The sequence below is a fragment of the Scophthalmus maximus genome, chromosome 2 (genome assembly GCF_022379125.1).
Source record: "Scophthalmus maximus strain ysfricsl-2021 chromosome 2, ASM2237912v1, whole genome shotgun sequence".
Taxonomy (NCBI): Eukaryota; Metazoa; Chordata; class Actinopteri; order Pleuronectiformes; family Scophthalmidae; genus Scophthalmus; species Scophthalmus maximus.
Window position 1 is genome coordinate 20017367 of NC_061516.1, and position 252614 is coordinate 20269980.

The following is a 252614-nucleotide window of genomic DNA, read 5'->3' on the forward strand; positions in this document are numbered from 1 at the left end:
GGGGCGACGACACAGGAAGCCGTGAGGCAGATGCAGAGCAGCAGAGGAGGGAATGAGCGACAAAGAAGAAAGAGAGGGAGGAGGAGGAGGAGAGAGAGAGAGTTCCCATGGAATCAGAGTGGATACACATTGACTGCTGATCTCTCATCCTTTACGTGTGAAGCCGCTGCAGTCGCCCGTCGGTCTGTGTATGTGCCTATAACGTATGAATGGACGCAACCTTGTTGCCTTTCATTGAGAAAGCACATTCTCTGCCTCACTGTCTAACTCCAATACTTCCTCACTGTGCACACTTCCACACAAGCATTATGATGATGATAATTAGGTCATCGTCAACGAACGAAGACTCCAGATTTGATATAGATATGATTTTACACCTGGTTTTTACATGTGCCCCAAGTGTCCCCGCCGACAGATCTGATGGCTCCGTCCAGCTCGTGTCACATCCTGCTCCAAAAAAAAGGCAGAGAGGTTTTTAATTTTTGCTTTGCTTCTTGATTGCTCTCATCTTCACTCCATCCACAAGTGTCTGGAATAATGTGAGGACTGCCTCGTGTGTTTACAGTCTAATGGCTGCAAGCTGTCCGGCTGCTGCTTACAGTACCTCTCCGGTCTGTTGCAGTTGCGTGCGATTATTATTTCGGTGCCCATTTGTAGTAGTTGCGTTTGGACTGACAATGGCAATGGCATTTACACTTGTACTTTCATGTCGTCGAGCAGACACTGAAGTCATTTCATGCCAGATGTAGATGGCAAATTTTAATTGCTGCATCAATAGCCTTGATTTAGAATTTGAATCCTACATATTTTTTTTAATATGCACAGATTTTAGTTGAAGAACCTTAAGGCTGAAATTATTTGCAACATCTCTCCTATATGTATCTATATATACATATATAGAGATATATGTATATATCTCTATATATATAATTCATGCCACTGCCCATGGACGTGGTTTTAAAGCTGTTGTCCAACGTTTGATCCACAAACTTCTTCAAACGCACATATGTAGATCAGGGAAAGTTTTGGGGGGCTACCAAGCACATAGCGCGAGCTCAGACCTCCAACCCTGTGTACGGCCATGACACACACACACACACACACACACACACACACACAAACACACACAAACACACACGCACACACACACATGCACAACAGTCAGTCATCAGACCCTGGTTGTCTCTGCCTCCACCTTGTATGAGTCAGAGCTGCAGTACAGTGTAGGAGGGGCTGGGATTGGATATCCTGCTGGTGGCTCGTCTGCACACGCACACACTTGCATGCACACGGATGCATGTCCACACAAACACGCGCACACACACACACACACACACACACACACACACACACACACTTTTGTATTCATATTCTCGCGAGGACCCTCATTCATAAATCCGTAAGGACCAGAAAGATGTACACTCTGAGGGTACGAAACTCAAACTGCCCCTTACAAAGACAGACGAAGAAGATCACACATGATGATATCACAATGAACACATACTCTGCATGCACACACTCCCCTCTGAGGCCCGGAAGACAAATTGCGGCAGACAAACGGCGACGGCGACATGTGTGCACGCACTTCAATCAAACAAACACACACATGCACAGAGTTGCACAGACACACGCAAACACAGCGTGCTGTCACATCCGGCCCTGCACTCCACAGCGTAGCCTATAATTAGCTGCCTGCAAAGCCGACTGCCTAGAGATGAGATGAGCTAACCGGAGAGAGCGAAGGAGAAGAGGAAGAAAAAAGGAGATGAGCTAACCACATGGAGGTAGATGCTGCTCCACCGAGAGAGGAGGGAAGAGGAGGGAACATGTTTGGGGGGTAGTTGGGTTTATTGTGAACGGAGAAATCGCCAGATATGGAGATTTTTCTTTCAGAGAGGGAGAGTCACGTGGTAGAGGAGAGATGGAGAAAGTATGCTACAGTACTGTGGGTGAACATACTCCCAGTGTGGGCGGCCCTCAGTAGGTATCAGAACACCAAACCTTAGCAGTGACACGCAAGCATCCTCAACTCATTCATCTATTCAAATAATGGATTGGAACTGTGTTTGTGTGTGTGTGTGTGTGTGTGTGTGTCTGTCTTCCTCTGGACAGGCTGGAAGATTTTTTTTTTATGAATGGGGGCTCAGGCATGCGGCGCAGCAAAGTGTGTCACGGCACCATGACGAGAGCAGCGATGGTCTCTGAAGCTGCACGATTTCATCGGTGCAACCAAAGTGGGCTCGAGACTCGGCTGTGAATGAATGAGTCAGGATCGACGTAGCCCAGCTCCACTGAGGGAGGGAGGGAGGGAGGGAGGGGTCTGCGTATGACTCATACTCTCTCCTCTCTCATTGTCACTCCACTGCAGCAGCAGTGTAGCCGAGGACTTCTGGCCCACTGGGGGCTCTCCTCTCCTTTATCTCCATCCCCCACCGTCTTTTTGCCCGTCCACCTTGTCCGTCGTACGCAACCTCTCTGGTGTTGTCATGATGCAGGTCGTGTATGCAGGGAGCTTTTTAAAAAAAAAAACCAACTGGCCCAAACCCCCCACTTTAGGAACAAACTCATGCAGTGCAGTGAAACGTCGTCAAAACCCAGAGAACTTCCCAAAGTTTCCAAACGTACCAAATATCCGACTTGCTCCTGAAGTTGAGCTGCGATGTTTCGAGCAAAACATTTTGGGGGCTTATGGGGGATGGCGTTCGTTAAAGCCCCCCCCCCCCCCCCCCCCCCCGTGAGCCCATGTGAGTATACAACAAGAAAATCTAATGTAATCTAATTTTCCTTGACATTTCCTGAGTTCATGTCTGAAAACAACTTAGACACAGAAGGAAAAACTGAAACTTGGGGGGGGGGGTGAAATAAAAAAAATAATAAAATTGTCGCTGTTGTTATGATGCTAAAGCCTCTGCCTGTCACATACTTGCCAGACTGGCAGACCTTACAGTGTGCAGTGTGCAAAGCTGCCAAGCGTAGCTGTGAGGAAGTCATTTCCGTCTCATTTTCCTCTCTCCTCAATGTACTTGCTCGATCCAGCAAACTGCCCTTCAAATGCTATTAGTTTGGCCTTAAACAAGAATAATAATGATGATGAAGATGATGATGATATTGTGGAGTCGGGAAAGTTCTCTCACGTTTGATCCTTTTGACGGAACGAGGGGACAAGCCAGACGCAGCACGGCGCTCGGCATTGGCACGGGAACAGACTCCAGGGCTGGAGGCACGACTCGCTCCCTCCCCGCAGCTACAAGACTGGTCCGATTAGTCCGTTTGCTCAACTGCGATGCATAAAATAAACTCACGCAATCACACGACAGTGGAAAACAAGTATGTCAAGAAAAGGTTACGGCAACAAGGGTTGTATAAACGAAAACCTCGAACTCAAACGGAGCGTGTACATGAAGATGAGCAAACCGAATGCAAGTGGACAATTAGATACGGCGACGTGACCATGATGGTTCGCGGTGACGACGGCGGCGACAGCTACAGAGGAAGACGCGGTGGCTGCGTGACGTATGGCCAACCTGTCACGGCTGCAGTTGGCCCCACGTCACAGTGCTGGAAACAGCATGACAGAGGATGGACGGATCCGCTGAAGGGAGAGGGACATTCGTTTGACATGATGGAAATACCTCCTGGAAACTCACCGGCGGCGGCGGCGGCGGCGGCGGTGGGGGGGTGATGGTGGTAGTGGGGGCTTTTACTTGCTCATGCGTGTGAGGTGCGTTCATTATTATTCCATGCCTTCCCCGGGCTTGACTAATGGGTGCACTGGGCCCTGTGCTTTCCCGCTGGGCCGGAGGAGGCATGGAAATAAGATACAGGGTGTGTGTGAGTCAGTCAGTGGTCATTACCAATTAACAAGCAGCTGGTAACCTACACACACTGTAAAGCTGCAGATCCGTAATTAGAGCAACTTGGAGAGTTCCGTGTCCCCATATGTCTTGTCTGGTGATGACGGCTTTTTTCGAATGTTGCCCGTTTGTTAACCATCAGCCGTGAGCGGGTTGAACCTCAGTATAAAAATACTAAACTGAACTGAAACCCCTTCATTTTTTCGCAGGCTTGTGTTTGACCTTTCCGTGACTTCTTTTGTCATTTTATGTTTTTAACTTTTTGGCAGTTTTCAGTGTGTGATCCTTACCTTGAACACAGTGTATAAATATATATATACATATATATATATATTGAAATAAAACAAGCATCGTAAAACCACAACATCCCAGGACAGTGCTGTACACTTTGTACTGATATCAGCCGTAATGCCAAATATTCCAACCATGATTGTCATGTGCAGTAATCACTGGCAGGAATCGCTCACACTCGTGTGCTTAGGTGGTTTGAAGAAGAAAAACAAAATGCAACAAATAACCACATTTTGGACTCTTTTTCTTTTCTTCTTCTTGTTCTAATCAAATCATAGTTTCCTGTGGCCTTCATCAAAACCGAAGAAGACGACCAACTGTCTCCTCTTCCAAAAGACAAGTCGGTCTCTTCGAGCAGAGATTTGTACCTTTTATTTCAGCCACATCGTCTAACGTCTATGAAATAACAGAAAACAGACTCCTCCGGCTGATGTTGGGTCACGCATAAGACCCCGATGAATCATGATTAGTGCTCCGTTTTAATAGATCCCGTGAGCAGCTCTCTATCAGACTGTTTTATTATTTTACCTCCTTGACGTTTGCACTTTCCAGGCCAACGGAGGACGACGTGGAAATGAATCCTGAGCCGAGAAGGGTGACCAAAAAGAAAGCTCATTGTTCTCGTGCATCATCCAGCCGACATGGTTTGAATTATTACCTAACAGGACGGCTATTTATGAATAAACATACTGCAGGACTTCTAAACATTGAGATAAAGGCACCATTGAGCTTTAATGTTTCCTATAGCGTTTCCTAAATAGGTGCTACTTTTATGAGCCGACAGGTCAGCCGCTGACAGATGTGACGTGCCACAGGAACAGCGAGTCATTGTGAAGCGCCGGCCAGAGGAAGGGAGGAAGAGGAGCGGAGAATGGAGAGGTAATGAAGGTGTAATTTGCTAACCATCTGTGAGGTGCCTGGCTGCCCTGGGGGTTTCCTCTTCTCCGGAACTCCCCCTCTGCAGGGGCACAGGTGCTGGAGAGAAGAGGGGGGGGGGGCAACTGGTATAGAGGAAGGGGAGGGGTGAATTAGTAAACATAACAGAATAAATAATAAAATGGAAAAACAGTGAGAGGAGACAGATAAGGGGGTGAGATGGAAAAAAAAAATAGTTGACAGATAAATAACTATCCGTTTATGATGTGACAATGCTATGGTGAAGTTTTTTTTCAGGTTTAGGCACAAGGACAAGTTGATCATCTTCAGGGTAAAATAGGTTTCAGTTAAAATACTATATGTACAGTACCTCTAAGGTTTGAGGACTGTTGTTTTCATCATCGGTCCATCAATCTTCGCCAACCTCCTCCCTCCTTTTGGTCGGCATTCACTTAAAACAACCGACGCTGTCTCACACAACTGGTAGTCATAGTTACAATAAAACATAACTACGGGTTGTAATGATGCTGCTTTCACAAACGACCTCCGCCGCTGCTTTTTTCTTTTATGGGAGGGCAGTCTCAGAAATTAGAGAGCGAAGGGAAGTTGACACGGAAAGAAAAACCAACAAAACAGAGGTTATAGGCAGAAGGAGGCTGGGATTATTGGGGCTAGAAGACAATACTGGAATATAAGGAATAGAGGGGCATACTTAATAATCCAAATTACAGTAAAGACAGACAAGAAAAAAAAATCTTTGTATGTACACTGTTTTGTTTTGGAAATGGGGCAGGAAGTGATCAGTTACTGCACCACTTTGTTCCAAAAGCCTTCAACTGTTCAACCCGTCCTCTTGTTTTATGGTTTTACTATTCTACAGCCAGGCCATTTTCCCCTCCATCAAAACCTCTTTCTCCATCCCTCACCCCCTACTTTCCATCCTTAAGCTCTGCCATAACTCACCACCATCACTTCCTTCCTTTCCGCTCCATCCCGTCGCGTCCCATCCCACAACGATCATCACTGTAGATCATTTCTAATCCCATCTCATTCATTTTAGATCTTCAGACAAAAAGAAGAAGGAAGAAAAAAACATTCTATGTTTTCAAAGGTTATGTTCCGTTCTAAAATTACTTAAATGACTGAAAACTACCTTAGTAATAGTTTTACTTATAAATGTAATGTAGCGTTTGACCTGGTAAGTCCGTCAAGTTTGCGTAGTTCAAGGGATTGGCTTATATGCTGTAAAGTAATGACGCTGATTCGCTGCTTATTTGGCAGTAAAAGTTTTCGGAAAAATGTCCGGAGGATCATTTGCGGACATATGTGTTCTCGGATTTCATTGCATGTCTGAAAGCAGCTTCATTTCGCTCCAGGGCCTTCTCTTTCCTTCTGCCTCTTTACTTTCATGCGATCTTATGCAACCATTTTCAACTTGTACAGATGCAACTTTTACCTTTATGACTGCAAATATGTATCAAGTTGCAATAGGTGGTTTTTTTTATGCACTAGATTTATTTGTCCATTTTTAACCAACGTTGCCATAGTATTTCTGCAACTATGCAACCAACTACATATAGACAATCGACTTCCTGTTCCAGTATTTGCATGTATTGGATGGAGATCATCTGGACACAGATCTTTTCTTTTTAAAATACTGTTTTAAAACTGAAACATATTTTTATGGACGCCCTAAAACAGTAAACTACAGCTGTGTTGTCATTCTCTCCGAGTTCGTTGCTTCTCAGGATCCCCTTCACTCGACATGTAATCATTTGACCTTTTTGTCAGTATTAAAATTATTAATCCATTCATCTCCAGCGTTGTGCGAAGGTGGCAGAAAAAATCTCAGCAGATAAAACCAAAACTATCTTGCAAGGTTAGAAACGGCACAAAATCACATTTCTCCTTCCTTTTTAAATACCCTTGTATCTCTTCTCAGCCCCGTAACCCCCATCTCACCCTGCAAACTCCTCGCTTCCCCTTGAACATGCAGGCTGCTGGTGGCTGGGATTCTTCCTGCTTTGAAGTGCTCCAGTCAGCCGTGTTGCCTCTCACTGCCTCTGCCTCTGAGGGGCATATAATGGCTTTAAGACGCCCTGGCTTCCTCCATAATGACGGCTTCCTATGGTCTTGTCCTGTCCTGGCCGGCTGGATGTGTGGGTGGCGGGCTGGCTGGCTGGCGACCTGACAGGCCGACCAATGCTCAGCTCGCGTCTGCAGTATTTGCAACAAAAAAACTGCACTATCGTCTGCCCGGATCTATCCTTTTACATGTCGTCTGTCATAGCTAATATTTAGCTGTGTGTCACTGCATGATAAGTTAATTATATGCAGATTAGAGAGGATTTTGTGGTGAAAATATGAGGAAGCATTTGAAGCAATTTTCCAAACTTTCCCCCTGCTACTCCGCTTGTTGTTGCATTACACGTGCTGGCTACTTGCTTGCAGATTCTTTCAGGAGTAATCGTGAGCTCCTACTAACTGTGTGAATGGCTTTCAGATTGACTGGTTGGTTCACTGTCTGATTAACTGTCAGGATGGATGGTTGCTCTACTGCCTGGCTCTTTGACTGGCCGGCTGATTAAAAGCTGGCTCCTTAAGTAGCTGACTTATTGGCTGTGGAATGCAGCAGGTGGTTCAAAATCTGAATGGGTTTTGCAGTATGTGTGCATGTGTGTGTGTGTGTGTTTGTGTGTGTGTGTGTGTGTGTGTGTGTGTGTGTGTCTGTGTGTGTGCGTGTGGGCCTGAGTGCATGTTTTTCCCATGGTTGAAGCAATCGAGCTTATCTGCAGGCCCTCAGTTTTGTCCTGTAATCTGGCATGTTTCACATTCCCAATTTCCCCCGCCGATGCATGACTCCTCCGCTCTTTGTTCAATCGGAAACTGCGCAGAGAGAAAAGTATGACAACTGCCCGTCTGTTCCAACCGCCCGTGTTCGTCGACTTCGCTGAAACTTGTACTCTTGTTATTCCGTCATTGTAGCTCAGAATAAAATTAAGAGACTGTGACTGAAAATAAAGACAAAATGATGAAAGTGATATATATATATATATATTTTAAAAAAAATATTTCTACTGTCATATAACCAAGTTTACCTGCAGCCGACGGCATCTCTTATCATATCAACAACAATGGTTCTGGCAACATTGCTTCTCACCAGCAACCCCGGCCTTTTTCTACATGAATGGGCTCTTAGTTAGCCAAAGGTGGACCAAACGTTTCCTGGGCCAGCTGATAAACAGTTCCACGATACCGGCTACCCAGGATGAAGTGAAGCCAGAAAACCACAAGAGAGCCAGGCACACACTCACACACTCACACACACACACACACACACACACACACACACACACACACATACAGATTCACTTGATCATTAGGTACACAAAGGGCAGCGGAAGCTAGAGAACACTCTATCAGCAGGCTATCTGCACAACTGTTGACTCTACCATCCCTAATCTATTACATGAACTCTACACTGTCACATAAACATGCTCTGTGTGTGCGTGTGTGTTTGCGTGTGTGTGTGTGTGTGTGTGCGTTAGTGTGTATGTGGCGCACATTGTCCTAAATCTGGCTACATACACACATATAAATATAATCTTTAAGAGTGTGTGTTAGTTTGTATGTCTTTACAGTGCCTTCGAATGCATGACGGTGAATATCTGCGTGTGTGTCTGTGTTTTTCTGAGGTTGTGGACGTGTGAACGTGACACCACCATTGTCTGACACAACGACGCTGCTGGATTCATTACTGTTTTTGTTACACATCATCCTGCCCATTACCTCTTCCTGCAAGAGGCAGATTCACCCTGCCCAATATCACAAATTGAATATGTGTATTGAAACAAATGTAAATGTCCCTAACGGCCAAATTGGCACATCTGTTTCATTCAGTGAGGTTGCTTACTGCAAAACCCATTTAATTTCCCCTACATGTCCCTGTAAGTGTGTATTACATCTAATAGAGCTGTTTTAATGAAGACGGGTGAGCATCTGTCTCTCCATAAACGATCTTTGTTGTGCGACGTAATGTCGTGAGACCTTCGAACAGACTCAACTTAAAGCATAGAGGCCTGTATCTCAGCAGCGCATTGGTCAAGCTGGGTGATTGACACGTCTGTAGAACCGTCAGAGCCAGTGGAATCGACGGGGAGCGTCAAAGTCCCTCCCAAGGACACCGTTCGCTATTTGTGAGGGGGCGAACCCACTATGACACCTTTTTTCCCCGACGCCATTTGACTTGCGACTTCCGCATGTGTAGTCGAAGTAGGACGGACCAGGCGGATTAACATCTTGAGATGACGAGGCGGTCTTTGTGCTAAGCTAACGGGCATTGGATTTATGGATCAAAACACAACTTTTCCTGCAAATACTTTGACGGTAAGACATCACTAATGTACGTCACTGTGTTGATAGGGACATTGGCCAGCGGCCGGCGAGCTGAATGTTTGTCTGAGCGTTAAAGAGGAAGGAGAGCGTCGGAATCTGCCGAGGCCGGGCGTTAGCATGATATGTAGCTTGTGTTGTTAGCATGTTGCTAGCAGCAGCTATCAAGTCTGACATCGGTGACATATTATCATGTAAAGATGTCGTGTTTATGCGATGTGCTGACTCAGGTGCTTGGAACACAAGCGTCTCCCCGCTCTGTGCAGAGGCCGTGTGGCTTCATAGCTTCATGTGTAGCACGTAGCACATGTGATTCCAGACGTATTTTGAAATGTGTCACTTTTTGATATGAACCCTTTTTTCGTGCTCTTCTTCGGCTGCTTGTTCGATGACAGTTGGTCGGAGAGTTACAATAAACACACACTTCTGCAATCAGTGAACTCGGAGCTTTCAGCCGACACGTTGCTTGTGTTGCTAGCTTGGAATATCACGACCGCGTCATAATGCGGACTTATGGGACACGGACAATTTTCCTGTTTGTGCAATGTGCTGATCTAGTTGCTTGTTGTTTTAATTGTGTTTCATGAAGGTGCAGACGGTTCACGTTGAGGTGTAGCCGAGTTTCCACCTGTTCTGTGACTGTGCTTGCAATATATTCTTTGCTTGTTTGCTTAATGATATGCCAGGAGAGGGTGACATGCAGGCCTGTCAAGGATATTCCAAAGGAAACCCGCATGTGCCAGGATTTAATCAGGAGTTGGTTGCGAGCACTTTCCCCTGGACGGCAGCTTATCAGCAGAGTTTAGCATCGTGGCAAAGGGAAACGGGGCGGAAGGTTGTATTTTTTTTTTTTTGCAATGTAAATAAATAAAATAAAATGGATACATGATCCGTTTCATCGTGTGTAGAGAGACCCACGTTTACCAGTAGATTTAAACTTTGACTTTTCTTTTGTTTGGCAGGCGTTCAACTCACCTCTCTCTTAGTGTCCGTCTCTCCCCATGTCTAACCCCCTTCCTTCCTTCCTTCCTTTCTTTCTCGCTCTGTTCCAGCTTCCACGCTAAATGAGAACCAGACGTTCAGCAGACCCAATCAAGCCGCCCCTCCGCCGAACGAGCCGCATTGTGTGATGGGTAAACAGCGAGTCTGGATGTTGCCTGCGGGGATCGAGCCCCGTGACAAACCGGTGAGTGATTGAGAGGGACGACACTGACATCGCACAGTGAAACACTTGTCAGTTTGACTGAAATCTTTCAGATGTCTGAGGAGGAGGAACAGACCTTTCAGGACTTCAAAAGTATGACGGACACGACACAACACTCTTCCTATTCTCTTGTGCATTTATGTACTTTTAGGGTTAGGAATTTGATTTATATGTGTTTACAATCAAATCGGGGGTTGCTATGTATTCACTGATCAGTCTGTAGATTTAGGATGTTCAAGCTACAAACAGGTTAAGTGAAAGGTTAATGTTTAACAATTTTAGAGTATCTAAACTTTCTGTGGTTACTTGTGCGGTCCATCACAGCAAAAGCTGCACCTATCCTGTGCCAGCGTGCGATAGGAGAAATCACATAAATCATTATCCCACCCTGTTTGACCTTAGGTCTGCAGTGCAGAGCTCCGAGCCAGACTCGGCTGAATCTCCACGAGAAACAATTAGGTTTCATAAATACTACGTTCCCCCACTGTGGCCTCTTTGTTGACTGCAGCTTAACTGGTAGTCAAACAGAAAGCCCTTATCATAGGTAAACACTAAGTGGCCACTCAGCCATCCGGCTACAGAGATAGGCAGGCGGAGATAACCATCTCTGTATCGCCACGCAGAACTGTGTTCGAATCGAATTTCCGCTCTCTGATTTGAAGGCTTGTTTTTATTCAAAAGCATCTGGAATATTAACATGCCCTTGAAAGAATTTCCTGGCATGCCTCACGAGGTGACCGCATACGTACGTCTCCGAGTGCCACATTGCTGTGTGCCTGTGTAGCAGGCCTCGTCAGCAGTGAATATATATGTATGTGTGTCTCTGTGGGACATTCGGTGTTTGTGATCATGTTCCTGTTTTGTCTACTATCTTACTATCTGTTCCAGAGCGAGTTCCAATATTTAACTACTTGTGTCGGACAAAAGTCGTCATTGCTGTAAAATCCCCTTTAACATGAGGTTATTTGACAACCACTTAGAGTGTGTCCACTTTTTTCTCTCCCATTGTTTTTGTGGTTTTCCCTTCAAGGATAACACTGGCCCTATTCAATTTATATTTTCTTTTCTGTTAACTACTCTCTCGAGGGACCCAAACCAAAAAAAAAGGCTAACATATATATATATATATATATATATATATATGTATTTAAAAAAAGGCTCTGTGATATCCGTAAACAGCTGGGAATAACTTTTTTACATTTTTTTTAAAGCAAATGTCACTTAAAACAGGAATAAATTGTGGCCTGTCGTGTTACTTTCCGATAGCAAGTCCCCGTAGCTTCCAGTCTGCCCCGAAGAAGTAGCGCTGCTCCGACTTCATATTACAATCTCTTGTCTTGTATATACAACAATGGCTGAAGCTGCAAGCAACAATCACCACCGCCAGCAAGAAACCATATGGTGACAGAGAAACTTACACTTTTAATGTAAGTCAACATAAAAACTTTCCAGTTTGCTAATACAAACATCACGGTCACATGGAAACTATGCTTGCATATCAGAAACTTTTCACGTCTAGAGACTGGAGAGAGGGATGTTGTAAGAAATCTAAAAACAACTCCCCGCATGCTTATTTTGCTCTTGTTTTCCTGCAGCACACACAAGTTTTTCATTTCTGGGAGGGATGGAGGGACGGAGTGAGGAGTGGAAGGTGGGATTGGAGTGCGTAGCGCTGACAGTATTTATAGCCCGGTGTTCTGACCAAAATTATCAGTGTACCACAAAATAACTTCCTCTGGCCTCACCGCCAAATAACAGGAAGTCTTCAATTGTGCGTATTTATTAATTTTAACACACGCACGCGTGCACTGAATCAGACACACACATGGTTGTGTGCATGCCGAATACACTTCAGCACCTCACACAAACACATACTGCACACGAAGACATGCTTGTGTACACGTACACACACACATGTAGTGAGGGTTTGCCGTCTTTATAAATAGAGCAGCTCCTGGAGCTCGGTGGAGTCGGCTCTGTAAACTTCCTCCACTTTCTGGAGTTGGTTTTTCTTTGTACTCACAGACTCTCTCTCTCTCTCTCTGTCTCTCTCTGTCTCTGTCTCTCTTTCCTCTCTTGTCTGTCACTCCATTGCACATCCAGATGGACACACGGAACCGAGTACGAGTGCACGTGGAAACACACAAACACACTGTCAAAGTCTGGCCTCCATTAGAGAGCCATTCAGTGGAGTTTGGGCGAGGGGGTCAAAGGTGAGACTGTGTTAATGGGTGACGTGGGAGGTCTTTTCTGCTTGGCTGACCATCATTGCCATGTGCACAAGCACACACACACACACACACACACACACACACACACACACACACACACACACACACACACACACACACACACACACACATGTATTTATAAATTATACTAATTTGTCCTTTTCCACTACCACCTTTTTCTGTCTATCTGTCCTCCTCTCAATCTGTGTCCTGCCGTCGGGTCTGTAAATCACAGTTTGGACGTTTCAACAGCACCAAAATACAATTGCAGACTCTGCACCTGGTAGACATGTTAGTGAGCATGTGCACATGTGCAGCTCTGTGCGTGCACATGTGAGAATAAGTGCACGCCTGCTTGCTGGCAACTCCGTAATGCTAACTGCATTAGTGGGAGCCCGACAATGATCCAGGATGCACTGTAAGACTTATTAACACCAAAACACTGCGTGGTTTGTAATACTTTGTAGATGGGATTTCATGACACGGGTCCTGACATGAGGAAATATGTTGTCTTCCTTAACAACAATTGCAACGTAAACGGAAAAAATACGACACTCACTTTAAAAAGTAATTCCGACTATGAGGAACGTGTGGGTTGCATGTGTGTAATGCATATACATTCAAATTAATGTTCAGACTACTCTGGAGTTATGAACGTTTTTTTTTGAATGATGATGCAGACTCCCACATTCCCTTCCTGATTCGATCTTATGATTCACGACCCCACGACCAACGGTGAAGCTGACGCTGAGCGTTGCTAACCCTTAGTTTCAGTATCAAGTTCCACTTTGTCTTCGGTCCAAGCAAAGAAAATCTCGTCCTACATTTCACTATTGCTCTCCCTGGTTTATCTTCAGCGAGGAAGCCACCAACTGCAAATTATACAATCTGCTCACTGTTTACACTGGAATGCGTGCGTGTTGATGCGTTTGTTTCAAAAACTAACGCAAATTATTTGACCAAATTGTCTACCTCTGTAGTCTGTCGCTTATTTTCAGAAGTATACGAACGAGAAACAGCAACGTTAAAAGTAGCTAGTGATTTTTGTGTGAACTTTCCCTTGTCGCTCAGTTTCACAAAGTGCATGAAAGAATGTCAACACTATAATTTAGCGTGAGTGATATGAGCACAACCTAGACTGACTGATTGCCATCTAGTGTTGTGACAATATGACAACACCAAATCCCTTCGCTAAGAATCTATTTCTCCTTCAGACGCATCTGCAGCAGGGCTGCCAGGACACGTCGGCAGGAATCACAAATCCAGCTTCAGTAATGCTACTCTGTACGTTCTGTACACAAAAGCCCTCAGAGTGACCATCCGTGTCAGGAGGAGGGAAGCTGTTTTGTTAAGTGTGGTGCAGAGTCACAATCCCATTGAGCTGGTGCAAGAACCCTCGAATGTGCTTGCATAGTTGTGAGTGCGTCTGTTTCCCCCTACCCAGGTGAGTGCATTATCTGTGTGTGTGTGTGTGTGTGTGTGTGAGTGAGTGTGTGTAAAAAGAGGAGTTGGCTGGGATTGCGTAATCACCATGTGCCTGGGTGCCTGGAGCCGGCAGCTCGTTAACCTGCCTTCCTTCCTGCTGTCACCTCAAACTAAATAAACACAGAGGCTATCTGCTGTGCATGCACATGTGCGCGCGTGCACACACACACACACACACACACACACACACACTCATGGATTTTTGCCTAAACACATGAGCGGTGTAGGTACGTCACTGGAGGCTCCTTCCATTGAGCAGGGTAAATCATATATCTCTTTCTGATTACACACACACACACACACACACACACACACACACACACACACACAAACATCAAGCTTTTATTTACCCTGTGGGGAGGATGTTACAGTTAGCATGGGATACAACATGTCATTGAGGAATCCTGCCTCCCTGACGGCTGAAAACAAGCTGCCGGGTCTCTGCGTACTTTAACCTCGGCGTGGTGTTTTTCAGCAGGTGGCTTATTGGCACCCAGCAGAGGTTTGCAGATGTTTTGACAGGGCAACCGAGATGTTTGAAAATAAGACATGAAGTATTAGACAGGGTTAAAACATTGCAGTGTGGTGCTGAATCGTAGCCTGCAGGCAAACACTTGTTGCTCCAGTCGAACTTTCAGAATAATTTAATTAGTATTCTTTGTATTTTATTATTTTTCGAGCAAACTTGTCTGTGAATACTTCATGAAAAAAACTAAAACTTAACTTTAGTGCCACGTGTCATTGTTTTCCTGCTCTCTTTGCTACAATCCAAACTAAAATGTCCAATATGAACTGATTTTGAAATATGTCAGATACAGTCCATTAAAAATTGGACAAACTCAACATGGGTCATGCAAGTATATGTCTTTCTGCCCCTGCTTCTCATAATTGGAAAAAGAGCTGATGTTCTTCTTCCCCTATTTTTTAAATGAAACCTTTGAAACATCCCATTACAAGACATCGGTCCACATGTAGACACACAACTCAGCAAACTTTGACCTCGTCCCATTTTAACTTTTCACTTTTCTGCGTCCCGAGGCCTTTAAATCTGTTCAATATCCACTTTGAAACTTCATCTTTTCGTTCAGTAAACACAAAGCATAACAAACCACATGTAACAAACCCACATGAAGGACTCATGTTTGTTTCATAAAAAATAATGACATTAACAAACCCCCTTTCTAGTTTTTTTCTTCCCCTTTTCACTTTTAAACGTGGACACACTATTTCAACATTAAACTTAGTTGTGCCCCCCAGTCAGTTGGGTTTCATATTAGTTTCTTCCTTCAAAAAAACCAACAACAACACGGGGACATGGGGGAGGACAAGCAGTGGAAGCATTAATAAACAAAGAAATAAATAATGTTTATTGCGAGCCAGACATCACAGTGAGTTTATGGCCGGACTGTAAACTAGCTTAGAATTTACATAATTACTTCCTGGTGTAAATTACTCACCCTCTCCCTCTCCCACGCCACCTCTTTCCCTCTCTTTCTCTCTCTCCCCTCAGGCCTAACAATGCCAGGACACATTCTTTATTCTAGCACATATCACCAATGGTCAAAAATATTTCTGAAGAAGTTAATCTGTTTTAAGTAATGCAGCATGTTCACCCATTAAAAAGCCCAAAACTAGTTGAATGAAGTAATTAGAATTGATCTTCAAGTGTTGTTGTGCAGTGTGACGCACAAAAGAAAAAGAGGGGAGCTGCTAGCAGCCGAAAAAAATGTGGAGAAATGTGTAACCGCTCAGAAAAACAACAACAACAACAACAACAACAACAAAAAGCAACAAAAAGGTTGAAAATATATCATTACTCACTATTTGTAAAGGTCTGAACTCCACGTTGTGTATGACTTTTTATAGGTCGTGTAATTGTCCCCCTGTCGAAACAGTCTGCCAGATTACATATGAATGAAAATTCCACCTGAAATATAGTTTTCCTGGCACATATATACACATAGCTCTGGCTATACGTTTTCTGCTCATAGCAGTTGCAACACACAGCTACATTACGTAACTTTGAGCTCGGTATTGTTATTATTTTTTCTCATCATCATTAAACTTTTACATATGTGACCTCATTAGTATGGGACTTTTCCTTTTAATTTGGGATTTCATTAAAACATCTGCAGAATTTTTTCTACAAGGATAAATGTACTGCAGTGTGAATATTAAAACATAACAGATACAGGCCCGCGGAAGTGCTCAAGCTTGTTTTAAACTTTACCTTATGAAAACATACCTGGACTTAGTCACGATCACTGGAAATCTTTGTTGTTTTTCTACCTTTTAGACGGTGAAACAACACGCGACACAATGAGGCGCTTCAGCTTAGAGCTGCAGGGAGTGTTTTCTGTCCCTGGTCCAGCGGTGAATTGCAGAGCACAGGGTTGGGTTAGGTTAGTGGAGGTCACGGAACACGAGGACAAATTGCTAAATGAAACACTTTAGTCCTCTTTAGGTCAGACTCACTGCCTATCTGGTGCTTATGTTCTGGGCTCGAGAAGAAAGGGATGGAGGGAGGAAGTGAGGACGACCTGGAAGGAAAGAACAAAGTCCTTTACTTTACTCAGAGCACAAGTGTCCCTAACTGTGGTAGTTTCACTTCCTCGCTCTCTCTTCTCCCTTTGTTTTTCTGTCATTTCATTTTTTCTTTCCCTCTTTTCTTTCCAAACCCATCTGCCTCTCCCTCTCTCTCTCTCTCTCTCTCTCTCTCTCTCTCTGTCCGTCTTTCCCACTGGGACAGCAGCCATGTGCTTTGGAGAACCCTCAGAGACAAAACCACACATTGGAGCTGTAGCAGGGGGTAGATGAAGAAGACGAGGAAGGCTCCAGAATAAGCTCTGCCGGCGCTCCCAGCCAAGACACTCGCCAGAAACCAAACTGGATGTGGTGAAACTGTCAAATTACTTAAGGAAACTGCATCGAAACCTCAGGAGGCGAAAAACAGAGAGGGACGACGAGACTCTGTTTTTTTTTTTCTTCAGTGTTTTGCAAAACAAGCAAAGCAAAATTATATTTGGGGAAGAATTTATAATCCAAAGAGGGTTGTCAGTGTGGAGGCCTGTTAGAGAGCATATTTGTCAGTGTTCATTCACCATGATTAGGATGGAGGATAAATTCAGCCTTCCTCGTCCAGATTACTCTGCAAAATATTTGTAGTTTAAAGAGTTATTTATTGTGGTGCGCCGGTGGCCCGCAGCACTTTCAAGGCGCTGACCATGAACTGCATCTTTAGATTTCATCCATATGACAGAGCTCTGATAAAGTCTCGAATGCTTTTTAAAAAGTGAACCTAAGAAAAGCTGAGAAAGTGTAAGTATGCTGAAATAAGCCGTTCTGATTAGTCTACATTTTGGCGTGATGGTTTTGTTGGAGATGATATATGAATCTGTATATTATGGGGTTTGCTCGACTTCAAACTCCTTGTTTGCAAAGGGAATTCTTTGCAACAAGCAGCAATCTGTATCCGTGTCCAACGGTCCGTTTCACAGTGACACACTGGTCTTTCCTCACAATACTTTCATGCACGGTTAGGGAACAAGCAGGGTTTCCATAAACAAAAAAACATGAACTTAACTTGCCATGCGTGGATATTGTTTAGCAAGAGTACATTGTAATGGAATAAATTAATAGGTTGTCAGGTTAACAAAATGTTAGGTTATAGGAGCGCTTCCTGGAAGTGCTCTTTGGATGGGATGCATGTTGAGAATGAAAAAGCAAAGAAAACTTAGAGGAATTCTCCTTTTTCTCTCCATAGGCAGAGATTGTTTGGCTGCATTTTTTCATTTCTGGGGGGGGAAATGGTACGAAGACCTTGTTCAAACATCCTGAAGTGTTGCACTAGTTTCTGAAATTGCCTCAAAATGTGCGCTAAACTTTATGAAAACAAGAGGGCTTTTATTTTGACATGGCTGCCTGTTAAACTGATGTAGGATGTAATTTAATTTAAGAGGAAGATGTAACATGAACACTCTGTGTTGAGTTGACACGAGGGATGAATGAGCTCAAGGGCTGAGTGGCTCATTAGGCCGCTATAAATCACTGCTATATGTTTCAAATAAAGTGTTACCATTTGTGACGTGTGTGTGTGTGTGTGTGTGTGTGTGTGTGTGTGTGTGTGTGTGTGTGTGTGTGTGTGTGTGTGTGTGTGTGTGTGTGTGTGTGTGTGTGTGTGTGTGTGTGTGTGTGTGTGTGTGTGTGTGTGTGTGTGTGTGTGTGTGTGTGTGCGCGCGCGTTTGCCCTTGCACCGTTCTCTGGCTCCACTAAGACTCCATGCCCAGCAGTTATAGACAGCAGAGACGGCTATAACTTCCACTGCCTGCACACACACACACACTACCTCCTCCTCACTCCATAACAAACAGCGAGAGCTTGGGCCCCCAAGGCTTCCTGTATCCTACACAGCCAGCAAATAAACACAATCACATTCATTTAGCCCTACACACACACACACACGCACACACGAATGACGGCACACAAACACACACAGCACACTGTGAGTGAAGGAGGACTCAGACCAAATGGGTAACCACTGCTATTTCTTCCCTCATTAAGCCACAATATTACAAGCTGACACTCTGAGAGGCCTGTGGGCTTGGACTCGGTGTCCCGAGGTTTCCACTGTCGAGGGGTGAACGTCTCCTTCTGTTACAGGAAAGGGGCAACAGAGGAATCAGAGGAGATAACCAGCGATCCCGCAGAGATTTAATGTGCATATTTGAGAGGCCGAATCTGGAAAATCAAGGGAACCATGTGTCCACAAGATGATTAAGGTCACAGAGAAGCGGATGACTTCTCTTTTGGCATCTGTCTGTGTGTTTCTTACAATCAAGTATTGAAATTGCATGATTTATTTTTCCACTCGTGTGTAGGTTTTCCTATAGCAGCATTTCTGAATTCATCACGGCCTACAATTATACTGTTAGACACAGTTTTTTTTTGGTGATTGGACAGTGATCCTAAAAAAGCACAGTAACCAAGGATTTTTTTTCTTCTGAACAGTGTAATATTCTTAATTAGCAGAGTCATCTGAGCTCAATCTGAATAATACAATAATTTCATGGAAAAACAAATCCCCTTTTGTTAACAGGAAGAAGATATGGTGCAGAACAGGCCGAACAGAGAACAACAAATGAAGTTACCAAGTGTCTGCTGATGAGTGTGGGTGAGATACTGTTTATAAATCATTAACCGCAACAAATCTGCAACCAATTTTTAAGTGTTTTTATTCTGGATTAGATGAATAGTTTGACATTTTGCATTTTGGGAAATAGGCTTTTCTTAGTTTTTCCGGGTTTTTTTTCTTAGTAATTCCTCTTAAAATGACAAATTGACATTTTTTAATCCGCACTACATGGACGCAGGCGATTGTACTGTAACCTGTGTTGTTTGTGCGTCTCTCTGATTGTCACTGAGATAACTCCAGCAGCTTTGATTCAATTTGGATTGAACTAGGCAAGTTGGTTTTAACCTAATGCTAGTGCTTTGAAAATACATTGAAAGTAAGCACATACACATATACAAATGAAGTGGTCTTTAGTTAAAGGGGCATTAAGCGATGTTGTTGATGTTTTCACTGTTCTGGTAGAGGCTCAAACTTTTTTTGTTTTCAATTTACAGAGCCAGGGCGGAGACACGCTGAACCAACAGCTAGCAGACCGTGAGTGAATATTGGCAGACTTTTTTCAGAAAGTGTATTGGAATAAAATCTCATACTGCCCCTTTAAGTTCCAGAGCTACAACACACATATGCCCACAATCTTAGGTTTTACAATCTCATTTTCAGCATCACTGTCAAGTTATAAGTCAATCACTAACATTCACCTGCACTTAAAAGTTACAACTTTTTAAATATACAGCAGATATTAAGTATTTAGGACTGCATGCAGTGTGGGTTTAGAATTTCTAGTCACAGTTTATGCGGATTAAATAAACAAGGTCCAACGTGTTTAATTGTGAGATTTGCAGATTTTGAAAGTCAAGCAAAGAAATACTATGAGTGTATTTCCAAAAATTCCTTTCCTTTATCTTTTCGCCACCGTAAAATGCATGGACAGAGTGTAAAGAGGGCTCAATTCACACCCCCATTAATCCCTTGCAGGATGTAAACATCACTTAATTAATTCGGAAAATAATCACTTCCAATTTTTCTCACCGTTCCAATTCAGTGTGCAAACTATACAGTATGTCCGTACTCCACTGTGTGTACACTGTATTAATAATGGAAGCCTTGGAAAATTAATTCACTGTCATATTTGCTTTGTTCGCCGTCAGGCTAGAGCAAAGATTTAATCGGCCCGTGTCGGCTTAAGACTGAAACTGCTGCAGCTCACTTTAGATGTAAGTACTTCTGAGTTTGGAATGGGAGAAGTGGTTTCTGGGTAACCATAGCACACATGGGCCTCCGAACGAGCCAGCGTGCGAGCCTTCAAAATGTCAAATATTCGTTGTGCAAATCTGTGGTTCTTTGTGTCAAACAAATTGTTATAAGTCATGCAGGGAGGAAGATTGTGTGGTATGGGATCGCGCCAACATCCAACATGGGATTAAAACAAACAACCAAAAGCTGAGTATACACAGATTGATTAATTTGTTTGTTTTTTATGTATCAGATAAAAAAAAAATACATAGTTTGTTTGATAGATTTTTAAACTGTCTATGTCTGTACATATTTTTATGATTTTCAACATATCACTCAAACTCACTGACAAAACATCATGTTTCAGGTTTTTAGTGAGAGGCTCTTTGTAAAGATGCTAATCGATCATTCACATGTGCTGTATGAATCATTTATGAACCATTAATAACAGAAACTTCTACATTACCACACTGTGATAAATCTCTTACTGATTTGACTCATATCCCTAGAAAAGGAATTAACACAGTCTGGAACAAAGTCTGCTGTCCTACAACCTATGAGCACTCACAACCACAGTCCTCATGACTACAGCTTTCAATCAAAATGAATGATCTATTAGCATTTATAGCTGCAGCGTTGATGATTTTTTGCATGAAATGAATGATCACCAACATTTATTACTGCATTGCTACCAAACAAATAGGACAAACATCTGCCAATTGGATTTTTCACTCTAGCAACCCAAAAGTTCTTCTTGACAATGGCTCATAATTGATCTATAAATTAAATGATCAAATTCATTATTCTTTAATCAAGCCACTAGTTGTGGATGCTTAACAAGCCCTTCAGAAACGTTAACCCATTAAAAAGTGGAATCAATAGAGATTGGTTATTTTGGTCTTAGAGGTTCCATATTTAATATCTATTCTTGTGGTGCAACAATCACTTGTGGGCACTTAACTAACACTTTGCAGAAAGTGCAGCAGATGATCGTGTCATGGCGTGTCATGGCGTGCAAGTGAGCAAAAAGTTAATGTATACATTGCATACGAAGGTGTTTGTGTGAGTGGGGTTTCTAACAGAGAAAGACAAGGCTGATAATATTGAGTTGAAAACTTTAAAGTAAAATATGTCAATAAATGAAAAATGTTGCGCAAGAAAAAAGGAAACCCACAACAATGATGGCTTAAAATCTGACACAGTAGTGCTGGAAAAAACGGCTACTCAATTAGCTTCTCTATTTTTTGCAACACCGATGATATATTTTTGACTTCATCTTTACATACAACATGTGTTTACAATATTCCATACCCCTGTCCTCCTCCTCCTCCTCCCGGGCGTGTGAAAAGAAGATACCAGGGTAGCAACAGAGGAAACATAGCAACCACATAATTGGTGGCCAGGATCAAACTTCAATGGTGCCGTCCTATTGGCGAGGCTCGGTTCCCTGTTCTTTCCCCATATATCTTGTGCCATAATGACTGTTACACAGCTCTGCTACTAGAGGGTTTGGTCAAGTTGGAATGTATGTAATTGGTTTACAGAAGTTGCATTTAAGGAGGAAAAAAAAACGGCAAGGTTGTAATCACGGACTTGTACACGCTGTTGTAGTGGAAGCTGAACTCGGCAAAAATCTGTTCATCTGCCTCTGAGGGCGATGATTTTTTGGAACATAAATCATCAGCATGCATTAAGTGTTCATTGGGTTTAAAGTTAAAGTGAATAGATTTGTATCTAAACATACTGTATATTTGTCATTTTTTTCCTTTATGGTCATAGTTTGTCCTCATCATTTTAAAGTACATTTATATTTTATTATAACAATAGTTAGATCATAAGATAGAGTTCAATTTTTAAAGGGAAATATATTCAAATCATTTTTCAATTATTGTAACAGCATGAATAAGATACACCAAGACCTTGTTTTGTGCATGTCAAAATAGCAGTTGCTTGTAGCCAAACACAGCCTTAAAATTGCAACTTGAAATAATTTGTCAAACATGAGATTTGACTCCTTATTTCAAGTTTCTAAAGGCTGTGTTTGGCTATGCATTTTGAAAGTTAGAGAAAAGTCTGTCAGCAGGAAAAGGACGTCAGGAACTCTTTTGCCTTTAACTGTACGGCTATAGAAAACAATCCAAGGGCGGTTTTGTTGATTTTAAAAGGTTGAGTCTCCTTCCTGTTATCAAAGACACAGACATTGAGATGGTGGACAATTATGTAACACTGCACATTATGGACTTGTTGCTGAGCTGAGTTATGAGGCCTGAGAAACGGTAAGAGAGGAAGACATCCTTTGATGTATAAGCTTTAAAGCAACATCCCTGTTTTTCCACTTTCTCTCTTGTTCTGACCTCCCATTGGTAACTACAGTAGTTGAGAAATTCTACCTACATTTCTTCCATGGCCTCTGAGCTGTTTCCATGGCGATAGGAGCCTCAAGTTTAGCATCCAAAATATATCCCTGAAGAAGGGGGGCGGCCAAGTGTTGTGGCTCATAATAGGTATAATTCATTTCTTTTTTTCCCCGTTTTCCCTCCTTTTTATATCTTACACACGAAACATAAAATCTGCAAATTTATGACGATTAAAAAAGACATTCAACTCTGGAAGCAGAGGCCAGAAAAATGCTACAAGAAGCGGGCTGATTGGGCCGGCCACAGCAGTGTTTACATTTTTTTTTACTGAAAGGACCAAGTTGCTGTCATGAGCCCGTTTTGACTTCTTCGCAGTGTAGAAAAATGTTTCTGTGTCTGGAGACAATGACCATTGAAGCAAGCTTTTGGGTTTGATGATTGCCCATCGCCATGCGCGTGTGTGCGTGCGTGTGTGTGCGTGTGCGTGTGTGTGCGTGTGTGTGTGTGTGTGTGTGTGCGCGTGTGTGTGTGTGTGCGCGTGCGCGTGTGTGTGTGTGTGTGTGTGTGTGTGTGTGTGTGTGTGTGTGTGTGTGTGTGTGTGTGTGTGTGTGTGTGTGTGTGTGTGTGTGTGTGTGTGTGTGTGTGTGTGTGTGTGTGTGTGTGTGTGTGTGTGTGTGTGTGTGTGTGTGTGTGTGTGTGTGTGTGTGCGTGCGTGCGTGCGTGCGTGCGTGCGTGCGTGCGTGCGTGCGTGCGTGCGTGCGTGCGTGCGTGCGTGCGTGCGTGCGTGCGTGCGTGCGTGCGTGCGTGCGTGCGTGCGTGCGTGCGTGCGCGAGACAGTGTGTGAGCGCGAGACAGTGTGTGAATAGATTCAGCTTGCACAAACAGCTAGCTTGCTGTGCTGTCTGGTCGTCCCACCAGACACAGGAAGTTACAGTGTCCCCGACGTCATTGTACTGTGGGACAGAGGTGTCTTTGTCATGGCCAAGGTCGCTGAACAGGTGCTCTGTCTTTGTTCCCTCAGTGCCTCTCTGTAACTCTCCCTTTTCTCGGCCTTTTGTCTCTGTCTTTCTCGTTCCCGGTCTGCAAATCTCTAGCTGTGTTTCCCCTCCAAAGTAAACACATTCAATTTTGAACAATTAGAGGATTATCCTACTGATTGGAAACTTAAATAACACAAAAGGGATTCATCTCATTCTGATTCATCTCATTTTTTCAGTTTCATCTTATAGATAGAGAGATAGATTTACAGATGTCATGGTATCAGGCACGCAGAAATAGTAATATAGAAATCTAAAACACGCAAAACTATACAACTAAGGAATAAACATAAGCAGAATACAGAATATTCATGGAAGGTGCAATTAGTTACCAGTAATTTACACAAGTTATTCATCTATTTATTTAGTTTGCAATAAGCTAATTCAGGGCATATGAACACAGAAAGGACCCCGTTTACGTAAACATAAGTTAATGAAGTTAAGAGAAACTGACACAAGAAAACTGATCAATATTTGTCAGTAGCAGAGAGTGGACAGCATCTCCAATCGTGGTGCAGATAGTTATGACTTTAAAAGATCATTCTGGTTTATAGAGAGACGAATTCACAACATTACACCCAGACCAGGATTTGTTCCACTAGCTTTTGTAGTTCAGAGCAATCTCTCATTCACCAAAGAATCAAACATGCTCCTGGCGTTTACTTTTTATATTCTAGGACAAAACCACCGTCCACTCCAACAGATATGCGTCTTAGTTATAATTTCTTCTGTGTAGAAAACTTCAACAGTGCTGAATGTGTCTGACCTAACTTCCGCCTCTCGACTCACTTGTGTCGAGCCGTGACGTTATGGCTTATGGGAAATGGCGTTTGTTAAAGACCACAAAAAATGTAAACAGTAAAAAAAACAAAAAAATGATATTAGATAATTTAATAAAACAGCACTAAAACTACCATCAATGTTAGGCGAGCACACAAAATCTGTGGAGAAAGACTGTTCCAAGACTGGATTGTTAGTTATTAGCGTATAAATGTCAGTGGGATCTTGAAATGGAGGTTTTCTTACTCTTGGAACAGAACCCGGAAGTTCTGGTTTTACTTTGGCCCTCTATTACAACTTGAGTCGTGTTTGTAGTTTTGGCCATCTCTCTTTTTTGGTTATGATAAAATTGTACTCCTCAATGTAATTGCCGGGCTCTCAAAATCACTCACATTAAGCCTGATGCGGCAATAAGTACGAGCAGTCGGGCGACCTTACATACTTTAAAACAAGCCTGGAAGTAGGAGCCAAACTTTAAGGGTTATACATTCAAGATTCTGAACATTAATAAAGCAGCCAGCAGTTATTTTCTACGTTAAGATATTGTGGGGCAGAGAACGAAGTCATAGCTTCTCTGTTCTTTGTTTTTGTAGTCGGCCCAGGTGTGTGTTCATGATGTCGCATGTGACACCCTCCCCGTGACACCGCTCGGCCTCCATGTTCGTTAAGTGAAGTGGTTTGAGCACCAAGTCAGTGATGTAAATGTGACACCCATGTGGAAATGATAACTGGCTGCTAGCATCTTGCTGAGAATGTGAAGGGAGACGGAGTTGTGGCTGAAGGGAGGTAGAGGGTTTTGGCCTCTAATTTTGTGTGAAAACGACGTATCAAATCATAGTAGATATAAGACGTTGTATGATCTGCCGACAAGTGTACATGTGCCAAAACTCAAAGGATACATATTTGCTATCTAGATAAAAACTCACCCAGGCTTGACCGGATTGCATTTCAATTTTTCAATTTTCCTCTTTTGGGTAAAAGCATTACATCAGAGCCATGATAAATAACCCATGACTTTAAAACTATTTGTTTTTTCTTCCATTACATCTACATGGTTAGTATTAGTTCTAGTTCATGTGTGACCTTAGCGGTGAAGGCATACAGTTCATGGAGGTATGGGCCTCCAGCATCATAGTACATTGCTAGGTAACACACACACACACACACACACACACACACACACACTGAGGAAGATTTACACTAATCCAATGCTCCTCGATGGAAGAGACGGCTGTTGAACGATTCCTCTCTCATCACCTCTTTCTTTCTTTCTCCCTACCACTAATATGCAAGATGCAGTAAGTACGTGGGGGGGTCTGAAGGATCCGTCTCGTAAGCATTTCAGTGAGACCACATCCTCGCCCTCAACACACACACACCACAGGAATAGTATTGTGGGCCAGAGGGCTTCACAGGCCAGACCACTTCTCACAGACTAACACTGCAGCCACAACATTTACAATACTTACTGCTAATATACCTTACATTCGTGTGTCTGTGCACGGACGCGTGTGTGTGCGTGCAGATATGCGGTTCGGCTCGACTATATAGGTTCCTGTTGTTTCCTCGAGATTCTTTTTCTTGGAAGCCATTAACTAAATCACATTTTTCACAATGGCTGGCAGGAAGTGAGTCCAGGGGGTTTATAACTCATTTCCTCTCTCTACGTTTGCAGAGGTTCGGTCCTGCGAGGCCTATTGATTGGCAGCTGGATGGAGAGCTCTGTTGAATCAGATTAAAAGAGCGGTATCTCATTTTACATTGCTAAGGTTGGAGGACTCGCAAAAAAACTATATACGCAAATACATCCCTTTAGGTCTGAATGGCCTGTTGTGAACCCGTCTGACTCGGACAATCTCCTGCTGCGTTCTTTGAACAGCAATTGGTTCCGGACATTTTCTGGAGTTCATGTCTGGAAATACCCTAAGACGAGCATTTGAGAATGACTTACTTGAATCGCGTTTATTTGTAAAGCTTTTCGGATTCGGGAGTGCTAGTAACTTTAACTGATTCTCACTCCAGCTTTGCTGTCATGTACGTAAATATTTCAAATATTCATCTCTGTTAATCTGGGATAATATACCTCTTTCTGAACTACAGTGAGACTGGCTTCAGCTAAGAGACCTGTGACCTTCGTGAACAGAGAATGCATGACAGGAACTTCACAGGAAGAGAAAAGGTCAGCCAACAGGAACACGACAGTGCCAACAGGGCTAAAAGGAAACATTGAACCACAGTGAGACATGCCAAGATACCCCACCCTGAGGTCCTAAACGTGCACACGCAAACACACACACACACACACACACATACGCGCACACACACATGCACACACACACACACACACACACACACACACACACACACACACACACACACACACACACACACAAAAACGCACAAACTGGGCACCAATGCACACAAATCGCACATACCTGAGAGAACATGACTTGACCTCATTTCTCTTTGCCCACAGGTGAGCTAGTGTGAGAGATGGCGAGGTGTTGGTTGTTTCCAAAGGGTTACCATGGAGATTTTCCTTGTTGCTCATGATATTGACTAAGCAGATGTATGTTAACAGGACAGACAGAGGGCATTTTGTTAGCGACCGACCATAGAACCATGTGACGTTTACAAGGGGAAAGTTTCACAAGTGTCTCCTCTGCTCTCCTCTCCTCTTCTGGATGTGTGCAACATCATGATTTCAGTGTCTGTCATGGTCACTGTTGGATTTGTAACACAGAGCTGCTGTAACTTTATTACAACACATCACAACCCTTCAGGTTCAGTGTGAGTGTCTATTAGTCGATTGGCTTTGTGCACGTGTGTATTCATTCATAGTTAGTGCATATCCACAGGATGGACTTCACGTAAGCTTCCCGTCCAGTCTGATGTGTAACCTGATTTCTTTCCACATGGTTTTCATCTCAGCGACATCTACAGAAACACTTTGCTGCGACTGAGTTTCATTTACACCAACGTCCACCAGTACGTCAGAATTCCTTATGTCTTATTTTGCCGCTGGTTTTTGGATTTTGTTTGACTGCATTTTATAACTCACAAGCGCACCTCATAAATCCCAGAGCAGCAGAGACACTCCCCACCATTTCTCAGTAATATTTCGAGACCCATTTTTCTACATCATGTATGTGGTGCTTTGAACTGGCCACAAGACAAATTGGACTTTAATTCGTCCTTGTGTCTTTTCTCCCACCTGAGTCCATCATTGCGTCCACAATGTGGATTTGAACCTTTGAACCTCGTGGTAAATCTAAGGAATCACTGACCGTCAGTTATGTTTAAGATTCCTCTTCATATTTTGCTCTATCAGCCACTCTAGCTCTGAAAGTTAAACTCATGATATTGAATGAACCTTATTGCCACAAAACATTCACATAAGGGCAGTGGTTATACAGTGTGTGATGCTCTGGTTATGAAGTTATGAAGTGAATTCAGCTGTTTATCACTTTTATTCCATCTTTTAAATTGGGTTCAAATCAAAATGTGGTTCAATTTGATGCAAAGTCAAGTCAATTCGCATATTTTTGGATTAAAATAAAATGTGTTCTAATTCACCATTTTGGGAAGTTATGGCAGGAACCTTTCACCATGTTCTATCACTTTACAGACCAAATTATGTTTGATTCATAAAAAATAAAATAAAATAATGGGTGACTAAATTGATGATGGAAATGTTTGTTTGTAGCAGCCCTGGTTGATTTCATTCAATTCAAGCATATACTGGGCTTGACTTGTATTTTTGCAAATCAAATTTACAACAGAGGAAAAAGTACGAATAATTGTCAACTAATGATTAATATAATTTATAGTGAATAAACCCAAATCAAAAACGACTCTGGCTCACACGCTCCTGAAAGCCTGTTGCTTTTCCGCCCCAGACAAACGGGTATGCACTTTTTGTTTTTGTTCACCACTGTCAGTATTTGTAATGTGTTTCTCATATAGTTCTGTAATTACTGTCCTCCAGCCTGAAAGAAACCAGCCTCAGCCTCAATTTTCGCAATGACAATAAATAAAACAACAACATGCAACTGTAAATAGAGACAGCGTGATGGCTTAAAGATGTTCCAATCAGTGCGGCGTTTAAAGACTGATTCAGTTGTGTGTGTGTGATGAAATTGCTCTCCAATGTTGGTGCTGACCTAAAGCAGAAGCTTGTCAAAAGCTTCTCCAGACTTAAATGAGTCCAAACCGAGTGTCCAACCTAAACCCCAGGAAAATTCACTGAATCGGAATTTTACCGGTGAAGTTTTCGAGGAAATTATAGGTAATTTCTCCACCTGAGAAGGAGTCCAAGTAAAGAGACCCATGGGGCTGAGGAGGACAGGATGTCAGCTGTATCCCGTAACAAGTGGAGGTCAGACTGAAGGTGATGTTATTCACTATCTGTTGAAATCGTGAGAGACAAAAAATAAGTCAGCTTCACTCCAGGAAAGGGAAAACAAGATTAGAGAAAGAACATATGAATAGTTGGACAGCGAGGAGGGGAGTGAGAGATATGAGAGCTATGAGAGCAAAGACGGGAATCAAAACAGTGTTTTGAAATCCTGTGTGTGTGTGTGTGTGCGCGTGCACGCACACGCAATTTCTTCTGTGCATATGCACGTGTGTGTGTGTGTGTGTGTGTGTGTGTGTGTGTACCATCACTGTTTGTATCAGAACTGAGTGTAAGAGTCTCAGGCCAAGAGATAAATGTATGAAATGTTATTGTGGTGGGGCTGGCCCTGCTCCAGAGGAAGTGCTTGGCTTTGACAATGCTCTCACCAGGAATGCACTGCAGGCCGCCGCCAAGTGGGCGTGTCGCTGCTCCGGGGTCGGAAGCCAAGTTTGGTTGGTTCAGTTTTTGGCCCCTCCGATGCCTCGGGGGACCGTCCTTGCTTCACTGTTGTTCAGAAAAAAGAGAGAGGGAACGAGCAGGCAAAAGAGGGAGAAAGAGGGGAGAGTAGGGTGTAGGTTTGTGTGTTCTTGTAAGCTTAGTTTGTATAGATTTGAAAGAGTGTGTAGTGTACGTGTACGTGTACGTGTACGTGTGCGTGTGCGTGTGTGTGTGTGTGTGTGTGTGTGTGAGAGTGAGTGTGTGTGTGTGTTTTCCCTTTGAGAGGAGGATCTGAAAGGAATGCAACTGTTCCTTTACACATGTCCACCCCCCTTAGGCAGCCACAGGGCCTGTTGAAAACAGACACGCATCCATGACACACACACACACACACACACACACACACACACACACACACACACTGAGAGAGAAACACACAGAGGTTGTGGAATGGAAGGAAGTATCAAACTACACCGGCAGAATACTTATCAAGAGCAAGGCGCAAAAGCTGCCCATTAAGATTCCAGACTTTCACTGCTTAACTTCTGCATTAAGAAAACAATGGGATCACAGTACAATATAGAATAACGTGTGGAATACCACAATTCTATATTTCAAATGTTACAATCCCCCCCCCCCCGTGTCAGCTGTCAATCCAAGAACCTCGACTGCGGTCTTGAAGCAAGGGGTCCACTGACAAAAGTGGGTTGTGAATTCCTTTGCGCAATTTATTTCTCTAACCTTTTAATGCATTTGGTGTGAACATTATGTAACATCACATGTTATCTATCTTCATCTATAGCCAGTAAAACCTAGGGTAAAAAAAAAAGTCATTTCATACGTTTGGAGCTCAGATGAAATCCAATTAAAAAAAAAAAAAAAAATGCTGTTTGATGGATTTAATTTGTTTTGTCTTTTTATGTGCTGCTCCTTTTGTCGACACGCAGCCCTCCCCCTGGGTACAGGGTTCGTATAATGGTGGTATAAAGGGAGAGGGGCTGTAATGGAAAGCCGTAAAAAGAGGCCGCTGTGGCGCAGGCCTTGGTGCGCTGCAGACTGGCAGTGCCTGGCGATAAGAGGCTGCGGCCTGGATGGCCTCTCTGAGGGGAAGTGATGCAAGACAGTAGCTCTTTGTTTCGTGGCATTACTTGGTCCCATGCCAGTGGCCCCGCTGAATGAAATGGGCCGGTTGGCTTGTTTGCTGGCTGGGTGACTGGCTTCATGGTGGACAGGCTGACTGCCTGGCTGACTTGCTGGTAGGCAGGCAACTGTGGCACTAAAAATCGTGGATAATCTCCCTTTTCTCCTCTTCTTTCCGTCTTTTTTTCCTTCGCTCGCCTCCTTGGCCTCAAAGGAATACTTAAACCGTGAACTGAGTAATATTTTGTTCCACAAAAAAAGAAAAAAAAGACTGCTCTGGTTTGTGATTGGAAATAAAAGCTATTTGGATGTTTGACAATAGCTATGAAGGATTAAATTATTCATGAAAAATCGAAATAATATTTACAGCTGTCATTGACCATGTTGTTGCGCATAACTTTGAATCAGACAAGCTTCCGAGAATTCTGAACAACCGCCTCCTCCTTCGCTCCCTGTTCTCCTCCTCCTCCAACTGTCCCAGCAGCTCCTGCACTTCTCCTCCCTGCTTCCCCGGCCACTTCCTGAGTGTTGAAATGTGTGTTTTTCCTGCAGCTGAAGCCGTCCTGTCACACTTAGGTTCATTTTACTTTTGAATTCCACAGAGGGAAAAGGAGGAGGGGAAGGGAGGGGGCCGAGGAGGAGATACCGTGTGTGTTTCTACATCTGTGCCTGTGTGTGTGTGTGTGTGTGTGTGTGTGTGTGTGTGTGTGTGTGTGTGTGTGTGTGTGTGTGTGTGTGTGTGTGTGTGTGTGTGTGTGTGTGTGTGTGTGTGTGTGTGTGTGTGTGTGTGTGTGTGTGTGTGTGTGTGTGTGTGTGTGTGTGTGTGTGTGTGTGTGTGTGTGAGTGAGAGGCAACAGGATTTTGCAGTCTGCAGGTCTAAATGTCAGGGGTTCCATTTTCAAGCAGCATGCACTTGCCATATATGCCTCATATACCGTATAAACTACATTACAGACGTTATGCATTATGAACACTCTAAAAACCCTCTCTCTCTCTCACACACACACATGCATGCACGCGCACACACACACACACACACACACACACACACACACACACACACACACACACCCCCACAAAGTCACCTGCAGGCAGCCAACCATGTCACCAAATGCATTTCCATCCACCTATTTATCTTTATCCATTTCCAATTAGCTGGAATGGAAACTGTAAAAGTAATAAAACAAACAAAAACAGATAAACAAAAGTCAACTTTTGGGACTCAACCGTATATACGGTGTTGTAAAAGTGACTGAAAACTGCTAATCGTGTAAGCATTTCCAAATGCTCGCTGGTGATCATGGAGCTGCTGTAACTTGGACTAGAGACCGATTGTCTAAACTGTAAAGCTTGGCAAAAGAAAGCCCACAAAGACATGACATGTTTATTTTTCTTCCCGGAGCTTTGTGAGTCGTAGTGTAGCTACAGAAGGAGTTGTTTTCCACACCATGACACTCTACAAAGAATAAAATGACTAATTGCCATGCCTGAAGCTAATCTGAGTTCTAAATGCCCCCCGTCTATTGGTTTGGGTCAGTTGTTTGGTCTGATATTGTGTAGTTTGATCCCGACCTAAGCAACAATTTGTCACACAAGAAGGAGATGTCGTGCAGGACAAATGGCCAGCGTTAGACTTACTGTGTTTACAAAAATCTATTTGCATTTAGAAATTCCATAAATCAATAATGGGGGTAAGAGAAAGAGAGGAAAGTTTGTGTGTGTGTGCATCTGGGGTTAGTCAGTGGTGCAAGGGGGTTCGGTTGAGCACTACGCCAGATGTGAAAATGACTTTTGCAATATGTCATCTAAACAGCAAACTGCAGGGGATTTACTTGAGCTGACTTGATGCACATAAGTGCTGGAAAGTCAAAACTACAGTTAGCTTCTTGAAAATCTCCAATGGATTCGGGGACCAGCTGAGGGGAAACATTATTCATTGCAGGAAACGGGCATGTGGTTTTCCCCACAGCCTCCGAGCATTAGTCTAACACATGTTGCCTTTATGCAGATTCCCGCTGAGTGAAAAAGTGGCGGTTTGCCCCTTTAAGTGGTATCTCAGGTCACATCGACGCACGCGGCGATACGGTGATCTGGCACTTTGCAGTACAAGTTCTGCCAGTTGTGAAATGTGGCAGATAAGAAAACAAATACGAGAGGCGGGTCAGGTCAGATTATGTCACTCGGAGGTTGCACCTGATGATCCTTTTGTCCTGCGTTATCGCAACGCCGCTGCTGCTTTCAGTAGTTTCAGTAGAACCCATATGTGGGTGACGGTTGCACACACACACACACACACACACACACACTCGTTACATGTGTCCTGACTGGAACAAAGTCCCATCCAGCCTGGGGGGCCTCCGAAGCTCTGACACACTTTTACTGAATGCAATGACCCCTCTGTTACTCCTCTCCTCTTCTTCCTCTTTATCTTTTTTTAATTAATGTCCTGTTGTGAGATAAATAAAGTATATTTCATTCCCATGCAATTTCCCGGTAACACCACAATGCTTGGATTTGTGAATTTCTGCATTTGCGAGAAATGAACCAGTATAACAGAAATGGTTCGCAGCAACAACAGCTGATGTGTGTATGTGCGCTGGGTGTGACGACCTTATTCTTGACATTGCACAATGATGCTCAAACACAAACATACAGCAGCTACAGTGTGACACACTACTCTAGCTTCCCCCTAACACTGTTTGGCATATCTAAAAACAAAAAAAAAATCAATCACATCAAATATGATTTCCTAACATTCTCTGGCTTGTGTCTGTTGCATTGTCTCCCGTGGTAAAATCGAACCGTTCTGGATGGTGCAGCAGGCCAAACCACAGCACAAATAACTATTTGCACACACGCACACACACACACACACACACACACACACACACACACACACACACACACACACACACACACACACACACACAGGCTCTGACCCAGGAACGGTTCCTCAGTGAATCCAGCCTGCCACAACAGTAGTTGATAATAAACGGTTTCTTCTTCACCTGCTTGAGCCGAAGCTTCCTGTGTTGATGATATACATGTGGCACGGTGGGGTGGAGATGACAATGTAGGTGTGGAGGAAGTCAAATGCAGGTGTTTGTTTGCGCGTGTGCATGCGTGCGCGCGTGCGTGTGTGAGCTGTCCCAGGTGGGTGCCGACAGACCGGCAGGTGAACAGGCAGGTCGGTCTCTGATCTCACCTGTTGGAGCAGACACAGCAGCGCCTGCAGGGCCTCTGCAGCGGAAACATGTTCTTTACGCCATGCTGGAAAAGCCAGATCAACTCTTCTCTTCTCTTCTTTTCCTTCTCCTATCTAACCATTACTCTCTCATTTGTTCCCCTCTCCTCTACCCAGGTGCGAGGAGGGAGGAAGAATGCCTCGGGTGCAACGACAGCACAGGTGGGCTTGGGTTTGGGGGGGGAGGGCGGTGACGACAGTATGTGTGTGTATTTTCACACTTGTCTTTCTCAAAGGGACCAAAAGGAAATCCCCATGAAGTAGATCATAAAAACATTTTTAAGGTGAAGACAGGGTAAGCCTTGGTTAAGTTTAGGATTAGGCTGTGGTGATGTTTAGAGTAAAGGTTACGATTATGCAAATAGAAGCTATGGTTAAAATTACAGTCAGTCTCCAGGATGTGAATGTTAGTCAATGTAATGTCCCCTGAAGTCATAGATGAACATCTCTCTCTCTCTCTCTCTCTCTCTCTCTCTCTCTCTCTGTGTGTGTGTGACAGCAGGAATATTTTGTGTGGGTTCAAGTTTCATAAGCAGGCGCTCTAGAGGCAAAGGTATGTTACGCATCCAGATTCAAACTTTGGTTTAACCTGTTAGTCAAACACAGCCACAGCAGCCATCACGTACTGTACGAGTACAGTCCCTGATAGGAAGTCTCACTGGTTCAGGTCTCGTGTTACGTCTTCAGAGGAAGTCTATGAATTATTTCCTGTTACTTATGTAATGTTTTCTTTTGGCTTTAAGGTCAAGCTGCTATATTTGGCCTACACTGTGTTTTATAGAGCGTGGCCTACTCACACACAGGAAGGGCTAGGGGGGCCTCAGGAAGTTGAAGTGTAAAACAACTAAAGGCTGGCGAAGAGAATGATGTTTTAGACAGTGATTCATAGATAAATGAATCAGCATCTAGTGGCCGAAGAAGTATATTCACTACAGGTGTAGTACGAACAGAGAAGTTAATAGTATCTTCAAATGTATTCTCTGTTACTTCAGGATTGAACTCACTTTGTCATATCAGGTTTAAGGAAAAGAAAATTTTGTTTCATTTCATTGCATAAAATGTGTATTTTTTTTCTTTTCAAAATCCCACTTATTATATATTTCATGGTCACTCTGGAAGTAGTGTGTGTGCGCGTGTGTGTGTTATTTGGCTTAAAAACTACTCACAAAAGTAAGGACACAACAGCCTGGTATATTTAACAATATATATTTCCATTGTCAATGTACATTCCATTTCGACATAAGCTTTCTTCACAAACAAAAAAGTTGGCATCTAAATAAATACTATATAAAATAGAACTTCAAAATAAATATATCTATAAAGGGAACCTTTTATATGAGAGATTTTTTTTTCTTTTTGTTATATCTAAACAAAACAAAAGCACAGATCTCGTTTCTTAATCCCCAACATTGACATTGCAAAGGCAAAAAATAGGAATGGAGTAGCATCACCCAGCTGTATGAGACATTTCCTCCTCTTCAGGTTGAAAACAGCAAAAAAAAACCATCTGTGCCCACATATGAGCAAAGGGGAAAAGAAACAAACGGTTTTTAATCATTGAGTTGTCGTTGTTGCCGATTAATCCACACCCTGAACAGGCGATAGCGAGCACATGTTAAAGTATAAATCGAATGTGAATTGAAAAAAACATCAACATCACCGGATCTGAGGAATTAAAGAAAAAGAAAGGCAACAATTGTTGAGAAAAGAGGTCCACTGGTTAAAAAAGGATGGCACTAGAACACATCTCCAGAGAGAGAAAAACAAAGGCAGGCAGAAAACGGCGAGACGTGGGGAGAGGGAGAGACAGAGTTGTCTTTCTCCCCCCCCCCCCGTCCCGTCCCGTCTCTGTGGTACGACAAGTTTATGCACAGCAGCTGTGTTTGTCAATCAAGGCCAGGGGTGTTTGTTGGACAATTTCTCAGGGAGGAAGGAGGGAAGAAGAGGGACCTGAAGAAGGGGATGGGGGGGGGGAGCGAGCTTGGACACTGAGCAGTAACAGCAGGAAATGGGTTGATCCGGATGGGGCTAGATTGTGTTCCCTGTGTGGATTCAATGAGTCCACAGTCTTTAGGACGCGGAGAGGAACCGGGGAATTATCTTAGCCTCTCGACTGCTAATGAGCCAGGGTTAGCATAAACAGCAGGGGTTGGGTTTTTTTTCGCGCTTTTCTTTTATTGCTGGGTACACTTTTCTAAATCGAGTGCTAGTGATAGAAACACCTGTCATTTTTGTTCCCCCCTCGCCGAACCTTCCTCTCGCCACCCTCCCTCTTTTTTCCTTTTTTTCTCGCAACCTCGAAAAACATCTTTATCTTACCCTCAAAATATATATATATATATCTATATATATATATATATAGATATATATATATCTCTAATATATTCTCTATATATTTTGTACTGAATTGTAGTTATAATGTACCATGCAATCTTTCGAGGACATTTAAAAGTCTCTTCTAAAGAACACAAATGTTGTGAAACTATTTACAGCAAATAACATTTCACCTGCATAGCTCTATTACTAAATATATCGTCAAAACATTTGTGATTTTTTTGCCGCCCACCTACTATAAACTAGGCGTTCGCCCAGTCACACAATCATTCTCAGTTTTGGCACCTTTCTCTCTAGGTTGCAAGGTTTTGAAAATATTGCCTCATACATTCAAGACTAAGGACAGTGTGTGTTTTTTTCCTTTCCTTTTTTTCTTCTTCCTGTGTAATATCAACTTTGTGCAACGAGACAAATGCGGGTATGAGCAAAAGTTAGGTGCCCTAATGGAAGTTAAGGGTCCAATGTGAACGAGAGGTGTGTGTGTGTGTGTGTGTCACAGAGCGACAAAGGCTAGTATGCCTTTTTGCCAAATAGAAAAAAGGCCATCTGTGTTAAAGGGCAGCGTGCCTTTAAGAACCAACTGCCGTCAACTCCATTTGGCCAGAGTGCATAACAACTGTGATCACTCAGACAGCAGAGACATGCTACTGTGTGCTAGCTTCCTTTGGCAAAGTCCTAAGACTGTCATGCAAGCCACAAAAATAGACTTTGAGGATAAAAGATAGACTTGTCTGACTAATGCAGCTATGCAGCATAATGATTAGATTTTAATGAAGACACTGTGTGTGTGTGTGTGTGAGTGTAGGGGGGAGGTCGGGGTGTGTGGGCTAAATGTAGTACACGCCGATGTAATGTGAGATAGCCGAGGTGGTTAATACTGTGCTTTAGTACATCCTTTAAGGGGTTTGCGTCTTCCTTAAAAGGTTGTGCAAGTGGCAGGTTTGATTTCGACACAAAAAAAAAGGCTGAATAGATACAAACACAACAACGACGACTTTGCTATGCCTTCTCTCCCCCTCCTCGCTCGCTGTCACTTGCATCCCCTCTCCTCCGGAAACATATTATTTTTCTGGCCGGTTTGTCCCTCGCTTAGCTTCCTTGTTTGAAATTATTCAGCATTGCCTTATTGCCCCTAAATGTTTCTTTGCCTTCTTGTGCAAAGAGGAAGCAGACCGGGCTCTTAGGCAGTTTAGAAATCTACATGCAGTAGGCCAAGTTCTAGAGAGGATCACTGTAACAGTCCCTGAGAAGGTTGGGTGTACTTTTTTTTTCTTTTCTTTTTTTTTTACACATTTGTCTACGACACATCGAATTCTAGCATGGTGGGTAACCATTACACTAGAGCATGCAGGTCATGACATGCATTACCTCTGAGGTGATTGGTGAATGGCATCCAAAATCTTTTAGAATGTCTGTGCTTCACCCCCCAAAAATAGGAAACACACTGTAAAGTGATTATCTCTCTCCCTCACTTGCAGTACTTCCACGCGGCACAGAGGGAGGATTATGGGGAATTACCATTATTTCAGTCTCAGTGAGATAGTTTTTACAGGCCCTCCACGGAGATCAAATGTTAGCAATACCAAGCTAGCATTTTTGAAGATATAGGAGGAAAAATAGTGACACTAAGTTGGTGGTGATCATCCTACCAGCAGAGAGAGTAAGGGAGTAAGTGGTGGTTTCACTCTTGTGGTGGCCTATCATAAAGCCGCAGTAAAGGTAATCAGTCGCCTTCCTGTTTGTTCGGGGGGGGGTACACAGGGCTGTGCTTTTGGGGGTGGGAAGGGGTTGCACGGATGATTTATCTTCGTCATCTAACTTCTATGTTAGCCAAATTTCCGCAACCAGCTTCTGATTAGTGGCCGATACAAAATTAGCTGAGAAATACAGAGCAGCAGAGAGGTACAACGACTTTGTGCCTTCAGCCATCTTAGCACAACAGCACAGACGTAAGTCCCACAATATAGTCTTTTCCTCTTGTGTCCTTCTTTCAAACAAAAAAACAAAACAAAAATCCCCAACGACAATTTAAAAAAAAAAAATCATCTCAGGGGGCCTGTTAGCTATTTCAGCTAGCTAACTCTCGCAGATCAGGCCCGTTTTGTTCACCACCCTAACAAACATAGGTCGAAAAGCCATTTAAGTACCTTTGTTTTACATAAGTCATCTTCCAGCAGATTAATGGGGTAGTTTAAGGGGTTGGTGTTGGATTGTCCTATCCACAGAGAACGAGCATGTACGGCCACTGCCAGCCAGTTTGGTCCAGTATCATGACCCCTGCTGCTGCTGCTGCTTCTCTAGCGTCCCAGCTTTTGCTTCCACGCCTCCATTTTTGCACACGGGGACACTCTTGCCACTCTGCAAGTTCTTGCAACGGCAGCCAGGCCTACTAACATTGTCGTAACACTTCTGTCCCAGTTTGGCCAAGCCCGTGGCTGGAAGATAGCACACCAGGCAAGGCAGGACAAGGGAAAGCGCCGCCATGAAGGACCAGCGCGCGCAGCAGTTGGCCTGGGAGCACGAGCAGGGCTTGTCTGCGCAGGAGCCTTCGTCGTCCTCATCTTCAGTACAGTGGTAGAAGATCCCTTTGACCAGGCACATGCAGGTGGCTGTATCCACCAGGCTCTGGGCAGAGCACAGGCACTCCTGGTTGCAGACCCAGCAAGAGGGTAGGGTTCTGGGAAGCGTACACTCCGTGCAGCGGCACTTCCCACAGTGCTCGCAGAGAAGGAGGTGCTTCTTCTCGGCCGGGGAGGAAGGAATCAGCGCCAACCCCTGCTGGCCACCGGTGGAGCACACGCCTCCTGCAGGCATCTTTGCAGACTTGAGGTCCAGCGATTTGGAGGAGGAGGAGCCGGAGGAAGCAGAGGAGGAGGAGGAGGAGGTTAGGACCTTAGATTCGGAGGAAGTGAAGCAGCCTGGAGTTCGGGCAGTGACTGTGTTGAAGGGGCCCTGGTGGGGGTGCAGGTTCGGGTGGTGGTCCACCGTTGGGGTGGGTGCAGCATGGTCCAGCAGCCGCTGATCAGATGAGGTGCTGCTGCTGCTGCTGATAGAGCTGGGCCTCCCGCTGAAGGAAATCCAAGGGTGGGTGGTGGTATCCTGTTGAGGCTGAGGTTCGCACCTGCCCTGCTGGTGGTGCTGGTGTTGGTGATTGTGATGATGGTTGTGGTTTGCCCCAAGGAAAGCCTCTTGATTCTGACCAAGCCAGGTGATTCTTCGGTTTACAGTCTTCTGGCTCGGGGGCTGCTGGGAAACGACAGCTGGGCTATCAATGTAGTCATTCTCCACATGCGAAGACTTTATCTGGTCGATCGGGTAGATGGTGAGGGGGTGCTGCAGGCGGCCGTAGGGCACTCGACTGTCCAGCAGGGGCTGTGATATGACAGATGACGACACTCCCGGGATGTGGTGTGGAACCCTGGACTCCATGTGTAGGCTGGTGCCTTGCACGTCTTCACTCTAAAGCAGCATTTAGCAATACTGCAAAAACAGAAACAAAGGAAACAGTTAGCACTTGCATCCAACTGCTGTTGGTCTTGCTCTTTTTTTCTAAAGGCCTTGTGCTGTGTTGATGCGTATTGGACGTGTCTTTTTCACCCTTTGCATACTCTCAATTTCCTGCAACATTTGTATTTCCACTGCTGATGACTAACCACTGCTTTATCTCAATATTTAACTACTAGAACAGGTTCCCCATGACTGAGACTTTTCTATATGACTATAATAAATCCTTAAATGACTGTCCAAGAACTAAAGGGCTCACTTGACTTTAAATCAACACATCCGACAGCATGTAAAACTGACATATATTACAAGCAGTTTCCCAGAGCCAAGGCAGTTATTCAATCTGGCGTTTTGGTCTCTCAACAGAAATCTGTATTTTTTTCCAGGCCGGATCTCTGCAATAATCAGAGTTTCCAAACGATCTTGATTTTTAGGGTGAATACCAACTGGGTTTTCAGACCTCCTCCATTCTAACTTTGACATTAGAACAATGGAAGTTGGGCTCTCGTCGCCTCCCTTCTAAAAGAGCAGGGGAGCACCAGAGAGCAAGGCTTGCATGCAAAAGACTCAAGGATGCAAAACAAGGCTGAGCAAAGAGAGGAGAAGGTTGCCTGAAAAGGGACTTCGACAAAGACGAAATGAACGAAAGAGGCAAAGGAGGAGAGGTCTTTGTGAAGAAACACACAGTCAAATCTGAATTCCTAACAAAGCCTACTTGCACCAAATTTCAACTATACTACTGTAGCTTTTGTAAAATGTCTCTCTCGACATATAGTAGGCCTCTGTGATCACATCTGAGTAGTAATTGGAAATTGTGAATGAAACTGATTTCGTGAACTGCAGGTTTTTTTTTTTTTTGTGAATGAAAGCCTCTGGCTGCACTCGGTTTTGCAAGCATGAATCAGTGCGCCCCATCGCGATGAGCCTGAATGGAGTCGGCTGCATCCATTTCATCAGTGATCGCTCGGCAGCCACAGAAAGACCTTATCTGTAGCCTACTTTACAGAAATAAAATACAAAATGGGATTGCGGACAAACTGCGCAGCACAGGCGACACACGTCCACTGACCCACATCTGCGGGATTCAGTAACCTCCGTGCCAAATAAATGCCACAAAACTCCGAGAGACCATCCGATGCAGTGTGTGCTTTTTCACAACGCTTTCAAGACGGCGTGAATTCCATCCACGCACGTCAACCTGCGTATCGACGGGCTGTTCCACGAACCCCAGGCAGTGGCCGTTTCTTCGCTGTGCCCTCGCTTCGACCGTCGGCTCGCGTTCCTCTGCCCCTCTCCCTCGGATCCGTTCGTCGTTGCAAATGCCCGGTTGAGAAACCTGTTGCGACATTTGCTGGCATCGTCAGAAACCCAGACCCATTTACACTGAGCTCAAAGTCGGCGAGCGGTGCGTGTTTGAGCGCGCGTCCGTGCGCGTCCGCGTCCCCTCCCTTCGATATGTGAATGAACTGAGTCATAAAAAGAAAAAAACCGGAGGCGGCCGCTCGACACGCTCGAACTGCGTGTTTCTCTGGGCATTGGGACGACGCGTTCAACACGTCGCTCTCGATGTGTGCAAAGTGACAAAGGTACGAGCCACGGCGATGGGAACGGAACACTGTGTGCCGCCGACGGACACGCCACTGTGGGTGTCGTGTTTGGTCCGCGGCAGTGAAGTGCGTAATTTGATGCGTAATCCTGGCTCATATCGGCAACTGGCCACGAAAATGAGCTGATTAAAGAAATACATGTGTTTTTATGTCTATATATCTATATAGATAGATATATATCTATATATCTATATATCTATATATTAGGGGGGGGCAGATAAGATGACATTTCTTGTGGTTGATACCAGAAACACCTGACTCAACCTACACGGAGTGCCAGCTCGGCGGTGGCTGCCGAGCGAGATCGACACACGCAGATAAAACCTGCTGGGCATCACAGAGTGGACCGAGACCGCTTCTGGCTCAAAGACGCCGCTTCACATCGTCGCGAGAAATGTTGGAAAATCTGCGTGTGCCGCCGAGGAAACGGCGTCTCTCGGGCAGGTCGCGCCTGTGCTGCGCCCCGCAGCCTCGCTTGTGGCACCAAATCGGTGGTTAAATATTGACCCCGCGTGCAAATACACGAGTCGGAGGAACGGCTTGTTGGGAAAATGGAATTTACAAAGCGCGTCTCCGAGTGGATTTGGGGAGGAACGGGGCGACGCGTAGGCAGCGGACGAGTCGGGGTCTGTGCAGCCGCACGACGCTCACGAGTCACGCGCACTCAGCGACCAGGAGACGCCGGGAGGTGATCACTTACTGCGCTTTCAGGGTAGAATTCTCATTCTCTTCGTTGCGCACGACTCCTGCGCGCAGGTGATAAGTCCAGTCCAAGCGAGTGGGTATAGCTCCAAAAAAAACAACAACCGTTGAGCAGAGATTAGTCCAAATATTAGGGAACTAATATGGGCACGGTGTGGGCTGAAGGAGAGCGCGTCTCCGGCACTAATCTCCACTCGCTGGTGCGTAAAATGCGACTGCGGTTGTGGACGCAGAGCTTTGGGTATGATGTTGCAACCACCAAAGGGGAGGGAAGTGAGTTTTTATGAATGGGAGGGTAGAGGGAAGGAGAGGGGACGGGACTGCGCAGATGCCTCGGCGTTTTTTTCTCTCTCTCTCTCCCCCCCCCCCCCCCCCCTCTCTCCCTCCCTTTTTTGTGAATGGGAGGGCAGAGCGACTCGGGAGGGCCGAAATGCGGAGGTTACGTTTTTATGAATGGGGAGGACTCAGAATGGCACTGCGCAGGCGCGATGCCTAGGGTTTTTTTTATGAATGGGAAGAAATGGCGAATGAAGCCAGTGTGTGCGCGCGCGTGTGTGTGTGTGTGTGTGTGTGTGTGTGTGTGTGTGTGTGTGTGTGTGCGCGCGCGCGCGCGCGAGAGAGAGAAGGGGATGAGGGGATGGGGGCTTTTATTGGTCACAAGGGCAATGTCAGGCCTGATTTACATAGAGAGCCGGCTCGTCGTCCGTGGTGCCACTCTCGCTTTATTTTAGCCTGATAATTTATTTATCTATTCCGCTGGCGCTTCCTGCTCCATGTTAACGAGACGCTGTTGTGGTGGAGGAGAGGGAAGAGAGGCGAGATGTGAGTGGGCGACGTCTGCAATGAACTACGAGTTATTCCTTCGTCGCTGGCAAATCCAACGCAATATTCTTAGATCCTGGCGAATTGGTGCCAAAATGATCGTCTATGGGCAAGGCGCACCTGGGAGAATGTGGGTTTATTACATAGAAACGGTGGTTATTTTTCATTGCCTAACCCATGATCAGTGTGTACTGGACGAAAGAGGAGAATCTCTCAGATCGCTGCATGCCTCAGCCCGATCAGGATAAATAGTGCTGCTTCCTCTTCTATCTAAAGCGCTTTATTGCGGACGAGAACGTGTCCTTCCTTCCTCTGCAACAATGCGAGGTATGACTACAGCTTCTTCCATGGTGGTGTAAAAAAAAAAACAGAGGAGAGGGAGGAGGAGGAGGAGGAGAGGTGAGAAGGGGGTTGAGGGTTTGGGGGGGGGGGGCAATAACGCCTCCTCTGAAACGCAAACCAGCATGAGGGCAGGCAGGATTCACAAAAGGACAGGATGTTGTTGATTTGTACCGAAACCACACGGAGGAAATGAGTGTGAATTTCCTTTCTCTCGGACATCCCAGTGTGTGTGTGTGTGTATGTGTGTGTGTGTGTTTCCCTGCACCCCCCACCGCCCTTGCCACCACCCTGCTTCCCTCCCCTCCCTCAGCTTGGGGCTTTTTTACCAGTCAAAGGTTAACAGTTGCCCCATTATCCGTTAGCACACATCACCATGGCAACAACTACACCTCCAAATTGGGATTACTGTTTTGGTGAAAGCTGGAGACAGGGAGAGAGTGAAGGGGAAGAAAACGTTTAATTTATTCATATTTGCATGGATCAGGGAGAAGTTACTGTACAATACCCTACTGTGCCATTCAAAGCAATACATTGACAAGAAACAGTCTTCAAAAACACTGAATTAGAAATATCTCCTGATCAATGGCAACATGTGTAAATCACTGTCAACGTTTGCATTAGTCCATCTAGTACATTTTATTGTATAATTCTTAGTTTTATGCTTTCTATGATATGCCAACAATATTCTAATCATATTATTCCAAAAAGTTACTGTGGTGTTTAAGAGTAATTCTAAAACGTTTAATCACCTATTGTTGTGTTATTATAAAAATATTATGGTATAATTATATGGTAAATAAATAATGGTCAAGGGGTGTTTGTCATGTCTTTCAAGGCAGATTTGTGAGCTAATTCCTATTATCCCATATCATTAACAGTATACATTTTCATCAAAGTAATAACATAAATAACATAATCGTGACAAAATAAATACTGTAAGAAGTAAAACTAAGGCTAGTCCTTTGAGGCAATCGTATACGTTTTTGATCATAGGAATGAGATTGACTTAACTTTATATATAAAGCTCTTTTACACAGTTCATATAAAAAGATTAAAAACATATCTGAATGACACAATAACTATACTGTTTTTAGTTATTTTAGCTAAAATATCTACTGTACAGTGCTAAATTCAGCTTTGGAAAAACAAGATATTGTGACCCTATGCTTTTACTTCATGTCTTAATGGATGGTCTCAGTAAAAAAGTAACTAAGAGAAACCGATGTGTCGTCCTACATGAAAGAATGGTAGCTTTCTTAACAGACCCACAAATATATAAAACGTACACGTAGGCCTCTCCTTCCTTTCCCTGACATTTCTCACACACATGCAGAGATATAGACACATACTGGAGATACTTGCAGATTTCCGTCCGCAGCTGCGCGGCTCGCTGGCACGGCCTACACGGAGGGCTTGTTGGATTGTGGATTTCTCGTCGGTGTGATCATCCAGGCGTACTTGCACAGAGGGGAAGGCCTAGATTTTCTCTCCAGAGTCTTCTCCGCAAGCCTTCCTTCCTTCCTGCCACATCTGCTGGCTGCTGCTGTGAGTTTGGGGATCGTAATGGACAGCCCCATCTGCCTCCAGAGCAGTTTGACATTTTTTGATGTTAAGGGGATGTTTTTCTTTTCCTTCCCTTGGAACAAAAAACACAATACTTCCTCGCTATTGGTACTAAAATGGCATTTTCTTTTCTTTTCTATTTGTAGATTGCGGAGAAATCCACACACCCATTTCAGCCAAAATCAAATTACCACGTCAACGGCCTTTTTGTTCATCACTTAGGTCTATCGCTTGATGCGTTTCACTAATCTATTGTTGTTTGTCAGTCTTGTTTTTCCCGACTGTTCCCAAGACACGATAACTTTAAGAAGGCTGTAATTGTTCAGTGTGTGTGTGTGTATTTGTGTGTCTGTGTGTGGGAGCAGAGTGTTGGCAGAGCTTAAATGCAAATCACAGTGAGAGCTCTACAGAGTGCTCTCAGCTTACATCAAAAGCTTCCTGTTGCAGGTAAACCATCACCCCCCCCCTCCCCCCCAACTCCTGACACTTTACAATACGCATCCCTCGCCTATTTGCAGTTGTGTGGGCCTGTAGTTGCAGGGTGACAGGTTGAGGTTTTTTTTCTGAATGCCTTCAAAGTGATTTTCACACGAGGCCACCACCATGACGCTGTGCTCGCCACTTCCTCACACACGTGAAATAAAATCTTCAGTAGAGAAAAAAAAACGACGATGACACAAAAAGTGATAGTACAGAGATTCTTAAAAAAGTGGTTTAATGCTGGTTCGTTGTGTTAAATGCAATGATTTACTTCCTGAGGGGTCCCGGTGGCAAACTTTTGTCATTATTCTATACCCTCTCACCGCCTGGTTGTTCGTCGAATCGCAGAAGGCCGTTGGTGCAAATATGGATTGGAGGGAAACTTCTTAAAATTATTCTGACTGTTCTCTTAATACATCTTCTCTGGGATGTCTCCGCATGATGTCCCATTGTCTATGATTAACCATTTCATTGATTGGACTAAAATTCTCCATATAGCTTACAACAGAGCAGTGATTTCCAAGTGGGGGTACTTGTACCTCAGGGGGTATAGCTCAGGAGCTGCCAGGGGGAACAAGCTCAACTCAACGAAATGTGTCATAAAATTATATTCACGTGCGATCTGGAGGAAGATACGCAACCACATAGGATTAAATTGGTGCTGGTGAATTCACAATAAGCAGCCGATGAATGTTGTCACCACATGTAGCAACCAAAGCTGTTTTCAAGACGTGAACTCTGGACCATATCCGGAAAATTGGGTCAAGACATTTTCCGGAGGTTGCTGTTCACATATGAAGAACGCAATAGTCCGTGTCGGTTGCGTTCACAACAGCAGGAAGAATTCTGAAACATTCAGGCGAGCGGGCGGCGCCTTAAGAGTGAAAGATGGATGGAAACTACTTAGCAAGTTCGCCATTAGCTAAAAATAATTGGACATACGGTTGAAGAATAAATAGAATAAGTGGACGTAATGATTGAGCTCCAACCTACAGGGAACACTCAAACTGAGCAAACTGAGAGCCGCATTGTAGAAAAACCCCATATAGTTTGCCTGAAGCAAAGGGGCGGAGCTTGACCACGAGGCCAGGTAGCTTCAGCTCCTCAAATATTGACTTCCTTCCTCGCTGCCTGCCTGGTCAGGAGGTGTGTTTGTGTGCTTTGGAGTCCGAAAAGGTGTGTGGTGAGAGAGGTAGGAAGGGGAGGGCGGGGGTGCATGTACATGTGGTTGTGTGAGTCTGTGTGTCCACATCCATCAAAATAAAGGGTTTGATGACTTTGGCCTGCCCTCATTGCACCATAATAGGATACATTAGACCCTAATTCACTTAGAGCCATTAGAGAGCAAGAAAATTCCTGTACTGGAATAACAACACGGGGGCCAAATGATCTGCACTGGTCCTGCTGCCGAAGGATCCAACTATTATATTACTCCCAGTCAAATATTTTTCAGTACACTTAGGGAAATCAAATTTCACCGTAAAATTCCTGTTACTTAAAGGCAACAGTTTCTTTTCATTAGTTTTGGTTTAAAATCCTTTTTCTTTTTTCCCATTTGTCAATGATAATTCATCATATTTTAACATGTGCATACGCCAGAAATAAATTTAAACACATTAGTGTAATCGCAGGAATATAGAAATATGTCTAGGCTGTAAGAAATCGTTTTGTCCATCTAGTTAGCTGTAACATGACTTTATTCCGCATCAGTCTATAATCTAAAAGGACATTTCATGACCAATAAATTTACATGGGTTCTGCAGCAGTAGGAAATGGGACCGTGGCTCAAGATAGTCACACCCATTGTGAGAAAGGCCCTGGTCCCTTAGTAGCGTCCGTCCAGGGCAGCAAGGAGGGTTTTTTTCTCGTTTTTTTCTGGGCAGCCCTCCCAGGAAATGTGGCCTCACCTGGTTTGGGTTGGTCAAACTTAAGACAACATCAAGTAGCATATGCCATTTAGCAGAAGCTTTTTTCCATGGTTTTGGGCAAGAGCATTACATTGAGTCCTCAAATTAGTGACCTCAAAATAACTGCAAATAGTCCAGAGAGAACCATTAATAAGATTTCGTCTCAGCGAATGCCTGCTGAAAAGATTTTTCCTCACGAGCGGGAAGAAAACATCTATACTTTATTTGACGAAATAAGTGCTTATCAATTGATCTACGCTTCTTTCGTGTGAAAACGGCCTGGTCACTGGATGACCTGGGCGAGACCCTGAATCCATGTCAGCGGCAGGGGTGCTGCTCTGTCACTGACCCTGACCTCTGAACTTCCTGAGTGTGTGGAAAAGCAATGAAGGAATTTCTCTGTAGGGATCAATAAAACCAGCTCTAGGATACATAGTGTGATACATTTTTAATATGGGTGATGGCAGGGACTGATAGAGACTGTTGACCATTTTTTTGCTATAGATTTACATCATCCCAATTATGCCCTGATGAACTCAGGGAAACCTTCTGTACCAAGGTCAGGAGGGTAACCCACTAAGCTATACCAGCAGCCCACATGTACATACGTGCACAGAAAGACATCCATAACATTTTTTGAACACACACACACACACACACACACACACACACACACACACACACACACACACACACGCACGCACCCCTAACTTGACTTTCCATCACTATTTCCATAGTCAACCGGCTGGCTGATATTATGTCTAATTTCAGGCATGTAATTAGTGTGTAGCCTGGTCTGGTTCTGTCTGGGTCATAGTCGAGACTGTGTGTGTGTGTGTGTGTGTGTGTGTGTGTGTGTGTGTGTGTGTGTGTGTGTGTGTGTGTGTGTGTGTGTGTGTGTGTGTGTGTGTGTGTGTGTGTGTGTGTGTGTGTGTGTGTGTGTGTCCACACAGAGTGGGTCTATACTTGGAAGGATACGCAAGCACTTATATGTGCAAATGCATAAATAGCAGAGAACAACCAATATGGAGCATGGGCAGCCGCAAAACATACACATGACTCATATTAAGACTCGTGAATGTGCCAAACTAAGCAGGCAGACACTGATCATGTTTTCACTCTTTCAAATTTAGATGAAATGCGAATCTTCCATCTCCCCAGCGAATAGTAATTGGGAACATCAAAGACAAAGTAGTGTGTGTGGGCTGGATGTTACATGTATGAACTAATTCTGACACCCTTGTCAAATACAGAGGGAGGAAAAGATTAATGCCCCGGAGCGAAGTTTTCCATTTTCTGTTGCATCAGTTGTGCAGAACCGGTTTTGCAGTCCAGGTGAGGTCAACTTCTGGAAGCTGAAATTGATTCACAGTCTTCAGTCTGTGGACTTTCGCACTCGGCTTGAACTTACTGTATCTTACAAAACGTTGTTTTTAAATGCAACGCTCCACAAACATGAATTATTTGTAGTTTATTGTTAAACCTCTCATTCCAAGTCCTAACCGCTCTGGCACTTTGCAGCACAAATTTGCTTGTATGTGTGTGTGTGTGTGTGTAACCCTGGGGTGCCTGGATGATATGTGCGGCAGCGACACTTGGAATGCCCAGAATGCGCGAGGTGGTGGGGAGAAGCGAGGGACTTGGTAGCCACGCCCCTGACGGCAGGTCACACTTCAGCAATTGGTTAGTCCCTTGAGGTCGGAGTGCAATCGGGATCCTGTCACTCCTCTGAAGAAAAGTCGAAGGTCGACTTCCACCGGAGCTCTCCTTTCCTGCCCTCGCCCAGCGGGGTTCTTCCCAGCTTCCAAGGGCCGTGAAGTAAAGGAATTTCTTTTTTTCCCCATAAAAAGAAGAAAAAAAAACCTTACAGCTAAAATCCTTTTATTTTCGGCCACATGTATTTAGTGTTTACAGAATCTATCAGGTATACATATTTTGCAATTGTTTGCATTTAAAACTTCAAACAATTTTTTATTTATTTTATCATTTACACCCTCTTTTTTCCAGGGCCAATAATTTCGATTTGGACTTTCATGATCAACTTATTCTGTATCTCTACATCTGGTCAGTTTGAGGTGTTTTGTATTTAAGTGTTGCATCATTTCCTCATATGCTGCTGAGGAAAGTTTGAGTTACAAGTTGCAAAATCTTATAAGTCTCTTATTTTCATATTCTACTTTTTCACGTTAAACAGGCCCAAATAGAGAGAAGCAGTGTTACAGGCGGCAAGTTATCGGCTTCAGCAGTATCCAACTTCACCTCACAGACACTGATGACAAGCTTGAATTAAGCATCCAGAGGAAGGACGCCAGGACAAGAGGAGAGGAAAGGAGGAGAGGTGAGGAGGAAAGACAAGAGGGTCAGATGAGTGGAATAAAGGGATGTAAATGAGAGGACCGGACAAGCGAGAAGAGGGTAGATGGGCGGGAGAGGAGAAGAAAGCAAAGGAGGAAGGAGGTGAGAAGGGTATAAAATGATTACAGAGGAGTGTAGGACAAGAAGAGAGAGGAAGGAAACATGGCTAGTAGAAGGTCGGGAGGAGAGGAGACGGGATGGACGTGAAGCAGTAACTTCCTGTGAGCCACGAGTCTGGAGAGGAAACACGTCAAGGATAAAGGGGGTGGCTTGCAAAGGGAAATCAGTTTCATCTCTGGAGCCTAAACTTGCCATTTGTTTTTCCTAATTTGGTCAGTGGTGAACTGGGCAAAAATATTCATTATCCACGTTGGACTCACCAGTGGTCGTCAATGCTCGTGACAGGAGCATGAAGAAACGGGGAATGATCTGTCGTTGGTGAAATCACCCAAATGTGAACGTCTGCATGATTGTTCCCAAAGGTCCATGCAAACTAAGGCTACATCCACACTACTAGGTTTACACCTGCTGTCCACACCCTACTACCAAAGTTTTCAGGCGCCTGAATCAGAAATTTTGGAAATGCTGCTGGCCCCCGTTTCAGTTTGAAAACTCTGGGGGAACGTCGTAGTATGAATGGGCAAAAACAGACGTTAAGAAACGATGACGCAGTTCCACCCGTATCCTTGATTGGTTCTTATCGATGACGACTCATTGACGACACATAGACTTTTGCAAACACTAACTGTAAGTGACAGTACCACCTCGTCGGTCCTCCTCTAAAATGTCACCATTGTTGTTTCTAGCTGGTACATCATCTGTAACTAAGCAACTGACTGCAGAGAAAACAATCTGCTTCCTGTTAAGCACACGCCCAGTGTTTTCAGGTGTGTTTGTATGGACGGAGTTTAATTGTGATCCGGAGCTAAAGCGGTCATCCTTTTGTTTCAAAACGTAGTAGTATGCGTGTAACTTAGCGTGTCTACAATAGTGTTTTCAAAAGTCTCAGTCTCAGGTGCTTGAAAACTCCAGAGCAGCGTGGACGGCAGGCGTGAAAACCTAGCAAACGTGATGCATCTTAGAACTGAAATGTGGCCGTGTGGATGCAGGCTTAGCATGGAGTCTGATGCACTGGTGCACAGATCGAACGAATGCTGTTCTAATTATTGAGCTTCAGAGGTGCCGGTCGGTCGGCACACACTTTTGAACTTTGATCAGAGCCAGGTAAACTGTTTCCCCCTGTTAGTGTTTATGCTAAGCTAATCTAATCATCTCCTGGCTTCACGCTTGCCACATGCCATTGATCTTCTCATCTAACCCTCAGCAAGAACGCAAATATGTTTATTGACCGAAACATCAAACTATGCTTGTTGTTTGTACGGAGGTCTTTCAATAATTCCAGGTATACCCAGGAAAGAGACTTTATCAATGACAGGTCCCAGCTGAGGAAATGAGGCTCAGGTGTCAGATTTTATTTATCTTTGTAAATATTTGTATTTGTATCTTTGCCTTGTGTGAAACAACCTTTTAACTTGTCTTTTTGTTAAGGGCAGCACGAGCTAAAGTTGAATTTTTCTACATTATCATTGAAATTAAAAACATTCCTTTTTTATCATGAAAATTGTGAAATGAAATAAATCCAAAACATGAAGTCATGGCTCATGGTGTTAGTTTAATAATCTAAAACTGTTGAATTAACTCTGATGAGTGGAAACGGTGAGATAATAACATAGAAGTATCAGTTTACGATCTGTACATGTGTATGTAGATCAGATTTCCCCCCCCCCCCCCCCCCCCCCCCCCCCCGCGAGTTGGTGTATGTGTGTATGTGTGTGTGTGTGTGTGTGTGCATTTGTTGTGTCCAGATGTGAGCATAGCGATTGTGCTGCTTCACACGCCTCTGATTAATATCACAAGATCTCCCCCTGAGTGGAGAGGATGTGGCTCCAGAGGGATGCTTTGACTCACTGGCTCTTTTGTTGTGATGGATGAGGAGGTGGTCAGGAGGAGTGCAGGCCCAGTCAATACAGGATATGAATCAGGATCCGATGCAATATGAAAAGAAAATAAACAGCGGCCGCTTCACTACGAGGTCTATTTTTTACATGACAGGATTCTCACTGGAGTGAATCATGTCAGCTTCAGGGGCTGAGTCAGTGGTGACGATTACTGAGAGTCAGCTTCTGTCAGAGGAGCTCTGTCACTCGGTGCATTTACTTGCACTTAAATAAGCTGGTTACTTCCAGCTGTCTGCAGTGACTTCAGTTCTCATGAATGGGAAACCCGGTCAGAATTATTCTGCAATCTAGTTGTAAAGGATTTATTTTGTATTTTTCAATTTTGTAGCTGTCAATATCTCCTCCGGTTTACAAACATTCATAGTACATGTAATACTTGATGACTACTGTATTAATACTGTAAACACGTTCTGTTATTGTTGTTTATAGATTATATTTTGTTTTATATATTTCTTATATTTATACATGTTTATTTTTTATTTCAAGGAATTGTTTGACTTTTGGGCAAACCAGCTCACAGTTTAACTTGAAAAGTTTCCTACAGTTTATAAACAGTTTTCTTCAGAAGCTCAAAAGAAACCTATACTGTCACTACCAAGCCACAGTGAATTTCACCCCAATTAGTTTGTTAGTCTTGTCTTAGTCTGCGTGTTTCTTTAACCCCTTTTACGTAACAGAAGAACGATCTGCATAATTAACCTGGAAATCTAGCATTTCTGGGCCGCCTCACCTTTCCTTTTTCCTCCTTCTCCCCCCCTCCCTCCATCGCCACACCTTCATTTCCTTAATTGATCCCCACATCCTGCATATCAAGCAGATTAACCTGGGATTAGCCAGGTAAACACAGCAGTGTGTGTGTGTGTGTGTGTGTGTGTGTGTGTGTGTGTGTGTGTGTGTGTGTGTGTGTGTGTGTGTGTGTGTTAAACTAGAGGGGGAAGTGGAGTCTTTGATCAGGCTAATGAGCTGCCAGTCCTCCCTCCAGGGCCTGCTGCTGTTTGGCTGGGGGTGTATGGACACCTGAAACAACATAGAGACTGCGCATGGCCTCCAGTGGCACACACACACACACGCGCGCACACACACACACGCGCACACACACACTCGTCAATGGAGCACACCCGCATCCTGCCACCATTATTGTCTGCCTGCCACCTCCTACCACCCACTGCTGGTCCCTCTATCCATGTGTCAGTCACACCCTCACTTCACCTCCAATCTCCTGTGCAGCTCCCACCCGACTAACAGTAGCCTAACCTTTCACAGCGGTCACACCACCCACCTACTGCCTCGCCCCCCTACCTATCCTCTGTTCTGTCACACAATCCTCCATGTTCACCCACCATCCCCCCCGTCCACTCGTCCTCCACTGTTTGTCCTCTAATGAGGCCTATAGCCAAACGTCTAAACGATGCTCGGGGACAGTTTTTCCTTGTCTGTGTTTCTTGTTGTTGGCTACACACATATACGGGTGTACACATGCTGAATGACGCACAACCCCCCCCCCAAAAAATCCCCTGCTGCTGGGGCAGTGCCTCCCAACGGCCCAGGAAATATTAAGATGCATTTTACAGTGACAGTTTTTGTTTCACATTACTGATGTCTAAATCACAACAGACTCCCCAACCAGTCGTGAGAGATCAGACACTCTGTGTAGCCACGTTTGGTCAAACAGGCTCAGAACCTGTCCCCGCAATCACGGCTTTTATTGTCCCCCATCCAAGGAGGTTTACAGCTCCTCACTCACACACCCACGTACATCCCACTTCCTCACCCCTGCTGACCCCTCAACCCCGATGCGTGTCACTCAAGGTGATGACAGTCAGAGATGGCGCCGCCGACGCGAGGCCACTCAAGCGAAAGGCATTTGTCCTTGCCCTCCTTGCTTCTTTCTCTTCTGTGTCTCTCTCTTCCTCCTGTGGCCTTTGCAGCCTGTTACTATGTGACCCGTTGACCCATGGCTTGATTGGTCTCTGACAGCCATCTTAGCACTTTCCTATTTCACAGTGACGGCTACCGGATAACATATGACTTGGATGTGTTTAAAAAAAAAGAAAAAGAAAACAGTTTAAAACAACGAGCAGCTGCATTTTGATCCGTCGGCTGCTGTTTTACTGTATAACCTAAAATTCATCTGACATCTAAAATTGGTTCGTACTCGCATTATGCTATTTCACATGGGTTTGTTATGTTTTATGGCTTAGGGGCTTTCTCAACCCATCATAAGTCAAATTACAGATTTATGATGAACTTAATATTAAGGTTGAAAACTCCTGAGCCTTCACTAAAAGCTGAAGCCACATCTCCTGAATCTACTTCACCTTACTCACCATCGTGCGTTGACGCAGTCTTACAGTAACTGTCAACTTCACATTTTCACAGCCCACATCTGTACAAAACGCTTATCTGCATGATTCAAAAAAACTTTCTGACCACAGATGTCTTTGTGTTATATTTAGCTCTCAGCACTTTCAGCTGTCGGCCCCCGACACAGGAAACCTTAAAAAAAAAAAAAAAGTTTCCGAGGTGAGTGGGAATAAAACGCTGGAAACAAAAACGCTGATACACTCTGTCTGTGGACAGATAAGACAAAAATTCTTAGTCAAGGTTTTGAGGTCGAAATTTTACATAATGGTCGCGTGGGTTGACGAGATGTTCCATTTGACTCATCCTTGTATTTGACGGTGGACAGATAGATGTACATATGTCACAAAGTTTGTTTCCAGAGATAAAGAACAGGACGTACGTTGATTATTTTTTCTTGTACTTTCCTTCACTTCACTCCACCAGCTGAATTATTACTCATCTCACATGGACAGTTCCAGTGTTTGTGCATGTGTGTGCACGTGTGTGTGTGTGTGTGTGTGTGTGTGTGTGTGTGTGTCTCACTATGCACTCAGGATGTTTTCACAGCGCTCACTTTTGACGGGGTGATTTACATCCTCTCAGACTTTCTTACTGAGGAGACACACACTATAACACACACGCACACACGCACACGCGCAAAAACCCACACGCACCCACACCCCGCAGACCAAAGAGCGGAACACATGCTCAGCACGAAAACAGGCTGATGATCAAACTGATTTAACAGAGGCCTTATGATGTTTGTGTAGAGATCTTGTCCCTAGAAATCTGTTTCACATACTCAACCCTGACAGCACTTCCGCTGAACTCCGAATGTGAGGGTGATGGATATTTCAGAAGTTAGTGGGGTCCTGTCACACAAACATTCTGTTTCTTTAAAGGCTGGTTTCCTGGCACCGGATCTGGACGGGTCCTGAAGCAATATTTCACTCCGATAGCAAAGACTCACGTTATAAACGCACACCTTGACACATCACGAGCAGTAAACCTCAGATCTTCGCTGTTCCAGGATCGCATCAGCATCACGTTGATGCTCAATGTGTTATCCCTCAGAGGAAGTTTGGTGTAGATTTCCTCCTCCTTTTTCTTAATTGCTGATTTGAAAGAGTGGACATAAACAGAAGGCATAAATTATACAGGAGTTCAGAATCTAGTGGTTGTTTTTATTTACTGATATTACAAATACAATAATTTGACATACTGTAAATCTCAACCTTCTCTGGACTCTCATCCTATATGTGCATGTTAAAACAAATTGGAAAGACGTAAAGTGGTCATGTGAATTTGAGTAAGTCAAATGACCATATTCTGTTTTCAAGGGTATGAGGGAGTTCTTAATGAATTCCATTTATTTCTAGATTATTAACATATATATATATATATATATATATATATATATATTCATATCACTCATGTGCACACCAGTGTAAACAGGAAGCAGATTGTCTACTCTGCAGTTTGTTGCCTAGTTGCAGAAAATAATTTGAATGAGGGGATGGTAATAGTTTAAGGTTAGGGGATTGGTCTGCTTGGGCCGACTATGAGGGGAAACTGTCACCGACAGTAAGGGCTATAGGCTTGTAATTCGTTGTCCATGTTACATTCACCACTGGTAGTCAGGGAATGATGCGATTTAATTTTCTTCAGGAAAAGTGTCACGCGCGAAGAGCGTGATGAAATCAGGGAAAGAACCGTCATCATGACTGATGAGAACCAATCAGGAAGAGAATGTGGCTGTCTGCGTCAGTGTTTGCAATGACTCCCCAGCCGGACTTAAACACAACCCTGTACGTACTGCACGTCTGTGTGTCCGCATTGTTGTGTTGAACGCAAGTTTGCTGTCGCTTCCTGCTCTCCATCAGCCTTTCCAGTCTTCTCCAGTCCCCCTTGTTGTTGTCCGGCTCAGGTGAAAGGGATCCCGGGGAAAAGCCAGGTTCCCAAAAGCCTCTCTTTGCTCACGGCTTACAATGGAACAAAGATTGTCTCAGTGTTGGGATGCTTATAGGAAACCCAACCCACACTATAATGGCCACCATTTGACAACTGGGAACTAACAGGAGAATGGAAGACAGGATACATCTACTGTATAAGCGTGGGAGATGATATATTTTTTTGCTACACCCCAGTGTTTCTACAAAAAATAGAAAGTCTGGCAACCTACTCGACATTAGGAATTTGTGATGTAAAATATAATACAGTCAATGGTGAGAATTTGAGAATCTGTTAAGCATCCAAAAGAAGAGATCTCCCAATGTTGTGGTATCCTCCACAGTTACCCCATTGCTCTACTCAAGCATTTTTTAAAATTTCATTCTTTTATTTTTGCTCTCCCAATGTCCCTGATATGGATGGACGGAGGGACGGACAGCTAGACAGACACAGTCAGTCGCTGAGTTCTGTTCCTGTTTAACGTCAAGAGAGGAGGGGAGAGCCCCGAAAAAAGAGAGAGAAGAAAGCCACAGCGTCAAACCATTATTTTCTTTTAACAGAAACACTCCAATATCAAAGATCAAGTAAATCAAGAGAAAACAGATGGTAAGAATGAACAGGAGCCATGGGTGAAAAGAGAGGGGGGGGGGGGGGGGGGGGGAACAGGTGACGAAAGACAGAATGTGCATTATTCACAGGGTGTGACACCACAACACAGGCTCCAATGGTAAACATGTGTGGTGGGTTGGGGCCCAGTGGTTGGCCCCCCACACCCAACCAGACTGTCTGATTTTGGGTTAGATGTTATAGGCTTGTCCTGGACAAATGCACTCCATAAGTAATTCATTACCAAATCATATAATTTTGGTAGCCAAATGCGGTATATATCTAGATGTTGAATAACTTTGGCTGTCGATGCTTTCATTTCATGCTGGAACATCATGAGCGTCTACTTGAAGAGACTCGTGATGTGTTTGAGATAAATGACAACATGTTCCATGCCAGCAGCGTCGCTAACGGGCCGACAAAGTTGAAGGCAATGTGAGTTTGGTCCCCCACCGTGGTCCAGACAGAAATATGTCTCTGGGATGAATGGCCGTAAACTTGGTACACACATTCACGTCACCTGAAGAACGAATTGGAGTGATGTTAGATGGTGAACCTGGTCATGAAATAGCTCAAAGTACCACTGCACGTATTTAAAGTCTCCACCTGCTTTTATACAGTTTCAATTTGTGAATACATAAACCTGAGTGAAAACACTGTAAAAAAAAGACTAAATTAACAAATAATATAAAGTATATTATTATAGTGCAGCATCCTGTTAAATTCTGTAGTTTTATTTTGACAGCTCGCTTACATTTCCTGCCAGTGCAGTTCCGTTAACTTCATTACTCACCTGGTCTGTGCCCACTTCCTGTCCTGTGTCCTGCCAGATTGTCTTTGTAACCTCGTATTCATGCTCCAACATGTTTTTTCCCAGTGGTGCAATCGAGTTTTCATCTTGTTTTCTACATTGTACTTCAATGTTTGAAATGAAACTGGGGCTCTAAAGCTTTTCATTTTGACAAACCATGGTTACATTTGCATGTAAACCACCTATTGAGCTGTAAGCTCGAATATAGACTCTTCTTTATTTTTTAGATAATTTTCATTTTGTAATGCAACTGCAATCTGAAAGTCATTGTTTTCGATTCCTCTTCGGGCAGTTATAGAAACTCAGATATTTGAGATTCAGCTGCAGAATGACCCAACCACTGTCTGACAATCATGAATAAGTTAACCAAATTCATGCAAACCCTTCCATTAGCGATTAAAATATTTCAGTCAGGACTACACTGGACTGAATAACCGACAGGGGCAAAGCTATAAATGTTCCATACATTACCATTTGTCCAGAATATTATATATTGGTAGAGTAGATTATCCAGTTGGAAATTATGTTCACAGTTCAAACCTGAATGTCTTTATTTTCTACAAAAACAATGTAAAGACATCAAATCTGATGTCTCCCTGTCATTTATGAAGTCCGTCCGTCCGCGTGTTTTTCTGTGTGTCTGTCCGTCTGCGTGGGTGCGGTCATGCCTGTCTGAAGTTTCGGAGGCTCAGAATTTAGCATTGTACAAAGTGACAACCCCATCAAAGAGACCGGGCCGGCATAAAAGGACGCTTTATGACTCTACCCCTTCAAAAGAACAGTTTGAGGAGTTCAAAGCGCACTCACAGGGAGAGGCAGGCCGTGGATGGAAAGTTCAGCGCAAAACCAGGAGTGAGACGGAGGACGGCAGAGAGGAAGAGTGAGGGAGAGACACAAAGGGCAAAGAGAGGGAAACGCTCCACAGCCATTCGATATCGCTCATCAAAGAGCGATACACTAACCTGTCTCACTTTGTATTTCGAGCTCCGCGCTAAATCTTCGACATGAGGTTGTCATTCTCTCCGCGGCCGGCGCACATCAATCCCCAGCCGCGCGGTGTTTGATCGATCTCACCGGTTCGCACGTGTGTTTATTGAGCACACACCTTCCAGCCACATGCTGGGGATTTCTTCAGAAGACAGGAAATGTCATTTTTGTGATTTACAGTGAGGTACTGATGGATAGTTGCAATAGGAACAATGGTCAGTGCTGACGGACTGCCCTTTTGTAAACCTGTAAGTAAAAGCAGTCAAGCTACATGTGGCAAGTGACCAATACGTCCTCTAAAATGTGATTCTTTAGTATCTAGGAAAGTGATTATTGTCAGTGTTAAATCTATTTTCATACAAATTATGCAAATAAGCGAGTAAACCATTGACGTTGTTATTGTTGTTATTCACCTTGTTTGCAGTCAACACAAATTTTGCTGCGGACATTTTCCGTAACTTTTCCTGCCGGCCTCCTGCTAAAATTTCAGGAAAATGTCAGGGAAAAAAAATGGAATTCCATGTTGGAATCGCAGATGGGTCTTCGATAGCAAATACGATTATATGAATATGATTGGCCTGACCTGTGGAGCAGGGCCACAGAGGTCAAGTTAATCAGTTATCCTATATCTATTTGTATTGGCGCATATTGATCAGTTGAGTTTTGTTACATTTCTCTTTTCTTAGTCAAAGATCTGAGATCTGACTGCTGTCTAATAGTTTGTGTTACTTGAATACGTCTGTTTCGTCAAACTGTTAGTTTAACATGCACCCACTCATGTGGTGGTAAAAGATATGAGGCAGAATTAGTCCAGAGGAAACTGCGGAAAGCGAAACTAATCAAGAGGGAGATTGGAGACAGACCGCAGGTAATGGCTCGTTCGTTATGGAGAAGAAAAATATTTCCCTTCCTCATTCAAGCACAAGGTTAAATGCAGATGGTCCCTCTTCCCAAATGACTGTAACAGTAACAGTGACTACAGAGCCATAACGTACCACTAAATGCAGCAACTAAATACTGATTTGCACATAAACCAACCAAAGTGGTCCTCGTTTAGACCTTATTTCTGTTTTTAAGACCTGGAAAGCATCTTAAAGCTCACTACAGGCTTCGTTTTATGTGTGTGTGTGTGTGTGTGTAAGGGTGTGTTGTACTGGGGGTGGTGATCAGAGGCGGTGGTGTGGGGGGGTGGGTACCGTGTAGGAGGTGGCAACCCTCACCTCCCTCACTAATCCCCCAATAACAAAAGCCTGCTTCACTGCTCTGCTGGACTCTGAGCCCTGCCGGACTCTGCCTCGGCCTCCAGGCCCAAAAACCTGCTGTTTACAATTTCCCTATTCCTGCTTCAAATGTTTCTTCACTCCCAGAGAGAAAATAAAGGAGGGGGGGGGGGGGATTTAGAGAGAGAGAGAGAGAGAGAGAGAGAGGCCACAAAGGTGCTGTTTTGTCCGGTGGGAACAAGGGAGCTATTACACGAGAGATGGAGGGAGGGAGGAAGGAAGGAAGGAAGGAAGGGAGATCCAGGGAGGGGGGGGGGGGGGGCAGACGGGTGGAAGAGGAGGAGGAGGAGGAGGAGGAGGAGGAGAAGGCCCCCGTCGGGGATTAGCCGGCCAGCTGCTCCCTCAGGGACCAGACATGAGAGACACTTTTTATTCTGACAGGAAGAGCGAGAGCAGCGAAGAAGAGACCGGAAGAAAAACCGAAGAAGGACAAACATTGACAAAAGCTGGGGGGGGGGGCAGAAGGACACATGTTTTTAAAAAAAATGAGGCAAAACACAGGAACTGCAGCCAAAAAAAAGAAAGGCATGACACGTTATTTGAGGTATCCGTTCTATGAAATGGCCACATGCCACATTTCTACAATATTACAAGCCCAGAATAGATGGATGAAGTGAATAATATTCACCCTATAATATAATGGGGGAAATGACACCTTTATTGTGTAAGTCTTTGAAAGCTCAAAGGGCGTGATATTGTTTATGTAGTTTCTTGTATACTGCTCGTGTTTCTTATACTGCTCATACAAGTCATCCTTAATGCCCTGAATTCGGACACAGCTGATGTGCTCGCGTGCGATCTGAGTCGGATTGTATCGATAGTTTCCCTTGAGCGCAAATTAAATTGTATTGCAGACCAGATCTGGAACCTGCATGTGGGTTCTGGAGAATGTGATGAATTAATTGAACACACATAACATTGAATTTTTGAATTCATCTGCCTCTTCTGTTCTACACGTATCCTGTAATGTTTAGACATAATCATTTAGATGTGACAACGCGTGGTAGTTTAGACATAGTCTCTGATTATTTTGCCATTTATTCGCAGCTGACTTTTGCATGAAACCACTTGGGGCGGGAATGATTAGCTATCTGCCAGTTATACGATCGGCACCAACATTTCTAATAAGCTTTGTGAAGCATGTCTGTTGGCTACAGTTCAGTGTTGTCTGACACACCAGACAAAGAGTTACAGTGTCTTTAACATCAAACTGCGACATTTTGAAATTGAGATATTGTGAAAAATAAATCACTTCCTCAATATCTGTGCACGACAAGTACAGTAGAGTCATAAAAACACTTGGTTAAAGGCAGAGAAAGATCATAATTATGGTTAATCGAAAGGCAGTTATTTTTTGCAGGCCTGTGACAAAACGCAAACTCTGGTCTCCTGCATCAAAGTCTGATGAACCTCACCTCCATACCGTCACGCTCTACCTCGCTACAGAGAGGGAACACAACTTCCTATGTTGGGCTCCGTCCACACTACAACGTTTTTTGATTTACCACGCATCACTTCTGCTCTGTCTATGCCAGCCGTTTCAAATACTCTGGAGTTTTAGAGCCTCTGAAACGGAGACATTTGGAAATACCCAGTTTAAAAGCTCAGTTAAAAAAAAAAAAAAAAGGTCCTATAAAAGGCTTCACCTGTACAGGGCAGAGAAAGGCATCCCCGCGGGCCGCAGACGAGGTGCGAGTGTGGTCATGGTTTACAACTGTCAGAGGCTGTACATCTCTTTACAATGGGCCAGGATTGATGTCTCCATCAGCCCGATAAGACAGCAGGCGGTTCAGATACATGCTGCCATTAATGTGGCACGAGGCACGAAGCCATCCGAATATTACAACAGCCCTTGAACCATTGTCAAAACCTGATCAAGATTCCAAAACTCTTGAAAGAAAAACTCACAGGCGAGAGAGAAATAGGATGCAGAGCGATTTTTCTCTCCCCCCCCCCCCTTCCTTCCTTCCTTCTCCTCTGCCTCTCTGTCTTTCTTTCTCCATATGGCAGCCATTTGTCTGGAGGAGGTCTGTCAGACATAAATAATAGGTTATGAAAAAACAGAAGGAGGGGGGGGGGGGGGGGGGGGACTCTTGCTTTCTTCCTGAGGGACAGGATCTCCAGAGGCCTGGTGTCCTTCATGGCAAAACGGGGAGAAAGCGAGACGGAGGGAGGGAGAGAGAGAGAGAGAGAAAAAGGAAGAGAGATAGATGGAAGGAGAGATTGAAGGGGAGGAGGAGATGCAAACTGCCAGCGAGTGAAGGGGTCAATGTGTTGTCTGGAGAACTCGTGCATAGTGATGCAATGGCATTGCAGCGACAGAAAAAAACAGAGCCACCTCCACTTTTCATGTTCCATCTGAATTCATTCTCTCTGGAGCTGCGACCTCCATGACACTTACAACCACTGCGCGGAAAGAAGACGGACGTCCGATTAATTGACCGATTGGTTCATGCGTGGAAGACGACAAGCAAGGAAGAAAGAAAGAGGGTGAATCAAGACAAAGAGGAGGAGGAGGGAGCTTCGTGAAAAGGGAGATGGAGTGCAAGGCAGAGAACATTAAGGCCTTCTCAAGTTTGTGTGCGCTGATTTACATCTGAAACCAATTAGTTCCAAACCACGAAGACAACACCAGTCCTAGTTTTTAAAAACATCCTCTCTCTCCCCCCCCCCAACACACACACACACACACACACATATCCCACTCCCCTCCCGTCCACTCATGTGTCAGGCTCTGCAGCTTTCTGCTCGGTCTAGACTCCTATGTGTGCATGCATGCGAGCATGTGTGCGCATGAGTGTGTGTGTGTGTGTGTGTGTGTGTGTGTGTGTGTGTGTGTGTGTGTGTGTGTGTGTGTGTGTGTGTGTGTGCACGCGTGCACTTAAAGGCATCGTGATTAACATTCGCCCCAATTCGCTGAGGGACACACATTCTAAGCCCTTCCTTCCTGCTCCGAGTGGAATTCTCATTAGCTGATAACTACTTTTCAAGAGACTGCTGCATTCCTCTGCTGGATACCAGGGGCCTTACAGGACTCAGCCGCACACGCACGCACACGCACGCACACACATGCACACACGCACACACACATGCACGCACAGAGCACAAATTGATACACTTGTCCGGCTTGTAAATCCGATTTTTCTATTTTGAAGTAGTTTTCATTCAAAGGTCGAAAGCGTTTCATGGACATTTTGTGCACTGACAGCACCTCGTAAACTCAGCTGCAACCCCAAAGTTTCCACGTACGCAGGCAGGTAGAAGGGCAGCAATAACGTCTGATACTTTCCTGCCGTAATTCCTGCCTTCCTGCGCTGCAGAGGAAGAGCACACTTCTCTCATTAGAGTCTCACCCGAAGTTTATGGTATCTGTTAGTATTGAAACCAAATGCTCTCCAACATCTCTCACTCACTTCCCAGGACTGTGCGGCTGCCAAGCAGACCAGGTGGAGGGAGGGAGGGAGGGAGGGAGGGAGGGAACGAAGGAGGGAAAAGAGAGAGAGAGAGAGAGAGAGGTGAGTGTGTCTGTTTGAGTGTGAGTGGGGGCAGACAGAGGAGAGACAGGGACACCTGGTGCTTAGTTTTTTCATCATCATCACACCTCATTTGGTTTCATCTGATTTTGAACTTTCGGGGGGGGAGGAGGGGAGGGGAGGGGGCTCTACGAGACATCGACGGCATTAAGGAGAGGCGGACATTTATGAAGCCTTTGTGGGCATGAAACCTGTTGATGGCGTGAAGAAATATGGTCACATGTGCTGACACGGAATGAAAACATCATATTAGAGGGGATGTGGGGAACCACATTTAGGCCCCCCCCCCCCCCCCCCCCCCAAAAAAAAAGGGAAGAGGAAGAAATGTGAGTTGGGTCTTTTGTCAGCCGTGTCCTGCCGGAGTGTACATGTGCCAAAGGTGCTCGGTGACAAATGAGTCAACAAATGACCATCTGTCTCATATTTCTTCTCGCTCTGCATATGTGAACTCGCCATCCTCGCCTCGCCATCTGCCTTTTTGCTCACAGTAAACCCTGCATGGGCCGTTTTACAACATTCGATTCTCCAACAAAACCCCGCAAGTTTCTCCCGTGCTCAGAGCGCACCACGCGCTCAATGTCTCATGTCAACACATGGGGCCATTAATTCATAATGTGGAATGCAGAGTTGCGGAGACTGAAGGGGGGGGGGTATCAACAATAATGGAGAATCAAAGACTTATGGGAAAGAGGATGACAGCGACGGACATCTGGAGGTTTTTGTTCGTTCAGACAAAATCGCTTGAAAGAAAAAAAATCCCAATTAAAAGCAGAAACAAACATGTTTCATCAGTGTGACACACATAATGTAAGTGGGCATTATTAAGGAAAAGTTTAAGTTATTAAGTAAACCTTTTTTTGGAAATGAATTCATTTTCTTGAACTGCAAACAAGGTTCCTCTTGTACTTTCTGCAGGATTTAAACTCATGTGTGAAGCTGAACCACAAATGTGTGAAAACGAGAGTGCCAGCAAAAGAACTCTTTTTCTTTCATGTTCTGCTTAAAAAGAAAAAAATCCTCCTGGGGCCGAAGCAATTGTGACTCTTGACTGTCAGCAGGGAAGGAGTAAGGAGAGTGACGTTAGCTTGGAGCCAAAAGGGCCGCATATGGAGGAGGTTGGAGTGGACGGATGAGTCAACAACAGAATGGGGCTTTAACAAGGGAGGCAGTGGTTTGTTTTCCGGTTTTCCAACCGACAGGCAGCGTTGTTTTAACCGTGACCATTCCCTGACCTCATGGTTTTTTTTCATAATAGCCATGACAAAGCTCCCCAAACCTTAACCAAGTAGCCATTTTCAATCCAAACCTCGTCATATCTTCAGCCCGAACCCAACCAGTCCTTAACCAAAGCAATGTGAGATCATAAAATGGTTTTCACTTTTGTTGTCCTCTTGTGACGTTCTGGGGGGGGCTGGGGGGCACAGACCGAAGTCGTATTCTGTCATTTGATTATGAAGACTTGTTGCACATGATTTGTTTCTATACAAGTTTGTCCCGTCGTGATTTGACGACAGGAACAATCATATATTTCTATACATAGTTTCTTGCATCCGATACTGTAGTTGTATGCAGATGTAATTCAGCATGGCATGTTTATTGCTCCGGAATGTGAGTTTAGACGGTTTAGCTGAGATGTTCATATGACGTCATTTCTTGATATCTGAAGATCTAAATGTGTTCTGTTGTTTGACTCGACGTGATTTCTGTTGATATTTCTATTGGTGACTTTGACTGAAAAGCCATTTGCACACGCGAACTCCAGAAAAAAAAATATACAGAAAGTCGCTGGAGATTTTCCTGCTGTGTTCTCACATGGGCTCACCCTGGACATTTCCCAAGGGGACTGGCAGGAGAAGTTACAGAAAGGTAGAGCAACATTTGCGGACATATGCGTTCTTACATATACAGCGCTGTCTGCAAAAAAAAATCTGAAAACTGAACTCCCAGCTCACCTCTGTGATTCCTGTTGTCTATACCTGTAGGACTGGTGAAGGCCGGTAGCTTCGTAATAGGCCTGTGTTGCCACCCACTTAGCTGTCCTCTCATTCAGTCATTTGTCTGGCTCCTTCCCCTCTCCAGGAACACTTCCCCTCAGCCTGTAAAATGATCACCGGATGGCTACTTGATTTCCCTCTCCTTTTCTCTGTCTACTCTTTTCCTCCCTTCCTCTCATCTAGTCTCCTCTTATTTTCACTTTCCCCAACCCCTCTGCTCGCTCTCTCCAGCTCACCCGCCCCATCCCACCCTGACATAAAACCCTTCATTCTCTCAGTCCTCCCTCTCCTGTTCTCCTCCTCCATCATTTTGCCTTTTTTTTCTTTTCTTGCATTGCTCTTTTCCTCCCTAAAATGGATGCTGTTCCCCTGGGAGTGGTCAGCAGAGAGCAGGGGAAGGAGGAGGCGCTCGCTGCGGAGCCTCTGATGCCGAAACACAGACACTTCCTGTGAAAGAACTGGTGGTTAATTCGCGGAGGCATTAGGTGAAGGCAGTCAGGGCTGATGAGAGGCCCTGGAATGATTTCCTGTCTTTTAATTACACCTGATGAACAGTTTGTTGCATCAAGTTGCACCTCAAATCCCCATCACGATACAGTAACACGGTGAAAACATTTTCTCATGCTTTTGTTTATTTATTTTCCTTCATGCATGATGCAAACATGCATAACAAAGCATGACCTTTTAGCATTTGGCTTCATTTTGCTTGATAAGCTTTTTTTGCTTGAATATGGAGAAGCTTCTAGTAAGTATCTGTATATATATATTACATATATTTGGGTATTTATAGGTAATATTAATGCCGATCAGCATGGCTATGACACTCTCTCACTCACTCTGTGACACGGAAATGTAATGGAAAACGACAAAGCAAATGGCAAAAAGAAAAAATTAAACTCCTTAGAGAAGGTCAAAATGTTAACATGCATTAACCAGACAGTTATTAACCTGTTACTAAAAGCACAACATGTCTTCTGTAGTCTGCATTTATTGTCTTAAGTCTTTTTGCCCCCAAACTCTGTGCCGATCCTCAGAACATCCAACCGACCAGCTCTGCACCAGTCCTGAGCCTGGTGCCCCTGTCGTTGCGTGATCAGACAGGCTCAGGGGCCCCCGGTCGCACTGGCTGACTCCACTTCTTTTCAATGGGGTCTTCCGCTGTCACAGTCACAGCCATGGCCCTGATCCCCCCCCCCACACACACACACACACACATATTCACACACACAGCCCCTGCCCATCCACCCACACGTGCACACTCGCAGAAATCAGGCGTGGCGGAGGCCGAAGTCGGGGGGTGGGTGGGGGCACATGGGGATAGCCCCGACCGGAGGCACGCTTCTAGACTTGTGGATGAGGCAGAAAAGCCATTATGGATTGTTATGGTTGGCTGATCGCCCCCTTTCAGCCGCTGAGCTGCACACAAAAGCAGCAAGCAGAAGCAAAAATAATGGATCTCTCTTCCACACACCCCCTCCGGAGCGTATCTGACTTTATGTGATCACAAATGCATGTTGGGAGGTGGAGAGGAGTGTGCGTGTGTGTGTGTGTGTGTGTGTGTGTGTGTGTTAATGAGTGCATTTGCATACGTTTATACCAGTTTATGTGAGTGAAAGAGGAAGCGAGACAACGAGAACGGAGGAATTTTATCAATGGGTTTGGAAATATTACATTTTCATTGACAAAAATGTCCATTTGAGTTGAGTTGATGAGGGACATCGGACGTTACCAGGGAAACAATGCTATATTTAGTAAAACACACACACCACGTACACACACACACACACACACACACACACACGGTTGCTTGAGTCAAACTGTGACGCCGATGTGATGACCGGCCTCACTGCTGAACATTTCACCTACCTGGGACAGAGACACTTGCATATTTTTGTGATTCGTGTCCAAATCCCCAAAGATGTTACAAGCACAGAGAAGCGATCCTCGACCGCTAACGGCACAAAAGCAGGCTGCGCGCGGGCTCTTGTTATGTCACAGGGCTGCAATGACATTGGGCGGCGTTACAGCCATCCATCCATTAATCTATAAATAGACCTGGAGCTATTTATAGACAAATGCCACATTATGAGGACTGACTGCTGCCTGCATGAACGGTCTCAGTAAATGTGAGGCAAGCGGATTATGTCCAGATGTGATAGTGGTTTCTGATCTTTCTTTTGCTTTATTTTCACATAACTTAGTTTTAGAAAATGAATCTGCCTATATACAGTTGGGTTTTCCCCCCCAGTTTGTTTCCTGCTGCTGCTCCACATCTCCACCAACCACATCTTGTTTTTTTCCGAGCTGTCACATGGCTCTCCATGCCGGCTGCTGCAGAATCAAGCATTTGCCCCTGTGGGCCATATGCCGGGGTGTCGTGGAGGCCGGGTTCAGTTACCGGGGCCCCAACATGGCGAGGGTCCTTGCAAAGCCTGGAATCAAAATGTTGTATTCATCCTAAATGTTGACAGTTTGCATTATTTACACAAATCAGCTATTACCGTTGGCTGAATAACTATGTTTGATGGTCTATTTCTTGGATTCAATACAACATACAAGCATTTGTTCTGTTTTACCGATTGGAAATAATCCCCCAGCAGCATGAGATTTTATTCAACCACTGCAATCAGTGATAGCAGGGACATTTCCTGAGTTTTCAGTTTTAATAACCCAGGATATCTGTTGAGTAAAAACCATTGATTGTGTCTAGTATTCACGATGGGGCTCGAGCCGCCCAACTTCTCTCTGAACTTCTCTCATCAGGGGTTTTTATCATTGCTGACGAGGCCCTTGCAGTTTATGTCTCTCGTTATTTATACTGCTGCCATCAAACTCTTAAACCTGGGTGGCATCTTAAAACCGACGGCTCGTGTTATGTGGCACTTTCACTTCCGTTGAATTTCTCTGCGCGAGCGCAATTGAAGCGAGCAGACGATTTTAGATGAAGATGAATCCCAATTTACGTTTGAACAGGCTGACTGTACAGCGTCTGGGACCAGGGGGGCGTGTGTTCAAACAGTGTTATTTCCTCTCACTATAGCACACAATTGGCTGTAGGTGCTGAACTTGTCAATTTCCACTCAAATTACATAAATGAAAGATATTTTTATGCTGCTAATGCATTGTTAGCCTGGAGTTAAGTGGTAGATTCATACAACCCCTTTACATTCGTGCCAGCAAAACTTTGGCTGGTAGTTCATTTACTTCTCTTAAACTATATTGACACAATTTTTTTGTACTTTATATCCGTTTACTGGATCAAACATTTGAAAACCACAGGTATAAAGATGGACGAAGTGACAGCGTCCCAAAAGTGAAGCCAAATTATCTTGATCGCCCCCTAGTGGCTGACTGCAGTATAGGTCATAAAACCCGCCTCCTCCATGTAAGTGAATGGAACATGGGCCAAATAAAAAAAAAAGTGGATGTTAAGCAAATTTTTCCCAAAGATGGTTTCTGTCATGGTAGGTATAGTTCTCATCATGTCGATGAATGTTCAAGTGTTCCTGTATGTTAGCAATTAGTAATTCGATGCTATTAAAGATCAAGATTTGACGCCCAGAGACTGACTCGCTATTGGTCCAGCACGTGTGTCGGCGGGACCTCGGCCACTCCCAAGGTCACATCTGTGCAGACTCTGTCAACGGTGCAAGATGGCAGAACCCGTATGTCTGATACTTTGGCTTCATGTTTGTAAAATGGGAGGAAGTAGAGATGCGTTGTCCATCTGTATATACAAGTCTATGGCCTCAACACAGGTATACGTACTGAATATACTCACTAGGGGTTGTTGTGCAGGAGTACTGGCTATTATGAACTATGGAGACAGAATGAGGGCAAACAAATAAACATACATTTGCAAGTATCTTTATAAAACGCTTTCTCGTGAGTATTGGTGTCTCAAGACGTGACTTTACAGTTCATCTGTAAAAGGTTAGGAGAAAAAACTGTATTTTGTATTTCATACTAATGGACTGACGGACAAACAACTTTTCCCACATTAGTAACATGTCTTATCCAAGAGGCGAGGACTGGATCCCGGTGCACTGTCAGCCCTGATAATGAGTGATTCTTGGTCATGTGTGAGTAATAAAAACCAGCACACTGTTTATTTCCTCGACGTGACCTTTTTTTCAGAGCACGCATAACTAGGATTATTACTCCGACCGCAGTGATTGTTCTCGGAGATCTCTGTTTTTAATGCGTACCATGTAAGGGGAGTCTTGTGTACTCGTGTGTGTGTGTGTGTGTGTGTGTGTGTGTGTGATTGACAGTAACAGCTTTAAAGCTTGTGTAAGGGATAAACAGATAATTGAACACACTCTGCTGTGACGCAGAATCACTTTTGACACATCTGCATGGGAACATCTCGCCTCTCCTTCTTTCCTCTTATCTTTGTTTATTTGTCTTTTCTTCTTGGACCTTTCATTCTGTCCTTCCTTTTTCTCTTTCTCTTTCTTTCTCTCTCTCTCTCTCTCTCTCTCTCTATTGCTATCTCCCTCTCTCAGTCTCTCCCCCCTCCGGTCTTCCCATGGGCCCACAGAAGATAATAAGGTGATGTCATACCTCCGTTTCCTGGGGATATGAGTAACTGTACACTGTGTGCCTTGGGCCATGGCAGAGTGTGTGTGTGCGTGTATGTGTGTGTGTGTGTGTGTGTGTGTGTGTGTGTGTGTGTGTGTGTGTGGAGCAAGTACTCTGTGTTTTTGAATAAGAGGGAGTTAAATGGAGAGACGAGGAGGAGGAGAGACACAGTTAGTGTAGGAATGACTACGAAAGCTGTGCGGTTAAAAAATGTTTTTGAATGGCTGCTGAAAGTCGTCTGTCCTACATCTGTGCCACGCACAGACGCACAAACACCAACACGTGAAGTGTAACAGGATCATGGTCAACATTTAAAGATGGGATCCAAAATCCCAATTTCAAAATGTTCAAAATGTTTTCGTCCTGTCCTGCTGAGAAACTCTTAAGATGAGCTTTCTCAGGCGCCAAGCGAGGTCATCTTATCTGTGGCAAGCCCAAACAGACGGTGGGCCGTCTCGGGAGTTGTCATGGTCGCGGCGAGATGACGACATTACTCCGACCGAGCTCAACACGCCACAGAGACCGGAGACAGGTGTTGGGACGCGACGCGCTGTGAACCTGTTGATCCTTGTAGCGAACCAGAGGTCTCCTCAATATTGAGCTCTGATAATAACTACCTCTCCGTCTTCCTGCATCAGCATCCACTCCATCAATTATTCCATTCCAAGCATATTTGTACCCAAAGAGTGCAGGGATGATGAAAGACACATTGTGGGCCATTCAACAGGTATCTGTGAATACTTTTTAATATCATTATGCTTTCAGACACATGTAAATACAGCTTGTAGTTTGAGTGCAAAAGAGTAACATTTGGCGCTGGACTAGCAAAATTGCAGAAACAAGCAGTTGCTTTTGAAGAGAAGACGGAGGCGGCAGTGTGTTCTACACAACTTCAAGTAAAATACAGCTCAGTCGTGTTTACCGCTTCATGTGCTGAGCAGTTGACAAACCATCCCACCGCTCTGTTACAGTAAGTGACGCGCTATTTCGAGCGAGATGTTCTTGGCATTCATCTTTGGTCAAATTATACAGACGAAAATCGCTGGGCCGGAACAGAGGGAGAGAGGTCTGAAAATAAAAGCTCAGGTTCGATTCCACCCTCCTGTCGTCTCTGTACCCGGAGCCCTGGGCAGGTGGACGCAGGACGGCAGCATGAAGCTGTGAAACAACTCGGAGAGCGTGTGCGCTCGAAGGCATTTCCCTTATAAATCGAACATAAAACGGCGCTGGCGCTGCAGTCCATCTGGGGCAGCACTTTGCACCGTGGTCACGCCGAGCGTTCGCCTCGCAGGGAAGAGCACAGTTTCATTCAGCTTTTGGCAGTGCACCGAAATGATCCTTTGACACCTTCCCTCCGATTTTCGCCCGTTTCTTTCCGTCTCATTCAGCTGCTGCAACTGCGACTATACCTGTAGCTCATCGTATCAGGAACTACATCCAGATCTTTGATTGCATTTTTATAAGACCAAGGGGATTGCACAGAATGTACTTTTCTTTTTCAAAATCACTGTATAATTGCAGGTGTATTTATATGTGTGACAGTCATAACAACCGCGTGAACATTTCTTCAAAATGTCCAGTTGCCTATGACGCCTATGACGCCTATGACCATAAAAACCTGTAGTTGCCACACGCGGTGTGGCAACTACAGGTTTTTATGGTCACGTTCAGTCAGCGTCATTTGTTTAGATCCATATTCAACAGCATGAGCTCAGCTTGGCAATCGCGCTAACCAACTGTCGTTCGATTCACAAACACTTATTTGTCGACAGGGACGTTCATGACCCTGTAGTATTGATAAGCGACGTTAGTTTCTCCTTTTCTCAAGTTTCACTCATCTCTCGTCGCTTCTCTCTCCCCTTCCCTCTCTCTTCTGTCCTCTCCGCTACCTTTTTCCATTAGTCCTCACTTCTCCAGCTCTCCCTCGACCCCCTCCCTCCCTCCCTCCCTCCCTCCATCACCTCCTCAACTACTGAGGTCAACGGACAATGGGCCACTTCAAAAGCCTGGCATGCTTGAAACATTCTTTCTGGAGAACTGGAGAACAATTATAGCTGCTCCTTTGGTCTGGGTAGGATGTTGCCTAAAAACAGAAAGAGGAAATAAAAACTGGGGCGGGGGGGGGGGGGGGGGGGGGGGCGTGTGAGCAAGATGGAAGGCAAAAGAGAGGAAGCCAAGGTATCCTGCGATGACACGGTCACAGCCACAGCCAGGCCCCTGTGAGATATCTAAGGTGTGTGGAATGTGAGGTATTTTCCATAAATAGGCCTGAATTGTTTGTTCAGATATCTATTTTTCCCTCGCTCGGACGCGGTGTTTTCTTTTTCTTTTCTTTTTAAATGTTCATGTTCTGAATGACAGGAAGGCGAGAGGAAAGCGGAAGAGATAAGAGGTCAAACTTGGACACTTCTTTCCCAGAAAGGAGACTGGGCAGCGGCGCAGAAAAGGAGTGGGTGTAGTGGCTTTGCTTACGCATTCACTGCCAGAAAAAGAATTATTCCGTGACAACTTCCAGGAAATGGAAAGAGGATACTGTAATGTCTTTTGCATCATGTCCTTGACACACATGCAGTCATGCCTTCCTTCTTTGGATGTAACAGGAGTGGTCTTTCTCTTTTTTAAACATTACCTTAAGATTCATTGAACATTGTAACTAGTTAAAATTACAGTTGCGGCTCCAATTGAAAAGGCATGACGATGACACATAATGACATTAAATACACAAATATTAAAGTCAGTGACAACGACAGACAACAGATGCACTTCACATGTTCCTGGTATATTTTTAAAATAAAAAATACTCAGACTGCATTTCATTTTCCAATTCTGAGCGGAATTCCTGGTTACATGCTGTTTCCTTCTTTTAGTTATATCTGGTAATCATCATCATCATCATCATCATCATCATCATCATCATCATCACCATCATCCTCATCATCATCGGTTATTACATTTCCCAGAAAATCAGGAATGAGGAGTCTTCAAGTCTCTCTTCCTTGTCATGTTGTGCCTGAAGTTCCGGCTTCTATTTTGACGCTGTAAAGGGGAAGACGTGAATAATTCTTTAGCAATTGAACAGAACGTTCTTTTCCCCTCATTCTGAACGTCACCAGGAAGTCCGAAAAAACGTCACAGACACTTTGAAAGACGCCCGTCATAAAAAAAGGCGTTTTCAGTGGATGCAGCCTGAGCTCAGGTTCCCATAGGATGCTGAGTAATGTGCTGTTTGCAAAGACATCGGCCGCCGCGGTTTTCACGGGTACTGATCATAATCATTTGGTGTCTAAGTGTGTTCTGCATCTGTCCTGGTACCAGGCGGTGGCAGAAGTGTACTGTACAAAGAGTAAAAAAAAAAAAATCCGGGCTGTTAAAAGGATGAAAGGAGAAGAGAAAAAAAAGGTATGACTTTACTGCTAACTATGCCATTCAGGATATTTTTGACCATCGCAGGCGTCATCGCTGCAGTTGGTCTGTGTGTGAGAGTGTATTTGTGTATGTGAGACATCACAGCTGAGAAGACAGGCCAGTTTCCGGTCTCAACAAGCTGTGTGTGTTTGTGTGTGTGTGTGTGTGTGTGTGCTGACACCACTGAAACAATAGATGACAATTGTCCCATATTTGCGGAAGTACTAGCAGTGATTTAGAGAGTCACGAAGGGATGAAGTGTGTGTGTGTGCATGCATGCGTGTGTTTGTGTGTGTGTGTGTGTGTGAGAGAGAGAGAGAGAGAGAGAGAGAGAGAGAGAGAGGAGTTTGTGCGTACAAGTCGTACTGAGTACAGGGGAAACAATCAGCCCATCTCTCTCGTCCTTAATCGCTCACATTTGTTTTGAAGGATCCCTCCAAATCTTCTTGGAGTCTAATGATGGCGATCGATCTCGGTCTAACGGCAGAACCCCCCATTCACCTTCATCACCAAAGCAAGAACATCATCTTGGGATCATACTACAAAACCCTAGATTACATTCAATTACAAAAAATTTAACAGTGACACAGAAAAGAAGGATATATATATATATATATATATATATATATATATATATATATATATATATATATATATACACCCCCCCCCGGGGTTATTTGAAGTCGCTGGTCGTCAAACTCACACGAAAAAAGGGCTTTGATCAAATCATCAATCAATTCCAAAAAAAAAAAAGAAATGATCCCGACCACATCACTGGCATACCCGCTCCGTCTGTTACATGTGCAGCACTGCCTGCTAGTGAACGGATAAAGTATCCAATGGGTCTGCTTTGATTAATTCAACCTCAGAGCACAAAAACTCTCCGTTTACACACTTTCAAGTCACGTGCCACCGTGAAATGGCAGAGGGACGACACAAATGAGTGCCATATGAAGAACGTCCAAAACATATATCACACCGAAAAGACATGGACATTTCGCTCAGGACTTCAAAAAACTATTCCAGCCCCTCTTTCTTCTTTCCCTACTCGCAGAGAAACAACCAGGGCCTGTATCCAGTTTGTCTTCCGCCGTGTGTTGTGGCTGGATCCTAAAGGCTCTACTGGTCGACAAATGCCATTCGCTCTCGCTCGGTGGGAAAGCTGCATGTTTGGAGCCCCCACTCAGAATGTGTCTATGCAGCACAAATCACGTATTAGAAAAACAGTCGCTGCAGGGCCAACCACAAGCATCCGGGGCAAATGTCCGGCTTCGTCGAAATGCTCCTTCTTGCTTTTCTGCCGCCCCCCCTCCCTGTCCATCTCCCTCTGTCTCCCTTCCTCTCCGTCGTCTCAGGGGGCAGTAACAGATGGGGAGACCAATGTCAGCATTTCCAGTTGGATCAGCTGACAGATATGCATCCCCTGTTTCCGTTACTGTGGGTGTGTGTGTGTGTGTGTGTGTGTGTGTGGTTGCTTGTGCAGAGGACAAAGGTGAAGGGAATAGCATGCATACGGCAACGTTGACAAAGCATTTCTGATTTCATGATGAGGCCACCAGGACAGGATGAGAGGGGTGGAGCAGAGCAACCGTGGGATTTCAGTGACTTTTTTTTAGTTTTTATCCTTCTTCATCATGGGTCATTATTTGGTACGATTTAGCCCACTGGATCTTTTATTGGAGAAGGTTTAAAGAGACGCCTGCTACCCTTTAAGCCAGCATTGCGCTGTTAAACACAATCCCCAGTTAGTTGGGTCATGAAACTGTCTAATTGTGCATTTTCTGACCTTATATTTGTGGGAACTTCTCTGATGCAAGGATCGCAAGGAGGAAAGTCATCGAGAAAACAGAGGAAACGTATCCGCATAGATTTGTGCACGCAATAACAGACGGGAAGTACTGCAAGACAGGGTGGCCAAACTTGCAGAGGGATACTAACAGAGAGGAACAAAAAGAGAGGAGCGGAAGGCGAAGGGCAAATGATGAGGAGAAAGCAATAAGACAGCGACGGAGGTTAGAGGAGGCTGGAAACTGAGAGACGGGCAGGAAGGGAGAGTAAAGAAAGACGGAATTGAGGAAAGGGAGACGAGTAACAGATGAGAGAATGTGTCCCAGTTCCAGGGTGTGTACACGTTGATCTACGTGTGTCCATGTGTGTGTGTGTGTGTGTGTGTGTGTGTGTGTGTGCGCGCGCATGTGTGTGTGTGTGTGTGTGTGTGTGTCTGGTAGAGTGGTTTGTGTTGCATGGATCTTGGCTGCAGTCAGGCCAGGGGACTCCCAGAGGAAGCTAGTCCTTGTTCAGTTTACAGTGAATGATTCCCTTCCTGCCCTGCACAGCCCTGCAGGCCAACGGCCAACCAGGCTTGTGTGTGCGTGTGTGTGTGTGTGTGTGTCTGTGCGTGTGTGTGCGTGTGTGTGCGTGTGTGTGTGTGCGTGTGTGTGCGTGTGTGTGCATGTGTGTGCGTGTGCGTGTGTGCGTGTGTGCGTGTGTGTGTGTGTGTGTGTGTGTGTGTGTGTGCGTGCGTGTGTGTGTGTGTGTGTGTGTGTGCGTGCGTGCTTGTCCTTGTGTTGTATTGGTTTATAGAGTGGCCTGCTGGACAGAAGGTGAGCGGAGAGAGAACGTCCTGTACACGAGAGGTTGCAGGTTTTGTAATTGCCAGATAGTCGCCTTTGCTTTTCGTCTCTTTTTCTTACTTTATTTTTCCAGACTTAACACTTTTGAAAGAAAGAATACTTACAAACTTTACTTTCTAAGTTTTTCATCAAGAAGATTTGGTCCGTTTATTTAATCACTTTGTGGTTGTGTCACAAAGTACAATTTCATTCATTTACGATTTCTTACAATGAGTTGAAATTGTTTTGGTTTTTAGGAGAAAATTAAAAAAGAAAGTATAGCTGAAGGAAAGGTATTAAAAGCTGATTATGCAGTAGGCCAGTGGTGGTAAAAGTACCTTTTATTTATGAAGGCTGTGTTGCAATAATACTGTCACACAAGTGCTGCATTCATTCAAGCTGTACAGCAGAATGTATGATAATGCAGAATGTCAATGTTTTATTTCTTAGCAGGTTCAAGTGAATGTGACTATTCTACATGCTGTTGTCAGAAAAATAAACAAGGTGATGCACAGTACAATTGAAAGGTGTACTGTATATTTTTCAAAATTTGGCAAAAATCTAGAACAATTGCTCAATTCAAGAATACTAACTTTTCACACTCGTTCTCAGAAAAGGTATTAATCCTATTGCAGTGTTCTCTGCTAACTCCGTTTAAATCCCACAATAATATGGAACTTGTTGGAGCCATGAATAAGCTCCACTCCTCCTAAACATCTTAAACCACGTTCCAGTGTTTCTTCCAGCATCTTTTTTTTCCTGGCAAAGCAGCCTCTGAAACAGCGTTTCAGGCAATGTTCTGTTTCAGCCGTTAGACATTAAGTGTGGATTAGAACAAGAATGCCATTGCTTCCAGAAAATGTGGTAAAAAAAAGAGAAAGAAAAATGCTTGATCGGGGTGAACAGAGTTCATCGTGCTGGTATCATCTGTCACAACTTTATGGTCACAATAATTTCAACTGGAGAGCAGAAAGTATTCACTGTAACTGTAGTTCACAAGGCTGAATGACCGACCAGGCAAACTGAGCATCTGCTCAGGGGCCCGAGAGCAACAGGGGCCCTCATCACCCTGTGTGTCAGTTGCTTTTTGTAATTTGATTTCTTCACATTGGTTCCACTAAACCGGTGAACCCACAGAGCTCTGAAGCATTTAAAAATATACATATATTTCTTAGCAGCTTTATTGATTTATCATCAATATTTATTCTGCTTAAAGTTTCAATAAAGCCCTCAATTCAAAGATTCAAATCACAATTTCTTCATGTACCTTATTTTATCTATGCAGTTCTTGTACTATATGTACATTCCTGAGTTAAGACAAACTGAAACACAGCATTTGTTAATTTAAAGATTTGTCGTTGTTTTTTTTGTAAATAAAAAAAAAACAGTTGAACAAAAAATATGGTTTACATATATTCAGCAAAGAATAATAAAAGCTGTGGGGTGAGAAATGATCCTAAGTTAACTAATATATTAGAAACATACTGCAAAATTGTTTGTTTTTCTCTAAAATTGCAAGTCTTATGTATGCGTTCAATATTATTATTATTATTATTACATATTTTCATTTTACATTGCATTTACTATACTTTTTTGAACAACTGTATATGCCAGACATGTGTGTCATGTGTCATAACCCATATACAGTCGTACACATGGTTAAACACATGCTATTGTTGGCAGCCATGTGGCTTCTTAAATTACCTTTTATTAACATATGATTTATTTTTAATGGGATTTGGGGAGAAACCTGAACATGTAATAATAATAAACCAGGCCTAAAACACTGGAGCTGTTGATGCCCTTGGTGCCATCCTGTGAAAAACACATCTGAACCTAACGCAATGCTGCCACCTTGTGGCCAAACACTATGCCTGTCTGAAGGAGTAAAGTAAACATCTGGTAAACATCTGTAACAGTAAGAGTGTTAATTTAAGAACAGAAACAGATGTTCATGTGTAAAGTCTGAAAAACATGCACAGACGCACACACAATACATACTCCTTTCGACATATGAATATACAGGAATTTATTCAAATGCAGTTTTTTTTTAAAAGAAACAATAGTCAGGCATTGGTACAGTGGATGATAATGCACATTTTATTTCATATATTTAAAAACAATACAAAGGTGAACATATGGAAGCATTACCTTTATTTATATATATATATATATATACAATATATATATGTGTATATGTATAAATTATTCTGAAAATGTATATTACTATCACAACGTAAATCTTAGAGTAGAAATAATATGTTCTAAATAAATATTCACAAAAGTAATTAGACCCAGTTTAATGTTTCAGCAACATGTGTTTCATCAAAAAGAAGAAGAGCGAATTAGCTCGCAGAAACCCTGTGGGTCAGAAAGGTCAGTGTTTGGTCTGTCTCTTTTTTCTCATAACTAACATCAAATCATCCAACGTGAGCATCTTCCTTTTGTTCCTCCCCTCTTTTGAACACACAACTCCTTAATACGTTCATCGACTACTGAAAGAAAGTTTTCACATTTGCCTTGCTACAACTGAAGACTGTCAGCTGACCTGGGCACATAACAACAACATAATAGTAATATGATATAATCATGTAACCATTCAAATATTGTTGTGTTGTCATGGCTAATGAGAGCATCACTTCAGCAACTGTTGTGGGGACACACAAAAAAAAAATTCCCACACAGTTGACCTGAAGTGAAGAAACTTGAGCTTTTGAAAAAAATTTGCTGACGTTCCTTCACGGGAATGGTGATTAAACATTGACGTTTGTCATCCAGTCAACCGCCAACTACCCTATTGGAGGAGGCCTGTTGTTGAGCAACTGGAATAATTATGACACTAATATTCTAAAAAAAAAATCTGCTTGCTGAAGTTTTGAATTCAAAGCCAGATGGTGGGCATTTTTTTGTTTGTTGCTTTGATGGTTTCCTTTGGGCCAGACGTGACCAACTGTAGAACTATGTCTTTGTTAAACCGGTCCATTGCTGTCTTCCAGCAGTGGTATTTCATACCCCAGTTCAAAGTAAACACTCATTTATCAAGACTGACACGAACTGATACTACACACATTTGCTGTCTGCTTGTGAGTGGGTGTATGTGTGATTAGGAGCAGAAAGTATTCAATATATGAACTCTTTACTTGAGCTGGAATGGCCTGGTAACACAATCCCTGCATAAATAAGTGGAATAAACTAATTCATTGGTTATTAATATTGAAGCAGAGCTCTATAAAACAGTATTATGTGTTTGCCCCAGGCTTCCCCAGTCTGCTGTATTCATGTAATTGATTGACCTTTAAATGGGAAACACTTTACATGTTGCCTGCAGGCCTTGGCAGGAAGAAGACGGCCTTCTGACCCCAGTGGGCGTCTGGTCCTGCTTTGGGTCGGCCGCTCCTCTTCAGCCCAACATACCAGTTGTACTTCTGAGAGCAATATGTGTTGTAGTGGTTTTCCTCATACTTCTCCACGAAGTAACACTCGTCGTTCAGGGTTTGCTGAGACGACAGAGGAGAAAAAGAGAAGACCAGAAGAAAAGTTTTTTTATCGCTGGTCTTCCAATTATTTCTGTAAATTCATTTTAAAGATTTATCTAATGTCAGGTGCCGGATAGTCTTTTAGACCGTGGTTGTGGCGTCTGTTTCATATGCACTGTTTGATATGATTTTTGGGTGTCTGCGGGACAAATGTCCAGCAATAATAATTTCAGAAATATTAAGATCTTACCTGACAACATTTAAATGTTGTCAGGTAAAAGTATTGAATCTACGTTGATGCCTGATACTGAAACCGTAAGACAGTGGTCAGTTAGAATATCGATACACTACTGATTCAATATTATTGTAAAATGTTTGTTCACTGGATAGTAACACAAGAAATTACAGTATTAATTGATGTAAGGCAAAAAAAAAAAAAAAAAAAATTCAGACAAATTCTAATGATTCAGAAATTGCATTTTCAAGTTATCACTATCTGGTACTGTGATTTTCCAGCGTTTTAATACCTTAACTAATATGTGACTGAATGAAAATTGCTTTTGGATGACAAGGCTTCCTGTCACGGCTTGATGCAAAATGTTAAAAAAAAACTCACTGATCCGTAGAGGTTTCCATTTTTGGTCATAGCCAGGAACCGTCCTGTCATCTCACCCTTGATGACCACCACTCCCACGCTCACAGCCTTCAGCCTGAGCACGTCTGCAACACAAACGTATATGACGCCCTTCAACTTTTGACGAAACGCGTTTCTGTTGTTGTTGCCTTGTCAAGGATAAAAAAATGAAATGAGTATTCGCCCAACATTTTCCAGGGGATATAGGTGCTGTCGTCCTGATGTGCACTCGGGGGTAAGTGCCTAGATTTACCCGAACTTGCTCAAGAGGACTTTTAAACATGTTCCTCGCAAGCCTTTATTATCTTCCTTTTCCACTGGTCCAGTTGTTTGGTTCTCCAGGAGAACTTCCTTTGATCCTCATTATTTTAAAGTTGTCATTGAAAGGTTTAAAGGTCAAAATCATTTTTTTTTTTTTCAAATCAAAGAAAAAGATTTCTTCCTCACCACAGGGGTCTTTCTCCTGCCTCCCACCACTCACGGTTCCGTCCGGGGAGATCCTCAGGTGGTGTCCTCCGCCCTGGCAGTAGAGCCGGGTCAGCGTCCTGGGCTCCTGCCTGGACAGATCCAGGGACGCGGGTGCAAGGGGCAGCACTGTGACGTCTCCCTCAGACATCTCTCAGGCGGCCGGAGGCTCGTTCCTGTCACCTGCACTGTGTCGGAGGCGCAAGGGAGAACAGGAATGGGAGTGCAACATCGCCTGCCTGTCTGATGTAACTACGGGAAATGCTTCCCCTCCCCTGCCTCCCTCGGTTACTGTCTCCCTCTTTCTGTCTTGTTGTTTGTCGACGTTCTTTTTTTAAAAAAAAAAAAAGCATTCTTCCTTTTTTTTACATGAAGTAGTGATCTGATCTGGTTGGAGGCTCGGCTGAGCCGGCACATGACCAGACTTGTTTTCTGACTGAACATCCCTCGGATTCTATCGTTTGTGAGAATGATTTCCAGATGACTGGATGTAACCTTTCACCTCGAATCCGTGCAAGCTCAGACGACAACGTCAACAACAAGTGGAAGATGGAGAGGCGCTTCTCGGTAATGGCTTTTGCTCCCTCCTGAAAATGTTGCAAGTGCCAGCGTAGGACTTGCAATAGCCCAACAGCTGAAAGCAACAGACATTATAATCCACAAGTGAAACACAAGAGTCTTTTTCCTTTTTGTGCTAACACACTGTGCCTACATTTGACCAAAAGCAGCCACTTGAAATGCAGCCACCCCCCGACTCTCTTACCCTCTCACGGTGTGCTTCCTCTGGAGCTTTTCCAAAAACAAACAAGGCACAATTTAAAAAGCCACAATGTCAATACGATCCCTATCCTATGTCCTGCAGGGCAGAGATCCCAGAGCGGCAGCAGCCAGTGGTCATACTGTACAACTCTGCTCTTCCTTTTTAAAATCATTTGTAGCTGGGAGATACAGAGTAAAGCTGTTGCAGCCGAGCTGGCCCACATGTTTCTGGAATTTTTTTGGAGGGAGGCAGGAAGACGGAGAAGGAAAGCGAGAGACACAGAGTGGCGCAAAGCCACGAGAGGAATGCGAGGCCTTCCCACTCGCAGCCGGTTTCTCCCGAGATCGTGGACCCGCAGACGAATGTTGCCTTGCGGGACACGAGAGGTTAGTTCGTGGCAGACTGGTCCACGGGGACCTTTGGACAGAGGCGACGGCGAGGGGTGACGTCAAAAGTCCGAGCTGTGGTCGAGTCCGGGTGCAGATGCGTGGGAGAGGGGATTGAACCTGTGTGTTTGTTCGGAGCTGAAGGTGATGGTGTAAAGGTCAACGGGGGATCAAATATGGTTGATCAATGGACGTTTCATTAAAAGTCACGGGGATCTTTTAAGAGAATAGAAAAAGGCCAGATCACCTAAGTTAATTCCCTAAAGTAAGACCAGTATCAGCTTGTTTTCCCTTTCATCCCAATTCACCGTGTGTCGATGAATCAGCTAAGGTGATTACTCCACAAAACATCGAGGTTCCTGTAACCTGTGGCCAGTCGCCTACCTGTGAGAAAGTCGCGGGACGGTGCCCCCCGGGTGAGCCAGCATGTCCTCCCCTCCGCCTCGCTTTTAACTGCGGTTTGGCCGAAACCAGCTCATGGTGCCTCTCTGTGCCGCGAGCTCCTCCTGTGTTCGCCACCAGAGAAGTGGCTGCTGCTGCTTCGGGGACTTGACAAAGTAGGCCTATTTTTGCCCTCCATCCACCTCCGTCCCCCTCCCCCCCCCACCTCACCACCCTTCTAACAACGTCAGAGGACATATTTTAACAGGCCAACGTCAGGACCAAAATTGCCGCACATCCAGTCTAGGGAGAGAGAGAGAGAGAGAGAGAGAGAGAGAGAGTCAGAGACAGAGTGACGCAAGTGTCCATGCCAGACTTGGAAATGAGCAGTGCTGCCTGTCTCACCGAGCACTGATACATTCTTATCCCGGCGGCCTCCTGGAGACACTGGTGAGCAACACAATATAAACATTTACAGACAGACACAAAGAGAATGACTCCAGAGTTCCCAGAAGGAATCTTGCATAAGGCCAGGCCAGGCCTGTGCACACAGCAGAAGACGCCCAACGGTGCGTTGGGTCACAGGGTACGCTTCGCATTCATGCAAAAAAACATAAGATACCTATACTCATCAAAAATAAATATATCCAAAGAGTCAGTGTCCTCAGGCACAGTCACAATAATCACGTGGCTGGGGCGGAAGATGGTGTTTGAGATTCAGATTCAGATTTCTGGTTTAAAGGGGGGAAAGCACGGTCGTCAGTTAAGCGCCTCTGCTTTGTAACTAGAATCCCACCAGGAGAGAACGAGCAGCAACGGTGAGCCGTCTGGACTCTTGGATACTTCACGGCCTTCACACTTTAGAAATATTTGGGAAACGGACGGGTCTGTATGAAGCGGTGTGTAATTGATAATTTTGCCGTCTGCAGTGTGACAGCTTTCTAAGTGAATGCTACAAAGTTGAAGACATCTCCTGTCTTTGCATATGTGCCGTGGGACGGGCAGATTGGGCAGCAATCTCAGGATCTATTTTTGCTCACTCTCACTGTCTGTCTCACACTCGCATGGTAATAAACAGCAGTAGTGGGCAGGCCGCGTGAATTATTCAGAGAGGCAGCCTCGGTCTAACAGCTATGCCGAGCTCTTCTCGGCACAATTTTTCCCATATAGGACATTTTCTTTTATTTTAATTGATAAGCCACGCAGCACCTCTTGGAATTAGCTGCCTTTTCCTCGGTTGACCAGGAGGTGGTGGAATAGGTCAACTCTCTGAACGGAACTAAAATCTCAGGCAGGGCCGGATTTAGTCATATTGGGGCATAAAGCAAACACAGGAAAACAGGAATCGGGCCCTTCGCATCCTTTGGTCTCCCCCTTTTTCAATCCTTATAAAAAAAAAAGCACTTCTTCATCTTACATGACAAACACTCAACACTAGGTATCGTGTTCAAGAAAAAGTATTTACAGATGAAAATCCAAGTCGGTAATGAATAATGGATGTCGGTGTCAGCGATGAATAATTGCGGTTGATCAGCACACAGCAGTGTGACTGTGACTGGTCAGTGGGAGCCGCCATTAACAGCAGCAATCCGCTGTGGCCGGTCGGCGGCTGCGGCCGCAGATCAGTGGCTTCCACGGGAGAAGCCACAGCCAGCGGCTGCAGCCACTATTTGAGCCAGACCCTGCTGCGAAAAATGTGAAACTGCAAAATTCACTGTAGTTGGACAACGTTCCAATAAACAGTACGTGCGAGTACAAACAAGAGTTGTTTGCCCAAACTGTCTTCACCAAAACCGGACGTTTGAGCACACAGTAGCCCTGGCCTGATCCTGCAGTCATGTACACCTCAGTGTTGCATCTCAGCATCACCTCCATCTTCCTCAAATAGCACAAACAAACCCAATGTACAAAACGGATTAGCCTTATTCGCCAAGCACGTTCGGACACACAAGAAATCTGACTCCAGTGTCCAGTTGCCTTTCAGTGTACAAGAGAGAACGCCGTGTAAACCAAGACATAATCCTCCTACAATGATTGCATTCATCATGGCCATGAAAGGATATTGTGCTCTGGACATTAGTGTCGGCCAGACAGTGGCCTGCCAGTGTCCTGATTATATCAGTGCCGACCGACTCTCTCTGCCTCAATGCTTTGAGAAGAAAGACAGCCTCTGACTCCCCAATACAGGAAACACTGGCTGAGAACACAAAACAAGTATAAAGGCCTCTGGCTTCACTGTCCTTCTGTGGACTTAACATAACATAACTACATTAAACGAGCTAAGGATGGGAGTGGTTTGTGTGATGGAGAAGTGATTGATGTGTAATTTTATGAAGTTAAACAGATCTCGGTTTTGAGAAGACATGGCTTTTGGATAAAGGAAAATAAGTGGGTTTTCTTTTTTCTGTATTCTGTTTCAGATCAATGCTAATTTGGTTGAAACATTGGGCTTAACCATTTGATTTAGGCTGATATTCTGTCTATTCAGTCTTTTTTAAGACCAGTCACCATCACTTTTTAATTATTGTGTTTAAGCAAGTGCATGTCTACTCACCAGTACATGATTTTAATTGGTCAATTCTGGTCTCTCAATGAGCCTCTCACAATTAAGACGCACACCACCACCAGCAGCAGCAGCAGCAGGGCATACTACGACTTCCTGTAAAATCTTTGTGCATACAGATGGAGAAATGAGCAGGCGACCACACGCTGTGCTCTGCGTTGGCAGAACAAGTAGCATGTCTAAATCTGAGCTGTTTTCATGCCACAACCCCAAATGCAAACTGTGCCTATGTGTCCATAACATTGCATGCAGTTTTTAAATAGAGGAGGAGTCGGCACCTTAATGTTAAGGCAGCAGTAGCAGTGACCCTGGTTAGTGTAAGTTAATAGTAATAATAGTACAGTTAGTACAACTTAGGGCTACTGAATCTAACTATTTTGTATCATTTATCTAATCAGAAAATTAGTTCTTTAGAGTTCTTTTCCCCGCTGCCTATAGTGTTTCCCAGTGTATGAACCACAACAATTTCAAACAGCATGGAGCCGCTTAAAATTGACCAAATGAATGAAAATCTGTTGTGGAGCAGCATCGTGCCAACAGGGAGCGCCAGAGAGTGGAGGAGGAGGAGGAGGAGGAGGAGGAGGAGGAGGCGGAGCCGAGTCTGCCTATAATCCAAGGCAGACTCTGCTCTGCAGAAATTCCCCGCTTTGGCTGAAATGACATCAGCGTCTCCTCCCACCAACCAGGCTCCAGTGCCTGCTGCATGCAAAGGTCGTCTGTGCTTGGCGAGATGTAATACTCCATACACATTTATAGTGTTGTACAAATACAGCACCCCCAGCTGAGAGCCCTGCAGTTGCACTTACACTCCTTTCATCATGTGGTCATATGGGAAAGTGTGTGTTTATCTTTGCCTGCAGTTCTACTTTTTTGTTGTTCCATGGCAACTCCTCCTAGACTACATCATAGACTGTATATAAACAGCTGCATGCAATTTGTGACCTGGCAATATGTGTAGAATATAAATATTTATAGGTGTTGTGTAGCCCACAAGATGCTGATTCGAGCCCAACTTCCACTTTATACGTTTGCTGTTTCCTAGACGAGGGGCTACATCCTCATCCTATGAAGGGACTCTGACACAAGCTAGCCTTAAAGGACCTAATTTCATGGAGTATTCAGGCAATCTAGGGCAACTTGTCAGATCAAAAATGTCCGTGTTGCTCACCAGCAAGTTGCAAGTGGAAAAGTGGTAAATACTGTAACAACAATAAGCAGGTAATTGTTCCATGATCATTAGGTTTTTTGTGAGATGCAAGTGCGAATGAAGGACTGCAACAAACAGGATTCAGGTGTGGCAAACTAACCACCCTGTAGTGGTTGTCACCATTCTGGGTCACTTGCATGTAGCAGTGGTCGGTGACCACCCGAATGCAAGCCCCAGACTTGTTCATGATGGATTCTCCTATACTGGGAGCTTGGGATACTTGTCCCACGTGTCCGATGGCATCATACCACGTAGTCGACCCCATTGAGCCATGAAATATGCATCCATCGTCTATACCGCTTTTATATCGTTTGAGGATCACGAAGGAGCTGTAGCCAATCGTGGCTGATATTTGGGGCGAGAGGTATCGGGGTACACCCTGGGCATGTCGCCAGTCCATCACAGGGCCAAGAAGTGTAAAGGTGGTTGGAAACGGGAGTGGAACCAGAGACCTCCTTGCTGTGAGGAGAGAGACGCTGACATGGGCCTTGTTGATCCAACCTCCTTCATTCTTGACATGCAAACCCAGACGGATGCAGCTCCGGGTGATGGAATGCAGGAGTTTGAGCCCAAAGTCTGTTTTTCCTCGAACAGCTTTTTCTCGAACCGAGTGAGCCCTCTTCGCTTTCCCCTCCCCTCATCTTTGCTCCAGAGTCGCTCTCGCCGCACACACCCCGCCCACAAACGGGGTTTCAGCGCCGCGGGTCCGGAACATGTCATTGGTCGACACGTCCGTCCGTCAGGGGATTATCCGCGTCGGGGTAGGTCGGTGTCGGTCTGCGGCGCTGACACGAGCTGGGGTTGTCGCGTAGTGGGGGGAAGCAGTGCGCTTTTAAAAACCGCCCAGGGAAGACGGCGCGTCCGCGAGCCCGTGTGGTCTTGTTTTGTCGCGGACTTCCTCTCTCCCTCCCTCTCTCCCTCCCTCTCTCTCTCTCTCTCTCTCTCTCTCTCTCCTCCATCCCTCCCTCCTCGCCGTCCGTCCTGCAGAATGACTCGGTCGAGGGGAGGGACGCAGCACCGGTCCACCTGAGCGACGGGAGGCAGCGGGGCACGTCTTTTCTCCTTCAAACCATCGCACCGAACATGCTCTGAGTTTTACATTTTTAAATTTTTTATTATTATTTTTTTTTAAATTCCGCTGCCGGACGCCGTGTGGTGGGACCTGCGACTGTTCTCAGAGAAACTCCTGCTCGTGGCAACTGGAGTGTGGTTGAAAAGTGGATTGTCCATCATTTGCAGCAGCAGCAGCAGCAGCTCAGGCTCTCTCCTCCTCCTCCTCCTCGGAGCGTTTTGCCGGGTCGTCCACGTCTGGTCGTGGTGCTGGTGCAGAAGAAGAAGAAGAAGAAGAGGAAGAAGAAGATGGGACTACCCGCCCTGGAGTTCAGCGACTGCTACCTGGACAGCCCGCAGTTCAGGGAGAGACTCAAGTCCCACGAGCTGGAGCTGGACAAGACCAACAAGTTCATCAAGGAGCTGATTAAGGACGGAAAAGCGCTCATCCAGGCTTTGAAATGTAAGTGTCAGTGTGCGCGCGCGCGCGCGCGGCTTTTGATTAACTCAAGTTGTCCAATGCAATGGTGAAGCGCGTGACGGCCAGGCGGGTCCATCCATGCGTTGTGAACGACTCCGAGGGGACCTTGGGTTGTGACTTGGTTCAGGTGGGCTCCTTGTTGTGTGTTTGCAGTCACTGAGGAACAGCTGGACCGGTGCGTGATTGCACAGTGGAGGAGAACCGACCAGCGTTGAGGGGCAGAAACACCCATCGAGTCCCATCCGTTCGGAAGAGCATGGGCATGACGATCAGGAGTGTCATACTTAAAGCATAATGATGGTTATGTTTTTTTTTTGCTCTGATGGAGGTCTCTGAGAGGAACTATTCTGCAAGAACCGCCCGGGTCTTATTGCAAGGTGTCTTCTTTTACGGGTCTATGAAAATCTTATTTCCGTTGAGCTGAATTGCAGAAAGTCGATCGGCCAAAGTACGTTTGACTTTGAGTGGGCGACTGGTGTTCAGGTGGTTCTCAATGTACTTGCACACAGTTTAGTGTTTAGGGAGAAGAAATCAAACTGCGCTCTTCCTGTCACATTCAATACACCGCCGGAAGAGCCGTCGGAGGCAATTTAAGGGCTTGAGTGTCTTGCCCAAGGACACTTTGGCGTGCTGACTGGGGGAAAACGGATGGAACCACCGACCTTCCGGTTTGTGGACAACCTCTCTACCTTCCTGAGCCACAGCCGCCCTCTATAGCCTACATTTCATGCCCCTGGGTTTACTACTTGCTCAACTCCGGTTCGTCGTTTGCAAGTATTTCTCATCGCGTTCGTGTAGCTAAAGAATTGTCCAGCATTCAAATGTTGACTCTGCCAAACCAATCAACTACCAGAAGCTGTTGTGATTTTTAATGTAGTTCATTCTTGATCATGGAAACAGCAGTTGACAAAGTGGCCTTACCGCAATGTTCATTTAGCAGCTGTTTGGTTCTTGAAGATTTATCTTTCTTTAACGTTCCTGCAGATTTGCTCAGAGAAAATAGAAATTGGACGATCAAAAATGTTGCTCAGTGGACCTTGTATGAGATTGTCAAATAATAGTATCACTATTAACTTACAGTAACCAGCCCTTTCAAATTCTGTGTGTGCGTGCAGGTGTAACACGGTACACACACACGCTCCTGATAGTATTGTGTTTTGGTGACTAATGTATTATTTACACTGCTCATATTCAGATAGGACAAGTGCTGGAAAGTCCAGAGCGGAGCGGCCTGCCAGTTAACCTGAACTTTCCACCCTGGTGTTATTGTCTGTACCTTGTTTTAAAAAAAGCAAACAAACTAGCTCAGTCCTCTCTCTCACCATAAAGCTCTGTCAGCTGATGTCAAGCTATAAAGACAAGTCTACTTTGTCCGTTGGTTGGATCTAGAAATCAAACTTCATGAGCATTTCACTGGCGTCAGGAGGAGAGACCGAGAGAGAGAGAGAGAAAGAGAGAGACAGAGAGAGAGAGTCCTTGTTCTGTTGTTCTGGTTCGTCTTTCTATGTCCTGGACAGTACTGTTGGCTTTTTTCTGGCACGTGACATCAATGAGTTGCAACAGGTTTTGAAATCCTGACAGCATTTCTTTGCTGTTCAGTTGCACTACACATCTGGTCTGCTCCACCTTTCAACACATCTTGACCTCTTTATACTTTTTTTTGGAGGAAGTGAGACTTGTCCTAGGCTGGGACGCCCCTTTAGTTTTGTTAAGTTACTAATTGCTGCTGCCGTCGCCCAATAGTCTGCTGACAGCTTTCACTCGTGTGTGTGTGTGTGTGTGTGTTTGTGTGTTGTAATGACTACATGCATGGTACCGCAGGAGGACAAAGTGGAACACTTGCAATTGCCATGTGCCACGCCGCGTTAGAACTTACACACTGTGACTTACTGGAGGCTGTTATACAGGATCTTCTTTGGACTTTAAGTGCAGTGTAAAGGCCCAAAGTAGGGCTTAGTGGTATGACGTTATAGATTGGGGCCACAGTATAAATGGAGCTGGTGTCAGATATTTTTATAGTATGTATGTACCAGAGCATCTGTGCCTTAAAAAAGAAAGAAAGAAGGCCATTGCCATCATGTTGAAAACCACAAAGTTCCTTGAATGTAGTTGTGAGACGTATGCAACCTTAGGTGGCAGATACATACTGTATACACACAGACGTGTGTGTGTGTGTGTGTGTGTGTGTGTTGGCCAGATGTCACTTAAGGGCAGCTTTTCTAGCATGTTATTACGGAGACCTGTAGAAATGTTTGGTTCTCTAACACGACACAGCTCAATCAACCAAATAAACCCTAATTACAACCTGTGCATTCACCGTTGCTGTGAAAACGACACACCGTGTTTGCACAGTTTACATGACGATGAGACATGACGTTCCCATGTTTTCGGGGTAAATTGTGGAGTTAGTTACGTGTCTAAATGTGTATGACTTCTTACTGTAACATTGCAGAAGTGTCATGGGGCAAAATAGTAAAATTGCTATCCAGGTCTGTTTTTAAGGCCACAAACACCCACATGAGGATGCAAAAATTAAATATATCACCAAAACTCAGTGTAACAATTCAATTGGATTCTTTACAGATATGAGTTTTTTTAAAATGTAGTTCTAGGATTCATGAGAAGAAATATTACTTTGCACAAAAACACATGGATGGGTTCTCACCAAACTTGGTGGGGCATTTACTTCTTCAGTAGATTAACTTTTGGACCTGCTCTTTCATGGTGGGCGGGGCGAGACATGCACACTACACTTGTACAGAGCAGAGCCGGTGTTGGGCCGATCTGCCTGCTGCTGACAATCGTTGGCCTTTTTCGTTAGCATGTAAAAACTTTATGGCTGTTTCAATGGGACACTGACACGGGCGGGATTTTCCCCCGATGCTGACGATGGTCAGTCTGACTGTGACAGAGAGAGAGCGAGAGAGAGATGGAGAGAGACAGTGGGGCAAAGAGCGCTGCACACAGCTTTACAATGAAGCAGTGACCCAAAACACAAAGTTAGAGATCTTTTATAGTGTGTAAAATATTTCGTATCATTATGAACCTGAACAAATTTGTTTGTGCAGGGTATGTATCACACCTCCGATGCTTTTTTATTTTATCCCACTCTATGTTTTAATGGTGTAAATCATCTTCTTGGACATGCAAGTGGTCACATTTAAAATCGGTGAACAACGTAGCAATATCTTTCCAATTTGAAAGTCCCAGGGCTCAGCTGTCATGGACTAGTTATTCACAATGAGGTCATTGTCCGCTGCTGCTTTCTGGAGTTAGGAATGTTTTAGTCTGAGAGTCATCTCGCTCATGCCATTAAGATGTAATGACTGCATGGTCATGTCCATTTGAATGACATCATTCTGTCAAGCAGATCATTTTCCTTTTCCCTTAAATTGTAGTTTTAGTGCCTGGAAGCACGACACACGAGAAAAACGCAGCACAGGGCGCAGCAGGTTAGGTAAGTTAGTGTCGCTGTGAATATATTGTGATATCATACATTCCTTTAACAAGACTTTATGTGGCCTAGTGACCTCTGTGTGCACTGTACTTGTGGTTCACCATGTACAAACTGAGTGTGTGTATCCTCACCTTGAATGAGCAGATGAGATCATGTCATTGGGTGAAGCATTAACATGTCAGGAGGACAGATACAAATACACATAGACAAAAGGAAGAGAAAATGGAGACAATAAAGCAAATGGTGTATGATCAAAGAAAAGTGTTATATATATATATATATATATATATATATATATATATATATATATATATATATATATATTTTTTTTAAATTAATCATCAACCTCGACTGTGTATTTTTAAACGTTCAAATTCAAGGAACCGTCTGAACTTTCCACTAAAACAGGACATTATGCTGAAAGGCGTTAAAAAATACTTTTAACATTATATTTCTACTCATATTGGGTCTAGATTTGTTTTAAATTCAATTCACACTTTATTTGAGACTCACATGAGGGTCCAGCAACTTGAGGTGTCTTCAAAGTTAGCTAAGCGTCAATCGTGAGGTCACTGGATGACCTGAAGTAGCTTCAAATATTTGTGTTTAGTTGGTAACTAGAACATGAAGAGGAAGTGTGTGTCTGGTGTAGTTTGGACAAAAATGACTTTAAAATGTACCATTTTAGCTTCATATAATGTTCATGATGGACAAACCGGGTTTAGACAATTATTCCTTTTAGAGAAATAGTTGATGCCTTAACTTTAAAAAAAAAAAAAGATTCCAAAAGTAAGACCACTGTATGACACTGACACAGTAAACACTAAAGGCTGGCCTTAAAAGTACAGTATAGATATAAAGGCTTGACCCTCAAAGGGCACACACACACATTGCTCAGGCATGTGTGCATCATGTGTGTGCGGCCTGTCACTGGTTGAAAACAGCCCTTCACCAATTATCGCCGACTTGATAATGGCTTCGTTCGCAGCCGTTTGCTCTGACTTCCAATTGAACTTTCGACTGCCCCCTAGCAACCACACAAACAAGCTGCTGGCAAACTTAGGGCTTGTGTGTGTGTGTGTGTGTGTGTGTGTGTGTGTGTGTGTGTGTGTGTAGTGGGAATTCCCTGCGACGGACCATGCAATGTTGCAATGCCTCTCTCTCTCTCACTCGATCCTCTTCTCTCTTTACCTCCTGTCTTTGTTTTTCTGTAGCCACCCTCTGTGCTGTTGGCGACTAATAAGGATAATGGCAGTTATTCAGTGGCTCAACTGTCAACTGTGCTGATAGATGAGGGTCACACACACACACACACACACAAATGCACAGCACACCATAGCTAATTCTCAATTATGGCTGATGGAGGGAGTGAACCCTCTTTTTTAAAAAGTCCAGAGCTAAAGGAGAGTATGTCCCGTGGGGCAAAAGAAAGAGAAAAGGAGCGTCTGTGTGTGTCAGAAGAAAAGAAGAGGTTGTTGTCTTTGAGAATTGCCTTTTAAAAGCTGACCTGGCCTTATTTTCTAGCCACCTATAGAGGAGCCTGGGGCAGAGGAATCTAGGATGTGGAGAGAAGAGGAGGAAGACGTCGGAAGAGGAAAGAGGCGAGGATGTGCGGTGGGGTGGGGGCAAGGCGGGGTGTCACTGTCTGAGGGCATTCCTCTGCATACATCACATGGGAACAAAGAGGAGATGAGGGTGTGTGTGTGTTGCATGTGTGTTTCAAGCATATTGTCTGCAGTGATGAATATTTTGGGTGTAGCTAGGCATCATACAACATGCGTGTTTCCTGTTATACCAATGTATTTCTGCTCATGTGTGTGTGTGTGTGTATGTGTGTGTGTGCGTGTGTGTGTGTGTGTGTTGCCACTGCAGTACAGCACAATGGGGGTTGGGGGTGTCTTCCTCTGGCTGTGACGTAGTGTGTGGAGAAGGAAATTAGGGCACGACTCAGCTTAGAGCTGGTGCTATTGTTGCTTCGCTTCTGTCAGGACAGACTATGACACACACGCATGCATGCACGCACACACACACACACACACTCACACTCTCACACACAGTCACTGACTTTTAACACCATATCGGATCAAAATGACATATTTAGTTATAAAACATAGCGACGGTCAGAATTTTCCAACTGCAATGTTCTAATGTTTAGTATGTCAATGTGTGTGTGTACATATATATATATGTATGTATTATTAAATCTGGCATAGCGTATAACGATGACCACAGAAGCAGTCCTCCAGCCAGGCTGCCGCTTCATCTCACTAGTTGGATCTTTGATGTGGAGCGTTGGACTTGGACAGTAGCTGGACTGAGGCTGGTAAATATTTTAGCTCGGGCACTTCTTTAGTTTCACTGCCCTGCAATGATACAGTGACTCAGCCCCTCTTGCTTTTACTTACGTGCGCGTTTTCCCATATAAGTCCATTATTGTGTGACAATATGGGACTAATTTGGCTGGCATGTCGTGAAGAAGTGTCAATATTCACACATGCAGCACCTTATGAGGGATGACTTAACCTTAGGTTACTCTTCAGGCAGGCCTCAAATTGTTTGAAACGTGTATATTAAAATTAATATGCAGCTTGTCTCGGAAAAAAAAGAGGTTCTAAGGCTTTTGATAGAAAAATGTGTCATCAGAGGAACTGAAAGAGGAAGTGCGAGATGGCGTTGTTACAAAGTACATGAAACCAACGAATGAATTCTAACTCGATGTCCTCATTTAACGCTCCCTGAAAAGAGGGAAGAGAGATTCACACATTAACACAAGTGTGTTTAAATCTGACAACAACATCATCCTCAGTGATGGAAACAGTCCTTTCACACTTACAGTAAGTTAATTGCAGAACCGTAAGCGCCGTCTGTGGTGTTTCTTTGCATATGACTGCAGGCGTTTGTGCTAAATGACTCAGCGCTGCTGCGCCACGTGTGATAGATATGTAATGTTGCAGCATATTGATGTCATTTGGAGTAGATACCTGGGGTAGATTCTGCAGCAAAATGACATCGAACTTGCTGTGAACATAACTTGAACTTGCACAGAAACTTTCTCGCCCGTTCAGCAGGTGAATGTGAAATTAGCGTTTTGGTGTCAAGCAGTGGAGATCATAGTGAAGGTCAAACATCCAATGGGAATAACAATGAGGAAAAATAAAAGTTAAGTACATGGGGATTGAATACTGGCTTTGCTAAACAAATACATTTCAACATGTTAAGTTATAGCTTGTGATAATTTCAAAAAATATAACTAATGATTTGTTTAAGGTCACCTGCAACTTGATCCTGGCTGTGCGCACTTGACTTTGGACCAAAGTCACAGTGGTGTGTTCACAAACACAGCTGTGTCCTAACGTTCTGAAGAAATGACGCAGTACGCCATTAGGATGAGATAAAGTCACCTGTTGTCCAACGAAAACCAAGTCGATTCAAGAATGCTCTTGAATCCGGCTCCGGTTTGCTCCCTGCGATCGTAAAACACTGGAAGTGGAGCAGGAAGAGAGGAGGGACGGTGAACTCTGAGGAATGCACGTTCAAACTGTCTGCACACGGTTACCTGATCACTGCTGTTGGGGGGAATAAAAGAAACAGCTGCACTTCGCAAAACCCGCTTTCGCTGCAGGAGGTTATGGCAGCAAATTGTTTAATTGCAACTGTTTGAACGGCAGATGGTGGGCGGCGACTATACTGTACCTGAGGGTGGGGCTGTCAGCCAGCCCAATGGATTAGAGTTTAATGTCAGGTTTGCGTTTCACTTGAGGGTTTACCACACACTTAGACACAGAAGCTGGATTTCTACAGTTGGGAACCCTCCCAATGTTCTTCATTAGAAAATAAATTCCATCTACATGTATCCGGCTACAAGTATGAACTGATCATACTGAGACTTTGAATAAAGCAGAACTTGTGTAAATGCTTTTCTGTTCCACTTATTATCATTGAGACGTTGTGATAATTTGACTGCCAGTAGACTCACAGGAAGGGTTTAAAGATAACACACTTACTCCTCATCGACATAACGACGGAAGTTTATTAACGGCAGCATAGTGGGATCTCTGTACGAAACAGAATTTTGGGCATGTGTCATCTCTTTAGATCTGACTTCCTTAAAGGCACATTTTCCTCACTGGATTATGGACATTGTTGGGTCGCTTTGCAGTTCACACCACATGCCTTGCTTGTCTTATGATCAGAGATTTGCAGTCGTTGTGAGTATTTTCCTGTACCTCAAAAACTGGGGCTGAACGTTGTGTAGTGTGGACCTTATTGCCTTATTTTCGGTCGTCACAGCACCTGAATGACTCTGCAGCTCTGTGTGACAGTTGAGGAGGAAAATATGCTTCAATGCAACAATGCCCAGGTTATCCAGGTCAGGAACCAATTGACAAAAAAATTTGCTATAGAAATCCATTTGTATCACATTCGGATCTTTGTCCTCCTACAGCGACGAGAGATGTTCGCAGGAGACGGGGAGGTTTATCTAACCCGCTGCACCTCTTGAAAGTAAATCTTCAGCCCTCAAATCCAAGACGCGTGTGATGATGAAGTAGAAACTCAGCCTGCGGTGGAGTACGGGCGCGGCCCCACAGTTGCTGCTCTCCAACAAGAAACACCTTAGGTCACTGCGGAACTTGCTGCCCAGACTTGCAACAGGTGCCGTATTAAGCAGCAAAAAAAAAATTTCCACTCGAAAAGTTGCCGCAACACCAACAAGTTGGTGATTTAGCCTGGAGCCGGCTGTGGCTTAAATCGGGCAGACGCAGGCAAACACACCCACGCAATCACACACATCCTCTCCCCCACTTGCACACATGCCGGCACATGTTGTTGATATAATTTTCTTTTCTTTTTTTTCCACGTCAGAGCGCTTGAAGTGAGTCAGAACAAAAGGAAGCAGAGCCAGCGATCAAAGATCAAAGCTGGCGTGGTGTCGGTGTCTACCCTCCGATCAGGGCACTGCGGGTCTGCAGGTTGGAAGGTGAAAGCAGGTGGCCTCGTCCAGGAGGGACGATGCCGTGTTTTCATACCGGAAAGAAAAAAAAAACCCTCTTTGTGGCGTTTGAAAAAGCAGTTGAAGTTCCAGGGTTTCACTTCACTTTCACTTCTTTGGCGGCACAAAGGAGAACGAAGGTTTTAGCGTCCCCAAATACACGTGCTCAAGTATTGCACTATTGCACTCCGATCCGTTCGTGCCACCTCATGCCTCTACCGCAGCTCAGCGAGACGTATTGTACTTAATTTATTTGACAGCTGCAGAAACTGGTCTCTTTGCAAATTTTGAAAGGTTACGAAATCTGAAGCTTTGTATATATAAGATGTCATACACATTAAGGCATTGGTTGCAATAATCTAATTATATATTACCGTGTAACACTCACAGGGGCGCGGGTTCTTTTTTACTTTTGATAATGTCATTTTGCTAAGAATACATAGTTTTAATTAAGTCACATTAAACATTCAGGACTAACTTGTAAAGGGTTATAATTATCCTATGTTCCACCAGCGTTCAACAATATTTCTAATGGCAAATATTTTCAATTTTCAAATCCAATATTTTCCAATAACAATTGTGTCAATAAAACTGGATGCGTATATAGCCACAGAGAATAAGTTTTTCTGTCTTCATTTTTGTTACCACTCCTTTTTATCTGAATGGGTCCGGTTCAGGAAGGTAGGGGCATTCTGGGAAATGTAGGAAGCCATTAATTCATGCAGACGTAAGCAAAGAAACTTGAGGGCTACGCCCAGAAAGACGAGCTGCGTATCTCTAACACAATTTAACATCTGTTACTTCTGGATTTGTCTTTGCTGCTCATAAATGAATAAGGGGAAATTACCTGGGCAGAGGTCATGAACTTAAGTTGATCTCGATGAGCTGTGAGATTGCCATCAGCGCTCGCGACCTGCCGGGTTAACTGGAAACGCCAAAACACACTCCCTCTTTGTTGGACTCCTCCTTATCAAGCTCATGGCGTTTTTTTTTTGTTTTTTTTCCCCTTTTCTGTGAACCATGAGTCTTTTCTCTGTCCAGTTTGAAAAAAAAAAACAGGTTTGTCCATGAAAGAAGGATTGGTTTAAAAAATTACCACCCGTACAATGAACCGATTCATCCTCATATGAAGATGGTAACTCATTGTGGTCTTTCCGTGGAAATGGTGAACCTGTGGTCTCAGGGACATCAAGAGTTTGTATTCCACATGAGAAACTATGTGTGTGTTAAAATACTGTAAACATTCTCACAATTTATGGGCTTTTAGGAACATGATGTATGAGTATATCCATCAGGGAACACTTCATTTGAGAGCCCAGTCTTCTGACCACAATTTGGCCCCATCACCTAAAAATTTATATCCTCAATATCTCGTATGTCCTTGACTGACTCGGATATCACATCCTTCCTTCTTCCCCTTCACTGCATGAATGTTTTATTACACAATGACGGCCGGTGTTAAAGAGGCTAATCACTTACTTCTAAAATATAATGTCATCTTCCCTCTCTTGACCTTGGAAAGGTTGTTTTTTCGCAGCATTATTTGCTATCAGGATACTTGAAGCAAGTCATGAATGAACGCAGTATAAGTCCTGCAGGTTTTCATTGTCAGGCTGGTATTCAAGGAGACAGGTGACCTTCCAAAAATGGTGATTCTGCTCTCCCCTTCCCCATCTCTTCCTCTTTCCTTTCCTGTAGTTGTGCATATTTTTTTTCTCACCCTCCCTCACCTTCTTTTTCTCATCATCCTGTACCTCTTTATTTCTGTTAGCCTTCTTCTGTCCTCGAGTCTCAATCATCCTGCTTCCCTCGTCTGCAGTAATTCTGTTTTGTGGTATGAAAAAAGGACAGGGCCTCGCAGCGAAACCAGACTTGGCCATTATTGGAAATAGTGTGGCGGATGAGTCAAGGGGTGCGTATTTAATGAAGTGCAGGAGGTAATAACTCTTTCATCACTCTCATTGTTTCATTTTTGTTCCACAGCAAGCATGGCCCGCTTGCCCGTCCATCTTGCCACAGTGCTTGTGTTATATCTACACCCCCACGGTGGTGAAGTAATCATACTGGACATCAATCTGAAGCATGGGGGTTGGTGTGATGCGACACAGAAAAATACTCGCAGTCTCTGATCTCGAGACACACATCAGAACGTGTCTCTCCAGCCTAGTAAATGGTACAAGCCCCGACATCTTCTATTTGTTATAGTGATATACTGTATGGGAAACTGTGGTGGCGGTGAATGCAAAATGGTCTCAAATAGGAACGGATGCACTGAATTATTGAACACAATGCAGGGACCTGAGCTGAGGCGTGCTCTCCCTGTAACTATTGTTACCCTGATCGTCCGTCTTCGTTGACACGAAGCAGGAATCACAAGGGCGGGCAAACGAATGAATGAGTGTTTTATTCAGTGAGGTTGTCCTGTCGCGAGGCTGCAGTCCTCATCCCACTTCATGTTGAGAAGGACCGGAGGGAAAGGAGCTGGAAGGGAGTGCAACTGCATGCAAAGTCAGTGTGAGAAAGCGACGTTTCACGCGTCAGGTTTCGGGTTTCAAGGCTGTAAAAAAAAGAAAGAAAAGGCCCAACTTGACTCATGGTGGTAATGTACAGATGTGCTACTCAAGTTTAAAATAAGCCACTGAGGACTCCTGAGGGGCCCAATTATTATTTAGCTGCAGGGGGAAATGTCTGTTGGGAGCTTTGGACCAAATGAAATAGCATTTTTGTTGCTGGGATTGACAGCAATGTTAAAAAAAGAAAGAAGTTCACTTGCAGGGATGCAGCCACGTGAGCTTTTCGACCAGTCCTACAGCTCCAGCAAATTATTAATTTTGGCCTCTTTAACGTCATTTTTTTTTTTTTAATACATCAAATCTATTGTTTGCCTTTTACAGCAGCAGTAGCAGCCGGCAGCCGCTGTATCAGACACGCTCTGATGGACCTGGTGAACACTACCTGCCCAGCACCAGATGGCAGACTGATATATCTAGCAGGATGCAATAATAGCGGAACATGTAGCAACTACAGAGACAGATAATACAGGAACACTGTAAGGTGACAAGAGACTGTGTGTCGGCGGCTCGTTTCGAGTTGTTCTGCCCGCGGTGGACAGAAAAACTCAAAACCTTTATTTCGTTTTTTTATGCTTGAGCAGTTTTGTGAAGCACCAGAACGAATGCGTGACGGGACATTCTCCTGCTCTCTCCATCTATAGCTCTCCAGCGGTGTTTGCTGGGGGAAGGAAGCGCGCTACTGTTCAACTTCCACCACCTCGGTTTTTCCAGCCGGTCCAAGGATTTGAACTGGCAGCCCTCCAGTCACAACCTCTTATACTCTAGTCTATGCAATGCAATCATTTAATACATTTATCACATTGCACTTCTTCACCCCACAGTGCTGCAGTGTTCTGTACCGTGAGGCACAAAACATGTACTTAAAGCTCACCCTGTATCAGTGCGCTTTCTAAGTGGAGGAGACGGAGCACGTGCAGGAGTGCGGGCTGAGCGGACGACTCGTCTCCGTCGCTGGCCAGAGCCAACCCAAACAAACCACAGTCCACTGGCATGGAGAGCGAGGGAGGGAGTGTGTGTGTTTGTGTTTAACAGTGTGTGTGTGTGTGTGTGTGTGCGCCTTCAGCTCCCATCCGTTTTGTCCCGCCTTCTCCAGAAATAACCCCCCGCTAAGAATATTTAATCCCCAGGTTACCGCGCTCTCCTCTCTCTATGTCTCGCTCTTTATCTCATTCTCACACATTTAATGTTCATACTGTACACTCACACACACACACTCACACACACACACACACACACACACACACACACACACACACACTCACACACTCACACACTCACACACACACACTCACACACTCACACACACTCACACACACACACACACACATATGCAGGGGTAGGTTGGGGGGTGGATCTCCTGATTTAAAGCCGGCCAAAACTCAGGCTCAGTGGGGGGTAATCTGGTAGGTGTGTGTTTGCTTTATTCTATCTGTTTTCATGTGTCTGGAGTCATTATCGGGGGTAAAGTGGTTTTGGCTTTGGCCTGGTGTCTGGCTCTGGCTCTGGCTTTGCCCCTTGGGCTGGAGATTACTGTTAGAAGGGGGGGGGGTATCTCTGTGTATTCATTTACATTTAGATATGCTTTTGTCTGCAACCGGATTTGAGAACTATACTTTTTTATACTTCTTATTTGAAGTTAATATTTGCAATCTTCTTCCTCTGGCCGTTGGTCCTGATCACATCCTTGCAGGGTCAGATTGTGGGGCGCTGATGGGACTCGGGGTCAGGAGGGCAAGCCAGGATTAATGCTGGGACTCAGGGGGCAGGGGGGTGGTGTAGGTGGGATAGGATGATTTTGAGGGGGAGGGCAGGGATTTACTGTGTGTCTATCTCTGCGGGAAATTATAGCAAACGCAGCCGGTTTATGGGGTCGCTTGTGGTTGATACTGGTGGCAGAGGGTGGGGCCCTCCTCCGAAAGACAAACACTACTCAAGTTGATTTCACTTACTCATTTCAGGACATTATTTGTTTAATGAAGTAAACACTGTGATTGCAGTGTGCCCAGTTTTCAGATCCCATTGTACTCTGAACACTTCCAGAGATTTACACACCGAAGATTCTTCCATCCTCTTTGAGAAGTCCTGGAGATGGAAAGTGTTGCATTAGTCGATCACTTCCATGCAGGCGTTAATCAGTGACTTCAGAAACTCACATTTATTTGGTTTATGATGCATTTTTTCAGTCATTATGAAAATATGTAATTACTCTCTCCACAAGCTGTTAGGACTACAGAGAATCACTTTCCGTGCTCCGTGTTTTCTTTTGAGAGACACTAAGACAACAGTGTGTACATTCTGCTGGGACGTAGGGTAGCAGAGGCACAGGGATCTAAGGATTATTAGTATTTTAAACTGAATACCAAAACACATAAGTGTTAGTGCTGACACCGAATCTTAATAGTTGTTATTTTTCCCATCGTGACTTTTAAAACCCTCTCAGAGTGAAAACGGTATTTCCTGTTGGTTAGAAGAAAAATGAGCCTGCAGGATATGAGAATATGCTTTATATGCAATCCTTTGCAGCTGTATTAGCTGATGGAATGGTCCATTTTTTTAAACTGACTGAATCAAAAGATTGTTTTAATGATTTCCTTTAATCACGACTCCCTCAATCGAATTGCGGTCTCTCATTGGCCGCCAACACAGAACGCTAGATTAATTTATCTGTTTCTCATTGCAAATGACAGAGGACTTGCCTCATCCAGAACCGTCACTTAATTCTAATTCCGTCTGGAGTTTGCTCAAAGAAAAAGTTCTCTTCTCTTCTAAATTTAGACCCCTTGCACAACCTGACGTAATCTTTCCAGAAGGGATTTGTTGTGTTGTGGCTACATTTTTTTTGTATTTTTAAGAGTCAAACGAGAGCACATGCAAAGCGAGGCTCTGACAAAATGTAAATAAACTGAATAGGGCGAGTAAACAGCAAAAATTAGAATGAATGTAAGCCGCCGTGAATCCAACAGGGCACATTTGTTTTAAAGTGGTGGTATTTGCGAATGCGCGCATTCACTGAAAAACTATCATCATTTGAACACTCTCATTAAAGGATTTTAAGATGCAGCAGTCTGTTATATTAAAGTGGCGTCAGGTGAAATTCAACAGCTGACCGCAGGAACGCTGTAGAGGGATCACATGGCGATGAAAACACATTTTCATTTTCGGGCTCAGAAGTGAAACACCAAAAAAAAAAACCACAATAATGTAGAGCTCGTTTGTCTCACTGTACTGTACACTGTAGGTCCCACGAAGTTAGTTTTCCATTCGCTGTCAACAGACCATCACATGTTGGACTCTTTATTCAAAGTCTCTCTAAATGGCTATTGACTAGACTGTTCAACACCAAACGAATAACATGTTGAAATGCTAAATTGAGTGGAATTCTCCCCTTTCCGTCTCTTCTGTGAACCATTCATCCGTCTGTCCACTGTCATTCCACAGACCGACATTGAAGTCTTGAACTCAGATGGATCCTCCTCCTTCTCAGCTTCAATTTAAAACACTGAATCCTCTTTCATATGAATTTATTTTGAGATAAATCATTGTGATTTTTCACTGTAATGGGTTAACTTTAACTCTTACAAACATACTTAGGCCTAATTTAAGATTTATTTGATTTAATCGCATATAGAACATCCATCCATTTGGATTACATAAACCGATTGGATTTATTATCTTGTTTTATTCATGCTTGACTAATTAACTTAATGTGATGCATGTTTGTTAGTTTGTTCATATTAAATCTATTCAAATACAATTCTCCATCCCTTTGGATTGCAATTTAAATACATAAATTGCAGTATTCATCTTTTGCACATTGACATATCTATAAATAGATAAATGTGGCTTGTTAGTATTATTGGTTTGTGTGTGAGACTAAATGCCTCAGCCCTCACGTTAGCCTGAATTGTACCGTATCAGCTCCTCCTAGATGAAGTTGTACTTTCTCACAGTGGTTTGTGATCATGTCCATGTGCACTGTACAACATCATTTTGTTTCCATGTGCTTTCAATACCTCCCATGGTCAAAACATTTAGCTACCTTTCTGCTCATTTTTTTTTCATCGTGTTCCTCTAACATTTTGATATCAAATGTAATATGTAAAGTGTCATCTCCCCAGACGAACACTGAATTAGCTTTTTTCAGTTTGCAGCACAGCTATTTTGCCGTCAGCTCATATGGTTGATGGATATTTAGGGCATGAACCTGCCACACATCAGAAATGAGGAATGTTTTGCTACACTACTTTGCTGCCTCAAGGCTAAAAGTTGTACACCGTATCTTCAAAGTGAGAATTCCAGTTTACTCCTACCGAATTCTGTGGGAGTGTATTAGGAGGCTACAATTTCTTCTTTGCGGTCTCGCTCTGTTTTGAATCTCTTACCACATCTTTATTGTTGTCGTGTGTGTCACTCTGGCCTCAGACGACGGACTAAAACTGACAAGCCACCGAGCAGCAGCCACTCGGCCGCACATCCCCCGGGCTGCCGTAATGCATCCCGACATGGGGGGGGGGGGGGCGAGAGAGAGAGAGAGAGAGAGAGAGAGAGAGAGAGAGAGAGAGAGGGCGAGAGAGGGCGAGAGAGAGAGAGAGAGAGAGAGAGAGAGAGAGAGAGAGAGAGAGAGGGCGAGACGGTGGAGGGAGGCAGAAAGACGGAGTAATGGCTACACTAACAAAAGACTGTAACAGATTCAGTGGACCTAATATGTACTTACCGTCTCATCTGTCCTCTCTTGCGCACACTGTAATGGCCAATGAACAGAAAAAGGAAGCTGAGTGTGTGTGTGGTCGGATGATAATAGAGCGCATGCTGGTGCCCTCACACTGCTACTGCTTTTAGTCCCCCACTGTTAGGGGGGAAATGAAGATAAGAAGAAAGTGTGCACTCTGTAATAAATCAATTTCATAAATGAGATAGGATGGTCAGTAATGCTTTCATTGCCATTATGGCAAAGTGCTATGATCTCATCTACTGTAGTTTCAGGGTTTCCTCTAATCAATACATCAAACTCACCGTCGTGTTATTTCTTTAATTTGGTTATTTTGTTTAATCTTTGTGGGTTCTGCTTTTGCTCTTGAAAGGTAATTTTTTCATCTGACGTTTCTGACACCTGAACATGCCTGAAGATTAATGACCTACATTTCCCGATCATTTTCAACGTGAAGAGCTTTTAAGTTTAGTTTTGCAGTTCCATGAAAAACCCCTCCATGTTCACCAGACCAGGTGTCGGCTGAATGCTGGGGAAATGTTCCTGCTGTTGTGGAGGTGTCTGCCTCGGACAGGCTTCCTGCTCGCATGGCAAACTCCGGGAAATGTCCAGACACGATTTTCCCAACATTTTCTGGAGTTCACATCTGAAAAGAACTTATGTGGACAAGAAGTGCTGACTCTGTATATTGTGATGGAAGGTTGAAGGATTGTCTGTCATCCAAAAAGGATACGCACAATCGTGATACACAAAACAGACGCTGCGTGGTTGTGGTTCACTTGAGCAATGCGTTTAAGTGGGATTTAGCACTCATTGCCACCTTTCCATACCCAGTAGCTCTGCGGTGTGGCTTGTTGGCAGAGCGACAGAGAGATAGAATGACAGAGAGGGAGACATTCGCAGGAAAAAAAGAAATGCTGTAAAAACATGTTGAAGGGCACAGGAGGGTACTGTTGCAAGTGTTTCAAACGTATGAAACAGTGAAGAACAAAAGGATGATTCAGCCTGGTTTTCGTTTGCAGAATATGAATTGAGAGCTAAGTGCCATCCGTTCAAGGCCCACAGATATTGATCCATCCATCCATCCAAGAACCATTTTGTTGTTTTGACTTTGTAAATCAGCAGTGGCATGTTAAGTGCTTTGTGAGAACGGGGAAAAGCCCAACCTCTGCACGCTCACCGACTCTCCCGCAATGCTTCTGACACTTAAACACTGCAGTGGGTCAGACTCACGGAAGGTGAACAGTTGGTGAGACCAAGTACTGGTGGAACCTGTTAGTCAATGTGACTCATTTGTCTTTGGCAGTAACAAATAAAACAAGTCGGCCCTCGTGCATCAACGGTGTTCTCCTCTTTTTCCGAAAAACCACATTCACATGATATCTTTGCGCCCTTAGAAGAACTCAGCCATTGCTGTCCCTCACCCTTTTTTTATTTTTTATTTTTTAAATCCCCAGAAATAACATAACCTCAAACATCCTCAAATCCACGCGACATTACCCGGCCACTATGTCGTGACTTGGCTCTCGGCCTTTCCTAACCCCTCAGCAGCTTGCCCGAGGCGGCAGCAGGTGGCGGAGACAGCTTGCTCGCGCGTGCGTGCGTGCGTGCGTGCGTGCGTGCGTGCGTGCGTGCGTGCGTGCGCACGGCAGCACGAGCTCAATGCGTTTCTGAGACACACACTCGCCCCATTAGTTTGCCGCGCGCCTACGGCACACGGCCGCGCAACATTCATTTCCACACTTTGCGAAGGACAGCGTCAATTCTCCTCGCTCGAGTGTAGACGCATGTTAGGAAATTGTTGCTCGAGGGGTGACATCTTACACTCAGGTGACTTTATAGGCTTGTCCTGATAACCCAGTAACATCTTGACAGGAAGAGGAGCGAACGGGAGAACAAAGGATTAATGAGGGAAGACGCAAAGAGGAGAGCGAAGGGAGATTACCACTCGGCCTGCGTTGCTTTTGGCTGGATAAAGGTTGAAGTTTCAGTGCTGGCGGTTGGGTGTTGATGGGACTGACTCGGAGGCTCATTCATGGAGCCATAAGCATATTCATTTAAATGCGTGTTTCTCTTGCCTCTGGGCCTAAAGAGAGCGAGGGAGGGAGAATGACCCAAGAGCGAGGTTTCTTAAGAGACACGAAAGTAGGCCAGACTTCGCGTCCCTAGAAAGATCAAAGTGCAATTTCTTATTCCTTCTCCCAGATTGTGTTGGAAGCTGGATTTTTCTAAATACCTGCAGCATATTATTCCCCCGCTGCCACAGCACATAGAAGGCAGCGAGGTGCGAGGAGGCGGCGGGGCTGCTCGGCTGGCTGGCGAATGTCAGGTGGCGTTGGATACACAACAAGATGACTTGCTCTGCATTTGCTCAGTGGAGAACTGGTCCCTGGCTGAGTTGCCATGTGGCGGCCATTCATGTGTTCACTGACTCAGAAGAATGCAATGGGAACACTTTTTTTTTTTCTTTTCTGTTTGGTCTAAGCAAACTATTTGCGTTATATTTCAGGCCCATGTTCCCTCAGTGCAGCGGTTGTCAACCTGGGGGGACGGTCCCCCTTGGCAGGGGGGGGGGCATAGAGTTATTACTGGGTGTCCGTGAAAATATGCAGTGAAACGAAGTTGAATATGATTTTATGGATAAAAAATAAACAAATACGCGTTTGCTGATGCTACCTCCATTTCACCAAAATTAAACTTGGGTCTTTATCTTTTGCCGTTAATAACTGACAAAACCTGAGGGGTGTGAAGCCAACTGCTGTTTTGTTATTAAGGGTTAAAAAGTGGCTCATGATTCATGATAGATTCAGAGGAAAGGTTTTGAAACCGCAGTATGTGAGAATATTTCCTGTGCTATAATAAAACATAATGTTCCCATGTTACTGTTTGGGTTCAGTTATTCCGGCTGGAAACCAGTCTGGATGGAGAACCTACTTCCTCTTCCTGTTCTTGTTTGCCACTTCCTGTTTTAATATGACAAAAAAAGTTGGGAGCGTGGCCACTGTGAGCCTGAGAGCAATTTTAGTGCGTGTCAAAATGTCACTCACACGTTCACACTGTTAATGATGTGCTTGACAGAATCTTCAGGGCTGCAACTAATGATTATTACAATTACTGATTGGACTCAGATTTTTCTTTTCAATTAATAGATCAAATAATTAGTCTATAATGTCAGAAAATAGTTTAGAAAAATGTCTAAGATGTCTTCAAATATTTGTTTTTTGGGTTTTTGAAACTTTTTCAACTCTAAAAATAAAGTCTACTTACTAGCTTTTGCTGGAGCTTTCAACCGCTTCTGAAAGGTCTTCCTCAATGAATTCCTTTTGCTCAGTTGTCCAGGAAACGGCTAATTTGTGTCAAACTTAAATCACGGCATTCGCTGATGAAGTGATTGGATGAAAAAAAATAAAGAAATATAAGTGGACCTTGAGTTAAGATTACTTTTTTTTTTTTAATTGTCGATTAATTTTTTGTCAATCAAGTAATCTACAAATTATTTCCACACTAAGGCCAAAAGCTACTTTCAGACATATCCGCATATTTTCCGAAACTTTTCCTACCACATCTCAAATTTACGGAAAATCATATGTGAAAGGCAAACTCTGGAAAGTGTCTGGATATAATGTTCTGGACATATTCCAGAGTTCATGCCTGAAAACAGCTTTACTAGCTTTTTTGGCAGCTGTAAAAAAAATAAATGAAGAGAAAACTGCTCAGTTGTCGAGGAAATGGCACGGTGTCTTTATTTATGTGGCCTAAATCACATATGGCACTTTGGTCGCTCCATCTACTGATGAAAACAGTGAGGAATTAGTGAAAGCTCAGTTGCTGCTGTAGTAAGACCATTCAGTTTGGCTTATATATTTGCTTTAACGGACGTTTCCCTTCATTGGTACAGTGATATCGTACGTAGCCTCACAGATCCAGAGAAGCAAACCCAAGTTTTTTGACCACTGGCCACGTTGTAAATTCCTCACTTCACTACCAATTTTCACAATTTTACAAGCCATTTTATTTTGTAATTTAAAAAAAAAAAAAAAAAGAGTACAGAAGGACTTTGGAAGAATTTTGCTCCATTTATAACTTTCGCTCTTTTTTGGCTTCTCCTGTAATCCCCCTTTTTTTTCCCCCGTCTGTCTCACAGGAGTTGAAGGAATGAGGTCAGGGAGGATTTCAGCCAATCCTGTTAGAGACCGCTGATTTATTTCCTGGTTAATGTCTCAGAGAATCCGTGCTTAGAGCTGCTGTCCCGTGTCGTCTTAGATGGGGGGAAACTGGCATTTGTACAAACAACTTCATTACAGTCAGCACTGGCACTCGGACGGCTGGCAGCGAATTCACTGGCTTCCCCCCCCCCCCAACAATTCAGCTGGAATTGAATTTGGCATCCATAGGAGGCAAGCTGCCACGCTGTGGAAGTGGCATCTGAAGGATATACTCCATTAGCCATGTAATGTGTTTAAGACTGGCGTGGCAGGCCTAATAGCTGTAATAGCTTTTCATGAATTCCACTTATCTAGGAGTCGACAATTCTGAATCAAGTAAACGACAACTGTGTCTCCTCTGATTTTCATTTTTAAGCGATATGAATCCTTCGGAGTGTGAGCTTCAGTGTCGGGGAACGTTTAGAGCATATTCTCGTACTCCAGCCAAGTACGGAATGATCTGAAAGTATCCAGATGGGTGGTCAATTTTTTTTAATTTATTTCCCTTCGGAAAAACAATGTGAAATGATTTCTGGAATTTCCCAGTTTGGGATCAATACGGTACAACTATGATAAAGTATGCAAAAGGATACAGTTGCAAGTCGGCGTGTGACTGTGGAGCACGATAGACAAATTGAGAAAAAATCACAAACTTCAAGTAAATATAACTTTTACGCAGCTTTTCAATAACACTCAAGAATCAAACAAGTTCAGTTTGTATGTGTAATTGCACCTAATGTGAAACTCCAAAAGTTAGCTGGATACCAATGTGCAAAATCCCACTTGCGCAGCTTCAGAGTAACAAGGAGCGCGGTTGGTTTGACTTCGGCAATACAAAGTTCACGAGGTCACAGTTCGACCCTCAGAGAGTTTGTGTTTGCGTTGTTCTCCAGACAGGAGGTCAGATTTGTGTTGGGCGTATATAGGGAGGAAGTGGACGAAGGCTATTTGGAGACTGGCACTAATCTGGTTAGTGTGGTTTTCCACCCTTTCTCTTTCTCCTAACACCACCGCTCTGGTCTGACCAACATGATCCATCATGTGCCCAACGGGACCGACTCGAGCTGTTGGATTGTTTCGGTCCGCTATTCCGGAACACTGCATCATGAAGGTTTTCTTTGGGCAGAGCCGGTGGAAAACGCGTGAACATCATTGCCTCGGCATTGTCGCTTTCGACTTGACTGATCGGCAACCTCCTGACATCACGCTCAAGGCTAAATGTTCTCTTTCCACTGTTTGTGTTGGAGTGGGGGTCTAGTTTGTCTTGTACCATGGCGATGACTTCAAGCAGGACAACGGATTCTCCCAGGCAGCCCAGAGAACAAAACTACAACGAGGCCACGGCAGCGGGGAAACTACTGTCATCCTCTGGCTCTTGTTTCCTTCCCCGTCCCCCCCCACCTTGTTCATGAGAAGCCTGTTTTTTCCCCCCCTCTGTCAGCAGGTTTCTTTTCGACACTGCGCGCGTCCGCGTCAGTGGATTCATCTCGGTGGGGTTTTCTGTCATCCTGTATTCTCTCTCTGTAAAGGCAAGGTCATATATTCTTTAACATTTCCTGTTTTGAAGAAGACAGCAGCTGGCCCGCAAGTCAGGTCACGGTTGTCATGACAGGGAATGCGAGGGATACGAGAGATAGTCTTCGGGAGTGTCGGCCTCCTCTTAGGCCCAGTTCAACATCACGAATGGAGCTGTACAGAGAATGATGGTGGGGACACATGGATACCTGTAGGTACCTGTGCTCTCTCCGCTGCATTACGCTATAGACCGGCTGAAAACCTGGTGCTCTCCCTTTTGAATTACACGTGCAGTTGCAGCCGGAGCAGGGCATTTCTGGCCCCGGTGTCCTCGGCTTAGATTCCAAGTCAGATTGTCCCGCATTCCTGCTGTGGACTTTTCCAGCGGCAGCCGGCGGTCCGCAGGGTGATTTCTACCCACAGACACTCTGCTTCAAAAAAAAAAGAAAAAAGAAAAAAGAAAAAAAAGGGGTGAGCGAGGAAAACCTCCCTGGTTGTCTCTGCTCGCCGTGTCAGCAACAGGCGTGGCAGTGCCCACATGAGAGGGGTTACAGAAGAGTAAACGAGGGAGAGGCAGATCGTCACAAAACAGAAACATGAAATGGAAAATGATATCGAGAGGGAAAACCCCTTAATGGAAGAAAAGAGGTGGAAACACGGTGTGCGGGTAAAAGCAAAAGAGGCACACACACTGAACTTCCTTTCTCCTTGTGGTGTCCTGGCTTCTTTGTGTCTGTTGCTAGGAGACGGCAGCTATGTGGGCCGGGACAAGAGGAGGGAGAACGAGCCTCAGTGATGTACAGTTTCCCTGCTTTTACTCCCAAAGCTGCACAGATAATGTCCGACCCCGCGAGAGAATCAATAACGCAGTGGGTTTGGAAGTTTAATTTTAAAGTCAATTTGAGTGTCAGATATTTTAACATGTTATCTTGATGCTGCTTTGATGTCTTGCATGATTGCAATTATTAGTCAATTCGTTGATAAGACGGCTGATACAATGTCAAACATTTACTGTTGTCTGGTTTCTGAAATATGAGGATTTGCTTTTCTCTGTACAAAATATGATTTACAATGATATAAAAAAAACACTTTGTGGAACAAAAAAACTAACTTGAAGACGTGGCTTTGGAATCTGTGAACTTGTGGTGGCCACTTTTCACCATATTCAGACTTTTTGTGGATTCGATTAAATCAACAGATGGATCGACAGTGAAAATACTCACGTGGTGCAGCCCTAATTTGAGGGATGAGCTATTTTTCACCTGATATATTTAATGTGAACACATTGAGATGAGATTTGTACTGTTAATAAAAGGCAAGATATTCAATCAATATCAATCACGGCAATTGCTATGATTATTTGCATTGAAACTATTACACAATAGCATTAATGATTGTATATAGTCACTAAAATCAGACTGTTAAGTTGTAGTTTGTTTGTATGTGTCCAATTTTGAAAATTAAATGATGGTTGTTTTTCCCTCTTCTCTCCGCCCTTAAATATTTTTCTATTCCTCATCCTCTCCGGCTCCTGAAGTCTATCCAGCAACAGCTCGCGTTTCCTCCTCTTACAGCTGTTTCTCAGCTCAGTTCTTTTCTCTCTAAAACTATATGACTTTCTTCCTCTTGCCTCCCCGTTCTCTTCCTGCCCCCCCCCCCCCCCCCCCCCCCCCCCCCCCCGCCGCCGACTGACGCTCAGTTCATTCTAGTCGGGACTGTGTGGCTCTTTGTCGAATTCTTTTTGTTCCCAGGCTTTATTTAGCCATTGTTGCTCACTTTGTTGGCCTCTGACCACCATTCAGCCAGTTTCTGATGAGCAGCAGACTATTACGGGGCAAAGAAAGAGCCACCGTAAACCAGCACAGTGCTTCATTGACTTGATTTCTCCATCGTTTTCTCTCTCCTTCTTTCAAATTCCTGACCTGGGATTCCTCCCTGGGATGGGCAGTTTGACACTCATTAAACAGGAATGAAGGCGCAAGTGGGGTGTGTGCACTGCGCGCTTGTGCGTGCGTGTGTGTGCGCGTGTGTGTGTGTGTTGTTTTTAAGTTGTTTACCTTGATGAAAGATTCGCTGTACTGTGTTGGGAGGAAAATGAAAAGCTCCTGTCTGTTCTCGGCTAATTACAGTGAACTTTAACAAAAGACACTTTCTCTCACACACACACACACACACACACACACACACACACAAACACTTGTCTCCCCCCCTCGGTCGATGCACTGACACATTCAGATGTGATGAAAGCCATCTGCTGAGATAGACACTGGGAGTGTTTCCATTGTTTGTGTGTGTGTGTGTGTGTGTGTGTGTGTGTGTGTCAGTGTGTGCGTGTTGGGTCTGCTTTGTCAACCCCAGTGCTGTGTCATGTGTTGGCCCATGTTTGCTTTTATAAGTGCTTCCAAATGTGGGCTAGTGTGTGCCCGTCAGTTCCCTCGGTGTGTGTGTGTGTGTGTGTGTGTGTGTGTGTGTGTGTGTGTGTGTGTGTGTGTGTGTGTGTGTGTGTGTGTGTGTGTGTGTGTGTGTGTGTGTGTGTGTGTGTGTGTGTGTGTGTGTGTGTGTGTGTGTGTGTACTGTCATGACTCCCACATGCTCGGGAGTTCCATCACAGCGAGGTAGTGTTTACGGTCCACAGAGCTGCTGCTGGCAAACACACAGGTTTTCACAACATTGTCCGAGTAAATATGAAAAAAGCAAAACGTTAGTGTAATCTGTTCATGTAACCGACCCCCGTCCTGGACACATCAACAGACACGTGTGTCACCACTTTAAAGGATTTACGAAATTCAATGATTTGAGTCTCAAACAAATTAAACCGAAGAAACACAAATCAGGCTTTTGGTTAAATCCTGTTTACGATAACAAATGACACAAAGTTGTTGTTTTTTTTTGATTCATTCTGGAAAAACTAGTTCCTCCACTGTCGGTTCCATTCGCCGTTTTAAGATGTGGAAAATAGTTTCTGAGCCATTGTCACATTAAAGCCTTACTGTATATCGTAGCTTCGAAATTACCTCATTTCCTTCTACATTGCTCTCTGTGGTCGAACATGTGTTAAATATAAAATTGACATTGATTGGCCGGCGTCGCAGGTCGGCGGGGGTACGACTGAGGTATTGGACCTCAGGTCTGTATGTCAGCCTGCAGTTAAGCCACCGGCAGGAATATTTATACAAGTGGCGGCAATTACTGTGTGATTGAGAGGTATGTAGGAGCCGTGTGTGCGTGTTTTTCCTGCGTGTTGAAACAGCTACAGTTGATATGGTAAGTACATGTTGGATTAACCTGGAGCGCACACACACACATGGTCACCATGCTGGTAGTAGGCACTACTAGAGATACTGTTCTGTATCTCAAATAGCATTAGATTCCGTCACATGTAATTATTATAGTGGGAAGGGAAAAAGTCATGCACTTTCTCAGCTCAACATTTCAGAGTTTGGCCATAGATCTCAAAAGCCTCGTCTTCCTAATAATAAAGGTCTGTGAACAAAATGTTCTGTTAGTTCTTTATTCGAATACTCTGATGACAGCGTCAAACGATTTGTTGAGATCTCAGTTTTCATAATTTAAATGGATTTTCAGGGTCATTGTGCAGTTTAAAAAAAAAAATCATATTTCAGTCAGTGCTGCCATGTAGTGCCTCACTCAATTGCTTCCAATATTTTTCGATATGTTTCGTCATTCAATTGTGGTGGTTCTATTGATGGTTATTAAGAACTTTTGTTCAGATGTTCATGGCCCCCCGCGAAGCAATGAAGCCTAATGACCATGGCGAACCATTGTACACAGCTTATTTGTAATATGACATGCCAGTACCGGTATTAAAAAAACATAGATTTTTGGCCATGCATGTAATATGTAATTGTGCTTGCGTGCATGTGTATCCTGCATATGTGTGCAAGACTTGTGGGAAAAGTTTTGCCACGGCCTGGAAGTCGTCCAGGGCGTCTTGGCAGCAGGTTTGCCTGATGACATATTTACTGTACGGGCAGCCAGCTTAGCCCCTCTGGAAGGTGATGAGATAAAATAGAGCTCCCTCTCCTTCTCCCCATTTCTCTGCCAATCCATCACTCTGCCTTTCGATCATCCGGAGTGACGTTAATTCTGCTGCATCCAACACAAACTTACAGTAAACTGTAGGTCGCCAGAAAATGACCTTGGGTCAGATTACTCCTCTTGTGCCATAAGAAGACATCAGCAAACGGACTTTCTTGTTCTTGCACAGCTGTAATACGTGCCGCTCACTTGCACTCATGCCACGATATATTTCCAATGACGGAAGGAGGCTGAATGTGATCCCACTGCGATTAGTATTCCACCTTTAACCTCCAAACTTAGCCCACTTCACACAGCCCACAGGGGCATCACAAGGTTTCAGATGGTAATATCGCTGAACAGTGGTGAGCCCCCCCCCCCCAGATGTTGTCCAGCTGTGTTCCTGGATCGTATTACAGGCCGATGGTGGACCCGAAATGTGGATCTGTAACGGGATCTGCATTCATGGCCAGCGTTGACCTCATATATGCCCCACTTAGTCAGAACCAGAGTGATGAGACAGTATATGTCGTCCATCCATGTGAGGCCAGCATGCTTCATGAAAAGCTGACTGAGCAGAATGGACAGATGAACAGTGACCTTTGACTCCCCCCCCCCAACCTACTTTCACAATGGCGACGCCCTTAAGAGAAGCCATCTCCAGTCCCTTGCCCTTTCTCTCTCTCTCACACACACATGCTGAACACACACGTTTCCCTACCTATGTGGCTTATTGTTGCCACGAAAGAAGAGTTTCCTCCTCGCTAAATGTCAAGGTGACCCTGTGTTCTCTGTCCAACAGGAAAACACGGCCATGTACTGTAGGTTCATGGCTCAATGTTTGCCGATAATCACTCACAGCTGGGGGTTTTTGCCCTCTTTTTTTTTTTTTCCAGCTCTTAACCCATTCCTGCTTCATTGTCGAGGAAGGAAAGCGGACAGATAATGGACAGATATTATTTTGCCAAGCTCACACACTCTCAATAACGATTCTTTCAGTATAAAGCGTCAGGATGCTACGATCATATTTGTCAATATTATTCACATCCACATGATCACAATGCACATGATGCTCTCCATACAGTACAAGATAGGAAGAACATCTGGCCAAGGGACAGTTGGGTTGGTGTCAGATATTGGTTTCATTTAAAAAAAAAAAAAAAAAATCTAAATCTAGGTGAAGGGATTTGCAGTATGATTTTTTACATTCAGTCGCTCATAATTTAGCCCAGACACAATGTCACTATATCACTATACATTGGTCACTATTCTTTGATGATTAGATCCGGATCAAAAAGTTGTATCTTTAATTTATCATGAATGATAACGACACTAATGTTCATGTGGAAATCTTGAATATTGGTATCAATATCATCTTTGAAAGCCCGTTATCCTTCAGGCTTGAACCAAATATTTGTCACAGTATGAAAACACTAAACTGTATTTGTTTATATCACTTTTCTTAGTACGGCTTGAAAAGGGCTTTTAAATGATCAATATTCTGCCTAAAGGGAATATGATGGTTTCTTGTACTGTTACATAACATGCAGACATATTCTTTTAATAGAAGTTTGTATCAACCTGCCATAATTCTCTGTTTGCAAACACAAAAAAGACTAAAATCTCTCTTTGTCTCTACAGATGAATAGTGGTGTTTGTGTGTGCGTGTCTGTTTGTCCCACTTGATGAATAGGGTTTCTATTCACATGCTTGTGGAACAAAGCTACTGCACAGTTCAAGCTCCTGCTGGATATCCTGTTGATATCACACAGACCCATTCTCTGGGCTGTGTGTGTGTTTGTGAGTTAATACACACAGCAGTCGTTGTACAGTGCTGCTGCATGGTTGTGGTTGATTACAGATTCCTTTTGTGCAGTGCTGTGTGTGTGTGTGTGTGTGTGTGTGTGTGTGTGTGTGTGTGTGTGTGTGTGCGTGTATGTATGTATGTGTGTGCATTTCCTCATTCCATCAGTGTTCAAACCAGTGTCCTTTTAAAATGTCATTTTTTGAACTGACTCATGTCAGTAAAGTCACGCAGGAAACAGGTTCCTCTTAAACATAAGACATAAAGAAGAAACATCTGTTTTGCTTCGTACTGACCACGTGTCATGGCTCTTACCACACCTGTATTAGTGCACTGAAAAGTTACATCATTGCTAGATTGGTTACGAAAACGAATCCCAGTTACTTTTCTGTTCCTTAACTAAATACAGTGTTGAAGGATATAATACCTGTTTATTACAACTTGAACAACAACTACTTGTTCTTGTGCCGGAGATTTTTTTGTCCCAAGTTGATGAAGTTATGGTATCGTGGTTTGTTTGTGCATTTATTTTGTGCGCATGTCCAGCGGGAGGTGTCATCATGAGCTCAGCAGGAAGTGTAGGGGGGGGGGGGGGGTGTTAAAACTGTCAAACGAAGTGGTGGAGAAGAGGGTAAGAGGAGGGAGGGGTGAGCATCTACAGGGTCACTTATTTTTAGCTCTCGCTGTCCTCTGTTGTCCTTCCTGCCCGAACACACACACACACACACACACACACACACACACACGAAGCAGTGGCAGTGGGGCATCACTCAAATCACATGTAAATCAATTCTGTTTGGCGGTCCGTGCACATGGACCGTGGCCCATTTAGACACATTCATTGATGTGCAGCGTTCAATACATCAAGCTCTTGTCACCCGCAGTCTCGTGTCAGGTCAGATACCACATTAACGTTGCATGCGCATCTCCCGTAGGATAGTTTAATCTGCGCCGTGTTTTTGTGCCGTGCGACGCTAGCTGCCCCCTATCCAGTCGACCTTTGCTCAATGTCTCGGTCGCCCTGCAGTGATTCACCAGTGTTTTCTTTTGGAACAACTCTTCCGCTGTCGGTAGAAATGTCTGACAACTTTACAGAACAAAATCTGTGCATGATTCTGCGTAACTTGGCACCAGAGTAAGTCTAAACATCTGGAAACCCTCAGCACATAAAGCCCAATTTATCTGCTCGGCTAAATAGCACTATAGGTGCAATTTCTTTTTTGTGAGAATTATTTATTACTCTCCTATTCATAGCATCGGTTCAATATCTTTCAACCTCCTGGGCTCTGACCTGCATTCAAACAGCTACCTTACATGGTGAGCCATCACTGCTGCCTACATCTGTAAGTAGGCGTCCACTTGCAGAAAAGCTTCTCTGGACAATGTACTTGTTATTGGATGTAATTCTTTCTACTTTTTCTTGTAATTCCTATGTGTTGTCAAGATCTAACCGAATCATATCGTCCGGCCATGTGGTTTTCATTTATAAATCACGGTTTCAGTGTGTGTGTGTGTGTGTGTGTGTGTGTGTGTGTGTGTGTGTGTGTGTGTGTGTGCAGACGTACAGTATGAAGGCACATACAGTACAGTATGTGCTTGTGTCCCGGTTGCCAACATCTACTGAAAAAAACGGCGCTATAGGAGAGATAAGACTCGCATGATTTATCTGACATGCATGATTTATTTACACATAGAAGCCAGTAACGCACAATAAAACACATGTTACCTCATCACAGCGGTTTGCCAAAATGTACATGGAGACGCCGTCCAAGGGCGAGCGAGTCAAGCAGCAGGTGAAATGCATTAAGAAATGTTTTTCTAACGTTTTAATGCCCTACTTGAGATGTACTTAAGTTCATGACAGTTTATTTTAAACAACCACATCAATTTTGAAGTTCATGCTAAATTAAAGACTTATTTTTTTGGGGGGGGGACTGAAACTCTGTCAACTATGAACAGGTCTCGTCAGATGGTCTCCATGAGAACAGTTTGTGTCGTTCAAATTTTACAATGAATGTTCAGAAAAACAATGTAAAATGTTTCTCTCACAGTAAATCAAAGACTTTTCTGGTCCTGACATGTGCAACGACTAACTTAAATAATTAAGTAATTTGCGGAAAAACCAAGAAATCAAGAGGAGCAGTCAGATAAGAGGCTGCAAAACCAAAGATATTTTTGTGACATTGGTGTTGCCAGAGCCGGATTTGATTCACTGAGGCCACCCAGGCTGAGAATAACACACCGACAGAACAAATAGTCAGTGACTAATCTGTGATACAAAACACGGTCTTCAGTGGCATCACATCTGAAAAGCCGGATCCGGTCGGTGATGTGTTTTAACGTGGTTTATACCTGAGCTGCCTCATCAATGTTACCGATTTTGATCATATTGGATACTTATTTTGAAAATCTGTAAATAGATCCGGCACCTCAAAGTCTCTGCAACCTAGAAGAAGTGTTCCCTTTCTTCACTGATTCCACGGTGACCTGTATGGTGTCACTGTACCGCACTCTGGCACTGTGTGTCCGCAGCCGTTTGCACTTGTCGAGGTTGTCGAGCCACTCGAGTACGTCACAGATGACTTTGCCAGGTGCTGAGGGTTCCTGGGCCGCACACACGCGGCAGTGTCGGCAACTTTGTTTGCTCAACGGTGAAGAACGACACCACGCATGAGTCAAAACTGTTTTGCCCATTTACTGGCTGACGCAGGTCGGCAGTCTTTTATTTTCCTCGCAGTGATCAAACACCATAGGCTGAATCAAATGCAATAAGCAGACAGAAAGTCGTTGCTGATAAATTCTTGATTTACCGGCGATATGGCGCATATTTGCGCTTGCAAATGTTTTGCAGCGGAGCTGCTCAGGAGACTTTTATTTTTATTTTTTTCAGTCCAAAAAATTGAATAATGGAAGAATCATTCGTCCAATTTCCAGCTCGGTCCACATTGCTTGTCTCCATACACATGTCATATGTGCTCATGTGTCAACTTATCTGCTGTAGTTTTATCATTATTTCCAACGTAGGACTAGAAGAACTGAAAGTTTTTTCTTTTGCTTTAATGGTTATGGACACTGTAAAAACCACAGTTTATCCTTTAAGGTTGGCGTGTGGTCGCATATGGGTCATACTTTAGTTATTTTGAGTTTTGATGCTTCAGAGCCACTGTGACTCGCTGCCTACTCACATCCTACAATGTTTTCATGAGTCAGTCACGAGAGGGGGAGAGAAAGTGTGTGTGTGTGTGTGTGTGTGTGTGTGTGTGTGTGTGTGTGTGTGTGTGTGTGTGTGTGTGTGTGTGTGTGTGTGTGTGTGTGTGTGTGTGTGTGTGTGTGTGTGTGTGTGTGTGTGTGTGTGTTACTTGCAACACATGCGCAGGCTGCAAGGCCTGTCTTTCATTTCTGCAACTGGCAAACTACAGCATATTTTTCCAAATGCACATGTCAACACACACACACACTCACACACAGACACACACACACACACAGAGATCTGCATGGTGAACGTGTGGTATTTACACGACCATGGCCAATTACGCTGAGTCTGTCTTCTTTCTCTGCCCTCGCTGTCCTTTCCCTGACTCGCGTCTGTCTTTCCGTGAGACTCTTGATCTCTCCTCTCTTTTCTGTCTCTTTCTCTGCATCCCTGTCTGGATTTCATTTTGAGTTCCATGCATATTTTCCAAACACCCCTGAAACACGTCTTTGCTCGTGAAACATTTTCGTGTAGTTCCTGTCCTCTCCTCTCTCTGGAAAAGTGGGATTTCCCTTCTGGGATTGACCGCATCTCTTATTTGAAGAAGTTAAAGAATAAATTGCCCAAAGCATCAATATAAATGTTTATTATTTCAAAATTCCTGTAAGTCCTTGTGCATAAATCAATCAATCAATCAATCAGTCAGAATGTATTTGTACACTAACATACAAACAATGTAACACAAAGTGCTTTACAGAATATAAGCTATTAAAACATTACCCTCCACCAACACACAACACAATAATATTTTTGAGGAAATGCAATCGTTAATCTCGTAAATTAATAGTATGTCAAAAGAGATGTGAAAAGGACAATGGTAAAATAAAGAAAAACAAATAAAATGCAGTTAAAAGTACGGTATTGAAGGAAAAACTAATTGGTGAAGGTAAAATACAAGATGTATAAACAATTGATAGATCAATAAATGAAATAATCCTCAATCTCAGGATAGCGCATGCAAGATCCCTTCTGCAGTGAGGTCTTTCTAAGGAAGTGACGGGAGGTTGTTTCTCGCAGCATCTTCCGCCCCATCCTCATTCTCACGGCAGTTTCACGGCGACTGTGTAGGATGCGTGGGGCGACCTCGGCCTGCCCGGCAACAGGGACATTTTGCAGTGAAGGTGACCCCGCCTCGGGTTAAAACAGAGAGGGAGCCAGACCTGCTGCGAGTGTCTGTCTCCTAGGAGCTCTTAGAGCCTCATGGTATATTTGAAAAGGCATCCGTCCGTCCACCCGTCTCTCGGAGGCTTTCCACCGCTTCACTTGGCCGAAGTGACTTAAGTCTAACGGAAACTTTTTTGCACTCCTCACAGATCCGCAAACCAAATGTAGCAGCTGTCAACCTCCATCACTAACACCACTGGGGATGCACTCACTGTATTTGCAGTCTGCTTTTTCCGCTCACTCTCACTTTAAGTAGCTGCATGAAAAGGTGTATTCTCTTACAACGCAGTAAGAGTGTGCAGGGATAGTAAGAATCTTTCTAAGAGTCTTAGAATTTGAATCATTCTCAAGCCCCATGGAATAATGCACCCAACATTAAATAATACTTCTGTGTCCCGCTTGCAAAGTGTCCTGAGTGGTAAAATAAAATGCTGCTAAACCTCTAACAGCTTCTTCTTTTCCTTTTTTCTCTCTTTTCTCTCAGGTCTGTCCACAGCCAAGAGGAAGTTTGCCGACTCGCTCAACGAGTTCAAATTCCAGTGTATTGGAGATGCCGAGACGGATGATGAAATGTGCATAGGTGAGCTCGCTGATATGTCATCCGATACGTCCGCTGTGCACGGGGCGGATGGGAGATTCCGAATAATCCGCAGACAGTGCTTTGCCATTTATAGTCAGTGAAATGGAACAGTCATGTCAGCTCGCATATAAAGGACCAGCCTGATTTTATTTTTTCAGATAGACAGTCTGAAATAATTCCCCTTCCCTGAATCTGTTCTGTTCCTTTTTTCCAGGATCAAAGCTTCGTCTTTGATGAAAATCACATGAAAATCGACATTTTCTTATGCCAGACCATTTTTAGGACTTTGTTGCCAGGAGAAGAATAAATAAAGAAAAGGAGAAAGAGTTCTCCTCGGCAACCAATGAGCAGTTTATTTGTAGTACAGTCGATTCATGGACAGCGCCTGTAATCCCAAACACCAGTCCTTTTGGTGTTTTATTATTTTTTAGTGGTCCCTGTTCCGCTTTCTTTTATCTAAATCGAAATGGCATGACTTCCAAAAGAATCGCAATATCCAAATAAATCACATCATCATTACTACAGTATGGGTGCTCATGAGAACATACGTAATTCCATGAGCTCATCCAGGCTTTGGACTGCTCTTCACTTCTTTTTTGTCCAAACAGCCGTGCTGTGGAACACGCAGCGGCCGCCACACCCTCTCATGCTGCCTGGCTCCGTCTCTGCAGGCTGCAGCTCTCCGCTGTCCGGACCCACCCACTGCTGTTGTTTCACTATCTCCAACTATCTTTCCCGAACAGCTTGATGCTCAACTGGGCCGCACAAACGTCTCTGTTGTTTTTTGGGGATAGTCCTATTCATGCACACGTCGGAAACATATTTATTCCCTGCGAAACAGTAATTGTTACACTCCAGACGGATCTACAGCATGTCAGTTAAATAGCATAAAAGTACACAGTTTCAAAGTAATGTTGTTGTTTTTTTTACACAGTGATGTAAATCTAGCCAACAATATATCTGCCAAGGAGGTTCTGTTTTCGCCCATGTCCGTTGGTTAGTTTGTTTGTTTGTTTCAATTCGAGATTGTGTGTGGGTTATTTGTGTTTTTTTCCCAGGGAATAATTCATGGATGTTGATGAGAAAAAAACAAAACAGGCATATTTAGAGGACCTATGTGTATGCGCAATTTAGTGCGGATCCAAATAAGAATCCAGCCCTAGTGGATTTGAATGTGGTCTGATAAGGGAACTGTTGGGCGCTTGACCTTGTTTTTACTGATTCAGCATCTCATTCTAATTCTCTCAGTATCATATTTTTAGCTTTAGCTTTGGCATTCCCTTCATCGTCCTGAGATCCCCCTATTTTATAGTTGGATGCAACTTCCAAGAACCAAATCCTGCGGCCTGAAGTCTAACGTTGAGGAGCAGAGTGTGTGACTGTGTGTTCTGTCACGTAATGATTAAGGAGTAAACATGGCCTGCACTATTTGCATGTGCATGTGCGATTTTTTTACATGGCAGTGCACATGCTCATTACATATGTGCATTCCCAGGGTACTGAGAGTGTGTGTACGTGTGTGTGTGTGTGTGTGTGTGTGTGTGTGTGTGAGTGAGAGAGAATTGTTGGACAGGGTCAGAGGCAACTGAAGTGGAAACTTCGGCCCAAAACAATGTGGCCCCACCTCACTTGCCAGCGAGCGGCGAAAACGAGAACCGCGAGCTGTGCTCACTTTGAGATCGCCGTGGAAACGGACCCTTTCTGAATTGCGGTTTGATTTCCAGTTGATTACTCTGCTGTGTCCCGACTTTAGAAACATTTGTGAGACGTCCAAGAACAGAAACAAAGCACCGTCGTCATCACCGCCGTCGCACACGCCAACTCTCTTCGAACACTCACTCTGTTTTCTGTTGGCCTGTACTGGTGTGTCTGTCACCGTCCCTCTCTCTCACTCTCTCTCTATCTCCCCCTCTCTCCAATTGGGTGTTGTTTCTAATTTGTCTTTCTTGTTTTTTTCCATTTGACGTCTGCCAATTAGCCAAGTCTCTTCAGGAGTTTGCGGCGGTGCTACAGAACCTGGAGGATGAGAGGACACGGATGGTGAGTGACCACACAAATTGCAAGGGATACTATAGGTTGGTCGGCGGGAGGGAGAGAAGGGGCTGTGTTTTGCGAGAAGGAAACTCGACATCACTCAGCAAATAGTTTGACACTGATATCGCTCAGCCCTCCAAGTCAAAATGGCTCCTGGGAAAAGTCATTTATTTTCAATTTAGTGTTTTTTCATCACTCACCAAATCGGCTCCAGCTTTGGTTTGCACACTCGTGGGACCCAGGGAGCTGCGATGAACCTCAGAATTCAATGTGATGTTTTCATTTTGCAGTTTTACAGAAATGTCAATAATCATTACAATCAAACAGAAAATGATAGACGTAGCAACTGCCATTAAAAATATATCAGTCACATATTGTTTTCCCCCATGTCATACCAATGCATTTGACTCATCCCTTTTGTGGGATTACAAGACATCCCTAATTTACAAAAATAAACATCTTCCTCTCTTATGACAAATACAAAACATGTGGGAAAAAAAGAGAAAGGGAGAAGGTGCACATACACAAAAAAGAAAAAAACGGAATAAATCCTAAATGAATTAATCGCATTCAGAAATTTTACACATCTTTGAATTTACTCGATAAATAGCTTTTCCCCCCTCTTCTCCCAGGCTTTTTTCCAAAGATAATTTGTTAATGTACATAATACACATAATGCACATAATTCACATAACTCACTATGTTAAGTGCCTTGAGACAATGTATGTTGTGATATGGCGCTGTACAAATAAAATTGAATTGAAATTGAATTGAATTGAATACATAATAAATGTCAGTAATACAGTATACATGTATATAATGTCTGCGACATTGATGTGTTTGCCCCCAGATTGAGAACGCCAATGATGTTCTGATTATGCCTCTGGAGCGGTTCAGGAAGGAACAAATCAGTGCGGCCAAGGTAAGAGAGCGACACGACTGCTGACCGGTGACGTGTGCAGTGCAGAAGTACAGTGAAACATCAATAAGTAAATCAGTACAATGGTTTTTAGTGCTTCTGCAGCTGTTACAGGAGAAGTAGCAGTTTCGTTACCTCCCCAAAACATACAGTTGATACTGATACACAGTATTTGTTCGTGCGTGTTTACTTGTGACGCATGTTGGTTTTCATCAGCAGCTTCACAAAAGCTTCTGATATGATTCCTCCCGTCAGATTTTGTAACTTTTGTTTCTATGATAAAGACACACCTCAGCTCACTGGATGTGGTAATCGATGTGCGACCTTTGAAACTTAAAAATGGAGCTCCGCACGTGAAACAATTTGCAGTCGAAGCGACGATATTGGACGACATTACCGCAGTCAATCTGATTTCCGTGTACAGGAGAGTGTCTTCATTTGATCTGTTTGGCACATCTGGATAAAATCATCCATGTAATTTGTTAATTACTGTAGTCTCATGTAACGACTTGATTACTGCAGCTCCATAAAAATGACTCATCTTCTTTCAAAGATTGGCACATATAAAATTTTCAGTGAGATCTTCAGTCACGCAGGATGATTGCATAATTTTCCTTTAGTGTCGATAGCTCAATATACAGTACAGTCATATGAAGTGCATCCAAAATTATTTTGATATACAAGACAAATACCACTCAGTACTGAAAACACAGTCTTATTGTATATAACGCTGACCTGTAAGTGTCATTGACAACTAACAATGCTCAGTATTTGTTGTGACGCTCATCTTGGTCAGTTGTCATTTTTAAGAAAAGCTTGTAATGAAAGCCTACAGTGCAGTATAAAAACATTGACAGAATATTTACTACGCACGTCAGGGTCTTTTCTCCCATACCGAGTTTCTATGTATCAAGGTCTGCGCCATCACTTACGTGACCTGGATAGGAGATTAGAGGGATACATAATCCTGCCATAAATCACCGCTTCCCACTGGGGGGTCTCGGAGGCCAACAGGGCTCCCTCACGGCACAGCCGGTGTTGTTGTAGTGTTTCAGTGAGTGTAAATCTTTTCTACCTTGACTGGAAGGTATGGAAACATCGAACATAAAAAAAAAAAAAAAAATCAAGCAAGTAGGTAAACGGGGAGGACAGTTACATTACAACAATCTCAAGTTAAAAGATAAGCATGATATACTGTACATTTCTGGGTGGGTAATCTCTTGCCCCGTATGTAAATATGCCATGTTTCAGTCCTAATCCCCTTACAGCAGGTCATGGTAAACCCTGTACCCTGTGCAGTCATTAGCTATAGGACCTAGATGAGTGGCCGCGGGGGGTTCCACCGATACATGCAGCATTTAACATGCTGTCAGTGCATACTCTGCTAATCCATCCCGATGGAGCAGGTCACTGTTTGATTGTGACGTGGTGGCCCGATTTGAGATATGAGCGTATAATCTGTGCGGTGAGGTCACCGCGAGCGATGCGCTAATCCTGGTTTAGAACCTAAAACGACTGACTACATCTTCGACATCGCCCTGGCAGAGTTTCTCCTCGTCCTTAAGATCCACAGCTGACAGACTCCGAGCATGAGTTTAAGGAGATTTACAGTGAGTGCAAGAAGTATAATAGGAATATGTTTAAAACAACTGTATATTGTACAGTTAGTCTATTCAAGTTGCTGCAGGAGAAACGTATCATACGAGCCCCATGTGAGAGTACAGCAGAAAAATACCCTGAAGAGGGTGGGCCCTCTTTCCAGACGCCCCCCCCTTTGCCCCGAATGTTCCGTAAATTTTCCTGCTGTGGTGAACGCTCCTGACTCGGACAACATACAGCTAATCCTTAATATGTGAACGGCAAAGTTCATGTCTGAAAACAGTGTAATTGTTGTATATCAGGCCTGGTCATGAAACACTGTCACCTGAAATACCCCAGATGTATGTGCAAATTTAACGATTTAAAATGATTAAGATCTTTGATTTTCACCTGAGACTCTGACAGCAACCTGGTATTCTGATTCATCCATTGACTGTAGTTCAAAAGGTTTAATTGTGTCTTTTTCCCAGTTTCCCATGGATCACAACTTGTTGAGGATGAAACATAAAAAAGGTTTTGTGACTGTGTGAGACCATGCGTCTCCTCAGAGAAGCCACAACAGATCCTGCCTCTGCTGAGGACATGGTTGATGATATAGCGCAGTATGTTCCTTGTACCGTTGGTGAACTTTTTTACCCAAAAAAAAAAAAAGGGAACGTTTACCAAAAGTTCCGTGCCATCCGTGAGGATGTGTCGGTCAGCATCGTGCTTCAGTGGGACTTCCTTGTAATTGTTGAAATGACGGTGCGGTGGAGAGTCAGTCTGGTGGCAGGGCCTGCTGCCGGATCTCAACCTTCATTTATCGTACTCTGCTGGTAAAAGACAATCACCCACCAGTGAGTTAGCAGACTGTGAGGACACTGCCACCTGCTGGCTGAGGGTGGAAGTGACTCTGTAAAACCAATTTAAATGCCTCTTTTTTTATTGGCTTAATTGGCTGTAATTTGTGTTTTTACACACGCACACACATACGCACGCACGCACACACACACACACACACACACACACATTACACATTGAAAATATGAGATAAATAAAAGGAGCTTATCTCATTTTCAACTAAAAAGGCACCTGCTTTCACCTGAACAAAAACACTGTTAAAATAAAAAAGCACATTTAACAAAGGACAGATACTTTTTTCAAGTATTTTTTGTAAAAAAAAATATATATATCTCATGAAATCCCAGACGAAGGAGATGCAGAGAGCTATTTCCACAGCGGATATGACAAAGTCGGCGATGCAGACTTTAAACAGAGGCCCTGTTGTTTCGGAGGAATGCTCCGCATCTCTGATGCTTTCTGCAGCTGCTGGCTGTTCCTCCTCGGGCCCCTGGGGACCTTCAACTTGTTGTTGAAACTGTCACGCCGACGGAACACGTGCGTCATGTGACCACAACAAACTGAGAACAAACTGATGAGGCATAATTGCGTTACTTTTATTTTCTGAACAAATGCATTTCACGATGAGAGTGAGGGAACAAAGGAACAGAGAGGAAGACTGATGAAACCGAAGACAACTCATTAAGTCGTTGTAAAACCGTCCTTGAACTCCCGTGATGCTCATTGATTTACAGCAATGCCCATAAAAGGGCCTTTTTCACCGCAGACAGACATTTTTGCTTGTCATAGGAATTCGGCCATCGGAAATTTTACTGTGTACACCTGCGTCTTATTGCGTCCAAATGTCTTTCATCGTGTCCAGCGTCAGTAAGAATCGAGATGAAAATAAAATGAGTGTGGCCAACGGAAGTTTGGCTCTCAATAGTTGGAGCTCTTTGCTTCCCTCAGAACAGGCAATGGGGTGGAGCATTAATAGCAGTGGGATTATTCTTTTCCTCATAATTTTTTTGTCAGTTCACCAATCAACTGAATTAATAATATTTTAATTTAATAACCACCTTAACTGTTGTACAAAAGACACTTCAACTGAACACGTTATTGTATATATTGTATCACAGAATGCATTTTTTTTTACATATTTATTATTCCATAGTCCTCTTATTCATTTTAATATTTGCATTTATTATAAATTCGGCTTAGTTTGTGAGCCTGATTCTGACAAGTGAGTGATAAGAGTAAAATGTCGCTGCTTTTTGAAATACAGGACCTTATATTCTGATTTTAGCGGTAAACTTAATTTTATGAGTTTCGTCCTGAAGCTCTAATCCAGTCGTGTCTTGAGTTTGGGATAAAGAAATGCAAAAACAAAAACAAGCCGGGGCAGATGTACAGTTTATAATACCCCAGGGTCCCTCTGTCCGAGGGCGACCCACCCTGATCTGCCTCTCCTTTTGTTTTCCCTCTCTCGTCTCTTCGTCTGTCCACATCTCTTCCTTCCGTCGGTTTGAATCAAATTCAAATTCAATGATCCTAATGTGACTGATCATCGCTGTACAACCAATATAACATGTGCAGGGAAGAACCAACCGCCTCGCGTGTTTCTTTTTTCCTTTTCTGTGTCTCTTGATCTTCCTCAACACGTTTGAGTGTTTCAGGAAATACACACCCTGATCTCACTGTCCCCGGTTTATCATTCATCCATCTGTCCGTCTCTTCGGCTGGTGATCTCAGCTGCTGATGAAGCAGTCTGTTGTTTTACGAGCAGCTGTGCTCCCCGGAGGGACAAATTTCAAAGTCCCTCTACAAACGGAAAATATGATGTTGAAAAGCTCAAGGAAATTCACATTAAATGGAGATCACCTCATTCTCTGTCCTCAAAAACAAGCATTTAAAGTCAATCGTGTCCCAACTACTCGAGGGCTACGGATGAATACAGATGGCAGTCACTAATCACATTAGTCCATGATAATATGTTTTAAGTTAATTAAATAGATTAGATGTTTGTTCTAAATGTTCCTCGGGAAGTCTCGCAGGAGCCAATTAGCTGATATGAAGCTTGATTAAATTGTCTATCACCCAAATATATATATCGAGATATTTTTTTTTAATTTGGAACATTTTTCCATTTGTTACAGGAAGCCAAGAAAAAGTATGACAAAGAGACGGAGAAGTATTGTGCAGTGCTGGAGAAGAATCTGAGCCTTTCAGCAAGGAAGAAGGAGTCACATCTACATGAAGTAAGATATCGTGTCTTTGGGTTCGCGCCCGTCTTCCTTCTCGCTCCCGATTGGTCCGTCAGCGTTCTCAGTGTCCCTTTCCCCCGTTGCAGGCCGACAACCAGGTAGATAACGTACGGCAGCATTTCTACGAGGTGTCCCTCGAGTACGTCTTCAAGGTGCAGGAGGTCCAAGAGAGGAAGATGTTCGACTTTGTGGAGCCTGTAAGATCACACTTGCTTTCTTACTTTGTAATATGCATGTTTTTTTTGGTTTGTTTTTTCACTTTTCCCCCAAAGTTGCTGAGCGCACACGCTCTTCTCCAGCAGTGGTTCTGCATTACATTCACTCACTCTGCGATTTCCACACCCTGCAGCTGCTTTCTGAACTCTGTCTTCTGTTGTTGGCAAACAGCGGTTCACTTCAGGTTCCGTAGGAGAGAACAAAGTGCGTCTCTTTCACTGCCCCTGATTTAAGATTGGCGTTTGAATACAATGTCTTGAGTACATTCTCTCTCGCATGGAAACATTACTTTTCACAATCAGTCCCTTTTTGTGACACACAAAATGTTCTCTCTTTGTTTCATGAGTCTGATAGATAAAATGTATCAGTCCAATTTTCCTCCTGATTTATTTCTCTTCTTTCAAACTCTCCCCACGATCTTCTTCCTCTCGATTCTCATCTTCCACATCCTTTTCTTTTATCCTCTTCCCTTTCCCCTCACCTCACCAACCCACTCGCTCACTCCCTCTCCCACCCACGACAAATTCTCACCCTTTGTCCTCCCACTTCACAATCTCATTCTTTTCCTCCTCCACTTGTCCTCCTCCTCCTCCTCCTCCTCCTCCTCTCGCACATCTGCTCACATCTGCCTTCTCGTCCTCCTCACTCACGGTGCCTGCTTGTCATCTTTGTCTCCTCCTCCTCTCCCTTCACTGCCTTCACTTTCTTGCCATTTTGTTTCCCCTCAGCTGTTGGCGTTTCTCCAAGGACTGTTCACCTACTACCACCACGGATATGAGCTGGCAAAAGACTTTAATCACTTCAAGACTGATCTCACCATTAGCATACAGAATGTAAGGACACACACACACACACACACACACACACACACACCCACAGACACACCCATACACCCACACACACACACACACACACACACACACACACACACACACACACACACGCATTTCCGAGTTATCATCCACATTTTAAAGGAAGTGTACTATAGTCTAAAATGCGACATTGAAGCATTTATGTTGAAAGTTCAAGGGAAACACACATATTACACCTTAGTCAATTGGGTCGTTAGTAGAGGAAGCTGTTTTGAAAAGATTGTGCAATGTGTGAAGTGGTCTAAGAGAAACATTTTCTCCGAATGTGAAGCAACCACAGGCTGATAGGAATTCAAAGTTCAAACAGCTACTCAAAGGCTCATCTGGACACTGGTATTTGGACCAAATAAGAACACACACAACGGCACTACAAAAGACCCCAATTAGAAATCAAAAAATACAACACAAGTGTTCAGTGTTTTACCGCACTGAGCATCTCTTGCCCATCGCCTTCCCAGGATCGGAACATTTGACCCAATGCTTTTTTGTGAGATGTTCTTGTGTTTGGACAGACGAGGAACCGCTTCGAGAGCACGCGGTCGGAGGTGGAGAGTCTGATGAGGAAGATGAAGGAGAATCCACATGATCACAAGAGTGTCAGTCAGCACACCATGGAGGGATACCTGTATGTGCAGGAGAAGCGTATGTATCAGCCCACCACTCTCTCTCTCTCTCTCCCTGTGTTATGTGTATACTGTACTTGTATGTGTGTTACATATTTCAGTAAGGACACATGTCAGCAACAATTGAGCGTTTCAGTGCCATGGACACAGCGTCTGAGCGTTAATCTTGGTACAGTATAGGCATGTAAGTGGCGTGTTGTCTGTCTCTCACACAAGTTAACCGAGCAGCAGCACAAACGAACCATAATGAACCTGCAGTTGACAAAGTCAAGTGATCGGCTGGAGACATGATTGCGGCTCTGACCGCTACCATGGTAACAGATTTAGTGCTGAAGCAGAGCTGAATAAGACTCAACCTCTTTTTGTTTTTTTTTAATTATCTTTCAAACACCATTTCCTCCTACTAGCTCCGTTTTTATTTTTCTCTGACCATTTGTCATCACTCTTTTCTCTTTATTCGTTTCTGCTCCTGTTTATTGTTCTTTTTTTTTAACCTTCTCTCTCCATTTCGTTCTCTCTTTCCCACAGGCTCATTCGTGTCTACCTGGGTGAAGTACTACTGTACGTACCATCGGGAGCCCAAGAGGGTGACCATGGTGCTGTTTGACCCGAAATCAGGAGGCAAGATGGTGAGTAGCTCACTAATCATCCAGGCCATATATCCGTCTATATCTATGTGTAAGTAAGAAACAAAACATGAGACTTGCACAGATTGTTTTAGGTACAAAACGGCACAAGTGCACACAAATGTTCTGCACTACGTCGACCATCATACATGCACCATCACCGTGTCACTTCAGGCCTCAGTATCATCATGTCGTCTGATTTGCAGTTGTCCCCCAGTGCACCCCACTGGCTGCTCTCCAGCACTCATCAACACACTCTCTCTCTCTCTCTTTTTGTGCTCTCATATTTCAAACATGACTTTTCTGTCAAGAGATATTTCCAGGGCAGCTGCGATTAAGTCTTTTTGACAGCAGCAGAGTGTTGTGAGTAAGGAGGACTTTTTTACACAAGACACCATTTTGTACGGCCCGTGCACAGTGAGATACTGGTTTTGGGAGAGAGGCAGACACCGATTACTTCCACAACAGCATCCTTAACAGATGAGAGAGCGTCATTTTGTCCTCAAAGTGCCACGTTATTCTGTTATCACTCCACCCACGTTCTGAATAACGGCGAGCAGATGTAAGCTCAGTTTGAGTCGCTGCAGTGGCTGGGCTCAAAGTAAAAGCAGAAAACACTTGAATATCTTCGAGGCCTTCCAACTCTAACACAATGGCATGGTGAGAAACGCAGAGTGAAAAGTGAGACATTACCTGAATTATCCCTGTGTATGTAACTTTTTCTTGTAATTGTTGCCTGCAGGTTCAGGATTCTGCATGTTTAACACGTGTCCCGTGATGCTTTCTTTGTCTCTTCGTCAGGGAGAAGAGGAGAGCTTCGGCCTCAAGTCCTGCACCCGGAGGAAGACGGACTCGATAGAGAAGAGGTTCTGTTTCGACGTGGAGGCCGTGGACAGGTCAGTGAGTGCGTGATTTGACTGCGTCGCCACACACCATTCTCATTTGACGTATTACCTACCGGTTCCTTTATCTCCCATCAAGATCCACTCGTTACATTTGATGGTCATTGTACAAACTGTGTCTTTAGCAGCCCAAGGTTCACTGTAGCTTTAAGGCATTTCATTTCCAGCTTTTCCATCTGTTCTCACAGCTCCAGAATATAATCGCATACACGAGTTCAAGGGAAAATCCGGGTTTGATTAATTCTCTGGAGAATATTGGGAAATAGTGGAACTTTGATCACAGGCTCTTAAATTCATTTCACAGCTTTATTCACTCAGAGAGTGCACCAGATTGTGGTTTTCGAGGAGAGTTTGTCCCATGCGTTACAACTATAATGGAAAAAAACGTTATCAAAAAAGGTGTGTAGTGTCTTTTTGTCCATATATGGAATAAGAGGGGAATATGGGCTTACTTCTCTTCCTTTGGAATGTTATGCAAGGGGTCTTTCAAGGACCCTTACCACTCCTTTACTTGGCCTTGAAAGTTACACGTCTCACATAGCATAACTTGATTCGAAACCAGGTGTTCCTTATCAAGCCAACGATGGGCCTATAAAGGTAACCCCCAAGAAGAGTCGGGAGGGTTGTCCTTTTGGCCGGACACTCTCCAGGTTCTGCAGTGCTTGTAATCGATGCTGGTCTTTTTGTAATAAACCTTTATATACAATCAAGACGGTGTCGGCGGACTTCTCTTCAATACATCTTCACATCATCGCTACTTAGTATACAACAGGTGCTTGGATTGTGTAATGGAAAAATCGTGGAAACATCACAGAACTCCACACCAGTGTGAACGCCCTCGTCATGTAACCGCTCACAGTGACATTTCAGTTACTGGCAGGAGGCGTTTTAAGATGGTGTAATTACAGGTAGGAGACACACGGGGGTGCTGCTCAGTCGACTGAGACTTGAAGACCGGAAAAGTCCGTCTTCCCAGGCTTGGCCCCCCTGCAGTGTTTTTCCTACTCTCCTCCCCCTACCCTTGGCCACTCACCCCTCCTCCTCCCACCCCTCTCTGCCTGCTCTTCTTCAGCTCCAGCCTTCCTCCATCTGATCACCTCACCTTGTCATCATCTCACACCTTCTGTATCCACATCTCTGCTGTTCATTTTATGTGCATTTGTTGCTGTGTGCTTGTTTCCCCCTGATGGGGCTCCAAGGAATGCCGAGGCGGGCGAAGACACTTGAATTCTGCGCGGTTGTTGTTGTACAGACGTGGCATGGCAACCTTTGATGAAGTGATTTTTTTTTTGTCATAAAAGTTTGTGTGGATCTGTATAAAAGAGTGTTAGTGTGCGATTGGATTCAGGGTTAGGGTTTGTATTAGTTTTGGGGCTAGGCATATAAGTTGTGATGGTAAAGGTTAGATAGCAACAGGTTAATATATATTTGTTAGTCTTTGTTGCTTTCTAGAACAAATTCTCATGAGATTGTCTAAGACTTCATAAGCTAAGCTCTTGGTCCTTTTTTATCCTTTTATGGAGAAAAAACCCCCACATCATCTGTTTTACTGCAAAGTGATACTGCAGTCATACCTCAGGCACTCATAAATGAATATGCTTTGTTTCTGAATAAGATTTGCACACAGAGATCCCTTTACATAATTGTACTTTTTGGAGAAGCTGGTCAAATTTCAATTTTCTATTAAGTGTATTTTCACTTTTAATACTGGACAGATTTCTTTTCAATCATATGATCCAACTAGTTTGTTGAGAACCTGATTAGCATAGTAGTGATACTATGATTACAACTGTTGTTTGTTTTAAAGGCGTTGCTGTAATAATTCAATAAGTAATTGACTTGCTTTTATGTGTGTGTGTGTGTGTGTGTGTGTGTGTGTGTGTGTGTGTGTGTATGTGTATGTGTGTGATTTGTGCACGTGCATGTGATTTGTGTTTGTAGGCCGGGAGTGATCACCATGCAGGCTCTGTCAGAAGAAGACCGCAGGTTGTGGATGGAGGCCATGGATGGGAGAGAACCGGTAGGTTGCCATGGTTACCCCGTTTGCCTTTTATGACAAGAAAAAAAGGAGAAGACATGTCTGCTAAGTAAAGCAAGAGCTCCAACATCAACAACAGTATGATACCATTGGTCTGAATTCAGCTGCTTTCACACCCAGTACCAAAAGTTTCTTAATATTCTGATCATTTTTTTAATTTCAGTTATTGTGTTTATGTTTTCTGCTAAATTAATGTTATGACTAAGCAGCATTGACTAACAGACATTGAAATCCTTATAGGCAAAAAAAATGGATAACAGCATATAATGGAAGTATTGTTACGACTGTAACGTAATGTATGAAAATCATCTGTCCTGTGATTAGTCTTAGCTGTAAATGTTTGTTTTTTTGTATTTGCAGGTGTACAATCTGAACAAAGACAACCAGGCTGAAGGCAGTAAGTGGCTCTTAGTTGGATTCATTAACTGGGACTCATTATTCTCTCACATTCTGTATTTTGGGGGTTAGATTTCCATTAAAAAAAATATTCCAAATATAGTATCTCTAAGATATTTATCTCTTATATCTTTATTTATTTTTTCCCCCCTCTTTTGTGTCGCCTATTTCCAATGTAGGGGTTATCTTATTTTGCAAAGCAAATGTAAATCAAAATCAAAATTTCCTCTCATCCTGACACGTTTCACTGTGATGGCTCACGCCGCTCCTCTCTCTGCTCCGTCAGTGGCCCAGCTGGACGTCACCGGGTTCAACGTGATGAAAAAATTCATCTATGCAGTGGATACACGAGGTAAAATGTTAATCTGTGTTTTTTCCTGCTTCTTTTTTATATGATGCACAGTAGTTTTTATGTCAAACCACAGTGGTACATTTTCTACATGATCCATCAGCAGAGTAGTCATGGACACTCTGACATCACTGAATTGACTATACTTAATAACAAAGAGTGTTCTCATGATTACCTCAAAATATATTCATTATACCATACACATGTAAACACAGAAATATACAGTATATATCAAAGTGGAACCTGCAGAAAGACTCGACTATCACAAGACGACTAGTGTTTTGCACAATGTGGTGAAGCTGTAATGATGGATCTGATCAATACGAATTAATTGGCAGCCGTTCTGGTAATCAGTTCTGCAGTTTCATGTGATCAAACTGTAAATTGAACCATCTGGTGTTGTGAGCTGTTGGTCTGTGAAAATATGTATATTATTTTTTTATTTTGAAAAATGGTGCTCCTAAAGTGCTGCATATTAGTAGTATTAGATTTAGTTACAAAGTTTGTCCTTGAGAATCTCACCTTAAAAGGAAAAAAGTCTGATTTTAAAGTGGTAAGTACAATATATAGTCCAACATAATATTCATCATATATATATAAATCAATTCATTTATACATAATATTTAATACTATTAGTATGCAGATGATGCAGTGTTTTACTTAATGAGAATACTCCCAGAATTTATGGACTGAATAATATAAAAAAAAATGTCTGTCAATATTTGCCTGGTGGCAGAGCTGACAAAGTGGTAGCCGTAACAATGTCGGCTAAACCACAAGCCGTTGCTTTTGCAACTGAAGCCAACGGTTTGTGGCAGAATATAGTATGTAAAGTTTATCATTATTGTTTCCCATGAGAGACACTGAGATGAATCTCAAGAGACTCCTAATGGTAGAATAATGCAGTTCTACACTCAGCATCATGTACCGCACAAGATGTTGGTAAAGGGGGGTTTGAAATGACGGGGGTCAAGGGAGGGGTTTAAACCCTCCACCTTCTGAGTATGTTATCTTCCGATGTCCCCTCTCTACAGTCACTCCTCTGAAATGTCACAGGAAAAGTCCGCCTTGTGCAATGTCATTACCTTTTCCCTTCATCTGCTCCACCGAGAGCGTCCACTCCCACACACACTTTGGCTCTTCATCGCTTGGCGGAAACATTTACATTTAGACAGTATATAATGATGTCAATGTGTTTCCTCGGCTGCCAAGATTATGCTTTACGTCAGGGACTTGTGTGAGAGAATGAAAATGCAACAGAAAAAAAAAATCGATTGATGAAGTAAATGCACACGTACTTAAACGCTGCAATAAACCTCGATTGTACTACAATGATTTGTAATTAGCGTAAACCCGGGCTGCTGCCATGCTCTTTGCTCCCGTATGACTCTCACGCCGTCAGCCATTTCAAGCGCAGCGTACAACAATATGTACAATTGAGAAAGCGAGGGAACGAATCAAATATTTTGGTTGAATAAAAAAGAGAGTTGACGTGTCCTCCCCCCCCGTTTCTTTTTCTCCCCTTTAGGTATCAATGAGCAGGGCTTGTACAGAATCGTCGGTGTCAACTCCAGAGTACAGAAACTACTGAGCTTGGCGATGGGTAAACACAGGAACACACACACATATTTAGTCAAAACTGAGGATAAAGTCATGTTTTCCCGCTGTATTTAAAAAAAAAAAAAAATGTTTGTTCTTGTCCATCAGATCCAAAGACATGTGCAGATGTGGAGCTGGAAAACCCAGAGTGGGAGATTAAGACCATCACGAGTGCTATCAAGCACTATCTCAGGTTTGTGTGAAAAGGGCTCATACAAGTGAGCAATTGAGGAATGTCAATAGAAAATCTACAGTGCAGGGTTCGGCAGTTATTACCACAATTGTACTTCAGTCTTCAGAGAGGGTTTTGTTAGATGAAATGATTCTGAATTATTCCTCTCGTTCTTTAATTACTGTACATTTCTGCTCTTTTCTCTCACAGTGCTTGAATAAATTCATATTACTGCTTTCAGCCTCTGTGTCATCTGCGGAATAAAACTGATATGTGGCCTGGATCCAGCACATTAATCTCCTAATTTCCCTCTCCATACCAACCGTATATGCTATATTTCCTTTTAAACCTGTTCTTATTTAATTTTCAAAACTTGAATTTACCAAGAGAGGACTTGTCCTTGGTACAAATCCTCTGTTTCAGCAGCGCTGCGTTGACGATGAGTCTTTCCTGCTGGTCACTGCGTCTCGACAATTGGTAATGAGGGGAAGGTTCGGGAAGGCCGGGGGAATGGGCAGCTAAGTGGATGGAGGCATACATGCGGGGAGAGTGAGGAGTGTTGGCGTTCAAGCTGTGCTCAATTTACTGCGACTGAATAAATTCACTCACAAACACGCAGACGCACAGTCGTCCACACGGAGACGCATTCACAGCACCGGGAGCATCAGGGGCATGGGGTCAGGTGTCATTGAGAACCAGTAGGGGCCATTATATGCTCCTCAGGCAGCAGAGATAAGTAGATGTCCAGCTGCGGAAACTGGCACGGTGGGGGCGAAAAAGGAAAAGGAAAAGACACGAGGAAGAATGGTGCTCATTCAGAACTATTCAGATTTATTGATTTCTGCAATGCAGCCAACCATTAACTCCTTTTTTCCCCTCCGTTCTCTGAGCTGACAGTCTCCGCCTGACTTCTCCGTCTTCTGTGTTCGCAGAATGCTGCCTGCACCTCTCATGACATACCAGTACCAGAGGAGCTTCATCAAAGCTGCCAGTGAGTATTCTCAGTTTTTATGTGTCGTATGTTTGCTGAACACGAGACGAACTCTCCGGCAGTTTGAGGTTCCTCTGATTGGCCCTGGGGTTCCCCATACAAAATAAAAAAGAACATTACAAGCAGCTATTCCAAGGCCTCATTGATTGTATTATCTAATGGTATGGTTTACACACGGACTCATTTGGTTTGCTATTGATTCAAGCTGAAATCCTCATGGGTTAGGTCATGTGGATGTGTTCAGTTAATGAATGGATTTAATATGGATTTGCTTTTTTTTTGCAACACTTAAAAGAAAATATGGTTTCTATTTCCCCTCTGAATGAATCCGTTTGAAGCCTCCCTCCAGCTTTAACTTGGAGAAAGAGAACATCATATGACCCATCATGTGAATGAGGTCACGACTTGCTGTTAAACCAGTTGCTGGTCACAAATTGACGGTGGACCTGCTGAGACACCAGCGTACCCACTGTGCCGCTGGCATGCCTCTGTCTGTGTGTTTGGTCCCGCCGACTGTGCGGCTCTATGCTGTGTGTGTGACGCACACAGTATGTTGCTGGCCTGCTGCGTCTAGTGTTTTTGTGGAATATTAATGAGATTCATATTCCACATGGGGAGTGGAACTAAAAAGTGACAAGGTAATAAAACTTCGGCAGCAGCTGCAAATCATTTCCCTTGTTTTTTGCACCAGCACCTTATGGGTGGGGTGCATTGATTCAAGATTCAGAATAATTCACATTCAGCTGTCTTGAGGACAGATTGCCAACGGTCAGTGAAATCATTTCGGCGCAATGGATCCTTCTCATGTGGCTCCTAGGCAACATAATAAACTGATTGCAAGTCCTAGATGTTTTCAGCACTAAATAGAGACTCTTCACTGCACACTGCAGCCTGTTTGTGGCCTTGATCCACAATACTGCTCAAAAGTTCTTCCAGCTGTTTGAATTTCATATTTCGATATCTCTGTGTTTATAAAGTTAAAGTAAAAAAAAAACACCTTTTTGTTGAACACACTGCTGACGTTCCTCCGACAAAGAAAATGAAATACTGCTCAGCAAGTTGCTTCCACCGCGGTTGCAGAAGTTCCCACAGGTTTCTGTTCTTAAGTCTGGAGACTGTGCTGCTCTTCCATCATCTCTCTTTTCCCCTGGCGTTTTGTTTCATTATCTTGCAGTGGGATGAACCCAGCACCAACCAGCTGTGTTCTCCTTTGTTACTCGTCTTTTCTTCTGACCATTCTGACTGTATAAAGTCCTACTCACGGCAGTGGTGTCACATCAATGCATTGGAGGGTGTAGTAATGCAGGCCTGTCCCAACACTGCCTTTGTGCAATAGACGGAAAGGTTTGTAAGTAAGAAACTTGTAGGAATTGTTTGCATTGACCTTCAAGACTTCATTTACCTGCATCGCTGCATGTGAACAGTAAATGAATTGTTGTCTCGCTTTAAAACCTTTGTTACACTTTGTCAGCCTGACCTTTATACAATCTGGTCCATTTTCATGTTGCTTCTGTATCTTCTCTTTCACTAAAAGCTTTGAAACGTCGGTCTGTTCCGACGCAGGTGCAGTTTAGTTTCCTCCCGTCCACCCCAGTCTGACAGGATGCGTCGGTGACCTGCTTTCTTTGTTTTGTCGGTAGCTAAGCCTCTGAAAAAATCTGAGCTGACTGTGGAAGGAACTCCAGGAAACGGCCGTGTGTCTCTGGCGTCAGAACCCAGAAGAAACGGTTCCACAGGGAGGCCAACTCGGAAAAAGGAGAAAGTGTGTTAATGTGTGTGTGTGCTAGGAGAAGGAGGAGTGGAGCGTGGCAGTTGAGGATGCCAAGGTAGCTGGATTGACACCAGCCTGGACCACCCGCGCTGTATATACACGCGCTCATGGTTTTACACCAATCATAAAATATAACGAATGCCTGCCAGGTATTTGTATAAGTTAAGAAATGTACACCTCTGATCTCGCCTCTCCTCTCTCCATCTGTGAAACTCTTTGTCCCCTGCCATCCATCACTTTCTGTTTATGTGGGTGTCCGCATTTATATGCCGTGAATCTGTGTGAATGCCTATTTGCAAGCATGTGCGTCTGCGTACGAGGGTGCGCCTTTGTCTTCTTTTTTTTTCCGAGGCAGAATTTCGCAGAAGTTGCGAGGGGGTTTTCAGGACAGAGTCCTCGGTTGAACTCCCTCTTCCAGCTCCTCCTTTCTCCCCCTCTTTTTTCTTGTATCTTTCCCAACTCCTCCCATTACTCTGCTCGTGAACCTCAAATCCTCCACCACCACCTCCTCCTCCTCCTCCTCCTCCTCCTCCTCTTGTTTTGTCTCGCCCTGCTCTCTCCCACCCAGTGCAACTCTGGTTTTAAACATTTGGTCCGAACAGAGAGCAGAAGTTGTAGAAAAGGAGGAAATTGAGTGCGGAAAAAAGGGGGAGTGTACGAGAAAAAGGAGAAGCAGGGAGGGAGGGAGGGAGGGAGGGAGGGAAAGCTGTGCCACCTGGAATTCAGATACCTGCCCGAGGCATGTGCCAACAAGAAAACGCACATGCAGTGTTTACACTGTCCGCAGCCTTTAGGTTTGCTCTCAGTGTCTTTGTCAAATTAATATTTTTTCCCCTCATATTTGACCCTTGGGGTCTCTCTTTTTCTCTCTCTGTCTTCTATCTAACATTTTCACTTGTGGAACTTCCTCCAAAATCGCTTTTCATTGGACTCAGTCTTTCACTTGGCATGGTGATAGTTTTTTTGAACGCAGCAACTATTCTTCTAGTTTTTGCTTTATAACTTGGCATGCGACGAAACCTTCCTTTTTTTTCACTACCTCCCCCAAACTGACAATCCACCAAGCGATCCACTTCAACTATTTCCATCCCTTTTTTTCTGCACAGCTGAGGGGAAAGCCAGGATTTCTTTAGAGAGGCCTGAACGTTTTCACCATTGGCCCTGTTTGTGCAACCGATTGTGTCTTGCTTTTTCTCTATGATGCCAAGTTTTCACCCTTGAACATTTTGAATGGGTGCAAGCGTGTTTGCCGAAGGGCAGATTTAAACCATCTAGTGTCACCCACGTCTAGAGGCAAAGTAGCTCAGACGCCCTTTCACACTAACTACATCCCCCCAGCTCCTCCTCTGGGATCCTTAGGCATTACCAGGCCACATGGAATATTAAACTCCTCCAGCATGTTTTGGATATGGCCCAGGGCTTCCTACCAGTTGGATGTGCCAGGAATATGTCAACGGACTGGCTTCCAGTTGGCATCCTAATTAGGGACCTCAGCTGACCTGGTTTTAACCCAAACAGCGGCAGCGGTTCGACTCCCGGAGCTTACACACGTGTGAATTTCGGTCCGCATAAAAAGCTCATAGCCCTCGATGAAGGTCGGACGGTTTTCCTCACAATAGTGCGCTACAACACCCACACATCGGAGGATACTGTGGGGACATTCCTGTTGAGCTCACGCTCCCTATTTCCCCTTTAAGAGCTCTTGTTATGATGACTTTGTTTTCTGAAAGGCCCGGACATAACTCAAGCAATGTATGTCAGCGATGGTCAGATACAAAGGGAAAATGGACATAATCTTCAATAATACATGTTCCACGCGGGACATTTGAAGTTAGGAGTTTGAGCTAAGCTTGACATTACCGCTGACATTACTCCCAACAATGGAAGCACTGCTGTCAATAATTCAGACGTCTTTGTGCGTGGGTGAATGGAGGCAGGCGGTGTTATATTGCTGCCAGGCAGGTGGTGTAATTTAAAACAGTGGTCAAACAGTATGCCGTCTCATTTACCCCATAATTATTATGAGCATTTCCGAGTTCCCAGCATTGTCTTTCAGCTTGACTTGAAATTGAAAAAAGAAAAGAAAAAACTTGAGGAGATTGACGCGTCATCCAGGGTTTTTGTTCCGGGGCGAAAACAGAAACTACGACAAAGACCGACTCGTGTTGTTTCCTCATACTTCAGATTTTTTAACACTCAACCTATAAACCTTTGATGCCTGTTATCAAAATGAATGTGTGCCTTACAATAAGCACATAACACAAAACCTTACAACAAAAAATGAAGAGCTGAAAGATACAATAAAATGCTTCTCCGAGCAGAAGGGAGGTTGTACCTCTGCCCTCATGGCATGATGTTGACTCGATTGTTTGTGCAGTCTGTTGTTTTCTGAAGATCTCTGTGACGAAGATGCCACTTTTCAAATTAAGACTCAGACTGAAATAGATGTTTAACACCCTGTCGTTCTTTCATAAATCCTGTTCCAAATGCATCGAGATAATATGGTCTACTGCTGCAATGCTCTTAAAGAGTTCTCATATTGCAGCTGTTTGGTTGAAAATGGAAACCAAAAGCTTTGCTCGGTGACATACAGGATATACTGCATTTACTGCACAGGCCCAGGATATGTAGTTTGAATAATAAATGATAAGAAAGTAGAGCAGGTGATGGTGCTGGAGTTCGTTAAGGACCAGTCAATGGTCAGCAGATGTGGCAAACACGCTTCACTTACTGAGATGGGTGTGTACGTGTCTGCTTTCCTGACTTTGATTGTAAAAGTATGTACTCCATACATAATCAAAATCTCCCGTCGCTTGAGAGATGCACAAATAAAATTTTGATGAAGTCGGACTCGGACTTGTTTCCTTGGTCTTTGCTCGGCTCTTTCAGAGCCAGGACCAAAAGGAAAGATGGTGTTATTCACAAATCTATGCTTTTATATGTGATTTCAAGCTAACGAACATAAAGAGGGTCAGGCAGTGTTGGCAAAATGTCAGCCCAGACAATGACTCTGAAACCATCAGCAATAAATAGGTTGATGATTTATTCTGCTTCGTTGCCGGGGGGGACATTTGGGTTGTCTGTGCGAACACCACGAGGCAATTTCTCCACATTTGGCTCAATTTTTCCATCAGTCTCAAGGATGAACTAATTTGATTTCAGTGGTCACGTCCGTCCCATTCCTGTGAAGGGGATCCATCTGCAACGCCCTGCAGGGAATTTCATTACATTTGGCTGAGTTGATTAGAATTTGGCGGGCAAAAGGTCAAGGTTGCTGTGACGTCACAAAGAGATTCTTCGCCAAGAATTTGTATATTGTAATTATGACAAAATACACCTAATATCTTTACATTAAATTCCCTCAGTCTTCAGTTGAAACACTGATGTGAGTCTGGAAAAGACATGGATGTCGACTGCAACTTGACTTGTTGCATGGAGGCATACAGCATATATACACTATATCAATATGGAACAAACTTTATTGTTTGTTTTTTTAAACCTCTAAATTCTTTGCAATGTAGTGGGTGACAGAAAAATCTTGAATTCGAAGTGTTACTGGGACATGCAATGTATGACAAGGATGTGCATGCACCCCAGTGTTAAAAGATGAAGAGAAAAAAAAGGGAACATAGAGTATTTATGCATTTTGTCCAAATGGCTGAAATTCAAGTTGAGGGAGAGAGAAAGTGAGTTGAAAAGGTCGTCGCCTGTAAAGTGATGGATGAGGCGGAGGCAGAGGAGATAAATCACTCGCTCGTTGGAGTCGCTCGTGACTCAGCACCGCGGCCATTGACCACAGTGTTTTATCGTCGGGCAAAATGCAGTTTGTGCAGGTGTCTGTGTTTTGACTCATCACGTTGGCTGGCGTGTGTTTACGGTATTTGCATCTAAGTGTGTGTGTGTGTGTGTGCATGTTGAAGATACTGTAGTTGGCTTTGCATGTCCGATGTTTGCAATGCACGTGTGTGTATCCACTGAATCTCCAATGAGTGTGTTTGCAGCGTTTGGTCTGTGGTTGTCAGGGTGGCCAGCCCTGTTGGTTGGTAGGAAAATTTGTGTGTTTTTTGAGTGTATTGCTGGCGCTGACAGCCACGGCCGGACTGTTGATCTAGCGAGAGTCTCCTGTCTTCCCTCTATGGATCTGCTCTGCAGCCCTGGTTTATTAGTGTCATTCGTCAACAACAGTTGACAACAGAACGTCTGTCTGCCTGTCTGCCTGTCTGTCTGCCTGCCTGCCTGCCTGTCTGTCTGCCTGCCTGCCTGCCTGCCTGTCTGTCTGTCTGTCTGTTTGTCTGCCTGTCTGCCTGTCTGTCTGCCTGCCTGCCTGCCTGTCTGTCTGTCTGCCTGCCTGCCTGTCTGTCTGCCTGTCTGTCTGTCTGTCTGTCCACCTGTCCATCACCAGGACCCAGCGTCTTCACTCAGCTGCAGTATTCATCACTCCGACTCACTTCTCTGTCCATCTCGTCTGCTCTTTCTGTCTCTCCGTCGAAATGAATACCCTTTTAGTCATGTTACAAATTACTTGATGGCTGTAATCCCATCTAAACATGGGGGTGATGTGATGTCATGTGGGATATTTGGAAAAAATTTGGTCCCAAAAATGGAAATGCCTTATTCTCTCTCTGAACCTTGTTTCAACTCTCCTACCCTGTTTGTGTTAATCAGCCCAAGAGCTTTGGTCACTATTCCTTTTTTCTTTTTTTTTGAGTAAATGCTACTCGTTAGAGTAGGTTAGTTTTAGGTCACATGTTAATGCATGGGTGGGATTGATGGAGGGAAAATAAAATGCAGTGCCCACAGGAATAAGCTTTATCAGGCTTTAGTCGAATATTGAATTGGTAGCGGCAAAAAAAATGATATTGGTCTTTTCATGAGATTTTTTTTTTAATGATTAGAAAAATGCGTCATATTTATAGCTACGAGGATCTTCTTTGATAAATCCAATGAATGAGAAAGTCGGATCAAGGCTGTTATTGTACCTGTCGTTCTTTTCCACTCTTCTGTTAATTCACTTGCTTGGTCGAACTTGAAGGTATGTGGTATGTCTCCGCTGCAAGGTCTCGCTAGTGGCTGATCCTGGCACAATCAAAACGGAATACAATATCTAACATCAAGTTTTTTTCCTCTTAAGTGTATGCGTCGGTAAAAAAAGGAAGAAATCAACTCTTCTTCAACATTCTCTCTGCTTCCTCCTTTCCGTCTGTCTCTGAGCAGAATTGGACAACCCTGAGGCCAGGGTGACAGAGATCCACGCCCTGGTGCACCGGCTACCTGAGAAGAACAGACAGATGCTGGAGCTGATGATGAAACACTTGGCCAAGTAGGTGGAGATGTCACACACACACACACACACACACACGCCAATTTATAACTGCAGCCATTGATATTTTTGCTGCATCAGACACCAGGCACGCAGCGCACTGTCTGATCTCAGCAGTTCCTCTCCTCTCCTCCATTAAGGCAGTGTGTACTGGAACTATAATTAATTAGTTTGGAAATTTGGAGGTTAAAGGGTTTCTTGGTGTCCGGGTTAAAACAAAGCAAAATTTGGTTTAAAAAGTCAACGTTCTTGTTCACCTACATAACATTTTATATCCTGAATACTGAAACACTTTCAATTTTTCGTCCAAGCTTTTACAAAGTCCTCTAGAAGTGGATGTCCACCTGCAAATCAAAAAAGAAATCGCTGCTTATTGGCGGATAATAGGAGTGCGACTCGCCCTTTGAGCTGACCGGAATTCACACGAGTTTTGCTCAAGGGCAACAGGGTAGATGCTGCTGAGTACTCCAGACCCTTATGTTCAACATATCAGTTGTCAGACTCTCTACGGTCCGTTCCCTGTCTGTGGACCCTTCATCTTCTACCTCCCACAATTTCAAATTCTGCCTTTTCCTCTGAAAACCGAGCGCGGCGCGGTCGGCTTATGTGTAATAATTCCTCTAATGCAGCCAACTGGCATCGTGCTTTGAGTCTAAACCCTCATATAAGCCCTCTGGCTTTATTGGGCTTTTCTTCAACAGCAGCGGGATGCTATAATGTGTAAAAAAATGGGACGACTTCCACGTCTACGCAACATGTAGGCAAATGCAATTGCAGGTATTTCGGGAACCTTTACCGGGGGTTAGTGGATTACACCTGCATCACCATCGCCGGCTTAGAGGTCGAACGGCTGAATCACAGTAAACACACATCGGCTCTCTATTCCTCTCAGGTCAGATCGGAAGGTTTATCCGCATCAGTGCCAATTATTCCAAGTATTCACATTGGGCTGAGGGAAAAATAAGACCCATAATAGTAAATGATGAGTGGGTTATAATGGACGAGATGGATAGAAGTTAAGGTTATTGATTTTCACATTTAGTGAGATGTTCTATCTTGCTCTGAAAAAAAATTGACATACATTGCCGAATGTTTGCTACTGTGGTAGGTTTTTCCTGCTTGTCACTAAAGAATCACTTGGTTTAAAACATCCAAACATAAACACTACGTAAACGGAGAAAATGAAACCCCGTCTCTGTTTAAAGATGGTCCCTGTCATCTCCTTGATCTTCTCCGAACAGCCACTGACTCATGGTCCATGACGTTGACTTCTTCTATTTTTTTTGCCTGAGCTTTTTTAAAAAAAAATCTTTTCTCCAGAGCCCCTGCGGTATTATTTATGTACAGCATGCATGTAAAATGCATAAAACTCTCCAGCAGAGATTTCAAGCTGTTGGATGGCGTGTGCATATGTGATGAATGGCTCTTTGTTGCTTGAAAACTCTGGCTGAACGATCTGGAAGGTGAATCATACGAGGAGATCCCACCGGGACGCTTCTGGTGATCTCTGCTGGGTTGGCAGTGCACGTTCTGGTGGGTGAATCTGCTTTTGTCCGAGGCCAGTGAGGGTTGGTTTTACGATGCACTGCTGGTCGACGCAGTGAGGGTATTCACAGTGTTTGCACTCGCTGTAAAAATGAAAAGTGCCGCAAATAGTTTCATAACAAACGGAAAGACGAGACCCAGAGAAAGAGGGAGAGGATCAGTGCTTTCGCTCCTTTCTCACCTTCGAACAGCTGCTCAGTCACAGTGTGAAGCGGCCGGAAATGGCACGTTCGCAGTTTCAGAAAGTTACGGAAATGGTCATAAACACTCCTATATCTAATATCAAAAAGATGTGTGTTAAGATGGCTTCCAAAGGTTTCCAACCACCCCCGACATATGACTTTGTTATCCTGCCAATTCAGCCACTTTACTATATTCACCAAGGAGAGTTTTTTCGAAAATAACATTGTCATATTATTTATTGAAAATGACCACTGCATAAAGCAGAGCAACTGGTACTAGTTGACAGTAAAAGTCTCTGTCTAAACCCCCCTTCCACAGTGTGGCCAGTCACCACCATCAGAACCTGATGACCGTCGCTAACCTGGGCGTGGTCTTTGGGCCGACTCTGCTCCGCCCCCAGGAGGAGACGGTGGCTGCCATCATGGACATCAAGTTCCAGAACATCGTGGTGGAGATCCTCATAGAGCACCATGAAAAGGTAGGAGGCTGTGTGAGTGTGTGCATGTACACAAATAAAGAACACACAGGGTGGAGTCTGGTGAAATGGTACATGGGCTTAAATGAAACCTCTGGCTTTGTCGAGGGGATTAAGGCCTGATTGTACAATTGTGCATTAAACCAACAATTAATGCACCTAACCCTTTATATCAGAGCACCTGTTACTCTCTCTCTCTCTCTCTCTCACACACGCACACACACACACACACACACACGCGCACACACACACACACACACACACACACACACACACACACACACACACAGTCGCTGTGAGGATGTGCTGCATATACACTTCAAAGCCACATTCCCCTTTAGATTGAAGCAGCTTATTGGCAGGTCAAGCTGCTTACAGATGTCACCATGGCAACAGATAAATCAGCGTTACTGTTGGAAACTCCAGCATCGTGCACTCACAGTATGTTCAAGCCGGTGTTGGAAACAAACCTTCAGACACACAAGACACAGACAGGAACTACACACACACTAACACACACGCACGTATTAATTTAATTTGCTCTGTTGTTTTTTTTTTGTCCTTTTTCCCCGACAGTTTATCTAAACATGCTCATGTCATGTACTGGTACATTTGTGTGTATGATGATCCTGCCGAAGACGAATAATTTAGCTTTTCTGCGACTGAAACAAACCAAGAAAAACCCTAGTTTCAGTTCGCCAGCACTCCAGTATGTAATTCCTCCTCTTATTTGAGTGGAGCTATGTGTGTGCAGAAAAGGGCATTGACAGATGAATGGATGTGTGTATGATGGACGTTTGACTCGGGCTGAAATGGCAGACTAATTCCAGCGGAGCAGCATTAGCTGTGGGAAAAAAACATCAATTCCGAGAAATTTGGATCATGAGATTTTAAGCATCTTGCCCTAATCATGCCTCAGGAAATACAAATAAATTCCAACAATGCCACAAATTGTAGAATAAAGCCCATAATGTCGCCTGTTGAAGTTTTTGAAAATGTGATTATATCCATTTAAAAGAAGCATAGAGCAGCTTTGTTGTTAGTCTGGCAGAGCCCGAGTTGCTGCAGTTCAGTTAAATGATTCCACGACTGTATGTAAAGATGGGCCACGCGTCTCCACTTTCTCCCATTCGACAAAAATGACGTCATTTAGAGACGGAGTCTGCTTAATTATGATTATGGAGTGGGAGCCAGGGTATCAGGGTCCCGCCCATACACACGCTTGACGAATCGCGAGTCAGTCTCAGCTGTCAATTGTGATGTCCGTCGTCGCCCCCCCCCCCCCCCCCCCCCCCCCCCCCCCCCCCGCCTTTTAATAGCATCAATAATCTCCTTAAAACTACACATCAGTGCGATAACATCTGCGTCCCGTTCACTGACATGGAGTAGGAGGGTTTATCAACCTATACTGCAGCAAACCACAAGGGGGCGTTCAAGATGATTTGGCTTCACTTTTGCAGCTCGGTCATGTCGTCCGTCAGTCTGTGATCCAGGAGTTACAATGATATAAACTGTATCGGCTTCTTTCGTTTTAAAAGAGCGAGCAGGAAAGAATTATTAACCAGGCATAAGGTGACTTGTACTATAGACGACCGGTGGTTTAGCATGTCAGGTTGCTTTTTTTTTTTCATTTTTAGTGCTATTTTTGTATCCAATCACAATCTGGAGAATAGTTGCAAGGCTGTGCATGTTTTTACGTTCGAGCACGACACTGTTATTTATTTGTTTGTTTTTTTTACAATTTCTATGTTGTTGATTTGGTTATACTTTGTGCAGATATTCAGGAACGCGCCGAGTTCTGCAGGAGGTTCGGCCAACCCGCAGCTCAACATGTCGCGGAGAAAAAGCACCGACAGCAAAGGCCCGTCCTGCAGCGAGAGGCCTCTCACACTCTTCCACACGCCGACACACTCCCAGAAAGGTGAGCTGAGCGACCTGAGTTGCCTAACACAAATAATAAAGATGATTGATTCCTCTCCCTGAAGTTTGTTTTTAGCTTTTAGTTTTCGCTCCGTCATGCCACATGGTAGGCTGAGCGAGTGAATGAGTGTGTGCCTAAAACCGCCGCTTTTCGTCGTAACGGCAGGCTGTCGGCAGATGTACGGTTTTAGAACAGGAGAAGCCATGTCCGTGTAACGGTGTCTAAAAAAAAAAACGACGATATATTTTTCTGTCTGGAAACGCCAAAGAGTTTGTAAATCTCTCTTTGTCCTTGAAGGTGAAAAGAGGAACAGTGTTGTCAACGCCCCAGTCGGCGAGCTGCAGCAGCCCGTCTCCTCTTCTTCTGCCAACTGCAACAGCAACAGCAGCAGCAGCAGCAGCAGCGGCGGCGGCAGCCAAGGTCGGACCCCGAGACACAGCCTGACCAGCAACGACGGAGAGCCGGACGCCCGGCAGATCCGCCCCAGCCTGCTGTGAGTGCATTCATTCACTTATTCATGACAACGACTATTTATCAGTGATTTGAATAGTTAGAAATTGGTCAAATCGAAGAAAAAAAAAAGAGTTAATAATACAAAACCAGAGTGAAAAATCTGATTGTAAAAATACCTTTTGCGGTGCAGATTGATCACAGATCTTCTGTTTCATTTAATAATGAGCATTTCGTTTTCATCGTTTCCCTTTTTTACCCCTCTCTTCTTACAACTTCCTGTACAACTCTTCTTTTTTTTTCTGAGCTCTCCTTCTTTACTGTAAGCGAAAAGTGTGGAGGAGGAAACACGATAAACTCTTCAGTGTCATTATGATGACAGCTCCGAAGTCTCTGCGGCGCAAATAACATTATTAAGATGTCAAGAAAACAATAAAAAGCTTTACAGTTAACGTGTTTGTGAGCGAGGCGTGACGGATAGACAGTTTGGACCCATTTGGACCCATTTGGATATACAAACAGACGCACTGTGTGTGCACACACGCGTAAACATTAACTTCAGATGCACTCACAGACCCACGCGGGGTTAAAATTCCGCCGGCGCAGGAATGCACGACCACATGCACACACGTCAGCACGCATGTGCACATGTGGCAGCTAAGAGCTTGAGCAGAGGCCCTGTGCCTTGTGAGTGACAGGTTGTCGGTTTGAATCCCAAAAGCATCTGGAGGACATCTGCGACTGTAGGATCTCAACTCCCAACTGCACCGACGGTCGTATCTCTTCTTCCCCTGAAGGAGAATGAATGCAAATTCACAAAATCCCATTCACTTGCGCACACAATGTGTGTACGGCTTGACCACTTCTCAGGCTTGCCTCAGTGTTTGCTGAGTACGGTAGTTTGCATTACTGACACGGACCAACTGAAACAGAAATAGTTTCACCTCCCCTCTCCCCTGTGGAGGTTGCCGTACATCTTCACATAAACACTGGACATCCCACAGCACCCTCAGGTTTCTAACACGCGATCACACGCACACCCTCCTATGGAGTTCACAGCGACGTGATGCCGAGCATACACACACAATGTGCATGTACACAAGCACGCACGCACGCGCACACACACACACACACACACTCACTGCGGTGAATGGTCTGTTCAATTATGTTTTTTTTCTTCTTCTTATGAGCCACTTTAGCGTTGACATGCACCTTCTGGGACTGAGAGAAAATGCGGCACACGCACTACCAATCCTTTCATTTCCTGAAAGACCTACGAGCGCAACCTGTCACCAAGATGACTGCACGTCACCACTGATTACTTTTTCTCCCTTCTGGTTTCCCCTCCGCCACTTTCCCCGACCTCTTTAATCTCTCATTCACAGATAGTTGTTACAAGCAGCGTCTTCATTTGCTCACCTCGGCAGTCTCTGCTGGTATTTACTATTTTCAACCTAGAGTGAACTACTGACTCTTGTCTCATGTTATCGTCTCCTTCTAACTTATTGATGTAGCTATGCAGAGCTTTGGGGTTGTAGGATCAATGCTTTGGGACATTATGACTCGGCCCTATGAAGCACATTCTCGTGTCGCGCTGCTCGTGCGAGTTCGGCCGCCGGACCGTTTGTATTTACTCGCAGGCGTCGGTGATGTCGGGAGGATCTCAGCACGAATTGGCTTCTGCGACATCGCGTCATGCGGATATTTCACCCAGTGGCTTTGCGTTTGTAGTAAAAAGAAATGTACTCGCTCCACATGATAAGAACGTCTCTCTCACTGGAAGACCACATCCGCAGTACATCAACAATAATACTGTAATAACCGCAGAGATAAACAGTTTAATTTATTATGTCTTTACTGCTTAGATAATGTCCTCTGAGAAAAGTCCTGCAATGACACCAGCTCAAATGAAATACGCTGCATTAAACTGCTGCTGTGTCATAAATCTGAACAAGTAAGGAAGTGTCCACATAAACCTCTTGGCAGGCAGCTTCATCCTCTAACAGTGACAAAAGTGTCGCGTTAGGATTAAAATTGATGGTTCTTTTAAATGAGGTGCACGGATGCTCCTGCGTGTCTGAACTGGGCTTCAAGGGCAAAATCTGAACTCGATGTGTAAGGACACACCTTAAATTCCAGCTATGGAATTGATATTTTACCCTTTTTATTCATTCCGTTAATTAGTTATACATTTCTTTTGGCATTTCTTGACCCAAAAGATTGAATGAATCTATTGTCCCAAAAAAAGCATATTTATTAAACTTTTTTATTAAAACTTAAATTCCAAATTTTTATATGTATTTTTTTCTTTGTATATTTTTGCTATATTTTGTATTTTCGATTTTTTTCTTCCGCTTCCCTGTTGCCGTGACTCTTGCTGCTGCTGTAACCAGTGAACTTCCCCGGCATGGGATTAATAAAGTCCTGTCTTATCTTATCTCATCTCTTATGGAGACGGCAAAAAATTATTAACAGCAAAGAGATCAAGGTGGAAAAGCTTTTCAGATGGTGTTTCCATCTGGAGTCACATTGAACAAGTTTCTAATGACTGAATTAAACAACCCGTTGGCCGCGACGTGGCCCCTAATGGTGCATGTTTATCAGCTTCTGTCCTTGTCTTCTGACTTTTCCCCTCTTAGTGTTTATGCTTGCATGGAACAAAGTGCTGTTAAGTGTTTTATTCACATTGCTCTTCATGTATGTGTAACATGTATGCATGTGGGATCAAAGAGCGACGGGACTCTCTTCATTATCAGTTGATTTGGTCTTTGGCGTCCAGCAGTTCGTGAGATGCAAAGCGCGGCGCTTCTTGCACCTGGATAATGGCAGCGTTTTTATTTTCATTCATGAGAAAAAGGAGCAGTGTGCGGGGGTCAAGACCACGACCGGCTCAGTGCGGGGCATTTTACCTCGATAAAATCGTTATTGAGTGATTTCCAGCCGCTCAATAACCGGCCACAATTCAAACACTACACATTCAGGGGAAAGTTCAAATGGTTTTCCTGGCTGGAGATATCTCGGCCACCGCTGCTTCAATTTGGACTTTTTCGTGCAACTTCCCTACATTAATGGAAGTCGATAATAACAGTTAATAAAAAAAAAGATTTATTAAAGCCCATTTACAGCTTAAAAAGATGCTGCCTAGTTCAGACTACAGGCCAACGCTTTCCAAGAAAAGCCAGCCTGTGCCCTCATCACACAGAAGAGAGATGTAGAAGGTTCCGAGGTTAATAACTGGCTCTTTGAAAGCGCCACATTATCATAGGCTAGTAAAAGTTATTTACAGCTTTGGTACCTCTTGCTGTCCTTTTTTCTTTGTCCTGTTTGTTTTCAGTTGGGAAATGCCTGGAGGTCTTTGCTGTCACATACTGTACAAATGATATCCCCATGACTCCGCTGTAATGCAGGGGGAGAAAAAAGTACTGAAAAAAAGTACAAGTACAAGTTTATCATGTGACTTCTGAGTCTCCGATAGTTAAAACGAGCGTACGTGATCAATATGACTGGTGACTCTGTGCACCTGACCTGGGACCTGATGTACTACTATAAGGAAGTGGAGAGTAAATGGCAAGACGTCTCTTTAGATCTTACTTTTGTCTGTTGAGAAGGGTCAATGTCTTTTTATTAGTCCCTTGTGCCTGTTTGGCGTTTGGAGAAAAGAAATGATTATAATATAATTATTTTACCACCATGGGGCAAAAGAAAAAAACATAAGCCGTAAAACGATTTATTCGGGCTGTAATGTTTTGCAGGACACCTGTCATAGAAACATTTCTTCTTCACAGATTATTAACCTCATTCCCATTTCATGTTTTTCCTTTTTGTTTGCTCCCAGCACAACAAAGACACAGAACTCCTCTGTCTCTCTCTAACGCTCATCGATCTTTGGATATTACACAAAGCAGTGGCCGTCGCTTTTTGGGGGATTCAACTTGTGATTTCCTGTAGTATTTCCTCTAACATTGATCTCTGGCTGTGTCAGTCATGAGTGCGGCTGCGTGTTTCAACTTGATCTGTTTGGATGATGAGGATGATAGTAAAAACTCCACATATATCAGATGCATGAATCAACAAGCGAGAAAAGCCTCATTATTGCGACTGAATATTAGACGTTTTGATTGGTGTGAGTTTTCATGAAGCGATACATGTAACCTATTGCAACATGTAACCTATTGCAACGGGCCACACTCACTCTTAACACGTACAACTTTGAGAAAGTTTTATATTTGCATTAACTAGGAAGTAGGAATAAATGGCAAATGGAGTCCCGGCTCTCTGCCATTGCGGATGATAAAAAAAATAATAAAAAAAAGACAGTAAAGTTAAAAACAAAAGTGTCAGTGCTGCTTCAAACTGTCCTTGTGTGTGAGCAGTGCACACGGGAGGAGGCAGCGACGTTTATGAACCAACCTAACTCGTCCAATCTCACCCCTGTCCCTTTTCTAATGCTTTAATCAGCGCTTGTCTGTGTGAAAACAACAGATAGTTTAGGGCCCAATGACGCGGCGCCTCCCAGTCGTGTTACACCGGCAGGAGCTGGTTATTTATGATGCTCATTACTGAAATATTCCTGAGATCTTTTTGCACCCTCGTGTTTCTTCTGGTGCCCAAACTTGATATTTGCAGGTCACGCAGGTCCATGCAGATTTATTGTGCTAACTGCCTTTAGGCGGCGGATGATAGATTCCTACCCGAGGCTTCTTCCCGAGCATGCAAACTGTAATTTGTCACCGTAAAAAAACCCAGATGCGATCAACGCACAACTGGCACACGGGCAAGACCAGTGTGCTCTTTTGTTTCTCGGCAGCAGCATGTAATAATTTGAACTTTTGAATTTCCATTTGTCTCAACAAATCCAGTGACCACAGTCCATATTGGTCACGACAGAGATTAGTTTCACTTTGAGTTTAGATGTTGTGTTTTTTTAAGCGAGCCTGTTTTGTCTGGTCATTTTAGCTACCTGTGGTTGTAGGCAGCCTTCAGAGGGGCCTTTGCATTCACTGTTATCGAGAGGGAAGAATGTACCTCTGTGTTAGTGCTGCGTGGAAGTGTGTGGGCGTGTTGTGAGAGAGTCAACAACTGGCTGCCGGGGAGGAGGACGGGGGAGGCGACAGATGTGCCTGTGAGGGCGACGGGGAGGCCACATTCTCCTGGAACCTGTTGATTCACTCACAGCCGTGATCCTAATTAAATCAAGTGAGACGCAGATTCATCTCCTCATGCACTTCGATAGAAGCAGACTTCAGTGGAGTCGCCCTCTGCTGGCGACTCCAGAGAAGACGGGCTCCAGGCACTTCAAATATTACTCATTGCAGATTTGACCCTTCGGCCTGAATTTAGAAAGAAAGATCAAGGGGCCAACACGAGATCAACTCCTGAATTCGCCCGTTTAAACTGCTCATTGAGGCCGTGGACTGAAAAATGTTTCTTTAACAGAAATACTTCAGTCTCCTCCGTCGTCATGAAAACTCAGTCTGACGCCTTTTTCACCAATCTCAATTTGGTCAATCGAACATCCGTCCCCCCCCCCTATTTCCTTTCATAATTAAATTACACAATCGATTGTTTACAGCCCCGATACAGATGTACTGTATGAATGTACCTTCTTCGTACACTTCAGCCGTTTATGGCCTTTTCTCGGTATTATTTCAAGATCCTATCGTGCAGAACAATGAGGCGATAGAGAAGCAGAGGCGGCAGGAAATCTCTTCTGAGCCTGGAGCAACATGTCGTCAGTCCCGACGCACACAACCGACCGGAGCGGTGGGAGTTCTGTTTCCTCATGACTCAGCACCTCATCACGTCGACTGACCGTTTGGAAATCGGATCAGATTCATGCAGAAACACTCACTGCAGCTACTGTGCGTGTCAGATGGATGAGCCAAATCTAAATATTCCCCTTTTTTTTTCTCTCAAATCTTTCTTTTGATAACTTTTGAAAAGTTCACCAGAAGGTACCGGGTTCTTTTTTCATCGTGGGCTATTCGGCCTTCGATTGAGGCTGTTGTTGTTTCAGTCCGAGCCGGAACACATCGAGTGGCCGACAAGCGCTTCTCAATTTCTCCGTACAGTTGAATGTTCCGCATTTCTCTTTTTCGAGTTTCGATGGGGAACTTTTCGGCCAACTTGTCAAGTTGTTCCGTTGTTCAGTTGTTGTGACATAACCTCTCGACATAATGTCTAAATTAATATCTGGTTCTTCTTTACTTTTCTGTTAGCAGGCTCAACCCAAAGAGTCGTGGCAGCATACCAACCAGGTGAGAACAACCTGTCTCCAATCAAAGGTCACATTTGTCACAGCTGATAATGTCCCAAACTGTGTGCTATATGTACGCCTTCTGTTTCTGTACAATTCTGTCCGTGTGTCTTCATCTCGTCTTACTTATCCATCAGTGCGACGTCTCCCAGCCCCACCTCACCGCGCTCTCCCTCCTGGCCGATGTTCTCAGCTCCGTCAAGTCCGCAGCCGACGTCGTCCGCCTCCAGTGACTCCTCTCCTGTCAGGTTGGTCCACGTCGTTTGTGTAAGCGCGGTGGAGCCATGGGAGGACTGTAGTTGTAGAGGTGAACAAAGGCGTGTGCGAGTGCGAGCAGATGAGAGGCGAGAGAACAAATTGAAGGCAGCGTATTTATCTTCTAACGAGGTCAATTCCACTCGTTGTTGAGGTGTCGGAGTGCCGCCATATTTGATTCATTACTACTCACGCACTATTCAGTTAAATTATTTGAATGCTTTTGGCAATATGCTAAGAAAAAATGACTGTCACTTACTTGAGTAGTTCTTTAAGATTCACCGTCCCAGATGTTGCGAGCAGCTTAAATTCATGGAAACAAATGTCTTCACCTTATTGGCATGTTGCTGCAGAGTGTCCGCCCAGCTGCGGTGTCGTTCAGCAAGACACCTCCTACTCACAGGCTGCAAGAAGCCATCATGTAGTAGACCGCCGCCTCTGACCTTTCCCACGCAAGGGTTGGGATTTAAAAAAACGAAATGGCTCCCCGGGTGATGGCATCTGTATGTCCCCCCCCCCCCCCCCCCCATACTTATTTATACACAGATCAGACAGCTGTAATTATTACATACGCCTCGCTATTTAAATTGGAATTATTTGGATGCATTTATCTATCTCAGCCTTGGCAGGCAAACTTTGCAGCGCCCTTGAGCTGCTGCAGAGGCTCTTAACGGCTCGTCTTCCACTGCCGCTGCCACACTTTCCTCCAACCACAAACCAGAACTACACCAACAAATGAGTCGAGGGTGAGCTCATTAAAATTTGGCCCGGACACCGCCCATTATCGTGTGTGAATATAGCCACTTGGCACTCATGAGACAGTTTGCATAGAGCAGTGACCTGCCTGTGGCCTGTGCGGCTCGAGGTGTCTACTTGAGGTCGCGGTGTGTAAACGAGTGTAAACTGCAACACTTCCAATTTTTCGAACTCTCTCCGCGTCCGCAGCATCGCGGGCAGGAAGGCCCGAGCGCTGTACGCCTGCAAGGCAGAGCACGACTCGGAGCTGTCGTTCATCGCTGGAACCATCTTCGACAACGGTGAGTCAGGCTCGGGACTTGGAAGGAAAGAGAGTGGGTCAGTGTTTGCTATAAAAACGAACAGTTTCTGTTCAAACCCAAAAAGTCAGCCCTGGGAATTAGTCGACCTCAATGTAGTTAGCCCTGGTTCCAGATTTCATGGTTGCGGTTGAGTATATGGAAGTCGTCCAAAACGGTCAATGCTTTTGGAGCCAAGGAATTACAACTGAAGACAGTTAAAACAGAGTTTTCCCTTGGTTACCATTTCAATACTTTGATGTAACGGCTCCTGTCATTTCTACCTAAAGCTTTTCATTTAGTACTGAGTGGTGGTCACGCGGGAGGAAACAGGAAGGTCCACTGCAAATTTTTTTCCCCGTTTGTTGGATAGATTTTAATCCAGCTCCTGGCCTCCAAAAAATATTGGATGTGCATTTGCTCTCATTGCTTAGTTACCCCCCAAGAAATATTAGAGGTTCGCAAGCAGACAAAACTACAACGGACGCTGACAAGGCAAAGTGTTTTGCATGAAGCCAGGAACTTCATGTCTTTCCAGCGGAGGAGTCATTTGCTTTCTTTTGGGGGAAAAGACAATATATTACAGAAAGTATTGAAGATATCATTTTTCTATTTTTCTATGGCTCTGTTTATTTCCTACCTCCCTTCACTAAAGGAACCCCACGGGACGGTTCTATGTGGTCGACTCTCGTGCCCAATTCCAGGCTCTCTCTCCGACTTTGAGCTCCCAAAACACTTAAATCATGTTTATCTCTCCACCGCGTTCCGACACACTCAGGATTGGTAGGGATCCGCTTCCACTTACACTTCCAGACCCCAAAATAGCGTTGGTAGCACAAAGACTGTTGAGAGCTATGCGATGCGGAGCAGTGTCACCGGAGCCCCCTTTGGTCCAAATGTGACCTTGCTGACACGTAGTCCCCACAGTGGTGTCGCCCCCCCCCCCCCAGGTCGGCTCGCGGCCAGCCGCACCGCGCTTACTGCAGTCTTAAAATACCGTTACAGTATATCGATAAACCAAGATCGGACGAAGACTCTGTGAGGGAATGTGGTGAATTCACTTCTGCTCACACGGCAACACGCCCCTTAATTCAGTGGAGCTGCTTCCTCAAAATCACACTTTTGCTGCCGTTCCCTCTGTTCATGTCAAGCTCCGATTTTAATTCCCTCCGGACCAAAAAACAGAGTAGAAAAAACTGAGAAAAAGAATAAAGGGAGTGGCTTACATTCTTCAGATGGCCGTTATCGTGCCTGCAACATGCCAATGTTGGCAATTATTTTGTTTGTTTATGTTTTCCTTGTCATATTTCATTTGTTTACGAATAAAAATGAATTTTAACCAGAAATGTCCAAGACGACACAGCGTTGGTCAAATTCATAAACTTGTCAACCTAAGTGGCTCATTTAGATCAGACACACACTGGTACATACAGTGTGCACCATTCTGAGAACAGCCCAAACTGAGCGGTTCAGATGAAACGGCATCTGGAAACATCTGCTCAACCCGAAAAAAGAAAGGAGGTCTTGCTTCCTGTACAGTATTTCATGCCCGCCTAATAGCAACTAGTTCTGATGTCACTGCACTGATCCGTCTCTTTAACCCCGCATCCTCCACTCTTTTTCTCTTTGCTCACTATCTGCGCACACGTTTGAGTTTCTAATTCATTCGTTTTTTGACACGTTTAAACAGATTGTATGTTTCCTCCCTTCTCTCTCCCCCTTTGTAGTTCACGCTTCCAGGGAGCCGGGTTGGCTGGAAGGGACCCTGGACGGTCGAACGGGACTGATACCGGAAAACTATGTGGAGTTTTTGTAGTCCACGTAGTTCTGAATCAGACCAACGTTGACTGGAGGGGACTAGATTTGACTGCACACGATTTTAACAGACTATGTTAGCTCATATATATATATATATATATATATATACTGGACTGGGCCGTTGTTGGTGAGGCCACTCTTGTCGTGACCAGAACTGATACTGGACCAAGCAGAAGCGTATCAAATGGATATGAGGCAGAAGTGAAGCGGCGCGGACTGGACTGGGGAGAGACCCACCAATTGCACTGGAAAAGAGGAAACAGTTGTGAATCCCTGTGTGGTTTGGCTGTTTTCAGCTTAGTGCGGATGGCGTGATGCGTGTTTGTATGCATGTGCGTGTGTGTGTGTGTGTGTGAGAAAGAGAGAGAGAGAGATATCTGGGATTGATGTTTCTGAGCTTTGTTTTTGTTTTTTTTTCCCGACCCTTGCTTTAATCATTTTGAACTGCACTGCCCCACCGCGTCAGCATCTCCGTCTTCCTTTTCGTCGGCTACAAGCAGAAAGCTGTCTGGAGGTGACTGATGTGAAGACGGTGAACTTGGACTTCCTGGTTCACCTCCTCTGCGCAGCGTTTGCATGGCTGCTCAACCCAACCCCCCCCCCCCCCCCCCCCCCCCCCCCCCCCCCGGGGGAGCGGAGCATTTTTTTTTTTTTGGAACGGCTCCAAATGTGTTTGTGAGCAGCTCGGGTAAATTCCAACCTAGAACGCGACTCGGGCAACAAGTTTCAGAACTCCAGTTGCGCAGCGCGGAACCCACGAGGCAGATCAGACCAGCAACAGAAGGAGGTCGCCTCTGTAACGGCTCTCCTCTTGCAGAGCCCTCTGCGAGAAAAAAAATAAAAAAAAAATAGAACAATTTTCGAAACCAGCTCCACAAGCTTATCGCAAACAGCTGATTCCTGCTGCGAGGCCTCGCTCCGCTTCCCCAGCTCAGAGGGGGGTTTTATTTCTTTGTTGATTGTTGGAAATAACTGGATCCAGTAATCATATATGGGGTTTGAGTCATGTTTGCACTGTCAATACATTTGCGGGGGGATTCCCATCAAACAGGATGTTGTCGTTGTTGTTTCTTTCCCCCCCCCACCGCAGAGAACTGGTGTTCCAAACCCTCAATGGTGGTTTTTTTCGACCTCACTTCAGAAAACACATGCGATTGATGATGTCTATTTATTTTTAAGCTTGCGTGGCTCTTCTCCTTGTTGTGGCCATCGTGCAGATTCAGTCTCTAATCGCGGCAAATAACTGAAGTCGAAATATGGCGCAGCTGTCTTGTGTACGTTATCACACACACACCACAAGGCTCCGTTTTCTTCGGTTCTTTCTTCCGATTTTTTCCGCAGAATCACAACACCAACAACAACGCTCATGATGTAATTGTCTGAGGTGGACAGACATTCGCGCCGGGGTCCGGTGTTTGCAGGCCAGAGATTCATTCATGAGAGAATGAAATGCAGATGTGTCTTTTCAGAGAAGCTGGGAAATCAAATGAAAATCCTTGGGATTTGTTCCGACGCAGTACGCGTGTGAACGCTGGTCTGCTGTGGGCGGCTCCAATGAGTCTCCTCCTCTCATGAGGCAGAGCTGAACTTTTTTTCCTTAAACCACTTGGTGAACATCTGTATCAACTAAAAAAAAAAAAAAAAAAAAAATGTTTTTCAGTGAACTAATTTCCTTTTAGGACGGAATTTTGAAATACTATTCGATTTGAACACACCAAAACAAATCAAATGGGAGCGTGAGAAAATGTGAAATGAGACTACTTTGTTCATATCTTATTTATGAGACTTTTCTCAACGTGCGAAATCCTGAACTGTATTTTTCTTCTGAGGTGTTTTATTGACATTGTAAATAAACACACAGCATTTGATAAGGTGTCATTTGTTTTTCAAGTATGAAATTTTATATTTTGTATTTTTTTAGCGTACTAACTTAATTCCCTTCTCGGTTGCCCAAACATTTTGTATCGTTTTGAGTCTATTTGCAGCCTTAAATATTCCTTCAGATGTGTTTTTTGGTGAATTGATGAGCGTGTGCAGAATTAAAAGACGAAATGTTGAACCGCTGCGGCTCTGACTGTTGTCGATTCAAGTGTCTTCTGGCCTGAGCCGTGGCACCGTGGCAGAGTTCCCACACGTTGCACTGCACTGCACCAAAATCAGCAACCCCAAGAAACGGAGGAGTCCGCAGCTGCGCGCCTCTGACGGATCACATAGGTTCCGAAACCTGGAGATAACCACAGCGCATGGCCTATTTTGCGGCGACTCGGAAACTAATTTCGCCTGCACCATTTTTTATTTTTGCACCGAACTCTTTCTGGATCACAGATATCAGTAACAGTTGCGCTTCCACCGTGAGAAGCGTTTTTTTCTGGTTCATTTGTTGATCTCGAGTGCAGGATTTTTGAAACTGCGAGAAGTAGGCAGCTGACTAAACTTCCTGCAAGACCACAAACCGGTGATTCTGTTCCTTTGCGCATGAACTTGGCCGTGGCGACACATCGTATTATTATCTGAGCTGTAGCGGCGTGGACTCGCGCTCATTCGCACAAGTTGTAATGATCAGTTTTACGGGTTCGTTCGACACGGGATTAGCCTAATTTCAAGGGCAATCTGAAATAACTGCGATCAAAAACAAAAGATAAAAACACTGGAGCAGAGCGTTGGAAAACAGAAAACTTTATTGTGTAAGATGTTTGAAATTAAGAGTAATCAGTTCTTCCGAATTTTCCACGTTTTAACCAGTGATGACAGAAACATGGAGAGGTCGTGACCTACGGGAGGCCGGATCCCACGTCGAAGAACAACACAGATAACTTAATTTAACATTTAATCAAATAGGTGAAAATATCGACACTGACTACAGAGGAGGTGTAATACAGAAGTAATACAAACAATTTTCTTTCTTTTTTTTTCTCTCCGAAACAAACATTTCATATATTTTTTTTTTTTAATATTGGATAACATTTACATAACTGAAATACGAACATAACAGACTTCAATGAAAGCCATAGCCATATATAACAATGAAACATGATCTGCCCTTAATCTTTAAAGATAATATTTGCATGTATTCTATACAAAATAGACTTTATCAACCAGTAGGAGGGTAGTGCAATTCCATCAGGCTCTGGCAGATTTACTTTCACACGGAGATTCGACGTTTTTATTTTTATTTTTTCCTGTTTTTTTTTTTTTTAAAGTGACCAGTCAATCCTCAGCAATGTACATGAGATCCAAAGCCTTGAACTTTACAAAAGATAACTTTCGAATAAAACAAGAAGTACTACAAGTTGGATAATAAGTGCTACTTAAAATGTAACTACTTGAATACTTCTTTTTGTAGGTTAAATCTTTATTTATATATATATATATATATTTTAATCTTCTGCTTTGGTCACTCTATAACACAAAAAACCTTCCCCAGGCCACCTACCTCCCTCCATCCCCTCCTCTTCTATCCCCGTTTCCGTAGAACTTTAAAACACAGTGAGAATTCGTGTAGACTTTCCCATTGACTCGTAAAATTTACAGTTACTTCACAAGACAAAATGTTTAACACTTCCTAATGTATTTTCAGCACATCTACCTTTTTTTTTTTATCAAACACAAACCAACAAACGGAAAAATATTTACTTTGTCTCGTTCAATGTACAAAAAGGATTTGAAGTAAAACTATTATATCAAAGAGGATCAAGCGGATGTATTCAAAATTGCAGAAAATATTGACATATATATATATATATGGTTTTTTTTGAGTTTTCTTTTCTTTTCTTTTTTTTTTACAACAGATCAATCTCCACAAACATTGATATTTGTTAAGGGCTTATCCATTTCCTGATTTGAAATCGTATTTCTATGGCTCGCTGTCTCCCTTTCGCAAAAGGCCTTTAGTCGCACGTGAAGCTGAAAGGCAAAAGAGGAAACGTGTAGGAATATAGAGGTTATGTCTTTGTAAAAATATTTTTGTCATAGTAGACGCTTTACGCTGCACTGGATATGTCTTTTGCTGCTATATACACACCTATGGCCATTCAGAAGTGGGCAAGGGGAATATGGTCACATCGACGCGTTAAAGCTGGTTCTCTGACGCGCCACCACTTGGAAAAAACGGCTGCAATACTGAATGCAAAGTTACCCCCACAAAGTAAGACGGTTTAGTCGAATCTTCCCCAGAATAATCTTGACAAAGGCGCGGGGCAGCATCGAACCCGTGTTCTTTTAAAGCCTTAAGGCCACGGGGCCAAGTTAGCAGGCGAAGCTGAAGGTCTACTACTGTACACAAAACATCCCTGCTGCTGCCGACCGACCATCCATTGGCTGAGCGGCTGATTAAAAACACGATGGCTTTCTTTAATGAAAAGTGGCTTCTACGCGTGTGTGCGTGTGTGTGTGTGTGTGTGTGTGTGTCCTGAGCCCGCTGTGCTGTTAGCCGTGGGTAACACGCCAATGGCCGGTCTCTATGACAACCTGCTACCTGTTCTGTTAACTGCCATTCAGACTTATGCGCTGCAGAAGGACGAGCACCAGTCAGAAGCAGCTAAAAGAAAAGAAAGAGAAAAAGGATCGATGTGGTCGACGTGTGTGAGGCAGAGAGGCCTGGCAGTTAGAAGAAACCTTAAGGGAAATAGAACTGCGTCTATTATTGGGGTGGGGGGTTGAGGGGATGTTGTATTTATTTCACTTTGGCTGTCGCATGAGCAGGTACAATCATATTTTCACATTACAACTGTACCAAATGCAGATCACCGCCCGTCTTGACAGCAGCAGAAAGTCCTGCTTATTTTTGAAATTGTTTAAAAATACAACATCTTTGTGCATCTGCAGATAAAGACTATCATACACTTATTTGAATGAGAACAATCAGTACTTTATACGCTGGTGTAGGTGTGACACTGAGAGAAGTTACGAGGACCACGTATCGTCAAATCACAATTCAATAATCACTCTTTCACATGTCCCAAGAAAAAAGAAGAAGAAAAAAAATCACAAACTTTACATTTGGCACTAGTGGAAAATCATCCTGGTGGTGTAGAGTCACTCGTGGCCTGAGCTTTGATTCACAGATTATTTGGAGCAGACTTCCATCTTCTTGCAAATATTTAATATATAACATTTAAACCTTTGAAGGTGAATCTGGAGAACAGAGGCTCGGGTCACATTGAGCTCAACACAACAAATTCCTGTTTGTTCAAAAACACTGAGATGAAGCTGGTTAAAGGGTGTATTCAATCTAAAATGGTATCTTGAGATAAACGCGGCACCGCAATGCCTTTTTTTAAAATGTACCTATCGAGAGCACAACATGCTGAAGTTCATCATTTCCAGGGAATCAATTTACAAACTTGTTAGACTTATCACCGCAATTATCTGGGATGGCAGTGAGAGCATATTTCAAAATGATGTTATAAAAAAAGTATAGCCTGTGTGAAAAGAAGCTGGCAACGATAGGACGGTATTTGACTCATGGCTACTTATCAACATCAGTTTTCTCAAAATGCAGTTTTGTTCTTTCAAAAAATAAATTCAAGCCAATGCATCTGAATAAATTGCAAATGTTTGTGGAAAAAGTGTCATTCCAATTGACGTCTGTCTGATATTTATATTTATTTATTTTCCTTTTCATTTATTAATTTGTATAAAGATATAGTATTTAAGTCAGTCAGTCTGTTCCTGAATATGACAAAACAGCAGATAGGTCTTGTTTAAATTCCAGTAGTATCCATTTAGCACAAAGCTTCTTTTTTTTTTTTTTTTTAAGAAAAAGTATATTTTATAATTTAGTTATTATTTATGTGTATTAGACATTACATTTGTTGATATAATCTGGGTACTATAATGCTTAGCACAGTCTGACCCCTGATAGGGAGATGCAGTATATTTCAAAAAAGACATATTTGAGTCTTGTGATACATCTCCTGTATGTTTTTTGGGAACATTTTAACATGTAAAAAATTAAAATCTCAACATGTCATACCGCTTAACACGTTTCCAAATCTGAATTTCATCCTGCCTGTGTGTGTGTGTGTGTGTTCCGTGTGTGCGTGAGTTTGCGGATCAGAACAGATAGGAGCTGCCCACATTTAAAAACACTGAAATGGCAATTCCGAAAAAGAAAACAGAAATTGCCAGCATGAAAAAAAAAAAGAAAAATATGTGGAAGGATGTCAAGGTTACATTCTTTTGCAAAGGAACAACAACGGTTTAGAGAGAATGGCTATGAAGAGCTTTCAAAAGCTAAAAGGCACTGGTTTTCCCTTCTCGGATACATCCTGTGTAAACATTTTGCTGCGTGAATGCATGTCTGCGTATTCCTTGTGTGTGTGTGTGTGTGTGTGTGTGTTTGTAAATTTAAAAAAAATGCTCGGCTGCATTTGAAAAATGACCAAAAAAAAAAGAAAAGAAAAGGAGAGTATTCCTATGGCTGCTTTTATATTTCTTGTCCATTGGTCAGGTGAGCAGCTGAAAAACAGTTTGTCCTCACTGTCCTTGGGTCCAGAAGGGGGAAAAAAAAAAAGAAAGAAGATTGTTGAGTATGCTTATAATTTTTTTCCCCCCCCTAAATGTTTGTCCCCTTCACCGCCAGCAGTTTTCCGCGGAAAAACCACAACAAGTCAACACTATACTACATTCTCTGCACAGTGGAGCTGGGACTGTGGGCAGAGGAACTTAAACTCGGGGGCTGCAACCGCTCGCTCATCCAGGTAGTCGGAACAATTTGCTAGGTGTGACGTTGAAGGGGGACAACTGTGGTTTCCAAGAGTTGGCCTGTCGGTGGGGGGGGGGGGAGCAATAAAACAATGGGAGGCAGGAAAGACGGCGGAGGAGGGGATGGTCTTGCCCACGAGACATTCGGAGCCGCGACAATTCCCCCGCAGGCAGCGTTTCTTCTCGGTCAGCCAAGTGGGAGAGGAGCGACAGTCGGGTCGGCACGAGGACCCCCGGCTGCGGTCGGGCCAAACGTGAGACCGGATTTCGGAGGCGCGAGGCTACAGGTCTTGTGCTCTTGGAGGAGGATTTGAGTCATGGCTTCACAGTTTTAAGGCAGTCACTTCTGGTGAAAGAGCAGAGGCTTGACGCTCCCATCTTTGAATTTTGGTAACTGGTTGGTGATGATCTCGGCGAGCATCTCCGGGAATTCCACGCTGAGGGTTTTATTCACAAAGGTGTAGAAGCAGATCTGGAGAAGGCCCTCGACCATCTGGAGGAGACGCCCGAGGCGACGGAGACGCAGACATGTTAGTGAGTCGATTCATGTCAATTTTCTTTTTCTTTTTGAATTTGCAAAATGAAATACAGTGGATCTTTACTTCTGCAACAGGAACTTTGCAGAAACGTTGAAACAGACTCGACTGGAAACATAATGCACTTAAAGGGATATCGGAGTTCGTTCTTCTGGGTTTTACACAAAGCACTTTATCCACAAGATATGAAAGAAAAATCCTGGCTGGTATGAAATGGTTGTAAAAGGAAGATACGGTACACTTGGTGTCCACATAGAAAGCTCCAGAGACATGATCGCTTTCAAATCTATAATATGTAGTGGATTCTATTGTGAAACAAAGAAGAGGAAAACCATACATCATGTTTGTATATACTGTATCCGTGTGTGTGTGTGTGTTTGCTTCTCTGACCTCCTGCATGGAGTCCAGCAGCTTAGTTAGCTGGTAGAATCGCTGCCAGTTCTGACTGGCGTTCTCCTCTCTCTTGACGATGGCTTTTCCCAGCTCCTTGATGTACGTCATCCGGATCTCGTCGAACACCGCCTGGCTCTTCAGGCCGTCTTTCGGTACTGAACGCACGAACAAACAAACATAGACGCAAACATCAGATATCCAGAGACACATCGGTGTGCAGGTCAGCTGGCGGTGGCAGGACTGTGACTGTAAAGGACACATATTATGCTTTTCTCCGTTTTTCCCTTTCCTCTAGTGTGTTGAAAGCCCGAGGTAAAGGAGGCTCCTCTCCCCGACAGAAAACACTGCTCCTGAAGCTTCTGAAGCTCCTGAAGCCCCTGAAGCTCCTGAAGCCCCTGAAGCCCCTGAAGCTCCCGAAGCTCCTGAAGCTCCTGAAGCTCCCGAAGCTCCCGAAGCTCCCGAAGCTCCCGAAGCCCCTGAAGCTCCCGAAGCTCCTGAAGCTCCTGAAGCTCCCGAAGCTCCTGAAGCCCCTGAAGCTCCCGAAGCTCCTGAAGCTCCTGAAGCTCCCGAAGCCCCTGAAGCCCCTGAAGCTCCCGAAGCTCCTGAAGCTCCTGAAACGCCTCGTCAGTAGTCTGGCCGATACTTCCATAATATCCGTACTGTCCGTAAACCGCAAGTGCATAACTCAGGAAACTGAAGTTATGTGAGGAAACTGAACATTAAAGCATGTGAACCTTCTAAAGTAATTACCCAAATTAAAATTTGGAACCTGAATATGTCTCCTTTAAAAAAACAAACATTTGCAGTTTCAGTCCTTTCATCCATGGATCCATCCATCCATCCATATTACTTATTCCAGAGTATCGCCAGGCCAACATACAGAGACAAACAACCTTCCACACACACATTTGAACCGACGGGCAATTGAAAGTCTCCACTTAACCTCAGACGCATGTTTGGACCGTGGGAGGATGGAAGCCGGAGAACCCGGACAAAACCCCCCCACAAAGACTCTAGGGATTGCGCTATCTTCAATAGAAATAAAGACTTATAAGTGTCCCCATGTGATATACGTTTGGACTCATGTACTGTGTAATTTGCAAGTAGGCACATTTTTCATATATCTCTTCTCTGCCATCAACAGCTGGTGATGTGAACAGCTGGTTATGCCCTTTACAACCATCTGTCTGAAACTGAAAATCCGTCCGCCTTTTGTTTCTACTTGTCTTCAGTCTGTTCTCGATCCTGTTCCCCCGCCGCAAAAAAAAATAGCACAAGGGATTAAAACTTCATTAAAACTCGCGGGACCCCAACACAGACCCTGAGGAGGAGAAGCCGGGTAAACACACACAGATGCATTTGCACACACGCACCTCCTGACCAGAACGCTGTCGGCAGTGGAAAATATGCATAGCTAAAGGTCACGTCAAATGCTACCGTGCGGTGCCGTGTGTTTGCCTGGATGGGCGTCTTAAGAGGAGCAGTGGATGTTTGGACACGTACCCCCCCCCCCCAAAAAAAATAAATAAAATCATATCATATTCTCTGCATGTAAAGTGCATTTCAAAGACCGCACACTGAGGATCTCCACAGTGCTGGTCACTGGTAAGAGGCTAAAAAAAAAAACCCTCCCACAACTGGATGCAAAAAAACATCAATATACACAACAGTTGTCATGACAACCACGTCAACACATTAAGGATTCCTCGTCAGCCCGCTGCTCGGCACTGAGCCAAGGGAAAGCCACAGCGACTGACCTAGAGATTATCACGAAATACTGTCCCATTTACATAATCAGATAAGTGCTCTCTGGCCTCCACATTATGCATTTCGCAGGTTTGGCGGAGAGACGGATTTTAAAGGAGAAGAAAAACCTACTTTTCTCCGGCCCTGTTCTGCCCTCGAAGCTGGATCTATTTTAGTCGAAAGATACATAATGAAGGTGAGGTTTGCCTTTTGAATTGAACAGCCGTGTGCATTAGGGAGGATTTCGAACCACTCAAACCGATGTTGTTCTAACCTGATAGTATTTCCATCCCTGTGGGGGAACAGATGGAAATAGCTCTCAGGTACGACGAACAAGCAAACCACTGCTCCCTATGGAAATGTCATTTCCTCTGCATAACGAGCAGATCGCCTCTTAAGTGCATCCCTTCCCCTGCTATTCTCGGAGACTGTGTTGAAGGGACGAACGGTCCCCTTCTCCAGTAAAGGGACATTTGCAATTGGGAAAATAGTCAAGATATAGGAATAATTCTTGTTTTCTTTCCTTTTTTCACTGTACTGTGCTATTCTGGGCATTTCAATGGTGGAAATTGCAAAGCTAGAATGGTAAGCCACTGCTTTCATAACTGCGTATTATTTTATCTTTTTAAGAGAGAAAGGAAAGCGAGGGCTGGTTAACGTTTAACTTCTTTTGTGCCCATCGTCAAAATGCCCTTCGGTAATTTGTACATTTTAAAGTGACCCTAGCGAAAACCACTGCCGACAAATCAACGTTAATTTGGACTGAATTTAGAGCACTCAGGAAGCGCAGACCTCCGCTGGGGCTGAGCCATCCCTCTCACGATACTGAAGAATCCTTCAAAAACAACTCCTGGATCCAGTCGTGGGCGATTGGTTTCGGTTTGTCCGTTTGACAGATGGCCGCCCGCAACTGAGTCAGGTTCTGCTAGAGATCTGTCACTGTTTAAAGGAAGACTTGTTTTCTGTCCCTGTTGCTGGCTCACTGTGGGATCCGTTGGGATGCCTACGTCATTCTGTGAGGTCTCGACCTCACTTGAGAGCCTGCGTGTTGTAATCTCGGCGCTGAACAAATACAATTGAACTGAATGCATTACCTGTACTGAGCAGTAAGAGGACCTTCATACACAGGTACTCGTCGTAGGACACTTGCAGTCGGACAAACTCGTTGCAGATCTTCAGCATTTGCTCACACTGGTCGGTCATGAAGGGCAGCTTCATGCGCTCACTGGGGGGCGGGCAAGTAAAAAAAAAAAAAAAAGGGAATGGAGAGAGTAGAGAAAATGTAAAATAGGCGGAAACAAAAACCAAAGAAGAAACAAGAGGAAAACGGAGGGAAGAGAGACATACAAATTAGATTCAAGCTCTTTCATTCATCCCGTTATTCAATCCTCGATAAACAGCCCCAGCAGGGAGGCGCTTCAGCCCTGCAAAATAAAACTGGACTGTGAAATCCGTCCTGATGGATTTTCACACCTCGCGCCCACTGACCCACAGTCCACATTGCTTTCTTCCCTCCAAAATCAATATTGACGCACATTCTCCAGATGTGGAGCCCTGGGTTCATTACCGTCTATTCATTCTGACCGACCTCGGTGCTGCTGGTAATGACCTCTTCACCTTTCATATCTATTTTTGCGGCTCTCTGAGTTTACGTGACATTTGGGAATCGAGTCTTGGCAGCTCAGGTCTCTCTTTCTAAGTATTCCTGAAAAAGGGTTACCAGCTATTTGCACGTGTTCAGGAGCAAGAGTTCAGCGGGTGCGACGCGCCCTTGTCATTAAGCGTGGCGTTTAAGAGAGGAAAAAAGGGCACCGCACTTCAAAAAACGTACAAGTGGACACATCAGACTGGTTGAATAAAATCAAGAGCCATGACCAGTGTTTAGCAAACTGAAGAAATCAAGATATCTGTTAGAAGGGAAATATAATGAACACGTTTTGCTGACATTTTTGTGAATGTTGTTTAATAAATATATATATATATATATATTTATCAAATTAAAGTTCCTGATTTGAACCAATCCTGTTACTTTTATATTGTGTATTATTTGAAGTTCTTGTACAGCTGTTTTACCTATAAAGGAAATTTAAAGCGTTGAGGCATTTGTGAGCTTTGGCTCAGGTTAAACAGAAGAAAGGCGTATTATCCGTATAATTACTCAAAGTGTAGCAAAGAAAAACAAAGAGTCATTTTGGGAAACTGTTCCCGACAACTCAAGTGTCATATTATCATCACTATAAAAACTTTGATGTGATACGCAAGGCCACATGGTAGTTATAGTTGCAGGGGGATTTTCTCTGATTAACAGGAATTTTCGTTTAACTCCAGACAAATAAAATAAAGGACAACACCCGACATCTGGCATGTCGGGGGGTTTGTCTGAAGCACATTTTCAGGCCTCTTCTTCGGGAACGATCTCACTCGTGAGACGAAATTCTCCTGACCCCCAGTCTGGACAGAAGGATGTAGAAGGGACAGCACAAACAAATACTCGACGACTACAGCCACGGTACGTACTTGTTGATGACGAGATCGGGGGCGAAGCAGAGCATGCTGCCGTTGCACTGCTCGTACGACCTCCAACCCAGACTGAAGGACATCAGAAAGAGCCAGGAGCACTGCAGCAAAGTCATTTGGTCGTCCAGGTGCAGGTTGCGGAAACCTGGAAAGGTCAGATGTATCAGATTGAGCCTATTTTAAGCCGAAAAAGTGGTGTGTGGCAGCCACATTGTCTTTAAACAAATAAACATTACATTAAATATTATTTTTTTGTATTTTCTAAATGCAGAGCTTTATTTCTTCATATCTTCATTCCAGGGAGTTTCGGAAGCACGGAAGAGAAGAACAATTTATTGCTCAACACGAAAAACTCTCACAACACAGAACAGGACAGTCCAGTTAAGTCGATGGTCAAACTGGATGTAAATTGCCGTTCACTTGTTTCCCACCTGTCAAAACTTTGAACGTGGGACTGCACATGAAGAGTCCTTTCACATTACAATTGTTTTGAGCCAACGCTGTTATGTAAGGGGGCCCCCCACCCCCACCCCCACCCCCAGAGCTTTTCCTCACTATCATCGCCAGCCGTAGACGATGCACACACAACAAGATCGCAGTCCGATTGGATCACTCACCGTACTGTCACACGGAGAAATCAAAGCAAAAAAAAAAGAAGAAAAAACTGATCATGAATCTTTTGGTTTGACAGTTAGCAACAATTTCAGTGAGCGGAGGAAATCTCCAAGCAAATACTTGGAGCGATTATCAAGTCATGTGCCTTCTTCTCTCACGAGTAGAGACTAGCATGGGCGGTAAAGATGTCAAACTCTTGGTGTCTCAATTTTCTGTGTCATGGAATCTGGGGTAGCCTTCAAACCCTGCGAGGATCTTTTTTTTTTATGTTCATGACGTGAATTGACATCACTTATGACAACAGTAAAATAAAAATCGATCCCTTTATGAATTGAATCCAGAAACATTTGGCTTCTATTCTTTTTCTTGACCTGATAGGAGCCTATGTTTAGCGGGTGAAATAATCCCGGCACTGAAATGAAGAGTTTAAATTTTTTTATTTTTGTTATTTAATTTATTTCCATTGCTTTGAGATGAAAGGGGGAACGTTTCTTGTTGAAAGTTAAGTTGTTGTTTATGTTTCTTTCAAAAAGACATTGAATTTAAATTCCAAGAACTTCACACTTGTCACATGTCATGACCTGGTGTCTGAACATCTGTTGTTTCCTGAACCAGCCCAAACATTGCTTCTCATCTACTGTAGTCCCCAGCTCAACTCAAGAAGAGCCATATCTAAGTTATCTGTTTCCTGAGAGCAAACGTCACACATTTTGAATTATCTCGCTAACTTCACTCGCGGCTACTCGTGTTCTTTACTTTCTACCGAGGAATGATAAGAACGCTGACAAGCAGATGCTCGTTTAACTGGAGGGCAAAAGTGAACGCCTTGCCTTCGTGAACCGAGAGTCCCGTCTGCACAGCCATGTGCAAATGTCCCCGTTTCATTTAAAAGTGATGTAACTTCCTTGACCAACTGCGTGTGTCAGGAATAACAAATGACCGAACATTTGTTTCTTAGTTTGCCACCACGGACCTCTCTCACTTCACTAGACTCAATTTCCGCATGTTAACACTGTCACTTGGGCAGTGGTATTCAACTAAACCGCACCAAATACAACACACGGGAGCTCTTTTTCATTACCTGGCAGCGACTTGGCCCACTTGACCGCAGAGATGACCTGCTGCCCCCCCAGCCTGTTGAGAGTGGTCATGAGCCGAGAGGAGGTGTCGGGCAGGCTGCTGTCGTAACCCGAGTAGATGACCTCTGGCTCGATGGCCTTGAGCACAGACAGCATGGTCGGCACAAGCTGGGGCATCCTGGGGATGACTGGGACCGGCATGTTGCTGGTGGGCTCCGATGACCCGGGGGGCTGGTGCACTTTCATCTTGATCAGCTTCTTGTTTTTCCTCGCTGGGAGGGGGGGGGGGGGGGGGGGGGGGGGGGGACAGAGGAATAGGAAAGGACACATTGAGTGGGGAACCAGTGAGTAGTGACAGTATATTTTTATCAATTTCCTTTAATGTTTACTTTTATACTTTTCAGGCATTAAGCACTAATCGTATATATATATTTTTAAAAGATCCTCAACCTAGGAGGCTGCCCGGAGGTAATAAACTATATGGACAACATGGCTATGGTGAATTAAAAAAAAGAAATAAAATTACCCACAGCCAATGTCTACAAATGTTTTGTGTCATGTCAAATATGCCTGCTAAAGAGCCCAATTATTCCATATTAATTTCCATTTTCCATTATTAAATGTACACATTGAGACTAATCAGGGGGAAGCAAATGTACGGGGCATTTCTTTTTAAAAGGAATCAAGAAATTACTAAAAATATCAAAAGGGAGAGGGGGAAAAAAGAAAAATTCTTCCCTTGTCCAAACACGACCACCGATCACTTCAGCATATCCTCACCTGGTCCGAGCCCTCAGCTATTTTTACACACTGATTAATCCCCTGCACCCCTCGGCCCAGGCCCACCACCTCATACTTTAACACTGACGTAAAACAATTTAAAAGAGCACACCATTCACTGACACTGAATAGTTGGATTAATCGAATGAAAACAAACAAGATAAGTAACAATAACAGTGACATGAACCGGCTCTTATGAGTTTATCTTGCAGCAGCAGTAACGGCAAAAACAATTTTGCTCACAATATGTAGATTATCTGTGAATCATTTTGACATTTTTCTATCCTCAAAATGTGCAAAACATGGCAGGGGTTGAGAGGTTATCATAAAAAAACAACAACAACAAAAACGTGTTTTTCCTAGTCTACCTTTTTTTAATTTCCTCTCCTGGTGTTTCTATGGCAACTAAGAGCCTTTCTGGTGGGAGTTGTCTGCTGATGCATTGACGTCCATCAAATCCCTCTCCCTGCCTTTGTCTGTCCCTCCCGTGTGAAACTACCTTCACCTCTGCCTGACAAACAAACACAGCACCGTTCGGATGTAATCTCACTCTACGATAATTTGTACCAAAGTACTGAAAACAATTTAACGCCACGAGGGAGCATCAGCTGTAATTACACCAGAACCGGGCACTTAGGCAGACGTTGTACCTGACCCGCTGCTTCGCATATTCATCTGCCTCGACCTTGTCACATCTTAACTTTCCTACCGTGTCCTTAACGTTCATCCCTTGACGCAGAGTCAGGCGAAAGACCAACAGGTGTGTGAGAAGATGGTGTACGTCGCCACCACATTGAGAGACGACAGCACACTCGTGCAGATGACCCACACTGCAGCCATGAAATATTGAGGAGACTTTCAAGGTCCAATGAAAAAAAATTGTTTATTGTAGCCCTGTTGTTGTGTAATATATGTGCCCACATGCAACGGTTCCCTCGAGAAGACACATTTTCCACGGAGCTGTGGCCTATTGCGGAGTCGTGACACTATACTAGCCTAGAGGCCATTTATTCAAGAGTGAATAAATGGCCTCTATTTCAGGCTCTCATTTTGTCTTTCTCAAATCAGCAGACTTTGAAACTATCAAAATCACAAATTCAAAACAGATGTTTAAACCGTCCATGTAATCTGTTTTCATCTCTGTCACTGGCACCACTCCAACCAGAAGTTAAAATCACAGATCTCTGAGTAATAAAACCGTAACGATGTTCCTAAGGGCACAGGAACATTACATAAGAGGTAAAAGATTAAGAGACCTTTCCAGGCAAGAATTTCTTTTTTAAATACAGTTAGTAAAAGAGGAGATGTGAGAGAGAATGTTTTTCAGCGATGTATTTGTCATAGAGTGATGAACGCAGAAGGTGGAACTGCAACAGACTGGTTCTCCTCATCCCAGCCCTCTCCTGTCATCATCTATGCTTTGGGGCTGTATTCACAACAACGGTTATGGGTTGGTTCCTATACACGTTTTTTTTTTCCTCCCCCTTTTCTCAGTGTGATCCTTTTATACTGAGATGTCAAATTTTGTATAAGATCATGTTCCCATAATGCTAAATAAGGAATACAAAATAAAATCTACTGTCTCTATCCCACCAACAAAAACCTTTGGCATTATGGAAAAAAAATACGACTTTTAGCAAAAAAAACACAGAGCATATTTGCTATGTTGCTATGACATCTGGGAACAGAAAGTGACTGTTGTGAAAGTGTTAATATATTATTTGGTCCTTAATTAGTGTTTGTCTTCCAAACCAAGTTTATTGCCTTAACTAACCCCTGTTGTAGACTGATATTTCAATAGTTGTACAGTAATTCTACAGTAACTACTACAATACAATTGAGTATCATTTACAAATATCAAATACAAAAAGCTGACTTTATCATCGAAGCAAAGTATCTTTCTGGTGATTCTGCAAGAATTCTACCAGCAGTGCACATGAACACAATGTCAACAGCGCAGGCAGCTATGCACTTACACGCCATGGCTGTTGGAGAGTGGACAACCAGTGAACCGAAAAGAACATGACGGGCGGCAAATAAATTGTTTTTCTGTTTTTGATTGTGTAGGGTTCTTTTTTTCCTGGTTATATATTGTTTGACTCATACTGCTAGAGTGAGATTGCAGTGGATTTGCTCATGTAATTGCATATTTCCAGACTCAACATTTCAAAATAAGTTGGATGGCTAAAAACATCATCATTCTTGGTCTTGACTAAAACATGTCAAGCATTTCCGTCAACTTTAATGTTTGTTTTTCTTGAGACTAAAATGCCATTTTAAGATGATCAAAAAGAAAAATGAAAAAGTGTGACAAGATATTACTACGACTGACATGGGCTTTTTTTAAATCCCTGGACTAAGACAGAGATTAAATCAAATATGTCATATTGCTAAAGGTAAATTCACTTAAACTACCGTTTCCCTTTGACTTTAAAGTCAATGTATGGGTGCCTTTGAATATAGCCTGGTCTGTTTACCTTCCAAGTTCATTCCGGCTTGAAGACATTTCCTGAAGCGGCAGGCTGGACAGTTCTTCCTGCGGATCTTATCTATGATGCAGTCATTCCTCCCTGCACAGAGGTAGTTGTGTTGGCCTGTAAAGAAGAGAGGGAAGAGAAGAAGGGGTGAGAGGGAGACACATTAGCTGGCTAAGTAGGTTTGAGAAGGATTATTCTGAGCAGTATGTATTATGACCACACCAACCATCTTTTGATTCTATAGTAAGCCCAGGGGGAACCTATGACATCCCACTGGTGTTGACGGTTTCACTAGGAACACGTGGCACAATCCATGATTGTGAGCTCTTATCAGCCAAAATAATCAGATAAGGGTCCACATGACCCACATCGTTGCACATTTCACTAGGGAACATGAATGCTTTCTTTTGCTAACCAAGTATAAATACCTTACATAATTGGGATGTGGGCAAATGAACCAGAGAGGAAATTGTAATTATATTAATTCAATTTTCCCGAGAGGCAGCATTAGATATTTGACCAGAGGGAAGGATTTGATGTGTCGACTCCATCAAACATTTTATGGAGAAATGAGTGAATCTCTAAATACTTTCTGACGTCCTTGTCCTGTATGTTTCTCCATCCCAACCTCATTTTTTCCTACTGAAGAAATCCATCTGTCTACCCATCCGTCCATTTCTGCCACTTATCCGGTGGTCTTGGTTGCAGCGGGTTGAGCAAGGCAGCCCTCTCCAATGCAGCAACATTATGCAGCTCCTCCAGGAGTTCTAGTCTGGACCCCCTGCTGATGTCGGAGTCACCCACCCTGTCTCTATCTCTAAGGCTGAACCCAGCCGCTCTACAGAGGAAATCAATTTCAGCCGCATGTACAGTATCTGCTACCTCATCTCATTCTTTGTCACTACTCAACACTCATGATTATAGATGATGGTCAAATCATAGATCCGTTCCAACTCCATCTTTACTACTGTCAACTCATCAGTCCACCAGTTGATCTCCCACTCCATCTTACCCTCACTCCTGAACAATACCCCCAGATGCTTGAAACCCCTTCAGAATCTCAGTCCCAACCTCAAAGTAGCAAACTATAATTTTACGGCAGTGAAGCATGGCCTAAGAGTTGGAGGTGCTGCCTTTCATCCAGGCCACTTCACACTTGGCTGCAACCCAATTCCGTACATGCCGAAGGTCACGGTCTGGTAATGCCAATACAACCACATCATCTGCAAATAGTGGAGGTGCAATTCTGAGGTCAACTCTGAGACATTGTCCTCCCCCCAGCTTTGCCATAAAATCTTGTCCGTGAAGATCAAAAACAGGATTAGTGATGAGGGACAACTTTGACAGAGGCCAATACCCACATTACTTTCACTCCAGTTCAGGGCACTGAATGGCTCATAGTAATGGCCCCAGGAACTCCATATTCCCACAGTACCTTCTTGAATCCCAGGAAGGCTAAACAGTGCGATACCGAGATAATTAAAGCACATCATCTGGTCCCTCTTTTAAAAAAATTGGACCCACCAACCCGGTCTGTCTATATCGTCAAAAACACAGACAAGATATGACAACCAAAAGAGTCCAATGATGGAGCAGTAAGTATCTCGTGGCGAATCTCATCGCACTTTAACAATCCATTTCTATTCATGGTCAATAAAAATTATGCTTGCAATTTTCTGCTCTTACTGTTTGGCAATTCATTACTACAACTATCTCCCAAGTCATTAAAATTTCAAAAGCTCCCGGTACATTAAAACACAAAATGTGATGAACAAGATTAACTGTAATGATTCTTTGGTCGTTTTAAGCCATTCGTCCACCGACGTGTGCATGAACTCGTACATAACAACACCACTAACACTTCTATATCATAGTGAGCTTTGGGAGCCAGCCATGCCTCACATTGGGGCCGCAGCAGAATACTTTGTAGTACAGCCTGGAAGATCTAATTTACATCAACAACAATGTCATTTCAGTTGAAGTAGCCTGGGCCACAATGTAACAGAGTCTTGCTTTGAGCACATACAGTACTTGTGACAGAGCCTGAGGAATGTCACATGAATCTTATTTTTTTTCTAGCATCAACACATTCTCTTCAGAGTCCGGACTGAGACAGAATCAATCTAATGGACACAATTAATAAGTTTAATATCATACCGAGCACGTCATTGCCATTTCTTAGGATTCACAGAGGTTCCATTAAATCCAACTGTCATAATTATCTACCATCACAACTGACTCAATTTATAATTAATTTCCATTTAACTGCATGGATAAAAAGCACTGGCAGCTTTCACCAGACTTCTAGTCACTCATCGGTTACCCAACCTGATAGACGACCCATGCTCCATGCTCTGCAAAAGCAGAGCATGACATGAATAATAGCATGGAGACCCAGTAATGTGTACACTTCTCCTGTTCTTGGGGCTTTGCAGTATACTCTAAACTGATGTGGAGATCACCATAGTGGATGATACAAGAAATACTTCACGTGTTCTGCCTCTGCCAGTTTCCCTGCGACCCTTAATTTATTGTTCACAGATACTGAAAAACGTTTAAGTCAACACCACCTTGACAAAAGCCCGGTATCATAAACATCGCTAATGATCTATGAAATACCATGCGGCTCTTTGAACAAAAGGGGCATTAAATAATACAGCAAATGCCTTGTGATACACTGTCGAAATATTAACCTCAGTAGAGTCGTTTAGTCAACATTATTCATTCTCCTGATTGCTCACAGCGAATTAACCGCCGAGCCTGATACAGCGACCTGAAAACGTGTACTATGAATACCTGCAAACAACGAATCTGGGACATCCAGCAAATGATTAACTCAGAGCAGCACCCAATGTCGATTGTATCTGATCAAGGTGCATCAAACAAGAGCCAGTTTTTGTGCTGTAGTGTATATCTTAAGCAAGTACACATGACATTCATTGTACAGATTAATTTAAACAAGCAGTGTTTCAGTTCCTTACGGTTCAATTCTATTTATATATACTAGTTATGTCAATATTAGAGTAGCTGCAAAACAATATAATATAATATTATATTATATTGACATTTGTCAAAAGATCACAGACAGAACCGTCTTTGAAACTCAAAAATAATTACTTTCCATGCAGACTGGAAATTAATCTGCAGGGCTGGTGGTGTGACAGCAAGATCGCAGCTTCGGGGCTGCCAGCTGCAGCCATCACTTATATCACAGGAAGACATAGCAAACAGCCGCGTAAAAAGCCATCTGTGGTGTCAAAAGTGCCAGCTCATTCCCACTGATATTCTTTCTCCCTTTTGTCCGTCGCTGATTTGCTAACAAGGACCTCCTGGCAGCACCTATCAGTGCCGGTTGGCGACAACAAATGTTAGTTATTGAATCTGATTGGCTGGTAATTATAAAGGCAAGCAACGTTTTGTACATGTGAAGATACAACCAGCAAATGTTTGGTGCTGCTTAATAATTTATCAATTCAATTCTAATTATAATTCAATAGAATTCAATAAATAAGAATTCAATAAATAAGAATTTTTTGGGGTAGTAAATCCATTATCTGATGTTCAGCAGCAGCAGATAAATTCTTATCTTCAGCTCAAATACTTATCTTGAAACCTATGGCCCGAATGCTGAGAGCTCTTTATGTATAACCTGGGTCTTACTCTTTGAGTAATTCTATTATAAACTTACAAATTATCAGTTTATAGTAAAAAAAGAAAACACTCACCAAATTTGATGGGTTTGAGTATGACAGATAAATAAAGGATTACAGCTAGAATATGCATATTCTTTTTTATAATTAGTTATTAATACAAATTATATAACTTTATTGGACAACAGTGCCAGGAGAGACAGGAAACATGGTGAGAGAGTAGAATGACATGCCGGCCAGCTGCTTAAGGTAAATGCTTCCATGTGTTTCGTGCTTCGGCTCCGAATATGCATGTTCTGAAAATCCATCTGTGACGATCAGGAAATTGAAATCAAACCATTCCACTCCTCTTCTTCTTGCTCTGTCATGCCGTTAAATGTCATGTGTTCGGAGTAAAAGGGATAAGTTTCAGACTTGTGAGGAAAGAACAGAGCATAAAAGGAAACTGGCATATCACATGAAAACTGTAAGTAACAGCGTAGCTTTCTTGCAACTGCTAAAATGCTGTTATCAGTTGATCAGTCCTGCAGGATGATTCTGATGATATTAGGCAGACATGCAGTAGTAGCCGTAGGATTGCTCGCCTTAGGCGCCAAGGGCACGGCCTACTGTAAGTACAATTATCAGCAGAAGCAGAAAAACATTCAATAAATCACATGAGCAACACAAGAGGGGCAAGAAGAACAACTGAAGGGGTGATTTCTGAAATCACATCTCAGGAGGGTAATGTGGGTCAAATGCAAAGCCATTGGGCTAATCCGTCACAAAAAGTGATTGCAAATATTGGCTCAAACGCCTGCAAGGATTGCGAGGTGGAGAATTCCAAGCAGAAACACCAAAAAAATTTAAAATCACTCACAGGCAATTGACGCTGATTTGAATTACCAAATCAGAACATTTGCAGGCATTAACAGATAGTTGGCAGAAGAGAGTACACAACGCTTGTGTCTAGGCAGATTGGTCATATTTTTTTAGTGCTGCAGGAATACAGGGACATGGGCAAATCATCTTCATCATCATCATCATATTTGCAATTATTATTAACACTATTGTCATTATTAAAAGTGCATTTATTTACCATCTGTGTTTTGTCGTGCTCTCCATCCTTCACCATAAAGACAACGACCAGAGAATAGGAGGGGGGGGGAGAAAAACAAGAACACATCTCAGTGCTACTGTAGGCAGGTCTTTTCAAAAATAAAATGAACACTTCCATTCGAGGGCTGGGAAATGATGTAATTTGATATGCTAGGAAACAGTTGGCAATCACACAACTCTAGAAATTAACAGTAGCAGCTCATATCAAGTGTTTATACGTAAAATTGTACAACCTTCTACATCACTGTTTTGACATATATGTATATCCTAAAAGAATATTAGCCTCAAGTAAATACATTCAAAGTTGCCATTATTAACCACCAGTCAAACTTTAGTCCTGAAATGTTGCACAAGTCAAACGATCCATGTTCACAGCATCAACTTACATTCAGGGTAACGCTTTGCTTTGCCTAGAGTAGGTCTGGTCACTAATTGTATAATTTCTCTAGCAATGTTATGAAGGAAACGGGTTAGGGGTAAAAAAAAGAAGGTTAATACGGGTCACTTCTGTGCATGGAGTACGAGTGCTGGGTCAATAACAAAAAAGAGGGTTTTAGTTACCGCTCACCTCCGAATTACCTGCGCATTGTTTACGAATGTATATACGCAATAATCCGTGACAGAGAGAATCTGATTAGGACTTAAATGTGGTCACATTGCATACGTGCAAAAAGGGGGAAAAAATACTTTTTTGTGGTCTGCGTGCTTTTTAAAGGATCCACACATTCGTAGGCCTCCACCCACACACGTGTTTTCTAATTAGACCTCTTCTCAAGACTATGTGGGTGTGGACCAACTAGGCTCTCCTGTTCATTTTGTGGCACCTGTTTGGGCGTGATGACTTTTTCATCTGTAATCATCTTTGATGGAGTTTTGTGACCTTGTAAATTCCTACCGTGCGTGTAGTTCCACTCATTTTCAATCTCACCTGGTCTAATCAGCCAAATTGATAAAAGAAAAAAATACTTCCTGGATGTGCGCAGGCTTTAAACTTTGTCTCCGCAAAAGAGATTTGAGCAAAGACCGTCATCTGTCATCTGTGTGTCGTGTCGGGAGTGATTGAGCGAGTGAACGCAGATGAGTGAAACCAACCTTCGACGGCCCTCTTGAAGAACACCTTGCAGCTGCCACAGGTTACGACCCCGTAGTGGCATCCCGAGGCCTCGTCTGAACACACCAGACAGATCTTATGGGTCTGCCCACTGGGCTTGGATTGGCCCGGCACTGCGGAGCCGCTGTTCTCCCCAGGTCTGGGCGATGTGCTGGAATGTGTGCGGGGAGAGACAGAGAGAAAATATGTGAAGATGGGTGACCCGCATTGACGTTTGTGACAAATTCAAGGCAGGGAACAGAGGCTTGGTTCATGGGTATATGGGTCCAGTTGAGCCCCAGTGGCATGATGTAAGGACGATGTATGGAAACCATTTGGACACATTCAGTCGCCTAAGGAAAGATGATAAACATTTTCATTGATGTAGACCATGTTTTAAAAATGATTTGTGGAGAAGGGCTTCAATGTGCAGAGCAATGGCAATATTTCTTACAGAATGAAGTGAACTGAAACAAAACATATTGCACAATCTGTTCTTATGAGAAGGAAATAATTGGGGGAGAAAAAATCTATAAAATAGAAATTTGTTTTGCTTCTCATTTTGGATTTTCACATTTGAATGAGTTAAACACAGAAAGTCCAGTTTCCATATCTGAAAAGGCTAAATTGGAGCCATTCTAAGTTACTTTGATTACACATTAGCTTTTAAGACGTAGGATGAGATCTGGATATTTGCTGCTGTTGGCCAAAGTGCTGTGACAACGAGAAAGTTCAGAACATTTCTTTAGCCTTGGTGAGTCGTATATGTATTTGGACAGAACCAAATTATGATGACACAATTACCTACATTTGTCTGTGCTCATGAAGGAATTGCCAAAACTGTGAAAGTTCCAGTTGCTGTAGTGTATATGGGAAGTAACCCAGAGGACCATGCTGATAATTTTTTTCAGACCCTTCATAGAAATGTTGCATGAGAGTGTATTGAGTTACTGTAGCTTGTGGAGCAGAGGCAAGCAGAGGCAAGCCATGACATGACTCCAGCTCTCAAGAAATGAAACCAAGTGAATCATTATCGCTGGTGACGGCGCCTCTGCGCAGTAACCAAGCTCCAAACATGGCTGCAGCAGAGTGTGAACATTTTGGTTCGTTCATGTGACCAAAAATCTGTCAAGTGTTAATAAACATTTTCACTGGTCACACCCGTGCACTTGACATTTAGCAGGTCTGTTTGTCTGTGTGTAAATGTTTAGCGTTATTTCTTTTTCTTCCCCGCCCACATTCAGCCAAAAAACCTGCCCACGCTGCTGCCTCTGACTCGCCCTTTTGACCCTGATGTTCTCCTTTGCAAGTGCGGAAAGGAGAATATCCCACCCAGTGACAGTGCCATCACAACCCTGAAACATACCGTCAACTCAAAGATTTGTCAAGCTCATTCCACCTGTCCCCCACCCTGGGCGGCCAGGCCCAGAGCCGTGGTGGAGGTAATCCCTCCAACAGCTGTATCCCCGCCCGACCCCTTGCAAGATGCATAACCACCAGCAAACATCTGTGGCGGAGATGACCTCATTTGACTCAGAGTCAGGGCCCACAACATACAAAAAGGCCAAGATATATCCATGCACCGTCATCCATAGAGCTTTATCCTCTTAAAGGGTGGAAGGGTGCTTTTGCATGTCCTGTGCAGTGACAGGTCCTTGGCTCGGTAGAGGACCCCCCCCCCCGGCCTGCTGGTGGGGATAGTCTGTAAGGACCCGTGCAACCACTGTTAAAAAAAAAAAGTTAGTCTTACTCCGAGCCTCAAGTTGTGTTTGAATTCAAATGAAAGCCTTGTTTGAAGAACTTCCCTCGGAGGGTTACATGCACACACGGAGCTGCCATCGTCCCCGGCCGTCTATTATTAGACTTCAAGTAACTGGGACACCTGAACCGCAGTGCGAAGCTTAACCAGGCTCCAGGACCAATTTGTCAGATGTATAGCAGGCAAATCGTCAACATGTCATCCGAGAGTATGTGAGGTTAGAGGGGTGTGTTGTGGATAAATAGGTTCTGGAGCAGCGTTAGACTGAGACCGCTCCGTAATCCATGACAGGAATTTGACAGCATTCAAAGGGCTTAAGACTGCCCCCTTGTTTTCTCCCTTGATTGTTTTAGCAGCACTCTGGTTGGAATGTATGTGGGAATTATGTAACAAGAGTTGGCCTGCCAAGCTGGATAATGGCCTGACATTCAGGCCTATAGAGATCTTGACTGATGCTGTATTAAACTAATGCTCTGAGAGTTATTGCACCATGTTTGCAAGGCAGGAGCAGAGTGAGACGAGAGCACGCAAATGAAAAGTAGTGTCCAGACCGGGAGCCAACCCCCACTCGTATCCTCAAACAAGCATGACCTAACTTCACAGTGGCCGGTGCCTCATGGTCACTGGAAAGACAACACTCGCTCATGTAAACGGCGACCAAGGGGAGCAGAGGTGGGGGGATCTCGGAGGACATCCAGCTAAATCCATCCGCGGCTTGAAAAGTGAACTAGAGCCAAGATCATTCCCGACGCATGAAGACAGGTTTGGCCGTGGCCTGAACATAATATACAATCACACTGTTCTGCAGATGGCATAAACACAGTGGGGAGGGAGAGCAGGGAGCTTGTTCCCAGACTCTGGAGTCGGGATGCTAAAACATTAAAGTCCAACTGAAACTGGAAATATCTTCGCCTTTGCAGTCAAATATTCAAAATCACCAAGAGGACTATCTTTACGAAGCCCAATAGAAATGTGGTGAAATGTACACCAGCTCTAAAGGTTTATTCAAACATACAATATACATAACTCAACCACACCTACGGGACTTTGTATCGCTCAATTTGAAACTCGTCCAAACCCAAAAATCAACGTACGTCGCGCTCGGCGCCGCTTTGTGCCTATATTAAACAAGTTATTTTAATGATTCCCCACAGTGATCACGTCGTGTGAAAATGAAGCCAGCCCAACCTGATCATGATCTGTGCACACCACGGTCAGACTTTATTTGCAACATTGCCTCTCTGGCACAGAGACTTTGGCAGATGATTTATAATGTGTACCAGACATAACTTGTCAGTCTGGTTCTAACGGGGTGTTTATCAGAAAACTGTCCTCTTTTAACCTCGGCTGTGTCGAGCGCGGCGTCCAGTTTGTCTGTCTGCCTCATTACTTGTCAATTTAAAGCAGCGATGGACTTGGACTTGAGCGGAGATGCTGTGGACACTAAATGTCGGGCCGAGTTTGACCTGCGATGGCTCCTCTCAAAAGACTCCCCAGACACTGGTGACAAACAGCCAGAAGGGAAGCAAGTTTAGCCATTTACACAGCATTCGCCCTTTACAATTGAGATTGTTGGGTTTTTCTCTTCTATTATCTATTTGGCGACCATTTTTTTTTGCAAGTTAATGTGCATTAGAGAGTTAAAACAAACATGTTACATGTATTCCATGTAACGCAAATTGACCACAGGGTGGTGTTGGAATTAGAACCCCACCCACTCTCCGACCTGCTCCTGCTCTGACTAACACGCATCCTCCAATCACTCAGACAACAGGCGAGGCTCTGAGCCACGCAGCCCAGTTTCAAGCCTCATTAGGACAGTCTTAATACTGCCCTACAGTGCAATAAATAACTTATTCAGTCATTCACACATACGCTCAGTAAAAAAAAAATCACTCGTGTGAAAGTGGTAACAGAATAATCCAGAAAACACCTGCTCACAATCCCTCTCAATGGGGCAACAGGAGTGAATAAGCACAGGAAATTAGGTGTCACTCCTTTGCCACTACATGCCCACATTTCCCCCCAACGTGAGCGTGTCACAAAAATTGGAGCAAGCAAGACCGCGCTAACGGTTTGAGGCCTGCAAGCCAGTCACTTCTGCTCACAAACATGTTCTTCTGCGTGAACACATGAAACCGATACGTGTCAACAGAGCGAGCATGCTCAGATATATTGGAGGGCCTTGGCAGCAAGACTGGGAAAATGAAACAATAAATTCAATGAAATCCCGCAGCAACACACACGTGCCTGCAGGTCTTCGTTAAGAACGCAAAATCCTCTCTGTCTTCACACCAACTGTGTATATCTAGAGGGTGCACTGCATAAGGGAAAATCAGATTTGACTTCTTTCCCCAGTTATATCTTTTTACAAGTAATCCCAATAATCTAGACATTGTTTTTTTAATTAAGTACGTGAAAATGCCAACGGTTACCGCTGATGTCAGAGTAAAATGTAACCATAATATATATATATATATATATATACATATATATCTATGTAGATATATTTATATATATATATATATATATATATAGTGTGTAACTATGTGCTGTGCATTTTCATAAAGTACAATTGCGTGACGAGTCATTGGAAAAACACAGATAAGCACTTTGACAGTCTGCGCTGGGCTGACCTGCCATGTCACTGGGGAACTGTGTACAAGTAACTACAGTGGGAACCGATGCAAGCAGAAAAAAAGGGAAAAAAAAGTCAGCAAGACCAAAGCTTTTCCGGGCTAATGTGTGGGAGCAGAAGGTACAGTACGAGATGGCCGGTGGGAGAAAGAAATTGTTTCTTTCAGCAGAGAGATGTCAAAAATAATCGACCCATCTCAGTGCCGACGCCTATATAGAAGCTGATTGACTTGAAGCTGTACCCTTTCATTAAAAAATAAATACAGTCCTCATGGGAACTATGTCTCAAATAATTGGATAGCATTAAAATACATACCTAGCATTCCACAATTAAACGTCTGTGCCACTGAGTGACAAACATAGGTGCTGTCTGGATGAGGATCTATTGTTTGGTTTGAGAGAAACAAAATTAATTTCACATGTGAGAGGATGTTTTAAAAAAAAAAAATGGGGAAACACGTGTCTGCACTTGTGACAGGGATGAAACAACATTAAAGCTGCTGTGGGTAGGATTTGCAAAAATAACTTTTTTTCATATTTGCTGAAGCTGTCGCTATATGCTGGTAGTAAAATGTAAGACAGATCGTCTGTGGCAGACACGAGCAAAAACGAGCTAAAAAGAAGGAAGCAGATCGAGCAGATGTAAACATCAGAGCGGCTCCACAGAAGCAACGACACCGACAGGGTTCACAAACGATAATTATCTCTGTTTCATTTATCTTTTATTTTCCATGTTATTGTCGCACTCTGTGACCATGTGTTACTGTGCTGTTGCCCAAACCCCTTAGATGATGTTATTTCTGTCCACACAGCAAAAATATTTAGTTTATCAATTTTGACTTTTTTTTGAATGGATAATAGATTATCAAAATATTTGAGAAATAATTTAGTAATCAATTGCTAATTGATGAATGGATTAACAGTTGCAGCTCTAAAGTGAACACAATATGGTAAATTAAAAAAAACAACAACACTTCCCAGTGATAAAACTGTGGCACTACATATATATTTTAATGCATGCATGTTCCAACCAGCTTAGCAACAATGATAAAAACCAACACCACTTACAAGGGCGTCATCATTATGCACATAAAAATTCTTTATATATATATATATCCCATACGGATACACATTGACTGTCAGTAGCAGATGCTTCAACTATAGCGCAGACAGGACAGGAACTGGAAGTCTGCTGTGTAATTCATCTGCGCTGTTTGTGTTGGCAAGACCTCGGCCTGATATGTGCACACAGCTGGTCCCTGGTATAAGCGCCCGGGCAGGGACAGACCGAATGAAGCAGAATCCGCACACGCTGGTCAGTCGACTTCTCGTGGACAAAAACTCAGAGCTCACAAACCTTCCCCTCTCTCTCTCTCTCTCTCTCTCTCTCTCTCTCTCTCTCTCTCTCTCTCTCTCTCTTTCTCTTTTTACGAGAAGGCCACAGTCAGATAACCCTGCTGAGTCACGACTGAGCTCACAGTTTATGAAAAGAGTCGTTACTCATTCATGTGATGTCCAGTTCGGATGCGTTCACACCCACAAGACCTTTTTTCCGGAAATTTCTCCAGGGGGCTGGCAAGAAAATGTCCGGAGTAACATTTGCGAACCTCTGTGATCTCACGTGCGGCCCATCCATAGTTTGGGACAATGTCCGGACTTGGGTACATGTCTGAGAGCAGCTAAATAGACGAAAAAGATATCTTCAATCAGTTTGAGAATACATGCAATGCAAAAACACACAACACAACCAAACGGACGGACATGCTTTTGCAACTGTAACCCAATGGACATGCAGATTAAAAAGATAAAAATAACGTTCAGGTTATGTGTTGTGATGTTGGTCTAATATCAATTTTTTTTTGTTTAATGTAGGTGGGATGTAGGACTGTATTGAAATATGCTAATGTCTCATTTTGAAAACTTTTTCTCCATAGTGTCATTTGGTAATACTGTGCAGTCCTGAACGCAGCCATAGTTATTCCACTATGTGTCCTTCTGCCTTTCAAATCGTTATTGTGCAATTTCACTGTTTTACTGTACTTTTGTCTTCCTGCCTTTCCCCACTCTCACTTCCTCTTTCCATCACGTTCGTCTCTCTCACCGAAATCCCTCATTGCTCCCCAACCCCCTTCCTCCTTCCTCTTCCCCTCACCCCCGCCTCATCTGCCAGTTATGTAATATGTGTATTGCTGCTGCTGCTGCTGGGGCAGACTTCTCCCACCCCCCCCCCCCCCCCTCGCTCAGCCAATCCAGTGTCACTACAGGCAGGGAGTATGGAGTAGGTCAGGCGAGTCATGGGATTATCCACCTCACCTACCCGGAGACAAGCGTACACAGCGTACTGAATGTGTGTGTGTGTGTGTGTGTGTGTGTGTGTGTGTGTGTGTGTGTGTGTGTGTGTGTGTGTGTGTTTTCTGGACATACTTGCATGTGTGTATGTTTGTGTGTGTGTGTGTGTGTGTGTGTGTGTTAATTTGGTCTTTGAATTACTGAGTGGAGCCTTTGGTTGCTAGAGAGGAGCAGAGTTATAAAGCTGCCCTTGTTTCACAAATCATCATGTGATTGTGTGATGGCTCCCGCTTCTCTTCTCTCCCCTTTTCATCTCTCGCTAAACTCCCACCCCTCCTCACATCTGACGCTCTTCATCTCCTACACACTGCACTGTCACTTCAATCATCATTTCATTGCATTAGCCTGTTCGTTGTTTATTCTCTCCCCCCCCTCCCAACATAAATTGAACAGTTTCAGTTGTTTTCTCATGTGATGTAGACTCGCTGGCAAAAATACAAAAAAACAAAACAGCACTGGGCAGTCTGTTCAAACTCTGTGTTTACCTGACTTAAGTCCGTGCGGCCATACAGTTAATGACTAGGGCTTCAACTAACTAATCTGTCGATTTTTTCCTCGATTAATCGGTGCGTTGTTTTGTCATGAAATGGTGAAAAACGTCGGCCGTGTTCCCCAAACCACAAGATGATGTATTGTTTTGTCCACACACCAAAGATGTTTAGTCCTTTTTCTTTAACTGCATGTCGTTTTTTCAGTTTATGATAACAGATCAAATAAAGGATCTGATACCAACGGAATCCCTGACAGTGTTGACGGCGTCTCTTGTCGTATCACATTCAGAACTTCATTCATGGTCCTGGCGATGCCGCGACTCTGCCTCTTCCACATGAACATGAATCGCGCTCGTAGCTGGATATGAAAACGTGACATAGCTGATGAACAGCTTCGTAGTTCAGGCTATCAGGACGGCCAGTTAACAAAGTTAAGCCAGATAACAAAAAGATATCCTGGGTATGAAATGGCCCCTTTGGATCGTGTCTTTTCAGGCCTCGATGTGCCGAGCAACTGGCCAAAGAGAGCGAGGTGAGACAGAGAGCAGAAGTGAAAGCTCATATTCGGGGGGAAACTATTTTTTAATTCAGCCAAACACTTCCTCTGACGCACACACAGTGGCAGTTGATGTTTGAGCTATTCCACTTTTTTTTTTTATTTACCCCCCCCCCCCCCACCCCCCACATTGTTTTGTGTCTCTGTCTCTCTTTCAGCTTCTGTGGTCTAAAATACACCGGAACAGAAGCTCATAAAGAATCATTAGCGAAGCGGCCATGATGACATGTCATTAACAGTCATTTCCACTGTGACTGGCAGCGAACCAGTGGACTTTTAATTCAGATTGTGAAATAAATGAAATGAGTCTGCTCTGCCGCCCTTACACGACTAACCTGCACATGCATTGTGTGCGCCCACTCAGCGTACTAATACAGCGCTACAATAGACACACAACGCAATGCAAAACACCGCATTTACGTGACACAATGCGAATGTGAAACATAAAGCTCATTACAAATGAAGAGAATAGCTGAGAAGTCATGAAGGACCAGATTTGTGCACCCGAACGCAGCAGCCAACAACAACAACAAAAGACTGATACGTCAAAACGGTGAGAGGCCTTTCCCTCGGGGCCCCACGACAATTCAATATCACCGTTCATTTTCTTTCAGTGGAATCGAGCAGCGGATGTTCAACATGATTGTGTGGTCAAAGCAGATGACAATAAGTGAACTATATATCTTGTATAAGTTATTAAATATGATAAGGAATACCAAACAAGGACTATTCAACCTAATGCCTAATGTCATCCTGCTGATATGATGAACGTCGTGTGAATATATAATATATTCAGAAGAGAGTAATGGGAGACAGAACGTCTACTGTTCCTTTCTGAGAAGGTTACAGTTTAGGCCTGATGAGGTCACATGTTAAATCTCTGGAGCGTAGCTATGCTATTGGAATGTGGAGCTATACAGGAAATTGGGCCACATGGTGTGGAATACAATTAAGGGCAATGACATAATCTCTCAACTTTATCCCTGTTCGACTCGATATGAATTCTGCAACGCCACCGAGAGCGAGTTTGTCACCGCGGAGTCGAGCAAACTGTCAAACCTGAAGCTAAAGCTGAAATATACAGGCTGTGCTGGTGTGTGTCTGGTTTACATGTGTCCTCCTGATTTGATTTTGAAGTTTCATTCAGCAAAATAAAACCTCCACTGAATGAAGATTGTTGTTTTTCTGGGGTCCTGCTACCAAAAGAAAAGATTTCTTTAACAGTTAATCGAGTATCCAATCAAACGGATGGATTGAATAAAGACAGGCATTAAATTATGATAAATTAAAACTGTACTTTCCACTTATTACATCTGAGACTTACTGAAGTTTACTTGGACAAAAAAACTCAACTGTCCGCTACAAACCGACTCTCTTAATTACAGAACACTCCTTAGTATTTGCTGCTCATCTTTGAACAATATTGTATTGATGAGATGTGAGACCCACGCTTTCCAAAGTGTGAGCAAACCTGGAAAGGACGATTCCAACGCTGCTGTGACAAAGCCTGTGCGAGTGCGGTTGCACGGCCGAAACCTCAGCACAAGGGAGGTGTGTGTGTGTTGGTTTATATGTGTGTGTTGCAGGGAACCTTCAATTGCTCCCTGTGGATTCAATTTACCACTGACACATTGTGTCTTAAATCAGATAGACGGCCGGGCCCTGAGGTCACACAGCATCCATTGCCCTCATGTAATTAGCTCCCATTTAGAACCTTAATGCCCCCCCAGCGCATTACCCACAAAAAGTATTCTCTCTCCCCCTTTCATCCGCTCCTACTTTCACAGAAAAGATCACTTCTCTCCTCTCGCCACTCAAATCATCATTAATATCACAATCATAGCAATAAAATAAAGTCATAACGTGCAGCGTGTACTTGAAAGCAAAGATCGGTTACATAACAATAAGCTGACCAGAGCAGCATAAATATTTATCCAGACCATAAACCCACTAACCATAATGATATAAACATCCTGCTGTTGTGGAGAAGACTCTACCTGTCGAAAGTTCGTTTCACGTGTTTGAAGAACATTCAAAGTCACTTGGCAGAAGAAGAAATGAGGATTTTGAAATTTAAAAAACGAAAGTGCATTCCTTTGTGATATCGCGCTTAAATGCATTACCCTACTTAGTTATGTAGGACAAAAAGAGGAAGTCATATGAGATTTCAAATGCATCCAATCACGTGAAAAACAAGTGATTGAGTGGTAAGTAAATACTGTACTGTGTTGTGGTGTAGCGAAAGGAAGAAGAAAAAAAATCCCACCATTCATTCCACTGTTTGGCCTGAATTGTGCTGGACTTTAAACACATAAAAGGCTTATGCATACAACACGGTGGAGAACGATAGCGGGGGTTAACCGAGTGTTGAATGCCAAAATACAGTAGGAGCTGAAATGAAATATGTGCACGTCAAGGTCTGGCCCGGCGCAACTTATGAAAATAAGTCTTTGTGTCACATGAAACGCGGAGAGAGAGAGAGATTACAACTTGCAAACATTACTGGCTGCTACCATTGAGTGAGCAAGATGCCATTGATTCCTATTATTGAACTGGCATTATATTACTGCCCGCCAGCAACCGGCGGATAGATTTGGCTTTGACCTCAACTAAAGAGTAGCACTTTTGAATTGATCTTTTTTTTTTTTCCCCCCTGCACTGCGTCGTTGATAAGATTATGTACCAACATCCTGGGACTTCACTTGGGGTCAGTGTGTGGGCAGGTCTATAGCCTCCAGCCTTTTGTTGAATGTCTTTAATATCTTTTGTGGCGGGTTTTTTAATTGAAACACTGACTAAGCAATTTTACACAGAGGCAATGTGCAAGACCCAAAGGCGTGCCACTGGAGATGTTAAGTTGGCTGTGCCTCACACCGCCGTAAACGGCTGCCAACAAGCCGAGTGTGTGTGTGTGTGTGTGTGTGTGTGTTAGAAAACAGGTCACACATGCAGGCCCACATGCATGTCCACAGCAGCTGCACCAGGAGCAGAGGAAAAGAGATGGCTCGGGCTCAGACTAATGAAGGGTTAAATTTGCATAGCCCACCATCTTCTTTTTGCTGCAAAAAGATGAATGCAGTCGATGATGCAACATGAACGCTCCTGACAGCGGAAAGCAAACGTGAGCGCAGGTGACAAGGCCTTGTTTTATTACCCTCACCTCAAACATGCGGTTTGCCTTTTTTGAAAGAGAAAAAACATGCACAGTCATACATGTGAGAAAAGCGTGTGCAAAGCGTTATTGTAATTACGCAATAACCTTTAATAGTCCGCCGGTAAAATAAGGCAATTTAACATGTTTGTGAGCAACACAGGATTTGAACCCAGTTTTTCCAGGTCAAGTGTACAGGGGGGGTACAGCTGATGTTAGATGCTAGATGTGACCAGACATGGGAAGTACTGTCCGATTTTAAATGTAACCAGAGAGCCAAGGTAACTAGGCAGTTTTTGCAGTCGAGCCGTATTAATAAATAATACGCAAATGCTGCTCGCTTCTGATTTTTCTATGAGTCAGTGGTGAGCGAGTCACGTGTGATGAGGCACAGCACACACTGTCATACACGGAGTCAAGAGGCTTCACGGTGGAAGGAAGGAGCAGGCATGAGTGCAATATCGCCATAATCCAGCACAGACGGATTTGTACGTCACACAATGGTCTCTCAACCAGCAGAAGGGGACATAAGTTATTTTTTTTCAAGACATACATCCAGTTTTTGACCTTCAGTTTGCTTGAAACTTGTGTCTGGTTCCTCAGCGCACCACTGTATAAGCTTAGGTTTTGTGAAATAGTTCCCAATGGAACAGGTTCCAAATTTACAATAAGCGATTCAATAATTGTTACTCTACACCGCTGTTAACAGCTGCATCCATGCACATGTAATGTAACCAGTGTGTGTGTGTGCTTTAAACAATGCTACTGGGAAATGTAATCACTTTGCCAAACTCGTTCCCTGTCACAGAGAAGTTTAAGATGACAAAGCACTTAACTGCATATATGTAAAATGTCTCACTGCACTGTCACACGCAGTCAAACATCCCAGAGGCAATTTACAGTATACTAAAACTCCAAGCTCCGGCAGTGGTGCATGAAACGAGTGGCTATTTGCTTTTTTTTCTCCACGTTTTATTTTACCTTTTAAGACCCCCCAAAAAATTCAAAATATATCGTCAGTAATGATGTTTTAAATAGCTCGATAGATAGTTTGTTTTGAAATGATAGTTAGATAGTTTTGAAATGCATCACTGTCTCTACGGTTAGGCGTCATTTGATATGTGTTTTCGGGGGTGTTAGTGTGGACAGAGACCATTTCTGATACGGAGCTACGGTGTGGACGGAGGCCGCTTTCGTCTTAAAAAACGCTGTCTCAAAACAAAAACGCATCAGTACGATGTAGTCTCAATAGCGTCTCAACAATGGATGTGCAAAATAGAAAGAATGAAAATCTGGACCAAAACAATTCCCTACCCTAGTGCTGTTTTGATACACAGGCAAGGACTCTCCCGAGAGCCAATGAGGACGTTTTTTCTCTCCAACACTGAGATGTATCCTTTATCAACAGCAGCCGGTCGTCAGCCATATCATCAAATGGAGGTGATAATCCTCAGAGAACAGCGCAACACAGAGTTTCAGCCAGAGTGTGCAAAACAGTTGATGCATTTTCCATCATTGAAAGGTCTGCCGTCTAAAATGCAGTTAAAAGGGCCGATTGATTGAGAGGTCTCTGCGAATGATGCATGCAGTCCAACTATGGATTGGAGAAAATGACTTCCTCTGTACACCACTACCTCCCTTAATTGGTTCACAGACATCAAGATGGAAATGCTTTTTCTGTTTTTGCAGCCATCTCTCAGTACCTGGCATATTGCGTTTATAAGCAAATGCACATACAGCGCGTTGCACGGCACATAGTCGGCCTGTAAATTCATGCAAGCAGCTGCGCTGTTGCCAAATATAGCTCGCAGCAGATAAGCATCTGTACACAGAAGCAGTGCTTTTTTGAAACCTTTTTTCTCCATCAGAAGATGGTCTGTGGGTTTTTACATGAGCATTAAAATCCACATGCGAGTTTTGTGCATCGTTATCCACTGATGATGCATTACACACCTCTCTGGCAAAAGGTGTCATGATGACACACTATATTTTAAAGTCACACATTTAATCCAATTGCTATTGCTTCTGGACATCACTCAGTCGTTTAGCCAGAAAACACAGCCGACGCGAGATCGGCAGGTGCGCTTGTGTAGTTCACTTTTCGAATGTGCACTCAAGTGCTGCAGGAACACGAATAATCTATCCAGCTGACCGCTGACGCAGAGCGGGTGGTCAGTTCTGTGGTCCCTAATAGGATGGGGGTGATAATATTTAGATAAAACATCTAATGTGATAATTCCACCGTCAGTCCTATTTCAAATATTTCAAAAAAGCTTGCAGCTTGATCAGGGTGCACGATTGCATATTCTCAAATAGGATTTATGAATACTGTTGTTGTTCACCACCAATCAATCGGACAGCAACCACTATTTGACGCAAAATTTGTGTCTATGACATTTTGTGACACTACTCGTGCATAATTTGCATCGCGTTCGGTTTGAACACACCATGAGATCATCGTCTTAATCAGCACAACACCACCAGACACTACCTCTTACTCTGTTGACATGCAAGACATGAGAAGTGGGGTACATTCCCTGCATGGAAACCAAGACCTTTAATATGAATGAAAATAGAAGACAAAAACTGAGAAAAAATCATCGCCGAGTTTACCTACCTCAGGCAACTCTGTCTCATACTCTTTTCATTCACAATTCGAAAAAATTATTTGCTTGGGGGGGTTCATATTTTTGCCCATTCGAATAAATTCAAACTAATTGCATGTCATGTCAAGTTTGTTCAAACGTGATTTTTGGAAAATCACCCCAAGCAAATCATTTTTTCGAATTGTGAATGAAAAGTGACAGCCCGAGAGTCTTCCCTAGTGTCTATTAGTACTAATCTTTGTTTAACCATTAGCTCGTCTGTAACAGACTTATTTATAGGTGGCAGTAATGTAGTTCAGTAGCCAAACAAACAAAAAAGCGACAAAAACAGCACTGTGCAGCCCGTGCGGCATGCGGGCAAAGCTGCATTTCGGTAATAATGGCACAAATCAAACCGAGCAAAATGCGCTCGAAAATAAATACGGTCAGGCAGAAAAAAATAAAAAAAATAAAATAAATGAATAACAACCATGGTTGCTAAAAATATAAAATGCTCCTGCACAAATAAGCAGATGAATGCATGCGTGTTTATTTGAGGTGATTCCACCCTGGCCCGAGGCTGCATACAGCAAACAGTGCAGTCTGGTGCGTTACAACAGAGCTCAGTTAAATATTTATCAGTTATTAGAAAACTGAAGCAATTTTGTTTTTAGGAGCTGCCAAAGTGCCTGTGAAGAAGAGGAAGGATCGAGCAAGGTAGAATGTGGTATGATCCGAGCCTTTCTATAAAAATGGGAGAAGAATAAGTGAGCGGAGATATGAGGTGAAAAGCACATAGGAGACGAGAGAGTGAAGAGAAAGTGAAACGACACTCAAATGAGATCAGATAAATAAATTAGGGAGAGGAGCACTAGATTGCAGAGAGTTTATCCCAGATTTCACAACCCATATTTCACAAACGGCGTTGCGCTGTTATGATCTTATTCAAAGACAGCGGGTGAGCGATGACAGGGGAAACAGAGAAGAGCAAATGGAGGAGATGGAGGAGAAGAGAAGGAAAAAACAAAATGAAGATCTCACAAGAAAACAGTGTAACAGCCCGTGACTGGGGGGGGAGGGGGTGTGATTGATTGAATTTAAGACAAAGGCTTATCGAAGCCGAAGTTAACAACTGCAAAATGCTCATTGCAATTCAAATATGCAAAAGTTAGAAACCAGTAAGCAAAATCAAAATGCACAAATGTCTTATCCAATCCACCGGTCTAGAAAGGGGTTCAGAGTTGGTTTTCAGTACCCAACCCTACAGGCTGAGAGAGGGAGGGATCCTCCACATGTCAGCTCTCACTCGGGTGAACTCGTTGACCGACATAAAGAAGAACAGGGAGGGATAAAGAGCTTGATAAGAGCGCTGGAGAGGTGATTCAGTCGGCCCTACTCCTATTATTGCTATCCAAACAACCACACATGGCACCAGCAACAAGTTCACAGCGCGTAGAAGGGGACATTACCTCTGCCTCGGAAAACGCTGCTCAAAAAAGGTGCCTGTCTGCTGGAACAGAATAAACATGATGGGTTTAATGTCAGACTGCCAAAGCTTGGTGCAAATGTATGAGTATGGACAGGCAACTTCATGAATGATGCAAAGGGGAAATATGAGCTCCACGTGATGAGTTTCTCCCCTGCTGGCACAGCAAGTGCAAAAGAAACAGCCTCCGCGGCATTGATTTAAAGGAGGTAAACAAATCCATTATTGGTAAAAGAAGAATTTTTCACCTTGAGCCTCCATTAAAAGGACCAACCACAACAAGGCAGCGACTCGGAGTTGTTCTCAAGCGAGTATGTTTGTACTAATCCGGCTGTCAGGCACACACACGTGAACAGTCCTCATAGCTTTCCAATGCTAATCTCCCCAGGTGATCCAGCAGACTGAGATCAGCGTTCGCCTGTGCGTACCGGCTCTGAGCTGCGTCAACAGCTAAGTGAAGATCATTTAAGGACAGAGCTCCCGCTCCCGATCCCGCCCCCTCCACGACCCCAAATCTACTGTATCTGAGGAATGTCTGGAGAACTGACAAAGCAATAGGTTATTGTTTTTTTAAATTCACATTTGTTCCCCCTATTGGACTGTACATTTTAATAGATAACAGGTGGGATTATTATTTTTAAACTCACTTTATATTCTGATGTCAGATGACCTCAGTGAGTTATAGTGGGTGTTGTGTTTTGAAGTGTTTTCTGGGAGGATAACACCAGTACATTTTTTCAGGACTTATGACTAACGTAACCCACATGCTGAAGGGGGCAAGATCTTCATAGTGAACCGTCTACCACCTTCATGAAGTATGTCGAAATAATTTGACGGACAAAGAGGAAACATAACCAAACCACAAGACAACCGAATACTTAGGGAAATCTTTCTCTCTCTTTTTTTTTTCTTCCATTAACAGATGAAGCTGCCAGGGCTGACTTATACAGCGTTATCTTTTGACGATATGGAGGTGTTAAGATAAGGCTGTTGACAGAACGTTAATGTCTTGTTAGCACATTTTTCACATTTTAATATTGACCAAAAAACAAACAAACAGATTTTATAACATGTAAATTCCATCTTTTCACCCCATTAAAATTCCATTGTCCTTGCCATTTAGCTCTTCCATCACAACGGCACAGAGCTTTAAAAATCCTCCTACAGCTAGATAATGACCCAAAACATTAGAAGAAGACAGTGTCCAGACATAAAAACCCTGTGAAGCTGGTTAGGGATGAAGTGGAAAGAAGGATAGGTGTCTGTTGTTTCCTAAGGAATTCAAATGTTTTCACATACGCCGCCACCAACAACTTTGTGTCCGGCAAACTACACGTAATATTCTTGTACTTCTGACCAATCTGAGAATTACTGTTCTCAGGGATAAATGAAATCAAAGCTTGGTTGATTTGCAACAGTAACCGAGAGCATCAAAGGTTGTTAGTGTTCCAAATTTAAAATGAAATGGTACATATGATATGCCGTACTTCACTTTTATTGACGTTCTTCTGGATGTGTATGTTCCCGATCCGGCCTTGTTTAAAGCTGCTAAACTACCGGCGTTATTCTGCCTGATTCAAATGTGAATTATCGCAGAGCAACAAATGTGGAGCATTTGCAGAGTACAGATTTCAGAATAACAGTGACAAACTGGACCCTGGAGTTCAGCGCTAATGCAACGGCACCGACAAAACAGCATGACTAAGTGCAGTGAGGCTGTTTTACTTTCAGTGTTATTTTCTACACCAGCATCAGCCAACAGACACCCACCAGTCTGTGACCAAGGCAATGCTACGTTCAGGTGTATTTCATTACATTTAAGGAGGGACAATGCACATTAATGTGACAGATTTTTTAACCATACAAACTAATTTTCATCTGCAGTTCCAGGCAGGTTGATGGCATATAAAAGCAAATCGGCATATAAATGCAGGAAATATGTCAAACAAAAACACTATAGACACTACTCCAGATGATGACATCATATTTTAATATTTAATTATTAGTCTAATAACAACTTTCCTGAAAACTATGATTTCCCACACAAGTCTCATGATCTACTCCTCAGAAATAAAAAGGGATTCACATGATCTAGTGTTTCTGAAACTTTTTCTGGTATTTTCACATTCATTCATTTGACTCCGTATTTTCCCCCAGGTCATTATATAATCTTAAAGCATTTCCTCGGTATGCATGTGATCAATGGCACATCATGCACTCTGACATTGTTTAATTTACCGTAGAGGGCCTTCGGGCAGCTGACCATACATCACCCATACTGTTTTTCAAGCCAAATTAGAGAGGAAATGAAAACTGCATATTTCGCATGAGAAAACAAACAGTTCAGTGAGTAGTTCTCTTAACTTTAGGTTAAAATAAGTTAAATCATTATATATGAATAACTAACAAACCAGTGTGGTCATTTAAGGAATGTTAAGTCTTTAAATAGAAATGAGGAGGATTGTTTTTATTGTGAATGTTTCTCAAGATATGTAGTGCATTATTAAAACACCTCTGCCGCCCCACAAAATGTGACTAAAATGCTCTCTAGGACTGAAGACCCTCTGCAGATAGCTTGTCTATTAATCAAGTTGGGAACTACTTAGCAGGCAAAACTCCTTTCTGACAATCCTTGACAAGCATGGGGCACGTGGCACGTGATGAATGCCTTAAGGAGTAATCCGACTGCATGTTAACTTGTGATACATGTTCCCTTCTGTGCTAAAGAAGGTCATGACTCCAAGCAGCTAAATAATGGCTTTGCGTGGAGCATTAAAAGGTATGCATGACAGGCTGACACCAGACCTTCAAAGATAAGCCTCTGGAGTCCGCTTGAATACACATTTGAAAGTTGTTACATAATTCTGCCCACTGATTTCCAAGCCTGAGCGAAAAAAGCTATAATAACAGATATGGTGGAGTTGTAAATTGCCCTACGAAAGTCTTTTTTCGCTGTGCAGAACCCAGCCCACAGTGACAGGTGTGGGCTGGTTTCTGCATGAATGTGTTGCAGTCATGAAAGACGAATAGATACAGATTTCAAATTCCTTTATATCCAAATGTGCTCCCCTTTCCTCTGTGCTCCAGTTGTTGCTTTCTGTTACAACTGTCGACAAGGACAATGAGGACAGTAAGATGAGATGAGCCCAAACCTGCTTGTGCAGAATTCCAATGGCCACTAGAGCCGCGCACTTTTGCAGCATGTATTTGCCCATGTAGGATTCAACTGCAAAAAAGGCCTTCGGACGATTCAAGTTCAAGCAAGATCATGCCCTTACACTGAGGAAAGCTATTTCTGCACTGCAATGTGACCAGACACTGGCTTCAGTTGGCAGCTGTCGCAATAACCTGATTTGTGCACATCACGTCACTGATAAATTATTACTAAAGGTTGAGCAAACATTTCCAGTCCCCACCAAAAAACATGCACCTTTTGTTGTGGAATTGTGTCTATCCTCCCTGAGAAACTCTTGGTTCTCAGGCACCAAGCAAGGTCATCTTATCTATGGCAAGCCGGAACAATCAGAGAGCAGCTGATGTCTCACTCGAGGTGTCACAGTCGCGGGGAGATGACGACATTCCTCAAAGCCAAATACACTACAGAGACCAGTGATGGGGAGAATATCTTGGTGACGCCGAACACTGTGAACCTGTTGATCTGTGTAGCGAACCGCAAGTCTCCGCAAAATATTGAGCTCTCAGAATAAATACTTCTGCTTAAGACATCCACGGCTTCCGTCTTTCTGAATCAGAATCCACTCCATCAATTATTCCATTTCAGCTTTCACTTTTCAATAATTGAGGGACCAGTCATCATTCTTGATGTTTTCCCACCATAGCTCGTTCTTTCACGACACAGGACAGTGCAGGGTTGCAGTCCAAACGAGGGAACACTCCTCAAAAGACAGAAAGCGAAAAAAAGAAAGCACAAGTTGAAGCAATCCTGTTGTGTTGTAATCGAATCACTGAAATCGACGCCACTATTCAAGGTGGAGTCTGCGGCTAGGACCGGTGACTAATTTAGCCAGAGTGCTGACCGAAATGATCTGTTTGACCTCCTCTTGATGTGACCTAGCACCACTTCAAAGTAGATATATTTACTCTGTATCTACAATAATATAATTTCATTTAAAGCACTTGCAACTAATGTGTACCATGCAGGAACAGTTGCAACATGCTTTACGGCATACGTCACACACGGACGACCAGAGGTGGAATGTGGAGATCATGGTAGAGCCAGGGACGGAACCGAAAAGGACTTTGTTGGAGGATTTGAAGAAAAGGAGAAGAGTAAATATCGGAAAAAGAGGCGACAGGATGCAGGACAGATGCCTGCTACTGAACTAGAACAGAATAAACACCCCTGCCATTATCATTCATGTAAGAATAGGACAAACGCTTGTAACCTCATCAATGCCATCTCTGTCTTACGGACATTTGCATTTTGTTGCGGATACCAAAACAAATCTACCACAGTCCTGTCTGACGCCACCGTGCAAATGAATAATCCTTGGAAGTTTGAAGTCTTGTGAATCTCCGCAAGCTTGCATGACATTGCACTGTACAATGAAAGCGCAAGCAATTTCAACTGAACTATACCACTTGTCATTCTTCTGTAAAATGATTATATTGTCCTGCTTTGAACAGGATGCTTTTCCATCTTACCGGGCAAACTATACCTGTAATTCTCAAAGGCATTTAAGTATGTGTAGCTAATTGCATTTTCATCTTCAGACATTTTGAAAAAGGAGATTGTACAACTTTCTCTCACACAGACTTGCTACCTGCTAATTACACATGCAACCATGTACCAGCTGTCAATCACGCTGTTTCCACACCCCATTGCATGCGCATCGTCTATGTCACTCTAAAAGACACCAGAATTTATGAACAATTTATTAACATCATGCTGTATTGGAAAAGACTTGATACCAGTGATTGAGACCATAAACTCCTCCGTAATATGTTTACTAAAGTTATAAATCAAGTGAGAGGTAAAGTCATTTTCTCATAGACTTCTATAGAAACAGTCTTCTTTTTGCAACCAGTGGAGTCGCCCTCTGCTGGTCATTCCAGAGAATACAGTCTTCAGGAACTTCGGTATTTGCTTCATTTTCCGGGCCCGGTAACTTCGTCTATTTTTATATCAGGACTATGGTGGGGGTGGTAAATTGTCCATACCTTCCTGTAGCAGTAAAGAGGGTTTTTCTTTTTGTTTACCAGCAATCAGTGAATCTTTTTAGCATTGACATAAATATAGTATTTGTGGTGGGTATAAAAGCACCTGCAGCTCTCACTGCCCCCTGCAGAGCACCAAAATCACCACTACTTTACTGAAGTAGCCTGATGAGGGAAAGAATATGGGTAATATTCTGATCTACGAACAGTGGGTGTAGGTGGGTTTATAGCTGAGCAGAAAGAGAAAGCGAGGGTATAAAGAGAGGGTCTAATCCAGAGACATCAAAGAAGAACGAGAGTCTGGAGGAACAGGAAGAGGATAAGGTGTGTAGGCGGGTGTTGGTTATATATCACAACACTGTTAATCATTCTGGGTTTCGAACAGGCGTAGAAGTAGAATACATGTTCTTTAGACGATGGTAGGAAAGGTGAATGTGGTAGGTGTGGGGCTGTTACACAAGGGGCCCTAATCCAAAGCTGATTTCTTTACAACTTAGAGTGGAAGCTGAGAAAAACCCAGCAGAGGCTCCTGGTTTAACAAACAATCATGGTCAATTAATTAAGCAATAATTATTTTTTTCAATTTACTGTAGAATAAATGTTCTGCATTTGAAATGTCAAAAGTAATGACAAAAGCTCACCACACACATGCAGAGCCATGTCTTGAACCTGTGCATTTGTTCCAGACAACCATTAAACAAGGTCAAAGTCAATCAGCCACACACGGTGATGTACAATTGTGCTTTGAGCTAAATGCAAATGTCCATGTGCAAATGCAACAATGGTAAAAAACCTGCTGATGATGAGCAGCATCTACTTTTGTTCACCATTCTGGTTTTAGTAAGTTTATCATTTGATAATTAGCACTAATTACAGAGCATAAGGCCCGCTGGTGTGCCATTAGATTTAGCAGGTGCTTCTTCATGATCTCTACTACTGGTTATGACAATTCATTCTGTCGGTGAAGAAATTCCATCCCATAGTTGACATGAATTGTCTAATTTGTTTTGAGTAGTATTATTGTTTCATCATTATTAAAATTCAAACCTTGCAATGCCAGAATGAGTTTAAATTAAGTGCTTTTCCGGCCACAACACAGATCTGTGGCAGCCACTTAAAAAATATATATATATATATATATGTTCATATTCAGATTCATAATTTTAATTTGTGTTATTAATTTACATGCTCCAGAGGAAAACGGAAAAACTGAAGAAGCACAATATGTCTCCCTTAATAATGGGGCAGGGACACTTCATTTTGAGTTTTAGGAGATTGAAATGAATTTCAAAGCAGAATGTCTGACTTAAACATTTAAAAGTTTCACATTTCACCGTAATGGTGTTTCTCACTGAAGATCCACCATTAAGTGTTTTTCTTATTTGTAATTGATTTATGGCATATAATTGTATATTGAAACGCCCCCCAGCTCTGACCTCAACTGCACTGTAACCCAAACCCTAACAACAACTTAAACGAGGCCCAAGCTTTAATAGCTATTGGCCTTATCCCCACATTTGAATCTTGGCCAATGTACAGTATGTCAGTAAATAAGCCATATAATTTGTCTGGCACATTGCATCTTACACCGCACAGGTCTATTCTCAACAAAGGCAAGACAAATTTGGCACACTGGAACTCACAGTAGCGCATTATCATCACAAACTAAAGCGCCTTTAAAAATAGTCGCTTGGCCTTGGCACTTGCTGCGCTAAAAATAGACAAGCTCCACGCCCACAAGGGGCTTCTATTTTGAAGAATGACAGAATGGTGGCTGAGGGGTGGGTCAGTATTACCATACAATTGAGTAAGTCCAAGTAGCAAGAAGGACCAGGGTCAATTTACTTTCACTTCAGTCAATTCAGGGACCGAAACAAAACTGAACAAAAATCTTTCGGCAGCTCTTTTATGAAACTGCTCAGAATAGGAACAAGGAGAGACAAAGAGAGATACATTAAAACACAGGAAGAAACGGGCAGATCTATCATCGCTACAGTTAACCCCATTTGCCCTGCACAGACACCACGCCTGTCAACCAGCAGCTTCCTTAGTCAGTCTACGTCTTCATCGCGGCCCACGCCCGTGTTCAAGACGGCCTGCACAACCCCACCCATCCACATAGAGAGAATATTTTTTTCTTTCTCCGACTCTACATGTACGCTGCCGCTGCATCCTTGGTCCGCGTTCGCTCACGATTCCACCCTTTTGCAAGGCCTTTCTGTTATATTATTTCCGGACTTCATCGTCTCTCAAGAGCAGCCAATAAAATTAACTCAAACTGGAATTGAACGGGCCCAGTTCTTTGGATTGTGTGGCACGGCTTTTTCTAGCTTTTATCTGTTATGTCTTTCATTGCCATTTAGCTCCAGGATCAATGTCATCTACATTCACTGGGGGAGCATGACAAATTAAAAGATGGGGAAAACATGAAATTGTTTTCACAGCAAACCACTACATCTCAAGCGTTCCCAGAGTTGACTTTGGAAAAAAAGCAAAATGTAGCCCAGATGTCCATTACAAACGGGCTTATATTTTGAATGAAGTGCCCATGTACAGCAATGGTCCAGGCAAGCCTACTTAGTTTAATACATAAAATAATAATACAAATAATACATAAACTCCTTAAGATGATAAATTCAAGTTTTACTATTACCAGAGGCATGACTCTGATATTCCAGACTTATTGAACTTAACTAACGGCAAAAATATGTATGTATTTATATATGTATTTATTTATAATATGTACATTTTCTCTGCCATTCAACTAAAAGTGGAGAAGCCCCATATATACTTGAATGTTCCCTTAAAGATTAGGGTTAGACCGGTCAAACCGCTTCAAAGGAAATAAAAACAGTCTATCAAAGTCATTATATGACATATACTCTAACTACTGAGAGCACTGTTGGCAATTGTGATAGTTTACTATCTGGTTAATGAGGTGAAAAACTTATCAGATCCTGCTATCAGTTTATGATTGCAGTGAATTTAAATGTTGTGGATGGAACTTGATTTAAGCGGCTGCAGTAGTTCAGCAAACACAACGACAAAAAGTAGGTCACCTCGGAGTCTAAAGGCTGGACTCGCACTGAATCTCATTGATGGTGTATTTACTCGGGCAAAATGAGGCCATTATCCAGTTTTTCTTCAAACCAGCTGGAAAGGATCTTCAGATTACACAAGGTGCAACTCTGAACAGCAGCTATGGGGGATGATTGTTTGCCTCCACATGTACAGTATCCTCGGTCGGGTAAATCATTGACCGGCTTATGGCAAAAGGTCCTCTGCGTTGTCTGGTGACAACCTATGACATTGCCAGCTGTACACATGCGGCAGGCAGTGCTGCAAATGCATAAGCACAGATTTTTTTCCTTTCTGTGGACATAGGTGCATATCTGCACATGCTGGCAGAAAAAAAATGAGTTTATTAATAGTTGTGATGCAATAACGTAAAGTGCAATTCATTGTAACACAAAATTACATTACACTGGATTTCCCTGAGCATTTTCTCTTTATCTTGCGTACGTTGGCAGTGTGACAATGAATCCCCTTTCACATCATTAGGAGCACGAATTGAAAAACACAGTCTCCAGTGCCTCAGCGTTATCTAACAAATATTAGACAAACAATTAGATAATCAGCAATTAAGGCACAAGTTGTCGTGCCGTGCGTTCTTCAGGGCTTCATCAGATATTTTGCCATTTACACTGTTATCTAAATACATATCTATGAATCTCAAACTTAACATGGGGTCTTCAACTATTCCCCCTTTTAAGCACCAAAAAGCACTATCACCTTTTTCGCTCTTTAAGACAAAAGCTTGAGGATGTAGTTATTGTATTTCACATTCAGAAGGTATATGTTCTCTAGGGTCCAAATGCTGGCTGTCAAGTGATATTTTAGATTGTCTATAATTAAATGACCCAAATCAAGGGAACCCAGCTCTGGGACTGGAGGGGATTCATCAAGTTGCTCACACTTCAACAGGTCGGACGCTCACTACCCGAGGGGTCTGAACTCTTGGCCTCCCGCTGACAGTCTCCCGGGTTACTCTGCCTCCCTTCTGACACAGAGTGTGTGTGTGTGGGGGGGGGGGGGGCACTACTGGTCCCCCTATAGAGGCGCAAAAAGAATATTGTTCCAGAATAGCTTCACTAACACTCCTCTTTTAAACCTTATTTGTACACATTGATTCTAAATGTAGATTTAATCTAATCAGTACAATGCAAAAGTCCTCCAACCTGACCGACCATATAGGTGGTTTGTCCCCACTCTCTGATACGACCCATAGAAGTTTGTCTAGTGAGGAACGTTCAGCCTCCAGGCGGCAAGACAAATTGATATTGCCAGCGAGGCATTCCATAAATTAAAAAAAGAAACCCAGGAATCTAAAAAAATGTCATGACAGCAATTGATTTTTTTCCCTGCAATGCAAGAAAATAACATAAACTAGTAGACTAACGTGCACTTCAGGGACACTGTTACATACCACCACTGACAAGCATCATAGCGACTGTCATGACAAGAGAAGCAGATGCTGAATGTGGCACTCTCTAAGAGAGATAGCAAAATTATGAAGTCAAGCCTGTCAACCTAGTTGGCAGGGACACACTCACAGTAATGTCAAACACATTAGGATAAAGTTCTTGCCCTTCGGTGGAGTTTGGGAGCCCGACACGCAGCTCTCACAAGACCACACTCTGACAGAGACAGTGTTAAAGTTTTCGGTGAGCGAACTAATAGCTTAGAGGCTGATTAATAACTCATTAAGAGGGAGAATTTGTGAAGGAGTGCCTCACTACCACTGTGGAGCTGCTGAAAAAGAAGCGTCTGCTTGTCTCTAACAACTGTCGCGGAGCAGATTACTGAGATGGTGCAAGATATTGAAAAAACACTTCGCCATTTCCAGTTTTTCACTCGTCGGCAGTGATGATACAACCGATAAGGCAAATAAATATACACAATAACAACGACAAAGAAAACAACAACTAGGCATTTGTGTGTGGAATTACTGCCAAGTTTGATACTAGGTATGGATTTGCTGGGCATTGCCAAAGAACAGCATTAGTTTGAGCAAGTTGTTTTGGTGAAAACCAGCTGTGAGTAACAAACATCATCATCATCACTACCATCTGACATCAGACTCCTCACCAAAGAGAAGCAGTTCCAGAGGTTTGTGAGAGATACAGTATTTGTTCAATGATTTAAAATGGCCCTTGAAGGATCTTCTGACAGTTGAAAAGGTCTTTGTTTGGTAAAGCTCCGATACACCAGTGATCTAAAGAAACAGAGAAGGCGTACCACACCTCCATCATCATGGGTACAATCACAAACCACCCATAGCGTCCTGGCAACAGGTTTAGGCACAAACGATACTTGATAAGGTTTCAGAAAAGATCATTAAGAAAGATGACGTCCAAGTCCTGTGTTTTGTCGAACATCCACCGCAACCTCCTCCTCACTATTTACACTACGTCACCCGATTTCCTCCTTTGCTAGTTTCATAATTACTATTCAAGTAATTACACTAAAGGTCTCCTAACAATAAAACTAGTATTGGTAAGTATGGGTTGTAATAAGCTGCTGGCACAGACGATCTTTTGGCTCGGTTGTCACAGGAGGACAGTCTCATAAAATGAAATAAAATTACATATCACTAAAATATGCTTTGTAATTTGAACTGACATTTTTACAATGTAATCACACGGATAATTTAAGCATGATTAAAATCACTGATGATAAAAGACTCAATCTAAACAGAACAACAACAAAAAAAACACAAGACAACATAGAAATTAATCTCCCTTTAAAATAAATCCTAGTTCTGTTTGTGGGGAAGATAAACAGATGAACAAGCAGTGACCCTTGAACCTTGGCAATCAAGCCCAGGCACACCCTGACTACTTTTCCTTTTAGAATGCAAGGGATATGCGTATTCCTTCTACAGATTAAGGGCATTCGCCTCCTTGCTGACTCTGGAAGGAGGGATTAAACATCTGTGTAATGGTGGAGATGACAGACGGGGCGAGAGATAGGAAGTGATGATGGCCAACATTCAGGCATAAAAGGCTGCACAAAACAAACAGAGCCACAAACATGTCTCGCAGGAAAAACCGAACCAGCGGTAAGAGAGACGTCACAGAATTCACAGAAAAAAAATGTACAGTGAAACTCGGCACATGAAACGTCCTGCTATAAATGCATTTGTCTCAGAAAATTGGAGGGACAGAATTGACAAGTCACAGTTGGGATTGCCTTGATCTAATGACTAGTGGATGTCGAGTGTGCAACCCCGGCTGCAAAGTACCAACATAATAATAGAAACAACAACAACAACAAAAATATTACATGTCTTCAATCCAGAGCTACACAGACGGCAAAAGGGGCAGCGGCCGGAGCCACTATAGCCACCAGACTCCACACTTCCTGTTTCCTGGCTGAGATGTTGCCAAACATAATAACCTCAGTCCTCTGTTTATGAAGCACAGCAAGTCAGATCAGCCGGGGCTACACTTATGCTCACTCCTGTCGTATCCGAGCACAGTTTACACGCAGAACTTTTCATTTATGTGAAATAAAAAATAGACTGCTGCCGTCACTAAGCAGATCCCAATAGCCTCTTCTTGTTGTCAGTTTCTGCGAGATGAGCGAGGTTACACTGGTGAATAAGCCATCAAAAGCATAAGGAGGGTTATTGTGATACTGATACTAAGCATAGCTAAGAGAGAAGCCTGCTGGCGTTACCCGAGAACAACAACAACTCTATTCTGAATAGTATTAGTCTAAAACCCAAAGATTCCGCCAAAGCTCGCTTCACAGACATTCATCACATGATGAGCAATGAGGCCTTTTCGATATGTATGTGCTTGTCTGTTTAATAGTGCAGAGTATTTGGTCTTTGTTGGTAATAGATTACCTAAAGCAAATGTGAGTGTGTAAACAACACATGATTTAAATGAATCATAGCACAAATGTCCCGATCACAACGTGGCAACCACGTGGCTGCTGTACAGAAGCAGACAGCAAAAAGGACCATGCATGAATTTTCAAAAGGGGACAAGGCAATATTTAATTTACAAAATAATGCTGGTAGAGCAGGAATGTTAACGGGGGATTTTTTTTTTCACCTTGATCTGAAAAAAGGAACAATGTTTTTAATGAGGCTTTTCCAGTAAGCATTTCGGTGAATGATAACACGTGTAACCAGATTTGATCAAATGACCAAAGTTCCATTCTTGGGACATTGTCAACCGAGCAAACTCTGAAGAGCATGAGAGCCGGTTGAAAGCCCCAGAACAAAAGCTACTGACTAAAGACGGATGTCCCCTTTTCGCACTGGAACAATTCCTCAATTAGCCAACTGGAGATAATCAGGTTGATTCATTTAAGTATTTTTTTCAAACGAAAATGCTAATCTGCTGGTTCAAAATTATTATTCTTTTTCCTTATAAATGCATTTATCACTGTTAACTGATTATGTTTGGATTTTGGACATTTAAAAATGTCACCTTTGACTCTGGCTACCTATAAGGCACATGTGCGACTATTTTCTGACATATTGTTGTCTAAATAAATAATCAACAAGTAAAAAAATCTTTTTTAAATTGACAGATTGATAATAAAATTGGTCGTTCATTGGATACATGGTCATATTCCACCAGGTTTGAGTGTGTTGTGCAGCTGTCCTTGTGACTTGTCTGATTTGATTTATTTCCTTTCTGAAAAGCTCCCTGTACTCCCTGGGTGGGGGGGTACTGCACACATAATGCTGACCGCTCCCTTATACTTTGTTTGTCCCATGTATTTATTCTGTCCTGCAAAGAGAGGTTAAATCCATCATGTGGCCACTGTTCACAACACCTAACACCGGCGTAAACATCCGCCACCAGAGCGGTCTTAAAAAACAGCTTGGCTGCTAAGAGGCCTAGACCTGCTTTGGTTCCCTGCACTAAAGTGACCCTAACTGAGGCCTACTTCAAAGACTCGGTGCATAGGGGAGGGGGCAAAGACAGGCAGGGGGAAAAAATAGCTACCAGATAGAGTTTCTTGTTTGGAAAATCCATTGTTGATTATCTGAGCCAATGTGTCCCCTGTGTGCTCGGGCCTCAAGGATAAAGCTTGTTTAAGGACACTGTTACAATACCAATTTGGAATCAGCTCGATCTTCTCAGTTGAGCAATGAGTTTAAACAAGTGCGCTGCCTTTATACAAGTGATATCCAGTAACAGACACACACACACACACACACACACACACACACACACAATGTAATACAAGACACCAAAGGACCAGTCCACACACTCGACACAACAACGCCTGGATGTTCCATCGTCAGCCAGCAAAGAAATTAAAAAAATAAACTGCATCAGTCTTTGCCAATCAAGACGGACGGTGGAAATCCAGGAGAAAGTGGTCATTACGCGGTAAGGTGCAGTGAAGGGACAAGAGGAGGAATACATAGTCTTGCATGCATCAAAGGTTATCAGTAAGCCTATTAAGCAACAGGAACTCAAGCAAACAATTTGGATTGAGGTTGGCATAATCTTAGAGATTACAAATCCAGGAAACTGTCAACAGACATGAGTCTGACCTAGTTTGGCATCAGATTTTGTTTCATACCTGTGGCGGCTGCTGTGAAAAGCTAGAAGACGCTTACAGTAGAACATTTCATTTCCTGTGTGCCGTTTTCTAAAATGTATGTGCATGGCATATTTAAGAATGGGAGGAATGTATCACCCGACAAGACGTGAAAGAAATTCCAAGCAAAGTAATGAATTGCAAAATGTGTTAAACACTTTTTTTAACAAATTTATGTTTAGTGTAATAGACTGTTATTCACTATATCAAGCAAAACACTGGGTTTGAGAGAGTGACAGGTTTCATTTACGAGGGAATCAGTCATTTAGACTGCAGAGTTTTTGTCAAATAAGTACATGATATGATCTAACCAATGCAGTCCAACGGACAGTCAGCTAAAGATAACATTGTGCTATCGCCCAGGCCCTGTGTGCTGGCTTGTGTTTCCCACAAAAAAATGTTAGCGCATGCAAATGTACGTGTCAGATTAGAAGAATTATTCCACTCACTTAACTAACCGAATATGGCTTCAGGGCGTTTTTCCCTTCAGCAATCTTCTACCCACGACTATAGTTGTTTCTATAGAGACAAAATCCTTCAATCCAGTCGCAACTTCCAGTAAAAACGGAGATGATATCTCTGCTACATACAGTTTCCACATGCAACAACATGTAAAATGTAAACTGCAGTGCATCAAGGTGGGCAGACGACCAAGAGCACTACACTCACGCCAAGCTCTGAGAGTAAGGGACCATTACGTAGTAATTCTCAACCTATGCATCATTGCAATCACCATCATCATTAGCGTTTTTTCTAAGTTATGGCACGTTCATGAAACACACCCGACCGGTGCAACAACTCATGTTTACGTTTCTGCCGCGCACCGTCTCCCTTCTCTCGGCCCCACGGGTAAGGTCTCCCAAACTGTGAGCAGACTGTCCACTGTGTTCAGAGGCCTTCAGAGGCCTGCAGCCTCCATCCCAGAGGTCGGCCAGCTGTGTCCGTGATGAGCATGATGCGCCTGCCCTAAACTTAAAGTCAGGAACTATTTTGTCTCTCAAATTAGAAGTGTTTCACGCCATATAAAGATTCTGTTGTAGTTAGGCAAATAAAACTGAAGTGCAACATATGCTCATATAGACATAAGCATTTTACATAAGGGAGAAGGAGTATTGTTGTGGCACCTGTTTTTGTTTGGTGTAAGATGTTCTGAGCAGTCTTTGCACCCAGTAGAGCATCAAACCACAGACATATGCCGCCGAGGAGCGGCCAGAGCCACCACAACATTACCATGATGCATCGGCAGACTCAGAACAGAAAAGACTGCCTGGACTGTTTGAAGATGCATTCGGGTTCATTTGACAACAAACACAGATTTTGATGACTTCAAGTGTCAAACACGAGCAGAGTTATCGTGTAAAAGAGAGGGAAGTGTGCGAGGGTCTGCTCTGACAACACTCCGCAGACACTTGGAACACTAGAGTGCGTGCGTTTGCACGGCATCTTTGAGTGTGCAGCTTTCGCATGCCTCTGAGAAACGCAGAGAGCTGCGAGAGGCCTATCGGGGGGTGAGAAGGTGAGAAGGAAAAAAGTGACTGAGTAGCAGTCTAAGGAGAGAGACGCAACAGCACACCAGAGCAGATATGTACACGTGGCCTCCCCGCCTCCCTGTGTGTACAAACATACACTGCAGAAACACACACACACACAGACACACACACACACACACACGTGCACACACACACACACACACACAGACAGTCTGTCTTGTTATCCACGGCTGGCACACACTGACACACGCAACACAGCGACCGAGAGGCGTTTACATCAGCTTTTCGTCAGCTTTAATGTACACAGCCCGCACGGCTCAGAACATTTGATTATGACATTTTTTATCTTGGAACGAGAAAAGATGAATAAATAAATTACTGATAAATAAAAATAAAGGAAGAAGATGCAATGGATTATATAATAATTCTACTATTTATACAAAGAACATGTAAATGAACTGAATACCTAATCAAAAGGGGTATCATGCTGTGTCAGGATTTTTTTTAAAGAATGTTTCAAGGGCCCCATGTCACCCTGAGCTTGAAGCATCATTTGTCTCTTTAATTATCAGTTATGTAACAGGCCGCTTTGAGGCGAGCAACATGGATTGTGTTTCCATCTGTGCTGAAAATTCCCATAGTACAGTTAAGTAGGCTCGCCGATGGACAGCACAGTACATGGAGTCGGCTGCAATGCTAACTCCGGTAAGGTCAATAATTCTTTCCTACATTGATATTGGCGGATGGGCCAGGCGTAAAAACTCTTTTTTGATATTGGGTAAAACGCCGCACCGGACCACCAGGTGTCATGCAGGACTCAGCACATGCTTCCTGAGGGGAACGGAACGAGATTGAGAGACGTGTGAATGACAGTGTAAGCAACTCCCATCCTCTCGGTGGCGATAACGCTCCTCTGGGCTTGTTTATCAGATGCCAATAAATATCAAATGAATAAAAAGATGAGGGCGAAGCGGCACGACGTGATATCAGCAGAAAAACAGAGTGACTATTGGGTTGTGGTATCCAGCTTATTACCAATGCCGTCTGCACAGGTTGCTCATGTAGGCTATTTAAAAAAAAAAATTGTAGTAACCTTCTTATTATGATGACAAATATTGGTCGAATCCGATATTTGTCAATCAAATCAAATCAAACCAAACCAAGTCCTTGTTGCAATTGAGAGGATTGCCGCTTCCTGCCACATCAAGAAGAGAGAAAAAGAAAACGCAATTTCACAAAGTGACTGAAATAGCAACGTATCCGGCTGCCGACGTTTTAGTCTTTACAACGCATGCCCTCCCTGGCTGTAGCAGAATTTAAGTATAGTGTGTTTATATGTATAGAAAAGACTGTAGAACAAACGGGCGACTAGTGCAGATTATTGTTTTACGCACACGTGAAAAGTGACACAGGGACTTTTCCACAGTTTTAAATTGGTTCGCACGCAGCACAGCGACCCAGGAGCGTATCAGTGTGACAGCAGGGAGAATAGCGGGAGCTGAAACCCATGTTCATCTTTGACTTGTTTACAAAGCAGCCGGAGCAAAACCCCTCGATGGCGCTCTCAGAAGGACGAAGGCTGAGTCACACTAATACCCCCACATTTGTCAAACAAGCTCATGGGATCTGCCCGTTGAGCCATGTTCGCAGAGAAGCTCTCTGTGGTTTTTGGGTTGTAAACAGCAAATAAATATCTCTCTTTGAACAGTGCTCTCCGAACAAATGCAGTTATCAGATAGCACAAGTAAGCTGGAGTGCAGCGTGCGCCCCACCAGACACTCCCCGTTCTCATCGCGCTGCGTGTACGCGACTCTCTCACAAGACTCGCTTCCCTCTCGTTATAACTTGACCCGCCGTGCCGCATCCTCCAAAATGCACATATCGTGTTTTCTCAGTGAATCATTTCCTGTGAGATTGCACAGTTATGTAACGTCTTTTGCGATATCTTTTCAAACGGAGAAGTACCACAGTATGAAACGCGGACAAAAGTTGAGGAGTGAGAACGATTTCAAAATTTGACCAAAAGAGAAAAAAAAGTTATGGGATCACCCGAGCTGCCACCTTTCCTTGTAACCTGGCAACTCTTAAACAAACTCAGCCTTTTTTTTTTTCTTTCCACGTCCTCTGACAACAATCTTGTCGGAAAAAAAAACGAGAATTTTAATTTGTCATGACATTCCTAAAATGTGACGTGAATGAATTGGAGCAATGTGCGTGCCGATTGGAGGCGATAAGCGCCAGATGCCCTCCACCCCAGGGACGCTAGCACAATTTAAAAAATAACAACAATAATTGTCACAAAGACATACAACACCACCTGAGCACGCTTCTTTTTTTCCCCCCTGAGCTCTTTTATTGGCTTACTGAAGTAAGCTGCTCTGCCAGAATCACACTCTCAGACTCAGGCTTAAATGCTTCATTTCCCAAATGCACACTCAAGGCGTCCTGCGGTGGGAAAGGGAAGTGGCCTGACACGTCGCTCTGAACTTGATTTCATTTCAGGAGCAGTGCAACAAGTACTATACTGATTGTGGTGTCATACTGCTTATGGCTGTCGTTATGAATATCCAACGGATCATGATTTTAAATATGACCAAAACAACACGTCACCGAGTCTGGATCACGGCTCAGACGGCAAAACAGTAAGAATCCTCATCGGCTGTCTGGAAACTTTTACATATTTCAAATTCAAAGTCAACAAAACACCAAATCTGCCACAGAGACAAAAAATTAACAGAGCAGGTTGAATCCATTTTTAAGCGACCTACCTGTGGAAGCTGATGGCGAAAGGCGACAAGGCTGCGGCCGGGGGGAGCCCATCACTGCCCCTCTGTAGCCCGGATGGCTCTCCGTACCTGTTCCCTCTGGCCCAGCTCTCGCCCACTGGAGGCACATTTGAGAACATGCCAAAGGGCTTCTGGTCTTGTAGGCCCACCGTGGAGGACGGGCTGGCTTTGAAGTGGTAGCCAGGCCCCGCACCGACGCCCATGGGCGAGGGCATCGGGCCTCCTCCGTGCAGAGAGCTCATGCTGCTCTGGAGACACTGCGACTGGCAGAACGGAGCGCCTTCCTGCTTTTCCTGTTTGACCACGCCGGGAGTGCGGATGTGGAGGAAAGAGTCGTCCTGGTCTTTCTCTACCTTGATCATGACGCTGGAGAGGAGCGACGGAGGCTCCCGATGTGGATGGTGAAGCTGCTGTTGCTGGTGCTGTAGTAAGTGGCGGTGCTGCTGCTGCTGCTGCTGCTGCTGCTGCTGCTGCTGCTGCTGCTGCTGCTGCTGCTGGTGTTGATGATGGTGTATGGGCTGCTGCTGGTCTGTGCCATTCACACTGGTACCGTTACCCGCCAGAACCTTTGTTTCCTTTAGCAAGCTGACGTCAGGACCGACACCGCCGCCGCCGCTGTCGTATAGGATGTTATCCAAGTGTGACACTTCTGAATCCAACTCAAAATCACTGATTTCTGGCAATGAAGTCGAAAGGTCCAGCTCTTGCCAAATCTCAGTATCCTCAATCATGCGACTGCTGTTGCCATCCACGTCACACGAACCGCCGCCTGCATGTCCACTGTAAGTTCCCAAGTCCTTCTCCAGAACAAAATGTACCTCCTGCTTGACGTGCTGGGGGAAAAGGTTGGGCAGAGGGAGGTTGCCCAGGACGGAGGAGTCTGAGGTGCTGATGACAGAGGTGGCCGTCCGGTCGAGGTCGGAATTACTCTGGTTCAGCAGCGGGAAATTGTCCCCCATGTTGAACATACCAATATCTTCGTGTTGCCGTTTCTGCTTTCTGATGACCTTACCCTCCTCCGCGTCCGGCCCCTCACACTGCACATTGGGGGAATCAAAAAGGCGTCCAAACTCCCCCTGGTCTTTGGTTCCGGGCCGTCCATTTGGGGCCACTGGGAGCTGTGGCAGAGACCCATCGCCGGGCAGGTGCATTGCAGGCTGGAGCAGTGGACCAGCTGTGTCACCTGTATCGCCGCCGACTCCCAGTCCTGTCTCCCCAAATGTCAGGCTGTCGTCTCGATTACCGTTGCGCTTCAGTCCTCCCTGATCCATTTCTTTATTCTAACAGGGGGCACAGCACAGCACAGCACAGCACACACACACACACACACACACACACACACACACACATACACACACACACACACAGTGAAAGAGAGACAAGACATGGTTAGCGTATAAAAACAGGGTTGATGGATAGGATGACACACATTAAGCTATTCCTGTAAATTGCTTATTGAAAAAAGGATCGTCTGCCCACACTGTTGTCTTATTTATTTTCGAATTTTCAAGAAATGACAGCAGCCAAATCAAACAGGCGATCTCCTCTTTTCTCACACCCACACTGGAACAATATGGCAGACGCACAAATGGCCAAGACATACCAGGCTGAGTAAAAGGAAAGAAAAAAAACACAGAAAGAAATATCGCAGGGCACAGCCATTACAGAACACAACATAAATGACTACATTGTTCATGTTATTTCTTTGAACTGTGCCCTCCACTCAGAGTCGAGAGGTGCAAGACGGGCAGCAGGGCACATGTGCAACACACACACGCGCACACACACACACACACACACACACACACACACACACACACACACACACATCTATATGGGAAGAGTTTTACCCACTGTGGGGCCTCTGGGCATCTGTGGCACTCACCACTGACTCCATTTGCATGAAAGAGCGAACTGGCAATGCACCCAAAACTCCCATTTAGTGAAATACAGAATTGAAATGACATGGAATGAAATGAGATGAATGCACTACATAACAGAATAATGTTTGCATGTCAAGCTGCTGTAGCTCAGTTATCCATTGATCATTAACTATGATATCTGGATGGTGCAGACATGAACTAATAATGCAGGCTACAAATATATATACAAATATAACCTTGTTTTTTCGTTTTTTCTTCTCTTTGGATCAGATTTATGTTTTGTCCTACTGAAGGTTTGACCCCCCGCACGTCGCAGATGACTCGGTGGTGCCATGTAGGCTCCTGCTTTTACATGACATGACACACGTGTCCTGCAACAATGTACGGTGCATGTAGTGGAAGGGTACAGCAGCAGGACAGTACTGTGGCGCAAAGTTTTTTAGGGGGTTTCAATTCAACAAACATCACAGCAGCAGCGCAACCTGTTGGCGCCGACGGGGGGGGGGGGGGGGGGGGGTGATCACACGCCTCCAGCCGGACGGGCTGGTAAACACACGCTCCTTTCAAGTTTGTGCCACATTTTTCTCTTTCTCTTTCTCACACACACACACACACACACACACACACACACACGAGGGGCAGCGGCTCCACTGCGCGCCGCTGGTTGGTGATCCTGATCCTGTCCGGGTGTCACACGCGGTGCGCGGCTGCGAGCGCGACCATAACGCAGCGCCGCGGAGACGCACGTCGTCGGCCTACCTCGGCGTAACAGCCAGTCCTCAGCCCCTCTCTCTTATCTCCCTCTCTCTTATCTCTCTCTCTCTCTCTCTCTCTCTCTCCCCCTCCGTCTCTCTCTCCCCCTCCGTCTCTCTCTCTCTCTCTCTCTCTCTCTCTCTGGCACTGTGTTCCTGCAGCATTGTGGACCCATGACAAGTGAAAGTAGATCGTACCTGTAGTGGGGGTGGGGGGGGAGGGAATGCGCTCCAGCAGTCAGGTCATCTCCCGTTAAGTCCGAGTTGTTGGTGGTGGTGGTGGGGGGGGAATATAAAAAATGCTTATAACCGGAGGAATAAGGCCAATGTCCACCCGGTCAAGCCCTCCGATCGAAGCCCGTCCTCGCAGCGATGTCGCGCGGTGAACTGTCAAACGGATCCGCCGTTGGTCTGCCCCCTCTCTCTCTCTCTCTCTCTCTCTCTCTCTCTCCCTCTACCTCTCTCTCTCTCTCTCTCTCCGTGCGCGCTGCAGGAAAAACGTCCGTCGCACCAAACTGCTCTCAAACTAAAAAAAAAAAAAAGAGTCGCGGAGCTCGCGGGAGTTCGCGATCGATCGTGTGGGACCGCGCGCCTCGCCGATCTGTCGATAACTTTTCACACACACGTCGCCGGTGGAGGCGGTGGAGGAGGAGGAGGAGGAGGGAGTTATGGTGGAATGATCGATCGGTCACTTCTCCGTCATCTCAGGACAAATCCACAGCGAAGCGCCAGACCTGCGGCGCGCTATTCTGCCGTTGCGCCATTTTAAAACCCCGTGAGGACATAGAAAAAGTTATATAACGCAGACCCGTACTGACCTGGCGCACTCAACTGCAAACCCGGGGCAGGGCACGTCGGACAGACAGGTTCAAGTGCGGCGGAGCAACCGGGAACCACTTCCGCCTTGTCCTTTTTTTTTTTTAAACAATAAAAGCTTCGCTGTCGTAGCAGTCGTGACGTTACATAACCACCCTTGCTATAGAACACACACAAGAACGCACACTGGGAGCGATTTTGAATCAGGGAAACAAAGCTAAACAATGGGCACTTTTTGTCTAAATCGAGTACAATTCCATTGTTTTGCTTCATTCGGAGCAACGTTTATGTGCTTTTATTTTGAAGCGCGCCACAGCGCAGCTTCCGGTCACGTTCTGTGCACCCGCTGCGGCTTGACGCAGGGGTTAGTTTGACACTTCGCTGGGGAACGCCCCTCTCTCCCCCGGCCGGGTTATCTGTCAAAGAGGCTCAGCCAACCTCCGTGCGCGGTCGGACCCTTGGCGACGGTTACAGGTCGTAATTTATGTTCGGTCGCCGCCTCTCCGACCACCAAACCCCAGCATGGTTAATGGGAATGCCTCCAATAGCCCTCTGGACCCACGATGCGAGGCTCGTTCTGGCGTCAAATTGGTTCTTCTGAGCAAAGAGAAGGGAAGCTTGTTTGTTCCCATGGATCGACACGTGGATGCATGACAGCGTGTAAATCGCGATTAGACTATGAGAAGAAACTCATCACCCGAGAGAGGGCCCTAAAAATGTACCGCAGCCGAGTTGTTTCTGATTATCTGAAGTGTTTATCAACCCAAGTGCTTACCAAAACTGCTGACACTTAAAACACACACACGCTATCTAATATGGACAAGAAACCAGTTTTGATGCCTTGTGTTGGGGCAAATTTGCCGTCAGTTCACCTGCAGCAGGTGAACTGCAGCAGTTCACCTGCAGCAACTACAAATCGGCCGCCGCTTTCTCCCCTCTCAACGGAGCGGAGTTGAAACTGTGCCTGCCGTGAGTTTTTTGAAGCAGAGCGAGGGGTCACAGGTCACAGGGTCAAGCCGTCAGCCAGCAGCACCTACCCTGTAAATTTGAAGCCCGTTCCTGATTCATGATCTTTAACACTGTAGCCCCTCCCCCTGTACACATGTCTCAGATTGATATCTGCTCCTACAACACGGTCTGCCTGCAGGCCTCCACTGTGGGGAAGCTTCCGGTGCAGACCCAGCTCTAAAGTCAGCGTGACTGAGGACAGGAAATGAACGCATGAAGCTACAAAATAAATGCGTGCAGACACTTCCAGTGGAAGGGGAAGATTTTTTTTTTTACAATAATGTCGAAATGTCGTGAATAAAGTCAAAATGTCGAGATTAAAGTTGTGGTTCCAGTTCAGCTGTCACACATCCAATGCACGCTTCACAAAATTCACTAACGGTTGTTTGCAGTTGAACGTTATCGTGGCAGGACGCACGTTGACACTCATGTGCAAACACCCGTTGTCCCGCATAGTTTCTCCCAGATTCAGCCTGTCAATAATAATATTCCAAATTTACAACCAGCTTAGCATCTAGCGTTACCTCAGCAAAACCGGCTAACAAAACATCCACATCTGGTTGTTTGGTGCTGCTGAAAAGTGCTTCCGGGTCACAATTTTCGACTTTATTCTCGATATTTCGACTTATCGAATTGTTCAAAAGATAATTTAAGAAAAATCTTCCCCCTCATTTTTTCCCCCTCATTTTTTTCCTTGTTCCCTAATACTCTTCTGTACAAGTTACATTTTTTTCTTGTTAAGTTTTTAACGTAGATGTCTATGCGATGCTAAAACAATACATTCATACATACATAATACTACATTAAACGTGTTATGCATGTAGTCTTTTGACTTTCTTTGCACATCTGCATTCTGACAGGCGCAGAGGGGGGAAAAAAGTGAAGACTGCACATTGTGACTGGTAAATTTAATGATTGCTTAATTGGTTATCCATACTCACTGTGGGAGTTGATCCATTGGTTTCCTGGGATGGAGTCGTGTGCACGAATCGTAGTAGGAAAAATCACGGTACTTCGGTGTAAAGGATGAAAGTAAACATTTATTCCACAGTTTGTGAAACCTTACAGATGTATCCAAAGCCAAGTATTCCAAGTCACAGGTCAACATCAAAGCGATGCTAGTGCAAAGACATCAAAGCCATAAGCTACTTCCCTTAAAGTGACAGTAACATTCTTAACCAATCACCCCCGCTTCTATTACTATTAATATTAGCTGGTCTTGGTACCATCCTTTTACTTGTCTGGAAACATCTGAATGACCTTTCCCATGGCCCAAACGTTGCGTGGTGCTGAGTCATCGATGATCAGCAGGATGTCTCCGATGGCAAACTTGCGAGATGGTCTGGACCACTTGTGTCGCTCTTGAAGCTGCGGCGGGTACTCCCTTGCCCATCGCTTCCAGAACATGTCTGCCATATACTGGATCTGCTTCCACCTTCTGCGTGTGTAAAGATCACTAATCAGGCCTGGGGGTAGAGACGGCTTGGACTTGAGGAGCAAGAGATGATTCGGCGTAAGCGCCTCAAGATCATTTGGGTCACTGGAAGCCTTTGTTATAGGCCTACGGTTTATGATGCCGTCTGCCTCGCAGAGCAAGGTGAGTAGGCCCTCCTTGTCTAGTGTTTGTAGCATCATGGTGGCATTCGGCATCTTCCTTACCGACCTGATCATCCTCTCCCAATCTCCTCCGTGGTGGGAACCAGCGGGAGGATTAAATATACACTGGACCCCACGCTGTTGCAGACTGCTTTCAATCTTGGAGCCATTCCATTCCCTAATGGCTTTCTTGAGCTCATGCTCTGCTCCAGCAAAGTTTGTCCCATTGTCTGAGCAAAGGATCTTCACTTGACCTCTTCTGCCGATGAAGTGACAAAGGGAGGCTATGAAGAAATCTGTATCCAATGAGGACGCTACCTCCTCCAAGTGTATTGCACGGACCGCCAGGCGTGTAAAAATCACTCCGTACCTCTTCACCTTAATCTATCCTCGTTTCACCTTGAACGGTCCCAAGTAGTCCACTCCAGTGTTGCTGAATGGATGATTGTCTGCTAGGACGCTTTCTCAAGGAAGGATGGCCCTCTGTTTTTGCCCTGCAGCTCCATGTAAGCGTTGACAAACATTGCACTTAGCTAAAACCTTTCTTCCAGTGCTTGGACCGTAACTTGGAGAGCACATGATTGCGACCGCTGTGACCCAGGTTCTTGTGAATTTCTTGTAGGTTTAACTTCGCAACATGAAGGTCCTAACTCGAAGGTCCAGATCGCTGGCTGTTTTGACTCTTCTGAACAAAATGACCAACCAATCAAAACCACCAATTTAAAAACCGACAGCCTTAAAGGGACAAGGTAAGAGTAAAAAATTCTAAGGCCCGATTTTGTGAACACCACATTACAAAGACAATTGCAAAATTAAGATGATTGTCTTTGTCTTTTTTGAAATTCATTTCAAAATGATACTTGAGTACTACATGATATGACAAGTGACCTCTCTGTGAATATAATGCCACTATGCAATTCTGGTAGTCACTTCCACTAGACAAGGTCATAAGTTAGAAATTCATTTTCCTGATGGCACTTCAGTGGCCCAGAACAAGGGCCAATTTGATTTATGTGTTGAGCAGCGTCAGCTCAGGATGGAGACAGAGACTTACAGAGGAGAGATGAGGAATTGGTCAGTGCAGGCTGTGCAGACAGCCACTGGTGCCCATACTGTTCTATCACTATCAGCTAGAAAATGAAGTATGGAAAAGGGGCGGGGAAAGAGGGGAAAAGTAGGGGGCAGGTGTGGCCCTCCATGCAAGTCATTTGATTAGAGGGAGCAGAGTGCGTCCTGTGCATGTGGATGATTCATTAAATGCAAGTGTGGCTGGAGAGAGACTGGAGCTCCCCAGGGCCTGAGAAAACCACACTGTTCTCAAAACATAACAGGGAACACTGTGAGTTTTTAACACTGGCTAACAATTGGTGATCCTATTTACCAGTAAATCATAAAAACTCTGGACATGTGATGTTCTTTGTGCATGTATGTGGAATTCTTGGGAAAAATGTGATTGTGTGCCGTATGCATAGTAGGCTACACCACTTTCAGTGCTGCAGAGTGTATGTTTATTAAATAACATACACTTGGATGTGCTGGTACCTGATGGCGTTCGAGGTTTGGGTTTCAGATGTTCTTGACACAACCTTGGGCTTAATTTTTGCATCAGGAATCATTGGACCCAAGCAAAGCTACAAGCACACACACGATTGTCAGCAATCCGTTTATTTTCATTATAATTGGGAACAAGTTTTCTATTATGAGAAGTTGAGCCCGAAATGATCACCTATTTTCCTATTATGTTTTTTGGGCAACGAAATACTGGAAAAAATTTCAACTTTTTTTGTTATGTCACTAATCAATTATTATTTTTCTGTGAATAAACCAAATGAAGTAAACAAACCTTTTCAGGAAAAGGAAGTACAAATATAAAATTAGTAGTTTTTTAAAAATAAAAAGCAATGGAAGGCAAAAAAAAGAGGATATTTTCAAACAGACTTTGCTACGTTAACTGACGAGTGACCTTTCCGTGACAATACGTAATTATGTCATTTTTTTGGTCACTTCCACTAGATCAGGGCTGTGGTCACAAAGTCAAAAGAATATGTCCTTTTTCTTGATCTCAAAGGAACCCCATATGGTCAAGAAACGGTGTGAAGGAGAATTCATTAGGACTTAAGAAAAGACAACAGCAATGTTATGAGACTGGTTCCACTAACTATGTGATGGTAGATGTTATCCATATGAATCAAGAAATATTGCTGCCACAAAGAATTGTGGGATGGCTTTATCTCCCTTTCTTTTGTAAAGGATGGTCAAGTGTATCCTTTGCTAATGGAGATAAGGAAGGAAACATTGGAGCAGTTTTCCTCCGCATTTACAGAATTCGACCAGCTCTATTACGCCTGCCACTTGGATACTTCCAGGTCAGATCATGAAGTTAAGATCCTCCACTGGTAGAAAAGAGAACTTGACCACAGCCAGTTAGACATACATTTTCCTGATGGCTCTTCAGTGGACAAGGATAAGGAGGATTTAAGTTATGCATCAAGCCTAGTCCGAGGTAAAGAGAGGAAGAAGAAGAAGAAGAAGAAAGTGAAAGTGTAGGCCTATTGTGTGCCGTCAGGAAGAAGAGTAAGGATGGGTAGATGCAAAACCAACAGCCAGAAGAATAAGGGTGGGAAAGGGGTGGAGAAAATGGGGAAAGGGGAAGGGGCAGGTGTGGCCCACCGTGCAAGTAATTGGATTAGAAGGAGCAGAGTGCGTCTTGTGCATGTGGATGTCTCATTTAATGCAAGTGTGGCTGGAGAGAGGCTGGAGCTCCCCAGGGCCTGAGAAAACCACACTGTTCTCAAAACATATCAGGGAACACTTTGAGTTTTTAAGGCTGTCTGAAAAAATGGGTGATCTTATTTACCAGTAAATAATAAAACCATCGGGCATGTGGCGCGCTATGTGCATGTATGTGCAGCTGGGAATCTACTGTATGTGCTTGTGTGATACACGTTCGCTGGTAATCAGTCAAGCCCTAACCCTCATTAGGTGTGAGAGAACAGCATAGCTGATTGGGGTTGTAGCAATCGATCTTTACTGTTTGTAATGTGGATAGAGTTTTGGGGCACTTTTCATTGGACAACTAGTGGCAAAAGTCAAGGCAGCAAGATGGAGCTTAATGTTGGGTTTCACAATTCCCTAGAGTTCTCCTTAAGGACAGCTTCAGATTTTTAAATGGGGCTACTGCCCCGGAAAATGTCAGTTCATGAACCTCCACAATCCAAATACTATTGTGCAACATTGAGGTTTAGGTCAAAGAGATAGCAAACTGCATTAGCTTAACTGAATATGCACCTTTCCCTTTACTGTTATCAACTGAAATGATATTGAATTAATTCACTAAATTGCAACTAAACACCATTAAACGCGTGCATTTTCTCCTCTGCAGAGCGAGTTATGTCAGACTTGGAGGAGAAAGCACTGAGAGGAAGGAACATTTTCCTTTACGAAGGAAGTACAGAAAGGAAGGAAGGATTTCTTTTTTTAAGGTGAACAGGCAGTTCACACCCTTTCGGTATTTCTTCTTCGACAAAGCGGGAAGCCGGAGTTGGACAATGAGAGGGAAACATCTGATTGTGGAAGGAATGAAATATGACACTGCGAGGAAGGATTTCTAGACAGACTACGAACAAATTATTGCTCTGTGTGACGCGCGTCTGCGCGTGTGTGTGTGTGTGTGTGTGTGTGTGCGTGCGTGCGTGCGTGTGTGTGTGCGTGTGTGTGTGTGTGTGTGTGCATGTGTGTGCATGTGTGTGCGTGTGTGTGTACATACTGTATCTACACAGTGAAACACAGCTGCACCCTAACCCCTGTCAGACAGGTGTGGAACGCAATTCCTGGATGACATTTGGTACGTGTCCATCTTTTTTGCCATTCCACAGAATTGAATGCATACTTTTGTCGGTGTGTGAGTGCTGACATACACTCCTCCCTGTCTTCAAGAGGCATCAGCTTATCTGGAATAAACTGTACATACACACAATTTAATGTTTTGCAAGAGATGGGTGTGGCAAGTCACACACTGCATTGGTGAAAACAGTGTCACAATGTTTAGACAAACACCGGGAGCCAAGGTGCTGTGAAATGTAAGTAGATTTACTCAAGTACTATATTCCAGTCCTGTTTTCAATATTGGTTCAATGTTATGCTGCTTTGTATTTAGAGCCCACTACATTTCAAAGAGAAATATTACGAATGTTTCTCCACTACATTTATTAGTGTTATTTCCAGATCTATTTTCCCCCCTACAAAACATAGTCATCCAAAAAAAGAAAAGAAAAAAAGCAATGTTATACATGAGACTGTCCAAAAAGTTATTCAAAATTGCTGTATTTCTGCCGTGGAAAGATTAACATACATGTATGAGTCAAAGTATTTCTTTGGAAAACTTCACTAACACTGGCAATAATTTTTGTTGAAACTGGAAAGTATAGAAACTAGCCATAGATGCAAATATTACTGTGGATGCTAGATGTTCAACAGTTTAAAAGCAACACACAGACACGAGTCAATGTGGCCAAAATCCACAATTACAGGATCATATTTACTGCTAAAACGTAGCATAACAATAACACAGGTAGGGTAGAGTCATCAAGTTGGGAAACTGGCTCAGGTACGACAGCCACAGCTATTTGAAGTCTACCGACACTAATTTGTGTTGTTGTCGAGCTCTTGCACACCCTCCCTATCTCTTCCAGAGCGACATCAATGTCAAAGCACAAACTGCACCATTTCCCCCCCAAAAAATGGACCTTGTAGTAATGTGTTTACGCTCGACTCCCCCGCACAAAAGGAAGAATTTCAATCCTCAGTATCTGCTCTGCATAGAGAGCAAGGCACGGAGCTAACCTTCAATCCACTGACCACGGTGACCTTTGGATTCAAAAGCCCACGATGGAATATGATCTTTGAGCTGCGAAAGAGGGTTTAAGGAGAGATCAGCCTCACATAAACACCCCATTAGCTGACGACAAAGTGGCTGCAGAGCCGTCAGGTTCACCGCCCCCACGGCCCGATTTGCCAGCATTTGACTTTCTGGCACAACGCTCAGGCCCCGATGATGAAAAATGTGAAATCTACACGGTTAAACGGGGAAATCATCCCCGATTTGGGACCGTCTGACTGAACCTGGGCCGAGTTACGTTAGTGGATGGGAACAGACGCCGTGTTGACCCACAGTGTGTGTTCAGGACACACGGTTCCTTCTGTATCTGCAAAGAAGGTTTTGTGGGAGTGGAGCAATGCAAATTTTTCTCCCCTGACAAATTTGAGATCAGCAGCGTTATACACTCTGAGTTAAGGTGGCCACTTCAAATAGGATTTCGTGTCATTGTGTGCCAGATGTGTGCCGAGTTCATTCCGTTTGTGCGATAGATCGCTATCAGCGGCAGAAGCGATCCGTAAACCTGCTCTTCAACTCAGCGCCCACTGCAGCCGGTGAAAGGGGTTAGCCGAGGTTTTGTTTACGTTGCCCTTGAGCAAAACCACTGACTCCACCGTAACTTTGAATCAGACACACTGTGCTGCCGAAAAAAAGAGATTAAGGAGCACTTAGTTCAAAAGAAAACACGGAGAAAAGGGAAACAAGGAAGAGCAGGAAGAGAAAAACTTCCCCGCTCGGCGCACTCGGCCCATCGCGTCTGCGCGATGCCGCTGACAGTAAGTGGCAGGGAGGAGAAGCATGCTCATCCTGGCGTTAGCTCGAGTAATGGCAGCCCGCGGCTTCTTTAGGGTTCCGTTGAATGCAAGATCAGACTGACCTCATTCTGCCCCGCAAACAGAACAACCATGGAATTCTGATTGGAAAAAATGGCCTGCTGCTGGCCCCCCTGCTCTGAAGAGTAGATTCGCCCACCGCTTGCACTCGCTCCAGTTCCCGCCTTCCACCTGCCCAATAGGAGTGCACCTCAAAAAAAGCGATGAAACACTGGAACAACAACAGGCAACCGACACAAATGTGACGGAGGAGCGGGTAAACGCACGGATGGTGAGAATGAGTCTGGCCGCGTCTTACATGAACGATCGCGGTGCACCAGCGGGGTTTTTTCTGTTGTAATTAAAGTTAACATGTAAACGCGGCGATGAACGTGCCCCGCCCACAGATAACACAGAGTGCACAGAGTTCACACAGGGCAGCGCCGGCGACAGTCTCGGCAGACGTCGCAGCCGAACGGAACAAAACTCCCGGGGGTTTCGGGCGTGTGGCAACGGGAACAGCAGCCAGCACACGGAGCCACAGTTGACGTGTTTGATGTGTCAATATTCGCCTCGTACCGCGCGCGTGACCTGATTGTCAGGGCAAAACTGCCCGGCACGCCCTCTTGACTGTTGGAAGACAATCTGAACCCTCTCAAAGTGGGTGACTTAGAAGAACGGACTGGGTGAGCCCTCTTCGGTTTGAGGGTTCATGTCGTGCCACTGCTTTTCTCCAAATGAATAATTCCAGGCCAAACCGTGGCTGAAAACGGACAAGAATGAGACCTCTTCATAGTGATGCTTTGACCACGGCCAACAGGCTCCCACAAGGTCTTCCTAAATAAGATTACAAGTGTGTGTAACAACTTTGTGTTCACAATCCAGATGTAAATAGCTGATTTATATTAAACACGATCTGGCTTTGTGTAAAAAATGAGCAGCCGTATTAGTAATTGATGATTAGTTTTCTGACACAAAGGCGGGAGTGTAGGTCTCATTAAGATGTTGTTTAATATGCCAAGTTGTAGATTAGATAAAAATGCTCGCACAATGTGTGTCTGTGTGTGTGTGTGTGTGTGTGACTATAAGGACAGGAGGAGAACACGTGTTGACAATGTTGATGCGACCCTCGCCGGCATCGCTGCTTATTTTGTTTTGAGGCTTTAGCCAGCTGTTGTTTTCACACTGGATGTGTGACACACAGATGTTCTATTTAACATGGTGACTCACTCGCTCACCTGGTAATCAGAGAGAGAGAGGGGGAGAGAGAGAGGGAGAGGGAGGCAGAGAGCTCTCTTTTGTTCTTTTATGCAAGAGAGAGAAAGAGTGAGACGGGATCAGGTAGCAACTCCTCAGTTTGATTGTCAGTGGATTACTGCACCTAAAAAAAGACGACCCCTCCAAAGCGCCCATCTCCAAAAATGACACGGCGGGGATGAATTTTGTGACAAAAGGATGCCGTTCGGATTTAGCTTTTCTCATACTTTGCGGGCAGGGCAGCCTTTGAGCCGCTGAATAAACTCATACAAACATGAGCGAGTCCTTCATTTACAGCAATCCGCAGTGTTTTGCCCTGATGGGGAGCATTTTCTGTGCGAGCTCGTATAGTGATAGAGGCAAAGCCCTCCAGGGCAAAATGAAGGGATGGGTTGCGATCCAGATTCAGTGAGAAGAGCAGGGTCTCGTGTTGAGAGCCGGCGAGCTACACATCATCTTTACAGTTTTAAATAGGGGACACAGCCAGGATGTGGATTGATCTAAATCTAAACCAGGATATTTTACAAGCAGATCCGTGGCTTTTTATTCTTGTAGTTGTGCTACTTACTCTAGCTTTTACATGTTTGGATTAAGGATTGGGACAGGAGCCGAGCCAGTTATCAGACAGTTATTTAATAATAATTCTAATAATAATAATAATAAATTTAATTTATAGAGCACTTTTCATTGCTCAAAGCAATCTCCAGGTGCAATCAATTGTAATCATGGCAACAGAATGTGCGCTGATAAAAATGTTGTCTCCATCTTTTTCTCTCTTTCTCTCAACAGCCATTTACAGAATTCATCCACGCTGATGGCTGTGCTCGCCCCGGTGCTGACGTCACAAAGAGAAACAGAATATATATATATATATATATTTTTAAATATATGACACATCTTTTACCAAAGTCTAACAAAGAGCATGCATGTATGAAATAAAAACTAAAAATACAGAAAATGAGTAGAAGATCTCAGCAGTGTTCAGCGTAAACCACCTTTACCTCACCCTTACTCCATCTGCTTCTCCATCTCAAGTCAATCTCCTCCATCTTCTCCCTCGACCCCACCCCCCCGACAGCAGTGTGCGAGCACGAGTTGGCGTCTTTTCTCCGGTTGTGCACAGATTTGATTTAGTTGGCAGCTCTGATCCCGGCTCAGTTTTCTACCAGCCAAGGATGTCACCATGGATACTTGCCGCGCTGTGACCTTTTGGGGTGGACCCGTCGTGCGCTACGCGGTTGGTACACGCTAAGCACTGAGGCTAACGGCTTAGCGTGGGGTTGTGTTCGCACAAAGGGACGCGCGCGCGCGCGCACGACACCTATGGGCACACAGAAGCCCTGATTGTGTTACGAAACTCAGCTCCAGCAGATGTGCTCACAAATTCACATCGTGAAACTGCGGCGACGGGCTGCCGTCCTTGCCCACTAGAATGTCTCCGGTTGGACCAGCTGGATGTTGTTGTGGAACAGAGCCGACAGATGCTGATTAGGAAAAACACCGCTTGGTGTAGCCAACAAGCCAAAGAGAATTACAACAGCTTTCTGTCCAAAAGGGTAATTGTCTCTGCTCTCTAAATCGTAAAGAGCCCTGGCTGCCAAATGTGGCCGCCGACTTCACACAACCATTCAGCGAGAGGAGAGGGCGTGTCTGCGAAGGAGCTGGCTCCCTGTTTCAAACACTGAAAGAGAGAGGGTTGTTATTCTAGTACTCATACCCGTAGGATTTTTATTTTTTATTGTTAAGAGGACTATTCATTGTTTAAGTTGAATGACACCATTGACCGATAATTTGCACTGAAATTATAACAGCGCTGGCTAGTTTATTCCGAGGAATGCTAGACATTCAGTGGTCCCAACTTCATGACTGTGAGGATTTTGTGCTTTCTCTGTTTGATATGATTGTAAATTGAGCTGCATTGGGGACTATTTTTCTATCAACAATGGCTCAAATGACTATGTGCAAGGGGCCGTTTGTGGTGATGAACACAGACAATCTCTGCCTCACTGTGGTCAAAATTATACATATATATATACAATATATCCCCAAAAAATAATGTAAAGGTGACTAGTGTTATTTTGCAACCGTGACTGTGTTGCCTTCCTTATCCTGACCATCCACCCTGACTCACTCTTTTACCTTCACATTGTGTTCTCCAGAGCGATGAGAGGTAAAGCTCGAAGAGTTCAGTGAAACCGACAGATACATAGAAAGAACCGCAGTGGGTGTTTGTTCACATGCAGTACATCCGAATAGATAAAAATATAAATAATGAGTCAGCCATCATCTCAGCAGTCTATGGAAGAAGTTGCAATCAAAGAGAGTTTTAAAAAATACACAAGGGCTGTTTCATATGCAACTCAATTAGTTTTGGAGGGCTCCGGGGACATTTTACTAAGAAATATCATGAGATGATATTGACAACGCCTCTACTTGTTGGATGAAAAAACATAAAATAAAAAAAGAGAGAATATTTCCCCATGTATTTCCATGCTATCTGTTGCATTATAAATGTGCAGATCTCATATATTAGTCATCGGAGAGTCGGTGAGGTTGATGCTGGAGGGGTGGGGTAGGTGGCGGTGGGGCGGTGATGTGTAGCGCTGCAACGTGATGAGTCACGAAGAGGCAAACCCACACATGCGTAAACTTCACGCCGCAGTTTCCGCCAGGGGTCAAAAATATACTCAGCTCCACCAGTTCCAACACATTCACACTTTTTTTTTTTTAGCATCTCTGCTGTGGTTCAGATGGAGTACTGCTCTTTCAGATCTGACTGGTCGCTGTCTGTCACATGGTCCTTCATCCTGTTTTGTTAACACGACAACCGCAATAATAACCACGAAATGTGATTTCCAAAAGAACAGGAAACTGTGTCCTCAGGGTGTCCTGTGTGAAGATGACTGTGCTCATTAAAACTGTAGTGGCTTGTCTGCTGTTGGATTGTGTCAGTATGCTGCACAGTGTACACAAGTACAGTGAATTCGCTGTGAGAAGTATGTTGTGAGAGAGACATACGATTTCCACGGACAGCAGTTCTTCCATGAACCAGTTTTTTTTTTACCAGAACATAAAATGAACTGTAAAGTAGGCCAGTTGGATTTTCAGATGTTAAAAGTAATTCATGATCTAAAAGTATACAATATTTGTGTATATTGTCGAACCCTAAATAAATATTTCAGTCAATCAAATGTTATTTGTTTGTTTTTTTAACACTAGACATGCAATAATGGCTTTTTTGCAGTAGACATGCATAGAAAACATGTTTGGTTCTGTCTGTACATGATCAAAAAAATAAGAAAACCTGTAGTGAGACTTCATTGCTTCTGTTGATTGACATCATCTTAATTATGCACTGGGCATTGAGTATCTCATGCACAAAAATCTACATTTTGGCCATGAAAAACTGAAAGGTTCAGGTCAGTCCAGACTGTAATGGTCTCTTGGTGATTATATACCTGTATGTCATACTTTTCTTTTCGCTGCCGTCTCTACAGGGAGTCACCATTCCCAAGAGCTGAGTGTGGAGACGGGAAAAAAATGGGGCTTCTCAAAAATAATGAGATCACTCTCTGCTAACAACACAGAGAAATATATTCATTCATATAATATTTAACAACCACCATACTCCATGCTGCACAAAGCTTTGTTCAATGGTATTGCGATATATCCATGGACGTACAGCAATATGTTCCACTATCAGTGACTCTGTGAACATAACTAATAACATAACTAATAATTAAGAACACACCACAGGATTTATCTAAAAAGGAGAAAGTCCGTTATAGCATAATAGATTCCCAGCTCATATCATCAGCTGTCAGGTCATAAAGACAAATACAAAAAACAAAACGTCTTGCTGATATGACTGCGGACTTTGCGTCAAAGGTTGAATTTCTTTGTTGACAAGTTATAGTATCTTAAGTCACAAGAACCTCTATTGACAACTGAGCAAGAAGCAGGCGAAGCCACTATTCTATGGTGGCACAAAAGACAACATGCAAGCAAAACAAGCCCTCCCTTTCAAAATAAGAGTCCCTTGCAAAGTCAAAACATTTCCCTTATACGCCCTTTGTCAAGAGATGTCCCTGTGAGAACTGTGTTTTATCTTGATCTGTCCCTTCCCTTTTATCATTTATGACAAGGGGGTTCATTACCTGGCTAATTGTTGCAATAATGAGAAGCTTGTTTATCTAGGAGGAGTAATTAGAGGTGTCATTTAGCATCAATTACACCCGTGGTGGTTTAATCTGCCATTAGGATGCAGCCAGAGAGAATGTACCCAGGCCTACTCCAGGTTGAACGCAGCTGTTATGAAGGATGTGTACAATTTGCCCCACAGATAGAGGGACGATTTGCCATTAATCTGAGTGTCTGGTGGACAGAGAAGATATTGCAGTGTTTATTCCTAATATTAACCAAGAGAGGGCAACACTGAAAACACTACGTGAATACAGAATGTAATATGTATGGGGGGGGTTAATATTTAGTGTCTGGGCTATGATCTTGGCATCCCCCTGCAAACGTACACAAAATAGACATATAAATAGTCCGTGTTCAAGACAACAGACCGCATTATTGAATGCATTATTCATATATTATTTAGTAGAGCCCGACCGATTTATCGATAGGCCCGTGAAAATCAGCCAACCAAAGCCTTTTATAGACATATTGGTATCGGCATCAATGTTTGCTAATTTGCGCCGATATGAAAAGTTGTATTATCCAAAGTAAATTATTGTTTTCTTCTCAGTTATATATTTAAAAAATATTGTTATTGAGGTTTAAGATATCGATCCTCAATTACTCAATTTCTTTGCCGTATGGGTGATAACAACAAAATATTGATATATTGGCCGATGTTTGGGTATCTGAAATTTTTTACTCCCTTATATTGGTGTTGGTAAATTAGTATTGGATTTACCCCCCAAAATCAGTGACGGTCAGGCTCTCGTACTTCGACTATTTCTCGTAGCCATTGCCAATCACGCCAACACAACACCAACTACACAGGGCAAGGCACTGACGCACAACATGCATGAAAGACCAAACATCGTACACCAGTGGCTCTGTGGAGTGAAGCAGTGATCGATTGGACGCTAACTGTCTTATGAAAAGCAACAGGTATTCAGCAGCAGGGGCAAGCGCTGGCCGCATTGATACAACAGAACGGAAATAGCAGCGGTGCATCATGGCAGAGCAAAAGAATTGGCAGAGGCCTACGGTCTGAGATAGCTCGCCTCATTGTAAAGCGCATGTTGGATAACCAATACGTCGACCAGTGTATGTCACGTGTGAGCGTAATTCTTAGATAGTGAGTGCCCTAACAATTAGACCACAATAATCGAACTGCTATTAAGCTTCACACACGTGCGACTGAAGGGAGAGGCACTGTCTGTGAGGGCAAATGATTGCCATAATTGTATTCATGCATTATGTTAAATATCAAGCACAACCTGAACACAAAACTGTTCGGTTTCTTCATTTGTAATGCTTCGAGTAAGCAATCAACGTGTTGGTAGGGGATGTTTTCTGAAGCCGATCTTCCTACCAGACTGTTTTTTTGTTGTGAAAGTGTACACAATCCGTAAGATATCCCCACAATAATATATGTATGATTTATGAAAAAGTTAATTTGTTTCACGCCATTTTTTTTATACACATATTACTCAAGTATTACCAATTTAATTTAAGTTAATCCTGTTCCAACCAGGATAAAAGTGAGAGGTGTAATAATGTGAATAAGCACCAATTGATAATAGTATTAATGATAATGATAAAGCTGAGTTTGTATTTTTGTATTGTATTACTCACCAGCTATCACGGGCTTATTCAGCACCGTCTCTCCACATGACTTGTGTGACCTTGTTCAGTCTCTCACAGGTTCATCAGAATAAAGGCAGAGGATAATTGACTGTGGGGTAAAAGCAGGGCAATTGACTTAATAACAGAGCGTTCTTTATTTGTATCAACGTGCTGTGTGTTCATCTTTCTTTATTGAAACACAAATACTCAATGGAGAGTTAAGCTGTGTGTGCAGATTGATCGTGGTAATCACTAACGTCTTATACAACTCTACATACAAATAACTAGGATCAGAAAAACCAGAGAAGCGAGGGGCTCAGTAGTCGGGCGAAGGCCAGGTGTCGGTCACATTGAGCTGTTTCCACTACAGGCAGGAAACTCGCCATTCATTGTGCAATATATGGCATATTTGAATGTGCAACACTCCTCGAACACACTGGTCAAAGGTTGTTGCTGTAGCTATTTACATTTCACAATGAGTTTTCCTTGAATTAAAACAAGGAAACAGTGGTTTGCTAGATTTATACAGGGGAGATGGACCAACCGATTTGACAGTAGGTATGAGTATGCACCAGGTTATTTGGTTTTAACATGTCTAGAATAATCTCAATGAGAGATTGTTCGCTGGCTGTTAAGGTTACTGCTTTAGCGCTTCCCTTTGAGTTGCAATGAGGTCCGTACATCCCTCTGCATCTCTCTTACATGATGCCAATTACTTCCAGGCCCCCTGGAGGGAAGGATGGGAGAGTGGCTCAAACTACTGCTGCCATCGCATGCGCTACATTTAACTATTGAACTGAGGACTCTTGAAATAATCATTATCGTATCCTCACCCCACTGAGCAGGGTAGGATTGATCATATGATCGCCACAAAAATGAGTGAAAAAAGAAGAGATGCCGAAAAAAGGTGTCAGGGGGAAGAGCCATTCATCCAGTAAGTAAAGAAGCTCTTTACCATCTATGTACTGGAGACCAAAAATGAAAAGCGGCTGTATACCTTCGAATGAAGTATGCACATTATAAAAAGGCCAAGTTTACCCTGTGCCATATATTTACATGTATCCCAGATATGTTGGCTTCATTTTTGTACAACAGGGGGAAGCGGAGATTTGATACAGACTTTAACAATCAACAGTTTCACGGTTTCCTACAGTCCGTCTCTTCGTTCCACAGCCTGAACAGGTCTGTCTGCCTCCATCCGAGCCTGAGGGCCAGCGTCATGCTCACCAAGTGACTACGTTGGCAAAAAACTGTGTCAGGTGGTCATAAAGATGGCATAAGACTGATTCCCCCTTTACCAGCTCGTCTTTTTTTTTCTAATAAGAGCTTTAGTGTGGAGAAGTTGTCAGAAACGTCTAGTTTTCAACTATAGTAAAGAGAAATACTTCAGTTAATGAGAGAAAAATTTAAAGCACAAGTGGTGGTTATCTTTTAATTACTTGAGCAAATCTACCCTACTCGTGTGTGTGTGTGTGTGTGTGTGTGTGTGTGTGTGTGTGTGTGTGTGTGCTTTTTACAATTGCACTAAATTAGAATTTAGTGCAGTTGTAAAATAAAACCAAAAATCGTCCCCCTTGACCGCGCCACTGTTAAAAGGATCAGGAAATGAAAGCATTTTAAAAAATCTACCTGTGTAGAGTTGTTGTTTTTTTCCTGTAGAAAGCAACCATTAATAAATCTGTTGTTCCTGCTATGACATGCCACACTGTCTTGTGTGGAAAGGGCCTGCGGGCAAAATACCCAATTTGTGGTCTGACTTTCTTTTGAAGTTTGATGAGTTAATCCATTGATGTCGTGTGCGCATTTTTGTGTCTGTGTGTATTTGTGTGTCCTAACATGTTCAGTTTATTCTTGTATTTCTTTTTGCACACTGATCAGCATCTTTTAAACAATGTGCCGGGTCTTTCGTATGGCGCCAAATCACAACATCCATTATCACTTTACACAGTAGGGTGGGGGTCTTATTAATATTTCAGAGTATAAACCAACAGTTCCCACGTGGAGAACAGTGAAAAGAGAGAGAGAGAGAGAGAGAGAGAGAGAGAGGGAGAGAGAGAGAGAGAGAGAGAGAGAGAGAGACCTGTGCGAGCGTCCGCCTGCCTCGACCGGTTGGGTTCAGAGAAGCGAGATGTGGGGAAAGAAGTGTGGGCGGGACTAAAGAGAGAGGGACCAGGAGCTGCTGTCTGATTCGTTCCTGTATGCATTCCTATCAGAATCCACAAATATATTGCATGTACATGTTCAAAAATGTAAAGCTCGTACAGCAGTGAATGCAGACAAATTAAATTCACACCCGCTCGTGAATGCACATGGTGAGCTGTATTCTCACACACGCACACTTCCCCTCAGCTGGACTCTGCTTATCATCCGTAGCAGTGTTTGCGTTAGTTCATTGAGTTCTGGATCAAACAGATATAAGAGTCTGCGGCGCCACGAGGGGGGACAATTAGCCTTAATGAAATGCAGGAGCAAATCACACTCAGTGCTGTGCTAACAGTTGTTCGGTGAATATTCATGCGCTGTTGGCTTTGCAGATGCATTAAAAGGCGGCGCTGCGTTGCTGAATACCAATCGTTGCATTTCCACCTGTCACTCGTCTACGCTCTCACTGAAGTTAACACCCTAATCAGCCTTATTGCTGTTACAATGTTTTTTGGGAGCTCATCGCCGCTCAAACACGCGCCGCATCTGTCACCCAATCCAGCGGCACCTGCGGCCGTTCCTCCATTTGAAAACGGTAGCAGCTGCTCACCTTTTCACAAAATAGTTCAGACACATCACACACGAATGGATAGCGGTGATAACGTCAGACTGTGAAGTAGAACAGATGAACTTTACTCACACAAGAGTTGCTGATCTCGTTGATAGAGTAGCAAGCGTCACTGCGTGTATGTCCCTCAGCACACTGCAATGGCCAAACCTTCTATTGTTCATCACGAAGAAAATAAAAATAACCAGTCACGGCTCTATTAAAGCGATAAGCAACTCTTATTAGTAAAGCTATCATGAGCTTCTTTACAAATTCATTTGTTATTGTTGAGAAATAAATTGTTAAGGAGTGCTGCTATTATTAATAACACAATTACACATACGTATCACTAGTATAAAATGATTCCAACCAGGGTGATGGTGCTTGAAAACAAAAGGTAGAAACAGTGGAGCTGTCCCTGTTCTCTTTCTCCTCTCTCAACCATTTCTTTCCTCTCAATTGATCTTTTGTAAATTTAAACATTTGGTGTCCTATTACTTTTGAACTCCACTTTTTAATGCCAGATTCGTGATAGTCTATTTTCTGATCCATCCATGCTACTTTTAACTTGCAGGCATTTTTTAAAATACGTAAATATTCGGGTTAAGTGTGTGATCCCCTCTCTGCAGCCTCCGTCCCTACAGCCTGTCTCACTCTTTGTGTTGACCTCTCGCAGAGCGGGAGACAACTTCATCATTAGCAGCTACTCGTCAGTCAGACAGGACAGACAGTGGCCAGATGGTGGTGAGATTATCCTCCATTAGATAACATAACTCTACCGTGGCCTGTTTTCATGAGAAGTCCAGTCAACGAGTCAGCTATTTCTTTAAAACAGTTTGTAGAAGATGATGATGGATGATTTTTATCATTAGCTCTTAATACTATGAGTAGGAGTAGTGACAAGTGGAACAGAGGGAGCAGGATCAGTTCAATAACAGTATTGCTCTTGTCTATATCTATCTATCTATCTATAGATAGATATAGATAGATAGATATAGGATTTTACAGAATTACAGGGCCTGCCAATGTTAAAAGTGCTTCCTTTGAATCAAAGCTTAAAACTTGCACTAATCGTGCCAAATTTCCTGATTTCACCTGATTCTAGTTTTCATTATTTTTATGGTTTGTCATGTTTAAATTTTTATTTTTTATTCTTTTATGCCTGTGTTTTTATGTTATTTCTATGTGGGTTTTTTAATGTTTTTTTGAGAAGTACTGTATAAATAAACATATTATTATTATTGTTGTAATTATTATGAACATTCAGGGTAAATTTATGTTTTTTTAAGGTATGTTATTTATATATAGGCTAGTTAGTCTATAAACTAGCCACCAAACAAAGAACCAAGTGAGTAAACATGTAGACAAACAACAAATTATACAGTCAAAGTTGTAACGACTCACCAAGCTGATCCAATCCAGAGTGAACCACAAATTTCCCAATAATTACTGTAAGGAAGTTTCAAAAAAGAAAAGGAAAAAAAGGAGGGGGTGGGGGGATGGAGTCATTGCTTCAGTGGAAATGTGCAAAACACAAGAGGACAGATGAGACGTAGGCTTACTCAACACTGTCATCTGGAGGCACTTGGTTGTAAATGTTACAGGAGGTGTTGTAAAAACAGGAAGGCACAACTCATGGGTCTTCCTGTTTTTCAAAACTCTCTTGTATCGGTGCTGTTTCTATCATTTCAGCAGCCATGTGCCAACAGTCAACTATTTTTTTTTTTATGGCGTCATGCTTCAATTGTTGAATCCACCTCTGCCACGTCTGATCTGTGTCGTGAACACAATTGCAGAATCACCGACTCACCACCTGTCGTAAATGGAAGGAAATGCTCTGTCAAATCCATCAAATTCAGCAAGGTGGATCACAAACAACCCCAGTTTCAGTGGCAATTTTGTGACAACATTATGGGTAAGAGGTTATGCAGAAGCTACTGCCTGGCTAAAATTGCATTATTTTCCAGAATTCATTTTTGTCAACGCATTTTAATTTCCGTTATCCATTTATGCCATTAACTACCATATGCACCTGTGTCTGTTCTGTGCTTTAGTCTGTTTGCTGTGTCTTAATATTGTACGTTTTTTATGTTATATGCTCCTGCTTGTTTTTTCTATACATATAAATATATGAAACTTTTTTTATTTCATTGCTGCCCATCTTGACCAGGACTCCCTGGCAGAGGAGATATTGTATCTCCTGGTTAAATCAAGGATTTAAAAAACACATTTGTCTTTATTTTAGGTATTTTTTTGTTCAGATAGGCTTAGGTCTAGTTAGTGCATCATTCATTTGACTGAATACAATGTGAGTATGTTGGATAACAGGTTATTGGTTAAAATTGTTGAAATCAACTTCCCACACAAATAAAATAATTCTACGAGTAAGGATGATATTTTTATTAACACAAGGAGAGACTGATCGTCTCTACGTCTTGGTGAACATGGACTATAACCACTGGTGCTAATACTGTACCTGCTAATTTTAATGTCCCTCAGTAAAGCGTGTATGTTTACCTGGCTAACAAAACTGTTGTCCGTCAAACCAGTTCACTGCATAAAAACCAGTTGAGAAGCATTATTTGAAACACACAACATAGATAAACTGTGTAAACTAAAAATGTTTTTCTTCCAATTGCTGCAACGTGTGCCAACAGTCAATCAAAGAAAAAGCGTGACATTTTGAACATGAATTTCTTCGCTATAGGCTCAAGAGGGGGAAATGTGAGATGCCCCCGAGTGAATACAGATGCAAAATATTGAAAACCTGACAAGCTCAGCAAACTGGATGGATCCAGATACTGTACATACACAAAGGGTGCGTGAATGTCAATAGCCTGCTCACTTGTAAACGAGGGAATATCAGAGGAACAAAATGCATCCTTGTGCAACACTTACAATAAAATATAGGTCGATTTCACCTTCTTTTCAAGTTGATATACAGAACAGGTCATAAATACGTTAGATGCACATATAAACACCTGGCTGTGTGAAAAGAGTGGCCTTTGAGAGCAGACTAATCCTTCTAGGTTTGCTTGAAATGCAAAGCATCTCCTTGATGTCTAGTTTGCCGGAATAGAAAAAAAGCACTCAATCTTCATTTTTGAATTATTCATCCCGGCGAACTGGGTTATCAGCCATGTACGGTTCCCTCGTGTGTGTGTGTGTTTTGTGTATGTTAGTGCAAAGAGAACCCTAGAGGAAAAAAAAAAAAACAGGATTCTGTTTTTGCCTTAGGAAAATCTAATTCTCCCCCTCGTCAACCTTCTGTTTAGATTATGCAGGTTTTTATCTATTTTAAAGATTAACTTCCTAATCTTGATGGGAGTAGTGTCACTGATCATAATGTCAAAATTATACAAACTTCCATGAATCTTATCTGCAAAAGTCTGGTTTTTCAAAACATTTTTTTTGGGGGGGGGGGGGGGGGGGGGGGGGGCATTTGCTTCAGCATTTTCTTCAGCTTAAAGGCAACAAAAATCAAAACTGCTGACACATAATAGCATCATTATAGGAGAATCTTAGTGGATTTGTTGTCAAGTAACAGTATTTTTTTTTATTGCAATCCCCCCAAAAAACACCCCTCATCCTGAAGCACTCTCATCTGATGTCTAGAGATCTGACTGTGTCTGTTTGCAGAGACATGGGAGATGTGATTTCCGCGTTTACCTGACCAAGCTCTAGTGCTGGCGGTGCAAACATATCCAGCATGAGGAAAAACATCTGCGCGCACTTTCCATGCAAGATCCTCTTCCAGATCTGAAAAGTAGTGAAAAATTACAATGACATGGATGAAAGCGTGAAGATTACTTTTCTTTGATCTCACAATGAACTGTAATAGAATCTCCACGGGTTGTTGAAAACTGTCATTATGAATCATACACCCACTTGTTTCTGCACATATGGCCCTTTCTTCTGCCACAGGGAGCTCTATAGGTCCAGAGGTCGAACATTATCCGCGTTTCAGTCAGAGGATTTAACTACCCCTTCCAATTATCTGCTTGACTGTACAATGTACCTTTCAATATCACAAGACAGATAACCTTCAAAGAGAACTTTAATGTACGTGTAGACATGAACAACAGATGACACATCAAAGCATACAATGTGAGCCAACTCTTAAATAAAGATTTAAGAAATGTCCGCAAACTAGCAACACCCTATATGTCTGCACATAGACATATACAGACTCCCTCAAACTATTCATTCTAGAATCATATCAGTTTGTTTGGTTATGAATATTAGGTTCATGTGCTATCTGTATTTCTGTCTTCCTGAAAGGCATCAAAACGAAACATTAATCTCAAGAGAACATAAAACAATACATGAGAAGATAAAGCAGAGCTGCTGATTTGACATTTAAGATCAGATATCACTGCTGTGATGAGCACACAATGGGATTCATGGCTCCTGTGTCCTGGAGAAAAGATATTGAGTGGGAGACACCCTCACACCCCCTTTTTCCCCCCTTTGTCCTTTTAGGGTGGAGAAGCAGAATGAGCTGCTGTGGTCTTGCGCAGAATGGACAATGGGTGCTTCCCTTAGTCACAACAGCTTTAGCAAAAAATGTATACATGGCATTTCCACTGGCTCCAAACTAACCAGCAGGGTTAGCTGAGGGTTGGTCATCGGTCCTTCTTGGAAACTAAGGACCCTGTCACATCCGTGCCCAAATTAAACTGCATCCTCTGGGTTTCAATTGAGTGAGGAACTTGATTTACTTCCTGCCCTTTCATGTCCTTAAAAATCATCGAAACCGAAAGGTTCGTTTTTAGGGCCAACACCGTCCACAGGAGAATTATTTGTCACCAGGTTTATTTGACAGACCACTCCTTTAAGATGCATGAAGAGAGCAGGGTGAAAAGAAGACATTGGGTGAGACGATGCACTCCAGCTATCAGAAGGTCAAGTTGGAACGTGGTGAGAGGTGGAGGTTCATAAAAGACAAAAGAAAAAAAATCTTGGTGCCATTTTAGACAGCAGCTCCTATTTCTGTAATAACACTGTAATTAGCCAATAATTACAATAATTACACAGACGCTAATTAGACTGATATTACAGAAACTTGAGAGCGGTTATTTTAAACCATTACTTCTTTTTTCTTTTCTTTCTTTTTTTAGAAGACAGAGATGAGTGCAAAAACCCCATATAAGAGAGCGCAGGGGTAAGCCACCAACAGCTGCTGCCCATCCATGGCCAACGCCGAGATGAAGATCTTTGAAGCCGAGAAGCTGCACCAGCCGATAATTGCTGCTGTCAGTACAATTCCAATCATTCCCCTGGAGAGGACAACAAAGGGAGAAGGGAGTTATCTTTCATTATTTCGACAATCAACTGTAGTGAAGCATCAATGATATAGTTTCATTAAATGTACAACAATCAGTCATCCAACTAGTTACTACTTACACTGCCCTACATATTGATCAAGATGGAAAACTATGAAAGTTGTTTTTGTTATAAACATCATAGAGAGGTTGCTCTAGTCAAATGCAATAAAATCTTAAATCGGACATTTATGCTACTAGACAATGTCTTGTATTGCAAAATACATGGCTAGATTTACAGCTTATAGCAACACGTGTCTGTGTGTGTGTACTTACTGTAAAGACAAGAGAACTCCAAAACTGGAGAGGAGGATCATGGGGAGGAGGCAGTATCCCAGCACGCTGGCCACACAGCCGAAGGAGACGCCCGTCATACTCATGAGGTTGAGTAGACAGTAGACGCCGAGGCAGCCAATTGCACTGATACCGTAAACATAGCCAAACTGGATCTTACCAGCCTGTGAATGGAAGGGAAAAATAAAAAAAAAAACCACCTGGTCAGATATGGATGTGGATACACCTATCTGAAGACAACTGTACCACTTGGTGTAAAAATACAGGGTATTGTATGTGTATGTAGAAGATTTGATCAAATACTACGAATCATCATTAACCAATGTTAATTAAATTAATAATTTACCAAGAGGAGTGTCGCGCCAAAGGCCAAACAGAAGACCATGGGCCCAGCCAGGTCCGTCTCATTCATGATGCTGCCGTCTGCTACTTTCAACGGATGGAGCACCGTCAGAGTCTTCTGCCAGATGTGGTCAAAGTTGATTCCTAATTCTAAGAGAAGGCAGAGAAAAGAGAAAACATCAATTAAAGTATTGTAATTAAATGGCTGCCGTTATCTCTCCTATAATTCCGTTTTAAATCAGTATGCTTCTTGGTTTGTGTGTAACTGCAAAGCACGTGAAAAAAATGAAAAGCTTTCTCCTGTGTGCAATTAGAGGGAAAACTATTTTGGAAAACTCAGGTTTGCCAATTTTGAGTTCTAGTAGCTTGCCTTTGGTTCTTCCGATTCTATCAAAACTTTCTTGCAGCTAGGAAACTCTCTTGACTCCTCTAGTGACCACAACAGGCAGCTGAAACTTTAAATGCAGGCTAATTTCAACATTTCTATATCTTTATGTTTTAGGCCTTCAAGTGGTGCTGTTGTGAAATTATTTTAAAAGCTTTTAAACAGCACAGCTTACACACAAGACTTAAAGATTTTATCAGTTATAACGAACCTACACTAGCAAAAACACGAGCAGAATAGAAACCAAATATACTATCACATTTAACAATACACAACGACAAATGCAGCAGTATGAGCAAATTCAGAGGAGCGGTGTGAAGGAGCCAAAGAGATTTGTAGAGTTCAGATGCTGCAGGTTGTGGTTCACACACCTTCTAGCAGCGGTGGCTCATCATCGAAGCCGCTACTGTACATGGACTGCGCCGGTGATGGGGTGTAGGTCTGTGTGGGCTGGAAGATTTGTCCTGTGTACGGCTGCTGAGGCGCCATCATCCCAGGGGAAGAGTAGGCCATGGGCTGGGAGTAGTCGTACTGTCCATATGGCCTGGAAAACATTCAAATTGCAAGTCGCTTCTCAATTATGCTTCTCGGTGAGGTAGTGTTAACTTGCCCTGAATTGGGCAATGTGGGCTTTTTTTCTGCTTACTTGTTGTAGGGGTTTTCAGCGTTGCTGTATCCTTGGGTGGGCTGGCCTTGGTCGTCTACACTGTAGCTCGACTGGTAGAAGTCTGTGTTGAAGTTGTCAAACCCCGACATCTCTCAGTCTGGCGGGAAACACAGGGACAGAAACAGGAATATAACTGAAGAGCAAAGATGATTGTTTTGATCTGTAGTCAGTCATGTTGCCACCTGGCTTCATTGTTAATCGATATCAAATTCGACAAATCTTAAGCGCTTTCATGTTATTATGCTCAGCGATTGATCGAGTCCAGTAGCCTAATAAACCCAAACTAGATGTTTTCTTTTTTTGAATAATCAAAACAATATTAATGGAGACAGCATGAAAGACACAGTTGTTACTTTCTTCAAATGATATGGATGCAGTATTTGTGGCACGTGCAAATGTTTGAGCTGGTTTTTAGTAGCGGCCCCCTCATGGATTAAAAAAAACAACTTTCTGTATCTCCAAGGTGAGGAGTTTTCACTCACTCTTCTTCATAGATCACTTCAAATTCTGAGATAGTAACTGTCCAGAGGAGGTTGAACATCCATCCATCCATCCATCGTCTACCGCCTTATCCATTTTAGGGTCATGGGGCGGGGCTGGAGCCAATCCCAGCTAAGATTGGGCGAGAGGCGGGGTTCACCCTGGACAGGTGAGGTTGAAAATCGACCAATCATGTGCTTCAGCTTATGTTTCTTCGTTCATGGTGAATTCTAAAGGTTTGCATTGGATCATTGAACCTGTTGAAGTTTTGAATCGTTGACTTGGAACCACAACACGTAGTATATTTTCACGCCCAAGCCTAACAGATGGCAGGTTGGTGTGTGTGCTAAAGACAGACTTGGCAGGTAGGGTGCCCGAACCTTGATGCACATGCCACAATTACTATTAACTCGATTGCTAATTGTTCTAAGTTCATGAGAAACACGCGCCACCAGCCTTTAACCTGAGGCCTAACATCATCTCCCAACTAACGTTTCACTCCAGGGAAATGACGTCGGCCATGAAAACACAACAACGCATTAGCCTAGCTTAACAGACGATACGCAGTATTTTTTTTTTTTTTTTACAAAACATTTCGACGTCTACATTTACAGAGTTACAGCCGAGGGGAGCGACAGTACTCGATTCAAACCACTGTCCAGCTACAAAGAATGGGATGACGATACTGTCGTCTGCTTCTTTTAACAAAACAGTTAGCTCAATACGCTAAAGTATCGAGCTCCACACACAACACAGACACAGTTGTACGTTAGCAGCCGATTATTTTAAAACATAATGGGCACACGACTCGACACTAGCTGCCACGCAGAGGGACCACTCATCAAAATAAAACAAAATACACCGTTAATCGTAGGATGGCTAGCAAACCGTTAACCCTGCTGCTAGTCGGTTAGCTAATGCTAACTGTAGAACAACTGTGAAGACCTGGCTTTGTATATTTTGCCCATAAAGGCGGCGGCCTTTTATACCGCATGTAGCGTTTTTCTGTCGAGCCATGAAAGCATCACGAACGCCAACAGTTACCTGCGATGGTGGACGAGTCCGCACAGAGTGATGCCAACTTGTTTGCGGCTGCTACGTGTCAGGAGCCCGAGAGGTAAAACTTCCGGGATGAGACGTGACGGACGGGAAGCCGTTGGGGACAAATTGCCCTTCGCGGAATATACAGCGCCTCCCGTAGACCAGTGGCAGTATTACACGGCACACACCACTGTACCTTGCTGTCTGTCAAGAACGGCCCAATGCAAATGTCCCCAGAAAAGGCCATTAATTGATTTTATGGCGAGAAAAAAAAACGGATTCGAAGCAATGAAGCACTTTAAGTTCACTTACCACTGTGAACAGAAACATTATAAGTAATCAGTTCTTCATATATTCATCAATAAAAAAACAAAAGACTTGGTGAAAATAACATTGAACTATAAAAAAAAAGACATCTCAAACTACTGTCTGTTTTGCCCATCACAGGTAGGTATGAGACCCTCCCGGGTTCTGGCTCCTCATCTGAGGAAACCAGGCTCTATCGGCAACAGAGAGCGAGTGTATAGAAGAAGATGATTTTACAGGACAAGTGCGGAGCTCCGGGCAAGAACAAGGGTACAGGCCCTTTCATCAGGACACATCGATCACTCTGCCTGTGCACAGGAGAGGCTGCAGCGCTATACCAAATACCGCAGGTGGACCCATATCCTCTTTGATGATGACAGATAATGTAAAAATAATGGGCTGATGACCTCTGCTGAGAGGAAACAGGGGCAGGAGGGAAGGACAGGCCGAGACAGCATCGCAGATGTTGGCATGACCTATAATAAATGGCACACTACAAACGCGGGCCAAAAAGAAAAAGAAAAAAATGCAGATCCCCTCTAGTGTATGATAATTTCATCTTCATATTTTAAAAGACAATATAATACATGAGACATAGGAACAACAACACAGATATGAATTCATATCTTTAATATAAAATGAGCTAACAAACTAATATTTCGGCCTCTTACATCGCGGTTTATGAAAACTGGATTATTTCTTGCCTCTTTGCCAAAACTAAAATACTTCTGTCGTCTATAATAATAAACTGTTTGGATTTAGCGCTAGATTAAATGTTGCAGTGTTAATAGAAAATAAATTTCATAGACTTGGCTCTGATCCTAACCGGGAGTTACAGAGGGAGAAATTGGAAAAAATAATATGGTGGGGGAAAAAATAATGATGGGAATCCTTTTCATTATTCATAAGAGACAATTGGTGCCTAGTCTATCTTTCTATGGAGTTATGGGTCTCAGACATTTAATACACCAAGCAGTTGCCTCAGTAGTGCTTCTTAAATATCTTTCAATTATGAAGTTTTGCAGTTGTTTGGATACATTTATGTATTTTTCTGATGTATTTCTTTCGTATCTTGTTTCTCTTTCCACGCATAGAACTTAAAACAGTTTCTTTGAGGTGGGCCTATGCCTTCTTGCTATGCCCTTCATTGAATATCCAATATGGTGTATATTGGACACATGATCATATGTCAAACCGATCTTTAAAGGAGTCCCATACAGGCTGATATGTATGTGACCTCATACCTGAGGTAGTATTGGTTATGAAGACCCGGATGGACCTGAAAGATGTTGGTCAAACAAAGTTCTTCTGTACAGTCCAAGTGTTGCTGGAATTTTGACCTCTTCAGGAAATGTCCTTGCCAGGAAACTTCCTGTTGATGGATATGCTGCCCTTCAGATCCCAGACTGTACATGTTGAATGACCTGTTCCAAGACAGTTCTATTAATGTGTATTTTTAAGCTGAAGGACGGACAACTGCAACTGGATGAGAAAAACTACAAAAAACAATAAAAGCATATTATTAATAAACCTCCCGACATGGATCATTTCTCCGCTTCCTCCGCCGTGGAACAAAATCAATTTGATGCACGAAACACGGATTCCTACAGCAAACACTAATCATAAGCAGAAATGAGCTGCCTCCCCTCCGTTGCCTCTCATCTTTCTTCCGACTTGCAATCATTTCCAAACTTGAAGAACACGTTTTCTCTTAATCCACTTAATGAAAGAAAATTGAAAAGTGCCAGAGAGGGTAATTGAATTTAGGGCCATGCAATGCCATGTGCTGTCATAATTGCCTTCTTTTATAAAGTCTCTGCTGTAATCCTACTGTCACTGCCTGGGTGGATGAGTGGATTAAAACGACTGAATTTCCTCTCCTGCCACAACCTCTCGTCTCCAACCACCTACTATACCCTCAATTAGGATTTCTCTCGCCGACTCTGCAGGATCAAGGAGAGGAGAAAAAGAAAGGGATCTTCTGATTCTTCTGAACAAAAAATGGTAACAGATGGGAGATTTTCTTTTTGTCTTCCCCTGCAGATAACGTGGACACAAAACATGCACGGCTCCACCCTTACAGCAGAACATTACAAGATTTAATTCCTTTAAATCATGTAATTACAATTTCCTGCCAACAAATGGATATCACTATAAATGAATAGGCGTCTGGTTCATCTGTGATGTCCTTTCTTTGGAGCAGCTTTCTTCAGTCTGTGAGGGACTTACATGAGCAATAGAAAGAAAAAGAAAAGAAACAATCAACAGCTGAAGAGTTTGTAAAGTTTGGTCGTTCCAAAATGAGATTTCCACCCACTCGAGATTTTAGCAGCACCTGCCAAAATGACAGTCAACATGAAAACGCATCTCATCCCAGAATATATCGATGATGCTGGTAATAACAAAACAGGATGAAAATGTGTTTCTCTGAGATATCCATGCTTTGTTTTTTTGGCCTACATGTGTAGATGAACACATGTCGCACCATTAGGTGCGTGTAATTTTCTTTTAAACCTTTGATTCTGAAACGGCAGGCGAGTCTACCACAGGTCTGATGCTTTCTGGGAGAATACATAGTGGAGTTTTGCCCTCTCTTCCTTATCTGCTTCTTGCTGGCATCAGGGACACCACATGTCGACCCTGTTCTACCTGTCAAAACAAATTTAGAAGCTTCTATAATAACTCTCATATTATATCACAAACAGTTGCACGGTATTGGCCTTCTATACTCATACAGCCACTCTGCTAAGTTTCACCCACCTGCAGCCTTAACTTTTGTCATAGGCATATGACCAGTCACTGAGAGGTATGCCATTCTGGACATTGATTAGTTTTATCCCTGTGGATAAATGCTGCTTTGTTATTACATCAAATTAACGGAAGTCAATATTTCCCCCCCCACATTGGGACTTACAATGTGGGGGGGTTTTACATTTCCAGGATGCAGAATCCATATCTCACAATTAAAATCCCATATCTCTCAAGTTCCTATGTTGGTGATGCAATGATCAATTTGATCTTGGCAGATGCCAAGATCGATGTGTATGGATGGGGGGGACTGCTAATAAGCAACATTTTGTGTCAATATGTAATATCTTTAAATTAGAAGGTTTTTCTCAAGTTTTTAGCATTCCCCATATATTCTTTTTATAATGAAGTAAAAGACTACGAAATGTAAGGAATCAATTTCAATACCAAAAAAAAATTAAAATAACTGTAGGAAAATTGACAATATTTTTCAACCACAACGATAAATCAATAATTAATTCAATAATCTAACAAGGCTATTAAAAAGCCAGTGTAACATCACCACCCGAAACGTTTCGCTCTACTTCGTGAGTGTATCGTTGTATCCGACTGAAACCAATGATTTAACAGAGGTGAAAGCGGATCCAAGACTTAGGCAGAGATTTCTTATGGGACTCCAGTAGAACTGCCGTCCTACATTATCTGATCGTCAGTCTGGCCTCGCCACGGCAGGAAAAAAATACTCCCACAGATACTCGCACGGTTTTGATTTCATCAGTTTAGGATGTTCAACCCATTTCTGAAGCTCCAGAAGTCGTGATGAAGCGTTGCACTTTCTTTGGTGTCCGTTGTCGGCCGACTCCCCCGACCCGTCACAGGCCGCTGAGAAAAGGTGTGATCTTGTTGCCTTCAGCTGTGCTCTCATCTCTTCACTGGATGGCAGCTGAGAAACAAAAAAGAAGAAAGCCATGAGTCTCTTCTACTAGATGTATAGAGTTCCGGGGTTCCACTGCACTGTTGCATTATTAAAGCTACTGTCGGAGGAGATATAGAAATATCAGTCGTTCAATGATGGATTTCCTCGCTGTAAGACTGTCGACTGTCAGCGCTGAAGAAATGACCCGAGACAGAAGCCCTTACTCTGCTCTTACTATGTTTGTCTTCAAATGGCTGTAGGATCTTCTGCAAATAATCAACAGCTGCACTGGTCAAATCTCCATAAGATTTCCTTCCTGTTTTGTAACATGGTCCATCTCTTTACGCATAGAATCAAAAAGCAATAAAAAAAAAAAAGAATGCAAACATCAGATCCTGACACGCAGAGCGGATGAGGTGTATTTACGAAGACGCAAACCAGCCTTGAGCTTCCTGCGTTTCTGTTTTGGCAGACTCTCCACTGGACTCCACCACACGTTCGCTTATGCATCTTTTACTCACTTATCAGTCAGTTTTAGCTTTCTCCCACTGAGAGAAGTTATTCATTTTCGTCATGCACCTTTGGAGTTCTCACTTCGTTTGTCTTACTTTGCTCTGTATGCCAGGTTTGTCATAGAAGGATGCTCTGGAAAGATGAGCACATCAATTCGGACAAAATACACATGTTATATAAGGAGTAAAAAAAAAAAAAATCATTATAAATTAATGTTTTCCTGTGATTCGGCAATACATTTGCAGCATTAATATTGATATACTGAATATCCTTTAAAATATTTACAAGACATTACTGATGGTGTCTGAGGAGGGGAAAAAAAAAAACGAACCTAAAAACCCTTTAAAGCAACTCGACAGTTCAAAGGACTTCTGGAAATTTGTCCCATCAAAAGATTTGTCACACACTGAGGACCTGTGGAAACCACACTATAATCCCAAGAGCCGGGGAGTAATGGACGGAAAATACCCAAGTATAGGGACACACACCGACACACACCCACACACACATACACACACACACACACACACACACACACACACACCGACACACACACACACACACACACACACCGACACACACCGACACACCCACACACACACACACACACCCACACACACACACACAGTGAGAGCTGACTATGGAAGTAAGCACAGCTATCTACCCATCCACGGTGTGTTCCCACATGGCATTTACACTGGCAGTGGGAGACTGGGTGCTTAGCAACATCTCATCAGCATGGTTTGCCAAAGCAACAAGGTCAAGATCCCTTTAGGGTTGAAGAACTTCGCTGTGCGCGTGCACTGCCAAGCAGCGGCCTGAGAGATGAGAGAGAATTGCACAGATACAGTCTGACTCTCTTCCTGGCAAAAAAAAAGGCTTAGTCTCAGTCTTTAGCCTCCAGGATTTACTCTTCTTAAAACAGGAAAAGCAGGTTGCTGGTGTGCAGTGATCAGAACGCCGGGTTCGTGCGCAGCTTCTCTTGTTCCAGGATTTTCTGCCTGTGTCAAGACAAATTAAAAATGAACCTCCATTTGAGAGAAAGGAAAGATAAGAAAAAAGAAGAGCTTTACTGAAATAACCGGTCAGAAATAAATCTCCAAAATCGAGGCTGAATGGGAGACAAATGGAGAGTCGTCTAGAAGCATATTACAGGTCTGAAATGTTTGAGAAAAGAATATAACTTCCGACGAAACACAATGAAACAATACGACTGTGCTTTCGCAAAGTTAGATGCATCCTAAAGTACAAGCTGCATTCAAATTAAAACATGCACACTGTTTTATTTTAAATGGGCTGCGTGACATGCAACTGAACTGTAATCCGCATCTGCTGCAGATGACATTTTTCCTCTGACAAACATTTTATGTGCAAATTGATATATGATAAGATTTCACATGCATCTGAGTGAATGGTCCCTTTGCACGTGTTCGTCACGGCTCATTCAGAATATACTTACACACAGTCTGACTCAATGGAATGGTTTTTTTTTTACAGTAATTTTTTTTTTAGACAAATGAACCGAACTACTTTTTCTTTTTTGCCGTGCAGCAGCCGGATCCTCCACCTCCTCCTCTACACCCACAACTTGATCCTGGCCAACTGCTTTCTGAGTCTGCTGAATCAAACGCCAGCTACTGTAAAACACATCTATTGGTTGGAAATGGGCTATTTCCGATTGTGTCATGCATGCGTATGCTCATGCATTTGATTGTTGTGGTGATTTTTTCCATAGATCATATCTATTTTCTGGCTTTGGGCATATGATGTTCTCTTTTACATTCCTTGGTGCACCTCTTCCGTTTGTCTCTTTTGTCTGTGAGGGGTTTCATTGCTTGGTCATTTGCCCACTTTGAAGGAGAGGCAGCAGCTCCTGCAGGAAAAGCCTCCTCTTGAATGTTGTCTTCTGACTCCAGCCTTTGTTCACACTATAGACGCATTGTAGGCTGACAAGTCTGGGTTGTTGCAAAACACCACCAAGGGCAATTGTGCAGTCGATTTTTTTTTTACATGTCTGTGTGACAATACCCGGCGGCAATGAATCAATTAAACACCAACATACAAACAGGTGAGCTTAGAAATCCATCTAAAAAAATAATTCCATATTTATTAAAAGGAAATGAAATGCATTCGGCGGATTAAAAAGCTGCTCACCTCGTCAAGGTTGTCCACAGCTTATCTCGCATTTGGCTTCCTGTCCTCCCTGGTTCTCACAGCGTCTTCGTCACCGTGCTGCTCATCGACTTCACGAAGGCACGTTTTGTGGTTAATAGAGCAGAAGGGAGTTTGAAGGCTCGTTCTGTCTGACTGTCACCACCCTGCTCAGGTTGTCCATTGCAACTCTTCACCAAGGATCCACAAAGTAAAGACGTTTCCACTTGTGATGTCGTGTCCCCCCACCCCCCGGAGACCTGCTGTCATGTTCATGACCGAACGCTTCACGGTCTGGTTCTTCTCTGGCTCTCTACCAGCAGCGTTGCTGTCCTGGCATCACACACTGCCCAGATCTTGGTCCTGCAATTCCCAGGTTTACTTGGCATTTAATGCTTCGTTGTCAGCGAGCGGACTCGCTGTGTTGAGGATGGCCAAGTCAAGTATCTCTACTCTCAGAGCAGATGGACTGTTAATTGTTATAGCTCTCCATTTATCTCAGACGTCGTCTTTTATCAGTAATGTTTTTTAAAGACTGTCATCGTGTCAATGATGCCCTTCTGTCTGTGCTGGGAGACGGATCCCTCACTTGTGTCTCTCCCTGAGGTTTCTGCCTCTTTGCCCCTGTTCATTTTTTTCCCCCTCACTCGTGTGGAGGGTCAAGGACAGAAGATGTCGCACCATGTACAGATTGTTAAGCCCAATGAGGCAAATTGTGATTTGTGAATATGGGCTGTGCAAATAAAATCTGATTGATTGAAAACATATTGGAGTTGTGACATTAATTGTGCGTGTGTGTGTGTGTGTGTGTGTGTGTGTGTGTGTGTGTGTGATGATGAAGAAGGTGGGCGTGTAACCTCCCAGTCAAAGAAAGGGACTTTGTCCTGGTCTCTATATCCTCCTCTGGGAGGAGAGCCCGACTATGAGCTGAGAATGTTATTAGAACGACCCTGGGGCCGACAAGGTGCGCCATATCCCCGACACATCAAAGTCGGCTTTGAAGTGTTTGCCGATGGAGCCAATTGAACTCATAGTCCTGAATATGACGAACCTGGTGAGGGGACAGGCGTTCAAAGAGAACTGGAAGACCAGAAAGACTGTCTGACATACATGGGTGTGCTGATTCCGTCTGGCGCAGATCAACCTTAAATGCAAACTCTGGTCTGCTACTTTCTTTCGCCCCACACCATCATGTCATTGCAGAGCTTTATATCTAATGACTGGATAAGAATATTGATGGAGTTGCTTTTTGGGTACAGCCTGTGGTGGGCCGGTCTACCAATAAACAAGTCTGCTAGATTATGTAACGCCATAACACCGTCCTCGTTACGAGCCGAGGGTTGAATGCACACAGGATCTGATAAGGGAAGGATTTGCAGATACGTGGGCAAAAGCTCTGCACTCGCAACTCCAATGCACTCTGATCATTTCCCGGGTTTTGTGGATGACATCTCGTGGCACATCTCGCCAGCATGAAGGAAATGCATCCACACTAGGGCGATTTAAAAGAAAACAAATAACTGATTGAAATAGAAATCACAGAGAACAAACAAAACCCAGTCAAATCAGAGGAAAACAATCTGGCAAACAATGGGAAATGATTTTGGTGCATATGAACAGAAGATGACCCTACAAAAAAACACACAAATGCACCCATGAAAACTATTTATCTAAGTGCTGTCAGCTCCACAATTTAAAACAAACACTTCACCATGCGAATAACTCTTGGGTCATGCTGGGAGCGTCTGAAATAGCCTTGGATCCATATTTCCCATGTTCCGTTTGTACTGGGCTCCGAGGATACAGCCTCTGTCTCGGTGTCTTCACCGAGCCAGTGTTGGTGAGTGGGATGACAGCTCTGCTGCGGTGTTCCTGCCCAGAAGACGAGCGGAGGCATTCAACTTCCTGGTTTGGCCGCGGTGTCTTGGAGGCACCTACTTATCCTGGCTCCAGAAGTTGCTCGTCTGTCCGCCAGTGGCCCCGCTCTGCTCCAGCTGCCAAAGCCCTTAATGTTTAGTGGGCTTTCTGTTTAATATCCTTGACTCCGTCGGGGGGGGGGGGGGGGGGGGGGGGGGGGGGGGGGGGGGGGCTGCGTCAGCCTGTGCTGAGGAGGGGATTGAGGGGCAGGGCGGCAGAATGACAGAGAGCGTGAAGAAACTCATTTTTTGGCCTGCTGGAATAAGCAGAAACCGAGAAATACTATAATTGTATTGCTCAGTGCAGCTAAGAGAATATCACACTGTAGCGTTCGCAAGAAAATATGCCCTCGGTTCTTCAGTCTGATGGAGTTTAGTCTGTTGCCTGAGCCGAGGAGTAAAATGACTACTTCCAGAAACTGTTTGTAAATGCTGATATCGATGCCATCATTTGAGATGTGATAATTACAGTGCAACAACTAAATCTGCCTCCTCAATTCAACCGATGCTGTAGTGGGTCTGGCTGCAGGAGGCTGGCTTTCACTGGGATCAGCTAAAAATATCCTGTTTGGATACAAAATCTGGGGCATGGGGACTTGTTGCTGATTCCCACGAGGACTTTGCAGAGTTTATGGTTGAAGATCAATATTGCAGAGACAAGATTTTTTTCTTTTTCGAATGATAATGAGTTCATCGGGAGAATTCCATAATAAGCGGAAAAAGTTAGCGAGGAAGTCTTTGAAGACTCAGACTGGAGAATGATGAGTCGTTGCATTAGCAGCCAGAGGAGGCGGAGTTTACCTGCTGGTGTACAGTAAGAGTTCAGCCTGGTCACCGGCTCGTTAACACGGATCTCATGGGGACTGAACGTCAGCAGGCCAATTAAAAACGGATATATGATAAACCATCCATATATACATATTTTTCAAGCATGGAGGAAATGAAATGAAAAAAAAATGTAAATAAAATCCCCCCCTCATCATCTGCTGGCGCTCAAGGCCAAGTCTTTTTGGTTCTCCACCCAGATTTATCCTGCAAGTCTGGGGAAAAAATGACTTCACTAATCTTAAGGCCAAACCCCCCCCAGGTTTGATTTTTGGTTAGTTCACACTACACACACCAAAACTGAATATTTTTTTGTGTGTACTATGGAGCTACGGTGTGCGCGCTACTACTGTTTTACTGTCTTTGAGGAAAATTACGTTTAAGTTCGATTCAAGT

At 43.6% G+C, this 252614-nt stretch overlaps 5 protein-coding genes and 3 long non-coding RNA genes across 16 annotated transcripts; 4 read left to right on the forward strand and 4 right to left on the reverse strand.

The window, feature by feature from the left end:
* The first annotated feature begins 9111 nt into the window (after positions 1 to 9111).
* Positions 9112 to 159027, forward strand: LOC118300637 (rho GTPase-activating protein 26-like). 5 transcript variants are annotated; one of them, XM_035625218.2, is made up of 30 exons: positions 9112 to 9407; positions 10100 to 10248; positions 10466 to 10599; positions 19429 to 19499; positions 19959 to 19998; positions 34210 to 34254; positions 34592 to 34645; positions 119426 to 119521; positions 121500 to 121561; positions 122406 to 122477; positions 127049 to 127150; positions 127243 to 127353; positions 128101 to 128205; positions 128757 to 128886; positions 129396 to 129496; positions 130295 to 130389; positions 132337 to 132415; positions 132794 to 132830; positions 133116 to 133181; positions 134707 to 134781; positions 134886 to 134970; positions 135882 to 135940; positions 142926 to 143031; positions 145078 to 145237; positions 147011 to 147155; positions 147453 to 147648; positions 153824 to 153862; positions 153999 to 154109; positions 155062 to 155153; positions 156878 to 159027. In XM_035625218.2, the coding sequence occupies exons 4-30, from the start codon at positions 19494 to 19496 to the stop codon at positions 156964 to 156966; spliced, it is 2358 nt and encodes a 785-aa protein (XP_035481111.2). In that variant the 5' UTR covers positions 9112 to 9407; positions 10100 to 10248; positions 10466 to 10599; positions 19429 to 19493; the 3' UTR covers positions 156967 to 159027. The 5 variants fall into 5 exon arrangements, with proteins under 5 accessions (XP_035481111.2, XP_035481110.2, XP_035481112.2 ...); XM_035625217.2 differs by lacking the exon at positions 10100 to 10248; XM_035625219.2 differs by lacking the exon at positions 10100 to 10248 and having other exon boundaries at positions 34595 to 34645.
* On the reverse strand, positions 35283 to 42509 carry spry4 (sprouty homolog 4 (Drosophila)). 2 transcript variants are annotated; one of them, XM_035625220.2, is made up of 2 exons: positions 42238 to 42509; positions 35283 to 39906 (listed from the first exon to the last, which is right to left on the reverse strand). In XM_035625220.2, the coding sequence occupies exon 2, from the start codon at positions 39853 to 39855 to the stop codon at positions 38695 to 38697; it is 1161 nt and encodes a 386-aa protein (XP_035481113.1). In that variant the 5' UTR covers positions 39856 to 39906; positions 42238 to 42509; the 3' UTR covers positions 35283 to 38694. The 2 variants fall into 2 exon arrangements, with proteins under 2 accessions (XP_035481113.1, XP_047183786.1); XM_047327830.1 differs by lacking the exon at positions 42238 to 42509 and adding an exon at positions 41157 to 42175.
* Positions 45745 to 51359, forward strand: LOC118300641. Its single transcript, XR_004790125.2, has 2 exons — positions 45745 to 49417; positions 49548 to 51359. It is a non-coding gene; the product is annotated as an uncharacterized LOC118300641 (long non-coding RNA).
* LOC118300639 (fibroblast growth factor 1-like) lies at positions 77909 to 82103 on the reverse strand. Its single transcript, XM_035625221.2, has 4 exons — positions 81937 to 82103; positions 80389 to 80594; positions 79924 to 80027; positions 77909 to 79328 (listed from the first exon to the last, which is right to left on the reverse strand). Exons 2-4 carry the CDS (start codon positions 80555 to 80557, stop codon positions 79143 to 79145), a joined length of 459 nt encoding a protein of 152 aa, XP_035481114.2. The 5' UTR covers positions 80558 to 80594; positions 81937 to 82103; the 3' UTR covers positions 77909 to 79142.
* Positions 91044 to 99490, forward strand: LOC118300642. Its single transcript, XR_004790126.2, has 4 exons — positions 91044 to 93525; positions 93959 to 95060; positions 95136 to 95344; positions 95555 to 99490. It is a non-coding gene; the product is annotated as an uncharacterized LOC118300642 (long non-coding RNA).
* A 1076-nt stretch (positions 159028 to 160103) lies between the features above and the next one.
* Positions 160104 to 218294, reverse strand: LOC118300636 (glucocorticoid receptor). 3 transcript variants are annotated; one of them, XM_035625211.2, is made up of 10 exons: positions 218157 to 218294; positions 212739 to 214036; positions 179657 to 179826; positions 178545 to 178571; positions 173817 to 173933; positions 170562 to 170831; positions 168866 to 169010; positions 167443 to 167573; positions 164600 to 164757; positions 160104 to 164166 (listed from the first exon to the last, which is right to left on the reverse strand). In XM_035625211.2, the coding sequence occupies exons 2-10, from the start codon at positions 214025 to 214027 to the stop codon at positions 164014 to 164016; spliced, it is 2460 nt and encodes an 819-aa protein (XP_035481104.2). In that variant the 5' UTR covers positions 214028 to 214036; positions 218157 to 218294; the 3' UTR covers positions 160104 to 164013. The 3 variants fall into 3 exon arrangements, with proteins under 3 accessions (XP_035481104.2, XP_035481105.2, XP_035481106.2); XM_035625212.2 differs by lacking the exon at positions 218157 to 218294 and adding an exon at positions 215590 to 216909; XM_035625213.2 differs by lacking the exon at positions 218157 to 218294 and adding an exon at positions 216210 to 216303.
* An 11575-nt stretch (positions 218295 to 229869) lies between these two features.
* On the forward strand, positions 229870 to 239820 carry LOC118301159. The gene is made up of 2 exons (XR_004790237.2): positions 229870 to 236225; positions 239431 to 239820. It is a non-coding gene; the product is annotated as an uncharacterized LOC118301159 (long non-coding RNA).
* On the reverse strand, positions 238350 to 242999 carry yipf5 (Yip1 domain family, member 5). 2 transcript variants are annotated; one of them, XM_035626391.2, is made up of 6 exons: positions 242847 to 242999; positions 241302 to 241419; positions 241027 to 241199; positions 240275 to 240420; positions 239911 to 240092; positions 238350 to 239589 (listed from the first exon to the last, which is right to left on the reverse strand). In XM_035626391.2, the coding sequence occupies exons 2-6, from the start codon at positions 241409 to 241411 to the stop codon at positions 239427 to 239429; spliced, it is 774 nt and encodes a 257-aa protein (XP_035482284.1). In that variant the 5' UTR covers positions 241412 to 241419; positions 242847 to 242999; the 3' UTR covers positions 238350 to 239426. The 2 variants fall into 2 exon arrangements, with proteins under 2 accessions (XP_035482284.1, XP_035482283.1); XM_035626390.2 differs by lacking the exon at positions 242847 to 242999 and adding an exon at positions 241805 to 241944.
* Positions 243000 to 252614: the final 9615 nt, after the last annotated feature.

Excerpts from the sequence above, each read along its gene's own strand:
- LOC118300637 (XM_035625214.2), top strand. The coding sequence starts at position 87,063 with ATGGGACTACCCGCCCTGGAGTTCAGCGACTGCTACCTGGACAGCCCG. Across the intron at positions 130,390-132,336 it reads GACGTGGAGGCCGTGGACAG|GCCGGGAGTGATCACCATGC; the intron begins GTCAGTGAGTGC and ends TTGTGTTTGTAG. Across the intron at positions 132,831-133,115 it reads AGACAACCAGGCTGAAGGCA|TGGCCCAGCTGGACGTCACC; the intron begins GTAAGTGGCTCT and ends CTGCTCCGTCAG.
- yipf5 (XM_035626391.2), bottom strand. The coding sequence starts at position 241,411 with ATGTCGGGGTTTGACAACTTCAACACAGACTTCTACCAGTCGAGCTAC. Across the intron at positions 240,093-240,274 it reads TTGGCGCGACACTCCTCTTG|GCTGGTAAGATCCAGTTTGG; the intron begins GTAAATTATTAA and ends TTCCATTCACAG. Across the intron at positions 239,590-239,910 it reads GGAGTTCTCTTGTCTTTACA|GGGAATGATTGGAATTGTAC; the intron begins GTAAGTACACAC and ends TGTCCTCTCCAG.
- LOC118300636 (XM_035625211.2), bottom strand. The coding sequence starts at position 214,027 with ATGGATCAGGGAGGACTGAAGCGCAACGGTAATCGAGACGACAGCCTG. Across the intron at positions 179,827-212,738 it reads TTCGCCATCAGCTTCCACAG|CACATCGCCCAGACCTGGGG; the intron begins GTAGGTCGCTTA and ends CACACATTCCAG. Across the intron at positions 169,011-170,561 it reads GTGGGCCAAGTCGCTGCCAG|GTTTCCGCAACCTGCACCTG; the intron begins GTAATGAAAAAG and ends TGACCTTTCCAG.
- spry4 (XM_035625220.2), bottom strand. The coding sequence starts at position 39,855 with ATGGAGTCCAGGGTTCCACACCACATCCCGGGAGTGTCGTCATCTGTC.
- LOC118300639 (XM_035625221.2), bottom strand. The coding sequence starts at position 80,557 with ATGTCTGAGGGAGACGTCACAGTGCTGCCCCTTGCACCCGCGTCCCTG. Across the intron at positions 80,028-80,388 it reads GCAGGAGAAAGACCCCTGTG|ACGTGCTCAGGCTGAAGGCT; the intron begins GTGAGGAAGAAA and ends TTTGTGTTGCAG. Across the intron at positions 79,329-79,923 it reads ATGGAAACCTCTACGGATCA|CAAACCCTGAACGACGAGTG; the intron begins GTGAGTTTTTTT and ends CTGTCGTCTCAG.